This window comes from Catharus ustulatus, chromosome 1 (genome assembly GCF_009819885.2).
Source record: "Catharus ustulatus isolate bCatUst1 chromosome 1, bCatUst1.pri.v2, whole genome shotgun sequence".
NCBI lineage: Eukaryota > Metazoa > Chordata > Aves > Passeriformes > Turdidae > Catharus > Catharus ustulatus.
In genome coordinates, this window is record NC_046221.1 from 154,018,472 (window position 1) to 154,266,756 (window position 248,285).

Below are 248,285 nucleotides of genomic sequence, written 5' to 3' on the forward strand. Positions count from 1 at the left end.
TCATAGAGGTGAGGACAGCACAGTTCTAGGAGGGAAATGTGGTGGAGATCCATAAGCTGCAATGGGCATGTCACCTACCTTGTCTGAGAGAGTAAGAGGAGGAAATGTTGCTGCTTAAATTAAGTTTTAAGTATTGGTGAGTTTTTTGTTTCTGAATAAATTCAGAGTGGATAAATAAAATGGAAATTATGAATATTTGGATTTCTGTTTGCTCTGCAGGAAGCAATAAAAGAACCCCAAACAAAGCCAGCAATAGAAAAGAATGTTGTTGGAGATGGTTCCATGAAAACTTGCCTGCTAACATCCTGATGGTGGCTTCTGAGAGGTTATGGGTCCTGCCAAGTTAATTGCCAGGAAAAGAGGAGCCCCACAGGGCAGCAGGTGATTGCACACTGCAGTGTCAGCTGTGGCATGTGGGATGTATTCCCTGTGCCCTCATTATCCTGTGAACGTGGCTGGGAGTGCCAAGCTGCCAAGTGCAACAACTTGCAGATTATTAGGCTCTTAATGAAGAATGAGCTACAAAGGTGGAGTGTTTTTTCACCTTGAGGTATAGATCCCACTAGGATCTTCTTCCCAGCATCATTCAGATGGGAAAAGTGCTAAAGAACAGCTCCCAGCTTGTTCAAGCCTCTGGTCTTGCCTTTCTTGGGAACAGGGACACAGGGAATGAATTGGTGCCGCTGCAAGACTTGGTCTTATCCGTACAGAATATGCTGACTCCAAGACATGGCTGCAACTCCTGACTCCTGGATGGAGCTTTAGATGGACACATCCAAAAGGGACAGCCACTCATCTGAAGCAAAATTACAAAACTGAGAGCCTGTTAAAATAGTCTCTGGAATGATGAATAGGAGGAGGCTGTTGTATTTTTTTTATTATTTGAAGTAAGTGATGACTTCATTAAAATTATACTTAATATCCTGTGGTTGTAATAATATCCCTTGGAGTACTCCAGGTCAATACTGCTGGGAGTGGGTTTTGCAATCAGAAGTCATTTCACACATATAATTTGTTTTAGAACCTTAGATTTTCAGCAAACCAGCTGAGATTGCTTCTTCTTTGTCCCCATGTGGCAACAGTGGTGCTTCTTTGTGTTCAATTAATATTGAAAAGCTGAAGAAGGCACTGATTCCAGGACCCTCAAAAGGTACATGGACTAAGAAACAGAGAGATGTTCAGTATATAAGTATTAACATAATATCCTGTGTTTCTGTGATCTGGAAATATTTCACAAGAAAAACAAAACACCTTGAGGTGAGGGAGATCTAGGTCAGGAGATGTAGCATGAGATGGCATTTTACAGGAGATTAACCAGCCCTGCATATAGCTGTTGTTTTCACATGAAAGAACTGAATGAATCAGTCTCTGGGTGGCTCTGTAACTCTGACAGCTATCACATATAGAACACCTTAGGGGTAAATAGACAGAAAAGAAGAAAATTTTTAGAAAAAAAATTGGGCCTTATGTGCTAAAGTTATGTAAACAATGGAAATTTTCTGTTCTGGAAGAGCTAATGAGAGCATTCCTTAAAAACTGGTGTAAGCCTCAAGTGCCTGGAGATATGCATATTGAATTTTTACCCCTTCCCTCCCATCTGCCAGCTGCTCTGCTGTCATATTTTTTTTCCCCTCCTCCAGCAAAACAGAGCTGGGGAAACCACAACTCCTGAATTGTGTCAGTGCACAGAAGAAGATTGATGGGGAGGTTAATAAGTCGGCTGTGCAATTATGACGCTCACCATGTACCACCAACGATGGTTAATGTGGTTATTTCCTGCTCCTCTGATTATTTTTCTGCCTGTTTGTCAAATCAGCTGTGGAGCCAGGCTCTGCTCCCTGCCTTGCTGCTCCACAGTGGGCAGCCCCAGGAAACTTGGCTATCAGGCACTTTTCTGTGCTGGTGTTTGTATAAACTCCTTGACTCCCAGTGCACTTAGGAAAGGCAGCTGAAGTTCTGCTAATGAGAAAAGGATTAGATGAGATTTTTCTTTTTTTATTGCTGTGCTTTTCCAAATGTGAAAACAACTGCGAAATAATCAGGAATGGATTAAAGCTGAGGACAGGGAGTGATTTTTTTCCCCCTGTGTTTAAAAGCTATTTTTTGAATCTTTTTGTTAGCACACAGTTCTAAATGATATCACACCTCTCACACTGTTCTCAGTAGAGTTAAACTCAGTGGTTTGAGTCTTAATGTGAGCCAAGAGTAGATACCTTGACTGCTATTGGTACCTAACTGTGAATTGCTAAACATACATTATAAAAATTGGTCAATGGCATAAATTAATTAACACAAAACTCCTTCACTGCCCTTCAAACCAGCACTTTTGCTACAGGTATAGCTTTTTGCTAGAATATGGGCGTGATGGTTGCAAAAATGCACTTGGAGCACTACAAAGTAATGATTTTGGTACAGAACTGTTATCCAGATTGTCAATATTCCATCTGCTTTAATGATTGAGTACTTCAAAGCATAAGGTGCCCTTGATGCAGTTGATTGCATGTTGCTTTTCAGAGAAGAAAGCTGTGGGTTTCAGCCTGTTTATTTAGAAACAATTTAAGAGCTCCTGACATTGAGCTTTGTGGAGGAACTGAGGTACAAATTTCTGCGGAAGCAGCCTGCTGCTGTTTATTTCTGTGTAAAGTACATTTTTGGAAAGAAATAAGGTGACATCAAAGAGTATAGTCAAATTTTGCCAAGGCTTTCTTCTCCTAATAGGAAAAATCTATGGCAGTTCTCAATATTTGCTAGCTGCTTTGGCTGAAGTGTTATGATATCAAAGCAATTTCCTTTCATTAACCCAGGCATCCATGTTTCAAGGGATAATTACTGGGTGTTTGTCTTTATAGGTCCTTCTTGTATGAGCAATTCTATTCTTTATGAACAAGAAGCCCTGAAGATGGTTGTGAGGGAAAACTGAATACACTAATGGTACCATAAAGTTGTAAAGTACAACAAGAAGCAGCCTCAGACCATAAATAATAGCTGTGCTCCACAGCAAACAGCTGCTCCAATGAGAAATAACATTGCTGAACCTATAAGGTCACCACATATGAAAAGGAACAAACAGTGCAATTGCTGGGGTGACAAATAGTCAGCAAGCTTAGAAAAATAGAAAAATCATGCAGGGATTTACCTTCTACAGTAAAAAGTGAAATTCCTCACTAACGAATCTGTCATGGCAATGAGGTGATTCAGCAGTAATGAGCTGATTTAGCAAACTCTTTATCTGGTCAACACTGACTCAGGCTTCACTAGCCAGTGATTTTTCTTGGGAACACAGTTATGCTAATGGGGATTTTGAGAGGGATACCAGAGAAAGACATCTGTGTCTGATAAGAAGCAGGAAATTTGGGCCTGTGCTAAACAGCAGTGCAGTTGCCCTCATAACTCCAGTCTCCAATCCTGTTATCCAGTTAACACCTTCCACTCACTGCAGATTGTCATTACAGAGGTGGTGAGAATTAGAAAATCAGAATTAGAAAAGCTGGGCTATTAGCAAAAATTAAATGTTTAAAGGACTGGGAAATGTGAACCCATCCAGCACAGAAAAACACCCCAAAACCTGTTAAGGAGAGGACAGCTGTTAATGAACTGTTTAAACCAGCCAAAGCTTCTTTGTTTAGTTCTGGAAATACCACTGTAAATATGAAATTAATTTAATGCTTCAGCTGTCATCACTTCCATGTCTTCATCTCCTCCAGTATCAGCATTTGGTGAGGTGAGCTGAAGGGTTTGACTTTCCGTGCATGGCACAAAAGTGATATTTGTGGGGACTGAAAGGAGGAATATTTAGAATGAGAGCTCAGTTATTGATTGAAACGTCACTGGGTATAACATTTCAGACTGCTCATTGCTTTCTTTCTTCAGAACTATTCAGTGATACAACTTTCTGTTGAGTTTACCTGTCTTTCTTATTTTTTATTTCAGAATATGGCACTTTACTGATAAAATATTGCCCTACAAACCCATTTGTTGGGTCACTTTACACTGAAATGCGCTCATTACAATTAAACACTTTCATGTTTTGGTACCTCTTTTTTTAGTGAACAGTAGTGTCTTCTAAAATATATTAGTCAGGATGTTCCAGCCAAATTTCTAAAAATGAGGCTGATCCAGCAGCAGTACTCCTAAGAATCCTGAGTTTTTATTCAGGGCCAGATAACAGCAGCCTGCAAAAAGCAAGCCTGTATTTACAAAGAATCTGTATGTTGCACTGTAGTGTTTGAGCATGGCTCATCTGGGGATTGCTGTGTGATTACAGGTTCTGCTCTACTGTCTGTGATTTACTTTAAGGACAGTATTTACTGAAACAAGCCCAGCTCCTTTGAGAACAGGCTTGATGAGAGGTTCACTCGTGCACTTCAATGCCCAGTGTGAATCATGGCATGAGTGCATATACAAACCTGGGCTGTGTATGTACTTTTTCCAAGGTGAAGTTGAACATCCAGTCCCCAAAATGTTAACCCTCTTTTTGATGCAGGACTTGTAGCACTGAGGTGTGCCCTTGTAGCATCTTGCTAGGACTGTCTGTGCTGGCACACAAATTTAGGGTATTCTCAGTCTTGGCTTCCCCTCATCTTGGGGCAGCTGAGTGGGAGCTTAGCAGTGAGTTTTGTCTCCTGCAGAACTTCAACACACACTCATTTTACAGCCTCATAGAATCCTTGTTTTGGTGACAGCTCTGGTGACAGGGTGAAGAGTTAAGCTCTGGAAAACACCATCAGGGTATCCAATTAATTTCTTGTACAATTGATTCAACTGTAGACTCCAGCTATGCCATTCAAGATGAAACTCTGTTGTCTGTTTGTCTGTTTGCCAGTCAAGACACCACAGTGTGTTTGAGCCCTCCAGACAGGACTGATGGATGTGCCATAATGCTCACAGGAGAGCCTTGACCTCCTGCCATGGCTGCAGGAGATCAGTTGGATATCAACATACAATTTATCTACAGTGCAGCCACCCAGCTGTGAGGAGGATGCCTTAGTTTATTTTAAGAGTGAACTCAATGGAATCACTGAGTTTAGGACAAGATTCATCTCTTCTGTCTTCCAGATCCTCATACCTGGGTGGGTGACATACTTTAAAACCCTTTGGCTGTATTGTCAGTATTTTTCTTGTAGTTATGGGGACAAGGCATCTACCTTAGATTGTATAAATCTATTTGAAAACAAGTAAAGGTAAGAAGAACCTACTCAATCTCCTTTTGTTTTGCTTTCATCTGAAAAATGTGGACAGTATTTCCTCCTTTCATGATCATTAACTCCCTACTCAATTCATGTTCTAAATCCCTCCAGTCAGGGGTTTCCTTTCTGCAGGTAGATGACACAGCAGAGTGGTGTCCACCACTACTGGGTCTGGACATTCAGAGGTTAATCACAGATGGCTGGAGAGAGATGCTGTCACTATTTGTTAAAATATAGGAATTTGAATCTCATCAAAATATGACACCAGAAGAAAAAAAATCACACTCCTTCTAAAAAAAATTAAACCCTTTTTATTTGTATATTTATTTTTATATATAAAAGAAATACAAAAACAACCCCACAAACAATGCTGATTATGGCAATTCAGTTTTGTCAGCCCCCTCTGCTTGGACTGCTACCTCAGATCCACCAGGAGTGAGCAAAGTCCTCCGGTTGTAATGTCCTTTTATGATTCCAGAGTTATTGTTCTCATTAAGAATTTGCTTCTGTTTTTGCCTGTTAAGAGACTGTACAAGTCCTAATACAACAGCTGCTAATGAATACTGTCCAGTCAGTTTTCTTGGTTGTAGGATTAGAGGATTTGGTTGAACTCTTCCTAGAAGAAAATATGTTTTGATTTTTCCTTCCTGTTCACTGATACCTTTGACATAAATTTCTCCCCGGTAGTCGAAGGCAAATCCCCGGTCCTTCAGGATCAGATACGTTTCTTCAGGCACTTGTATTCTGTCACTAACACCTGTGCTGTCCATTCGACTTGCTAAATTCACTGTTTTGCCCCAGATGTCGTACTGGGGTTTCTTAGCACCGATAACTCCTGCTACAACAGAGCCATGGCTAATCCCTAATTCAAGAAAAGAAAGAAAAAGAGAAGATAAACTGTATACAATAATAATTAAAACCCATATTTGCACTTAAGAACCAGATGCAGCCTGGTTCAAACACACTTATCTCCAGGCTTAAGGAAGAGGTACATATATAGAGAAATTAAACAAAAAAAAAGTCTGGAAAAGCTAGGAAACTTGAAAAGTGATATCAAAAGAGTTATTTTATGGGACACCCATATCAGTGGAATTGTGTTACTTATGTGTTATCTGTTTCTGCACATTATTGCCAAAGCTCCTGAAAACTTATTCTCAGATAGTAGGAAAGATTTCTGGAACTACATTTGTTGAGGACAACCTTGTTAATGCTATACAGTCAAGAAATCGCATTCTTATGTTCCATGAAGTGAAAATATTAGAGCACTCTGTGAAGATATTGAAAGATTTAATTTTGCAAGATTATTGTATAAAAAGACAAGCAATTTTTTTTTCTATAACAATGATTTAAGAATAATTTTTGTTGAGTGTAAGATATCTTTTAGAAAAACACTTTAGTTTTTTAGGTTTTTTAAAATATTTTTTAAAAGATTTTTTTAAAAATAGTGATAAAAATGTTATCAAATAGTCTTGCATTCATGCTCTATGAAATCTTTGCACATGCTTACTAAGTGTGGATGCCTGTTCCTTGAGAAATCTTGGGAACTATGAGCTTTGCCTTTAAAACTGTTAGGAAGTGTAAATCAGATAGTGATGCTGACCCTCCATGCTGTGGCTGAGGAATATATTTCAGTTTTTCTATGGCAGGATTATCTATAAAAAACATGTCCCTTCCAGGTGTGTGTTTTTTGTTTTTTTTTTCCTTAGTTTTGGCCAATGATCCTCTCAGCATGAGAAGTCATCAAATTTGCTCCTGCTATGTGCCATACATTTTTTTATGTCCCATTCCACTAGCCATGCAAGATATTCCAGCTAGAACGATAGCTTACCCATCACAGAAAGAATTCAAAAATGCTGCCACTGGTGAGGTCAGAGATGGAATTAAATTTTTGTGCAAAGCAGAAGTACTACTCCCAGGGTTTAGGAGAAACTGCTTTTGTCCCTTTACTGAAGAAGAATATTATGCAGGGAGATTAATTAGAGACTGTGTGAATATCAGTCTTGGGGTTGGATCTAGGTTGTCCTGTTCACTTTCTGTCTTATATCTGTGGGTTCTTAGTGCCTGACTTACTAAAGAGAGTAAATTAATTGTTTTCCCCATTCACAATTCACTGAAACTTTGAACTTCTGCAGTCCCCAAATCATTCTGCAAATGGAGTATTTAATATTTCTGACTTTGCCTGGGATGAAGTAAATTTGAAAACAGAGGATACAGTACTTGGGCTCTCCTAAATTGTGCATGTCCTTGCAATGTTCCTGGAGTGCAATCAGTGGAGTCACATGCTTGCAGACAAAACCCCAATTTAGCTCTCGTGTTTGAACCATGCTTACCAATACGGAGTTCAAAGTTGTTGAATGAGTGCTTGTTGATCTCTTGTATGCTTTCATTCAGAGCTATGGAGAAGTCAGCCAGGGCACACAAATGTCCCCATTTGTCTTCACATTGCTGAGGAAAAAGTTATACACCAATATGTTTATAAAGTTTTGCATTAGCCCAGCTACCACTCATCCTTACAAGTGCCAAGTGTTTGCATTTGGAATCCAGGCTCAACATTCTAGATGAAAGAGAGGTACGCTGCAATTAATGGTAATGCTTCCCATTATGTTATACTTGTATAACTGGATAGAGAGCAGCTTAAAGGGCCAGAGAAAGTAACTTTCTGTCAGCAATCTGACAGGCAATCATGAGAATTAACAAGGCATGTGAAACATGTCTAAGGCTGAGAAAGAAAGTAGAGAGAGGATTGAGATTGTTCAGAGTCAAGGGTAAAAATCAAGTGAGAACATGTGCTTATGACCCACACAAGCAAGAAGCAGAGTGAAAGAAGTGAAAGATGTGTAATTCTCCTCCACTGAAACTGTCACCCAGGCAAAGCATCAAATCAAGTGCTCTCAGAGATGTAACAATGACAGGAACAACAGGGCAAGCCTGCTTGCCTGGTGTTGGGTAAGGGAGACAGGAAAGGATCTTCTGTTTTTCATTAATTGCCTTTGCTTAGGGGAGGCAAGTCACTCCCTGCTCCTTCCCTTCCATTTCCATTCCTACAAAGCAGTGGATATACAGATGGGGACCAGCAGTAGGTTTTAGTCATCCTAGAGCACCAACAGAACAGATGATGGGGCAGGGACTCTCCAGGGAGGCAGCAGAGTAAGGAACAGCTGTGGGTTTGGCCCAATGATTGTATGATGTCTTCTCATCTCTTCTGAAGCAAGGTAATTCTTTCTTCAAATTTCCAGCTCATAGTACATAGGATTGTAAGTCTCTCCCTGTGGGTTATGCAGTCCAGCCCTTTGCTGTGTGTTTAATACTGAACATGAACATCTCCTTGGCATCACCCTGTTCTGTTCACACCATGCTTGGTCCTTATCCTTAACTCGCTCTGTTCACAGCATGCCAACCTCCCTCAGCAGCCTGCACCTCTTAGGTGCTGACAAGGTGACAGACACGTACGTATGACAAGTATATTTAAAACATGCATTAAAATTCCATTACGATATTATAGTTCAAGAAAAGAGAAGAGTTAATCAGTCTTGGAAAGGCAGTGAAGCTTTTCTCCCTTGGAATTTTTACCCCCATCAAGAGTCAGAGGAAGTGATTAGGAGCTGTATAGCTATAACCAACTATCTCCCTGGTGTTCTATCCTTCTTTTCTTATGTCTCCACAGAAGAATTTTGACAATCAAAAATCCCATGCATATCTAGTTTTATGGATTTCTAGCTGTCAGCATCACTTGTTACTCCGTAGGCGGGAGATGCTCAGCTAGTTACACTCCATGTGTTTTATAATGTATTCTTTACAAACAATGGCAATTTTCTGGTTTATAAAGCTCATGATAATTTGGCTTCTGCTTTTCAGAAGCTGTGATCAGTGTGGCTCCCAGCCTGTGACCGGTCAGGGGCAGCACACCCTTTTTGTGCTGCTCTTCCTGGGGACAGGCACCAGTTGCCAAAGAAACAGATTTCAGCAACAGATGACTTCTCATTGGATGTATTTTAGAGCTTCATCTAATTTGTTTCCAGGCAAATTCTTGTGTGGAATTATGAATGGATCTCTCTCATCTGTCTTATGTGAGGTTTATGGCTGTGACTGTGCGTGTCCTCTGTGACTATTTATCCCCTCAGCTTGGTTTGCTTGTTCTTCAGTTGAACTGGTGATCTGCTTTCTTTTTGATGTGTAGTTATCATGCTGTCTGTAGATAGGCTGTATCAAAAAAGAGTATAAATGCAGCATTACACTTGCATAAATACACTGTCAGTTAATAGATCCTCTCTATTGATTATTGGAGGTTGTCAGTCATGTTCCTGTGTGAGTTACTGAGATGGCTTTGGAGTATGTCTGAAGATATAGATAGACCTGATCTAGATTCACAATGGTGTGACTGAAAGGAAATTTTTTTTCTCCTATAAACCTAAATTTGAGGAAAGAATCCATATGGTTCTTGTTCCAAGCACAAGATGGCATTTAAATTCATCAAGAAGTGCAACTGCTGTCTGCCAGAAGCCCCAAATGTCTATTTTATTTTAGCAAAACAAGTTTTATGAACAACACAGAGATAACAAATTTTCGAATATGAATGGTCAGAATAATCACAAGTTTTGCTTCTTAACGAAAATTATCCTCTTACCTGTTTTTCAGGTGATAATCCTGACACGGCCATGTACGTGCTGCCAATTGTTTTAATTTTTTCAATATCTTGAAATCTCTCTTCACCTAGTAACTAATACATATGTAAAAAGAAAAATACTGTTACTTCTGTAATTCCTAACACAAAATGCTTCTAAAGATGTGAGAATGCAAATTTACACCTGTGGTATCTTTGAGTCAGTCATGGCACACAATATATTCTATGTTTTGGGGAACACTGATCTGGAACTCTGGAACATCATCTACTCACTGAGTGCATGCAGGCTAAATTGTGCTGTTTGGTAAATTCCACAATGGATAATACAGGACATGCATATTCCAGCCTAAGAGAAAAGCATCCAAGTCCTGCATTTCCTGAGGTATGATCACTGAATATCAGTGAAGACAAACTCTCTGTGAGTGTATGTGTGAATAGAAGACTTGACCACCTTCCAGAGTTCCTAAAACTCTGCTGGAGGAACTCGGTTTGCAAATTAAGTGCTGCTACAGCAACAATTAAGATGATGAGATCAGTGTTCAAGACCAGGCTGGTTGGGGCTCTGAGCAACCTGGTTCAGTGGGAGGTGTCCCTGACCATGGCAGGGGAGCTGGAATAAGATGATCTTCCAACCCAAAACATTCTGTAATTCTATGATATTACACAGTCAGTGGATGGAGGCAGATGCCTCCAAAGAAATCCTGTAAGAGACCAAGTCCTATTCTATCCCCTTCTTCCCTCTACTTAGTGTCAGACTGGACACCAGTATGTCCATTGGATCATTCAGTCTATATTATTTGTTATGTATTTTCCCCTTCTAACAAAAATTCCAAGAACCAATGGGAAATGGTAAATGCCTGCATCTATTTGGGATTTGCTATAGCTGTGGGTGTTAAGTAGGTATTGTCAGATTGAGAATCTGGAAGAGGAAGAATAAATTAAGTCTAGTGACTAAAGCACTGAATGAGGTGGGAGTGAAAGTTTGGTCCCTATTCCAAGTCCATATTTATGGTTTAACTTAAGACTTTCCATGAAATAGAAACCAGAGCCCTACATTCCTTGAAAGACCTTAGCAGAGTTCAGGATGTGGATTCTATCAGTGATAACAGGGTGTGGGATATGAGCATTAATCACCTCATCACAGGAAAATGCTTGTTGCTGGTGTTAATGCCAAATACCCTGTGAAACTGTGGTAAGCTGTATGGTATCTAACAAATTTAGGGATCAATACGATTATAAAGTCATGGGAGAAAAAAAGCACTTCCCAAAAAAAAAAAAAAAAAGGAATTTCAAACTTTCAATTCTAAAGGCTTGATTTAGTTGGGGTTTAAATGGAAAAAAGTCTTTATGTGGCAGGAAAAAAATGTAATGAAATATTTTCCCCTTTCCTTTTTCTACACTGCTGTGCATTCTTTTTTTCCCATCTTATGTGCTGGAATTTCCTGTCCACTAAAGGGATTCTTTCATTCAAAGGGAGAAACACACCAAAGGCATAACATGAACTATCCCCTGGCACCATGACCCCAGTGCAGGCCAGCCAGAGCTGTGCTGTGGGTGTGCAGATATGGCACCATCTGTCCCTAAAGGGAGGTCCAAGCCAGAAAAGTCCAAAGACTTAACCTGCTTCTCATTTTTCTTCAAACTGCTAGAACAGCCCATTGTGTACCCTTCCCTCTTACAAGGGCAGCTCTTCCAACTGCTCTCTTAAAGAAAAAGATCTTTTCTTGCAGATCTGCCTCTGTGAGCAGTCTGGGAGCACCATGTGTGTGGGCAAGGGGAGAAAATGGCCTTGCTTGAAAACAGTCCATATTTTCATTTCCAGATGGTTGCTGGAAGCAACAGCAAACAGCACACTAATTTAAAATTTATAATAAATATCTAAAATTACTCTTATTAGGAAAGAAAAAAAAATTGGCAGTGATGCAATTTAGAAAAAATGATCCCAAGTTATGGGTTTTTTCCTCATTCATTATTGTTTCCAAATCTCCTGTTTGTTTCTTTCCCCCCCTTCTTTATATGGCCTGTTCAATAGCTTCTTTCCTTCTTCAAATAATGGTCTATTTACTAATTAATTTCTTCACAGTATGACAGAATGATGGATTTTGATATCAGGGAATGATATTCCAACTCAGTCCTAAATCAGCTGCCATTTGTTAAAACATTTTAACTAGGCTGCTAATTTAACATGATAGTCCAGGGACACATTTTCAAACACTAGAATGTGGTTTGTATCTAAAAAGAAACTAATGGCTTGATGCTGCAATCCATGTACAGCCAAGGCTGTGTGGAGGTCAGACCCTGGGATCACATGTACAAAATTGTACAAAAAAGGATATTGCAGGTCATGGCACACAACTGCAAAGTAATCAAAGAATCTGAAAGCAGGATCCAGTGTTCTCTTAAAACCTCTGCTTGTGGCAACATAAAATATTAATATCTGTGGTGATATACACTGTGTAAGTCATTGCAGGATAAATAAAATACAAGAAAGTAAAAAAAATCTGTGAACAAGAAAGCTCTTTTGAAAACACAAATCTCAATTGTAACATTAACATACATAAATGACATTTAAAAGCCTAGAAAGAATATTACATTAAAAAAAAAATCTTTCAAAACTCATAATACCCGCAGAAATGTTATATTGTTAATTTTTTGGTCTAACATCTCTAAGAAAGGGAGTTTAGCCCTGAGTATGTCTTAAAATTACAGTCATATAAAAAGCAAGTAATTATAAATGTTCAATGTTGATATTTGTTTCTTTTTGCCAGCCCAGAAACTAGCACCTCCTGTTCTGCCTCAGCTGGTGGGAAGACTGGATAATTTGGAAGTAAAAGAATTTTTGAACTATAAGGTGAAAAGAACAACTGAGTGAAAGCTGTATTTTGGTAGTAGTCGACCACCTACTCTGCAAAAATGACTTTTGGATCATTCTCCCACTCCCTAAGAAAGACCCACAATGTGACTCCTCTGTGGCCACCTACCCCATGCAGTTGTCAGTGACAGTTTCTCTTTCAACATTCACTAGTTATTTCCTACTTTTTTGTAACTCACTTTGTCTCTCTAACAGATCTATTCTGTGGAAAGCAAAGTAACAGATCCAGACCGTAACCTTGCTGTGTTGCATTAACAAGGAAAACCCTCTAAAAAGAAGAAATAACCCAGAGTTCTTTTTCGTGTATTATCACATTTTCCAAACCAGGTCAATTTGTATTTTTACCACAGCTTCTGTTCAGAAGCATCATTTGGGTCTGTATATATTTATTATTATTACTATTATTATTATTATTATTATCTCTGTAAAGAAAAGAGGCAATTTACAGGGTAGAATCTGATCTGAGTTTGCGAACTCAGTTCAGTTGTCTAAACTTATATGTGCAGTGTGATCTAGAGTACAGTAATTTCACGAATACAAGCCGCACCAATTTGACCAAAATTTTGGTGGAAACCCGGAAGTGCGGCTAATATTCCGGGGCGGCTAATCTATTAACAAAATTCTAAAAGCTGCCAACACGGAAGTGAGAGCCCGTGGCAGCCCCAAGCCAAGCTGGAGCCCGGCCGGCCCCGGCAGAGGTGGGAAAGCCTGGCAGAGGCGGGGCCAGCAGTGTGGGGGCGGGCGGCAGAGCCTGAGCCAGCAGGGCGGGGCAGGGAGGGCGGCAGAGCCTGAGCCAGCATGGTGGGGGAGCCCGGGAGAACTGGGGCTAGCAGTGCAGGGGAGCATGGCAGAAGCAGGAAGGCCGGTGGGTGGGGCTGCCTGGCAGCGGGGGAAGCCCAGCAGAATCGGGGCCAGCAGCGTGGGGGAGCCCGGCGGAGCGGGGGCCTGCAGTGCCGGCCAGGGCGAGGAAACGCGGCGGCGGTGCAGACGGGAGGGGGCGGCCGGCGAGCCTGGTGGCGGCGGCGGCAGCCCTGCCGGCGGGGCGAGCGAAAGCGCCGCTCGGCGAGCGAAAGCGGCGCTCGCGAAAGAAGCGCCGCTCGGCGAGCCGAAGCGCCGCTCGTGAAAGAAGCGCCGCTCGCGAAAGCGCCGCGGGGCAGGGCGGGCGCGGCGCGGGGCGGGCGCGGCGCTCGCGAGGCGCGGCGCGGGGCGAGCGAAAGCGGCAGCGGGGCGAGCGGCGAGCCCGGCGGCGGCAGCCCTGCCAGCCGGGCGAGCGAACGCGGCAGCGGGGCGGTGCTGACGGGAGAGGGGGGCCAGCGAGCCCGGCGGCGGCGGCAGCACCACCCGGCCAGCCCCGCCGAGCCGTGGCGCTGAGCTGGGCCACCCGGCCCCGTCGGCAACCATGAGCGGGCCGAGCCTTCCTGGCCCCGCCCCGAGCCAGTAAAGCCCACTATGCCGCGATCCTGTTACTAATTGGCCAATTTGTGAAAGCTGCGCACGGATTCTCGCGACGAACGAAAGTGCGGCTAATATTCGGGGTGCGGCTTATCTATTGACAAAGACAGCAACATTGTCGAGGCACCGGGGGTGCGGCTTATAATCCGTGCGTCTTGTATTCGTGAAACTACTGTACTCTTGTCTTGAAAACTTCCAGTGGCTTGCTCCAGAAGATGAATTTTCTGACAATGCAGTATGGGAGCTGACACCCCTGTGTAGGTGTCCCAAATCACCTAGGATGTACAAAGGGCATCAGGTGCCCATGTCCTACACTGCTGTGCTAAGATTTCTACGTTAGGGTGTCTCTCCAGAGGTGGATGCTGAGAGGCAGAGTGCCCCCATGGATAACAGAGCTGTTCTGCTCTTGAGCTACACATCTGCACATTTTGCTCCTGGGGCTGCATTGAGCAGCAGGCAATCTTTGCAAGGAACATGGGGAAAAAAAGAAAGAATAGTGACATTGTATAGTGTAAATCAATAGTTACATGGAAACATTGCTAGCCCTGAAACATTGCACCTGGAATGATTTCTGGTTCCTTTTCCATGGATAAGGTTACTCCTTTCAGTTGTTCTGTCTGGCATATCACTTTTCAGATTGCTTAGACAGAGTAAACTAATGGCATGGCCGTGCTGCAAGTAGGTTAGCAGTCAGCAGGGGATCCCATAATTTCATTTGCTACCTGTACCAAGAACGTATCTATTCTTCAACTAAATGTGTCTGGGACATAATACAGTCTCCAATTAGGTCTTTTATTAATTACAGAGCAGGTGTTAGGGGCCTGAAAGTAATATTGTGTTAGGGTTTTGATTAAAACCTTGTCTTCAGTAATTGCCACAGCAGCAAAGGAATTTTGTTGCGGAGGTTACGTGAATGTGCATGACAAAATATCCTAATGCAAAGGCTATTGCTATGAATTAATTTAAGTTTGAGGGGTAATCATTTTAATCAGATCTGGAAATAAAAACAAAACTATTAATCAAGAAGCATGCTGACAGCTGTGCTAGATCCTGGAGGTAAGAAGCAGGCATTTATACCCATGGGGAATGCAGTGCAGGAGCTTAGCAGGTGACAGAGTTCTTCTCATGAGGGGGAAATTTTGTTCTCTGTTTAAATGCACAGAGAAATGATTGCTGTGAATTCTTCTGTTTCCCACTTGTAGTTTTAGTATCTCACCAATTATATGGATAAACTCCCAATTTCATGTCAGTAATCTTAGCCTTGGTACAATCTTTGTGAGCAACTACTCATGCCCCGTGCAGGTGCCCAGGATGGAAGTCACAGAGCAATGACACCATATTTTCTCCTTCTCTTTTCTGTCTGGACCATTGCACTCTGGTGCATAGGTCCAATCTCATTGATAAGTAGAGGTGGTTCCAATTCTATTTTTACCACACAGAGAAGGCTACACACTCCTAAAAACTGCCTGCAGGAGAGAGCTTAAAATTCTCTCTGCTAGGTAATTTTGGCATTACTTTTTCATTCTTCCTCGTTTTGAATTTTTTTTTAAAGCTCTTCACTGGCTTATGCCTTGTCTCCTTTTTTAATTCCTGTTGGGCTCATTACTGGGCATGATACCACTTGTCTAAGCTTCCTTACAAACTACTTTGCAGAATATGCAAATTTTTTCTTTGAGTCCACCTAGCTACACTGGAGACCTGACTTCTCCTTTTTACCTTGTCCACTCCTGGACAAGAATACCTGGACAAAAGAATACCTAAATAAATTAATAAATTATTTTCCTTTTCTGTGTCCTTTTAACACACACACACAAAAAAAATCCCTTCACCTCTGAATTCCTCTATGAAACAAGCAGCTGAACTTCATTTATCTCTATAAAATTCCTAAGCCTACAAATCTTCTCAGGTCAGGTCACCCACACCCTTCATTCTCTACCTAACATTTGCTTCTGAGCTGTGTGCTTCACATTTAACTGGACACTGTTTTACCATTTAATATCCATTGAGTCCATTCAACCAACTCCTTTAAAGCAACACCTTGACCTCTTTGTATTTAGACCACTGTTTTCCAGAAAAGCTGTAGATTTGTTCATACTTCTTTCTTCTACAAAACTGAATCATTTTCTACTTTCAGATACTCTGGTGCAGATTTGTGCTTTTATGGATGTTTATACTTGAATATTATTTTCAGTCTCTCATTAGATCATTCAAACCAATGTTTGGCAGGATGAAGGGCAAAAAAGCAAACAAGACAATTGTAATATGAGAAAAAAAAAAGAAAAAAGTCAAAATTACTGGAAACAAAATAATTACCAAATTTTATAATTTAGGATGACATATTTGCCATTTGGAAACTCATAGTTTAAATACTGTCAGCAGCTGGTATTACCTCATCAAAGTCTGCAATGATTTCATTCAGTAAGCGCAGACATTCTACTCCTTGGTTGTTCATCTCAGTCTGGGAATAAAAGTCAGCAAATCCAGGAATAGAAGCAAACATCACACCAACAGCATCATAGGACTGAGAGTATAATTCCTAAAAAGACAATGAGGAAAAATGAAGTGGTAACATAAGGGAGAAAACTTAATTGGCAGCAATTAAAATAGTTTTCTTAATTTTTCCATGCATAATACCTTAACATCTGATGTAGACATTAATATATTAAGGGTTAGCCAGGTTCAACAGGAGGAGGCTGACAGCTCTTAATGTTTTTATTGCAGATTATATGCAGGGTTTTCCCTTTCTTTGAATGCCTGCTTGTCCTGCTTCTCAAGTCAAGGAGCTACACCAGCAAAAGTGAAATAAAAGCTTCGCTTTTGATTTATATGGGGAATGACTTGAAGACATGAAAGATTCATTGCCAAGTACAAATATCAGTTATCACGTTTTCTGGTGGATAATTTGTACTTCACACTACTGCAGGTCTTTACAATTTTGTTTATTCCCAAGTTTTCAGAAAACCTTTACTCTCTGGTAAACTCTGATTCTCCTAAGATGGCTGTGGAACTCTTTGGTTGACTGGCTCTGGGAGATGTTCCTGCTCCTAGGGTTCAAAAGGAGGGAGAAATAGAAGTGGGATTGATAGTAGAGTTATTGGGAGGGTCAGAAAGCAGCTTATAAGGGATCAGTCATAGAAGGCTATTAGGATAAAGTATACCCTGGAATAAGCTTATATTATTCATGTAATTCTCTCTGGTACTAAATGACAGCTTTATTTATGGAAGGGCTTGTGCCATTCCATATGTGAAAATGTGGACAGCTCTTGTTTGAACTGAAGCTAATTTTTAGGTAAAAAAACCCCTAATTTCAACTTTAAAGAGTCCAAGGAGTGCTACCACAACTCCTGGTATGCTTTTTTTGTGGCTAATATATATTGGCTTTAATGTCTATAATGTTTATATTAATGCCTATAATATTACATAATGTATTAATATACATTAATAGTAATATATTAATGCACATTACCCATCATATGTATTCTCCTTTGATTTTTTTTTTCCTGGCTTCAACTTCTGTAGTTTTGCCTAATGGTGGACACTTCCTTTTCTATTTATGAACCTGTCTTATATTGTTATGACCTCAAGTACTTTTTTCTCAAAATTCTTTTTAGTGGCTTTAAGAAATTTTAATGCTTTGATTTCATGATAAAAATATTTACTGCTGGTTGCCATACACTTGACATGAACAATTCAGGTTCTTCTTTCTTCATCCTGCTTCTTCTCAGAAAAGCATCCTGAACCTCTGCTCTGCTCTTTGGTAGGCTGCTAATGCTTCTACTTATCCAGGCTCTTTTACAATGTGTCTTAGAGTAAAAGTGGGGAAATTCTTCTGGTTTCCAAAGCCACTGCAGAGCTTTGATTGAGGAAACCTGATTGATTCCCTTACTGCCTTACCCTTTCTTTCACTGAAGAGCATCTTCAGGATTGTGGAAGCCATACTCTAAGAACATTCCTATTCCTTTTTGTGGGTATGGAAAAAGGTCATACACACATTAATTGGTGGATGCTTATGAAAGATTTGACAATGTGTGCTAGGAGAAGCAGCAATACACTCAGCCATACTCTTGCCTTGGATCATGAAGATAAAGGACAACTGCCTGAGCCTTCAGTTGCTCCCTTTTTCTATTTTTGGTAAGTAGAATAAGGACAGAAATAATACATCCATAAGAAAATGCTACAGTACACATTTGGGAATTCATTTTTTTGAGAGCAGAGAAATTAACTTAATGGCCAGACATGAACTGCAGGATTGATTGCACTGAAATCTGGTAGATCTTACTGTCTGCCAGCTCATGCATAAATCATCCCCAAGTATGGCTACTCTGGAAATGGCCTTACAAAAAGCAGGGGTGGTGGAATTTAATTCAGTGACAAATTATTGAAGCATCAGCAGTGATCCATGGGGCATCTGCTTGCTTCTGAAGATTAATATGCACATGAACATATGTGAATGAAAGTGTAAGATGGGAAACTTATTCTCTGAAAATCCATAATGCAGATATGCCAGAACACACTCCTGGCTGGTGTTGAGGTCTGCTCCATTGGCAATGAGGCATTTTAACCTGGTTGCTTCCACACTCACATTTTCTCATGCGCCTAGCAGGGTTTCTATGGCACTTTCATACCTGCAGAGTGTAAAATTTCTCAAGAGTGATTTCTAAAGTGCTTTTTCCTGTAGCTTCTTACTGTGTCGTCCTTCCCTAGGTGTTACTTGAAATCAGAACGCAATGATTCCTCATTGTGCACTTTAATTTGTCTGGCTACATCCATTTCCAAAATGTACAACCGAAAATTGTAGCCTTAACTCCTTTTTGCTGCACGATCAGTAGATATGGCAGTGCTGGCAAGGTGAATCTTGCAACATTCCTTCCCATTATAAAAGATAATTCCAACATTACATGGAAAAATTCCAATTTCATCATACAGTACCTTAATATCTATCTATATCTATATAATATTATAATATAAATTTATTTTGTTTCAAATAAGGAGTAAGTGATTTACTACTGCTTTCTAAAACATATTCTGGACTTTCCTTTATCCATCTTCAATCTTTATTTTAGGAATATTCAGAGCCTTCATTATTATGCTTTTCTTTGTGTACTGCAAACACTTTTTCAGAGCAGACCCACAAACTATGTGTCTGAAATGGGTGTTTTGTTATCTGCCACAAACAGGCAATTCAGGGGCAATATGAAATGGCAAAAACGTTCTCTTGTGTCTGAAGATATGAGAGCCTCAGGTCTGTTGCAGTTTATTCCTTCCATAGTCATTGTCAGGCCTCTAATAATACTTCTGCAACACTGGGCTATCATAAACTTGCACAGAGATTCTGTTAAATTCACTTATCTTTTTTATAAATACTAGGTTTTCATAGACTCAGACTAGAACAGACTTCTGAATCTCATTTAATACAGTTTTCTTTCAAAGCAGGACCAATTAGATCAAATCATTCACAGTCCTTTTGATTTGAGGGTTGAGCCCTTCTCAGCCTTCACAGAATCACAAAACCACAGGATCACAGAATTAGTGGGGTTGGAAGGGATCCCTGGAGGTCATCCAGGCCAAGCCCTCTGCCCAGGCAGGATCACCTAGAGCAGGATACACAGGAATATATCCAGAGGGGTTTGGAATATCTCCAGAGAGGGAGACTCCCTGACCTCTGTGAGCAGCCTGTTCCAGTGTTCCGCCACCCTCTATGTAAAGCAGTTCTTCCTCATGTTGAGTTGGAACATTTTGTGTTTTAATTTATGGACACTGGCCCTTGTCCTGTCCCTGGGCACCACTGAAAAGTGTCCGGCACTACCCTCTTGGTACCTGCCTTAGAGACATTTAAATACATTAATGAGATCCCTTCTCATTCTTCTCTTCCCAAGTCTCTCCTCATAAGAGAGATACTCCAGAACCATAGTAATGTCTTCTTTATAAACACTCATTATGTACTTGAAGACAAAAATGAGATGCTCTTTTAATCTTTTCTTCCTAAAGTTGTATGATCTCAGGTCTCTCAGCCTCTCCTCACACATTATGTGCCCCAGTCCCATTGCCATCCTGGTGATTTATTGCCAGAATTTCTCTATGTGTGGCCCATGTGTTTCCTACTGGGGAGTCTCATGGAAACATCACTCCAAATGTAAAACCAAGTCTTAGAACCTTTATTTCAAAACATGGCTATTTTTCAATATTGATCAGATACCAAACATTGTCAGTGTTTGTGCGATGAATCCTGCCGAGAAATGTTTCAGCAATTTCCTACTAGATCTGCTTTTCTTTAACTAATTAGACAAAAATATCAGGAAACTGACACATACTTCATTAATTAGACAAAAATATCAGAAAACTGACACATACTTCATTATCCCGATCCTTCTCCAGGAAGTGACGGGCAACGTGGCTGGGTAAAATATTCCGTAGCATGTTTTCATTGTGCTCCCTTAGCTCCTTCATTTCATTGATTTCTTCTTTTGCTTGAACACGCCACAGAAAATCCAGCCTTGCTGTGTATTCAAGCTGTAGTTTCAGAAAGAAAAATGAGGCAAAAATAAAACCTGACAAGATAACAGTAGAGATTGTATTGCCATCCTGGCAGGCTGCTGCTGCCATGTAACCAGCTTCAGTGCTGTCTTTGAAACAATTTGATTTTCTTGCCAGAAAAAAGAGATTATTTCTTTGCCTTATGTACAGTGAGACTCTCAGAATAATCTTGAGCAAAATAATATTTGTCATGTTACTGCTATGGTCAGTGGATATAAACCGTCACCAAATTATTTTCCCTTTAAGCATATCTTTATTATTTGGATAATGGAGTCAGACAGGAGATAAGGTATTGGCAGGTATTGGTATGAAATAAATATGTTCCCCTTTTCATAGGTGTCTTCAAATTAAATGAGAAAATTAGCACAAAGCTAACTCTAAACTCTTCCGAGAATGTCCTTCTCAAGAATGAATATCTTTCAGCAAAACTCTGTGTAATCGCCCAAAGTGCTCCCAAAGAGAACGCCCAAATCTGTGGCACAAAAATGATATAGTTCTGCCATTGGGACATGCAGTTATTTGCAATTTTAATCTTGCAGAAAAAAAAAAAAAGAAAAAAGAAAAAAAGGAAAACACTCTATTTGTCATCCCCTGCAATACTCTGCTCCTGTATTTTGGGATCAGAATCTACAATCAGTTTATACATGCAAATTCTCACTGCCTGATACCCATGGCTAAAAACTGAAGTGATTGCCAGTGCAGTGCAGTGTGTGTGCAGAACAAAAGCTGTGCACAGCAGAGCTTATACATGCATACACACATATCCATTGTTTATATATATAAATTCATATTCATTTAAACATGACTGGCAGTTGTCTTCTGGCTGAAGCAGGGACCATGTTGAAGCATCATGTTTCTTGCCTGAGAGGCACATGTGTGTCAGCACATGGACAAGCCCAATACTGCCAGAGATTTTGTGTGCACTGCTCTGAAGCACTTTTAAGCAGATTTCAAGGCAGCTGATACTGTAACTTGCACAAGGGGTGACTTATTAAGCTACAGTATTACTGAAAATGATGAAACTGAAAGAGAAAAATATTTGTGAGGTCTGAGGTGCTCCAACCAGAGATAATAACACCCAACAAAGAAATATATTATACCAGCAAATAGATAAATATTACAATTTTGAGAGACATCAAAAGGTGCTGGGATAGAGGAATTTTTTGAAATACAATTCATGTACCAAACTAAAATAAAGGAGCAGCCTGCAGTGGGTGGGAATGACTAAGAGGGGGTTTAGGCATTGTTTAGTGACTCATCTTGGTCACAGTTTTAGTCAGCAGCAGTCATGAATGGCAAACTCTTCAGGAGAAAATAAGCAAAGCACTTTGCAAGGGACCTTATATGTTGGCTGTACTCTAGGGAGCATTCCTTCCTAAAGGCTGAAAGTGCCTGTGGCTCAATAGAAACTTCCAAAGCCTGTATGCAACTTGGCAGTGATTTACTTGCCCTCTGGCTGCTGTAGCCAGCTTTATAAACAAACTTTTTTCCTACTGATGTTGGTCTTCTATCTTGTAGCCATTAATTCCCTGAATTAATGGCAACAAAAAAGCCTGTCATGAAAGAATATTTAAAAAAAAAAATCAACATTTTTCAGTTTCCTTTGCCCTTATTTTATGCTAGAAGACAGAGCCATACCAGATAACTGACTTTTATTTCTACCAACTAGCTAATAAGAAAAAAATGAACTATAAATTTGCTAGGAGTTCTAAAAGTATCTCAAAGATTGACTTCAAATAGGAGCTGCTGCTGGATTTTCAGTTCTTTGATGCTTCAAGATATTTAATTCTACTACAATAAGAGCTTGGCAAGAAACTGTGGTGGTTTTTCAGAGCTGATTTTTTTGTGCTGCTTTACAGGGAAATGTCACATCTCTAAGCCTAGCTCAGAATAGCAACAGCTAATCTTTAAATTTTAGATAACATCATTGGGGTTATTTATGATCACATTTTAATATTAAATGCTTTTCTTTCATCATGGACTACCAAGATGACACTGTCAGCTCAGAAAGAAAGGAGTGATATAAATGAAATTTCAAAATAGAAAATATTAAGAAGATGCTTTGCTAAGTTCTTCTATTTGCTAAAACAAAAAGAATTGTAGGGTTAGTTTAAGGTTTGTTGTTTGATTGTCTAAAGAAATATTTCTGGATTTAAATCCCAAAGTGTCCATGTTTTCCTGCCCTGACATGTAGCTTTAAGAAACACCTCTAATTACAAAAGTTAGTGAAGAAAAGAGAGATGTATTACACAGAAAACCTAAAATGATGTTCACTACGTGCTGCACTAACCAACCACTCTGCAGAAAATTGCCACATGCAAAAAAAATAAATCTAATAAAGTAGTACCACACACCCTTTTCTCAAACATAATTTTTAATTTTGGGTGCTAAATATGGCACTAACTTTAAATCACAATGGATGAAAACCAATGGTCAATTATTAAAAAATGGAAGGTCCATAAATATTATCTTACAAAAATAATCCTTTTCAGTAAATCCATTTAGAATAAGACAAGTTTTAAGCTATTCTACTTCAGAATGCTTTTGCAGCTTGTGAGATGGGAAGATGTGCTGGAGGATAGCTTTATTGGACTTAATTGCACCTCAATTTACACTTTTGAAGAGTTTTCTGTTTTTTTAATGTCATTTGAATGAAACCCATATTTTTATATATATATATATGAAGTTGGCAACTATAGAGAGATCTTTAGGTCAACTCTATAATAAGAAATTAAACAGTTCAATGAAATGTTCCTGAACTCTGCCATTGGATGCTGTTAAATTGATAGACTGGCCTTATGAATCATTTGGGAGAACATGCAGGACTGAGCACATCTCAGGGACCATTTCCAAGGGCAGCTTTAATGCAGCCATCCTGTTTTATGGACCAAGAAAGGTTAATAAAATGGAAAATAACTTGTGCTTTGCTTACAGGTCTCTGAGCTGGAAAACACTCCTAAACACCTCATATCAGGTTTTTGTAGAAGACAGACATTTACACTCAGCATTGGGATCCTGAAGAGCATTGCTTGAATTCTGCCTAATTCTTACTCCACCTAAACTCCTTTAGTGCTGTTTTTCTTAGTACCTTGGCTGATTCTCAAGCCTGAGATTTTTATCTTGACATATGTTAATAATCACTGGGAATACTATAAGGCTTATCACAAATTTGAGTTATTGCAGTTCTTATTTGTTCCATATTTCTCCTAAGTGGACTTTGTCTTGATAAAGATATGTCACAGTTCATTAATCTCCATCTAATTTAAATCCGTGCACTGTGCAAAACTCATTTCAGCCCTTGCTTCCCCTACTCACTCATTCCTCATTCCCTCAAAAAGAAAATAAACAACAGGAAAATTAATAGAATATTTAAATTTTGGCTTCTTTTTGCTCTCCTCTGGAAGGAATGGAGGCTCTAACTTCTGGAACAGCTTAGAAAGTTATTTAATAAAGTGTATAATATTGTCTTATTCATCACAGCATCATTCCTCTCTTACTGCCTCATTCCAGGAGGGCTGAGAAATGCTGGAGTTTTTCAGCCTAATGGTCTTGAGGGGAAAATCTTTAGGCAAGTCAGCAATGCCTAGAGGCAACTGTGCTTGGTGCTTTCTTTAATACAGCATGGCCCTTGCTTTTTGTGATCAGAAACTGCCTCAACTCAGCATGTTTGATCTCCAGAGCTTGAGAGCCAGAAACACTGTGGAGAAAACCCTCTGCTTCAGCTGGTGTTCCATGCATTTTACATCTAAATTTTCCATAATTCTCTCTCCCTGTGCATTGTGTATGTGTTCCTGAAATACTCAGGAATTCCTGCTTGAGGATATCAGTCCTAAAGCTCTGGGACCCCTGAATCCTGTTTAAGATCTAGGTCCATGTGGAAGGATTCTTGTAAGTGGTCCATGACACAGATGAGTAAGTACTGGTACTTTACCCAAATTTTCCTCATTTCCTCAAGTCTGTTTTTTTAAAATTTATAAACATAATAAGCTATTTCACTGTTGTTTCATTATTAACTGGTTTTTATTCCCTTTCTGTATTTTGGGTTTATGCCTGCTCAAGTGCACTGAAGCTGTCAGGTGCCTCCAGAACTGCACATGTGTCTAAAATAATGGTGTGCTGTTTGTTCCTTCAAATTGAGAATCAAATATAATTTGAGTATTGCTGAATAGAATATTGCACATGTTTTTTAAGAATGCTAGGCAATGTCAGATGTGGGCTTTCTTTAATCAGATTCTGCATATGGTTTATTAAATTGCAAAAGGTCATGTTCTCAAGAGAGTAAAAAGGCAGATGGTATTTCAAAAATAATTGTTGTCACATCTTGTAATTGCAAGGGACAAAGGGAAAGGTTGAAGGAAATGTTTGCATTACCTGTTGACCATGATAAAACACAGCTAAAAGGAACATTGCCATCAGTAGTAAAGATGCCTCCTTTGTACCCAGGAAGTCTGTGCTGGAAAAAAAACCAAACACACAACAAAGTAAAATACAGTTATTGATTTGTCAGTGTTGTTATTGTTCAGAAGTTTCATTTCATAAGTGGTAATTCTTGTTGTTCTTTTAAAAAAATCCACTGTATTTGAAAATTTAATTTAGCAGTAATTAGTTCAAGAGAACAGGAGTGTAATTGGAGAGCTCCTTGTTTGGAAACACATCTTAAGCAACTAAATTGTAGCCTACAGGAGGTACACAGGAGGTGATGAGCTTTCACTTTCAAATGTGAAATGCAAGCTGTGTGTCAGCTCAGTCTCTTCCTGGGAGCCTGGAAACAGCCCCTGTGGAGTGCAGGAGGCAGCTTGGGGGGAGAGGTTGAGGTGGAGCTGACAAAGGGAAACTTCCAGGCTGTGAAAGTAAAAGCCCAGTGAACAAGGCTAGAGATAAAGGAACTCCAGGGCAGGAGCTGAAATTAAATATCCCCTGTTGTGAGAAGGGTTTGGAGATAACAGGAATATAGTGTCGATTAAAAGATGACCAAAAAAATGGCAAACAGGGGCTAGGGCTGGTTTTACTGAGCTACAAACAGGAGCAACCTGTGACAAGGGAGGGAAAGGAAACCCTTGCAGACCACAGGGAAGCAGAGAAGATGAACCAAGCAGGTACTGGCTGTATGAAATCTGCTGTATGAAATCACTGAGGTGCTGTGTATGGAGCACAAAGTTTAAAATAAAATGAAAGGGGTTAAAAGCATAACAGGGGGTTTCAAATATTGAGAGAAATTATAATTATGTGGAAAGATGAATAAAAACTGAAGAAAGTATCTCTGTATGCCAGGTTTTTTCTAAAAAAAGCATGTTTCCCAGGGAAAAGACAAAAGAGGTTGGGGAACTGGTAGAGACAAATGTATAGTAAAGCAAATGAGAGAAAAAAAATTGGAGGTGAATTGAATAGGGATACTTGTCAATTATTTTGGTGAAGGGAGATGAGAAAAGGAAGTTGTTATGTGGTGATAAAACATTGAAATTAAAAAATAAATAAATAAATAAGCAAAGGAGAACCAGAAATTGGAAAATATTTTGGGACAGTCTCTAGTCTGCCTTGAAAAAGCAAAGTCCAGATACTGGATCTATTTTCCATAGTAATTTTAAAAGAAGTATTGGGTGATATTTGTTGGAGTAGGACTCCTATGACAGAGAAATTAGAGAAAGAACAGAACTTGAGACTAACCCAAAAGGAGACTTTCTAGTGAGGGAGATAACTGAACTGACTTTGTGCTCCTAATGAATTTACTGTGCTGGAAATGTGCTGCTGTGGGATGAGTCATCAGTACAGAGCAAGAGCAAGCAGGAAGTATCCTTGTCATCTGCAAATATGCTGGAATTCAAATGTTTCCTATTTTGAAGTTGCCCTAAATGCAACTCCAACTGAACACATTCCAAAAAGGACCCCTTGTACACTGGCTAGAGACAAGAGCCTTAAAGGTCTCAGTTATAAACTCACTTGTTATTGCATATTGTGGTGGTGTAGCTACATCCACCATAGCTGGATGAGTTTTGTAAGGAGTCGCACACCCTTTTATTCAACTGATTTATATAGCTAAAAAACCCAAATAATTTTCAGGGCACACAACCTTGAACTTCATTCTCCCTAATATCAGAGCTTAAGTTGATATCCTTGTTGTGAGAGTGGACCATCTAAACTGATTTTCCTATGTGTTGGCTACTCAGGGAATATTCCTGCCTCTTTCTCCCTCTTCTATGATAACAGTCACCAGAGAGTTTCATTGTCACAGGGAATAGAGGCTACTTTGAATTCTTCAAGATTTTCACACAAAAGAGATTCTTTGCCATGCCTGGTTAGTGACAATTATCATGATTTCTACTTCTAGTTACTTAGCCGAAGTAAAGCTTACTGCCATTTGTCAGATTTGCAGGGTCTGCTCTGGATATATGATATGTCTGTACAATGATAACTAGCATTAGAAAAAGGAATTGCACCCCAAATCTCTGCTACTGTAGGAAGCAAGTAAGGAAAAAATATGTGTCACTGTGTGTAAGGATGGGGCTGTTGTGAGAATTAATTGTGCTGCAAATCCATGCTTTTCTCTCACTCTGAGCATCTTCATCTGCTCTTAGAAGCACAAGCAAATGCAGCTCTACACTGCTCAAGTATCAGACTGAAGAAGTGCTTTCCTGAATGATTTAAATTACTGCTGCTCTAGATTCAGTTATTGCAACACTAAGTGAACCTCTGACTCTGCAAATCTTTGTGGTTCTTCTCTTCAGTTCCTCTTTCTGGGAAAAACCTGAGAGGAGGAGGAGGAGGTGGAGGAGGAGGAGGAGGGGGAGGAGGAGGAGGAGGAGTGTGTCTTCCAAGCACTCTCCTACTAAACAGGATCATTCATATGTTCCTTATATCTTTCACAACTGCACATTATTTGTTTGGATTTCATTCTGAAAAATCAATTGTTCACTCCTGGTTTTTTTTAATCTGAGAGGAATTTTTCAGTTGGTATCTCTGGAGCTTTCAAGAATAGAAATGACCAAGGTATGGCAGTGCAATGCATATTTATAGTCAACATTGATAGACTATAGGAGACATAAAAGACAAATCTTGCTCAATATTTAAATTCCCTATGAAATGAACATTTTAATTAAAAAGCTTGAGAAATAAACAGATTATGAATAATTTTGAATTAGTCATTGCCTGTTGCAATGATCACTCCATATTTAACTATGCTGCTATCCAATACACTCACACTCTGGCAAGGCTTGAACCAGCACCTTAAGAAAAAGCAGTTCCTGAAGGGGGTTGTGAACACTTACTCTCCATTGTGGTTAAAGTTGTCATATTGCAGAAAAAGGGAAGCATAAATGGTCTCAGTTAGTAGAGAGTAGATTGCAATCATGATGAGAAGTACTGCCAGCTTCAGGACAGAGTTGAGGCGAAGAAAAACTGCACAAGTCACCATTGCCAGCACACCAGTGAAGACAAAATACTGAACACAAAACACAACTGGTTAATTTTGCAGATCAGAGATAAGCATCTATGTAACCAGAAGTATGGAAAGATTATTTTGGATTTCAATGCTCAGCTAAGTCTTCTTAGGGCCCAGGGCACTTTGAAAATAAGGCTTTTGCTGAAATATGGAATTACAAATTCTCTATTTTTCATGCTACGTCCATGTCAGCAGAGATTATTTTCCATGTTTTTATGGCATTTTCATTGCATTATAAGTGTAATGGCATCCTCTGTAGTTAAAAGAGGAAAGGGAGAGATGCTGCATGCAGTAGTTTGCTACTGAAAAGTCAACTGGGAGAAAACAATTTATATTCCTTTGGAGCCTAAATTTCCACAAGAAATACAAAATACTCAGGATGGGATAATCACATTTCTACTTTAATTCTTCCCATGCTACTGAAGAGAGAAGATAAAGCCACAGGTTTCAACATTTTTTTTTTTAATTTTTAATATTGTAGGTCTAGCTTGGTTACATTACTCTCTTAAGATGTGATGGCAGGAAGTTTTATTCATATCTTATTTTCTAATCTTTTCATTGCCTAATTTTTCTCAATGATTAGTCATCTGCCAAATGCAATCCATGCAGCTGATACTGGACAGAAAGAGACAATCATGGTCATGAGCTGTTCAGACTGAAAATAGCAACATCAACACCCACAGTCCAAATGTAGTTTAAATTAACTCCAATCACACAGCTTTAGGAGCAATAGTATTAATTTTTCTGGGTACAGTTTCTCTTTAGTGCAGTTTCTCTGTAGGAAAGTCTGCATCCCTGCTGTTTAGAGCATATTGCTGGCAGTATCATGACACTGCCATATGACTTTCTAAGCAACATACTTCTCTTATCTGCACATGACCAACACATCGATTTTGTTGCCTGCTTGCTCATCTTAGAGAAGATTTCCTTTTTTTTTTCACACTCCAAAACCAATCTTAAAATAACCCAGTCTAACTACTGTTTTTGTCATGTAAGAAATTTTGCTCTCCATTACATTCATGCAAATTAGGTAGCGTGTTTTATTGCACTAGGCTCATTGAATCATTGCTGGGTGTGTTCCCAGCATAAAGATTCTGTATAAAGTTCAAAGGTTAAATCTTATTTGTAACGCCCCATTAGATCATAAAGTTATTTCCTCTGTAACTAGCCTCTGCTTTTTCTATCAACACATGGTTAGATGAAAATGTTCCCTTCTTCACAGAACCCCTGACTCCACCACAAGGTAGTGGTTGCCGTAGAACCTTGGTGGAGCCACACCTCAGATTCAAAAGTACCCACAGAAATACCTCAGGACAGGAACAGATGTCTGTAAAAGAAGCAGAGGAATTGAAGGTCTGGTTCTTCAGGGCTATTGGTTTGTCAAAATCACACCACAGCTGTGAAGAAACAAAACACAGTCAGGGCTGTATTGTGCACTGGTGACTAGTTCTTGTCTGGCTGGGTTCAGGGGTGGGACTGGCTGACCTGCTGCTCTCCACACCAGCCCCCAGCTGGTTCCAAGGACTGAATAAAGGGATGGTAAGAAGGAATACTGTGGAGATGAAATGGAAAAGGGGGAGGTGTTTGTGCTGCAGACATTCTGCATCTGAAGAGCCTCCCTATGGGCTCTTTCCAGAGCGGAAAGATGAGCTCCTCTGGAATTTCCAGAGGAGTGATATTGGACCCCTAAGAAGCACCTCTGAAAGTGCTTAGACTTTGCTATAAACTATAGAGAAAATTATTTAATTTGGAGCATAAAATCACATTAAATGTGTGCCCTTTCTGCAAGCTGTTTTCATCTGCTATGGATAGTGTTATCCTTTTGGATATGGGACATCCATCCTTCATTTTCATGATACCACACAAACCTGTTTGTACTAAAACATGATGTGGTCCCAGAACAGCAACTGGGATGCTTAGAATGGAAGGGAATAAAAATTCACTCATGAAACAATGGTTCTGATAGTGTAATATTGCAATTTGCTGTTATGACCTTCATTCATTTGAATGGTATTTCTAACCAAGAGCATTAGATAAAAAGAAAACAGCAGTGTCAATTTGGAATATATTATGGTTTTAGAATGAAGGAAAAAATCAATAATTATTTCATGTTTTGACAATTAAAGCAGATGGAGTCTCCTGTCATATATATTTATTTACTCTGGATGATTATAATAGGTCATGCCATCAACCTGGTGTGTACAGGCTAGTTAGAGCTCTATTTTTCCAACAGTTAGAGAATTCATTTAATGAGGCCCAATTTCTTATCATTAAATTCAAATTAATTTTGATCTAAGGACTCTTTTGTTTGTTCTTTTACCCACTCAGCCATCTCTGCAGTGCAGGAATATTACCTGGCTGGCTGTGCACTCTTCTGTGACACCAGACAATTAATGGTACCTTCTAAAAATTTATAAGGTATACAGCACCTCTTTGCAGGGTAGAATGTCACAACAAGTACAGGTGTTTTTTAAAAAGACTTTCAGGATCAGAAACCTAGATTTATAACAATAAGAATGCAGTTAAGGCTCATAAGACTCATTTGCCTCCCTAATGAAACCAAAGCTTTATAGATCTTAGAAAGCCTCTGATTCTTAGACCCCTCCAGTTGGCTGCATTTGAACTCAGCAAGCACACAAAGCTGCAAGGCTGAGATGCACTGCCTGTTCTTAAATGCATGCAACTCCCTTCTGAACAAACTAGTATTATGGAAGAACTTCAATGCATAAAACAATGAGATTATATTAATGTTGTCATTTCCTATAGAAGTCAGGACTCAGTGACTCAAGTCATTGTCCAGCTAAATATATGACAATACATATGACTGCTGTTTTATAGAAAACTGATGTGACAGAAAAAAGTAATAATTTTATTTTGGCTGTCTTTGGATTAGCTAACCCAGAAAATTGCTGAGGACACAGTCTCAAAGAAAAAAATGCACAAGAAGTCAGGGGAAGTAACAAATTGTAATTCTACAAAATCTTTCCTGGAAGCTATTTGTTAGACATGATTTTAAAACCTTTAAATTCTAATACACCACTTAGTGATTTATATTTGTAATGCACTACTGTCCTTTTCTTCAGGATGTTTTCAGCCCAATTGAACTTCCTGACATTTACTGTATTTGTATTTTTTTGCAATGATAGAACTGGATGGCTGCATTTTTCTTTTTTTGACTAACTCTTACATCAGTGATACTTCTAATCTATCAGTGAGATATTTACCACATTCTTGGCTCAGCACCTGTCAGGTTGTCTGACATTATAATTTATGCAAAGCTCTCTCATGTTGCTGAATTCATCAGGATAATCAGGGCTGTATTGGAATTTTTGAAATTATTATTTTAGCAATTGTTTTATTTTTCTTAGTAATCTAAATAATAGTAGAACTCCAAGATGAGCTGAGAACTTATGAGAGGAGGAATTTAATATCCATAAGTGTTTTTTTGGATTGACAGTCTCTAAGAAAGTATTTCAGCATGTCAGAAAATTATAAGTGGTCCTCAAAGGGTGGATAGATTGAATAGAAAGTCGACAAAAGGTTTCAAAAATAGATGATACTCAAGAGGCAGAAATATTTAGATATTTCAGAAATACATAGATTAAGCGATGGATTGAATTTCCTGAGGCTGTGATGCGTTGCTTTTTTATGTTCTCTAAATCACAGCTGGCTTATAGACATAGTTAGCAAGTCCTGTAGCAATCTTAGTAATTCATAAATCATCTTTTCCTGTATAATATTCCTTGGTTCACTATAAGCTTACAATATTGATGATGGCTCCAAGAAAATTAATCAGAATGGATGCAAATATAATGACATTCCTTGCCAAGTAGGTCTCATTAATCCAGCAGCAAGTTTTCCGGAGCATTAAGGGTAAACATTTGTAATCCTCTGCCGTAGTTATCAGCACGAGAGCGGAGTGCAGCATAATCAGGATAGAAAACTGAATGACCATTGGTATCACTCTGAGGAAAAATAAAAAAGAGAATACAACATTAAACCCCAACACAATCAGTAAATCAAGGGAAAAGCTGGACAACATGTCCATGTAGAACTAGCCAAGGCAGTCAGGAGGGCTCATCCCCTGTGTAGTTTTGGATACAATTCACCTCCCTGCACTGTTGTCTCAGATCTATGCAGACCTTGAGATTCAGATTGACTCATTCTCCAGTGGCTATACTTTGATCCCAGGTTATGGGCGCTGACAGAGGTCATGCAAGATTAATTCCCTTGGTTTCCCCCAGTACAGCAGCATTCTGCAGCAGCCTTCTTGCTTTGCAAAGCCAAGTGCCTGTGATCCGATTTGGAACTGATAGTTCTAACTATAGCTCAGCTATATATAGACAGTCTATACAGGCTGGTATAGCCTACCAGTTCTGCTAACCTAGCCTGATCTGGCTCTGAACAAAAGCAAATTCAGGCCTTCACAAAAATTAGGATCAAGCCTCAAGAGGTCCAGCCTGAGGACACTAAACATTAGTTTTTATTTTGGACTGCTAAACTCTACATGTAAGTCCCATGTTATTGAATTAAGGTACTATAAAGGGGGTATCTACACACTAAGCATCTAAGTCTGGCATATAAACCCAAAACTGCAGAATAACCTGCTTCTGTGCCTGAGAAACTGAGACCTCGTATTTGTTCACAATAAATTTATAGGCAACAAATTTCTTTCCACTTTAGCTGTTCAGTGGAAGATTAATGTGTTTGTCTCTTGCCTAAGCCTGCTTGATTTAAAAACAAAACTGGAGGTGGCATAATATGACCTCTCAGATGAACAATCCAGTATCTCTGTTAAGATTTTGATGGGAGCATGCTGATAGGAACAAGTACAATAAAATGCATAGACAAGGTCAGAGGAAACCAAACAAAAAACCACAATAATTTTCTGCCTGTGAATTTCTCCCAGAACTCAGACACCTGGCTTGGATCACCCCTTCGTTCAAGAGGAGATTCAAGACCAATTGATTTTCTTTTTAGGGGTTCTCTTATTGCCAAGATCAAGTGAAGTTTAAAATGAGCTTGCCTTCACTCTTCCTCTTATACAGTCCCAAATCAACTGATTTAAGCTAAAAGGAAAACTTATGTAAAACAGAAGATGCAAGTGTTTAAATTAATAACAGTTTGAAATCTGCTCTTCTCCTTCACAAGAATAACCCAGTGAAAAATGAGCAGAAATAAAAGTATTTCAGCAGTCTACTCTAGTAAAGCCTTCTGTCCATGTGAGCATATAAATAGTTCATTGCAGGAAATTAATGAAACTCCCAGGCCTCTCAGATGGAGAAGATGAATCACTGCAAGGTTGGCAATGTAATATAATGGTTTAATAGAGGACAATTATGATAAAAAATGTGGCATTAATTTATCTGACTTACAGTAATTTCCCCAACTCCATAATTCAAAGAATAAAAACTATTGCAAAGGTTTCTAAATTCAGGGCATCTGCCCTGTCAGGGAAAAATGTATGAATGGATCAAATATTTATCCTTAGGGAGATAGATATAAACTGAGATAAAATTCTGAAACTTCCATACACATTAGATTTGAGATATGATTTCCTCCTCTAACACGCAGAATAAGGTAAACTCTGTGGGAAACTCCCCGAAGAACCTTAGTAATATATGTTCTATGACAATTTAAATAGTATTTTCATCAAATTTTCAGAAACCAAAAGACTCAGCTCAAAAAAAATCCACACACCTACTTAAGCAAAAACAAAATTTCATTATTTTTCAACAGAAATCTGAAGCATTCACTGAAAAATTCTTACATATGTTTCTAAGAAATGGGTAAGTTACCATGAGGACTGAATTATAGTTTGTTAGTGGTTTCATAGAAATTATTTCCATGGTTTTCCACCCTAGTGTTTTACTTCTCTGATATTTACCAGAGGTGTAACAAGTGAATATGCAGTTATTTCAAGGATTCTCTGAATCCAAATCCTGTCTAATTTTGTGATAGTTTGTGCAATTGCTCATGCCTTGAACTGCTTTTAAAACTGGAACTTAGGAAATTTGAACTTCCACATTATTTTCTCATCCAATATGTTTAAGCATATTGAAACCTTCTCACTCAAAACCCCTATCCTGTTATTTTAGGGTTGCTCATCTGTTGACAGGCATGCTTTTTAAAAAACTGAAACACACTTTTCGAAGAGAACATGAAAAAAAACAAGACCAAAATTTGTCTCCTTAAGCCTTGACAGTGATCTTCAGCTCCTGATAGAACATAGGAAACACCATAAAACACCCAGGTGTCTCCAAAATTTCTCTCACAAAAGGGGTACTGGTAAATATCCTTTCCCTAAATATCTGCCCAGGTTCCAGCAATCAACCTTTCAGGGTACTCTTGAAGACAAGATCATATATTTTTAAAAATCTCTGCAGATCTTTTCTTGTAGGCACTTATCTACTCTTCATTTTGACCTATTTGTATTTGCAGCCTCCCTAACATTCAGGGACAAAAAGGTCCTCAGGGAAAAACACAAGACTTCTGGCAAGATGAGAAACTAGGAGGTGAGACAGCTGCAGGCAATGTGTTTGTGTGACTCCTCCCCCCTCATTCCAATGACACTGGACACCCTCACAAGAATTAACAGAGATGAATCTGTGAATCTGTGCAGATAGAAAAAAAAAAAGGGGTTTTTTGTTTGGGTTTTTTTGTGTTTTTTTGTTTTGCTTTGGGTTTTTTTTGTTTGTTTGTTTTTTGTTTTTTTGTTGTTACACTGGTATGTCAGTGATTGATATAGCAGCAGAAATCTCTTTGGAAAACAGGTTCTGTTAATAAGACCCATAAATCTTCTTGTACATATGGAGGAAAAAAATAAACAAACACACAAACAAAAGCATCTACCAGAAGTGAAGAACTTTAAATGTGTATTGGGAGCTGTTCTAGAGGAAGCAAACTTACTAGGAGCAATATAGCACGAAAGGAAGTTCATATACTACTCTGGGTACTGTCTCAACTGAGAATTACCAAAAATATGAGACACCACTGCTGCAGAATGTAGCTGCCTGCCTGCACTTGACCACCACTGGTGTTCTCAGACATCAACTGGTAACTCATGCCTTCCAGAGATGATCCAAGAAATCTTGCTGCACTACTGTAACACAATAAATATCTTATTTCTTGTACAAATAATGTATTTTCAAAGTTACTCTACCATCAGCCATAAGTTAAGGTTCATCTGAGTGCTAGAAACTACCTGAGAAATATGTTTGTTCATCTGGGCATTTCTCTTTTAACATTTGTTCTGTCAAAGACCAAATGAGACCAGAGAATTGTTATAGTGGCAGTCCTGTTCTGGAAAACTGACCTCAGTCCTTGCACATACTCTTGTGATCTCATTATTAAATTGTAGACACAAATGTCAAATGATAGGTTTGAGTCTGTGAAATGTGGACACCGAGGTCTCATCTATGTCACATTTTCATCACCTTGATAGGAATATATTGCTTGGTCAGCCCCAAAGAAGAGCAGAAATGAAAACAGATCTACCAGATCACCTCTGTGCTTATTAATGGCCTGAGACTGCTTTTCCCAGCTGGGCAAATCACACTGTCAGCAGCAGAGCAAGCAGTACAATTCTCTTACAAAGCATTTATGAAACAAAACCGGGAGAGTCACTGATACCCAAGGAATTATCAATCACTGAGCAAAGAAGCCCAGCTACTGTTCTGGAGCGTGTTTCACCAGGACACACTGAGGCAAATTTTTGTAACCCAAAATTTCCACTTAATTTGGCGGTATTCTACTCGAAAACATAACAACATAACATCAGTACACGCTGCTGTCTCACTTGAAAACATATAGCTGCAGATGATGTGGTAAAAAAGCAGTATTGCAAAAAAGTCAACAAATATTTCCAAACACTTCTGAGGAGCAAGCAGATTTTACTGGTTCGTTGCACATCAATCCTAAAAATGTTATTCCACTGTGACCCCAAGAGTGCCTTCAAATATATAAAGATATATTTCTGTATTTACCTGGAAGAAGGGAGCAAGCTTTGGATAGCGGTGATAAATACAAGAACAATAAATGCACACACCAAGTTTGATTTGAATACTTCGTCCCGCATTTGAGAATACTAGAATTAAAAAAACACAACAAAACACACACAGAAAAGTAAATTAGCTGTTAACATATGCAGTAGTTTCATTATGGCTGATGTATATAGGAGACATGGGGAAAATTAGCACAATGCACCAAAAAAATCAATAACCTGAATTTTTGTTTTAAAATCAAACCCATCAAATAAATTGTTAATAATCTAGTAAAATACTTTAACCAAGAGAGCAAAACTCCGTAATTTGCAATACAAAATTGTTCTGCTTAGTTAAAAATTACTTACTTTAAAAATCCTGAAGTAGATACCAGGAGCTTGTACTGCTGAGTAGAATACTAAATATTTAATTGCTTAATAAAATACTTAAAACCAGAGAAACCATGAATTTCCTCGCATGAAGACAAGCACTAGAGTCATCTGTGACTCTGCATGCATGATGGCACAGAGATGTCTCCATGATGACCAAATTGAGGCTGCCCTGCTATTTTTTTCTCATTTTTTTTTAAAAAGAAAATTACATAGTTAAAACATTCTGTAACTATTTGGCATGCTGGAACTCTGTATCCTAAATTACTCAGAGGCTGTGTGGAAACTTGACAGTATGGGCATTCTCCAAATGTAAAAGAGGTCCATTATTATAAATATTTATTGAAAAAAGTTACTCCAGCATATCAAACAACTGAGGATGCTATCAGGTTCCTTCTTTATGGGAATTACTAAGAAATGGAGTAACAGACACATGGATAGACCACAGTAGATCAGTTAAAGTGGAAGTATTAATCAAGTCCTCAGCTGTTATCTATCATTGCTAATTAAATTAAAGTGCAGCTTTTTACAGCAGATGAAGATTAGTCCATAGGAATACTTTTTTGTAATTCTCTATAACCTTTATAGATGACACCAAAGTTTCTTTGTCTTACAAGAAATCCTGCAAAGGCTTTTCCCAGGCATTTTTCTTCCTCTGAAAAATGACTTCATTTTTTTTAAACCTTTTCAGTTGTAAAGGGGTTGAAAAAAAGATTATAAGAGTCAAAGCAATATCAGATACCAGAATCTCTCTTGAGAAATTTGGAAATAGGGAAAACTGTTTTAATAAATGGCTAGAAAGCATTATAACATTTAAAAAAAATAAAAATAAATGTGTCAAGAACATACACTGAGAGAGCCCAGCTATGAACTGGATTTCATAGCTAATTTGCTCTTGAAGGAAGATCCTAGCTAGACTTGGAGTATTTTCCCTACATGGACTTTGGTCAGGACATCATCTCAGCTATAAGCATCTGGTCAAGACAGTCTCAAGCTCCCAGATGGGAAAAAGCTTTCTCACTTCCCTGCTCCATTTTTCATGAGTAAAAGAGGGTGCTTATTTGTTGGTGTCTCCCATTTTAACTTTCCTCCTCCGTGTGTCTGCTGTTGGCAGCATAACTGGCATGATTTTTGATAGTGCTCACAGGCAATTCCACTTCATTTTGCTGCTGGAGCCCCAGAGGCACTGACCCTGATTTCATGTGCAAGGAAACAGAGCTGCATCAGTCTGCATAAATATAGGGAAAAAGAAAGGTATGTTCCTTAAAATATAACATGAAATCCCAACTGTTCCATAGGGAAATTAAGGCAAACTAGATGAATGAAACACAAACATAGAGTGGCCTGCTGTGTTGAGCATTATGCCAAAAGGATGGATGCTGTGTTCTAATCAGTAACAACATTGTGATGAGGAATTGTTGACATCCCTTGGCAGCACTGACATAAATGATAAACGTAGCAGTTCTGTAGCAGTCTACCCCTTAATGACTTGCAGAAATAATTGAAGGACTGACTAAGCCTCAAGGCCCTTCAAAAAACATGGGGAGGTTTGTAGCCAACCAGAGCTGTGCAGAGTGCTAGGAAGAACTGTGATGTGACCCTGTCTGCAGTGCAAAGCCTCACTGCAGCACCCCACAGAGCCCCCTGTGCTGGCATGGCTCACTCAGGGCACACTGAAGGCTCCCATGGGGCTTGGGCAATTTTCCTGCACTGTTGGGAGGGAACAGTTTATCCATGTGCTTGCCCAGCCTGCTGGCTGAAGCTGAGAAAGGTTTCTTGTGGTTTCTTCTGTTGAGTAATGCTGCTTACTCCTCACCTCTGTCTTCCAAAGCTTCTTTGAAAGGGGAGCACCAGCAATATGACAGGCTTCACATGTTCCCCTAAAGAAAATGTTTGTGCACTGGGGAGGAAGGATTTTGGTCTTATCCTCACTGCTGCCCTTTGACTCAGATAGGACCTTACAGATGAAAAGGGAGGCCAGGTTTTTTCTTCACCAGAGTAATGTTGGAAAAGTTTCTGCAGTACAGGAGAGGGACAGAAGAATAAGTTTCAAGAAGTCTAAGCAAAGAGAGAAAATGAACTCTTGAGAAGACCAAAGAGTAGACAGAGATCCAATTTCTGACCAATGACAGAAAAGTTGCTGAACAGGCACAGAGTTTGCCCAGCATTTCTTGCAGACCTTGCAAATGGAAGTTTCTGAGTTGAAGGATGGAGGTGATGCCTGTGTCTGCTGAGATACAGCAAGCAGGAAGAGCAAAATTGTTTTCCTACTCATGTAATTTCTATTTATCTTACCAGTCAGAAATTTTGAAAGAGAGAAACTCAGATATTTTGGTCTAATATTTGAACTAAGAAAATGTGTACTTTGAAATTCAAAGCTCTTTTGATATTTCCAGTATGCTCACCTTACAGAAAATACGTAAATGTTTCATGTCTAAGCCCAGCCTGTTTTCTAATCCAAGTACAAATATGCAGGAAGACTTTGAATATCTTTATACAAATCTTTACATTGGAAGCTTCCTTTAATAAATCCCTACCAGCATGTAAAATTCCCTGTCCTGTGCCTCTGCTTTACCCTGTACGAAAGTACATGGTATGGATATTTTCGCTGATATTTAGGGAGATCATCATGCTGATACATTTTAATTATTGGAAAAATCTGAAGTTGTATCAGATTTTCCTATGAGCTATTATATATTTGGAAATTTTAGTATCTTTTCATGCTACCATCAGAATTACTTTCCTGTGGTGAGTTGCTCTATCTGCCTACATGCTATTTGTGAAAAAAAACAAAAACAAAAACAAAAACAAGCCTCTAGCAAAATTGAGGGTGAATGGTTTCTAAATAACATATTGAGTGTTAATGATTGAAACACAGGTTAGTAATGACTAGTCTGTTTCAGTAAAGAATCTATAAAATATACCAGGTGGGGTCCTGCACAAATCCTCTGAAAAATGAAATATTGCAGAATTCATATGGAATTACACATAAAGCCTCAGAAAGATAACCCATTCTCTAATGCAACTGCTACTGCTTGCTGTGGAATACACTCTCATCCTATCACCAGAGAAGGACAAAGAGCAATGAGATAAGAGAGGAGTGGCAAGATGTTCCGGTGGCTTAAACTGCAGTGACATAGCAGTTTTCTAAACCACTGTAAACCAGGATCTGTGCTACCTCCATGGTAGTTTTTTTTATGTTGATTCCAGACTTTTTTTGGGATCCTTTTCTAACCTTTTGAAGTCTTAAAGGAAGAGAACCAGAAATTTCATGTCTGGTGTAAACCCAATACCTGGAATTGCTTTATAGCGAAAAAGTTCAAACCAACCCAGACAGTTCAAGCAGAAGTCCAGTAGAACATTTCAGATCCATTCATGTCACCCCATGATCCTCCATCATGGTAGTCCTGTTACTAATGCAGGGGGAAGAAATATAGTTTGTTGTTCATGTGGGTACTTACTTTTCTGTCAATTGAAGTGGAGAACATTAACACAATTCTCACTGAAAAAAGTAAAGGTAACACTTCCAGGCCAGCATCTCAGCTATGAGTGCTGGTGTTTCTGTCTCCTCAAAAGTGTGAAGTCTGGGGTGAGAGGCACTTACAGATTATAGACATGAGTATTTAGAGATGCCAGTGCTACCTGAAAGTGTGATGGCTAAATGAGAGGGCACAGGATTTTACATGGGGGAGGTTATTTTACTTCAGAGCTCCCTCTGGCTTGAAGCTGTCCCTGTTGAGCAGAAGGTGAGTGTCAGCCAAGGTTGAGAGGGGATGCCCACAGACACTGCTGGCTCTCAGCCACACCGTGGGGAGCAGCTCAAGGTGTTGGTGTGGAAGGTCATGTAAGCAGTTCCAAAATGTTAATGGCTAGACAAAAACCCATAATTCCAGACTGAAAGGTTAGGGGTGAGGGGAGCAGAGGGAAAAGGCTGCTGAAAGAGCTTAGTGATACTCTAGTTTAAACCTGAGTTTGATGAGTTTTCCAAATGGACTGGAAGAAAGGAGAAAGTGGTAGTAACAAGATAGCATGGAGGAAATAGCTACTATCTAATGCTACTACTATCTAATGATTCAAATATTACTTTCTCCATCACTTCCTGTAACTCATGACTGATAGCTAAGGTTGTAAGGACAAACCTGCAATTACTGCATGAGCATGCAGGAAGGAAGGGACATTTCCCATTCTACAAGACAATTTCTCCTGTTTACAAAATAAGGACACTATGATTCATGGTCCTTAATCCACATCATTCCTTTGTATCCGGGTACATTTCCCATCTGAACACATTTGTGATGTCCCAGCACCCTGAACAGAAGCAAAGAGGTTGCTGACCAAAGGCTGTCCAGCTGTTGGAGGTGGATGTGCCAAAACAAATAAAGCAGTGGTGATATTTTTAAAAACTTTACTCCTTTTTAATATGAGAAACCAGATTAATTTATGGAACAGAAAGAAGACTCAGTCAGCTTTGCTGAACGGATTTTATGTTTCTATTCCCTGTGCCTACTGGTTGGGACTAACACCTAAGGAAATATTGAATGAAAGCATAATTCTCCAAACACTGCAGCTCAATTCTATATTGGAAACGGCCTACTGGGAAGAAAATGTATCAAACTTGCTACAATGTTGAGTTTTAAATAGATTTTTTTTCATTCAGGTGCAATTAAGAACTTTATTAATATTTTAAATCTGACCTACGTCATGTGATGGATTAGGGCATGGATCTTCTTTAAGTTCCTTAAATTGCATTTAAATTGAATTCTACAATTCTCTTATAGCTTTTTCTTTGTGGCTGACAAGTGTGAAATATAAAATAATAAGAAAATTTGTATTCTGGATATAGGATCTGATTGTGGGCAGTGCTCCTTTACCCCAGTCCATGCTCAGGCCTTGTGTCATTAAATAGTGTAGTAGGGCCAGGTGAACCACTGGCAAGTTTGCTCATTCATCAATCCTTTGTGACCAGGCTGTTTCTTCCTTCGAACAAAAAATTTCAGATTCATTCACCATAATTTTTTATCTTGTGTCTTGAAAAGATTAAAGATTATTCCTGACTTTTGGAACTTTATGTATTAATTTACATGATCTTGGAAATCTTGAATTTTGCTTCCTCTGAGTCCTTGCCAGATTTGTATGATGACTGAACTGAAAGAAATGCCTTCATATCTTCCTTTTCACAAGATAATTATTTGTGGATAATTTGGTTTTGGGGGTTCTACCTTGTGTCTCAATGTAAATATCAGCATGGGGAAATGCAATCTTGTGTTTTTGTTTCAGCAAACATTTCTTGTTTCTTCTACAAGATTACTAGTGCAATATGGGCTTAGATATACTTTAAGCAGAATTTTTCTTTTCCAGTTGTCTTGATAAAAATCTTCCTGAGGACTAGTCTCTCATAAATCAAGTAAAAATATCTGTTTTCCAGTGGAAGTTAGAGTGATGATGGAATTGTGGGCCTCCATGCTTCCAATTCCTCACTATTTTTATTTCCTTTCAGACAAGTGCACATAGTATTGCAGACCCGCCGTTGCTGCACTGTCATAACATATGAAATTATCAATGAAAGTCAATGAAATTATTTGAGATCTGGGCAACCTCTCCCTGTGCCATCAGCTTTCAAGGAGTGTTCTCTGATTATCTTATCTTTTAAAACTTATAACTTACATCTGGATGGAACCTGAAAGGGAAGTTAATGAGATCATATTGCTGTTGAGAAGCAACAAAGACATGAACCATATTTAGCTCTTAGAAACAGGTTTTTAAAGAAGGATATTTAAAACAGAGAGTTGAAAAATTACTGTTGACTTCAAATAAATATTGCAGCTGCACAGAGGACATCAGAGGGATTCTATGACTAAATGGAAGGAACATATCTATATAAATATAGATATGTATTTATTGAATAGAAATGTCAATGTATTTATATGCTCAATCATATTTGGTGCCAAAGCAACCTGTCATCTGACAAAAACTGCTTGTACTCGATACCAAGTTCAACCCGGCCAGTGATTATTGTTTTCAGAAACTGAGTTTGCTCACTGAACATATTTTCCAACAACAAGATGAAATCTTTTCAGTATTATAACACCTGCATCGTGTCACTGTATGTGAACTCTAGCTCAGCCCCACCTGCTGAAAACTGAAACCAAATGAAAAAGGAAAACAAAGCAAGAAAAAAACAACACAAGCCAGAACCTACAGCTTCTCTACTTCAGTGAACATTTATTACAATTTGAATTGTGAATAATGCAGCTACCAAGCCCCAGCTACCTTATGCTCCAGGCTGGAGTCTTTAAACATCAGTGAAAAAGGCTTGATATGCTCTCTTCTCAACTTATCGCCACTCCGTAAGTCGATGGTGTGCTCTATTCGCTTGTTAATTTCCTCAGGCCCAGACTGGACATGCAAAGCTTGTGCAAGATGGTTTGGAAGCAGATTTATTGAATTTCTTGTTAGGGCAGCCAGAGTCTAGGGGAAAGCACATGCAAACAGAATAAACCTGCTGGTCCCCTTGGGTTAAAAGTGCAATGTTTTAGTTCATGTTGCATTGCAAACCATTACAGCATTCCATGCAATTAATCCAATGAAATCTGTAGAAATGTAAAATAATAAGTCTGTTCCTCTAAACACATACAGAACATTAAGGGGAGCATTTCAATGCTAGAAAGTTTGTTGCTGCAATGAGCATTAGGACTATATTCCGCTTTCCAAATCTGATCTTGAATTATTCAAGCATGCAGGAGGGGAGAACACACACCAAAATCACAGCAGGGTATCTGACTCAATGGTGTGTTTTAATAAATAAGAATGGAAGCCATATAAAACAAAACCCACAAAACAGGAGTAATGAAGTTTTTCTTATCTCAAAGTTACTGGATGTGTGTAGTTAAGGAACAGATCACTTAGTCAGGAGTGAAGAAGGTGACATTTCTGATTACTTCAGCATGGGTTTTCAGATAATATGTTCTTCTTCACTACTGCTGTATTTTAGCCAATCTAGATTACAGTTAGGCTATATGATTTAATGTAACTGTAATTCATATTATTATTTAAAATATCATCTCAAATGCATTATTCCTTTGGTATTTCAATGACTAATCAAAGGAAAAAATAAAAGTACTTTTGCTTCACAAAGGAAATCTAGCAGATATAGTATGAAGGGTGTTTCATCTCCAGCAAAGAGTTAGTTTGCTTTCATAAAGAGAATAATTCATTCCCATCTCATGGTGCCGTTTCATGGAACAAACCACAGTGAAGCAGCTCTTTCCCACTTGAATGGGAAAATAAACTCTACTACTGCAATATTCCCAAGGGTTAAGAAATGTTAATGAATGGAAAGGATGTGAAACTTCATACATCATAGCATAAGACAGTTCAGCATTATTATGGGTGGAAAATAAAATTCTGCCTGAGGAAAGTTATTCCATAGGTCCTTCCTGAAAAGATCTTCAGCTCTATCTCCTATTGAGCATTGTTGAAACAGGAGCTTAGAATGTTTTGTCACCAGATGCCCCTGGAAAGCCAATTCTTTTGTATCACAGGATTACATTGGGCAAATGCAGGTTTCCCTTGTTGATATTCAAACTAGAGTCAACAAACATATTCCAATGAATCTTGGACAACACATTAAAACACAGGAAGGGTCTCAGGTACCCACTGCCAAAGCCCAGGTGACAACTGTCCTTACAATCCTAAAACCAAGTCCATGGATTCCATGGTCACAGATAGTATTTCATTTTCCATGTTACTATCAGTAATTTAAGATCTCAAAATACAGGCAGAAAAGCATGTCAGGACTGAAATCTCTCTGTTTAAGTGAAAAGCAGTTTTCCTGTTTCTTTAGTAGAGAAAGGACTTCAGTAGAGAAGGTTTGGGAAGACACTTTGCTCGAATCCTCCCTTCTTCTGTCTAGCAAATCAGTATCATCAATATTAGGAGAAAAAAATAGCATCAAAAGCATCAAAGAAATTTTTCTCATCCTTAGGTTTCAGATATGTCTGAATTTATATATTGGCCTTGGAGAAAACAATCAAGGCAAGTGGATAAATGCTGTATTATTACACACTGTGACACTATTTTAGTTTAAATACTCCTATCTCTTTTAAAATGAGCTAGGAAGAAAAGCTTTTGTCAATTTTTGGTGGCAGAAAGGGTATGAGTGTGTTTGAAGTCCCTGTTAAAGGATAAGATCACATCAGATGGTGGTGTGTGAATTGATTCCTCAGAATTATCTTGTATTTCTGCTTCTGCACTGGAAACGAGGGTGGAGAATGTCCCTAAGGTTTTTGATGAGCATTTTGTTTTATTTATATTAGGAAAATAATCTCAGTTCATCCTGATAAGCACTATGTTTTGGTTAAAATTCTGTTTTAAGCTGCGATTGATATGAAGGCTTGTCTCCTTGCTGAATGTATGAAGTGTTTTATAAGTCATGGTAGATGAACATGACATAATATCACCACTATGGCCATGGTGCCTGTAGTATTTTGCAAAAATTGACTCTGAATTTGCATTTATATTCCCAATATAACAAAGAAATTCATATTTGTGTTTCATTGTTTTCTCTCCTTTGCATACATGCACATACTTAAGAAAACAGCTTCCCTGGATTTAGAAATAAAACCAATGAAAAAACATCATGCAAATTATTGTCTCAGGAATAACTTCTAACCACATTTTGTCTCTTATCCCTCTATTTGCTCTGCATCTTTTAAGACTTCTTTATGCAAACACAAAGAAATATTGATTCTTCCTATTGTCTCTCCTACACTTTTGAGAGAAGCTCTATGGAAGACACAGTTGTCAGTTCTACAATGGGCTTTTGAAGTTTTCTGATGCTGACATTAACCATTCATCATACAAGAACAAACAAAAAAGTTCTGTTAAAAAAAAGAAAAAAAAGCAATAAAAAGCCTAGCCAAACTTGCATCTGAAACTGAAAGAAGATGAATTAAAACAAACAAATAATAAAACTCCAACTTTAGACACATTTTATAGAGACTTTAAAAGGTAGCATAGATTAAATTTTACTTCCTTCCTGGGAAGTTTTCCTGCAAAAAGTCCAAGCATCCTGCTCTCAACAAGAAGGGAAACTTTTAATTTGTGCCGTTTAGAAAACCTTTGGAAGGTTTCAGATTATTTTTTCCATACTGCAAGCATCAGGTTTTGGAAGGAACTGAATTCCACCCTTTTGTTTAGACTTGTCTGTCACCTGGGCAGTCTTTTGCTGTAATTTCTGTGCTCACTGTTAAGCTTCACTGCAACCACTACTAAGGTACACCTATAGAAGACAGACATTTTAATATGCTGTTTTTCCTAATTCACATCCTGACAGGCCCATCAGGTGCCTCCACCAGCACATACAGTGACCATGTTATGCTTTCAACTCCTCCTTTTGTAAGGTACATGGAAGAAATCCAACTTAAATAGCCATTAATTCATTCTAGAGGAGGAGGCATTTATTCTCTGGAAGTAAAATAATTTCTGTCCAATTTTCTTTGCCATAATAAAGAAGCCCAGACACTTGTTTCAATAACAGAAACCTCCATTTATAGTGTGCATGTCTGAATTTCAGACAGGAGCTTCCACCCTTGGCTTACCTCATGATCAGAGCAAGAGCATGAAGTGATAACTGGGCTGTAGACAGGTGTAGATTTTGCTAATTTCTGTGACTGCCTGCATAAAAAGTGGTTATTTTTTTCTTATATAAACACATCTGCAGTTCAGTGATTCAGGCTGCTCATAGAACATAAGTTTGAGGTAATGAGTATGGATTGGGATAAATCTGAGTTTGGCTTCAGAACACCCCAGAGATTTCTTTTCACATGCTTTCTAACATAACTAGAGTCAAAAGTAAGATACATGTGATCAGTTGCTCAAATTTTGTTGTAATTTATATTGGGTAAAGCAGTAATTTAAATTCTATTGGCAAATATTCAAACATACAGAGTGATTCATTGCTGGGTTGCTGCTACTGCAAGTCTCAAAGCCTGCTGCTGGCAGTGACCTTTAAGCTGCTTAATTAGTGTTATTAAATGCTTATTCTGTCCAAGACTGACACACCTCTGGAAAAAGCTACTACATCCTAGTATAATTTAAATCTATCATCTGAATCTTTTAGCTAAAATGCATTATTTATGAGCAATACTGCCTATTGTCTCAGCTGTAAATTAAAAATTACATAATAATTGAATCATACATGGAACAGCAGATTTTTAAAATCTTGTCTCCACTGAAAGGCTTATTGTAAAACTGTGTAATATAAAATTACAGCTTTTCCCAACACCGCTTCAAATTCTTTAAAAAAACAGTGAAAAACTGTTCTAAAAGTAGATTGCTTGTTGCCATAAGAAAAAAAAAATGTTTTGAAGGAACTGTTAAGCTATGCCTATTTCAATTACTTTCAAGGCCTTTTTACTAGTACTGGGCAGGAGTTGACCAGTAATTGGATAAATCCACTAATCCTTTAGTTTGTTCTTTGTTAGCATCAAGGTCATGTTTAGCTGAGAAAATGATCAACAAAATGAGAGCCTACTCTGCATAGACTGTTTTTGACTATAGAAATTGGAATATCTTAAAGGGAAAGAAATAGAGAGAGACCAGAAGATATTCACAGCAGCATGCACCATATCTCTACTCCTAATGAAATGACAATACAGAGACAGGTCAACAAAATACAGAGATGCTGTAAGGCAGTGAACATGCAGATACACAGATGTACAGAGAATATATAAAACAGGTGTTTTATATGACAGCAAACTGTGCCATGCTCAAATCCAGTTTGAAGAGATGAAGACACTGCTGTGGGCTGGTTGATTGTGAAATTTTATCACTTCTGAGCACATTTGTAAGAAGCAGAAGACGGTTGACAAAAGCAAGACCTCCACACAACAATGCTTGAGGTTCAACAGACAGTTCAGACAAATAGGAATAAGGATGTGCAGCAGAAGAAAGGATATCACGTCATTACAGATCCCCCAAAGAAAATGAAAGAAAGCTTCAGCTGACCTTGCTTCATAAAGACTCATCAATCTTTCAAGTGCAGTGAGAAGAGTGGAGTCTGAGGGCATTTTAACCTTTCTATCTTTAATTCCTCTAAACAAGCAGACTTCATAAAATGATTTTTTTACCATACAAGAATTGTTGGTTCCCAGGTTGCTGGCAATAAGCCATGCAGTGCTTTTGGAAAAACATCTGATCAGGAGAAGTTGCTATTATCTCTTATTTCTATTGAGCTACAGATGTCTTTAGAATCTAATTCATCTGCCAGTAAACCTTAATTATATCTTAGAGTATGAGTTTTTAATTTTTTTGTTAAAAAGGTGAGAAATGAAGAACTTGATTTCACAAGGTGCTCCTTTTTGGTTTTTTCCTTTTCTCAGATATCAATAAACTACTTTAGGCTTTTTCCTCTGGCAAAGCATCCTTTCCCTCATCCCTTTAATTTGATGGCTCTACAGCGAAGCTATGCAATGAGATATGCACTCTGACTAGAAGGTTCCAGCTAATTTAGTAACATTACCTTTATTTTTAATTACTTCTTTGTGAAGGGGTTAAATTAAAACTAAGCTTTGCAGTATTTGATTTCAGTTGGGAAAAAGGGAAAACACAATGAATCCAAAATCTCTGTTTCACTGGCATTTTCCCAGTTTAGATACGTGATTTTTTTTCTGCCTTGAAACAATTTGTTCAATCCTCTGCTGTTACAGTACATGCTAGAATAAAGGTTAAAGATGAATTTGTCTCCTCTGAGGCCTCCATTATTGAAGTGCACTCAATCATGCATTCATCTCAATGACATTGAAGGAAGTTTGACTTACATTTTGTTTTCCCACTATGTTATCAAATGGAAGTTCAGGGCTCCAGGATCCTTCGGTAAACGTAGCTCCACTGTTTCTCCTGTCAGAGGAGCTGACAGCCTCTTTCACAATATCTTCAGGTAAAGTCAACAGACTCTCCTCAGGTTGTTTAATTAAATAAGTCTCAATGTTATGTTTCCTCAGGAATTCATTGCGCTCTTTGCCGTGCCCTTCTTCAACTTTATAATCCCCGTTCAGGCAGTCCAGAGTGGCTTTGGAGATGTGAATCCTCCTGCATAAGTGAAATAAGTAGTAGCAAATGCTGATTGTGATCTACATAGGTCAGAAGGAGGTTTTGAACTCTGTATATCGTTTAACATCATGGATAAAGACAAGGTTTTCCATTGCAAACAATGAAAATTAAATAGTGCATTTAAAACCATGAATTTATTCATGGTCAAGTAATCTCAAGATATGTTTACATCAATAAAATGGCATTAATGCACAAAGTCCTGTCACAGGAAAAACACTGACATTCACAACTGATACCTTTGCTCATAGTTAATAGTTTATTGGGAGATCTTCCCAAGTAAAATCCTATTCTCAGTGAATGAAAATGGTACTTCAGGGAAGTGTGTTGAGAGAAAAATAAATGGTAAGTATTAGAGCAGTTTATGTGAAGGTCTTTAATTTCCTTCAGTTTCCTGAGGTATCTTAAACATTTGAAATTGGTGGTCTGATTGCACCTGAAGTGAATTAGGGAAATAGGGAAAGTATGCAAAGGCAAGCTACGTAATCATTTCTATTAAGACTAAGCAATGAGTTCCGTAAGTTTGGTCAAAGTAAAGTTGAATTTAAGAGATTAAATGCAAAAGAGCTCAAATTTTGCAATGGTATGATAGGAATTTGGATGTCTTCCAGCTAAAATATTTTTAAGGGATCAAGTTCCTGCATGTAGGAAAATTGCAGACACCTCAATGTGGTCAGCTATGCTACACTGTACAATGCAGCATCATGAATGCAGTAAGAGTTGTTCATCAGGCATTTATCTAACCCAAGAAAATAGTTGGTAGTGACCCTTCCAACCAGCTCATTTTTTAAACTTCGAGTGTCTCACTTTCTGAAGGACAGACTTGCATACAGATTCCTAATATTCAGAGTGAGCTAAAATTCTTGATCTTTTCTTGATGACCTTTGCTAAGTTGCTTTTCTCAGGCACCACAATTTGGCTTCCTCCTGTGAAGAAAATGGTTCTAGCATGCCCCTTGGGAACTTTCTTCTGCAACTCAAAGGATGCCAATACAGAATTGAATTGCATAATATTTTGATGGAATAAAAGACTATAAGGGCATATATATGATGTGTATGCATTGCTAGAAAATCAAGTGTTGGTTGTATTTAAGCAGTGTGAAGTGCCCAGGAGTATCAGAACTTGGCACAAACTGTTCAATTCCAACAACTGTAAATCTCAACATCTAATTAAAAGATCAAAAATTTGTATCCCAGCCATTTCTTAAGCTGTATCAACTTCCCTGCTTCTTCCCAGGTTTTGTACAACTTTCTTTTTCTAAACTCATGCTGTTATAATGATTGCAGAGATTAGTAGAATTTTGTAGTGAAAAATAGCAAAACTCATGACAAAACCCAGTAAAAATGTTCCTCAAATATAAGCAACTTTTGGCCTGGACTTAAACAGCAAAGCATATGACCTCTCAGAAAGATGATGTGTTTCCAAGCTCAAAGACATCTAAATATGCTAAATTTATGTAAGTACTAACCTAAAACAAAAGGAGAAAGGAAAGAAAGAGGAAGTGATACTCTAGTTGCCAAGATCAAGATGACTCTCTCTCTCTCTTTGGGTTCAACTAATATTTAGGAAGGATGAGTTATAGAGTCATGAAATATGGATTTTATTAAAGATATGATAACAGCTTTAAGCAGAATATGGAGATAGGCATTAATGTAATGTCTTTAAATGGGCCAAATATTAATAAATATTTTTCAGATTGTAAGTATTTTCTGACTTCACTTTTTGTACTGCTTTCTTAAAAAAAACCCCTTAAAATGTGAAGAGATATCTTTTAATTTTATACAAATACAGTACATTGGGAACCTGAGTAATGAAGTCAAAAATATTGCCTGACCTACTCTTGAAAGCATATCAGACCCAAAGTGTTAATTGATACCTGTTATTGAGAAATCATTGAAAATTTATTATTGCCTAGAATTTATGCAAGTCAGTGCTGGAGATTAATACCTACATACACTAAGTAAAGACTATTAGAAAATGGGATCCTGGCAGAAGAATGTCACTGAAATAACACTGTAGGATCTTACAAGGTTTCCTTCACAGGTGTTGTGGACACATTTTTTACTCTCAGAAAACCAGAAATCGCCATTTTTTCTCAGTGCTCTTAGCATTTATCCCCCAGCAGCTGGGCTGTTGGCTGATGCTCCTGTCAGGTGCAATCCCTCCCTGCCTCACCCATGCTCGTGGGTGCTCAGGGGAAATGCAGGCACCGAGGGGCAGAGCTGAGTCCCTGCTTTCCTGCTCTCAGACTGGGTGAAAGGATGTTTCCCACCCTCAGCTGCCTCTCTCTACTGTGCCCTCAGGAAAATGCTGCAGTTCATCTTTGCTCTTGTTTTATACTGTGAGAGCAGGACTGCTCAAAACCCCAGGGCAGCTTTCCTGGTGGAGCTGCTCTAGGAATGGGAATGACCTCAGTATTACAGCAAGGAGGGGGATTTGAATGCTGGTGGCAGGGAGAAATAAGGAGAGGCTGAAATGAGCTTAACTGCTCTATTAAATCTGCTCTGCACACTAGGAAACTCTGATGTAAATCACTATTCTGAGGGACTTGGTTCATTGCTGTCACATACAGGCTTTGTTCTGCTGGCACACTGATATCCAGGAAATCACTCTGCTCTGACAGACTGAAAACCTGCCAGGCTTTTTATCTACAGCAAGGCTGTGCATTTTCTGGGTTATTCATGACTTGCACACATTAACAGCAGTAGACTCCACTTTTTGCAGGTGTGGAGGGTGAAACTTGGATGATCAATTTGCTCATGTGAACAAAGCATCCTTTAAGTTACCCGTGGCTTTTGCATTGGGTAAGCAGCAGGCAATGAAATTTTTTTCTGAAATTTTCTACATGGGTGACATATGCAGAGTACTGCTCTCAGAGCATGCAGAATTTCCTTTTCTGCTAATTCCAAGAATATATATTAGAATAAGGGTTTACTATTTAGAACTGTGGAAGGGGCCTGCATTTACAACACATGAAGCAAATTTCCTTCCAGTTTCCCGGGAACATGACAGCACTGACAGATCCTGATGTGTGTGTAAGGAGGACAGCACATGACTCAGTTTTGATGACTTAAAATCCCTGTCATTCAAGGTGACAACACCACTTAGACTTTTTTCCACATAAAGATGTCTGCTGCTATTGTTTCCAAATTCCATGGCTAAAATTGGAATTGTCTATGTGATCTTTTCTACATCTTTCATCAGTGGCAGGTGGAACTGAAAGTGAACAGAAGATTCCTGCAATCACTACTGTTAATTCAAATTTAGGATTTGTAGCTTGCAAACTAGCAGGATATATTTGCCATATCAGACAGAAATAACATGCAACTTTCAGGTGAATCAGCCATATCAGCCACTCAGACACAGAAAAAAACTAGGCTTTTTTTTTTTTTTAGTAGAAAACCATACATTTTCACATATAGACAGGTCAAGATAAATATCTCAAAACATCTACTAAAGCATCAAATTATTCAAAAGGCTTCCTAGAGAGCCTGCTGTTCATAACAATTTGTTATTAGCATATTGACCTATGAACACATAATTCTTCCCACATTTTGTACATTACAAAATAAAACAAATTATAGCTTTGTGCCTCGTAGAATAGTTTGAATGAAAGAGGTGAGAGAATGAGGCCTGGAAAATCTCGTGAATGGTCAGCACCTCACTGGGAAATCTGGGCTACCTCTGAGGACTATGCAGGCTGAAAACAAAAATTGATCTTTTTTCAGAAAATCGAGGCTGACAAAGAAAAATAAAGATTTTTGTCTTGTCTTTCCAAATAGCACTACAAGCTGACCATTTCTACCTTTTTTTGGCTACAGCCTCACTGATCCTTGCCAACTGCAATATAACAAAAAAAAAAAAAAGGTCATAGTTGATGAAACGACGTAAAACAGTTAATCTCTTGGCAAGGTTACCAGTGTAATGTGCTGGCAGTGTTCTCTGACTGTGGGAAATTCACTTTGCCTTACCCAGGAATTCCACCCGACTCGAGTTTGTTTGCAATGTCCACATCCCATGACCAGACATCAAACTGCCACTTCCTCAGGCCCAGCACTCCACACAGAACAGATCCAGAATGAATCCCTATTCTCATGTCAATGTCATGCTTTGTTCTTGATCTGACATATCTGTTAAACAAAACACACAAAGAGAGAAGACCAGATTTATGAAAATATATGCCACAATTTTCCATATTATTTTGAAAAGGGTATGGTGTAAAATACGATGTCAATTAGCTGTAAGGTGCAGTCTAGCCTGTAAAATGAAGAGAGAACTTTCTAAATAGCAAAGGTAGGAGTTGTGATAAAATTATTCTAAAAGCCAGGTTATCATTAGGCAGTTAATTGCATGCATGGCTCAGTGGCACACTTATCATTCCAATTAGATAGAAAGGGAAAGATAGAGAGTGAAAAAGATGTCTGAGTGAAAGTATTTTGTTGGACTTATTGAGTGCTTTAGCTTGGAATTATAAAAGGATCAGTAAGAAACAGTCAGGAACAAAATGGACGGTTCAGGAACAGGAACTATTTTCATCAAACCTGTCTAATCTTTAATATTCTTGTGTATTTTTTGCTAATTTTAATTTTTTAAAAAATAGTTATTTTATTGATTGGGATTTTCTGGAGTTACTTTTTGTCAAATGATTAATTATTTTCATTAGATTTGGCCAGAACACCATTTTCTCTGTCATGATAGCCATGTGAGCTTAAATTCAGTTTTGTCCATTCTGTAGGGTGGTGAAGACCATTTCACCTCTCAAAAATAAACATATATGAACATATTTGTTAAGAGACTGCTTTTCCTCTTCTGTTTGTCTGACAAGAACTGTTTGCACCAGAAATAGTATTAGAGTTTGTGTTCATTAATCTTTAAATTGTGTGCTCAGGATAGGAAAAGCACATTGCTACTGCTGGTCCACAAACCTGCTGTGTCTCTGTAAAGGCCTCATCTCTACAGTCACTGAAGTCAATAAAGCACAGCAAGATCACACCACAGAGTAGACAAAGAGTAAACAGCTCTATTTCACTGCTCTCAAGTTAACTACAGTTTCCTCAGAAGCCTCAGCAATGACCTTGACAGACCCTCTGTAGAGGAGAAAAGGGTAAATTGCTCACTGCATTCAATACTCGAGCTTTCATTGTTGCAACAGAGCATCAGCTCAGTTTGTAAGGGGAAAAAAAAACAAACCAAACAGTTCAAAAATGGAGAGAAACTGGTTGCACAAAAATGTGAAAAATTGAAAATAAGAAATTCATCTTTATTGCTCTTCCCTTCATATTATGAAAACTTGGAGAAAGGCAGACATATGACAAGTCTCACAGTAGTAGTTTGCCCACAAGGCCTACTTTTAACAACAGGAAGCCAACATATTTCAGATATCTAAGAGAAAATGGTTTGAAATAGTTAATCATAAAAAGAAAAAAGAGAAACTTTGAGAAGGGATTTATCTGTGTTCTTATACTTAGAGCTTATAGTTTTCATTTACAAATTTCTTCATTGCATACCAGCAAGAGGGCTTGAAATACCAAAATTAAACAAACAATTACCTGTCTCTGGAAGATGGGATTTGCAACAAATCCTCCACACTGAAGCACTGTAAGTGTTGTGAGAACAGCTAATAGAAGTGATATCACTGAGATTTTAATCTATTTAGAAGAATTTTTATATCTTACAAAAATATCTAAACTGACACTCAGAACTGTCAGGCAATTATCACATAACTCATCACAATTGTTTCCCCAGTCTGCCTTTTCCTTTATTCAGGCTAAGACAATTATTTCTCATTTTACATCTGATTTCTTTATCTTGAAATAAAAGATAATTGTATCTAGCAGAATAATTGAGCAAAAAGCTTTTCATTGAAAAATGCAGTCAATAAGAAGGGCTAAAGTTTAACAAAATGTTTTAATAGCCTATATTTATGTAATCTTTCTCTATACATATGTAGACACACATGCTATTTTACCAATTTCATTTCTGTTTTACTGACTGTCATGTCCAGTGACAAGCAGCTGAAGGCTCTAGGTTTGTCTAGTTTAGAAGAGAGGAGGCTGAGGTGTGACCTTGTTGCTCTCTAACACTTTCCTGAGGTGAGGAAGGGGCGAAGGAGATGCTGAGCCCTCCTTCCTGGCTTCCAGTGACTGGATGCATGGGAATAACTCAAAGCTACATCAGTGGAGGTTCAGCTTGGGCATTAGGGAACATTTCTTTGCCATGGCTGAGGCCAAGAGTGAAACAGGCTCTCTGCTGAGGTGATTGATACCCCAAGCCCATGATCGAGAGGCATTTGGACAATGCTCTTAACATGCTTTGATTTTGGTGACCCTTGAATTGGCAGGCAGTTGGACTAGGTGGTCATCCTAGACCCCTTTCAAAATAGCTCTATTCTATTCTATTCTATTCTATTCTATTCTATTCTATTCTATTCTATTCTATTCTATTCTATTCTATTCTATTCTATTCTATTCTATTCTATTCTATTCTATTCTGTTCCTGTAAATTGTGGTCTTGTATTTGTATCTTATGTGAGAGCTAACACCCACAGGTATCACTGGAGAGACCAGGTACAAATGATAGTGCAACTGAGCAATGTGTCCCTCTATTTCCAGAGTGTTCACTTAAGAATTGCTGATTTAACTTTTCCTATGTCATAAAAATGTGGTGATGGCCTGAGAAGGCCTTGGCACTCTCCATCAGCCACACAGGACTTTTGCATTCTGTCCAAAACCTCACAGAGCTGTGCTGCCCACACCACCTCCTGTAGGGAACTGCAGACACTAACCAAGGTCCTCTCCCCCTTGCTTTATCTGTCTTTCACAGTCTCCCAGCAGCTCTTTATGTGCCACTCAGGTTATTTGATCTCATCAGCAGACAGAGTGGATTTGGCTTCCTGCCTGCAGCCTTTGGCTGAGGAACATTCTGCTTCTCTGCTGCAGTGCTGGTGCTCATGCAGGGCTCTGTCTGCATCCTCCTCTTGCCATGCACACCAGTGTGCTCTATGTTGAAAAGTGGGAAAATGCAGAAGGGAACCTGATTGCATGAAGCCACAGGCAGCTGAAATATGTTTAAACAGCCCTGTGCAGGACATGAATCAAAGCACAAGAGTGATCCTGTCTCACTCAAATAAATTACTTTAGTATTTGCAACACAAGACTGAAAGCAGAACTGTTGAGAACCTGTTGTGGAAACAATAGTCTTCGTAAAAGTTTTGTTGTAAGATACTAAATTGAACAAAAAATAAATGGTTCACTTTATTTAAAAATTTCTCTGCAAAGACTAAAACGTTTAAAAGTGAGGTGATTTGTTAGTATGTAAAAAGTAATGAAATTTTAATTATTCTTTTTATTTAAAATTGGGAGTGATGTGGGTTGAAAAAGACTTCTGGGTTATGTACAGAAAGGGACCTGATTGTGGTCAAATCCAACTCCCTAGCAGTCAGCCTACCACATACTTTAGGAGGTCTTGTTTGCATACAGGTACAGATAAAACAAAGCCTGAAATAGCAAAGCCGGGATCACCTTCATCAATGGTGGAGGTTCTAACTTATTCAGAAAAAATTTATCAGAAATAATAGCATGTATGAGATAAAAAACATAGAGATAAAAAATTAAGAGAGACCATTTTACAAAAGCTTTACAAAGGTATTCCACATCTAGTTCTTCTCTCTCCTAAATTTATTCAACTGTCAATGAAGCTTCTAATTAAAAAAATGTATTTTTTCCAACTTTTCTGGCTCTCTGCAGATACGCTGACAAAGGACATGCATGAATGCATTATTGATGATCTATAAAGCAGCCCTCTGTGCCTCACAAGTGCTTTGATATCTTATCCAGGATGAGGTAACTGTGACTGATGTTATTCTTGCCATTCATCTCATTTCAGCCTAGCCAGAGATAAAAAAATTCAGTGATTTTAATTGGATCTAGTCCTTTCCTTCTGGTCAGCATTCTTTGATGAGTATTTGATTTTTGTGGTGCTAATTGAAACCTTTTTTATTTGCATGAAGAAGGTAGCCAAAAGTCAGACATTTCCTTTTCAGCCTTTTCTGTAGCTGTTAAAAATCTGAGTGCCCTGGAATTCAGGCCCTGCAAATTGAGAGTGACACACTGACTGCCTCTGTGCAAGGTTATGTCTATGCTTTGAGATACTTAAACTAACCCCAGAATGCTTTTTCATTCTCAACAAGCCCTTTCACAATCTGTTCCCAGGTTCAACAGTTTGCATGTGATGAAGACCATTCTAATAGGTAATTTGAATGCAACTGCCTGGTTTGGAAGCAAAACAATTTCAGAAGAGCGGAGTTGGCCAGTCTGTTCCACTTTTTCATAGTGATGGCTAAAATTCTCTGGGGTTATTCAATTTACCCATCAAGACATGGTCATTATTATTCTCATGCAGGTGAAATATGAAAGTCTTTCTATTCTGGTTGAAGCAAGTAAGGGTCTCAGCTGACTGCTGTGAGCAGAAGAATGGACAAGTGATCTCCTGTGTCTCCTGCTGGCTGAACTGAACTTTGACCATAAGGTTCAGTTATATAGGGAACGTTTTGGTTTTACTCAACAGAATTATCGAATTTTCCTAAAGGAATGCAAATGCTTTTTGGTACAGACATGACAAGATAGTGGATGAAGTGAGGTAAGTGATCTTTTCAGTGTGGCTCTGGGAACTGTGTCATGCCTGTGAAGGAGATATCCATTATTTAAAAAAAAAACAGGTAACAGGATACACTAAACTACTGAACAATTTGAATGGTACAGTGCAGGTAATGCGACTTATGGGATGTAACACTTCATAGATGAACTTTACACAAGTTGAATTTACAATTTAATGTAGGTATTCCCCCAAGGAGCCAGCTTAAAATAGCACCAGGATGAGTTTACCTTGGATTTAGAACTGGAATCTAATGTAGGAAGAAACTGTTACCTGGAGAAGTTTCATATTGTCAGACCTATCGCTAATACAACTGACTTGCTCTGAGTTCAGGCAGAAACTGTAGCAACATGGCAGAGTTAATACTGCTGCATTCTTCTTTTTTATGTCAATCTACTCTGAGAGGCAGGAAAATAATACAGTACAAGGCACCATACACAATATTATTAGAAGTTTGCTTTTTCATTAGAAACTTATGTTATAAAAATCTATACAATTATATATGAATACATATATATATACAGTAGTTTCACGAATACAAGCCGCACGGATTATAAGCCGCACCCCCGGTGCCTCGACAATGTTGCTGTCTTTGTCAATAGATAAGCCGCACCCCGAATATTAGCCGCACTTTCGTTCGTCGCGAGAATCCGTGCGCAGCTTTCACAAATTGGCCAATTAGTAACAGGATTGCGGCATAGCGGGCTTTACTGGCTCGGGGCGGGGCCAGGAAGGCTCGGCCCGCTCATGGTTGCCGACGGGGCCGGGTGGCCCAGCTCAGCGCCACGGCTCGGCGGGGCTGGCTGGGTGGTACTGCCGCCGCCGCCGGGCTCGCTGGCCCCCCTCTCCCGTCAGCACCGCCCCGCTGCCGCGTTCCCTAGCTCCGCCGCCGGGCTCGCCGGCCGCGGCGCGCCGCGTTCCCTAGCCCCGCCGCCGGGCTCGCCGGCCGCGGCGCGCCGCGTTCCCTAGCCCCGCCGCCGGGCTCGCCGGCCGTGCCGCGTTCCCTAGCCCCGCCGCCGGGCTCGCCGGCCGCCCCCTCCCGTCTGCACCACCGCCGCGTTTCCTCGCCCTGGCCGGCACTGCAGGCCCCCGCACCGCCGGGCTCCCCCACGCTGCTGGCCCCGATTCTGCTGGGCTTCCCCCGCTGCCAGGCAGCCCCACCCGCCGGCCTTCCTGCTTCTGCCATGCTCCCCTGCACTGCTAGCCCCAGTTCTCCCGGGCTCCCCCGCCCTGCTGGCGTGGGCTCTGCCGCCCCCCCTGCCCCGCCCTGCTGGCTCAGGCTCTGCCGCCCGCCCCCCACACTGCTGGCCCCGCCTCTGCCAGGCTTTCCCACCTCTGCCGGGGCCGGCCGGGCTCCAGCTTGGCTTGGGGCTGCCGCGGGCTCTCACTTCCGTGTTGGCAGCTTTTAGAATTTTGTTAATGTATTAGCCGCCCCGGAATATTGGCCGCACTTCCGGGTTTCCACCAAAATTTTGGTCAAATTGGTGCGGCTTGTATTCGTGAAATTACTGTACACACATATACATACACTCCTATGCCATTTTTCCAATCAGGCCTTGACTGTGTTTTGTGGTGCATTCAAAGGAAAGAGGTCACAGAAATAAATAAACAAACCCATTAATCTCTCCCTGGTTTAGTTCATATCATCATCCAACTGCAAAAAGAGGGAAAGAAAAACTATTCTGATGTTCTCTCCATTCAGAGTCAGTGGCTGAAATGGACACGTGGAGGTGACAATATGATCAAGTCTGGGTGAGAAACCTAAATTCAATCTTAGAATTGCCAAAAAAGTGCTGGCTGAACTTGTGAGTATGTCACAAGATCTTTTTCCACCACTACACAGCAGTGAAGTTAAGCCTTAGTTTTTGGGTTTATGGAAACATCCTCTCTTCTGTGAATCAGAGCTCATTGCATCATAGGCAGAACCTTGTAGATCATGGGAGAAATAATCTGTGGAGAGAATCCAGAACTGGATGAATTATATTCATACATAATTATATAATTAAATAGTTTATTAATAATAGAATATGAAAGCAAGTCCTGTCGCTTTTTGCTGCCTGAGTAACTTCTTTAACAAAATTGATCATTTCATGATTTTTGTTAATACTCAACAGATGATGTTAAAATCAGTATTTTCATGCTAAAAGCAGAAAACCTGCCAGGGTAGTCAGTTGTCTGAAATATTTGATGTACTTTTAGTTGTGGATTTTGTTTGGGCTTTTTTGGTTTTCCTTTTTTTCCCTCTCTCATGAATTTGCCTTAATATTTGTACTTAATTACAGACTTTTAATGAAGACAAGCTGTTATCTAATTTCTGGAGTTTAGCCTATATTGCATGCTGGGACCATTTATTCTGTCATAATAGTTACTCTTTCAGATGGCTTTTAGTGGGAAATGATCCAACAAATGGAACAACTCAGGACTCCTTGATTTATCAAACATATATACCAGCACAAAGGTTTGTTTGAATTTCCACTCTTATAAATATTGGGCCATTTCCATCATTACACTATGAAAGTGAGTCCTTGAGGAGCTGAGCCTCATAAAATCTCCCTTCCTCTCTACTTCCAGTCACAGAGATTTTGGGAATAAGGACATTTGAGAAGGTGGTGTTATCCTGACAAGCACTTAGCTTAGGTGATAATTGTTAAAATGAAACATTATCAGCTGGTGACTAAACTTTCCACTGGAATCCCATTTCCATCAACAGTCAGCACAGACAGGCATTGATACAATAAAATTAAACACGAGAGTTATTGCTGCATTTGAAAAACAGCTGAATAAAAGAACTCCTTGTGAAGAGATTGTCCTTTTTTATTTAATTCACATTTCCAGGTGCAGCTAAACAGAATTTGCAGGTCCTTGGGTTTTGCAGCACAGGTGGTGTAAGGATTTTTTTCTCATGCCAAAATGTGGTGGAGCAAAGCTACTTTACTTTGGAGTAAATATCAGATTCCATGGGATCTTCCTGTGGTTATAAGTTGCCCATCAATTGTTCTCAACAGTTAAGGGAGCAAAGAACAAGAAGACAGATTGGAACAACAATAGTTCTTCTTTTAAGGGATTTTTAATGAAGAATGGTGATGCAAGGAAACATTACAGAGAAAATAATGATCATGAATTATTTTGCTGAATTCTGAAAAGTTTCTTTCATCTGCAAAAGAAGTAGTGGAGCTGCAAGACTCAAGCTTAAAATCAAGTTGTAGAGTCTCAATTGACAATAAATTAGCAATTTGGCTGCATGGATACGAGCTGTATGAGAACAATCAGAAGTCCCTTGCGAGACAATCTGTCCATGTAGATTTATTTTACATGTTGTATAATGAATGGATCTGACATTCTTGTTCTATTCCCTTTGACCATGGAGTCATCAAGGACAATAGAATGAGCATTCAGCAATGGTATCCTGAGATCACAGTGGTTTTCTGGGCACTGCCTCACCAGAAGGGTTGTACTGATTGTTGTAACATTCCCAACCACCTCTTGTCAATGGAAAGAAATGTTTGTCTGTGTAACTTCAATGCAGCTCTCAAAGCTGAGCGATGGTTTCTCATATCTTGGGTCACCTCCCTATTATTTTAGACTTAAAAAATATTTATTTTCTGAAATCTTCTTCTGATGATAAAAAATTTTCTAATCATCAAAATGTCATTTCTATCATGTTTTTAATCTGGTAAAATTCAGTGTGATAAAAACCTCACTTTTACGAAGATTTTTCATCTTAACTGTGAGAGATATCTACTTAACTGGAGATATCTATCTCCAAATTCTCTCAGAAATGTGAGCAGGAGTATTTCTAATATTCCATGGCAGGACTGGTCCTCCCTGTGAACTGTGTTAACACATTAAGATAAGCAACATAAGGCTCCTGTACTCTGAACAGAAACGCCTGGGGGAAGAACCATCCTCATTGCATAACAGGAAATTAGATACTGGATTATCAAATAAAATTGAGGTTATCTGAACTGAATTAGTCTGCAATGGATGACCCAAGTCCTGATGGACTTTGGTGTCACAGCTCTGACTGCAGCTGTCATTTAAGGTACTGAAAATTGAGCACAATTTCCACTGGATTACTGCCTTCAAGACCCTGTTCACTGAAGGGCAGGGGGTGTTGCAGACTTCCCCATGTGTAAGGACGTGGAGAGAAATTTACTGTCTTAGAAGAAAAAGGGCTTACAATGGGTTGTCTGCAGGTGGTGTTACCAAGGAAATCCAGAAGATCTGATGTGTATATCCAAAAAATTTTGACAATAAAGGTAGATTTTTTTCATCTCTGTGTTCTCTAAGTCATGTTTCACTTTCACTGGGGGGTTTCCAGAAGCAAAGTATTGATTACTTTATTCAACATTTAGCCTGTGATAATTGAATCCAGCCTTCTTGGATATCACTGTTGCATAGTCATTATTCAGTTACATTTTCCATTAATTAATTTTAGTAAAATTCTTTCTCTATTAAGAGCTCAGTAATGCAGCTTCAGTGTGCATTAACTGTCTGATGTATGTCACAAGACAGGCCCAGATAAAAGGGGAAAAGAGGTCTGGACAAGAAGCAGACAAAGAGATTGGACAGCAAAATATCCAGGGAAAGAGGACAGTGATCGTTTTAGGCAACAGTATTTTAGGGAAGACACAACAGAAAAAGTACTTGCATATGAGAAACTCAGTAATTTTTTTAATTGATATGTTATATCAGTGAAAACCCATAAGTTTCAAAAAGATGGACAAAACCTCTCTTGGAGTGTTAGATGTCAGCCAATGTCATGGTAACTCATTAAACAAGCTCTACCCACAGGCTGCTGAAACACAATTATTATTAATTGTAATTGCATCAAAATACAATAATCTAACAGCAATATAATTATATTTACATGATGGGAACACATTCCTTCATTAAAACACTTCTAATGCTTGTGAATTTAAGCAAGAACCTAATTTAGAAGGTAAAATTTGTTCATCTGGAAAATCTCAGTACTTATGAGTTTGTCTATGAGATAGTTTACAAGCTAGAGTCTAGCCAAAGCTGTCTATTTTGTGTTTATATTGTGGTTTAATTTTATTAAAGGGATTATAGGAAGCAATTCAGACTCCTCCTCTTCAGTCTCCCCTTGAAATCCACAACAATACAAAGTGAGAGCTGCCAAGGACTGTGAAACCTCTCAGTTACACACACAGCTATTGTGTTACATCTCTGAAGTAGCACAGGTTAATAAAATCATTTTAGTAACTGCTCCCATCATTATGTGGATCAAAAAGGGCCTGTCCTTTTCACAGTGATAATGCTGAGATTTTTGAACCAACAGAATAATTACTTGGCCAGTGATAGCATTCTGGGGTAGGAAGTTCAGAACACTGCCAGATACAATGAATCAGGAGGAGTAAAAAGCATTACCTGATAGTTTTGATCATGCTGAGCCCCATTTCAACACAGCAGTGTGCGTGGTCCTGGCGGGGCTCTGGGAGCCCTGACACACAGTAGTAACAATCCCCCAGGATCTTTATTCTGAGACAGTGATGTTCCTATGCACAAATGTATCAAAGAGAAAGAAAATGTTTGCACATTTTTTCATAATTTTAAGGTGAAAGTAAAAGTGGTTGAAAAATTATGGTTAAGAAACCTACCAAACCCCTACCTTGTTTCTGGATGTTTCCTGCTTGCCATTAGTATAATTGTGATTTATGCCACCTTTGAAATAAAGTACCTTTACATTTGCAGCAAAAAAGAGTGTAGTGATTTTTCTTTTATGCTAATCTGAGATGTCCTTGCTGATGAGGAGAAAGGTTTTATCAGAACTAGGTGAACATAGGCCAAGGATTCAGAAATGCCAGCTGAGATAATGAATAACCCAATTTAGGTTATGTTCCTCCAGGGTATGTTTTCCTGCCCACTTTTTCCACTGGAAATAAATGAAAAACCTCTTTCCTCCTGCTGAAATCCCTTCCCACCTAAAGTTTCCAGACTCACACTCAAGTATTCCCAGCAGCTACAGGAACTGATCAAGTATCTGCGTGGCAAGGATCTCGGAGAAGCTGCCTTGCATTGGGTGTCATGCTGAGATAAATGATGTTTCTTTGGCATCCAGCAGGAAACATCCTTTACCCTATGAGCAAATAGTGAATTTAATTTCTAAAATACATATTAACAGTATCATTACATACTGAAACAGAATATTATTGTGTGATTTGTTCATTATTTTAGAAGATCTCTTTCTAGTGAACAGAAATAATTGAGTTGCTGAAATTTTGCAGTTCCCAGACCAGCAGGTGAGACCAGGATTACCTGTAAATTTGCCCAATGTATTCTGGTGGCAATCAATGCACAGCAACAGAGAACACTACAAGTTGTGTCAAGGAAGTGTTTTTATGATGGAGAATCATTGAAATATTGAGTGTAGTATTAATAATCAATCAGTAAAGGCTGCAGTAACAGGCCTTTAAAAAGAAAAATTTAAGTCAGATCTAGAAGCAATTGTGAATACTGGCTCTCCCTGGAATCAAGAGTGGGCTCCATTCAAAGTTTTGCTTAGAAAGAATGAAGCTTTGTAGTCAGCCTCAGACAAGCCTTGCACAGTCCTGGAGTGGCACACAGAATTTACAGTTTTACCCAAAGCTTTTAGTGAAGTCAGCTGAAGCCTTAAGCATGCCAGCAAGGGTAAAATCTGCTCTGGGCATGTGGCCAAAGAAAGCTGATTCACCCTTAAATCTCCTTAAACCATCAGTAGGAACTGACTGTGTTTGAAGCTTTGGTTAAGTCTCCAGCTGAAGCCAGTTCTGCCTTTCAGAGTGTAATGCCTTGCTATCCAAGTTTCACACAAAATTCCAGACTGAACTCAGGCTTCTAAAATGTCACAATTCATATGTAACTCTTCTCTTTCCTCAACCCCTTCTTTTCAGCCCCTCTGCAGACCCACACAAGAACACTGGGAATTTTTCTCATGGTTTCAAGTCAAATAGTACATCCTAAATCCCTCCAAAATAACAACCTTTTTATTTTTTTTTTTTAACAGTTTCCCCTCAATGGAAATAATCAGAGATGTCATTTTACCACATTTCCCACCTATTTTTTTAACTATAGAGTGAAACTGTGAACCATAAAATTAAGGTAGGTAGGACTTAATGACATAAATAAGTGCACATCAAACAATAAGTGAGCTTCCTTAATCTTATCTTCATGTTCCTCATTTAGACAAAATGCAAAGAGATGAAGATATAAACCACAGATTCTAGAGTTATTTGGTTTTCTAAAGGTCCCATTCAATTGATTCTTAATATAAGTGATGTTTACTTTTACATCTACAAAGTAAAAGGTTCGTGCATTATGTCACATTGGTTTGACTGAGGTGGAATAAATCAAAAGGCAGCACTTTATTCAGAGCCACAAAATACTTTACAAATAATAGCCTCATAGTAGAATAGAGGGGAAAAAGGGGAAAAACAGTAAATTTTTAGGAAAGAAATAAAGACTGGAAGAAAAGAAAGAAGAAAGATGTATATCAATATTATTATATTTTAATTTTTAATTTGCATTTTTAACTTCAATATTTATTATACCTATCTGATGATATGGGACACCCCTATTAAGTGAGAATTTATTTCAGCACGGTTCAAGAGCATAGCCTTCCGTAGAAAATTATTTGATTCTAAATGCCTTACATAAACTGGCTAAAGTGCTGATTCCAGCAAATTCAGATGAGAATTGTGTCACCTTAGTGCATATCTCAAATTCAGAATACAGAGGGATGTGCTTTCTGAAAGAATAAGAATCTTAATGCATGTCAAGATCTGCTAATGAGGGTCTGATATATGTAAATGTGAGTGAATGTGTGTGACACAGGAAATCCATTCAACACTATGAACGTTTTCCCTTTTTTGTCATGTGATGTCACCTGGCTGGTTTGCCAAAGCTCAGGAAGTCATCTAGGGAGTGCAATATCCGCACGGAGGTGGCTGTGGCAGGTGTCCCTGTGCCAGACACCAGTGGGGCTCCCCACTGCAGCCCAAGGAGAGCCAGGCAAGGCAGCCAGGGAAGCCTGGGGACTAATTCAGCTCTCAGCAAAGCAGTTGGCCAGGCTTCAGTTCAGCTGTCTGTATCTGAGCTCACCACCTATCTGTAAGACCCTGGGTATGTGAAACCCCCACACAGGAATAACAAACATGACATAAGATTTATGTCCTGTGGAACGTTGCAGGGGTCGGGCAAGGTGTCTCTACTGGCACAAGAAACCACAGGAAGCTTTTAAATGACTCCTTGTCTTCCTATTTTTTTCCCCCAATCAAATCAGTCAATCTAATTATGACTGCTAAATGTGATCTATGTTACAGCCTTCGTGCATTTCTTTTGCATTTTTTATTCTTCCCTAATTATTCCCATCATACTAGTTTCAAATGTAAACTATGAGCTTTTTATCACTGGAAATATTTCATCTAGAGGAAGATAATTCAATGACTCCCAAGAAGGATGGGGCTAATGGTGTCTGCCTTTGGCAGAGGAGAACTGCCTGGTCTCCTGAGATTCCCTCAGATAACTCACTAGCTTAATCACATCTACAGTTTAGGCTCAAGGCTTTGTCAGGCTGGTTGTACGAGGGCATTAAGGTTAGATACATGGATAATGTGGGCAGCCATGCCTTAGTTTTAAACCAGATACTGAGGTTTTTCACTTTTCAATGGTATAAAAAGATATTAGTAGCAATCAAGATTTTCCTCACACTGTAGAGCTCAAGCCCACTTCCTAAAATCATCTCACAGCAATGGTATCTAAGAGTGGCAAGTTGATATTAAATGAAAAGGAAGGAAAGAATCTAAATATGTGTGAATAAACTACTTAAATAAGAGAAAATTGTCATACAGGAACTTTGATACAGGAAACTTTTCATAATAGTGTCGAATCCTTGCACTTGTGAGGCTATTATCATCTCCTCTTTAATTTATTCTATTCCTCTTCCCTTTTTCATATGCAATTCTAGAAGTTGTCCTTGGGCATGTAAATGGCAGTTGATATTATACAGACATTCACATCAGCCTCACACTCCTTCCAATACTCATTCATTAATAGCATTTATTGAAGGGATCTATTAAAATCTCAGCATGTCACAAATAGGGGCTCTTTTCTCCCCTTATTTACAGCTTTTCATTTGCTGCAAGTGGAAGATTAAGGGGCCTGATTCTGTCAAGATCATTTTAAATCAGAATTTTTGCCTGGGGATATTGAACAGACTCAAACACACAAATATTTTTAATAATAATTCTAGATTAATTCAGCGGCAATTGATAAGAAACCTTTTTCCAATTCACCTAAATCCAGAGAAAAAGAAAATATGCAGATTTTTCATAAATAATTACCTCGTATGTGGTGAATGATTTATGTTTGAGCTTATTAAATAAACCCCTAGTGACTGGAAAGGAAGCAAAGCAAATTGGCATAAGGTGGAGTTGCAGAAATGAGTTGCTCAAATATCAAGTTACTGAAAGACACAGTCAGAGACTTCATTAATATTTCTTGTTTCCTTGGGCTAAATTTCTGACAAGGGAAAAAAAGTGATTTTGTTTTATAAGCTATGTCACTTTTCCAATTCTGCCAGTGCTGAATTAATCATTCCACCAAGTTTTGAAGGGAGCCCCATAGGATAGCAAACAGATCACAGAAAAGTCAAAATTTTTTCCCAATTTTTATAATTTCAAGCGAAAAGTTTGAAACATTGGGTATGAAAAAATACTGTAACTGAACTACAGAACAAAGACAAGGCATACACATAAGTCTTCTTTTAAAAGGCAGCCAGAGTGGGAGGAGGAAAGGACTTGGCCTTTGTGTACAATAGCTCAGTTCCTGAAACATGTGCCAAAGGCAGAGGAAACCTGGATAAACCTCATTTCTCAGCATGAATAGGGGCTAGGCCAAAGCTCTTAATCAGCAGTCTGTTTTAGGGCAGGTTGCTGAGAGAGGTCCATCCAAATTCCTTCTATTGCAGCTCTGCCACTTTGGAAAACAGAACTGGGACCTTGAGGGAGCCAGATGGAGGGGGGTTCTCAAGTCTGGTCATGTGGGCAAAAAGGATCAGATATGGTGCACAGTTACAAAGGTTGTTTCTAATTTTTATACAAATACAGAGAAAAATACGGCAGTCTTTCATTTGCCTGAACTAGGGAATATGTAAGTATGGCCCTATATTAAACACTTTCTATGTATGTTAACTTACCATAAAAGGAGTAGGTTTTTTTTTTCTTTAGAATAACCTATAGTGGGGTGTTTAGCATATCTCTGTGCTGACAGAAAAAAGGTTTGAGTGTCTCATGCTTCAGAAGGAATTGAGGCACGTTGGTGAATGAGTTTTATAATATATTATATCAACAGCTTTGTTCCTTGACATAGTATAGAAGAACACTGCTATGATTATTGTGTCTGGTGAGCAATTTGCCTTGCCAGCTCCTGTTAATTAGAACACTGTGCTTTAAGTGATTTCAGGGACAGAAATCCCCATGAGAAAGAGTCAAGGTGTTTCTCTCTAGCTAAGGCAGGAACAATTCTGCATGGAAAATCTGCCCCTTAGGAGTTTCTTGAACTTAATTGCTTCAGGTACATTGGCCAAAAACACTAGAACATGAGCCAAGGTGTGCCAAGAAAGAGATTATAGCCAGGTAAGGCTCGGTCTCTTCTCCCAAGTAACAAAATACAGAACAAGGGGAAACAGCCTCAAGTTGCACCAGCAGAGATTTAGATTGGATAGTAGGTAAAATTTCTTCATCTGAAGGATTACCAAGCTTTGGAACAGGCTGCTTGGGAAAGCAGTTGAGTTGTCAGCCCTGAAGCTATTTAAAAGACACATGGATGTGCTGCTTAGGGACATGGTTTGGAAGTGGCTCTGGAAGTGTTAGGTAAATGGCTAATCTTAGAGGCCTTTTCCAACCTTAATTATTCTATGAGTCTATTAAGGATGAGTTGGAGAATTCCCAAGAATGTACTTGTGAAGCCTAATTTAATTCAAATCCCATTTTAGCTACAGAGTAGGCCTTCTTTTCGGAGGAGGTTGAATTTGAGTAATTCTTAGTTTATAAATCACTAGGAACATTTAAAAAATAATTTATTTAATCTGTCATTTTAATCTGATTTTTTTCATAAAAATACCTGAACACTATCACTTCTAAAATTATTTTCTGGGCTAGAGTCTATTTGACTCTTTAGGTCTTTTGACTGGCTCTTTACCATCTGAAAAACTCTAAAGCTAGGGAGAACATTGTGAACAAGATTGTTTATTCATTAGTGTTAGACGATTAATTATTAACACTGGTTGGGAGGAAAAACACCTCAGAATTAATCACTGCCAGAAGAGCATTCACTCCATCCCTTTACTATAAATTTATAATGAACTAAATATTATATATGCATACTTGTAATCCAGAAACTCTGCTTCTTGCTACAGCACCCCAACATATACACATGAAAAAATGCACACCTGGCATATATGTTTAAACAGGGGTTTTTAGGAAGTCTCTGGGATCCTGTGGAATACATGCTTGAAGATAATTTCACCACAGAACAAAGCTCTGCCAGCTCAGGGCTGAAATGTGGAAATGTGGCCTGAGACAGTAAAGCACTGGAATTGGAGTGTCTTTATCAAGGAAACAGAAAAGCTCTCAAATCCCTCCAGTGTTCCCTTCCTGATACCAGCAGGTGCAGGTATTTTCCTGGGACTATGGGCTGATGTGCTCTTGTGGAGCTGGGAAGTCAGGCTGGTTTCCACCCCTGGAAACAGCAGTCACAAGATTGGTAATACACCATTGAAGGAATTTTTAACAGCTTGTCTACAGCATCACAAGAGACAATTTAACCAAGGTTACAGAAAAAGATTACCTCCTTAGGAAAAAATAAACAAAACCCTATCAGTCCTTTAATAAGCTCCTTTATTTAGGGTTTTACTCTTTCCTCTTTGTCATATCTGAAACTGAATCTACAAAGAGTGTAGATGAATTTAGAAATATGATAATTTAAATCATGGTATTGGCTGACATCTAGCACTGCAGAGAAGGCAGAGGAAAAACAAACATCAAAAATAACTATAATTTCACCAGACAGGACTCTTTTTAGGCTTAAGTAACTTGCTGAATGTCATCTTATTTCCCGTCTCTTCTCAAAATTTCTGCCTAAGGAAAGTATTAATATTAATTAAGTTTCTATTTAGGCCTTTCAGTAGATGAAGTAGATATAAGGAAATGCTTTTCTTCAGTTCTGTTTTATGCCAACTTATTTTTCTTTTTTTCTAAATGTAACTTTTCTCTTTAATAACTATAAATCTTTTACAAATATCACAGAGTGATTAGAAATGGAAAGTAACACGCTATTACATTTTTCCTTGGAAAAAATACGGAACTGAGTTCTAACTTTTGTCCAGAGTGTTCTGTGGCAATGATAAAGATATTATGGAATTTTTTTTGTTATTATTATAGACATCAAAGTATGCCACAAAACTTGATGTAACTTAGGAAAGATTAAAAAAAATCAGAAAGTTCTCATTACTTCTGCATTGCTTAACAAAATTTAATAAGAGAAAAAAGAAGCTTAGCCAAATTATAGTTTCCAGTATGCTGTGAAAATATCTTCTTTAATATTATATGATTAGTATAAGATGCTCAAGCAGATCCAAAAATTGTTTATACGAGATAATAATTTAACACCTTTACTTAGAAGGAAATAAGGATTTATATATTTTTTTCCTTAAGATCTAAAGAAACTACCTCAAGCTTTCTGCAATTGACCTCTTTGCTTTGATGCAATTCTTAGAGAATTCCAAGAATCTGAGTAAGAGTGACTATTCTAAACAGTTATGATAACTCTAGTTCAGCTGATTAAGAACCTGTTAAGTGATAGATCTGAAATCTAGATGTGATTGTATAATCCTCCTTAGTGGAAGATCCTTCTAGGGAAGCCTTGAAAGGACCACTTTCCAAAAGTCCTGTCGAGGATTTACAGGCAAGTAGGAAACTATTGCTAATAACATTTACTAAAGGAATAGGAAATATTCCTTTTGAAATATTCAGTAAAATAAACAATTACCATACAGACATGGTAGTCACCATGTGACAGCAAGACCAGAAAACCCCAAAATAGTATTTTTCAGAACAATAGTGTTATCACTACTGTATATTCAGAATGTATATGGCATTTGGACAGCAACCAAGGAAAGAGACGTGAGGAGGAATGGTGATGATCTACCTCAACTACACTTATGGGGGTTAGTCCAGGAACAGTTTTTCCAGTGCTTTAAAAGGGCTCCTCAAAAACAGCAGGTGTTCCAGAAAAGTAGTCCCCAAAACTATTTGAAGGAATAAATCTTAGAGAGTAAAAACTTAGCTGTAAGTTTGGTCTATTTCTTTTATCAAAAGGAAACCAAAAAAATCTCTTGATCAAAGCATCTAGATGCATTCCCAGAGGACGTCAGTGGCTACAAGATGGTTCTTTTGTCTGGGAATGATAAGCCATAGCAAGAATCAATGTATGCAATTCAAAGTCAGAAAAAATCAAATGAGAAAAAATCTGTACTGAATAAACAGTGCAAGTGTTAAGGCTCTGGAACAGATGACCAAGATGGACAAGTGTTAAGACAAGATCATCTCTTGCTGCATTCAGATGAAGACCAGGAATTTTTCCAAAAATACATCTTTACCAGGTGTGAAAGCTTTATGGAATATCAGATGGGTAGGTTGATAGATCCATGTAATTCACAAATCCTTAAAATTCAGGACAACACAGTGTCCATTTCCAAAATTTTCCAGAGGAAAAGCAGAGGTTCAATATAGTATTTTATTTTATGCTGGTCCCCTCCATAAGAGTCCAGTGTGGAGTCCTGGTTTTCTGTAAAGTGTGGAGGGGGAATTTGCCTCCTTGAGTTGGACAGAAACACCAAATCCTTTCTATGGAAGCAAGAGAGGTTCCACTCTGTCAGGCATCTCTGTTGTCAGGGCATGACACAGATATCATGACATCCATGTCACAGAACCCACAAATAAGGAACACAATTAAAATGTCTTTTTTTTTTAAAATTAAATTTTAATTATTCTTGATCATATCACTCTAATCTTTTTAGGCAAAATCTGTTCAATTTCTGCAGTGATTCTTCCAGTGTCTTCCACCTTTCAGAAGATTGTTGTAGACCAGTGGATTATTCTAATCAATGATGTGTTAAAAGAAGAAGTAAATTCCCAGACTAGGAAAGGTAAAGAAATGCATGAAAGAGCCTAGGGTCTTGAATGTAGTGACTGAGAAATTCACTTGGGATGTGGTTGTCCTGATGTTTTGGAGCCACAGATATTCTTTTATCCCAAATAACAGATTTCTGGATGAGAAATTCTTGGTTATTGATATATTTATTGCCATTTCTTTAAAATAAACACACCTACATTTTTGGGTTACCTACTATTGGGTGGCATATTCAATATTCTTCATGAAGAATTATTAATTTAGAACTGCACGAGAAAGATTTCTAGAAGGCTAATTAACAGATGTGTGAATAGCCACAGAGAAGGGAAAAATGTTGAGGTATCTAAAGAAGCAACATTTTCAGTTCTCATAAAACAAAAACCAAACAAATAAACCCAAAAAAACAAGCGGGAAGTCGGCTTCAGGGTTAAGTGGCACGTGAAGAAGAATTCACTGGATTAGACTTTCAAATGTAAATGCCTTCCTTGTTCCTAACCCCTTTACTGGATAGAGTCAATCTACACAGAATCACTATTGGTTAAATATAGCTTATGGAATGATTTCAAAATATGGTTAATGATCATGAATGCTAGCCAAAATTGAAATGTAAAGCAAGGCTACAAAGCATTTTATATACATAATCTTCCTAAAATATTTCTGTGGAATACATACATTCTATTTGGTGTAAAATATGTTTCTTCAGTTCAAGTAGCTATTTCTGTCAAGCCATACAAAAGCAGACATTACTCCTATAAGCTTTAAAAAAACAGGACTGAGGCAATTCTTTCACCTGGCTTGGTTTACCATGTAGACCAGAGCTCATGGGGGCTTTTTGTTTGCAAAGCAAATATTGTAGTTTGCATTTGCTAATTTGCCACTGCCCAGGCAATGGGTTATGGCATCACTCTGTACAAGAGAAAACAGATTGCTATTTGAGATAGAAATCACTGAATCAAAAGAAATTTCAATAATTATGGAATCAAGCCTTTCTTGACTTTAATGTGTAAGCTGAGAGAAAACCACAAGGATCTTACTGCGACTGTGCAATACATGTACAAACACCCCATAACCCCGATTCAGAAATGTATAAAAGCCAGTGAGGGATGCAAATCTGTATATCAGATTAAGTACTTTATGTTCCCTTTATAGTAAAGAGATAATATGGTCTATGATATTCAGCGCAATTAGATTTTTCCCACAGTATGTACCTACATTTGGCTGGATAAATGGTAAGATAAACGCCATGAAATGTAATTTATTGCCTCCACTTACAAGCATTATTTGTCAGCTCAGATATAGCACTTAAAGATATCCATATTAAATTAAATTTTGGCCAAAGAAACATGAAAAAAAATTGCAAGCCTAGCAAAACTAAGCATGTTCCACTTGTATTTTTGTGCTTCACTTTTCTTTTGATCAGTGCTAATTAAGTAGCAACTGATTTTCCTGATGTAACAGTCTCCTCTGCTGTGTTTAATTGATTTCATTGCTGAGTTAAATAGAATCCAGCCTAAAGACTATATACCCTGCTGTACCAAACCACTGCAATGACTGTGGGAACTGATTAGATGACCTCAAATTAATACATCTTTTAACCTTCCCCACCTTGCAGAAGAAAAGACAAAATAAAGTTATGGTCTTAAAAAAGAAAAAAAAAAAAAAAAAAATTTCTGTCCAGCACCAGAGAAGCCCAAAGTTCTGATGATAACCTCAGCTTTCACTTGCTATCAGAACTTATCATCTTTCATATAGCTTTGTGAGTGTCTTCCAATCTCAATTGCTATATTAAACCCCTGTGGGGAGAATCTGGATATATATATTGTTCAAAGTGACCAAAGGGTATTTCCCAAACCTCCCAAACATGGAGCTGATTTTGTCTTTCTGGAAATAAATTGTGTTTAACTCACATGTGCAAGTCGATCAAATCTGGCAAAGAGCTCGTTCAGCATTCGGACCAGCTCCTGGGCTGACAGAGTTGTGGAAAGGTTGGTGAATCCTTTAACATCTGCAAAAAGAATGCTAAAAAAAAGAAAAATATAATTTTAAAATAATAAAATTTCAGTCTGTTTCCTTTAATTACTGAGTGTTTTAAGTTACCTTCTAGTATTATACTAGTCAAAGGGTCATTTTATTATCTTTGAAGTCACATTCCCTTTGTTCTAGACTTCTGTACATACTGGAGTACTGAATATAAATATTGAAAGAACTAAAAAAGTACTGCTAAGAGTGAGAAAATGTTTTGTCAAAAATAGGAGTCATCCTATTCTAGATTTTCAAATCATAAAAGTCTCAAATCCTAAGAATACAGACAAATTTGTGACAGTCTTGATATATAAAAGGCTAAGGGAAATTTTATTTCATCTAATTTTAGGCATTTGACAGGAGTACCAGAGGTAGAACTATAGTGCTCTCTTTATAATGTATGAATATTTAATTGGATAATTCCTTTTTCATTCTAGTGACTTTACAGGGAGCCCTGTCAGGTGATCATATTTGAATTTAGGTGTATCAACTTGTGTGCCTGAAGTTGTGGTAGGACCTCCATTAACAAACTACTTTCAAACAGACTTCTAACCTGTGTTTGAACATCCAGTTATTTTTCTTGCCTTTTGGCTGCTCACAGTGCCTAGAATGGTCACATGTGAATTTAGAGAAATATTAACACACACAAAGCCTGTGGTGTGCAAGATACCACCCAGAACAAAGCATATAATAACTCAATAATTATTATTCAATAAAGTATTAGCTACCTTATAAATTAGTGACGTTCAAAAAGACACATATTCTGGCACAAACCTCATTAGCACTTGAAAATCAACTAACAGCTGGTGTTACAATCTGCATACCAGAAGATTTCGTTTCACTTTAGCTGATGACTTGTGGTGAACAAGATCACAGCATCTGAGAATTACTAATGTAACCAATTAAAAATGCTGTAATGATCAGGTTGATAACTGATTAACACATCTTCAAATGTATGGACTGGCAAAGGTTGGGGTGAGGTTTAAACAAGATGCTCACAAACTTGGTAAGATTTTTACCAGTGAGAAGTGATAAAATTAAAAGGTAAAGTACCAAGCTACTCAAAGAGGAATGAATAGTAATAATAGACTAAATTTATAAAAATATTTTCAAATTAGTAGTTTCTACACTTTCAATTTTCAAACCAATAATATTTCTAAATGGATACTACTTTTAAGGATTCATGTAGCATTGGTTTAGGTAGTGTTCAGTGTTGAACATTTAGGAAACAAAATAAGCTGAATGAAACCTACTTTTGAAAAGATCTAGTTTCTGGTAGAGTGCATAGAAGCCTATCTGCATTTTAAAGCATGTAGAATCTTAATTTCAAATCTCTTTGAAGTATAAAATATATTTTGACTTCTCACCCTGTCTACAGCCCTTTTCCATTAAAATTAAAAGAACCACCTTCTCCATATTTTGATTCTTCTACAGCAACACTTACTCTGAATACGAAAAAGGTTAATGGAAGACATTTTATTTTAGTGCAACTCAAACCTTTATAAGGGTCCTTGATACTTTCAATTAGTTTTAATAAAATAACATATCTGAGCTACTGCATGGCCACAGAAGCAGCAGATAATCAATTTACTCTTCTGAAGAAGTGCAAATTATTTTTATTGAACTCGTCCAGACAAAGTTGTATTTTGGTTTCATTGAAAGGCAAAGAACATTCTTCCCAAGCAAACTATCTACCATCATATCCATGCTTCTTTTTCACTTCCTCCAATGATGATTTTTAAGATGGTCACTCAATAATTTACCCTTGTGTTTTTCAGAAAGGCTTATGGAAAATGCTATTGGCTTAACAAAATATTCTGGTTTTAGGGAAATACAATAATGTCAAGATTATGTAATGCCATGGAGTTGAAGTTGACCATTCTGGTGTAAATGTACAATTAATGTACATTAATTGTTGGTGTAATTACCTTGAGGAGCAGCTCATAGGATAATTATCAGCCTTTGATAATTAACTTCAGGAAAGAAAAAATTTAGAGAGAGAAATAAAGAAAGGAAATGGGATTTAAAAAATAATAATCAGATTGATTAAATGAAAATGGCTATAAAGCAGAGGAACCATATAACAGCTCACCATCTTTGAGAACATCTTACAAGTCTCCATCTTATTCTTCAGTGTGTGGAGTGAACTATCAGGTTATGGCAGAATACGTGTCCCCATGTAAGCAGGACTCCCCTTCCTGTACAGTCCTAACCACTTAAGTGAACTGAGTGTGAAAAAGTGAAAAAAAGTGAATAAAAGACACAAATGGTCCAGACTCAGTGCTTAGTTCAAATGGGTCTTTAAATTGCCATGGCATCCCAGCCATCCTGATGAGTGAAAGAAGACATCAAAATGCTTCTCTGCTCAAATATTAAAAAAGGGTGCACTAATTTTCTAATTTATGAATGAATAAGGCTACAGAAGAGAAACCCTCAGACAAGAGTAATTTCACAACATCTGAGACCTTAAACATTACAGAAAGGCTGCTCTACCCACCTGACATTCTCATAACGATGAATGTAGATCTTATGGAACTGGTGCTGCAAGTGTTCATCTTCTACATTGGTCATGTCATTTATCATTTCCAGGACTACAAACCGTGGTAGCACAGAGAGCACCAGCCGTTCCTAAAACAGAGAGGAAACCAAAGTGTCAATATCAGTCTGAACTGGTATTTCACAGTGCCCTGTTTAAAGATCTGGGTAACTGGTTATTTGTGACCCTTCTCTCTAAAAATTCTAGCTCGGGCTATTTGTGATAATTCAACTTGAGTCCACAGTCCAGAACACCTCTGGTTTAGGTAAGGAATAATAAAATGAGCTCACATGCAGCCATTCAAACTAGTCTTCTTGATTAGGAAGATTGGAGAAAATATTCAATATTTTCCATTAGTTTTTCCTGTGTTTCAACAACACTCAGGAAGAGCAAACATTTGCAGCATATGTTTACACACATACACCACATGCTTATTTATAATGTATATTTTTAATGTATATTAGTAGAGTATCCATGTATATTAGTTTATTATTAGTGTGCACAGTGCATCAGTGCATATTAGTTCACATATACTTCTAGTATTAGTTTATAAGGAGATATATATATATACACACCACTTTCCAACCCTGTCATAATATAATTAACTCCAGAATTTTCACAGAATTTCACCAAATATTCTGAGTTGGAAGGGACCCACGAGGATCTTAAGTGACTGGCCTATTTGGGGATTGAACCTGCAATCATGGTTATTAGCACCTTGCTGTAACTAACTACATCTTAATACAGCCAGGCAAACCCTCAAAAAATAATCAAATTCTTTAATGAATACCCTAGATCATCCCCTAAGAGATTTGAGACTGGCTTCAGTGGCTCATCAGTTTAACAGCTTTCACATATTTTGCAAGTATCTAACCCAAATCTGTTTCTCTGCAAATTAAACTTTCTTTTTATCCTTTCAAATTTGGCATGGATAATTGTTGATTGATGCTTTCTCTGTAATAATCCTACTGTATTAAAATATCATTATTGTGTCCTCTTGCCCTCAGTCTCCCTTTTTATTTTTTAGATTAGAAATCTTTGACAAGTATTGGAATATATCACTCCCAAACACTCTGAAGCAAAGCAACAATTTCTCACTTTTCTTTTGCTTTACAGGATTGCAAATACTGAAAACTTATTGAACTAAAGAAGAGAATGTTAATTGTGTAAGATACTTATCACCAAATTTCAGACAAAATTTTGGGGAATAGGATATAGCTAGGGAAAACCAGATGTGAACGTCCAAATCAGGCACATATGTAGACTACAGAACACACAAATGAATAAAGTCCTCTCCTCTCCTCTCCTCTCCTCTCCTCTCCTCTCCTCTCCTCTCCTCTCCTCTCCTCTCCTCTCCTCTCCTCTCCTCTCCTCTCCTCTCCTCTCCTCTCCTCTCCTCTCCTCTCCTCTCCTCTCCTCTCCTCTCCTCTCCTCTCCTCTCCTCTCCTCTCCTCTCCTCTCCTCTCCTCTCCTCTCCTCTCCTCTCCTCTCCTCTCCTCTCCTCTCCTCTCCTCTCCTCTCCTCTCCTCTCCTCTCCTCTCCTCTCCTCTCCTCTCCTCTCCTCTCCTCTCCTCTCCTCCTGCCTTTTCTGTCAAAGAAAATGATTTTTTTTTTTGCATTTTATTTTAGGAAACTTGATATTAGGAGGATATAAAATAATCTCAGAGCATACAGGCTGTGGGTTATATCTCTTCTCAAGAGTGAAAATTTGTTCAGACAGAGCAAGAAAAACCAAAGAGGAATGATGGGTGGAATGAGAGAGACGAGCAAACCAATAATGAAAGTTATGGTATTTATGCCAGCAAGATTCAATGTCATGAAATGTTGCCATAGATGTAACATCTGAATAAATGAAGGAATCCCTTCCTAGCTTTCATAGGAGGTGCTAGCATTACAATTTACAGCTCTCAAAGTGTAGATCATAAAGAATTCTCACTCTGTGCAGTCTTAGTCAGCAGTTAGTAAAAAACCCTCAGTTCTGATGGAAACACTTTGTGGATAAACACCTCCATTTGTCTAGAGGGCAGCTCCAGCTGAGGTGAACTCTGTGTTTATTTAAGAGGGGAGAACACACACTGCCAAAAACTGGAGCACAGCAGTGTTTCTCCACTGCAGCACAGGTGTGTTGCATCACTGGAGCACATGTGTTACACCTCCCGCTAAGAAGGCACTCCTTCCTGCATAACATGCTGACAGAATATGGGAGAACTGAGAAATCTCCTCACATTTAGCCCACCTATTCCACAAACCTTTGCTAAATCAAGATCTGCCTTTGTGAGGGAGAGACAAAAAATTATCTGAGTGACAGCTGATAGAGAGCAGGCTGTGAACTGTAATGCAGTGAGATCATCCTTTGTTCTGGGAAATGGCCAAGCTCTTACTTTCTGTTTCCCTACACAGGGTGGTTCTAATTTTAGCACATCTGTTTTGTCTTGGCTTTCTTCCACATTTTCCACCTGGGAATTCTGCTATCCTTCATTCTTCTGATGTGTAAACACTGGATGTGATGCTTGTGATAGCGAGAAGCAAACCAGTCCCTCAGGAGATCCTTCATATTCCTGCAAACCTGGGTTTCACAGGAACATCTAGTCCTCAGGTAGCTTCACTCACAAGCAAATCTCCCATGATTTCTTAAGATGGTATGCTTGCAAATAGCTGCTGATTGATAGTCTAAATCGATAGCCTAGAAATATTTTTAACATTTTGTGTCCTTAAGCCTCCTATGACAAAAGGCACTTAAATTTTCTCATTCCTTCACTATTAAGATACATAGTTCAATACAACAAAAAAATAAATCCACCTTCTGAACAAACCAGATCAGTATTTCTGGGACTTGTATGAATTAAGTGCTCAATGACTTCTTGTGAAGATACATTCAGAATAATACTAATTTTTTTCACTGTAAAAGAAATATGTTATTTCCTAGCTTACCCACATAAGACAACAAATTGGAATACAAATTTAAAAAATAGATTTAAGAAAACAAACATAAATTCTGGTGGTTATTAACTCTTTATGGAATCTGTGATAGAATCACATCAAAAAAGGTCAGTTCCTTCATATGTATAGAACTTAAATAGATAACGTACTTTATTTTTCGCTAAAGGAAAATCTTATGTTCCTTATTTGCATTCACCTAAGGGGGTATTGAGCAACGCCTCTAGAAAGTTTATTTTAAATAAAACATACTTGGCTTGGCATGTGTACACTAAGCCAAGAAAAATGTGCCAAGTACATTTGATATCTTAACCTTCATGCTACTCATTAAGGTAAGTTAAACGTTCTTGTCTGCACATGAGATCTGGAAATGACCCATAAAACTGAGGTTAATTAGTTTGCCTCTGTAGCAGCCCTCCTCCATTAACACTGAAGCATGTGATGAGCCTTTGTTGAAATCACAATTGAAGGTTCATTTACAGCTCGTGTCACTACTCTGCATGATGAATGTTGTGCTAAGGAGGAGCACTGCAAGAAAAACAGCATTTAGGTGTGTATGTGTGTATCTGTATATATATTTTTGAGGCATTTCAGTTGCCATCAGTTCTCTGGTACTGAAACATTCATATGGCAGAAAGGTTTTCCCTCTATCGGTATCAGCTGCCCCTTGCCTGGCCAAGCTGCTCTTTCATCACACCACACTGACAAGATGGTGGGGATGCTGAACCAGGCTTCTTCTCCAAACTGGGAAATGAGGTGGGCTCTAGTGTGGATCATTTCCATTCTTTCATCTCCTCCAACTGATTCTAGTGTTCTCTATGTCCTTTTAAAGAAGTCTTTCACGTCACTTTTCTTCAATCCAAGAGTTAAGAAAGATTTTCAGTTATTCGAGGATGAGCGTCAGGTCACTCTTTCCTTGATATGAAGATCCTTACCAATAAAACTCCACTTCAAGCTACTTAAATACTATTGTTCCTATTTCACTGATTTAGATACTGTGGCACAGAAGAACAGCACAAATTTGTGGAGGTCATGTACAAAAAAGCAGTAGGTAATCCCAAGTTGTTGTTTTTTTGGGGTTTTTTTTGTCCTCTGTACCTTACTATTTACATGATCAAAGAACCTTCACATTTCTAGTCAGTCTCTCTTGGAACAAATTTTCAGAGCAGGAGCGAAACACATGAGAAAAAATTCCTTTTCTTACAGATAAAGGCTTAAAAAAGAAGTGTTATGAACTCTAGGGTGAAGGAAACTCCATTATCCAGCTCTTTTGAAAGCCTTCCAGTTGAGCAGTGGGCTAAGTGGAGACAATTCAAAGCAGCAGTGGTAAGTGGTTTGAAAACTAACACAGATATATTTGTTCAAGAGAAAAGACATAGAAGAAAGAAAATAGCAACAAAGGAATGCTAGAAAAGAGCTGGTGAACTGTTCTTCTGATAACCATTCATGACATGAATCAACCCTAGTCTTTAAGATGGAGCAGTCAGAGTTTAGAGTAAATAAATAAAAAAGTACCTTTAACCCGAAGAATAACCATGGTAAAGGAAAAAGACCAGTAGAAATCACCAAATGTGACAGATTGATGGTAGAATGCAGGTCTGCATTCAGACACCTGAGTTTTGTGACTCCGAGGCAGTTATGCCCAAACTTCCATTTCATCCCATGAATCCAGAGAGATAATCAAGTAAATTACTCCTTCAGTGTCACAATGGGTCTCTTTGAGTTCTGTTACCTGTTTTGACTAGATCTCAGTCCATGGTAGTAGGAGCTCATAGATGTAAAGTATGTAGTCACCTAGTTTAGAAGGTGTCAAACAGGGAGCTGACTCCTACCCAATCTACTCCTTCAGGAAAAGTTAGCAACAGTGAAACAAATCCTGCAGCAGTAAGTAAATTAACTTAATGAGTCACCCACATCTATTTAAAGTCCCAAGACTGTAATTTAACATTAATACTGCCTCTAAGGCCCATTTACTGTTTTGTGCATCTGCAGTAGTCACTCTTTGTTGGACAGCTTTGCTGTGGTCTGCATGCACTGATCCCTTGGGTCCCTTGTACTAAAATCAGGGTGTACCAGTGCTTACAACTGCACAAATGTAGGTAGGCACATTCATGCAGAAGTGGGACATGTCCCTGATGAATAAATAATGACCTTTGCAGCACTTTTTGCGAAGAGTCAATTAACCAGTGCACAAGGCCTCAGTCCTGTGAGTAAAAACCAGAGACCTTTCCACTCAGGGTGATCAAAGAGACCAAAACACCAACAAGCACAAAACATCAATAAGCAATTTGGGATCTGGAGGGGATTGCTAAGAGGAAGGCCAAACTCCACAAGGTTTCTCTGCAGGTCATGTGAGGGCATCACCTCTGCAGGGTCTGCTGTCTGCACTTGGAGGGTACAGATTTTCCTTTGTTTCATATCGTTTTTGTTGGGGATGGATTTGCCAAGACACAAAAAGCCCTTCTTGACTGATGGGTCAGTTCAGGTTTTGCTCTTCCTCCTCTGCACGTACCGTCAAAAGGGGGAACCTAGGGAGATGCCGTGGGAGTAAGTCTGGGTTTGGAATTCTGCTGCTTAAGGCTGTTCCCAAGACACTTGTGTAAAACTGAGTGGGCATACCCCAGAAGTGTTTAACGATAGATGCTCCAGAGAAATGTCTTACATTTTTCATCTTGATTTTTAAGCATCCTTTTTCCAGAATCATCAAGCTTGTCTTTAACAACATTTACAATTAATATCAGAGACATTTTATTGTATTGAACACTGAACCTAATAAATGTGAAAAGGGCCATTCAGATCAGGAATAGTTTTAGTCTTTCTGGAGCACATGAGCTTCTATTACATTTAAGGGATGTTGATAAAAATGGTATTGTTTTCTCCTGAAAATCTGTCAATGTTCAGAATAAAAGTAATTATTGTAGATGCCACTCTAGAAAATGGAAATTAGCACCTCTCATTATGATGAACTGCTCTGAAGAGAAATTCCTTCATGCTTACTTAGCGTACAATGGACAGTCTATTTGTAGCTGTTCTTTTTGGTGTCTCATCAAGACAATGGGAGTTAATTAAAAAATACTGAAGGAACTGCAGTACCTAATTAATTCAGACTTGTGGGGTTATGAGGCTGCCTTTTAACCTCTACTTCTTATTGATGCAATACGTGATATGAGCTGTATCAACTTTGTTTTATTTTAATTCTAGCAATTACTATCCCAAATTATCCCATCCTTGGCTGCATGTTCCATATAGGCATCTGCTCTTTTCAAAGAGAAACAAGGCCAGATCACACAGGAGGTCTTGAAGTCTCTTTTTGTTTAGCTTTTTGTCTATGAAACATAGCTAAATCTCGACCAAACTGATAACCCAGTGCTTATGAGAGTCATGACCCTTTATACAAGTGTCTAATCTCAATTAACTGAGATGTATTGCAAAGTTTGTTGCAATGAAAGAAGGAAAAAGCTTGCTCCACACAATTATTGTAGGAAGGACATGTTATCCAATTGTTTCCTCTATGCTCTCGTGCAAACCAGCATAAAACAATATATGTAGTACATGCTAAAGGGAGGAACTGCAAGGTACTACTGGCCCTTTGTTTTGGCTGGAAAGTGGATGGTTTGATGATCCAGTACCTGAAGCCACATTATAAATCTTGGCAGGGCTTGATTTTTAACAGTTTACTGCCAGGTGTAAAAGAAGGTGTTTTTTTTATTATCCAGTTGGCTGTGTAAAGTGATCACAATCTTATTGTCTGCTTACCCTGCAGTTCCTGAGATGGAGAAGGATGATTCTAGGGCTGCCAGTTTGGGCTTCTATGCCTTCCCAGTATAATTTTGACTTCATAAATATTTAGCTCCTCCTGTAGCATACTGGGAATTGGTAGAACAACATTCCCCATAATTTATTTGGTTTTGGCATGATACTTGTTATTTCTGATCATGTATATTTAATAATTATAAAAAAAATCCTCCTCAAAATATTTACAAAAATATTCACAACATTAATTTTAGAAGTAACACAGTTGATCATGAAGCTAACTGCAGGCAGTGACTACACTGCACAGGCACAATGAATCAACTTGTCATAAGGCCACATGAGCACCACTGACTTGCACAGGAGTGGGTGGGAGCACATCATGAAACAATCTCCTGAAAATGCTTTGTTTGTTTGAGTTGTCTTTTAGTTTAGGCAGTAGGAACTATGGGTCTCAGATTAAGTGCTCTCAAATTTAGTGTCTGTATTGAACACACACAGTTGTTAATAATTCCAGATCCTCTGAATCATTATGTGTGACTTTTATCTCCTGAATATTAGATTTACATTTCATTGTGAAACCCAAACATGTTAGAAAGATGAGTGGTGAAAAGCAGGAGTTACAAAACAATTTGTATTACCACCCTGCCTTGAAGACATGAACACTTATCATAGAATCATGCAATGGTTGGGTTGGAAAGGATGCTCAAGACCAGTGAGTTTTCACCTCCCAGCCATGGGCAGGACAACCTTACACCAGTTGCTCAAAGTCCCACGCAACTTCCAGTCAAGACGAAGCCACAACTTCTCTGGGCAACCTGTTCCAGTGCCTCACTACCGTCACAATCAAGAATTTCTTCCTAATATGTAATCTCAACCTACTCTCTTTCAGTTTGAAGCCATTCCCCCTTGTCCTACCACTGTATGCCCTTGTCAAAGTCCTTCTCCATCCCTCTTATAGCCCTTTTAGGTACTGGGAGGGTCTATAAGGTTTCCCTGTGGATTTCTCTTCCCCAGACTAAACTATTTCAAATTTCTCAGTCTGTCTTCATAGGAGAGGTTCCCCAGATCTCTGATCATCCTCGTGACTCTCCTCTAGACTTTCTCCAACAGGTCAATGTCCTGCTTATGCTGGGGATCCTTGACCTGAACAAGGGATGCTCTCCAGCCCCACAGTAACCCATTAGACTCATCTAATAACAGAAAGGCATATTTTATAGGTTTGTTATTTTCTTTCTTCCAAACACTGTGAGGATTTTTTTACTGCTTATTCTTTATTAAACAATAGCAGAGAAGACAAATATTCAGAAGAAAAACATTTGTATGGAAATAAGACCCACATTATGACAAAAAGCGTTGTACTGTCTTCTGGTGTATTGGCTTCCATAAATTTCAGTTAGTTTGCAAGGAAGCTCTGGAGTCAGAGCTAAAGAACAAGAGAAAGATAGACACAACACTGATTTCATAATAGCATAATCTTAAGCTTTTCCTTGTTTTACTGGAATAGAAAATGAGACAAAACAGCTCCTATAATTCAAATTTGTTCTTAAATATCAGAATGACAACATATGACTTTAATACTGATTGTGCTATATTTCTCTGGAACAGATTTGACTTGTCTGCTGTTAAATCTTCATTCAATTCTCTGCACTGGTTCTATTTTATATTGATTTATATGTCTCTTTTTCCATTTTGTCTCTTTGTCCAGTTTTTTGGGCTGTTTTGAAAATTACTAGACAACTTCAGTAAAATACACATTTCTCAGGACTACTCGTGGCAGCTAATGACATGGAAAATATCAGACAGAAGGCTTTTATGCCTTTTATTGTTAATCTTTCTATGACTAAATCACTGCAGAACACCAAGATGAATAAGAGCTACAAGGTCATATTTTCTGGTCAAAAAAAGGGATGCACCTTGTCAGAGAATTACAAGATTCCTGTACTAAACAGCACAAGCAGGATAAAACTTCCTTTCAGCAGGGGGGAGCAATATTCACCTCCTGAAAATCAAACCCCTTTGAATAGGCTTGTAGATGGGCAGTTGAATACTGATGATATTGTTGCCTTTTTCCTAACATGGAAATGAAACTCGAGATAATTTTAGTAAGGAGGCAATATAAAAGGGGATCTTTAATGAAGGCCTTCAGAGGCAGTTATGGACAGATGTCCACAAAGCCCATTCCTACAGGGATGAGCACACATTTATAGGTTTTAGGAAAGTGGTGATGCAATTCCTCCACACCCTCAGGTCAAGCCCCTTCCCTGGAGCCCCCCTTCAGCACTAGTTGTATTTTGTCCAGGAGGATGTATCTCCAAGAGCTGTTCTCAGCCTTGGTTCCCAGAAAAATCCAAGATACGATAGGGGCCTTGTATCCCTGGGGCTTGGAGCTCTGGAATTTTTTTGTCTTTCTGCCTTGGGAAAGGCTATGGAAAAATACTGGGAAAACTAGCTACAATACAATAGATGCCAGAGTTACAAATATATGTGTGAAGAACACAGAGAACATATAAAAGAAAAAAAAAAAGAGGCAAAACCCAAACCGCATCAATATGAAAGACCATTAGCCCATTTATAAATGTTAATCCAAATATTCTATCTTACCTTGAATTATGTCAGTAATGGCATTAGTAACTTGACTCTGTCTCTCTTGGAATTGGTACTGCTTATGTTTATAAGATTTAAAACCATTGCCTGGATTACAGTCTCTCAATTAAGCATCTTGTAAGGATATTGATTTGAGAGTCCTCCCACAGTCCTTTTAGGGCACTAAGGAAAGTACACTAACAGTTCTGATCCTGAACAAGAAATTCATAGCAGAGGCACTAACTTGATGAGTTTGGAGCTGGGAGTTCTTTATTAAGCTGAGAGAGCTGAGAGGAATGTATGAGAGCCCAGCTGGTAGAAGTCCCATCACTTTAGGGGGCTGAAACCACTTCATTCCCCTTACTCATCACTCATTTCATCTCTGTCCACTTCCCCACTTCCCTGACACATCAGGGTCACTTCTTGGTGGCAGTTCTGAAAAAGGCTTTTTTTTTTTTTGTTAGACGCCTCTCTCTTTAGCAAAGAACTGAGAACACAGGAGACACAGGCCACCAAATCCTGTCAGTCTCATTCACTACTGACCAGCACAACATTTGAACAACTTGGTTTAGAGATCAAAGTACCACACAGGAGTTTTATCCTTAATCACTCCAAAATCCATCTACTAGTAAGGAGGTTTCCTCCTCAATAATTTATTCCAGTGAAAGCTCCCATGCCTGAAGATCTGACTGGGATTTTTCCCCTGTATGAATTGCACTTCAGGGTCTGACTCCTATCTTCTGTCATTGGCTATAAATCTCATTATTCTGTTTGAATCCATGTGACCACTCTGGATTTGCAAGAAATGGAAGAGAAGGCAGCAGATAATTTTTGTCTTGATTTTGCCTTAAGATTTCTACTTGAAAAAAAATGTGGAGGTTATGCTTTGAGGAAAAGAAACAAAGACCAGCAGTGAATGTAAAGGCACAATATCTAAAATCTGACTTACCAATGTTTGGATTTCTATCACAAATGGGTTAAGTAATGGGGCGTTTTGTGAGAAGGTGTAGTAAATATACATCCTGGTATCTACAAAATCATAAGTGCATGTAAATAATTCTTCTTCTCCCCAACAATAAGGAAGTCTGTTATTTGATTTAGAAAACAGATCACCTACTAAATCAGAATATGGAAATAGATTGTGAAGAACAATATAAGCTTTTCACATTCCTTTATTCTTTGGATTAACCAATATATTATACTTAGAATTTGTTCCTCTAAGTGCTAATGGAGCAACATGAAGAAAAAAAAATTCTGTGGGGACTACAGTTTTTTAGAGAAAAGTACTAAGATGAAAGAAATTCTGGATAAATGTGAAGCTTTACTTAGAATCTTACAGTCAACAAATTGATCTTTATCAAGAGGAAAAAAGGGGCTAAAATGTAATATCTAACCAGAGGTTAACATAGTTTTTATTTTTTTTTTTTATTGTGAATATATTTTTTTGCCCTTTAAAAATAAAGCCTCAGCTATTGTGATCATAACTTTTAAATATGAAGCACATCAAACTATTTTTGTAAAGACCATGTGCTCTCTAAAATTTAGATTATTCTTTTATTTAAAAACAAAATCTGAACTTTATCCTCATACCAAATTAGAGGGATTTTCATATTCCTACCACCATGTATTTCTATATATATATATATATATACACATATATATGTGTGTATATATATATATACACACTAGATTTTATGGAGCTTAACCCTCTTAAAGTGTCCTTTCCAATCCCAGATCAATCTGCTCTTATTTTAGAAGCTGCAAAATACTGACAGTTGATTAAATTCTAGATTTGTAAGAGCTTGATAAAACCTACATAACATGTAAGCTGCTTTAAAAAATTAAAAACAATACAAAACAAAAAAAGAAATCAGAGTTCATCAATCTGCAGAGAGCTTCTTAAAGCCAAATAGATATTGTTTCAGGGGAAAGTGTGAAAAAAAGTCCTCTGGAAGTAGTGGTAGAAGGAAACAAATGGTCAAACGGAGCAGGTCTTTAATGGAAAAAGAGATTAAGGCAGAATTACAGTTTTTCCAAATATAACAGGCAAAAGAGACAAAATATGGCAACAGCAGATTGTTCTGAAGACTAAGGGCTATCTCCTTATTTTAAAGCCCTGATATACTCATACTAGAAAGACAGAATGTGTGATAATACCTAGAAAACAAAACTATCCTCTTCTCACCTGCACAAATGGTCCTTTCAGGTGGTGAGCTCTAATCCTTTATGCAAATCAAATAAAACAATATCCAAACTGCTTTGACTTTCAAAATGAGGTTTACTGGATTTGTGGGATCCCCTATGAGAAAGAAATTACCTGGAATGTAGGTGATCAGTAAGCCAGGGGCAGGACTTGCAGGGAGGAATTGTCTGCAGGGTATTCTCTTAGGGACTCTTCCCATTGCATCATTTAACGTAGAAAAGTTTTTCTTCTTTGTCCCCACCGATCTGACTCGACCCATAATTAAAACTTGCAGATGCCCATCTTTGTCCCACCTTGATGGGAACAAGGAAGCCTGGAAGCCCAGTGGATCAGGTTTGACACCAGCCTGAGCATTCCCTGCAAACTGAAGCAGGCAGTGCTTGCTCCCCCCTGCTCTGCTGCCTCCAGCCTCTGCCAGTGCCTTGGATTCCCAAGAACATTTTCATAAGCATTAAGGAAGATATTAAGAAAGGCCTTTATTTCTGTGGAAATTCCGATGAATTTGAGGCTATTTCTTCAGAGAAAGGAGCCTGCTTGCTGAGGACTGTCTTGGAGAGGTATTTAAACAGTCCAGCTAAAGTATTTTCACGATTATAAGCCGCACCTGATTATAAGCCGCACTTTACAACAGCGTGTGATAAAAGGTATCTATTCTATCACCATCTGTTGAGGGTGGGGACAGTGATCCTTATCTCCATGGCAGATATTATCTGCTAATGGGCCATCCATTGAAACCAGGCAGGGCATTGTTCTTTATCTTTTCACAACCCATCCTTCCTCCAGCCAGACATTTTCTGCTAATGGCCATTGAGTCCCACTGTGTGACTGATAAAATTACTGCATCCCATTGGAAGTTGCTCCAGCCAGGGGGAAGAGCCCAACATTGCTTACCAAGATAAAAACAGAGGTTTTGGGACACTAAGGGAGCTGCTTTCTCCACTGGATTCCAGAGGAAAACCAGATTTCTGCACATCACCACTGGACCTCCGGAGGGAAACTGCACCTTGTACAGGAGCACTGCTCCAACTGAGCCACATCTGTCACTGCAGGAGGATGCAGCCACCATTTAATGGGACTGCTGCCAACACCCTGCCTGACAGGGTGTCAGGTTGTACTCTGACTTTGTCAGGGTTTGGAGTTTGTTTCTTTGTAGTACTGAATTTCTATTTTGATTTCCCTAGTAAAGAACTGTTATTCCTAATTCCCATATCTTTGCCTGAAAGCCCCTTGATTTCAAAATTATAATAATTTGGAGGGAGGGGATTTACATTCTCCATTTCAAAGAGAAACTCCTGCCTTTCTCAGCAGACACCTGTCCTCCAAATTAAAACAGCAACTTTTCATTCTTTGTCCATATATAAGCCACACCTGATTATAAGCCGCACTTCGGGTTTGGACAAAAATTTTAGTCAAAATGGTGCGGCTTATAATCGTGAAATTACTGTAATGTGTTGTGGATTTAGTAAACGTCTAGAACTAGGTATCTGCACTGAAACTGCACAAATGTAGTGATAAAACTGGAATAGTTCTCTCCATTTGGCTTGTCAAGACTTAAAACCTAGAGGATTTGTTTCTGATTTGAGTTCACTCCCTCCCAATAGTTTATCACAGCAGGGGCAGAGCAGCCTTGCAGGTGAGCTCTGCACAAGAGGCAAAGAGTTTTCTCTTCATGAATGATGCATAACCTGCTTCACTGAGAACAAGAACGAATGTCTCTCCAGAGGATGAATGCAAAAGTCAAACAGATATGGGCTGTTTTCTCCTCTGATCTCAAACAATTTCTTTATAAAATGCTATGAGGTGCTCTAAATCTACTAGAAATAATGCAAACAAAATATTTCAGAGAGGATATACATTGGTTTTTTTGAACATTAGTCCAGACCCCAGGTTATTCATGTTAGTAAAATACAGGTTAACAACTTATTATTATTTAATGCCTTTTCTATGGCTAGCTGTCCTGTAATGTTGTGATCTTATTACAAGAGAAGGGGTAAGGGCTGGATTGATTTTTATTGTCTTCTAGCTATAACTTTAGCTATTTAACTTTTGTGATTTTCCCTGTCTAGTTCTTGTAAGGCTTCATTTGCTGCTTCATTTAGTCAAATATTCCTACACAATTTTTATTGCACAACAATATTCCTGACTTCACTGCACAATAATTGTTTTCAGATATGTATTACTTGACATATGTCTGTGAGGTACAGGATAAGACAGCACGACAAAGTTATCTGAGAGGCTCTTCATAATTAAATTGTAGAATTTCAGGGTTTAAAATATTAAAAAAATTTCAAGTAAAGATTGGAGAAAGAGGAGGTTAGGACACCTGAGCTATATTGAATGCAATTCTTCATAAAATCATCATTTCAATATGTGTCTGGATTTAATATGTCATTCATTTAAAACTTTGGGATTTTGTATCCTGAGAAATAGAAATGAAAAATAAATTTAGTGCAGTTTCTGTTCTTCATTAAGAAAATTTCACAGCATTTTCACAGTGAGGGAAATTACATACTCATTGGTTTGGAGGGATTTTAAGTAGCTGTTTTAGAGAATTAGACTATCTGTTTTCATTGCCTAGATATGACAAAAGCAGAATTACCTGCTGTGTCCTTGCAACAAAATCAAGCTAAAAACAAACAGTGTCTTTGAAGTATTCATTAAAAATATAGCACTGGTTGTCAACATTTTTGAAACATGTAGATATCAAATTAAAGTATTAAACCAAAATTTCAAATAGGTAGTAGAAAGTTATGATATTGTTGGAAAAAAATGGGTTTATGAAAACTGAGAGCCTCGTCTTTGATTTTACTCATGTCTTGAAAACAGAATTGGAGGACATTTTATTGGTGGCCATATTTGGTTGCTTGACATAAATACATCTCTTAAGAACGGGCCGCTGACTACAAGTCATTAGAAGATATTTAAATTCATTATTTTATCAATAGCTGCTAAACAGAGGCTGTTTTTACAACACATTTGTCTGTGCCGCCTCCTGCAGATATTCTCTGATATTTTCATCTTTTGATGATAAAGTCTTTCTGGTACTCATCAACTCCTTTAACTATGTCAAGCTCTGAAATGTTTTGGATTTTCACAAAAATTCTAATTCTTAAATGAAAATTAGGGAATAAGTGGACACAGATGTTCCCTCAGTCTCACAGGTGCTGGGATTTCCAAATGGTCTCACACAGATAATATCATACAGGTAAGTGCATAAACATCATTAGCAATGACTGCTGGAGTAATTCTCCTTTGTAGCCACACTGCTGTTCATTTTCATAATAGAGTAATTAGAATTAGGGAATTCATTGTAATTAAAAATGCTAATATGTGCTTTTAACCATCCCAGATGCCTAAAAACAAAAAGATAATGATAGGAAATCAGATTCATGATGATCTGAAAATACAACTAAAATTCTTGACTTTCTGAAGCACAAAAATTTTGTCTACAAGTCTTATTGAGAGTAAATGGAGATGGACGAGGCAGAATGAAAAAAAATATGTAGGAGCTTTATTGTATATAGACTTTTGGAGGCAGACACTGGAAACTGAGTCACTTCAAAGCTGGAGTCAGGTTGCCCTGGATCAGCCAGGCTCCATAAAGTCTTTTGCGTCATCCAGGTCTGCACTGGATTCTATTCCTTCATGTGCAGTTCCTGAACGAATTGTAATTGGTGTAAAAGCTGAACTTGCACCTGAAGATATTTTCAGTGGAAAAGGAACCTATAGAGCTAATTCAGATTTGCAGACACCACAGGCCCAGACACTTCTGAACAACAAAATGGCCTTGACTGTCAAACTGGAAAACTTCACAGCAAAAATGAAATAGCACAAGGAATTCTTGAACCTTGAAAACCCAAAAAGGGAGACACTGATGGAAAATAATATCGGGGAAACACATGACATCTAAATTCTAGGTCAGAGTAACATAAAGAGCAACAAAAAAGCTTTTTCCTCCCTAGTCAGATTTTTATGATTTCTCCTCCTATTTTCATTGCTCCTTATGCAATGGTTGCAAGTGAATGACTGAAACTGCTTTCACTGAAAAAAAAAATAAAAAATCAGCTCATATATATGAAATATTTCCAGAAATACAGAATAATCTCTTGTTTTTCACAAGCAGCATAAGCTGACAGTAGAAAGTTTATATTTGTATTCCAGAAAATCCACAAATACTTATTAGAGGGTCCTTAAAAACCTCTGACAAAGAGAGATCCTGCCTTGTCAGTATTATTGTTTCCCTGTATGGCTCCACATTTCTAATGGTACCTCTTGCTTTTCTCTAAAACACAGATTATAAAATTTTTGGCTCACAACTGAGTGACTCTCCATGACTGGCTCTCTTAGGCATTGCACAACACTGCATAATGAGAGCAATAAAATTTATCATTATTACAATGACAGAAGAGTAGAGATTATGAATCCAAGGGATATTGAGAAATTGGAAGGGTCATTTTGGGAGAGCAGAAACTTAATTTCTTGGTTTTCACAATACACAGTAATGAATAGAAGTATATTTAAAGCTTTCATATAACTTCCATGATTATACAAAATTGGAGCCTCATTCTGTAATTGTTTATGGACAAGCATACCACTCTTTGTAGTTTAAAATTAATATTGTTTTGTTCTTACTTTAATTTTACTGGTCTTCTGATTTAAAAAACGTAAAGGAGAAAAACCTTACAGGTTCTTCCTGGCAAGCTGTCACACTTCACGTGACATGCCATACATATGACATGTCAATACATTTTAATTTTCTATTACTTTCAGTTTAAGAAGCAGATGTGTGAGGATGAAGGAAGCCTCAAGGGGTTTAAATTGTCATCCCCTACTGTGAAATGTAGCAGTACCACCAGTGAAAGCAACAAAAAACCCGTCCTTGCTGTAAGTACCCTTTAGTTTACACAGTTTATGGGAAGTGAAGAGAAAATAATTGAAGTGGAATAAATTTTGAATTCCTGGAATTATTGTCTGGAAGAATCACACAAATAATTATTCCTCTATTTTCTCTGAAAATTTTTGTTCCTCAACAATATTTCTAGAAATTTTCAGAAGCCACATCACAAGTATCATCCTGCACACTCTTTTCCCAACTCTTTCTCCCCCTTCATAGGAAATTAAAGTAATTGAATTAATTTAGTAAACTTTAATTCTTACTTTTAAAAATGTGTTATCCATTAACAGGTATTAAGTTTTTTTAAATTCATCTGAACTACAAATTCCATGTATCATGCAATATTTGTCCTCAAGACAGAAAAATGCTAGTGGTCACTGAATTACTCCCTGTGTACTCATTAAGTGAGCATGAACAAGCTGCTAAAAAAAGTGGTCACCTAAAATATGACCTTGTCAGTCTTCTTTAGGCAGATAGGTTTAAAAATTGCTTAAATGAGATGCTGCCTCAGAAGCAAATGGAAAAAATAGAATGATGAGGGAAACAGGCTCTCCATTCCTCAAGATGTCCCAGTATTGGAATAATTTTTGTAATGTTGCCGTTCCAAATACAAATGAAAAGCTGAAACTTTATTAAACATTTTTATATATAGCAATGTGCATAATAAAAAAATTAAAAAGTTCCAAGAAAATTAATCAGAAATATTTTAAAATGCTGTATTTCAAAATGTTGAGTTAGTCCATTATGAAATTAAATTTTAGAAGAGATCTTTCATTTGATGTCCTGTTGTCTGTATTTTTCTCCTGTGGGCATTTTCCTTGGCCCAAGGACACTTCCCCTTATGCATTTCCAGTCATATGATGCCTGTGACACACTACTTTGTTTGGTCACAGGTGAATCTCAGCTGCAGTGAGGTAATACTCCAGGAAGTTCTGCCCTCAGGGAACAACACAGCCCTGAAATCTTACAAAGCACAGGGCCAAGACAAAATTCACTGTTCAACATGGCTTAATAAAAACAAATATTTCAGATCCAACCACTACTTCCCCCCTCTCAAAAGAAAAAGAAAAAAAAAAGACCAAAAAAAAGACAAAAAAAATAATCTTCCCACTCAAAAGGAAAAATGTCTGTTTTCATTTTTCTAGTGGATAATACAAGTTCAGCAAAATTGGATTTCTCAAAATATTTGCCTTTGCACTAACTTCCTTTTACATGAGACGATAAAACATTTCTAATGGGATAACCTCAGAATAGTATGGGACAAGGCAACAAAGGATTCTTTTGTTAGTGTTATAAAGTTTTTTACAATGAACTCAAGAAAACTATGGTCAAAGTAAAGCTTACAAAATCATGATTTATGAAAAATTAGGCAAGAAGAAAAAGGAAAAAAAACCCAAATAACCCAAAATCCCCAAAAGTCATGAAAATATCATCCTGCGGTTAAAAAAAGAACAAAGCATCCTAGATAACATCCCTCAAAGTCTTTTCAGTCAGCAGTGGCTGCAGTGATGTTCTGGCAGAGATGACTTGGCATTACTCAACACAGTCATGTGTACTGAGTCATTAATCAGTAAAGTCCAGAATAGGACATCTTCCTATAAACTTTGTTTAAGAGTATGATTTTCAGGGAGCAAATGAAATAAATTTGAGAATTCATATACATATTTATACAGCAGGGCAAAATGAAAGGCTAAATTCATCTTAGAATGATACAGCAATGTAACATATATGATTTGGATGCTGCTCCCTTGGTGCAAAATAATAAGCAGAAAACTTCTTTTTTTTTCTATACTTATTTTGGATTACAAAAGATGATTACCTAAGATCAACCATACCTGCTCAGATCATAAGTGCACCTAACCCAGTATGCTAATGCACACAGTGGCCAAAAGTTAATTTTTCAAGAGATTTAGAACAGAGAGACAGAATAGTGATGCCTTGCTGCAGTGGCCTCTCAGCTGCAAAAATCCATCTCTGAGCCTGAAGGGATGGTCTGGTATTTTAGAGTTCACTTCCATTAATTTGCTTAGCTTTGACAGACTCACAGAAGCAGTCAGATTGGAAGGGACCACAGTGGGACCTCTGGTCCAGCCTCCCTGCTCAGGAAGAGCCATCCCAGAGCACATGGCACAGGATTGCATCTTTCACTTGACTAATGCAAGTTTTAATATCCAGAACACAGGAAGTTCCCCAGCTTAACCCCTCTTGTGTAAAGAAGCATATTTAAACACCTGCCAGTTGCTGTTTCATTTTATGGCCTCCTCCGTGGGAAAGGATGAACAGCCACTCTATTCATCCTGTTTCCGTCTTTTAGATGCTGTGTGAACTCAATATACACCAGCACAGTAACAGCACAAAACTTGCTTAACCTGCACAAATCAGGTGGTGCCACACTGGAGCCAGCAAGGCTACAAAAGCCTGCTCTTGTCTAATTATCAATACCAGTCAATGCAAAACCAGGAATGCTTTTCCTGGTGACCATACCTGTCGCTGGTTTTCTGTCTCTAGTCTCAGTCTGGCTTCCACACATCTCCTGGTCTCCAGGAAGGCTTGACGCTGTGCTCTGTCTGACAGGTAGCTAATGAAGATTCCTGCAGTGTTCATGCACATAAATAACACTGCCTGAGCTGCAATCTGCAATGAACAACAAACAGGATTTGATTAGACAGGAGAAGCAAAAAATATCTGCTTAAAAAAATGAAAGAGAGATGAAGACAGCTTTGTAGGCTGCAAAAATAGAAGTTAGGAAAGTTTGCATAAAAGAATGTCTTGGATCTTAAGTAAAGACATCAACTTTGTAAATTGTTTCTGCCTTGAGGATGAGATATGCAGTATTTGGGGGCATTAAACTCTGGTTGAACCACAAATTATATTTCCAAAAATTGACTCACAGAGCTCTAGCCAGGAATGATTACAAATGTAATTAACAATTTGTTTTTGCACTGCCTTTTCTGCAAGAGCAACTTTGTGATTTGTTCCATGGCTTTAGTTTGGGAAGCAAGCCATATTAAGGAAAACAAAGACTGTCAGTTAGCTAAGAATTAATACCAGTGATAATAGTTGTTGTATTATTAATATCAGTGATAATAGTTATTATTATAAACCAAATAGAATACATTCATTTTCAACTGATGCTAAAGCACAAATTTGCACAGTCTGAATTCTGAACCATTCAACAGGGGAAGCTGAAAGGATAACCAAATTCTTGCACAGCCAGTGCCTGTGTGCACAGACTTTGCTGAAGTTATGTAAGAGCTGAACTTGCTTTCCCTGTAGAAGCTGTGTCACAGCTTCTTCCTTTTCCATATGAACTCAAGAGAGCCACACAGGAGTGGAATCCTTGGACAGTGTAAATTGCAGTGGATTGTTTATCTGTCAGCAACCTCTGTGCTCTGTGTGTTTGTAAGGCCAACGCCATTGAAGTCAGAATTGGTTGGGAAAGAGAGTAAGAAACTGGAAATGTCTGACTGCACTAGAGACAGAGCAAAGTTCTGCAGCCTCAGAATCTTTATCCAATATCTCATCCTTGTTATTAGTGGAGATTTCAAAGGCTCTGACAGTTATGGGTGATGCCTACAGGATCATAACAACACCAGAACAGCCACAATAGGGCAGATCAAGTGTTCATCGTTCAGGATACTCTCTGGGGTAACGGAAAGCAGAGACTGCTCCAGCAAAAGTAGAAGGATAAAACAGTACAAATGTACAAATGTGCAGCAAGCATTCAGTGGTGTTTTGTCAAAACAGTTTTGCACACTCCAGCAATCTGTGATTGCAGAAAATTCTGGGATAGACATTGTATTTTCTTACTATCATCATAATAAATTTTCCTAAAATCCAAGTGTTGTTTGACTAATACAACACTCCCTGATCTCATTGTGATGCTTCGACTCAGATCTGCATGTCTCACTCCCCAGAGTCATGCAGGTTTGAAAGTGAGATCTGATTTCAGATCATACCATACCATCTTTCAGATGGTAAACTGACTGATTGGTTTGCTGTACATTGTCAGTGTGAAAGAAAAGGAAGTGTGTGGGGGGAGAAGGAGTGTTCTAAAAGTTTTATTCTGAGTTTTATTATTTTTTCTCATAGTTTCTTGTAATAAAGTTCTTCTTTGTACCATTTAAACTTGAGCCTGTTTTGCCTTACTCCTAATCCTATCTCACAGCAGGGAAATTTCAATTTGGCAAACCAAAACCACTACAGAGACCAAAAGTATCTGGCAGAAACTTCAGCTTTATATATTCCCGTATTTCTGAATTTGGAATGTTGTTCTACTATAGTACAGGGAATTAATTTGCAATTTATGTGCCATGATTAAATAATAATGCATATCCTGGCTCCAGATGAAGTTTTGTTTAACCTTTTCCAGAAGTAGATGTCTAGACAAGGCTTGTGAGAAGTAGGGCATGATTTGCATGATCCTTGCATCTCCCTGTCTTCCAGGATCCTCTAAGCTGGAGGAAGTGTACTCAGTGCACCTGCACAACTTTTCCTGATGCCTTTCTCAAGTTAATAGTACATTTGGTTCCTATGTCTCTCAATAATAAAGATTTTTTATCATTTAATTTGGTCCTTTGTGATAAAAATTTTCCTTTTGTTTCCTTTAACTCACAGTTTTATCATTTGAGTGCTGCATCATGTTTATAAACAGTGAGTAATCATTTCCAGATAATTTGCTTGTCACCATTCCTGATTTTACTGACTTAAAACATAACCCCTTACTTTTACTTTTTCAAAGGCAGCATTTGAGACTCCTTAGTTGCTCTGCATGTATCACTATTCTCCCTTTGCCCTTACTGCTGTTTTCCTGCTATCTATCATACCCTGTTTTACTGCTGCCCTGGACCAGCAGCTTCCCCCAGACACTCTCTGCCTTTGCTCCAAGATAAATCAGAGAAGCAGTAATTTATCAGTGAGATAACTGCTTTCTGGTGCAAGCTCCTAAGAGGTGTCATGATGAGCTGACATGAGATTGAGACTAGTTCAGAACTGAATTGTTCAGCAGGACAACTGAAATCAGCTGTGGAAGGTTGGAGGGTCAACTTTTCAAACCTTTTTGACTGACTTTTGACTTTGACCTGGACTGTAATTGCACACATACTAGGAAAGTTAGAGGGTGAAAAAAAAAAGAAAAATCCCTCCAGAACATTTTAAAAGTGCATTTCAACAGTGAAAGCAGTGACAAGGTGGTCACCTTTGCTTGCAAATTCATTTCCAATTTCCTCATGAGCCTAGTTCAGTCACCCATCTCTGCTAATGCTCAGGACTTGTTCCACTCACTTCAGCAGATCTCCTTAGAACAAATGTACTAGAATTTGCCTTTCAATTAGATTTCATGAGTACATAATTTGATTTGGACAAAGGGAATAATGGAAAACATGTTACAGGTAAAGCAACAGCTTATGAGGGGGCAGAATTGCCTTTTCTGGCCCATGATGGTCTGATTGGAACCATTCCAAAGAGTAAAGCACTTTGACTCGAGAGGCATACTGATCTGGGGCTCTTGTTTATAGAAGAATGGAAAAGATGTATAAGACTTGAGTCCCTCATTGCTACTCCTTTTGTTCTAGAGCTTACTGGGGCCAATTCCAGAAGTCTCAGAGGATTTTCTACTATAAGGCTACAAGCCAGGGTAGACTCTGTTTTCAAAGATGTATAGAGTTTCATATCTTTTTGACTGACCTGAAAATAATCAATGTTCACACAGCAGGGAAGCTGAGGCATAATGTGAAAAAAGGAAATACTTTCATAATACTTATAACTCTATTTGTACCTTGCACAGCACTTAAATAATGAACAGTAGTAGCACAGCAAGTGATCTTAAAAAGCCATGAGTGATATATTTTGATTTTTAACTGGGCTCTGAAGAGGTCTGCTTTTGAATATTTAAAAGATGCAAAGAAGGTACCCTACACCACTCTGCTTGGGAATATCTCTGTAACAGGATCATCACTGCCCCTGCTGAACCTGCAGTTGCACATAATCACATAATAGGATGAACAGAGCTAAAGGAAGTTACTTGACAAGATCAGTGAGGCAGTAGAATCACAAAATCACAGAGTCATCAAGGTTGGAGGGGATGTTCAAGGAAATCCATTCCAAGCATCAACCCAGCAGCACCATAATCACCCTTAAATGACATCCTAGGATTCCACATCTAGATGCTTCTTGAGCAATTCCAGACTTCACCACCTCCCTGGTAAACTTATTCCAAAGCCTGACTACTCTTTCAGAGACAATTTTGTTTCTAATATCTAATCCTGGCACAATTTAAGACCATTTCCTTTTTTCCTCTCATTTGAGACCTGTCACTGACACCCACCTCACTGAAACCTCCTCTCATGTAGTTGCAGAAATCACTGAGGTGCCTGAATGTCCTCCAGATGAAACAACCCCTGTTCTCTCAGCCACTCCTCACAGGGCATGTTTTCCAGACCCTTCACCAGTTTCACTGCCCTCCTTTGGACATGTTCCAGCACCTCAATGTCCTTTTGGAAGTGAGGGGCCCAAGAAGCAGCAGCCATTAAAATTCTTTCTCCAAAACTCTGCTCTTCATTTCTCATAGGAGGTAATTAAGAACTCAGTTCACATAGAAATCACTTTACAAATAAATTTTCCTTTATAAAGTGTCCTCCATACAGGCACTTCAGAACCCTCTGCAAAACCATTATAAAAACTAGCAAATACTAAGGGTTATGAAAGGAGAGGATGCAAGTCAGACAAGTGACCTTAGTTTAAATTTGACAGAACACATTGATTGAAATATCATCATTTTTATCTCCCACTCCTATAAAAAGGCTTTGCCAAGACAGCTGAAACCAAGAAAACATTTTGAGTTGATTTGGGAGCCACCAGGTTTCAAACAAACAATGGAAAGGCACCAGAAATGGCTCATCAGAAAGAAGTCATAATCAAAACAAGTACAGTATAGTAATGCAAGAGAACAGGAAAAGGAAAATTCATTGAAAAGATGGCAAAGAAACTCCCAAGTCTGTTGTGAAGTGGTAGGTAATCAGCTACAGACAGTTTTCAAGGCAGAGTTGAATCTAGTTCTGGAAGCAGGAAGTTCAGAAGGGTACAGCTGAGATACTGGGCTAAGCATAGCAACAGTTTTTGGGCATTTCTGCTATTAAGAGCACCTAATTGACTTGGCCTTCCTTAGGAGTTTACACAGAATCCTGTGAGCTTGAATGACTGGAAGTAAGTTAAAGAAGGTTTAGCAAATGTCAGAAGTTTCAGGACTTCAAAAATCATAACTGAACTGTGCTTTAGTTTTACCATGATTTCCCTTTCTGAAATACACAGCTCTCCATCAGGGAATTTAAGGCCATAAGGCCAGCCATTAACAGACATTTATGGGGTGTGTAGAGATTGACTGAGCTCAGCACTTCCAAAGAGCAGATAACCAGAGGAAAAGTGAATACTTATGTACATTCAACAAACCAAATGGATTGGAAATATGTTGATTAACAGATGGCCCTAAAAGATTGCAATTGTTGCAGGCAATCTTCATCATGAAGTTGAAAAAACAACAGCCTATATCCACATGGAAAGCACAGTGGAGGCAGAGGAGAGAAAGCTGACTAAATTTAGAAATTATTCTGAAATCCAGGACAGTGAACTTGTGTGTTACTACCTCAAGTGCAGAAATACACTCTAGAATGTTTAGCAGAAATAATCCTCTTCAGCAGGCACTTCTTTTCTGCCACATAGAAACAGAGTAGTGTTGGGGCTGATGCCACCCAAACACATGTGAGAAGTAAAGAAATTATTTTCAATGTAATCTCCAGCTAGACATGCTCAGGGTTTTACATTAGAGTATTTCTCGTCTGTTTTGGAAAGACTGGGAAAGTAAACTTGTGCTTCTGAAAGAGTGTTTTCAGCATGTGCCACATAAAGAACTGGTTGCTATGGTAATTATTATTGGATAATTAAGTTTGGAGAAGCATTTTGATTCTTCATTAGTTGTTTAACTAAAAATAGAAGTTCACCGCAAGGTTGTTTTTTGTAATTAAAATGTCTCAGAAAACGCTCTCTCCCTTCTCAATCACCGTCTTGCTTGGGTAATTTGAGGGAAAATAAGATGCTTGTATAAGAACTTATCACCAGGAATGGACTGAGAGTTGCACAAGAAGACCAAAATGCTCTACTTTCTCTAAAATAGGAACATCTGGCAGCCCAGACTCTAGTGCTGTCTCGCTGCTGGGCTGCAGCAAGCCTCTATCTCCCACTGAGAGTATGATTTTATGAATCAAAGCTAGTAAGTACCTGTTTCTCTGTACTGCCTCATGCCCACCTTGATCCCTCAGTACAGCTTCCCCTTTGTCGTGCCAGATCAATTATTTGTGGGCCCATACTGTGAACTATATCAGGGAACTTAGCCAACTTAAAAAACAAACATTTGGTGTTGGCAGTGATTTTCATATCTAGAGCAATTGTCTGATTAAGTTCACAGCACAGCCTCCACAGGAAGAGGAAACATGTGAACATTCATAGCTGGCACTGCTGCCAACTCATTAAATGGAAATCATTGCAGCCTTACTGTTAAATCACCTTGCAAAGAGTGTTCTTATTCCCAAGGTTCACTCATTCTGACTTCTCCTGGGTCTAACTGCTAAATTCCCCTGGCTGTGATAAGAGGGGGTTTTGTTTGTTTTAGTTCTTCACTAACTTTTACTGGAAGCCAATCTGGTCCACAAAGGTGCCCAAACTGCTGCCGTGACTTTCCAGAAAACTCACCTATCCCTGATCCTTTCTATTTTCCAATGCAAAAGTGCAACAGATGTTTAACTCTACTCACAGCTGGAGCGAGTGCTACTCTTTTATCTCATCTACATACCCACACTTCACTGAAAGACAGAAATATGCCATACCCCTGGGAACATGGGGATGGAGAATCACATAATGTTTATTTATGGTAGACAAGCACAGACTATGATGGCTAAGAGCTTTACCCCACCCACCCTTGATTTTCTACATGAGAAAGAAGCCATTTGTAGCAGTGTCATTGTCTGATTTCATGTTTAGAGCTGAATTTTGTGGTTCAGCTGTGCACAGCTCCTATGGGAACACTGCCTGAGTCTTCAAAAAACTCTGATCTTATTTATGCCTCTAGGAGAGCTGAGACCTCTTCAGAATCCTGATCTTGCTACTTCCAGAGCCATCATCAGAGGACCTCACTGTGTAATTAGGAACAGTCTGGCCTTTAAGATGTATGAAATGTGCAGCCTGCAAGCAGGTTGGCCCTATCAAAACATAGGGTGTACCACAAGAAATTATTAGATTGCCTTCAATGAAAACAACTGGTTTCAGAGAGAGTTTTCTCCATCCTGCTGCAGAATATCCTAACATGAATTTTTGTCCTGTTAGTGATTTAGAAAACAAAACCTGTTTTCCCTCTGAACAATGACAAGTTTGCATAAAATCAATTGTTCCAATTCAAAATGGTATTTGAAAATATGTATCTTTAATATTCAGAACAGGACTGCAATTTGCTGTTAAAAAAATAGCTGCATCATTTTTTGTTCTTCCTTCCACTGAATCCACTAGAAATGTAGAAAATTGATTGTCTGATTAAGTTGCTTATAAATAGCTGAAGCCACACAAATTTAAGTCAACTACCAACTATGGCAAAACTTTTGCAACATGGAGTGGTACAAGAGATCTTCCAAGAAAACCAAATAGTATCATAAAATATCATAATCACACCATATATCATGTCAGATGCATAAATACTGACGTAACTGAGGGATGCACAAAGGCAGTCAAGCAGATACATAACCCTGCTTGTGCCATTGAACAGCCCCAAAGCTTCAATACATCTTCTCTGACTCCCCTTGAGTTTGTCTGAAATTTAGAGTTCAGGAATAATATTAATAATAATCAAAAAAAATCTATTCTGGTACTTTGGATGACCTGTTTTTGGTGCTTTTCTTTTTATAGATGTTAAAGGGACTAGATGTGACTGGGACAATGTCAGTGGCAGGGTCGTAGCCCATGCATACAGGGGAATGAACAGGGATGGGAAAATGGCTTTCACTGTTTTCCATGGCTATAAGGTATTTGACTGAACTCTCTGATCCTTACCTAGGAACTGATCCTAAACTATGAAATGAATTCTGGTGATCACATCTCCAGTTCACTGAGCAGCACAGTGCCCTTTTGTCATCATTTTGTATACAGGATGTTGTCACCTCCAGATATCTGAAATGTTCCCATTTAGAAAAAACAAATCTTATCTTTTTGATCTGAATAACTTCCTCCATTGTATTTTCTCTGTGTTAGTTAGGTACCTTTTCCCTCTACTTTGAGACAGCTGTATTGCAGGGCAATAACAAGGAGAAATCTAAAGCTAAATCTTCCAGACATAATTATTTCATTGCCAAAATCATCACCTCGTTTGCTGTGTTTATAAGCCAACATCAAGGACTCAGACAGGAATCTCTTCTCCAAATATATGTGACCTTGAAACCACAGCACGTGTACTACAGAAATCCTTTAAATTACCTGTGCTGTCTAACCAGGAGTAGATTCTGCAATAACACAAAAAAATCCCAGCAAAAAACGAGGCACAGCCCAACGTCCTGTGCAATAGAGAACACTGGAAGCAGCCTGTGGCAGTCAGGGGAAATTAGGAAACAAAGAGATAGTATTTCCCAATTCATTGCTCAGAAGGGAGGGCAAAGCAGCTGTTTCTTTTCCATATTTCAGCCTCATGAAGCTCTGTCTGACTCTGGAATTTTCCCTATACTTTTCTGTTGCCAGTGTCAATAAATTGGGAGGAGTTGTTGATCCCTCAAAGGCAGAGAGACCCTGCAGATCGACCTGGACACATTAAAGAGATGGGAAATCATCAGCTGTATGAAGTTAAACACAATAAGTGCTGGATTCTGCACTGGGACAGGGCTGAGGAAAGGGACCTGGAGGTCCTGGTTGATGGCAAGCTGAACGTGAGTCAGAGGTGCCCTGGCAGCCAGGAGGGCCAAGAGTGTCCTGGGGACATCAGGCACAGCATGGCCAGCTGGGCAAGGGAGGGATTGTCCTGCTCTGCTCTGCACTGGGGCTGCCCCACCTCAAGCCCTGTGTGCTGTTTTGGGCACCAGAGATATTAAAAAGATATAAAGCTATTAGAAAATGTTCAAAGGGAGGCTGTGAAGATGGTGAAGGACCTAGAGAGGAACACATGAGGGAATGGCCTCAAGCTGTGTCAGGGGAGGTTCAGGTCGGATATTAGGAAAAGGTTCTTTACCCAGAGGGTGTTTGCTTCCTGGAACAGGTTCTCCAGTGAAGTGGTCACAGCACCAGCCTGACAGAGCTCAATGAACATTTGGACAATGCTCTCAGGCACATGCTGTGATTGCTGGAGTTGTCCTGTGCAGGGCAACGAGCCACACTTCAATGGTGCTTGAGGGTCCCTTCCAACTCAAGATATTCTATGATTTTATTCAGAACCTGTTCCTCCCTTACAAACTGCATATTTACTGTTCAAAACAAATATCAAAGTAATTGTGTTCAAAAGGAGCCACATTCCATTTAAAGCTGCTTGAGAAATAAATTGCTCTAACTGAAAGTTATAACATCTAAACAAAGATTTACAAGAAATTAATCTGAAATGAGGAAGTACACCCCTGGCTTCCTGGATATTGAGAATTAAAAATAATGCCTATGGGGTTTTTTTAAAAAGTAACCCTTGCAAAATATTAAATTTTCCCCTTGCATTATATACATGGATATCTGAGTAGTAAAGAAGTGTCTCCCAGCAGAAATGTGCCAGTATTTGAGGACCAAGCATTAAACATCATCTCACTGACAAAAAATTTGCAGTTGTTACCTCGTCTGGAAAAGTCTGAGAGCATCACTGAGTTTAGGATGAGCCTGGACAACCTAAAACTAGGATGTCTAAAGTGAAAGTCACTTCTGGAAATTTTCTTCAAGTTATTACAATAGTTTTATCTAAGTCAATGCCAGATAGCCAAAGCAGAAGAAATCCTAGTGGAGTCCTTATTCAATTATGAACCAATCAGGAGTAATGGAAGTAAAATTTTAAAAATCCCACATCATAGAGGTTTTACAGCATTGGAAAAAGTTTCACTACATTTTTAAGGAGAAGCAAATTATGTATTGTGCATTTCTGCTAAGTGTTCTTGGGGTGTTGCTTTGCACAGCTGTTTTTATTGCTCTGGATAACAGCTCTTATCTAAAGATGTCAAAACATGGTGACCAATAATTATGTTTGTAGGGCTGACAGTTTTTCATCTTTTCTGGCATACCTCATTACTCTTTTCATCTGATGAATTGTATTCATGTCTCAGAAATTACCTGCAGGACGTACTCCATGTCTCTTCCCACTGGAACTGGCAATTGTCATAATTTGTGTGCAGGTGACCCTGCCTTGGTGCAGCTCTAACAACAGACTGCATAAGAAAAGATTTTCATTATTTTTCCTAGTTATGTTAGGCCAGGTTGCACATATTTTCCTCTGAATTACCAAGCTATGGCCATAGGACAAAAAAAGAAGCAAGATTCTGCAAATAATTTTTCTCTTTCAGTATTACAATGGAAAAAAAAAATAAAGTAATAGCAAAATGTAATGATCTTAAATTACCCTTGAACTCTTTATCAAGAAATAGACAACCTTATGAAATCCACTCTAGTTTGTATCTAGAGTGAGACTAATACCTATTAAAAAGCGAATTGGTTCAACTGAAATAGTGCTGAGAATACTGGTAATGAAAAATACATGAGGGATATCACAATATTGAGTGTCCTTTTCCAAACAAGCCTTGCCCTTCAAAATGTGCTTGTATTCTGATGGGAAGCTCTACTAATTACCTATGTGTGTTAATAATCAGTGATACCTGCTGCTAAACAGACCATCCCTTACAGCTGTTCTTCTTTAAGACTAGTCACCAAAAAAAAAAAAAAAAAATAATAAAGAGAAAAAAAAGAAAAAAAAAGAAAAAAGCAAGCCAAAACTGTGATGGAAACAAAACAACAAAACAAATGTTCTTTACACTTTATTACTTGATTATTAACATTTTTTACAGAAGGCCAGTCTCAAGACTACCATTTCCCCCACAGTTTCACCTGTAAGTGGCTGCTATTTTGCATGGGTGTCACTGGTGATGGAGTTTGCCCCTTGAATTTACAGCTGATTGATGTGTGAGACAACAAGAATAAACTTAGAGACCCCAGATCAGGTTTCAGCTTTTCTAGACCAGAAATAATATGGAAAATATATTCTCTCTCCAAATTTTCCTGCTCCAAATTTCCAAATCATGGCTGCTCTGCTTCCATTTAAAATCATTTTTTGAAAAGTGACCAGAAAGCTCCAATAAAAACAATTTATATTCCTGTCTTTATTTTTTCTCTCAATATCTCCTTTTGTTGCCAACTGTGATGATCTGAAAACCAGGAAAAGACAGAACTCAAGAATTCAATTTTTAGAGTCCTTTCCTAGCAAAACCTTGAAAACCCCCAAAAAATAAAAAAACCCTAACACCTATTTTCTTAACTCTCCTTGTTGAGCTGTAAATATGACACCTGTACTTCAGAGAAATCTTGGGGATAACAGAAGTAGTTGTAGTCTGACTTCAGTGTAGGTAGAATTTCAGGCATCCTTAACCACACTGAGAACCAGTGCTAAGACCTTGGGAGACTTCAAGAAATGTAGACCCTGTGAAGATATGGATGAACTTGCAAGGAAAACTTTAGAAAACTTTAGAATGGCTGGGGAGTTGTAATAGGGCCCAGGAGACTTTGTCCTCCAGGGCTGAGTGGGACACATTTTAGGCACAGTAGAAGACATCCTTGAGTAGAGTCACTCAAGGTTAAACAGGAATTTTATTGATATCTGATGTTATTTAATATTTCCTTTAAAGTCTGCTTTAAAGTTTTTTCAACTATTGTTCAGGGGATATTCTGGACAGAAAATAGGGAAAGGACATGGGAGCAAATGGAAATGTACCAGACAAAAGCCATGGGAGGTTGCAACATTCCAGACCAGCTGGATTAAAACTTTATCTCAGAGAGTTAGGCGAGGACAAACATTTTGCTTTGTGAAACCTGTGGGTGTTGTTCTGCTATTAGTCATGGTGAATGCTTCAGTGTGGTGAGCTAGAAGAAGTCAAACTGACATCAAAAGTACAGAGAGTGCTGTGGGAAAGAGTTGATTCAGTCCTTGGCTGCCAGAATATACCAGAGACAAATAATGAAGGATTAGGCTTCTCCTGACACTTTGCTAGCAGAGGAGACATATAGTGCAGGATTCATTTTGCACTGGCAGTGTGTGATTTAGGGCTAATTCCTTTGAAGGCAGTGGCTTATTCTGGTTTAAAACAAGGATGGGATTAACATCAAACCCTGATATTTACCGTGAGCCAAGTTCTCCTTGCCTGACAATACAAGCCATGCCTTTGTTTTCCCTGCTTGTATAAGCAGGAGAAACAGAAACCAGGCTGTTCATGGAATATTAAATAAATGACGCAAAGCAAAACAATCTCTGTCTCTGATGTTGAATAATGAATCCTGCTGATACAAGGAATGCTGCTGGAGACTGTTAAAACTTGATGGACATAAACTAACAAGAGAAGCCCCTCAGAAGATTTACATCAGGTCAGCTGTGTGCAGGGTTTGATACAATGCACAACCACAAATGACGTGGACATTTCTGCAGTTTGGGTTGTGTAAAGGCACCACTCAGGAGCAAGGTCAGTCTCTACCTGCACACACAGAAGCTGATTGTCTTCAAAAGGAAATTTTCTTAGGCAAAGCAGTGTTTGGTCTTAGTGAGTATTTAGCTCACAGATTTAAGTCAATATCACTGCAATCAGGATACATAAATATTGTGCTCTTAGAAGCATTCAGCAGACCGGTGCTTGAGAAGAAATTGGGTGTGGTTTTGGACATGCTGGTGTGTGAATATCAAGGCTGATGGTTCTGTGTTTTCTGGCACAAAAACCATCCTATAATTTCAGCCAAGAATTAGCTGATATAGTTGATTTCCAACTGGAATTTGAGGCAGGGGAGACAACATTACTACTGAGTTTTGAAAAAGAAAACCAAAGACAATCATTTTTATAAACTGATCTTCCTACTTGTTAATATTTTTTGAAAGGCAGACAGTTCTAGTAGTTAAATTATGAAAGGTTTGAAGGAGAAAGGTCACAGGTAATGACAGGGTGAGGTAGTTCATTGAGTTTAGCACTTGATCCAGATCTCCATCTGTTTGGTGGAGATACTCATCCTAGCCCTGATGGCTTTTAAGCAGTCTCTTCCAACAATCGTGACCTCTTAGATATCAGAATACGCATGGAACAAAGCATTTCAGATATCCTAAGGAATTGCTTATATTACTTCTTGATTACAATTTGAATATTTTGGTTTCCCTACAAGGATGGAATCAGCTCTTACTGCGCAAGTTCTGCCATTCAGCCAGTAAGCATTGATCAGACTGTTTCAAACTGAAAAAAACAAAACAAAACAAAACCAAAAAACAAACAAACAAAAAAGACATTTTCTGTTCTTAAAGTAAAGCAAGGCCCCAGCCAAGCTCCATTGTTCAAGTTATTCTCTTCTAGTTCGGATAGTGTGGTGCTGAAAGCAATTAAAATAATGTCTGTAGACAGCATTATGAACTGACTAGCTCTTGATATAAAGCTGATATCTCACAGCTGACACTGTACAGAAACTGAGTGTGCAACCTCTATTAAATTCTAGGTAAGAAAAAGAACAAGTTCAAACGATTTCTCTGTGTTGTCATCCTCATGAATATTCACATCCATTTGTTAAAATCAGCATGATTAATTATTATATGAATACAAGCCTAACATATTTTTCCAATGTGTGAACCACATTTTTACCACTGTGTAGTAGGATCACAATTTACATTTTCCAGGTATTTTTGTCTTCTTTCTTACCTTCTGACATGTTCTTATATAAGAACATGTATACTGTGCATTTTACACAAAGAGTTAATAAAAAAAGAAAAAGACTCTAAATCATACCAGTTATTACTTTTAAAAAGAAAAATATTAATCATAAAAGTAGAACACTGTGACTAAATACCTCACTGGACAATATTAAAAATACAACTATTGGGGAACAATGCCTGGAGAAAAGCAACACAAATATGGAGAACCAGAACAGTTTTATGATGTGCTAATGTTTTTTAAAAAATGTGTGTGTTTCTATGTTAAAATTTTGAGTCCTTGGCAGAATTTGAAAGAAAACCCAAACTCCACCCTCTTATCTTTTGTATTTCCCTAGTTAGTAGCAGAGCAGTGCAACTGCTGCATTTCTGAAAAACTCAGATTTTTAGGTGTGGAAATGCCTTTCTTAGGCTGATACATCTCTGGTGGCCCCCAGAAGGGAAAATGTGGCTATGCTGAGACATTTAAGATTTAGAACACACCTTCAGCATATGGGAAGCATGTGTCAGTCCTCAGCTTCAAGTTCAACTGGAAAACTGAAATGGAAGAGTCATTGCCACTCAGAGATTCAAAATCCCTTTTCTGGGAGGTGTCAGCTCCTCCTCACCTCAGTATTCAATAAAAACTCTTTGCTGGATGACAAGGCATCACTGATCTGAGGACTTGCAATTGTGAGGTGGTAGCCCAGGAGCCAGTCCAGTCAGGAGCACAGCAATACAACTGCATTTGGATGGAACGATCCAGACATTTCTGGGAAAATGTATCCTAATCCATGCACTGTCAATGCGCACATCTTCAAAAATATTATCATGATAAAAACCCAGGATATCCTACCCTTTCCTACCGCTGGACTTCCACTAAAAAGAACAAGAGTAACTGTATTTTGCCTGTGTGTTTAACACCATCCTCTCCCTTGAACAAAAAAAAATCCAGCAAAATTTGCAAAGTATTCATTTTTCAAAGAGATTCCTGTGTCTGGCAGGAGAAGAAATGGTTGTCTGAAAATATTTCATTAAAGTTGTCTGTATAATTACCCTGAACGGCTGGTACTGATTTTGTAGTTTGTAAATGAAAGCATTTTGCTGAAAGACTGAATTGCCCTTCACAACATGAAAAACTTGATTAAAATACCCTGCCAAGGTCAGAGTTTATTGTCCTTGAAGAGAACATTAGCCACCTGGTTCACTCAGGTTCCCTGAGTTAAAATTGTCTGCTGCTAAGGCCTTTCTGGTTATTGGAGAAGGAAGGGAATATTTTGTGTCTGTTCCAAAGTAAAAGCCCGGTTCCCTGTGTCAGAGTGGGATGCTCAGCCCTCGGGAAGGAGCTCTGTTCCTGCAGTGACAGAAAGCATCCTCAAGTCCAATGATCCAGTTGTGGGTGTCACACATGGAGAAACTTGAAAGAGACAAAATGTTCCATGAGCATGCCCAGAATTTAAGATGGGTTTAAATGCAAAGTTGGAGACAGGACTCTTCCATCTCTTAATGATGCACCAGCTATTCAGTAAGCATTAATTAATCTCTATATTTGCTTATGTATTCCTATATTGTTGCCATTATTTTCAAGTGCACCACATATCTAGGAATAGTCCTAAATAGTCCCAAAGGTTTCTGAGACATATCTTTAATGCACACAATTACTGAAATATTTGCTTAGAACAGGAACAACCAGGAAAATTCTTATTATCTATAATAAGTGGTATATGCACATTTATACAATAGACAATCTAAAATAACACTTCTCCTCTGAATATATATATGCATTAATATACATGAAAATAAATAAATCAGAGCAGATTAATGACATAAGATGAGAAAGATTAAAGGTGAACTAAAATGAGCTGATGATGACCTAAAAAATACTTTTCAGTGGGCAAAAATAGCCCTTATTCAATCAATAGATTCACTCTTCTCTGGTTTTTTGTCTTCAACATGGTTTTATTGGCAGCACAGTCTCTCCACCAGTTGTTATTGTCTTGGAAGAGACAATCAGATTCTGTCATTTTCTTGGACCATCAACAATATTAATGGCTAATATTTGATCCAACACGTCTGTAGCAAACCACAAATATAAATACCTGAAGCTGTGACATTTCAGGCTACATAAATGAAAATAATTCAGAATAATCCATCAGCCTCAGGGCAGCAATCATTACATATATGAAATGGTTTATTTCTTTTGAAACTGGGGATGAGAACACTTTGCATCATAGTCAAAATTAAGAGCAAGTATCATTTAATTATAGAAAGTAGGGCATGAGGAGACCTTGATAAGTCACTTAACCCATGCTCTGGGGTAATGGATATTACCTAAATCACTCCTAAAAATTGTCTCTCTAAACTGTTTAATTATACCTCAGGGTGAAACCTTCCAAGCAAAATGAGGTTATTTAAGATATTGTTATTAGGTTGTTTTTTCAAGGTTTCTCCTGCAATCTAATGTAACTATTCCTTAGAGTAACTTAACCCATCATCTCATGATGGCTCATAGATGAAACAAAGAACAATTGATTTCTTCCTCTCTGTAGCAACCCCTTCCATATTTGAAGGTTGTCACAGCTGTCTCTTCATTCTCCTTTACTCTAGAGTAATCTATCCTGCAGAAGCAGTGAAAATAAGCAGGATCCACTGCGACTGGAAACAGTATGTTTAAAGATCATCAGCACTTTCTTGGGTGAAGGTTGGTTTCTGCTTTTATTATTTTTAAAGGATAGTATCTGTTGCTCAAAACATTGCTCTAACTTTGATAGACTGATTGCCCGAGGCTAAACCTGCCTCCAGCTTTCTCTGGCATTTAACACTGCTGAGAAAGCTCTGGGAAGAATTTTTTTTGCTGATAGAAGACATGTAGGCTAGTAGAAAGATTACTAACACTGTTCAAACTCTTCCACCTGTAATATTGTGCAGATCACAGAGATCTAGGATGTGGAGACAGAATTGTTCCCCAAAAGAAGCATGGAGTGAGCATGTGCCTGATGTTTGCTGTAACCTTGAGCTGTGGCAGTTCTTGATGTGTCTAGATGGAAAAGGCAACATTGCTGCTTTGAGCTTTGAACCATACGATGGTGATAAACCCATAGAACGACTCTCATGAAGAAATGTGATCACAGGAGATGTGCCCTGCACATGGCCATGTAACAGTCTGGATTCCCATGTTAGTTCTGCCCTCTAGATCCTCAGTAGACCATTGTATCTCTGTTCTTGAAACAATACCAGTCCTGCTATCACAGAATCAATGAGTTTGGAGAGGACTTCTGGAGATCATATTGTCAGATCTTCCTCCAAGCAGGATCCTCTGCAAGTTGACCTTATCTCTCTTTACAGCTCCCTGACAGGAGGGTGTAGACAGATGTGGGTCAGTCTCTTCTCTAGGAAGTAGGTGGCAGGACAACAGGAAATAGCCTCAAGTTCTTCCAGAGAGTTTTAGATTGGATATTACTAAAAACTTTATTACTGAAAGGGTGACCAGGCACTGGAACAGGCTGCACAGGGAAGTGGTGGAGTCACCATCACTGGGACTGTTAAGAAAGCAAGTGACACTTGGGGTCAGGGTTTAGTGGTGAGAACAGTGGTGCTGGATTAAGAGCTGGACTTGATGATCTTAGAGGTCTTCTCCAGCCTTAAGGATGGTCCTGGAAGTCCATTTGTCCCCACTGAGGTCCCTCTGAGGGGCAGCACAGTCATTTGGTGTATCAGTCACTCCTCCCAGTTTTGTGCTGTCTGCACATAACTCTATTGAGTTTGGTGGGAGTTAGCGAGTCCCACCAGACTCTCTTAAAACTACTTAAGTGATCTAAGGAGCTTCTGAAGTGTTGAAATTCTCCCTCACTACCTTGCTATATTTTTAAGTGCCTAGATCACTCTGAAAAATGGGATTTAGGCCAGATGGCTATCCTGGGAATAATTTCAGTGACCACTTATCCTTCCATGCTTTGGAGACCACAAGTTTTTAAATAAAGTCTGTAGGAAAATCTATGTTTTTAGTGTATGTATGTGTTTATGATTTGGATTTTTAAAATTATTTCCATATTTGTAGGATGCTCTAGCATTTTCTTTCTTCATTGTCTGAGATTCCTTGAATTGTCATTCTGTAGTAAAGGCCACTAAGCTTTGACTAAACATCTTTCAAGCTCTCTTAAAATCTGCAGCTGCTGAATCCCTGTTGCTGTTAGCCAGAATATGACAGTTTGATTTCCAGATTATAGTTTAATGATAGTAATTAGAAAAAACATCTCTTAATTAATGGTGTGCATATTTCCCATTTTTAAATTGCACCTATAAAACATCTTCAGATATACACAAATTTTAGGGACATAGTAAATATTATTTTGACTTGCAAATGTAATTACTGAGCCTGAAAGCAAGTTACAAAAAAAAAAGGAATAAAGCATCAGATTTCACAGCACTGCTTTTTCTGAGTATTTGCATCATATAATAAAAATATATGTAAATCCATGAAGTGGTCTGAACCTTTAGAAATATAAATATGAAATCTTACTAGATGTATACATTTCCTTTAATTAAAGAAAAAAACAACAAAACTACTCTGTCAAGCAAAAAAAAAAATACCTACTCTGCCAAATTACAGAAGCTTGGCATAGCAGAAGAAAACCAGAAGTGATCTTAAGTCCTCCTCCTTCTTGTACGCCATCAGAAGTGCTCTTTAATAAATTCACTTGATAGACCATTTGTAAACTCAGTGTGAAAGTTAGCATGTTCTGGTATCATGGAAAGCAATCTGGCCAGCAAAGTTTTGTTAACTGCTTGAAGAGGAAAGGAGGAACTACCTTAACAATCTTTGTACAAAGTCTAAGGGACATTGAAAAACTTAAACCAATCTTTATGTATATGAGAGCTTTTCTTGATTTTAAAATAATTGACGTGTTAAGGTGCACTATTTTGCACTTGTTCTCCAAAGTCACATTGCCTTGGAGAGTTCTGTACTTAAACCTTTTAGATTTTATTGTTTTGATTGTTGATGAGATTTGAAGTAACTGAATGCTTGTGTTAGATAATCTACCATGCAGTGTTAGCAAAGTAGAGTGGCTGTCATCAGAAAATGCACCTTATGGATAACCAGACACAAGTACATTTTTACAGGAAAGAAAGTAATAAGTCACTGAAAAATAATTTCTAAGCAGGAAGAGCTCTTGAGACTATAAGAAGACTATTGGGGGCCTACCATCCTGTACCATCACATAGAAAATGGAAACACTTCATGTGTACTTCTGGCATTTCTTACAGCCTCTCAGGTGACTAATGGAACCCAGCAGACAAAAGCAATTCCATTAGCACAAATTAAATATGTGTAATAAATTCTTATCTTCCTATTGTTGTTGTCGGCAAACTGCTATTACTCTCAGGGTTACAGAGAACATGTAAATTGTCATAGCATCACTCAGAGTGGCATTTGGCTACATTTTGGAATGCTGAAAAAGTTTTACAGCAACCTGTATAACTTGTACGGCCCTTAGGCAAGTTTCATAAGACTTAACTTCTGCTTAAATCTCAAAAAAGAATTTTCACTGGCTTCTCTCAAGGACCTTCAGACCTGGAAGAATCTACTGTAAATCTCTCAGACCATTTTGACATATACTACACCCTTAATGTTTCAATAATAAGTTACTGCAATGAATCATAGAACCAGTTAGGTTGGGAAAGACCTCTAAGACCATCAAGTCCACATGTTAACCCAGCACTGCTAAGCCCATCACTATGAAACAGTAATCTTAGAGAAATTAGGATTTTAGTTAAAAGTTAGAAGAATCTGGGCTTGAGATAGTTACCTGAAACTTAAATAATTGATAGCCTGTCATTTTATGTTTGCTTAGCTGTGCTTGCAATGGAGAATGATGAGACTAGTAGGTAGGTCCAAAGAACACAAACAAATGCAACCAGAAACTCAGTCTTGGAAAAACTGGAGTTGCCCCAAAAGCCATTTGTATTGTCATTAATAGAAAATGTAGAGAGTTCAGGGTGAGGAAGACTCGCCTTACTTCCTCCTTTTAAGATCCCTCCCCACAAAAACAACCCTAGACTTAATTCAAGAAGCCAACCACGCATGCTTAATAGCCATTCAAGCTAATTACCATAGGAAGTGGAGGATGGAAGGAGCTGTTATTATGAATATGTATTTGTTTGAACCTTTTGTCAATAAATAGACTTTGTGACCACCTGTAATTTTGCAGTGCATATTAGGGGGCTACCCCACGTGCTGAATAAACATACACTTTCTAACTTTAAATTGTTAGAGAGTCTTTGTCCATCACAGTTGAGTATGGGTATTAGACCAATACTCATATTTTGGTAAATCAACTAAACCATTTCCCTAAGTGTCTCATCTACATGATTTTTAAATCCCTCCAGGGACAGTGACACCACCACCACCCTGGACAGCCTGTTCCAGTGCTTGACAATCCTTTTGATGAAGAAATTTTTCCTATTACCTAAGCTAAACCTTTCCTGGGGAAATTTGAGGCCACACCCCCTCATCCTGTCTCTTGTTACCTGGGAGAAGAGACCTACTGCCACCTGGATACAGCCTCTTTTTGGGCAGTTGTAGAGAGTGATAAAGTTCCCCTGGATGTTCTGCTCCAGGCTGAACACCTCCAGCTCCCTCAGCTACTCCTCATCAGACTTGTGCTCCAGACACCTACTGCGACAACACGTCTTCTCAGTATAAGTGGATGTTAGAGTCACCAATGATCAGGCTGAAGTAGAAGAATGGAATGGAATGGAATGGAATGGAATGGAATGGAATGGAGTACAAAGACAAATACAAGAGCACAATTTACAGGAATAGAATAGAATGGAATGGAATGGGGTAGAATAGAATAGAATAGAATAGAATAGAATAGAATAGAATAGAATAGAATAGAATAGAATAGAATATTTCCATTTCATGGGACCTACAGCAGCCTTCTAGTCCAGCTGCCTGACCATTTCAGGGTAGTCCAAATGCCTCTTATATACTGACAATCTTGGGGCATTGATCACCTCTCTAGGGAGCCTATTCCTATGTTTGAGCACTCTCTGGGTAGAGAAATGCATCCTAATGTCTGTTCTCTAACTTCCCTGGTCCAGCTTTGAACCATTCCCATGCACATGTCCTGTCAGTGGATCCCAGGGAGAAGAGTTCAGCATGTCTCTCCCCGCTTCCCTTCCTCAGGAAGCTGTTAGAGAGCAGCAAGGTCACACCTTAGTGTCCTCTTCTCCAAACTAGACAAAACCAGAGTTCTTAACTTCTCCTTATAAGACGTACCTTCCAACCCTGAAGAGAATGATGTGGAACTATGTCTTTAAAAGAAAGAATACGCATTCCCACTATATTCAATGGATTCATATTTCAACCAAAATGTGCATGGCTGAAAGAAACCAATGAGTATTCTTCTTTTAATGCATCATAGAAGATGTTGGAACGTTTTTACACAAAAATCTCAAAGCAATTGAACATATTAGTCACTTATTACTGCAGCTGAGGAAGGCAAATTTTCAAATCAAATGAAGCTCCGAAATGCATAAAGATATGTGTGGGTCACCACAGACCAATGATTAATTTAGTGATGGAATGGGTATAATCCTCATTCCCAATCCCTAGCTGAAATCTGTGGTGAATATTACTCCTTCCTCTAAAAGACCGTGCATATCTGCACATTAAATTATACTGAGCGCATGTGGGATGATTTCTATGCCAATTATAATCCTGTCTAGTATGCTTATGAAAGTTATTACTATTAATAAGCATTGGGGGTACTTTCCCAAATGACGAGAGGATCATAGGATAAAAGAATGTGTATATCTAGATTTTATGCCATTATTTGAGTAACTTCCTTGAGGTCTAAATAATTCCTTTACCTATCATCCAATCTCCAGAATTAAATAACCTCTGTTACACTGTATAATGTCATTTAGTTTTTCTGTGCTGATTAATTTTCCTGGTTTTTTATTATTTCTTCTTTGCACTGTGAGGATAGTTATGGATTTATGAACCAGCCTTCTACTGAGGTAGACCTAGTGCAAGGCACGCAGAACAGATAGGTCCATCCCTTAGTAGTTCTAAGGTAAATGAAGCAGGAGAGTTTGAACAGAGGAGAAGTAGTAAAGTGCCTGAAGATTGGATCCATCCAAAGACATAAACTGATTTTCAAAATTAAGGTTCTGACACTATTGAATGCTTTCATTAATTCCATTAAAGAAGGATTTCTGAATTTTATTTTTAAGGGGAAGGAAAGTAAAGATAGAGGAAAATATGAAACTGGAAAGTGATGATTAAATCAAAATTGAAAAATAAAATTAAGGTAAATAATTTTATTTTTTGAACTCAGACATCATTTATACTGGACGCTCCTGTTATCTTGATTAAAACTAATGCATCATATAAAACTACAACACCAACATCAGACTATTTGGAAGAAATAAAATTATTTGTTGTGATTGTGGAAAGAAATTGGCTTGTGTTAGTTTTGATTTTTCCACACTGATATACTTCAGCTGCTTCTCAGACTGCAGCAATGGTTAATGAATTAACCCCACAGCCTTTCCCTCTCCTCTAGGGCTAACTGCATGAAACCCTGCAGCAGAAGAAGCTGGCAAATGAAATAGCAGCACTTCTTAAAATAGTTGCTAATAAATACAACTCGTATGGTGAGACATTCTCTGTCAGCCAATGTCTTCCTGGCTTTGCACTTCATCCTGTGTACAGTTCCTGATGTTTTTGTTCTAGATTAAGCAGCACCACACTGGTATCTCTGTCAGCAGACCTGGCTGTTTGGAGAGATAAGCATGACAGAGCTCATTCAGAGAGATTCCTGGAGGAGCTGGATGTCCACATTTGTGTTGTCTTTCAGAAGAACTGTGGATTCAGAGCAAAACTTTCCCTAAAGAGAATCCTGAGAAGTCATCCTCATGTTTCACCTAAAAATCCTAATATCCATGGGATTCTTCATGTTACATTCTGTGGGCTTTAAATCAAGGATCTAAATTAAATTGTTGGAAGCTTGTAAATCAGGTCTTAATAATATCCCTTAACAATTTTTTAAGAAATGCCAGATCCTCAGGATTTTTTGTGTGTGATTACTTTTGATGAGCCAGCTCTCTTCCATCCCTGGTTTGAATGACTGAGGCTGCTAGCAAAATGTTCAAGATTCACTGCAGCACTAACCCAGTGATTTGCATTCATCTCCCTCCTTGGGTCAGACTGAAACTCTACAGTTCTTTCTGCACTCATGATAGGTACAAGCTGCACTGCACCAAGAACAGAGCAAGTGACAGAACTTGTCTTTGTAAGAAAGGTAAGATGAAGAAAAAGTGGTTTATAAGCCACAAAGCAGGGTCCTCGAACATCTCATTTGCAGACACACAGCTACTTCAGTTTAATTCAGAAACCTATGTTGAATGCCACCATAACCTTACAGATCCTCACACAGTATGCCAAAAGACTGGAACTATGAGGGCAGGGAGTATGTCTAAAACCTCATTTTCCCTTAGGATTTAGAGAATCACTGTGATGTTTTCCCCTATATACCTGGGTTTTTCAGCACTCTGAAAAAGAAGTTCAAGATTCATTATGTCAGAGTGGAGATCAGACTGTACAATTACCTCATTGGTACCTGTGCTTGAGGGAATGATTTAACAACATTATATAAACACTGAAATGTTGAGCAAGGACACCTCCAGTGATGAATTCCATAAGCAGTTGGTTACAGAGTCAGGATTATTATTTTTTAAAATTTTCTTTTTTCCTCTTGAATCTTAAAATTTAATCTTCACAGAAGAACAGGTGAGGAATGACGGAAGGTTTGCTTTGGAAACTGTCTGGTGAGGTGAGAGAAACAGACCTCAATCCCGTCTTGGGAAAAAGATTTGGTCTACCATGTCCCAGGAATATTTTTATTACCACATTTGTTACACAGAGGAAGAGCACAATAACCTTCTCTACTGAGTTTGGACAGGTGCTGTGTGCATAGTACAACTGCAAAATGTGTTCCAAGTAGAACAGAGTTTGGATGCTGGGTAGGGTAGGCTGCCTGGTAACTTAAACATAGAATTATTGAGGTGCTTGATGGGATGCATGGGAACAGAAGCACAGTCAAGGGCAAGAAGGCTACACTTAGAGAAATGTGATCTTATAATCACAGACTCATAGCATATCAGGTTGGAAGGGACCTCTAGGATCATCTGGTCCAGCCTTTCTTGGCAAAAGCACAGTTTAAACAAGATGGCCCAGCACTCTGTCCAGATGAATCCTAAAATTGTCCAGTATCAGTTAATCCACCACTTCCTTGGAGAGATTATTCTCACTGCAAATATTTTTCATCTTGTATCCAATCATGATCTCCCCAAGAGTTACTTTTACAGACTACCCCTCATCTTTTTCTTAAATCTTTTTGTAAAAAAGGAGTCTGATCTTTGTTGTCATTCTTTAAATATTAGAGGGTAAAAATGTCTCCCCTAAGCCTCCTTTTTTCAAGGCTGAACAAGACCAGTTCTCTCTCTCTCTCCATATGTCAGTCTTCCCCCTTCTTTGCTCATCTTTGTGGTTTCTTTTTGGACTCTGTCAAGCCAACCAACATCTTTCCTGTATAGCTGGGACCAAACCTGAACACAGTATTCCAGGCCAGGCAAGTGCTGAACAAAGTGAGATAATGACTTCTTGATCTCTGCTGGGTCCTAGTCGATGCAGCCCAGCCTCTTGCTGGCTTTCTTTGCCCCAGCAGCACACTCGTCACTCATTCTGAATTTGTTGTCCACCAAGACCTCCAGACCCCTTTCCATAAAGCTGCTTCCCAGCCAGGCAGATTCCAGGCTGCAATCCTGGATTACATTTTTTCAGACGCAACACCTTACGCTTGTTCTTGTTGAACTTCATAGGATTCTATGGAATTCATAGACCTCCCTCTATGGAGGGTTTTCTAGCCCACTCTTCCAGACAATCCAGATCTTCCTGCAGGGTGGCTTCTCCTTTCTTTTCTCAGTTTGGGACCATGGACAAACTTTGTGAGGGTACATTTGATCCCATCTTCCAGATCACTTATAAAGATAGTAAACAGAATTGAGCCCAATATTGATCCCTTGGGGACCACACTTGTGGCAGGTCATCACTCTGAAAAGCAGCAATTTGCCACCACCCAGTGGGTGCTGCCTTCCAGCCCAATCCCCGCTCATGGCACTGACCACTTGCCCAGACCTTTATATGTTGTGTCAACGTGATGTTGACAAAGTGACTACAGGAATGGAGCGCCAGGCAGGAGCTGAGTAAGGACTTTCAGGTTTGGAGTTTCCATCAACTCAAGCATTATTTAAAAAGCATAATTTATTTTATGTTTACTAGATTTTGCCTTTTATGTGAAACACTCTAGATTATCTCATGCATAGCCAGATATTCTGGAAATAAGAAATAGGTAAGGAGAAGTTGTTCTACCCTCCACATTCCCTGCCTTCTGGAAAATGATGAATCCCTTGAACAGTTCTGGTTTTGCCTTCTTCTCTTTCCTGTTCCCATGACTTCATTGAAGTGCTGAGGAGTGCAGTAAGAAGCTGAACTGGAGATGTTTATCCCCTTCAGACTTCTGCACAGGCTAATAAGGATCATTCAAACATGATCTGCTGTTAACTGTGAGCTGTAAGTGCAGTGCTCTGGTATGTGATTATTTTGCAGTAGATGTTGCTGTTTTGGAGCACATGCCTCTTTCTAGGCCATGAAAAACAATAAACAAGCAATAAACAAACCCTTGAAAGCAACCCAGAAGTTCTGACAGCAGTAAAAAAAAAAGTCGCATCAAATCTAGCGAGGTGAGTTTTAGTGAGAACAAGCACACTGACTGTTGTAAGCTGAAATTCACTGATGAGAGCAGGTTTCATTCATGTTTTTCCCTCAGTTCCTTCATATTGGAGGCAATTAATCATCAAATTGTAAATATACTTAGTGCATTTGCCCTACTTAGCACAACAATGATGCAGCTGCTTCAGAGAAAAGTGTATCCAATGTTAATCTAATTAAGCTGTGACCCACTGATACTGGTCAGGTGATATTGGAGGATATAAAAGGAAAGCAGTTTGTAATCCAGTCTAAAATCACACACTCACTTTGTAAGCCACCCACAAAAGACTACGGCAGAAAAATGCATAGCAAATAATGCTACAAAAGCAAACATGAGGAGTAAGATTGAGTGTTTGATTCTCCTTCTCACATGGTAGATAACTTTGTAATGTCCTTATATTTTACAGGTAGAATAGATTTTCCACAAGCATTTAGGAGAAATTTTGACGCAATTAGTGTGTTTTGCTTATACTCATATACTGATATCTAAGATCAGATTCTAGAAAACATGTAGCTGAAATACACATGCAAAAGCTGTCAGTTTTCATTGTACAATTACACAGATTTATCTCTGTAGGGTTCCTTGTGACTTCATAAACTCTGTCTTTCCCTCTGTTAATAATCCTGAGAGAGGATCTGGGAAAAAATGTAACCTGGGGAAAAATTGAGAGAACTGCCCAGGCTTGGAAAGATAGAGGGAAAAGAATGAGCTTGCCCAGTCCTGGTATTACCCACTTCAAGGTTATTTTTAAATGTATTTTTAAAGTTTTATTTAATATGCATAATGTAGGACTCAGTTCTTTAAGGTATCCCTTACGTACGTGATTTAGTAATGAGAGTAATCTTACTGACTCTGGTGGAATTTGCTCATGTGAATGAAGAGTGCAAAGGCAGAGGATTAAAATCCAGAGTATGTGTTTAGCTTACATAATTTCGAGTCTGTCAAAATTCATGTCTATATTATCATCTGCCTATGTTACATAACACAAAGGAGCTCTGAGTTGTTTGTTCTTCCCCATATGCCTGAAATACATATGTGGTCTTCAAAATTTTGGATTGCATACTTTGTTATGTAAAAAAGTAAAAATGAATGCAATACAAATAAAACTTTTATTTTGGGGAATGTCAGAGACAAACACTACGCCCATCATGGTATCTGGCCAGGCACAAAAATCCATGCACTACACTTGTTTACCAGGAAGATCTTTCATTTCTCATTTGCTTCCTGACCCAATCTTTAATTAGTATCAGTGCAGCCTTTACCTAAGTCATGGTATCAGTCCCTTTTTCATGGTTCCCCTCAAACTGAGCAGCAGCACATTCCTCAGCATTTCAAGCTGGAGTCAGATGGGTTTAAGAGTGATCATATCCCCCCAGAAGCACTCAGCGCTTAGCAGGATTTAAATTGGTGAGTCTATCTTTGGGGTTTTGTTCTTGTGACTATAGAAAATCTAGCTTCAAGCCTTTCTCCTTCACCTTTTTCTAGGATGCTAGGGAAGAAAAATCAGGTGACATCTTAAGTGTTACTGCAAGAGAAAGAGGTAAACAGAGAGAATTATTTGTATTCATGGTAATGCATGAAAACTACAACAAATAGTGAACCAGGCAGCAGTACTGCATGCAGCATTACTGAGGTTTGACCTGCTTGTGAACAAACTTATCAGTGAAAATTAAACTTAATTAAGACGTTAGGGGAAAACACATAGAAGCACTTGATTTTACTTTTGTGTAAACTGTTGCAACTTTATGAGTTTAGATAGATGTATAGCTGACTTGTGCCTGTGTGACTGAGAGGAGGATCAAAACCATTTTGCCCATGGAATTGGGTACAGTCCTAAATTGACTCCAGAATTATTTTTTTTTCTGTTTAGAACTGAATTCAGTATTTTCCCTGTATGAAATCCTGATTTTAAAAAATCGGTAGAAAATCCATTATTTGTACCACGATCAGAGTTTTATCATCTGTTTTTTCTTTCATTGCATACTTTAATTCATGAATTTTGTCCAGTGCAAGCCTCTGTCTGCATCCTGAAGCAGAGCAAGATGCTCACAGATATTGCTACATAATCAAATAGTTCATTTAGTCTAGTAAAGTTTCGTTGAAAGGAAGATGCTGTATTTTACCTGGAAAATAAGCTTTGTGATAAAAAAGAATGTTTTGCCTGCAGGAGGAAGAAATATTTGTTGGCCCAAAGATTTCCTACAAAACCTTGATGACACAGTCATTTAAATTCTCTGTCTTCACCTGTGAAACAGTATTCCTATATCCTTCATCAGCCGCAAAAGCCCCGGTCCACTGACGGTCGGGAGGGCTCAGCAATCCTCTCCCAAAGGTAAGAAAATGGTGCAACACTAGAAAGTGTCAAAGTAGGACTGTGCCTCGCCCGAGCACCCTGGCCCGCCCTGCGAGGGGTGGCCCAGGAGGGCGAGGGCCGCGGGGTCACGGACGGGCTCGGTCCCTGCGGAGTCGCGATGGAGCTCGGTCCGTGCGGGGTCCCTGCGGGTTCGGTCCGTGCAGGGTTTCTGTGGGCTCGGTCCGTGTAGGATCTCTGCGGGCTCGGTCCCTGCGGGGTCCCTGCGGACTCGGTCTGTGCAGGGTCTCTGCGGGCTCGGTCCGTGCAGGGTCAGTCCCTGCAGGGTCTCTGTGGACTCGGTCCGTGCAGGGTCTCTAGTGGACTCGGTCCGTGCAGGGTCCCCGCGGACTCGGTCCCTGCAGGGTCTCTGCGGGCTCGGTCCCGTTGGGCCGCTGGAGGGAGCCCCCGGGCCGCGCCGCGCCGCGTTCAGCACCGGCGGGCGGACAGCGCCCCGCGCCCCGAGCCGCGCACCCCGCGCCGCAAGCAGCGGCTCCGACCCCTCCGAGCTCCTCGGGCAGCAGAGTGGGAGCCAGCCCGGGAAGGGGAAGGGGAAGGGGAAGGGGAAGGGTCCGGCCTCTGCCGCAGGAGCTGAGCCTGCGAGCTATGTTAAGTGGTCCCTGGGCAGGCGGGAGGCGGTGTAAATCAGCACCGACGTGTGACAAGCTGCACGGATCCTGTTAAGGAGATTTATATTTGTAGTTCATGAAGGCAATCATCTGGCTGGTAATCTCTCATTGTGCACCGCTCCAAGGCAGTTCTTTCACACAACTGGCTGCAAAACGAAGATATTAATATCTCTCCTGGGAAATGTCTGTGGGAAATGTGTGTGTTGTGTGTGTGTAGCAGTTAAACAGCTGTGATGCTGGTGCGTAATGAGATAGCAGCACATTACTCATAGCTCCAGGAGAGGACATGGAAGTAAATTAAGAAATCAGCATAACTCACACGGCTTTTGACCCGTCACTAACAGTACCAGCAGTGCATGGGAGTAGGACATGGCGCGCGGCTGCAGTTCATTCATCAGCACATCACCAGGGCTGGGCAACAGCTCTGCCACAGCCTGATCGTATCACATCCACACGGCTCAGCCAGGGACAACACACCGTGGCAGCTTTTCCCAAAACAGGGTGAGCCAAATCACTGGGACGTGAGGTCAGGCAGCCCACAGCTAACAAGTGCATGTAGTAAGGGGGTGGACAGGGGTGGGCAGGGGTTTCAGAAGGACCGGGGTCTAAGAAAGGCAGATGTGTCCCAGGAATCATGGTCATCAAACTTTCAGGTGCAAGATCAGTCACCTCCCAGGTGCACATCCCAACACTCTTGTAAATAACATGCCGCCAGCTGCGATTATCTGACAGTATCTCCACTCTTTTCTCCCCAATTCCGTGGAGCAAGCCAAATAATCTGCTATGAAATATTAATAGCACTGAACTGTGACAGTCTGGAAAGGGAGGGAAAAGGGAGCAGCAAGAATCTCCGAGATTAAGCTGTCCCAGTACCCACTGTTTTCTTGCCTTTCTCTCCTGTGGGGAGTTTGGTGCATTCTCACTTTTCTGTGGAAGAAGTAATCTGAGTGTGAAGTCAGGTGAGACCTGGTTTCAGCCCCTCAGACCCCTCCTGACCAGTGTCTCTCAGCAGTCTTCACCACACTGTACTCCACCATGTAACCAGCATTCTGTCTTAGACATCACTTGTAAGGATTCAGCACAAGTGTTTGACCACCACCAGAAAAAGCTTCCTAGTGTCCTTTAAGACAGCCTAGGATCTCACACCGAATCTCCCGGGGGAGCTTTGCTCTGGCTTCACTGAGATTTCACTGGTTTCTCCTTGCAAAAGAGAAGCATGCTTCGCTCCTGTTTTCCCATAGCTCAGATCAAGCTGCCCTTCACATATAAAAGTACCAGACTCAGAGTTAAAACGCATGAGCAGTAAAATGGGAGCACTGGGAGAGTTTGGCCAAAAAGAGTAATCTCAAACCACAAACCACTGCTGGAAGTCAGGAAGGGCAATAATAAATGACCCATCCTCCCCACTTGCCCCAGGTGCTTCTCTCCCCAGTGCTGTTTCAAGGGACAGCAACGTAGTGAATATACAAGCAGAGGGGACAGGGTGGTTAGAAAGTGTCCCAACTCCCAGCTTGAGGTGAAACACTGGGATGGCCAATGGGAGACTGAAGAAGAGGAGACAGGAAGGTTGATTTTTGCCTATGATCTCCCCTCCAAGTAATGAACTTCTGAGCACCTGATTAAAAGGGAAGAGATCTTTTGGGACATCCCCCCACACCTCCTCTCACTCAGGATGACGGAGCAAGAGGAACTGTTCCCACCCTCCCCTCACCACAGTACCTGGTTGAGGGAAGTCACGGCAAACCTGGGGATAACCAGCTGCATGACGAGCTGTAGGACAGAGGTGACCAGTCCAGCCAGGATGGCCCAGGTGAGTGGCAGCGGGAGCATGCTGTAGGTCGCAAAAAGCGTGAAAAGCACATAGCCAATGCCGTCCCCAAGGAGGCCACAGCCCAGTCCTGCCGCCAGAATTTGTGTGGCCATGGCCACCCAAGTGACAACACCGCTGTACTGCAGGTAGGTGTACGAGGTCGTGTCCTTCCTGACCACCACTAAGGCACAGATCACCACCTCAATGCCAGTGAAGAAGCCCAAGAGGATGCCCTTAATGGGGTCCATGGGAGCAGAGGCCAGGGTCAAGTGGAGGAACAGTAGGGTCAGCTTGGTCAGCACATCCAGGATGTTCATGACCACCTCAGACTTGCGCCGTTGACCCAGGAAGTAGCGCTGGTAAAGGCGCTCTAAGTCCCGAGACTTAAAGGAGTTGCGGAGAGTGGGGAAGATGACCCCGCGATATGTATAGCCCCAGTTGAGGAAGAAGTCGGAGTTGCTGGGGGCACAGTCCAGGGGCAGAAAGCCCAAGTCTCCGCTGCTGCTTGTGCCCTCAGGGAAGACTTTGGTGCCTCCGTTGTTGTGGCGCTCGCTGCCCAGACTCCGTCCGGCCGACTGCCGCCGGAGGTGGTGGTGGTGCGGCGGGTGCGGGTGGTGGTTGGGGCAGCAGGTCTCGTCCGAGCTGAAGCCCTTGCCCCCGCCGCTGCTGCTGCCGCCGCTGCTGCTGCTGTGCTCCTGGATGAAGCGCTGCTCGGTGATGTGGCGCACGGCCGTCTGCCACAGCAGGCGCTGGGGTCTGCCGCTGCCGGGGGGAGTCCTGTTGATGGTGTAAAGTTCATCGCTGTCGCTCAGGCACCGCACCTCCGAGAGCTCCATGGCGGTGACTGGCGGGGGGCAGAGCACCGGCGGGCGGGGGGGTGGGGGGACAAGGGCGGGGGGGGCACACACCGTCTTTGGGGAGGGGAGCAGGAGGAGGGATGGAGCCCCGGGAGAGGAGGGAGGGGATGTCGAAGGGCGGGTGGCGGCGGTGCGGGGATCACATTTATAGGCAGGTCCCTGGGTCTGGCGGTGCGGCTGGCGGCGGGGCTGGTTGGCCGCCGGGGTCCGGGGGGCGGCTGCGCCGGCTCAGCGCAGGCGGCCCGAGCCCCGTGCCCGCTGCCGCGGAGCCCCGCGGAGCCGCATCCCGCGGAGCCCGGCCGCGGCCGGCAGCGGGAGCGGGCTCGGTGCGCGCCCTCCTCGGGGCGGTGCGCGGGGGTGAAACCGAGCCGCGGGTCCGGAGAGGAGGTGGAGCAGGGAGGAGCGGAGCATCTACGGGCGCAGCCCCGCTGCCCGGTGGGCGATCCTCGGCCCCATCCGGAGGCCGGAGGCACGGAGAGGTGGGGGCAGCCGCCTTGCAGAGCCGGTCACAGCGGGCAGCTCTTCTCTCCGGGGATCCCGGGGCTCCGCTCTGAGGTCTGGTGCCCGGGAGCTGCTGTAATTCCCGCGGCTGCGGTCAGCGGCAGCGCTGCGAGCTCGGGCAGGAGGGAACAGGCGGCCAGGTCTCGGGCATCCTCGGTCACGGCGCCAGAGCCGCCGGCCGGGGGCTGCCCGCCCGCTTTCCCCCGGCGGCGGGGCATGCCCCTGGCTCACGGGGCGCCTCTGCCCGCAGGGGACTCGGGGCTCCCATCCATCGCAGACACTCGGCTTGCTTGGCAACGGGAAAAAAAAAAAAAAAAAAAAAAAAAAAAAAAAAAAAAAAAGGAGGGGAAAAAAGAAATAAAGAAGGCGGGAAAGAAAATCACATCAAAATCCAGATCTAAAAAAAATCGGAAGACCGGAAAATTAAAATCCCGCCCTAAACTCAGAGCTCTGGGAAGCCAGTTGGGAGTATCCCAACTTCTCCTCGGGCCGGGGCAGGGAGTGCTCCGACTCAGAGGCTTCCCCGGCGGCGGGGAAGAGGAAGAGGAGGAGGAGCAGCGGGAGGAAGGGGCGAGGGCAAAGCGCAGGGAGCGCGGTGCCCGCGGGGCTGCCGGAGCCGCGGCGGCGATGCTGTCCCGGAGCCGCGGGACGAGCACGGCGGAGCCGCCGCCGCCGGAGCGGAGCTGCGGGCGGCCCGGGAGGAGGCAGAGCCCAGCACGGTCAGCTGATGCCCGCCACGTCGGCGGGGCTGCCAGCACCCCCCCGGCCCGGTTAAAGCAGCCGCAGCCGCGGCTCTGCGAGGGGGACAGCGGCGGGGAGTGCCGCAGAGCAGGTCTCCTGGTGCCAGGAGGCTCCTTCAAGAGTCACTTAGGTTTCTCTGAGCTGCTCTTCTTTAGGTTCCCGGGCTGTCCCGTCTTGCCTGACAGGTGCATCCTTCCACAGCGCTCAGTGAGAGCTGATCCTGCAGCCAGGCATCCCTCTGTCTTTCTACGAGGAAGACCCTTGCTTGGAGAGAGCACACTTACCAAGGGTATAGGAGAACCCCTCCACCTCTGCCTGAGCAAGTTCAGACCCTCTCAGAAAGGTGCTGTCACTGCCAGGACTGTGGCTCTAACCACCCGTGTTGTGAGTGTTTGATGATGCTATCCTGACAGCATTTACATTAAAGACACTGTAGAAATAACAGAAACTGTCCCATGCACAGAGCCTGAATGTGAAGCCTCACTCCCCGTGTTGGCAGATAAAATCATTCCTGCTCCTCTGCTCGTGGAGTCACTCTATGCCAGCAAACCTGGACACATTGTGCAAGGTGGCACAGCCTGGAGAGGAAGAGGTATCGATCTTTCTCTTTCCCATTCCTCCTCTGCCCAAAGTAAACCTTGTTAAAGTGTCTGAACCCTGTAATGGGGGAAAGGCTGAAATCTCCAGTTTTGGAGCTGAAGCCATGCTGCTGGAAGCAGCTGAAGGAGATACAGTCTACATATTAGACTATGACAAAGTAAGGGAGAGGTGTTTTGTTTGTGTTTCAAAAGACGGGAGTGATGCCTGCTGAGCTCTTTGAGATAAATATGCAGCTGCCTTCTAACAGCAGCAGTGCGGGCAGAACTCTGCCTGGAAGGGAGCTGTGCTACTACACTCAGAGTTCTGACTTCCAATGGGTTTGAGCCTCCATAGGCACCCATCCAGCTTAATTCACCTTTTATTGTTATTATTATTATTATTATCATCATCATCTCATCATCATCATCATCATCTCATCATCATCATCATCATAATCATCATCATCAGGAAGACATGAAGATTTAGGAAGGATTTCACTTATTGTTTCTGTATTTACACTACAATAGATTTGTGAACTCCAGCCAAGTCTGTGTCCCATGTGTGAGGCAGGTTTTGTACAGATATAAGCAGAGGAAATTCTTGTTTTCCAGAGCCCAGATAAGGAAAGAGTGGCATTTTTGTGAACAGAGATGGGTCTTTCCTGTGGTTCAGCATGATCCTGCTAACCTGGAAAGGGTTAATATGGATTTCACAATAGTAATAGAGACACATATCCTTACTCTTAGATAAAGCCCATGGGAATTGTAGCATTACTTTAAGATGAAAACAATACTAAAAGAGGAGAAATCTTATACAAGAACTTATATATTTCTTTCATGAAAGAAATTATAATTGCTAGTGCTATTATCCCAGAGCACAAAAAGTAACCATCTTTCTTGTTCAGATTGCTCAGTACAAATAATATAAATAAAAGGAAAAGGAAGCAAATATATAATGTAGTTTAAGGAGACACCCATTCAAAAGAGATAAGATGAAACCAAGATAGGGACATCCCTGTTCTCTAATGTTACTATATGCACTGAATCACAGTGCTAGCAGTTTCCTTTGCCTCATGGCAGAGTGAACTCTCATCATTTTTCCTGTGATAGAGGCTCTGTACCTCCCCAGGCAGTCTATTTTTATGCTTCTCCATCCTTATCATTTTCATATCTAACCTGAACATTCCTTGCAGCATTCACTAAGCACATCACTTCTTGTCCTGTCCACCATGAACAGGGAGAACAGATTATCCTGGCAGTAGTCTATACATATTTAATGAATGTCTCTTCTATCCACTCACTCTTCCCCTTCTCATAACATAATTTCTGTCATTTTTCCCCACATTGGGTCACATTTTCTAGATCTCTGATATTTTTTGTTTGTTCTGGATTATGTACTCTTGTTTCATGATTTTGTTCTCTTTTTTTCTTTCTTCTCACTTTTTTTTTTTTTTTTTTGTAAAATTCATACAGCTCAACTTGGTCCTACAGTGGAAAGTTGTCTTCTATCCAGGACCACATTTTATGATCTGCACTCCTGTTTATACATCCTGGGACATATCTGTTGTCCTCCCTTCACAAGCTCAGTCAGAACTGATGGCCTACTGAAACTTTGCTGTCCTCAAGGCCTGGGCAGGTGTCACTTGCTCCATATGTGCATAACAGCCTACATGAAGTATCTTGCATTTGCCCTCACTGGAATGCATTGTTTTTTCCACTGTGCATGCCAAATTTGAAATAGAACATGTTGAAAACTAAACCTGTCCTCCTCCATGCCAGCAGCCCTCCCCAGCTCTGTGCCATCTGTGTGTTTGGTGAGCCTACTCTCTGTTCAGTGGTGATGGCAAAGCAGTGCAGAGTGTTTAGGTAACGGTGTGCTCATTTCTGGCAGGTATTTCTGAGCCAGCCACAGAAGTACTGGGCACCTCTGTGGAGTGGATAACCTTTGTCATCCAGAAGGGGACAAGATCTGAGCATTGGCACCCACTGCAGCAATGCCCTGGGCTCTGCAGAGCAAGGAAGAAGCCTGAGCATCCTGGGGAGCAGGAGAGGGGTGATCCTGCCAAAGCCCTGGCTGCCATGAAGGCTGGGGGTCCAACAAGGTAATTTCACACGCACACAGAAATTCCTGTAAGTCCCAAACTCAGCTGGCACTAGATTAATACCGTGCATTATTCAGTTTTTGCTGCTATTGGAGCTCTTTATTTTATTTTTTTTTTTATTTTAATAGAGCTAAATGACTTGGCAGTGTCACAAAATCACTAAAAGCCATTTAAAAATAATACTGTCACTAGAAGGCTTTTGAAGGATGAAAAATCAGGCAGAATTCATTCCTCTCCTGTCACCTGAAAGTTTATGTCACACTCCTCCTTCCCCCTCTCTACCCACAGCAGTAGCATTTATGTACAGTTTAATGTTATGATATTTAATCATGCAAATAATGATCTCATTCACTTTAGTGGGATTATTTATGTCCTCAGGATTGCAAACCTGGCACCATGCTCTGCAAAGCTCTCTAGGGTTCTCCAATAAAGGTGGCTTCATATCCAACACATTATGAAGGAACACTTGTGTTATTATGAATCTTTTTATTTAAATAAATATTTGAAAAAAATAACTCAAGAAAGGGAAAGCAAACAATTGACAGAAAGCCACTGTATCTGAAAGGAGAAACTTGAGTAGTGATAGAATTGACAGAATATGAACAAATTAACTGGAAAGTGCCTGTTTGGTGGGTTGGGTTTTTTTTCCCATAGCTCCTTCATTTTTTTCCTCTTCTTGGCAACAATTCAACAATTTAGATGCTCTAATACTACGTGGAAAAAAAAAAAAAGAATTAAAAAAAAGAAAAAAAACTTCTGGCACTGATTGAGTCTTTTAAAAACCCTGTCTATCACTTTCCTCAGCTGAATGCATATCCCAATATGATGTCTGTACAAAAGCAAGCACAGGATATGAGAGAACGGATTGAAAATTGTAACAATATGGTAAAAATATAAATGAAATATTTTAAATTTTTTAACAATGAAGCTAAATTATTGCATGCGTCAGTGATGCCAAAAAACAGGGGAAATAAATAAAAAGACACTCCCAAAAAAAAAAAAAAATTAAAAAATTGTCAGAGGTAGCAAGATATGTCAATTTTTTGCTTCCCCATTCTGTGAAGCAGCAGTTCCCTCACATGCAAATAAATTTCTTATCTCTCCCTTCATTCACAGATACACATATCCACATAAAAAGGTCAGAAGCATAGGGATTTTTTATGAGGAGAAATAAGGGATTTGAGATGATTAATGCACCTTTTAAGCAATGGTTGGAGCTGAGTGTTCCTCCTTTCTCTTCCAGGTCTACTCCTCCCTCACCCACCCAGCTAGTGCTCAGGTTTTGAAAATGGATTAGCAGCTGTGACCACTACAAATCTCTTACTCGAGACATTTTGGGCCCTGCTGCTGACCAGGAATAGCTGTTTTGTACTAAAAAAAGAGGTCTGTATATACAGGAAATTGTAAAAGCAGTGGAAATTTTTAGTTCTTAGAAGAAACTCACATTTTTAAGACAGTGAATTTAAGTTTTTCATTTTCAAATGGTTCTTTCAATTTTTTTTTGCTGTGGATGATAGTATTGTTGGGTGTTTCTGTTTTTTGGTTGGTTGAGTTTAGGTAAACTGCTGTCCTTCACATTTCCCTCTGGACCACCCAGATGTTTCCCCAGTTCTTTCACTCTTTCCCATCCAGGTTTTATAGAACAGCTGTCTCTTGGCTCATCCCTCTCTCCTGTGCACGCCATCACTCTCCTGTCTTTCTGTTAAATCCCTGAAGCACCTGCACTCCTGAATGGATCATATTTTTACACAGCAGTAGATGGTTCTTGATACTTTATGAGCTTCCTTTGAAGGAGGGATTTTTTTCCCTTTTAATACAAAAGACCTTTCATTTGCATGTTAATTGCAACAAAAGTTAAAAGGAAATTAATATTAAATTCACCTCTAAAGTAAAAACTTTATAATACACAGAAGACAATCCATTTACAGCCATTTTATTCTTTATTTTCTTGAAGCAGCAAGTGCTAGGAGTGATAGCCTGATTGGTGAAACTACAACTGAAATTGATACTAGAAAGGATACTTGAATTTGAGACATATAAAAGAATCTAAAACTATAAAAAAGCACACATAAGGCTATTATGTATAACTTTTTCAATCAAAAAATAATTCTTAGCTTATTTTAGGGGGTTTAACATTTAGATCTCAAAGTGTTTTACTTGTTACAGGATGGAGGGGGATGTTTCCTGTGGATGTATACAATAAATCTAATTAGGCTTCAAATAGGGAAATGTTACATTGTATGAGATTTTAAATCCATCCTGATCAGTATCCTGCAGTTACTGCAGTATAAGACATATCCTAAAAGGAAATCCCCCTGTCAGCCACTTCAAAGAGGGGAAAGTCTGTCAGGGTTGTGTATGTATGTGCTAGTGTGCATGTATTAAACCTTGGAACAGGAACAGAACCTCGAAACCTTCATATTTCCAAGGGAAAGGAAATTCCTTTTGTTTTTTTGTCCTCCTTCTTCTGCCTGGGGGGAACAAATTCTGTTCAGTTTTAAAATAAATTATGAATCCAATTATTAGGCTCTTGAGAAGTCCTTTCTTTGCATCCCTGTTTCACAAATCAGGGAAGCTGGAAGCCCTGGGACTGTCACTTGGGTTTCCAGGAGTATTGGGGTTCAAGGATGGTAAAACTACAAAAATGCTGGGAGTCTGGGCCAAAAAAGACTTTCACTATGTCATCTTAGAATCAGACCTCTGAGCTGAGTTCTCAAGCAGCTCTTTGATGAGTTGACAGGGTGCCAGGCAGGTTTTTGGAAGACAATGTTTTTGAAACATTGCTTCATCAGATACTTTGCATATGTGAATGTGTAGGACTCCAGTTGGCTGGCCTGCAGATAAACACAGAGTTAAATTCAATTGGATTCCTAGGCAGCTCTTTTCCCTACACAACTCTTGCCCCTCACTCTCTTACCCTCTTTATGAAGGTTTTTTGCATTAGGAAATGGAGAGTGTGCAAAATAACACTTTAAGTAGCTGGTTGTATGGCAGAGAGAGCACTGAAGCCTGGTGTGCTGCTGTTAATAGTGATTTATTTCAAACTGAGCTGCCATCATAACTGAAGCATGATAATCTGCTCGTTGCCAGTCAAGCTGGGATGGTAGGTGTGCTTAGACAAAATGTTTAGGAGGAATCGTTGACTCATGGCAATCTTTAGTCATTCTCTGAAATGATACAATTAATGATATGGGCTCAGCAGAGTACTTGTTTCTCCATTCCATTATCTTGTTTTTACATTCACTATCATCTTGCTTGGCATAGGGGGAGGATAATAGACTCATGATTGAGCTATCTCTTTGATATTGAATTTCTCTAAATCACCAAAACCTGTCATTTTCTAGTGTTGCAGGATTTGCTGTAGAAGATTAAATCTGATTTTGTTTTGATAGCAATGGCAGGTTTTTGGTGAAGATTTAAGAATCCTCTGTAGGTGGTCTACACTACATGTGAGATTAATTTCATCTTCTCTTACATGAAAAGAAAAGGCAATGGCAATCTTAAAGCCTGCATCTACTCTGCTTTCAACATGGTGAGGTTACTTAGAGCCAAGGAGAACACAGTCTCATTGCCAGGTAATACAGGGACCAACAAAACATCCAAATATCTTCTCAAGGACACAAGCACAGAGAATGTCTATGACACCTACAGGGCTCTAAATCCAAATTAAATAGTTCCATATGTGAATCAAGCTATAGGTAATGTTACTGTGATTAATATTATTTACAATGGTGCCATCAATAACTTACACAGGGGATAGTTGTGGCTGCTCTCAGTTATATGAGAAAGTACATAAAATTATTTCTTCTGGAATAATAATGGGAGGCAAAATATCTTAAATTCCAGTGTTTTTTAAGGAAGAAATTCCACATTGCACCACATTCTGCTCTAAGTTTCTTTGGCATATCTCTAATCAAGACATTTCCAGTGGATGTTTCCAGCATACAGCAGCTCAGACATTTGGTTTTAGCAGTAAAGGAACTCTGGGGTATGCTGCCTGTTGACCCCAAGTGTTACTCCAAAAGGGTTCACATCATAAAGTCACGGAAATGAAAGCCAAGTGTGTTTGATCGCTCTAAGCTTTTGCACATGATTTTTTATTTGAATTCAGCTTGTGAATACAACCTCATTGCATAACTCTTCTGTTAAATGTATATCAACAAAAAATTTCCAGTTCCAGTGGTTTTGCAGCCCAGGATGGGATGCTCCACTGGGACATAGTGAAGAACCAGTGACCACTGAGCAAAGCAATGGTCGTTATATAGCACTTGGTCTCTTCTGAGATCTCTTCAGGAATTATGGCGAGGAAATATTTAATTAATAGGGGGAAAGACAGTATCTTTCATCACTTTTACAGAAGCAGAAGGCTGTCAAAGTGGTGAAGCTTTAGTGCCACAAATTCAAGGTAGACAACTGAGGTCTTTTTCCAGATTTCAACTGAGAGTTATCCAATACCACTCCAACAGCAAATGTACTCCTGGTCATTCAGCTTCCATATTTTAGCCATCTATATGCAGAAACTCTTAACAAAAATCCTGGTGGAGCATTTTGTCTGTGTTTATAGATTGTCGACTCTTTTTAACTTCAGTGGCACTGCATTATTTACGCTTTAAAACATCTACCAGAGTTAAAAGCCTGTGTGATGGAATACACGCTGTACTTACTAAGTACCAAGACTAACAATAGCACCTATAGTTGAAGGGCATAACCAGATTTAAAAATAATATTGTCTAATTTAAGATATGGACAAGAAAAACAAGGAAAAGAACAGAAGATGCAATTCACTAGGGGCAAGTGGAAGGCCCTGCATACAAGCAGAAATAATCAGTTCCACTGGCACATGATGGGGAACAGCTGCTTAAGTAGCAGTTCTGCAAGAAATTATCTGGGGGCTACTGAAATTGAGCCAACAATGTCATGTTGTTGCAGGGAAAACAAACATTGCAGTGCATAAGCAGAAAGGTATTCTTGCAGAATAATCTTTTCCACTCTGTTCGATACTGGTAAGGTCATAGCTGAGTACTGTGAGGGACAGACTCTCTGGGGGATGGGTACAGAGAACATTCCCCTGGTGGGGCTGTGAACCCCATCCCAGGTCATCAGGCACTTCTGTGGGGACAGAGATGCTCTGAGGCTGGGACATCAGCCTGTGGACCTGAGGACTGGCATGTTATGACCTTGTTGGGGGCTGATGTTCCTGAGATGGGCTGGGATAGGATCCTGAGTCATGGACAGAGGTTAGAGAGGCCCTGGGAGAAGGGCATCAAAGCCAATAAAGAGCTGATGATGGCTTTGGTGGATGGGCACCAGTTTTGGGACATGTATATCAAGAAATCTTCCAGAAAGGGCTATGAGACATTGATCTGAGGTGCAGGGAATGTAACCAGCAGGAAAGTTTGGAACACTTGTTTGGTTGTTTTAAGGTGCTGCCTTCAAATGTCGTCTCTTAAAAAATAGTAAAGAACAGTGTTACAAGAATAGTAAAGAAGCAAAGCAAGTATTAATGTTTTATAACTGTAGAGGATATTGCTATTTAGGTATTTCTATCTGACTGATGCATATTTCACTAAAGAAAGAAGGCATTCAAACTGCATTAGTGATTTTCTGAAGAGTGTGGTGGATGTTGCTTAAATGTGATGACACTTGTCATCACCATATGTAAACTTTATTTATAATGTATTCTTGACTCATTTTCACATTTGCATTTCAAAACTTCATTTATTCTGTGTTAATTTAAATTGTACATATAGCGCGTGGCGGGGGGGGACAAGTTAATTTCCTTTTAAAGAAACATCAGATTCTAGCAGCTCAATTTCAGCTATTTCTGCAAAACAGGAAGGAATTATTTTTTATCCTTGACAGCCTCTCAACAGTTGAAATTTAGCCCTTCACCTTTCTATATTTCAACAGCTCAGAGTCATAGGTGGCATACATTTGCTCTCATAATGCTTTTTATTTTTGCCGAACTCAGTGTTTTGTATGAAGTGAACATATGAACATACAAGGCCATGTTCTTATCTCATTGAGACTCTCTTGACTCAGCAAAGAGAGAAGCTGGCAGAAGTTCAACCACTTCTCTCCAGTTCTGCTTGGAATAAGGCCAGACCCACATAGTCACCCATCCCTGCCTGGAAGGAATTTAATACCCAGCAGGCAGAATTCAGCCTTCAGGGTGCAGTGTATTTTCTCAATTTATTTTCTCAATGTATTTTCTTGCTGCATCTTGGGGCAGAAAAAATGACCATTGAGCTGGACCTCTCTTCACTGCCTCTCATTTGCTGCAGTGGCTTCTCAGGAGTGGCAGAACAAAGGCTGCTGAATGGCAGTGTTGAATCCTTTTGCTCTTGTGAACTCACTTGTTGCCAAGTGAGTCCACTGACACTTGTTCTGGTTTTCTCAGTAAAGAAAAGCTTGCAAGCATCTTACTTTGCTGTATTTTCCTGGGAAGCACTGCTTTCACCCAATGAGTCAATATATAATTCACATTAACAGATTGTCTCCCAATTTATTTTTATACAGCCATGGGGTATCACTGATATGCTGAACTCCAGGTGCCTGAAACTATAAAGTCCTGACATTGATATCCTTGAATGATTAACACCACTACTGTCACTCTGTGCTCTGAAACTCATTTGCTTGGACACTGTGAAATAGGTGTCCCATACAGGCAGTGCCCACAACCAATGAAAAGGGTGCTTCAAAGATAGAAGAGTTTTACTACGTCTTTGCAAAGTAAGAAGCAAAGTCAATTTTCCCTCATATTCTAAAGTGACATCAGGAAATGCCTGTGACTTTTACATCTGTGTTTCAGCCTGGCTCCTCACTGTACACTGTGGGAATGACCCACTGGGGTAAATCTCAATCTGGGAGAGAACTTCTATTTTGCCTCCTGCTTTTAATTTGGAATGGCATTTCCCACAGAAGTGTACTAAGAAGGTTCATTCACTGTTTAGTTCTAATTCACCCCAGGATTATGTAGTAGGTGTTACCTTCTCTTCATGTCTTCTTTGGCAGCTGATGATGTGGTGGGACCAAGCACACAGGGAAACTTCCCCTCCAAGGGGATCCTGAGTAATACATTGATTCTTGTCTGAGTCCAGAAAAGCAGAGGAAGAGAACAGCAGTGATAGCACCTAGGAGGATGGAGGCACTGTCAGATTGGAACATCTTTGTCCCTTGGGAGAAATCAGTGTTAAGGGCTTCTCAAGAGAAGGAAGCCAGCTATATGTTCTTGTAGCATACTTCACACTAAAAAAGCCAAAATGAAAAACTCCAGACTTAACTGTCCTTTTACTAGGAGAGGAATTTGAGGAAGGTGTGGTTCAAACCACTGAAAAACGTGATCATAAGTGAGGAAGTATCAGAAAAGCATGACAAGTATTGCCCAAGACAGGAACTGGAGATAGCACAAAAGAACAGTGCCAGTCACGTTTGGCAAAAGATTACTTTTCTCATAAAACTCTACCAACAAAAGGTTTATTGACATTTCTTGTCAAAATGAGAAATGGTTTCAAAGATATTGCTAGCAGGGATCTAATGGTTCAGTTACTCCACTGAAATAAGGGGAATTAATCTCCTAGTCTGTATTCTATATGATGCAGAGTAGATTTAAAGCTATGTCTTCAGAATTGCTGTGGGCCCCTCATCACACAGGTGCTGGAAAAGTCTTTGTCTGACCCACTAAGTGTGGAGCCATTTGCACAAACCGTTTATACAAATATCTGCTGTAACTAGAGCATGAGACAGACCCAGCCAGAGCGATCCCCTCTTTCCCAGTCATTGGTGACTGTGTCACACTGAAGTGGTGAGCACCAGGAGCTGCAGGTGAATACCTCAGTGTCATCCACTCTGGCCCTTAGAATGCAGGTTTCATTCACCCATGCTCCTGATTCATGTCATACAGATAATAAAGACTACCAAGGTGATTTTGATAATGTCTTATTGGAAACCACTTCTCTCTCTGAGTCCTTTGGATGTAGGAAAACCTGCTGTGTGCCCTCACAAATTTTCCATTTATATTAGAGAAGCTGCCTCAGAAAAACTGAATGACCTTTATGTTTGTTTTTTTTTTCCCTTAAAAGTACAGTATAACCTGGGGAATGCTGGATGGACTAGAGATAGAAGAATTTATAAGATTCATGCCATTAAGCTTGGTAAAAACAACAGGGATTATTTATGCCTGCAGTGTCTTTCCTAAAATATAGCTTTGACATCAGAGGTGTTTGCTGTCCCCACAAAAATTGGAAAGGCTGAAGCTGCATTGTATTAGGTCTTTGATTTCACTGCAATGACAAGGGTGAAATGTAAATGCATAATTCTAATGTACAGTAATAATAACTTTAGTTGGATGACCAGCAAATGTGTAGAATAATCTAGTAGGTGGATTCATCAGAGCTGTGGAATCCTAAAAAAACCAGAGGCAGATTTTCAAGCCAGCAGATTAGAAAAGTGAAAATATCTATGTCAGAGTTACATTCTCCCATTTATTTGAGGAGGCTGGTTCTTAGAATCTGAACTACCAAGGCAGAGGCAACATTCAAGAGACCCTTTGGCTAAATGAGACCTGAACTGACATATTTCCTTCCTAGCTTGATGGGTTGCAGGTAAAAGCTACACTTAAGTGCTGGGAAGTGGGCTGTGAGGATTAAATGAGTGTCCAGGGAAAATGGAATAAATTTCTTGCATTTCTGCCTCATACTTTTAAGGAAGAAAAGGGTGATGTTTCTCTATTCAGAGAAATGAGACTGCCAACAGGGAAAGAGACCTCTTTGCATTAAGAAGAGCAATTGTAGAAGGAAAGTTGTTGGCTCTCATAAAGGCCTGGGAGCACAGAAGAAGGAAGGAAGGTTTTGGGTGAGGAAGGGCTGCACAAAGAAGGCAGGAGCAAGAGGATGTTCTTGTTTGAGTGCTTCATGACATATAGCTAGGATAAATTTGTTCTTAGGAATTATTTCTTGCTTTTCTCGCTCTTGGGTTCTGTCAGAGCTGCTTGGAGCTGTGTTGGAGAATGGGCTGTTTGGTCAGAAACATCCTTGACTTGACTCAGTCCCTTTCCAGGTGTCTTGCTGATGGCAGCTTATGTGTGGTGACCTGCTGGCATGTCACCCACCGTGGTGGGAACATCATCAGGGCTCCCTATGCACAGCTTCCAATTCCCCCTACAGGGTTGGAGCAAACAAAGGAATCAGACTCCATGATGCTTGTAGCTTCCTTCCCAGTCAGAACATCCTGTGATTCTCTGATCTCTGCCATCTACCCCAACCAGGCTGACTAGTGGGCAGAGGAACCCAGACAAAACAAGGACCAGTTTAGCTACCACAAATTTCACTACTGCATAGGATTAAGGAAACCACAGTTAAGCATACCATGAATTTTAAATGGCAGAAACTCTAGCTCAGCCCAAACTATCCAAATATTTCTCTGCAGCTGCTTATTGAAAGTTTTTTTTCCTTTATTCTGAAATGATGTGCAGCCTGAGCTCAAAGGGATAAGCCCTGCTATCAGTCTCCTTGCCCAAGCTGGGAAATACAGTCTTACAAGAATATCTAAGGCTGAACCCCAGACTGGAAGAGAGATGGAATGAATATGTCTCCAAGTTTATACCACTTTGGCATCAGCTCTTGCAGTGCCTTTAAGAGATCTGTTTTGACAGAAATCTAGAAACTTTTCTGACTCAGCTGCAATCAAAAAATCCTCCACACTGTTTATTTCCTCTCTTTGAAAGAAAGAGCTTCTGTTTCCAGGTGCCAAATGCAAACTCAATCCCACACTCATCCTTCTGAAGACAATGAAACTTAGCAGATATTGTTCTACATGTCAGATTTTCAAGTCAGAGATAAGATTGAAGGAAAAGTTTTGTTATTAAGTAGCCTCCTCTTCTCTCTGCCTATACATAATTGACTTCTTATTCCATTTCACTCTGCTTTTAATGACTAAAATGAACCCAGTTATGTGTTTCAGCCTCATGCTTGTTTGGGCGCTATAGTCCTAATCCCCATTTTCAGAAACAGCCGTGTTACATTGGCAATACCTTCTTGACTGTGGAAATCAGGATGCTGACAGATAAACTTGTCCAGAAAGGAGAGCAGTGCACTTAAACTATAATCATCATGAGTCACTACAGCAGCCCTTTAGAACCAAGAGTTTTGAATTTTCCTCAATTTTCCATAAAAAGCTAAAATGTTATCCAGAAATCAGACAATATAAAAAAAAAAAAAAAATTAGTTACTTCAGTAGGTCAAATTTGCTTGTCCTAAGTTATTTTGAAGTAAGTTTCTCATCTAGGACTTGGAATAATCTTGTTTAAGATACGATTCTTTGAAAATCTTAGCATCAGGAATGGTAAAATGGAATTAATAATCCAGTCTAATCCATAGCAGCACAATTATCCCAAAGTTACACGTCTCAAAAAAAAAAAAAAAAAAGCAAAACTCTCAGTCGGTCTTCCCTTGATGGAAGATTTTGTAGACCATGACTAGTTTTGAGTTCTCTTTGTTAAAGCTCATTTGAGACAGAGAGAAAAGGAACAAAGAACTATAAAGTATGCCACAAGATGTTCTATTGAGGAGAAAACTGTATTAATGTAGCCTGTAATTTTAAAATCTCTTCATGATAAACTTTGAAAGATGACCATAAATAAAAAAAAAAAAGTTGTCTGCAATAATAATTTGAAAGTGTATAATATAAGTGGAGCAAGACTGGAAAAAGTCTGTAAGCAGTTTTTAACAGCCTAGTGCACTGGAGCAGGGGTAAGAATTGATCACAGACTGTGGGACTTGCTTTTGATGAAGTTCTTCCCTCAGCTCATCATGTCTGATGCCACATGCTCAATACACAAAGGTGCATACAAGCAAACTGCATTTGCACTGGACAATTGTAATGTGATGCCAAGCACCCACTAAAACCTCTCACTCAGTCTCCTCTGCAGGTGGACAGGGGAGAGAAAATATCACAAAAGATTCATGAGTTCAGATGAGGACTAGGAGGGATCTCTCACCAAATACTGTCATTGGCAAAACAGGCTCAAAATTGGAGACAATAATTGAGCTTATTAGTAACAAATCAGAGCAGGATAATGACAAGTGAAATAAAATCTTCAGAACACCTTTCCCTCACCCCTCCCTCCTTCCCAGCTCTACCTCCTTCCCCAGCAGTGCAAGGAGAAGGGAATGGGGGCTATGGTCAGTTCATCACAAGTTGTTTCTCCTGCTGCTCAGGCAGAGGAGTTGTTCTGCTGCACTGTGGGTGCCTCCCACAGGAGACAGCTCCATGAGCTTCTCCAACATGGCTCCATCTCCCAAGCAACATCTCCCTGGGACTGCTGCAACATGAGTCCATTCCATGGGCAAGGGTGCCCCTCGAATGGGTCACTTGCTTGGGGAGCAGTCCTGCAAGGACAGGCTGCTCCAGCCTGGGCTCCTCTCTCCACGAGCCTCCCACAGGGTCACAGCTTCCTCTCAGGCATCCCCCTGCTCTGGTGTGGGTCTGCTCCGTGGGCAGTAGGGGGATCTCTGCATCCCTGTGGATCTCCATGAGCTGCAGGGCACAGCTGTCTCACCATGAGCTGCACAGGGGCTACAGAGCAATCCTGGCTCTCCTGCAGCACCTCCACCCCCTCCTTCCTCACTGACCTTGGTGTCTGCAGAGCTGTTCCTCTCACTTGTTCTCATCCCACTCTTCTCTGGCCACAATTACAACTGCACAATAACTTTATCTTTCTGCTTCACTATGTTATGATGAAGGCCTTGCCACCCTTTCTGATTGTCCCAGCCTTGACCAACAGCACATCTGTCTTTGCACCCACCAGAGATTGGCTCTGCTGGACATGAAGGAGGCTTCTGGCAGCTTCTCACAGAATCCACCCCAGTGACCCCCCTACTACCAAAGCTTGGCCATGCAAACCCCATACAGCTGTAAGGTGTACACTGGCACAGACAACAACGTTTCACCCAGAAGGGCAGGGAAAACCCTGCAAAAGGGCAGGGAAAACCATTTGTAACTTCTGCATTGAACACCTAATGAGATATAGAAGCAGCTGTAGTCCATATTTGAGATCATTATTTTTAATGGCCTGCTCAGTTCAGATCCTGAAAGATAAAAATAAGTCTAGAAGAACCTCAGATACTTACCTAGGAAATGCAAGGCACAGCAGACTAATTGGACTGAAGCAGGTGCGTGGCAGGACAGAGCTGCTTTGATGTGAGATAACCCCTTCCCATCAAGGACCATCTGCCAACGTTCACAGTTGCCCCTCCAAACTCCTTCCACCAGACCTGGCTGCTCAGATCCTCCTGCACAGCCAACATCTGCAGCAAAGCATGAAACCTGGGAACTATTAGCATGGAAATGAGCTAATTTGGGTGCGGGGAGTTAGTAGTTTTTCATTATTTCTCCTTCCTTCACTCTTACCCATTTGTGGCAGAATTGGTGGATTCTTCCTCCCATTCTTGGAAAAGGACAGTAAAACTTATTAGGTTTGTGCATGTCAGTTTTTCTTTTTTCAGGATTTCTATTCTTAACTTCTTCAACTGTAGAATGACAAAATTGTCAGGCTCCTACTCACCTTTAACCACTCAGAAGCAGATGTCAGGTTGTTTTGTATCATTAGTGTCTTAAAGCAGTCTGGAAGTTGGGAACATTGAAATAGAAGTTGTGACTTTTCTCTCAGAGGAGCTTAAAGGGAGTGCTAATGTATTTGAAACAGATTTAATTCCTCCCAGTTGTACTGCTACCTGAGGCTGTAAAAGGCTGAACAGATAAATCACAGAAACATCCACTATCCTGAGTTGGAAGGACCCACAAAGATCATTGAGTCCAGCTCCTGGCCCTGCACAGAATCATCCCCAGTATCACACCATGGATGTTCCTGAGAACATCGTCCAAATGCTTGAACTCTGCCAGGCTTGGTGCTGTGACCACTTCCTTGGAGAACCTGTTGCAGTCCCCTAACACTCTCTGGCTGAAATACTTTTTTCTCATAATTAACCTAAACCTCCCCTGACACAGCTTCAGGCCATTCCCTCGGGTCCTGTCACTGTCACCACAGAGATGAGATCAGTGTCTGCCCCTCCTCTTCCCCTCAGAGGAAGGTGTAGCTGCAATGAGGTCTCCCTTCAGTCTCTTCTTCAGGCTAAACAATCTAAGTGACCTCAGCTGCAACTCTTGTGGCTTCCCCTCCAGACCCTTCACCATCTTTGCAGTCCTTCTTTGAATACTCTCTAACAGCCTTATATCTTTCCTGTATTGTGAGTTGGCTTGTCCAAGAGAAAATTTCCTCCTGCCTCCATAGGGGAATGAACCAGTGTCTTTACAGTCCTTCAGATGTCTTCTAGCTGTCTTGAAGACAGAAACTCTTCCATATGGCACTCTAATTGCACAATAAAGGGATTTAATTGGAAATAATTACTTTGTTTTCAAAGTACCATAATTATTTCAACCCAGAGCCAGGTTTTGGAATAGTGTTTAGTAAGAGTTCACAGATGATAGAGATGTCTGGTTAATTTTTAACTACTGAATATATCCTTCAATTTACCTACTTGGTATTGTTTATATAGCTGCAAAGAACAAAGACAAAGGGTTGTTGGTAAAAGCAGTCAGAAATGAAAAGAGGACAGATAAAATATATCTTCAAAGAAAATATCAGAAGACCTTGAAAGAACAAAAGAACAAAAAAGGCTTAGGGGAAGTGCATATTTATCTGTCTGCAGCCAAGTACACAGACATGTTGGGTTTTTCTACAATTCATGGGTCTAAGATCAAAAACTAAACGAGCACTTTACAAATCATTTTTATGGACAGTTTTGGGGAAAGCCAGAGCTGGCATAGGGGAGGCAGAAAAAGAGCTGTTTTGTGTAAACCCAAGAGAAGCAAAGGAGGATGAAGAAGTTTCAGGCAATGAACCTGGCTCTGAGTCAACAAGGAGCACCTAAAACTTGCGAGGAGATTGTGAACTTTAGTTAGACTTGATGATGCTTCACTCTTGGGCTATCTCTCTCCTCTGGCAGCTGTTGGAGTAAATAAGCAATCCTTCATTTTGACAAAGCCCCTTTTTCCTCAGCAGCTGGTCAAAAGCTTCCCAGAGGAGTCTCTTGGAGGTGGAAATGTGGCTAAGAGTGTGAGACCAAGCTACAAAGCAGCTGGACCTTGACAGAAATATGAAAAGGAGCGCTGATTGCCTGACAGAGGTGTTTAAAAGGGACTTAAGGGGTGTCATACAGAGTATGGTTTACTTCACGGCGGAGATTTTTATTTTGGGATAGCTTTGGCGTAAGAGCTATTCCAAAAATACTCCTTTTAGAGCCTGTCATAAGACAGTCTAAAGTAAGCAATTCTGCTGCTGAAATGCATACTCACAGAGCCTTTGGGATTACTTTAATGATCCAGGTGTGACTCCACATTAGCAGCTAGACTGATGCAACTTTCACCTGTGGATCAGTTTGTGGTGATGTCTCTGCATTTCTGCTGTCACTGAGGACAGAGGAGCTGTGCTTTAATACCCCTTCAGAGGCATGATTTCATGGTATCAATTATCCTGTGTGATGTGAATTACTAAGGTCATTCTGTTGTTAATTAATTAGTCGTGCTGCATTAAAATAATCTCCCTAAAGTTCTCTGCATTACAGATTAATGTGAGCTTCTCCACAGACCCAGCAGTTTGAAGTGTGTCACCAGTAATCTAAACGACACTGATGTGCTGGGTTGATAGTTATTCTCTGTATTTCAGGAGGGAAAGATTTCAATAACATTTCAGCTGTGTTTGGATGTCTGCTGGAAATGCTCTCCCTGAAATACCAAATGAAATCCATGTGCCATAAAGAGATTGCATAGAAAATGGAAGATCATTTGACTGTGTTTGAAGAGCTCATGTAAGCCCACAGCATTAGACAGATGATGAGAAACGATGAAATGATTGCTTTTTAAAAACTTGGATGATGAGATTCTGGGAAGACACCTGTAGGGAACCTCTAACTGCTTGAGCCCACTGAGCAACTGACCATATTGTTCTCAATAATCTTCAAATGTAAACTTGGGGAAGTTTATTCGCAAACATCATTGAAATTTCCATGGGCAACTAATCATTGCTATTATAATCATGCCCAGCTGCAGCTGCCTGCAGCTAAAAATGGAATGCTGAATTTTTTTTTCCCCCTGTAGTTTATTTTGGTAATTAAGATTCTGATAATTGGAGCATTATTGTGAGACTGAGAAGTATGAAAGCTTTGAAAAGCTCACCTTGTGATCAATTTTTTCATGTGAAAAAATAGGCTCAGAGGCTACTGAGAGGCAGGATGATTCCCTGAATCCTCCACTGCTTTCATTCTTGTTTTGACATTTCTCTTAGGATCCCAGAGTGCTGATACAAATGGCTGTTTCCATTATCAAGCAGCGCTTCAAGTCTTTTCTCTGCACTCCATTTATCTAATCCCTCTCATCAGCCCCTTCTCATGAACACCACTTGTCTTCCTGATCATTGGAAACTCCTTGTTCTTCAGTTAGGATATAAGGAAGACACGAACATAAAAAACCAAAAATCACCATGAGTGGAGTTAAACACTGGAAGAAAGGTTCACAGAGATGGTGGAAGCTCCAGCCTTGGGGACGTTCAGACCTTGACTGAACCCTAAATCAAGCTCTGAGCTGCCTCATCCAGATTGGAAGTTAACTTTGATTTCAGCAAAGGAGTGGCACTAGATGTTTCCAGGAGTCCTTTCTGACCTAAGGTTTTCTATGATTGTGTTTTTATCCCAGAGTACTTTTCCCATTTAGTACTGAAATGCAGAAATGTGATTCAATCATTTAGTCTGAACCCTGGCTATGGAAGCTAGGAAGTCCTGAACTGAGTTCAAGAGGAAATTCAGGCCTCAAACAGCTCTTTGTACATTTAGATGCTGTCTTTTGAAACCTATATCCCTGTACATATACACAATTTTTTTTCGAAATCAAGTGCCAAACCATCTGGGGATGCATCTTAAACCCATATTAGAAGAGTAGGCAGCTCCTGAGCATGGACTGAGTTGGTGCTGCCTCAGCACAGCAAAACTTCCACTGAATTCCTGGGAAAGGGAATTTTCCTTCCCTCAGGAGAGGCCAAAGGCCAGTCCTGTGTGATGTGAGGTTTTGCACACATGCCTTTGCAGCAACAGTGAGGCACTCAGTTGAATCAGACAAAACTGAAAGATAAATAAAAGGGTGTATCTATCTAAAAGTGCATGGTAGCAGGCACAAAAGCTGTTATATTCCCCAGCACCTTTGGAAATGCCTAAGTGTGTTTTACAAGACAGTAAAATAGTGATGGAATTTAAGGTTATGAAGTCCCTAAGCCCATGGAACAAAGCTTACAGGTTCCTGAACTCTACAGAAACCTTTCCAAGCAGCAAAACCTCAACCCAACTGGGACTCTCAGAAGAGAAGGTTTCTTCAGTTTTCCTTCCTAGTGAACTGGCTGTGGAGTCCATCACAGTCCTCTTTGTCTCCCTTCATGTACCAGTTGAATGAGTAGAGGGTTTGGCACAGAGGTTCAGATTGCATTTTCTCCTCCACCCTAAACATTTTGAAATTATTTGCCAGTGAGCCTTGCATTCTCTCAATTCTTCTAAATAGGGACCTCTGGTCCTAAAAAAAACAAAAAGGAGAAGACATAATTGTGGTGTTGTGGTTACAGCACAGAACTGGAGTGGCGAAAAAACTTTGTTCTGCTCCTAATTCTCAAAAACTACTTCTATGTTATATAACTTTTCTGTTGTAGCAATCGTTAGGAAAAATACAGGAAGATTTTACTACAGTAGTAAGAATACTGTGGAATTCAGAATGCAAATCAGACACGTGATTATATTTTGCTTGGTTCATAGGATGCTAGAAAGACATAAATTAAAAGCTATGTGAAGCCTAGGGATGAGACATTATGATTCAGTTTCAGTTCCTCCCAAGATTTTTTTTTAAAATGACTTGGAATAAATGAAGATCAGACAAATTAATTTACATATGAAATGAGGTCTACTTGGAATGCTCTGATATTTGAGCTGCTGCTGAGATAGTTCTTTACAAAACCAACAAAAAAGAAATAGTTTCTTTTTATTATTTCAATACCCTTGGAAAAAAAAGAGTTCTAAAGAAAACAAAGCCTTCTGAAGAACTGTAGACAGTCATGGCTATAAGAAAATTATTCAAAATAAAACAATAATAACTAAGTTTTAATTTTAATTGTCTGAAAATGTCAACTGATAATTTTGAGGAAAAATAAATGAAAGAACTACAAAACTGGTCACATTTGTCAATATAAAAATGGAATTTAAATTTTATATATTTTTTAAATGTCAGAGAAACTTGTGTTGTTTCAGAAATTAGGGAAGACTGTTTATGTTTGGGTTTAACTGATGATGCTAGTGAATGTTACTGAATAATCGTGAGAGAAAGCACAAAAAGTCCAACAATCTGAGCATGAGACAGAGCTACAGAAGGCAATGTGGAGAAAGATGGGGTCTATTTGAGTAACAGAGCAGGAAGCTGCTAACTCATCCTTATTTTACATGGGATAATTGGGCAAGGTACAGCCATTGTTTTAAAAAACAATCTGTAATTTTGGATGCATATGTTTCAAGTTATTCTTAATTAGGATACAATTTTTAGAGATAAAGATCTACATGATGTGAGGGTTTGAGTGGTCTTGGAATGTGATTTAACATTTCTAAACTGTAGACCACCCACATTGTGGCATCAGATATAATTTTGAAAAAACCAGCAGTTTTTAATGCTTGACCCATGATCTTTCTTACAGTTCTTACACATCCCAAATGTTCATAGCTATATTTCCACTGAGCTCATTAGCAGTAGTCATTTTGACTTACATTCATTGATTGACTTTCATATGGCATGGAGGTGTGGTAGAGTTTCATTGGTATTTTTACAGTCATTCAGAAAACTTTTCTTTCTCTAAATATGTTAAATGGTGATAGGATTCTTAATCCTATTCCCTGAAGAATAGACTAGGGCATTCTTTATTATTTTCCTTTCTAATTTAGACATTATATTAAGCATCAAGATCTGTTTTCTAGTGCAGGCTTCCATTTGATTAAAATCAAACAATTCTCTAAGACAGGTTTGTCTGTTTGAGAGCTATTTCCTATGGCCATGCAAGCCAGTCTGTCAAACTGTGACCCTTCCTCTTCCCTGGAATGTTTACTTTGGCAAGGTCACAAAGACAGACGTAAATTGTTTGGTTTAAATAAAAACAATCAGAACATTTAAATCACAAGGAGATCGTAACCCGGTGACATGCCAATGAAAATCTCTCAAAGTGCTGCCCACATTTTTAAATGATATGCTGTTATTGCACTGATTTTAACAAAAGAGAAGCTTGAAAATATCTACATCTGGCATTGGTTAGGGGATGTCTGGAGGCAGCTGGGGCTAATCCAAGCCCCTGTGTAAATCAACTCTAGTAAAATACCTGTGTCTAAAGTTATCCTTTAGTACTCTGGCTGGCACAGAACAAACATGTCCACACTGTTACCTTTGCTTGCTCACCAAAGGATGACTGTACACAGACTACTTACTGAGAGTTTCTGCCCTCTGATAGGCCCTAGGGGAGGCTCTAGATGTCCCAGACCAAAATTAGTCTGAAGAATGCAGCAGCACATACAGCCTGGGTCTGGTAACCATTGATTTCCCTCATCTTTACTAGGAAAGTAGCTATATCTGTGGATGTTTCTTGCTATGTCCAACAAACTCCACTTTCCTTGGCCCAGTTTCATTACATCCAGTGGGAACTTTGCTGAGTGGTTGAATGTAAGGCAGGAGCTGAGAGGACTCCACTTCCCTCAAGGAGTCAGGTGGAATCCATCATGTATAAGATGGATAGACAGCACTGCTTTCATGGAGATAACTTCTTTTTTAAATTCTCTTTCCAGAATACATGGGAGATTTAGACTGACAACTCCCTGAAGTGGGCACCTCTTGCTTATGCCTGCAGTAAGCCAGGATGAATCTGGGGCTTTTTGTTTTCATTCTTCCTCAAGGGAGTTGGGAAATGTATGAACTTAGTGAAGTTTGAAACTCAGGAAATTGTGGTCCAGTATATTTTAAGTGCTCAAAAATAATTCAAGTTCTTCTATCAGACTCAATTTTAAGCTATGCATTTTTAATCTAATAATAAGACACAAACCCTGAAACCATCCAGGCTGGAGGCAAGATCAGTGTGTTCTCATACAGACTATAAAATTGGGTGTTCATGAAAACTGATGATTAATAACTGGTGTTTACCATCAACATTTCATTAAATACACAAAAAGAAAGACAAGAAGATTTACATTTACATGACTGTGTATGACACACACTTTCTAGCAGTTCTTTAGATTTATATTATTATCCCTCACTTTAGGGTGGATAATGCAGTGGTTTAATGCAATTAGAAATGCTTAGCTATTTCTCTGTATGTCATTAGCAACAGATAAGGGTTGAATACATTCACTGGCCCAAAAAGTTCAGGAATACCCTAATGCCACAGGAGACATTTGGGCAATTAAATTTTCTCCTGTACTTCTAATGAACAAAAAGGAGCAGGACTGTAATATCACAGAGCTGAGTCAAAGCCACCAAGAACTTCTTGATTTTTTATTTACTTTCCCTTGATTTAGCAATCATTTTGGTTCTTCTAATTTTAGTGGACTATGCATTTCAGGACCAAAAATAATGGGAGAAGAGACATCTGCCTGATAGTCTGACAGTAAAATACTATTAATAGCAATACCAATACAATCACTGCTCACAGTGGAGTCCACTGATTTATCTTCTAGATGGGTAAAGAGTCACAGTGCAAGGCTAAGTGCCTTTTCCAATGAGGAAACTGTCTGGACTGTCAGAGCTCACAGTTAGCTGCAGGGGGGGAGAAGATTAAATTTCTTCAACCCTCTACAGTAAGAGTGCCTTAGGTTCAGAGAAGAGGGTTTGTGGGAGCAGAAATAAGTGATCCCTGACACTTTGTTGGGGAGGAAAGAAACGGAGAGTAGGAGTGGGGCAAGCACTGGACTAACCTACTCCAGTTTTAGTGCTCTGTAGCTTCCCTGTATGATGGATCCTACTTTTCCTGTCCTCCTGCCTGGTCTTCTGGAGTCAGGAGACTGACAGTGGGAAAATAAAAGACTAATTGAAGCAGCAAGATATTTTAAAAAAGAAGGAAGAATAATAGCACTGAAATTTTAATTCTTCTTTGGATTTTAGAAATATACAGCAGTCTTCTATGTTCAGAAGTTCCCTTTTATTACAAAATGAAAAGATAAACATAATCCTGAGTATTAGGGCTTCAGGACATACAAGGTGTTTTGAGACTTGTAGTCAAAGACTGCAGGTGCTAATCTTGCACCCACATTGCAGGTATGTTATCTAACCTGTATGAAGGGAAAGATAAAGCCTATGCACTTGTATCTGTCTCTGATTTGTGGAGGTTAAGACCCTGATGCTTCTGCAGTGAAATCTGGGGATGGAGCCTCTGTACCCATTAATCCTACTATTGAATTTAAAGTCTGCCTGGATTTCAGGCTTCAGTTTTCTGCAGTGAGCAATCAAACAGAATATCCCTTTGTAAAGCCTTGATGACATGGCTCTGGATCTTTTGAACCCTCCAAACTGAGATTCTCCACTCACAGTATCCTTTTGCAATTTTCTGTGAGGCTTTTGGCAAATCTCATCCTCCAATAATATGACAAGATGAAAACTCCAAACAGCAACTCTGGTTATTGTGAAATTATTGGTGCAAAGACAAGTTTTTATTCTTATACCAGTGGCTACAACAGAAATTGCTGCTAGAGGGAATCCAGCACTGCCAAATACATTGTGAGTAGAGATAATTTTCAATTCATATCAATAACAATTCCGGAATTGTCCTTGTTTTATCTCTTTAGAAGGTTCAGAAAAGAAAAAAGTCTTAGACTCAAAGCCTTCTTTTCTCTCTTTTCAACTTGGCATCTTCTTTGTGCAAGAACTTTTCTCATGCTTGAAAAAATTCTTCATTTCTCTGGCTGACACATTGCCTAAACCTCCCTGACAGTTGCTTTGCATCTTGGTTTTTTATGCTATTTGCTTTCAGTACATGGTTTGCTGCCAGAAGGACCAGGGTTCTCAGCCATCCACTAGAATAACAAAACAATACACAAAAAAACAAAGCAAAACCAAACTCACGGTTTACAAACAGCTGAACTTTCTTTCTGGTTTCATTCTGTGTCCCCATCTGTTAATGTACAAGGAGAGACCTCTGAGACAACAAAGAGCCCTGTAGGGACAGCTGCTTCCACAGCCTGACAACCTCAGGAGGTCACTAAAGGACACATCCCAAAATATGAAGTGTCTATGGCAAAGAACTGATGAAGCATCTCATTCCTGGGGTCCTCACTCCTCCTGGCCCTGACCCTTTACTGCTGACTCAGTGAAATAAGGGTCAGATTCTGTGGCATTTGCCCAGGTGACAATTTGCCCCACTCAAAGTACACAAAGCACTGAGGCAAAGCTGGGAGCTTCCGACCAAGTGTGTTTCCTTCCCTGAAGTTGCACATTGTGATAAAAAATGGACCAACCAACCAAAAAACACTAGAGAGGGAAAGAATGAAAACTATAACAATATGCAAGAGATTCCATCCTTGATTCACTCATCAAGTCAACATAATAATAATAATAATTTTAAAAATTGCCTGGATGAGGTTTTTTAAAATTTTCCCCCAGATAAAGGTAGGTCTTTTCTGTGTCAAAATGCCACTGTCAACTGCAAAATATCAAATGCTATGAAAATTACCCAGACTCAGAAAGAAAAGCAGTTTAATTTTTGTTTTCATTGATTTCCCAGTTACTCTTAATTGTCCAAATTCAGGTAAAATTTGCACAAAATTAAATAATTTACAATTAGGTCTGCTGTTTGGGAGTTTTTTTGTATTTTTGTTTTTTTGAGATTTTTCTTTTTTCTTTTCTTTTTTTTTAATTTTCTTTTTTTTTTTTTTTAATGAAATACCCGTCTAAGCCCTTTTGCCTGTTTCTGAGAAGTAGGAATGTGATTTTCACTTTCATCACGCAGCCAAGCTATTGATGGATGGGTTCATCTGACACAGCCAAGGAAAACTGAAAACTTGGACTTCATATCTTCACAAATGTGCCAAATGAAGCTTATTAATACAGAGGCACCAGGGCACTTTTCAAGCAGAAGTGGAGGCTGGACAGCCACCACATATTTGACTCAGCTTTTTCAGCTGTGCTGGACCCAGGTCAAGCTGGTTCTCCTCTTGATGTTGCTACAGGGCTGAGAATCTGTTTTTTAAAACGTTGTCTGCTCCATGAGCAACTTTACTTTTTCAGTAACTTACTGACATTCCTGGAAAGAGCCTTTGGGCAGAGCTGACACCTTTCTATGTGCCAGCAAAGGCCACTTTTATTTGTCTTGCACTGTTCTACTTGAGGACAAATTCTGGTTTCAGAACATTTTGTTGTTTGATTTCAATCCTGATTGTAAAACTTACACCAGGCCAGATCTTAGTGTTTGGAGTGTTCATCCACTCTCCTGAAGGCCTAATTGCTTGTTAGTCACCTCCTAATTGATTGCTGTGGAACAGTGATTGGGATGGCTCAGGCAGAGGATAATGACTTCAGGTGGGATGTAGCTGGGAGGCCTGAATAATATCAGGCATTCGTGTAAATCACTCTTAATAAACAGGAATTAGGTCAGCCTGGGGAAAGTGTGGTGAAGGACCTTTCACTCCTCATTTGGCCATGTCAGGTGAATGACAGCTCCAGGAGGCAACTGGACTCTCATTTGTCTTTGTGGACAACTGCTTTCAACGTCTCTAACAGGTTTTTTTTGGTTTTTTTTTTTTTTTTTTTTTTTTGTTTGGGGTTTTTTTGTTTGTTTTTTTTTTCTTTAACACTGTCTGTACCACTGGCTACATTTGCTTGTGGCTTTTGTCCAAGGCACAAAACCAAAGAAATATATCTTGGTCCCATGGAATTCTGTGTTGAGCTACCAAGCCAAGAGGGGCAGAAAACTGCTGCTGACACCAGTGCAGGCAGAGATGTCATTTCAGGCACTGAGAAAGCTCAAACTGTTTGTCCTGTGCAGACAGAGGAACTCTAGGCAGGAGGAAAGGATCATGTGGATATGGCAGGCATGGATGGTCAAAGGGAGCTCTGCCTGGGTGAGTTGTTCACCTTTCCTGCTGAATCTCCATGGATGGGCTGGGGGCAGCAGGCAGTGTCCTGAGTAGTGGAAGTTTTCTCCAGACAACTGTCAGTACCTCCAGTCCCTGTACTCTTTGGGGGAGAAAAATCAGGGGTGGAAGGGGGAAGATAGGCCTGGACAGTGGATAGTGTTTTAATTTTGCTTTTTTCTTCACTAGTTGAATCTATTGAAAGTGACAATAAATTAAATTACTTTTCTCCAAGTCAAGTCTGTTCTGCCCATGATGGTAATTGGTAAATGAATCTTCCTCAATAATTCTAAAACCACAACTTTTCCAGTTTATTTTGTCACCTGTCTGTCCTGGTTTAGAGGACAGGTGTCTGCTAAGAAAGGTAGGAACTTCTCTTTGAAATGGAGGATGTAAACTCCCTCCCCCCAAATTATTATAATTTTGAAATTAAGGGGCTCTCAGGCAAAGATATGGGAATTAGGAATAACAGTTCTTTAGTAGGAAAATTAAAGTAGAAATACAGTACTACAAAGAAACAAACACAATTACCGACAAAGTCAGAGTACAACCTGACACCCTGTCAGGCAGGGTGTTGGTAGCAGTCCCATTAAATGGTGGCTGCATCTTCCTGCAGTGACAGATGTGATTCAGTTGGAGCAGTGCTCCTGCAGAAGGTGCAGTTTCCCTCTACAGGTCCAGTGGTGATGTGGAGAAGTCTGATTTTCCTCTGGAAGTCCAGTGGACAAAACCTCTGTTTTATCTTGGTAAGAAATATTGGGCTCTTCCCCCTGGCTGGAACAACTTCCAATGGGATGCAGTAATTTTATCAGTCACACAGTGGGACTCAATGGCCATTAGTAGAAAATGACTGGCTGGAGGAAGGATGGGTTGTGAAAAGATAAAGAACAATGCCCTGTCTGGTTTCAATGGATGGCCCATTAGCAGAGAATATCTGCCATGGAGATAAGGATCACTGCCCTCACCCTCAGCAGATGGTGATAGAATAGATACCTTTTATCACACTCTGTATTGTAACCTCAGACATTATCCTGCCTGCTGAGGAAGGATGATGGAGCAGCTGGGTGGGTATCCAAGATCAACCCATCACACTCACAGTCCATCTTGCAACCTGAAGCTTGCTGTAATTTGACACAAGGGACCTGCTCTATATGAGCCCTTGCTTAGCTCTTAGCCAGCTATTTTAAATGCATAGTCCAGGCGTTATGGTGTATAAACATAACCATGAGATAAATAATATTTTATTAAGATAACTGCTAAAATGGGAAAAACAAACCAAAAAAGAGCCTTAACAAGTGTATTGTCTTTCTTCAACTAGAGTGTCTCTGTGTCGATAAGCTTGGTCTCCTTTTGTAAAAGAATCTAATGACTGAATAAAAGACAATCAAAATCTAAAAAGCCTGACTCACTGCCTGAGATCATTATCTTGTGTCCCCCTTCCTCGTTGGAGACAAGTAACTATCTCTGGTGGGTGACCCAGACCACTTAAAAAGTGAAGTATTATAGCAGGGATAAATTGGTTTTCTGAATTGTATTTTTTTCTATCACTTCAGAGGAAAGTTAGACAAACTTTAAAAGGCTATTTAGCTTTAAGTAGGCTGAAATTAGCTCCTGCCCTAACCAACAAGGATAACAAGGTAGATATTTTTCCTGGGATAGAAGGCAATATTCATACCACCTGACTTTTTAAGATACAATGCATTATGAGATGGCCCAAGTTACCTGCCAGCTGCATACAGGGATCCACAGAAATATGCCCATGGGTGTCAGCACTCCTGAAAGAAGTGACCTGCTGCAGTGCACAGGTCTGGACACTGCAGCAGGTTTAAAAATGAGCCTTCCTGCACTCTGGAGTCTTAAAGATGTCTGGAAGATTTGCAAAAATTATCAATTCAGGTAAACACTAAATCTTACAGAAGGTAAAGGGGAAACTCATTTGGATTCTTTATTTGCTCTCCCCTGACACCTCTTATCTTTAGAGTTCTAGATAACACTGTAAATCTTGTCTGGTAGGCTTACAGCCACACAGGGAGTTAGGTGTGATTGTGCTTCAGCAGCAGCTAAAATTAGAGTACATCTTTGTTTTCTCAGCCATCTCTGAATTGCTGGTTGTCTGTCCATTAGAATTTGAAGAGAAAACTGCCATTTCCTTTGTCCTTGCACTGGTTTAGCAGTGCTAAAAGTTGATACCTCCATAGCAAATGGCAGCCTGGGAGTTGGTGGCCAGGCAGTCCAAGCAGAATGAAAGTGTCTCCATTTCCTGCATGGAGGAGAGAAGAGTGATATCAGTCTTGCAGGCTGAATGAGCAGATGCCCATTTACAGATGATAAAATTCAGGATAAATGAGCACATATGCTGTGGCCAATAGCCATTGCTTTGTTCCCAGCCTGTGAATGTGCCAAGCCTACCAACAACACCATCGAGAAGTTAAATCACAGCTACAAACAGCAGATGCTGAAGCATCCTCTACTCCCTGAAGCCTGTTTATTTCTCACCAAAGGTAAAGCCTGTGCTGTGCAAAACTCAAGATTCCTGAGACAGAAGGTCTCAGCAGGTATGGCTTAAGCAAAAGCTCCTGTTTCAGAGAGCACTTGGCTCCTGAGAATGCAACATAGCTTCTTTTAAGCTGTTTTTGGTTGTTTGTTTTTTTTTTTTAAAAAACCTGCCTGCTCAGAACAGCAGTTCCTTTTCCAGAGGCAGAAGTAGAGATTTGGTGTGAGGGCAGGAGGAAAGGCACAGTCACCTCCAGGATGAGCACATGCAGTCCATACAGCCACCAAGGGAGGCACAGGAGGAGGACACACATCCTAGCAGTGACCAGTTTAACTTGGTCTCAGTTTTTGAATCTCAGAGATGGGATAATGACCTTTTCATCTGGGCAAGATTGTTCAAGGTTCTTTGTGGCAGAGAGAAACTGAAACCTGCACTTCTTCCCTTTACCACAGAGATTTTATTTTCCTGGAGGCTCCTGTTCCATGACAATGCTGCTGTGCAGTGGGATGCAGGTCAGTGCAGCACAAAGGATCCTGAGAGGAGCCTGTCCTCTGCCCACGCTGCCAAAAGCTCATCCCAGCTGCCCTGGCTGAAGGCGTGTGGCTGTGTGTGCTGCAACCTCATCCCTGACAGCTTGTAGACACTTTCTATTTTTGGCCATGTGTTCCAGCTGCTCCCCTTCCAGCTCCATTGCACCTTTAACCCAGCACTGAGCTACAGGATAGCAAAGGATGATCAAGATCTGCCTGTCATATGCATTCTGATACCTGCAGTTTCTTTTAAAAAGGAATATGTAAGTGCTCAATGACACTGCCAGTGCATCTTTTATAACAGCAATTTTTAAATTCCTTGTTTCTCCTCAGTTTAAAAAGCTTTAATTTGATATTTTCCCCTTTGATCTTTCCCTTCTGTGTTCCAGTACTAAATTTACAGCTTCTGTTTGTATCACCATGGTCTATTACAGTAGGAAAGTGGGACCTGAAGGTTGGCCTTTGTTCACACATAAATATTTCTGACCATTGTTTCATGAAATTCACCCACATTTCTTAAAAAAAAAAAGCCAATCAATACCAACAATAACTAATTTCTAAATCATAGAATGGCTTGGGTTGGAAGGGACCTTGAAGAGCATCGAGTTCCAGCCACCTCTGCTGTGGACAGGGACACCTTTCACCAGACCTGGCTGCTCAGAGCTCCTTCCAAGCTGACCTTGAACATTGCCAGGGATGGGACATCCACAGCACTGGGCAACCTATTCCAGTGCCTCACCACCCTCACAGGGAAGAATTTGTTCCCAGTGCCCAATCTAAACTTAATTTCTTTCACTTTGAGCCCATTCCCCCTCATCCTGCCACCACGCCCTCTTGTGAATAATCTCTGTCTCTCTTTCTTGTAGGATCCCTCCAGGTACTGAGAGGTTGCAATTAGGTCACCCTGAAGCCTTCTCTTCCCCAGGCTGAACAGCTCCAATTCTCTCAGCCTGTCCTCAGTAGTGGTGCTCCATCTCTAATCATTTGATCACCTCCTCTGAATTCACTCCTCATTCTCAGGTGGCATCTTCCTAATGTCTGATTACTGGTCCTGTGTGAATTTTCTTAGATCCAGAGGCTGGGTTTAATTAGTTGTATAGTTATTCATTTATTTATGAATCGAAGAAGAGCAGATGAGGACCATGTCCTACCCCCAGCTGGCAGAAGGCAGTTGAGTACAGCTGAAATCAACTCAGTTAATTGATAAAATAACAGCTGAGGACCAAGCTGGGCAAACCTCAGTGAGTTCTTACTGGAAAAATATTCTTTTGTCTCATAGCCAAATTTCTACTTCAGTTTTTTATTAAAGCAGCCAAACTTTTCTGAAGCAGTGGAGGTGAAGTGGGAGCTTAAGATATTAACCATTACAGTGTTTTTCAGAACCACCGTGCTTCTGCATTTCATCTGGGCTTCTCCCTGACCTGAATTTGGAACCAATTGAGAACTAGTCAGAAGCAGATATTGTGGCTGGCTTTAAGTACTTGCATCCTTGGGGCTACAAAGCTCTGCTACAGTCTGGAGAAGTGGGGAGCCAGATAAGGGGAGAATTATTATCTAAAAATCAGGTAAAGCTGTAGTCTCTGATGTTTGACTGATGGTGCAGGGAGAGGCTGGTTGTTCATTTTCCTCTGGTAGAAAAGGAAAGTAGGACTTGCAATGTCAAGGCTGATTAGGCAGCTGTGAGTAATCAAAGGAAGCTCTATTGTGTTTAAGATCCTGGGAATGTAAATATGAAAAAAAAGGGTGGACAAAGTCATCCTCAGCTGTAAGGAAGACAGGTTATTCCTGTTGGAGCTAAGCAATGTGCTAAGATAAGTGCCAAGGAGGGTTCAGCTGCTCCTCTCATTGCATCCTGATGGGAAGGGACCGTCAGTGGGGCCATGTACAAGAGAGGGTCTCTCCTGGCCTGACACAGCAGGAGCCTGCACAGATGGATTCACACACACATATGCACACCTGCATTCTTTAACCCACGTGTGGCAGCAGATCCAGACCTCCCCACAGAGGTACACTAAGGTTCCTTGCTTGCTCTTTATTAATATTGATTTTGGACTCCTAGCTTATTAAAAACTGTATTGTCATACAGGGATTCTTTCTATTCACAAATTCAGGACTCTCCTTCATTTGTAGCTCATAGCCCAGAAAATCAGTTAGTTGTATGAATCTCAACATTTAAATGCTTTTTAGGAGCTATAGTGAACTGAATCTTTTGTCAAACTCTTTTACAGAAATTGCCACACTTGAGCTCTGGTCTGTGGGGAGAAGATAGTGAAATGAAATCACATGTCCCATGTGAGCAACAACACATGTTGGTACATTAGCAATTCAGGGATATGCAGTAAGGGATTTTAGAAACTGCAAAACTTTCTCATGAGGCTTCTTTCACAGTAGCTGTTGGAGTGATATCAGAGAATTCTTAGGAGAGGGCATACTCTTCGTTATTAGCAAGGTAAAAGCAGTATGGTCTCATTTCTGGAGAGATCAACTTGATTTTTATATTTGAAGGAGAAAGGTGAATAAAACTCAGGAAGAAGCAAATGTAAACCAGCAAAGATAAAGCTAAAGATCAATATTCTGTAAGGTTATTGTCTAACAACTCCTATAGAGTCAGAGAGGACAAAAATAAACAAGTGATTGCTGGGATTTTAATGGTTATTTTATAATGAACCAGTCAAATGTGACAGTTAAATTCCAAACTGAACATGCATTATTACAAAAATCAGAAAGTAGATTTTAAAAAGGAGATAAAATATAGCAATTGCCCTTTATTTTTATGCCAACAAGGTTTTAAAAAGAATCCTTCTGGAGAGATAATTTTTCAGCAGAAAGATAAGATTTTATTGCTTCCAGGTATTTATTCTAACCCTCAGTACTCTCTCCCTCACATTGTTTTAAATCTACCCACAGAAGAGTCCAGTGCAGAAGAGTGGTGCTCACCTCTGGAGTTCAACTACCTCTCTGTAGACTAAACTCTTTTTTCTGGAGGCTACACCACAGCAGGAGCTCAGGTGATCTCAGAGCAATGTGGAAAAGGTTTATTTCCTAGTCCTGAGTATCAATCTGCACATCTGAAGACCAGCTTGGCCTTGGTCTGCTGTCAAGTTGTTCAGACAGAGGCAGAGGCAAAGGCTAGATCTCAATTGTTACAATACAGAATAAGGTTGTTGTAGAAAGAGGAGGGAACCACACAAGGAATCTTGCTGCTCTGTTGAGGTTCTTTTGCAGATCGGAGGTTCAGATTCCACTTCTGCTGTGCTGTGGTCAGGTGTTTATAGTTCAAAGGAGCTGGCATAGCAAGGGCCCAGCCCCAGTGTTGGTGTTGCAGATAGTCTTGACTCATCTGTCTCCTGACTTGGACTCAAGGCAGACATTTTATTCCTTCCTCATCTGAGATTTTTAGATTATTTTATTCGTTTCTCCGTTAAATTGATTTTAGTAGCAGCTATGAGCACTCAGTATTCGAGTAAATTAGACCCTGGGGTCTGTTCTTTGACTTGTTCCCAGTAAAAAGAGGAGCTCTGAGAACAGTGCCTTCTGAAGTGGTTTTGTCCAGGATCACATGAAATCTATAGCACAGGGAAGTGGAAAATCCAGTTCTTCAGTTCTACGTATCATCCTACTGAAACTGCCTTTCTGTTGCAGGAAGTAAAGGAGGCTCTTGCAATTAGCCCAACAAATTATTCTCCTGTATGAGTTTAGCTCAATTCAAGGACACAGAAACAAAATAATTAATGATCAGATATTTAAATATGGTGTTGTAATGTTTATACACAAATCATCATTCCCATCATATTGACTGTGATGTTTCCTTGTTTCTAAGTGCTTTGCTTTGTACCCTCAAGCATTCATCAGGCTGCATTAAAGTTATTTTTGTACAGACAAGGAGGGGAGAAAATTATTCCAGTTTAATTGCTTCTACCGTAAGGACTGATAGGTATAAACCATATCTAGGAAAAATTTGTGTCTACCAGAAGTCTATAGGTAGCTCAGGACATAGACCTTGGGCTTAGGACTCCAATGCTCCACATCACCTATAGACATTAATGCTCAAGCAAAATAAACATCCGCTGTACAGAAGAATATATTGATATATGAGAAATTATGTTGTCATTCTAATTTAGAAACATAAATTGCTAAGGGACTTTGGGCCTGGTTTCCAGTTTCACTTTTTCTGTCTTCTTGTCCCACCATGAGTTTCTGTTAATACACATTATGTACTTTTGAGAGGATTCTACTGTATAAAAATAGATCTATAAAAATGTACATAGGGATGCAACTCAATATAGGAAAGAGTAAAGATAGCACACTTTCACCCTTCTGTGAGGCTAAATTTCAGGATGTCTAAGAGATGATTTAGCTGCACTACTTTCTATAGAAAACGCCAATAAATACTGGAACAGTTCTGTGAAAGCAATCGTTCATCCTGGCTTGAAGATAGACACAATTAAGTGATGTCTTCCTGATCTCGTGGGTGTGATGCCAAAGATACTTAATACCTACTAGGGCCAGCAAAATGCCCTCTATGAGTACAGTAATTTCACGATTATAAGCCGCACTATTTTGACTAAAATTTTGGTCTGAACCCAAAGTGCGACTTATAATCAGGTGTGGCTTATATACAGACAAAGAATGAAAAGTTACTGTTTTAGTTTGGAGGACAGGTGTCTGCTAAGAAAGGCAGGAACTTCTCTTTGAAATGGAGAATGTAAACCCCCTCCCTCCAAATTATTATAATTTTGAAGTCAAGGGGCTTTCAGGCAAAGATATGGGAATTAGGAATAATAGTTCTTTTCTAGGGAAATTAAAATAGAAATACAGTACTACAAAGAAACAAACTCCAAACCCTGACAAAGTCAGAGTACAACCTGACACCCCGTCAGGCAGGGTGTTGGTAGCAGTCCCATTAAATGGTGGCTGCATCCTCCTGCAGTGACAGATGTGATTCAGTTGGAGCAGTGCTCCTGTACAAGGTGCAGTTTCCCTCCGGAGGTCCAGTGGTGATGTGGAGAAATCCGGTTTTCCTCTGGAGTCCAGTGGAGAAAGGGGCTCCCTTAGTGTCCCAAAAGCTCTGTTTTTATCTTGGTAAGAAATGTTGGGCTCTTCCCTCTGGCTGGAGCAACTTCCCATGGGATGCAGTAGTTTTATCAGTCCCACAGTGGGACTCAATGGCCATTAGCAGAAAATGACTTGCTGGAGGAAGGATGGGTTGTGAAAAGATAAAGAACAATGCCCTGCCTGGTTTCAATGGATGGCCCATTAGCAGAATATCTCCCATGGAGATAAGGATCACTGCCCCCACCCTCAACAGATGGTGATAGAATAGATACCTTTTATCACACTCTGTATTGTAATGTGCGGCTTATAATGAGGTGCGGCTTATGTATGGACAAAGAACAGAAAGTTGCTGAAATCCAGAAGTGCGGCTTATACTCAGTGCGGCTTATAATCGTGAAATTACTGTAGGCTGTCTCAGGTGTAACCCCTTGGTTCAAGAGCACATTGCAGATCCTCAGGTCATCATAAGCTGAATGCCCCTGCCCAAGTTTCTGAATATCCTGAAAGAGGGAGAAGTGGAACTCACAGCTCTGCTGTATTCATGGCCAGTAATATGAATGAGAAAATCACAGGCCGTGGTAGGTATATTTACCATGCTGAACTGTATATCTCCTTTGTGAGAATGACCTCCTTACAGCAGGGCATTTAGGTTTCTTCTTCTCTCATGGTCTTTTTTTTTTTTTTAAAAAGAGAAATGATGAAAGTAAAGCATTCTCAGGCAGTTATTTACAACAACAGAAAAGAGAAATGCCATTTGCTGCTTATGTGAGGACTATATCCTATCCCCATGTCTCCAGCCTCCTGACCATCTTGATGACCTTCTGCTCTTTGTCAGAGTCTGGGGAGCCCAAATGGGGTTCTTCCATTTAGTGTCACCTACCAGCTTGCAGTGAATACATTCCCTGTCCTCAACTGGGCTCTTTTAGAAGAGGCAAAACCACATCAGCCTCAGCATCACACCCTGGATACACTCCTTGTGATCAGAGGTTTGCATAAACCTCACCCTCTTTACTGAGCTGACCATCCCCCAGTGAGTTTCCAGTGTTGATGCCCTATCTGGCATCTCTGATCATCCCAGTTCCCTTTTCAAGGAAACAAGTTACACTTCCAAAGTGAAACTTCCAAAGTCACAATCACCCCCTGGAGTGAGTCACAGCTCACTCCAGTGAGCTGATCATCTGAATCCTTCACATTTTCATTACTGCGTATTCCTTAATGAAAACTTTAATAAAATCTGCAAAATCTAATAGCAGTGTACAAAAATGATGAAATTTCCAATTTGGGAGAAAGCAGTCTCATTTTAATCCTGGCAGCAAATATTAAAAATGGAATTAAATGGAAAAGAAAGAAGAACTAAGAAAATGTGATTATATGTACCCAACAGATTTAGAATCTGTATATTTCCAGCTACTTTTTGTTATACTTCTCCAGCGAAGGGCACACTAGGTTGGCAGTGCACCTTGCAAACAATTTGGCCAAAGGGAATCTGTTATTTATTTCTACAAAAATGCTACTTGCAGGGTCAGAATTTAAGTAATGACAAACAAAGCAATAAAAAAAAAATTAAATCTATGCATATAGGGACTTGTTGCAGACATAAACTCTCTCTTCAGAGAGAAAAAAAGTATTCAGTAGACCACATATCTATGTCAGAGCCTTTAGAAAATAAAACTGTCCAGAGATTATTTATTTTTCTTTATTCAAAACTTGTTATTTGCTCTCAAATGAGATCTCAGACTTAAGCCATACTCATTCTTTCCCTGAACCTTCTCACATATATACCTGCTGCTTACACCTTTACTGCAGAGAGGAACTCTCCAATGTTCTAAATGAATTTTTCCATCACAGGCAATATCACATAACACTCAAATTTGTGTTCCAATGATTTAACAAGGACGTGAGCAATGGCCAGTGGCAGTGTGCAACCTAAGCAGACGAGATTGTCAGAACAAAATAAATGAGATTTGTGGTGGCTTGTTTGTTTGGGTTTTTTTTTCTAAATTACTATTTTGCTGCTGCAGGTAAGAAAATTGTAAGACAGGAGATGTTCTTTGGAAAACAATTGCTGCTGCAGGCAAGAAGCTATCAGTGCAATGCGCATGTACTGCAGATTTCTTTCCAAAGTCCTGTTCTGTTTCCAGTAGCTAGTTGCACAGACCTTCGAATTGCACATTAGAAAAGAAAGAGAAAAATAAAGTTTTTTAAAAGGGTAAAAATAAATAAGGAAGAAATGAAAGAAATTATCCTTGTTTTTAAATTTCCACCTCTGGAAGAAGTTCCACCATGTGACTGTAAGCACCTGTACCTGGGTGCCTAAGGTAGAACATCTTTATTTCCCTGGAGGCGAAAAGGTCCATAAAGATGGTTGGATTTTTGGTACTGGACAAGGTGGACCACTGAGTTTGATGTCCAGTATGAAAAGATGTGAATACACTTACTTTTATGTATGAGGCTCAGCTGAACTACTGTAACCTTCTATACATGACCTGATTATATCTAGTACTTGCACAGAGAAACACAGTACCACCCACCTCACACAAAAAGGAGGAGTCTGAACGTGAACACAGAAATTTTGCTTCAAAAATACTATGTCTCTCCACTGATTGAATCAGGAATTTTAGTTATTTTAAAATCAGATAGATATATGTATATATTTTATGGTTTGCATGTGTTTACCATAAGCTAAAGTTTAGTAGTGTGCACAGCTAAAGTCTGTCCTACATATCATGAATTAAACTGCCCACCTTATCTAATCAAACTTTTATTAGCTGGTTTTCAGGCAGGATCCAATGTTCTCAGAAACATATTGCTTCAAAGTGTTATTTATTAACTGCGATCTTTTCACTGTTGAACAAAATCTTTACTAAACAACATGAGTTAGTCTTTTCTACTTCCATTGTGAGAAAAAGACTTGGAAGCTGCAAGTCTGTTACAACTGTGAACAATAAATATTAGCCTTGTTTTAAATAACTATATATAAGATCCAAAAGTATTCCAGGCTAATTTTGAAAATAACTCTGTGAGAACTCCTTTGATCTGCCCAAACAGAAACTGAATGACTGATATAATCCACAGATTCTGTTAGAGTAAAATTTTCAAATTTGGATACCTAAGGGAAGGTCTAACATCCACATTCTGACAACAAAATTATTCACAAAATGATTTACTTGACAAATTCAGTTTATTGAACATGATCCATTTACCTGAACACAGGGACACCTCCATTTGGGACAAGGTCCCAAGGTCTCAGAGTGACCATAACTCCTCTGCCACAAGGTCTATGAGGAGCCCTGCACTCCCAGCTGGACACTGGAAATCCAGCACCACTGTCCCAGGTTGGGGAAGTGGCTCTGGTCTAAAGAGGCAGTACAGAGCAGAGCAGGGTTTTCTGCTAGGACCTGGAAATCGTGTCCCTGTCTGTTGATGCCATTCTGTAAGCAAACAAATCAGAGAAGTTTAACCTCAGTTATTGGAGTAATGCCCTTAATGGAGTAATGCCTTAATGTGAGGCACTTTGGAACTCTGTGTGGTCTCTTACACTAATGGAGATTGCTGGTCACATTTAATGTCTTTAGTAAAACATTCAGTCTCTGTGGGATTGCAATTATGCATAAAGAGGCCAGAGAATGAACAAACAGATCTCACTGCAGGCGAGCTCTAAGTTTGTTAGAGCTAATGGGTAAAGGGGCTGCAGGTACAACAGTGTGCTGCACTTTGCTACCAAGAATATCTCATTCAACTGTGCTGTCTCCCACCACACAGGGCACCCAGACCCCACAGGTCCCAATATCTGCCAGTCAGAACAGTGTCTTTGCAGGTTCCCAGGGATTTCTGGATTCTTGTTCTGGACACAGCTGGCAATGTCCCATAGCAATCCTACTGCAGGTGTGACATTCACGTGTACAAAGCATGTGCAGTCTCACCTGCCCTCAGTGTGTCAGGCTCAGTAGTCACAAACTGCAGCAGATGTCACCAACAGGAAAGAGGGAACCCCAAGGCTCTCCCTGAGATTAGTCAGACAAAGCCATGGCAATGAGTAGCACTCAGCCCTGTTCCTCCCCTATAGGTTCTGTTTGTTCCTGCTCTCAAAATATTTATCAAAGACTTTCAAAATCATCTAAGTGGTGAGTCTTAGTATATATTTTGTTAATGGTATTTCCTTTGTCCACTTCACTAAGGACACACAAAAAAGCTCCAAGGGGATAGGGTGATGTAACTTTCTTCTGCAAGCATCAGGCTGGATGGTCCCTCTCTTGAGATACCCTCCAGACATTTGTTATTCTGGCTGCAGTTGTTTACATATGACATTTACTACCTTCTGTTTTGGAAGAATGGGTATTTTGAAGACAAATGCATGGTTTCTTTAGACTACTTTTCTCCTCCCTTTCTCTCCCTTGGAATTTTCAGGTGTATCTGATTTGGGTCTGATGAATTTTATCACGTTACAAGTTATTATTTCTTTTCCTGACATTTCAATATCTAAAAATGTTTCCTTCTCCATGCCACAAAATAACAAGTTCAGGGTAAATATTCACCCAGAAGTCTCCTTCATGAAACTTTTACAAAAAAACTGCTAAGCCTCACATCCATATGCTTATATTCCTTCAAAGAGCTCTTCAGCCCCTGATGATTCAATGCAATTATTGATCGCTTTCGGACACCCTTATTGTCATTTGTTTTCACACTATAAGCTATTTATTCTTTGAAATCCATCTTGGACTTCCTAATTTTCTTGTTACTTAACAGCTGTTTACTTATCTTTAGTTTATTGGCTTCATTAGGGACATACAATAAAGGATTTTTGTTTGTCTCATTTTGCTATTTGGAAGTTATCATTTAATCATGTCAGATAACTTCTGGCCTCCCTTCTGTTCCTCCTTTCCCCTTTTGTTTGTCCATCCTAATTCCACTCCAAACTTGATTTGTAGAATTTTTTTTTTTCATAATTGACGTTTCCAGTTGCTTCATTTTTAACTATGGAATAATTTGACTCGTTTAACAGGTTTTTCTTAATCTTCCTTATAAGTTTTTGGATCCATGTGCCTCCTTTTGTGATTCCTCCCATGCCCTTGAGTGGAAAGAAACTAATATGTGTTAGCATTTATTTTAGAGGCTCAGGACTGTGATTTGTGCTGTCTAAGAAGGGGATCTCCACGAGGGACTCCCCTCAGTCCCAAAGTCTGCCCTGTTGAGCAAGGAATCCATTCAGCTCCAAAATTGGAGCAGTTGAGGCAATGCCTAAGGTCCCTCCACTGCAGTTCATTCTCTGAGACCTCAGTAAAAATTTACCTTCTTTGGTGTTTTAAACTGCATTTTTTTTACTACTGGACAATTATATTTAGTAAACATTATCCTTCTAGAACTATGAGAAAGGAAGATAAGAGATAAAAAATTACTGGAAGTCACCTCTCAAAGTCTTTTCATACTAGCACTTCTTTAATTATTTTCAGTATGCTGCCTCAGATCAAGACAAAAATATGGAAGAATAAGGATGCCACTAGCAGGTCTGCATAGTCCACATCCGCTTCTGTGACCCACATTTTAAAGAGACTATCTACCTGCTGCCTCAACAGTTTGTGATGTGGGCATGATAAACACCAAGGGTGCTTAGATGCAGTCTGCGCATTTCACTGAGCAAGTCTGTCTCTCCATTTCCTGCCACAGTCAGGTTTGGTGGAAACTAGAAGGTGTTATATCCAGTGACAAATTAAAAAAAATAAACTCTTCCCTCATGGGTCACTAAGGCGATACACTGCCTACTGCACACACAGTATAAATATGACAATGTTGCTGTTTCCATTCAGTGAACTTTTAAAACTGCATTTCTTCTTTCTTGTGCTTGAATAAGTTAATGGTTTTTTTCCCTTCTGTTTTGAAATGGGAAAATATGTGGTGATAGATTCTCCTAATGGTCATTCAGAATGACATGTTTGCTTACAGTAATTTGTGCAAATTGGAAATCCACTTTTCTCCTCCGGAAATGAAATCATTTCCAGTGTTGACACACGTTCCCGGACAGCTGAAATAAATGGACAGTTCACATTTCTTGGAACCATGCTGCAGGCTGCCTGCAGACTTATCTGTTATTACTTGCAGGTAGTCAATCAGTTGTGAACCAGTGTCACACAAGGTGAATGAAGGCTTTGGAGTGGCTGTGTATCTGCTGATGCCCTTAGAAAGCTGGTGTGAATCACTGCAGAGAAGGCTGAATGCAAGGCAGTGGAGCACCCTCTTCCACTCAGGCAGAGGGAGCACTTGTCTAGGCTCACCTCCATCACTGTGTACTTGCTTTATGTAGAAATTTTGCCTGGTTTATGCAGAACATTGGTTCATATCACCATTACAAATTTCCTGACTCATCCGCTCCTCCCTTTCAGTTTAATTTTATTTTTCAGCCTCATATAATTTATCTCCAAAGGTGTGCTTCATTATCATAACTGGAAAATATTAGTAGATTATGTCATATGTGAAACAGAAGATAAAAGCTAGCCATGCATGGAATCTTATTATTGCAAACCCACCATGTGTCTGGAAAGTTGTTCATTTTCAGTCATAGATTTCGTATTATTTTTGCAGAGACTATGTAGAGTATTTCCAAATTCGAGTCGTTAATGCAATTGGCCATGTAATGCAAACAGTTTTTAGAAAAACATTAGTTCTATTTCATACAGTTTTATATACATACAGCTAATGCATCATGAATTTGGTTATTTCTTAATATACTTTAAAATCACTTTTTTTGTCTGAATAGGATTAATGAAATGAAGAAGCTTTTGAATCTGTAAATTTTATGTATTTTTGGTGATTTGTGTATAATAATTTTTATGTTGTATATTATTAACTTCTTAGTATTGAATGACAATCTCCCTGAATGTCAAAAAAACCCCCAACCCAGAAAGAATTTTGTTGCATGCTATTTATATTAATGAAATATGACTATGATTATAATTTTATGCATTCCATGAGGGAGTAACAGTAGCTCTGACTGAATATCTTCAATAAATTAGAAAAGCTACTATAAATTATGCATAGTATAAATATAATTAAACATTTATCCAAAGGCTTGTTATTAGTTTCAGACATCTCTCTCCTCTGCCCTTCCCATATGATTTCATATCTCCACGCACAACAGGTTATTGGATACATGGACTTTGCTTGGATCTCAGCAGCCATTGAGCACTACCTACATCCTCAATACTCTTAATCAAATACCATGGGAGATTTGGCCTTGATGTGTAGGTACCAAAGTAAGGATAACTTGTTTTGCTTTGTGTATTTAATACGGGTTGCTCAGGTGGAAGAGCTTGCAAAGACACTCTCTGTCCTTTATTATCAGTCCTGGCCAGTTGGGGAGGTCCCAGATGACTGGAAGTGTCAAACATGACACCCATGCCCAAGAAGGGCTGCAGTGAGATTGCAAGGAACTCCAGGCCAGTCAGCCCCACCTCAGGCCTGGCAAGGTTCTGAAGCAGATCATGGTGAGGGGATCACACAGCTCCTAGAGGACAGCTGAGGGATCAGGCTCAGCCGGTGCGGGTTTAGGAAAGGCAGGTTCTGCCTGAGCAATGTCGTGTCTTTTGAGGTGTGGATGACCCACCTCAGGGCTGAGGGAAAAACTGTGCATGGAGTCTCCCTGGAGTCGAGCAAAGCCTTTGACTCCATCTCCCACAGCACAGTCCTGAAAAAGCCGTCAGCCCAGGGCTTGGGCACAGGCACTCTTTGCTGGGTTAAGAACTGTCTGGCCTAGAGTGTGGCTCTGAACTTGGTCATATTCAGTTTGTCTCTTGTCCCTATTGTTGTCCCCATGGGATAAATGCTGGGTCCGTTTTTTTCTTTTTTAAAAATATCTTTATTGATCATCTGGGTGAGGGGATTTAGTTTATCATTTGCAAATCTATGTTTGACATCAAGTTAAACTGCAGTATCAATCTGCTGGATGGCAGAAAATTTCTTAAGAGACCAGGACCAACTGTATTCATGGGCAAATGCTAAAAGGATAAGGCTCCACAAAATTAAGTGCTGGGCCCTAGACTTTGGCCACAACACCCGCCTTGAATTTTCCAGGCTGAGAGCAGAATGTCTTGAAAGCTTCCCAATGGGAGAGGACCTTGGGGTGCTGGCCGACAGCAGCTGAACCTCAGCTGGCATGTGGCCACACGGACCAGAAGGCTGGTGGCCTCCTGGCCTTCTGTATCAGCAATAGTGTGGCCAGCAGGACCAGATTGTCCCTCTGTACTGGGCACTGGTGAGGCCACACATCGAGTTCTGTATCCAAAGTTCTGTATCTGGGCCTTTCCATTCAGGAAGGACTTTGAATTGCTGGAGCAGGCCCAGAGAAGGTCAGTGAAGCTGGTGAAAGGGCCAGAACACCATCTTGTGAAGAGCAGTTTAGGGAGCTGAGGTTTCTCAACCTGGAGAAAAGGAGGTACATGGTTGTGATCTTATCACTCGATAACTTTCTGAGAGGTGGTTTTAACCAGATTGGACTCTGTCTCCTCTGCCAGACAATTGCTGATAGGATAAGAGTGCATGGTCTTGAGGTGTGCCAGGGGAGGTTTAGGTTGGACATTAGGACGAATTTCTTCACAGAAAGGGTGATTAGACATTGGAATGAGCTTCCCAGGGAGATGGTGTTCTGGTTTGGAGGACAGGTGTCTGTTAAGGAAGAATGGAGAATGTAAACCCCCTCCCTCTGAATTATTAAAATTTTTAAATCAAGAGGCTCTCAGGCAAAGATAATCAGAAAGAAAATCAGGGGCAAAAACAAATTTAAAACTTAACCTGGACTCTTTTATACCATGTTTCTCTAAAGACACTATTAAAAAGAGCAGGGGCAAAGAAAACCTTCTCTTTTTACTGGACACTGAGGAAATAAAGTCACAAAGGATGAGGGAGATGCTAAGGTATTTAATGCTTTCTTGATCTACGTTCTCAGATAAAGATAACTGTTAGAGCCTTGAGAAAGTAAACAGGGGTGGCAAGCAGAAAAGAAGCTGTGCAATCCTGGAGGAAGTTATTAGTGACCTGCAGAGCCACTGAGACACTGACAAGTCTGTGGGACTGGCCAGGAGTCTCCCAGGGGTGCTCAGGGAGCTGGAGGAAGAGCTCGCAAAAGCACTCTCTGTCCTTTTCTATCAGCCCTGGCCAGTCAGAATATCCTAGACGACTGGAGGTGCCCCATGCCCAAGAAGGACAGCAGGAAGGATGCAGGGATCTGCAGGGCCAGTCAGCCTGACTTCAGCAGCCAACAAGGTTCTGGAGCAGATCATCATAAGTGGGTTCGCATGGCCCCAGAGGGAAAAGCCAAGGGATAAGGCCCAGCCAGTGTTGGTTTAGGAAAGGTAGGTCCTGCCTGAGCAAAGCAATGTCCTTTGAAGCATAGGTGACCTGTCTCAGGGCTGAGGGAAAAGCCATGGGTGGAGTCTCCCTGGATTTGAGCCTTTGACTCTATCTCATACAGCACAGTCCTCCACAAGCTGTCAGCACCAGGCTTGGGCAGGGGCACTCTTTGCTGGGTTCAGAACTGTCAGGATGGCCATGTCCAGACAGCAGTGGGGAATGGTGCTGCATCCAGCTGGTGTCCAGTCAGTAGTTGTGTCTCCTGAGCCCAGTCCCATTTAGTGTCTGATCTGCTGATGCGGCCAAGGGCATTGAGGGTACCTTCAGTAGCAAATTTGTGGCAACACCAAGGTGGGTGGGAGTGTCAACATGCTGGCGGATAGGAAGGCTCTGTGGGGAGATGTGGACTGGCCAGATGGATGGTGCAAGCCAGAGTTTCAAGAAGAGCAAGGACTGGGTCTTGCCCTCGTGTCCCAGCAATGCCCTTGCAGTGCTCCAGGCTGTGTGCTAGGACATCTACTCCCCCTCTTCTCTACCTCAGGTGGCTGATGAGTATAAAACAGATAACTCAGGAATTGAAAGACCCAGCTAGGGGTCATGGCCAGCACCAAAAGGCCTCCGAACTCAGCTAAAAATCATCATCTTAGTCTGGAGGGTAGAAGTGGGAAGAGATAAAGGAAATATTCTTGACTAAGAGACACTGTTTTGCAAACTATAAAAGACACACAAAGACAGAGGCAGAAACCTTCTACACACATACACACTGAAATCTACCTAGAGTCTGGATGCAAATCCATGGTTACTTCCCTGAATATTAAGGGAAAGGACCTCGATGTATGCCGTGCCAACAATTTGATGGTAAGGTACATTGAATCCTAAGTTATAACATTCCTTCACTAGCTGTAACATTGATACATGCATTTAACACCATGCTATATGTATCTACTAGTAATTTATCTTTTCTTCTTTATTCCAGCATAGTATTAAAGTCTTATATCTTTTTTTTATCTTTTAAATAAATAATTCATTCCACATTAGACCGGATCAGCCATTATAATAAAATTTGTGAATGATAGTGAGTTTCAAGGTGCTGGCTGCCTCAAAAAAGCAACTGGTTGTTGCAAGAGGCCTCCGCAAAAGGAAAGGACTTGTCACAACCTCACATCCATTCATGAACACACTGTGGACAGAGTGGCAGGAATTTTGCAGAGGGGGAAAGCCTCTGGGGAGGCTGGCTGAAAGCAGCCAAACATGAACCAGCATGTGGCCACATGGGCAAGAAGGCTAGGAGCATCCTGGCCTTCTGTGACAGCACCAGTGTGGCCAGCAGGACCAGGGCAGTGATTGTCCCTCTGTGCTGGGCACTGGGGAGGCCACACCTCGAGTGCTGAGTGCAGACGTGTGCCCCTGTTAAGATGGAAATAGGGAAAGACACCTTCAATTAGTGTGCCAACAAGACCATCTACCGATGTCAAAACCAGGGACTTTATTGATAATAAATGGGAGGGAGAGAGATAGAAAGAAAGAGAGAAGAGGAGGGTGGGAATGGAAGTGGGAGCAGAGGTAACGGGAGAGAGATTTAGCAGAAGGCAGTGCAAGACATATTTGGTTGCATCAGCATCCTGTTGGTCCTTCCTCACGATGCGTTTCTCTGCGCTGGGGGTCTCCGTGGTTCTTGTGAATGTGGGGGCCCCAGGTCATTCTTTTGGGGCTAACACCTTCCTCCAGTCCATGCTGCAGGGATCCATGGAGGCATTCTCCTGTTCTCAGGATGGACATGCCTTCCTTTGCCTGCAATGCTGAGGTCCCAAGCAGCATTTCCCAGCTCCTAATGCAGCCTTAGGGGCAGGGTGAGGATGCAGCCCCAATGCAGCTCAGGCCTAAAGTCAGTTTGTGTGGGATTCTACAGGGCAGCGCTGTCACCCTTCCTCAGCCGGCTCTCCCTGAGCAGGCTGCCTTGCTGTTGGCTGGGGGCTGATGGGCTGGGGCCGGCAACCAGGCCTAACATTGGCAAGAGGTTGCCTCGGGGTGAGCAGTCATCTTTGGGGATGTGCCTGGTTGTGGCGCTGGGCTCACTCCTCTGGCTGCCCCCTGAGGCAGCTGAAGGAGAGGAGCCGGCGCAGAGCCCGCCGGGCCCTCTTGGCCACGGAGCGCCATGGCCGTGGGGCCGGGGGCTGCGGGACGGCCGCGCTGCCGGCGGGGCCAGCAGGAACGATGTAAGGCAGGGCCTGGGCAGGCACCGTGCAAGCTCCAGCCCTGCAGGGCTCTACCTGAGGACAGGCAGCCTGGGCACAGCCAGCCTCCATGTCTGCTGCATTGGCCTCATCCCTGGGGTCAGCAGGCAAGACTGAAAACATATTGGTGTCCATGGGCAATGCTGTGGGGAGATGCTCTCTGTGCCCCTTGTCGCAGGGATCAATGTCCAGGGGAGAAGCTGGTGGCTCAACTTCTTTGTCTTGTAGTGAGAGAGAAAACATGCTGTCTGTCTCGCTGTCCCCCTCTCCTGCAGTGCCTCTGACATGGAACTCTTTTTCCTCCAACACTGGCACTAACTGGTCTATCTGAGCGTCCCTGGACAGAGTGTCCTTGTTGTTAAAGATTGACCTCTGCTCTTCACATGGGTCGGGGGGCACGAGCTGTGAGTAGGATTCCATCTCTCCTGCACAGTCATTGCTCCAGCTGCCAAGTCTCTGCAGCACCGAGGGGCCTGCAACAGGTGCCGGGGTGAGAGCGGAGGGATCCCAGAGGGTGTAGGTCTTCCTGGAGCTTTCTGCATCCAGGGAGGAGAGGATGTCTTCCTCCAACTTCTCCAGCTCTTCTGCCTCAAGATTCAGAAGATGCTTTGAAACATCCTCAGGTCCCGTGGACATCAGCTTGCCACTTGGGGTTTGCTCAGGCAGCTGATGAGTTCCCCGCTCCTCACAGGGGCTTCTGGATGAGGGAGAAACTGAGAAGTCTGGACATTGCTCAGGCTCTGGTGTGGGCAAAAGCTTGCTGTGCCCCTCGTCCCACAGATCTTTGTCCAGGCCAGAAGCTCCTGCCTCTCCCTCTTTCAACAAGGCATGCAATGTGCCCTGAGGGTTGTTGTCTCCCTCTCCCTCTCCTTCAGCCCCTGGAAGCTCTTCCTCCTCCCACTCTGTCTCTTTTGGAGGAGTGTCCCAGCACTGTGAGTTGTCAGAGACAGACTGCTGCTCTGCCAACTGCACAGGAGACAGGAACTCAGAGGAGTGTCTCGCCTCTCCTGTGGTGTCTTTGCTTAAACCAGGACCTCTGGGCATCACCGGGGGCTCTGCATTCGCCTCTTGGCAGACAATTGATTGCTCCTGGGTGCAGGTGGATGTGATGCACTTGTCTTCATGCTGGCGTGGGTAAAGGTCTCCAAAGAAGTTCCCACTGTCCTCATCCTGCACCTCAGTGAGCTCCTCCGGCAGCTCTTCCCCCCGGTACCAGGCAAACTCGTTCCCTGTGCGCAGCGCCGCACCACGTGGATGTCGCAGGGGTTTTAGACAATTGCCCACCCTTGCTGCTCCCTGTCGCGCGATGCTCTCAGCTAAGCTGTCCGGAGAAGATGGTACCTGGACCTCATCAGCAGCCAGAGATTCCCACCATGGAGTACGTGGCGGTAGCTCTTGGTGGTCTCTGGCCATGGTATCCGCAGTCCGTGCTCTGTCTCTGGGAGAACACCCAGGGGTTGCTGAGGCTGCTGGCAGAGGGGGCAGCTTGACCCTTGCCGAGGCTGCTCTTGCCTTTTTCACTTTACGTGGAGGTGTCACAGTCAATGGAGGGCCATGGAGGGGCGGCACATCTGACACAGACAACCTGTGTGGCCGTGTCACTGTGCCGCTGTGGGGCAGTGAATGCCCACCCTCCAGGCTGTCCTCCCGTTTGTAATTTCCTGCGGTCGTCATTGAGATGACCGGTCTGGGGAACCTCACATCCCATTGGAGGGGTGTGATGGTTGTCCAGGTGACTTGCTGAGCTGCCTGTGGCTGCCTGTAGGTCACCTGTGGGAAGCAGGGGGAGGTGTGAGATGGAGGCTGCTGTGCGGCACAGTGTCCCCCCTGCATATTTGCAAGCCTGGCCCTGTCCCCAAGGGCAGTGCTGGCCACAGCAGCCAGGCTGGGCTGGGTTCCCAGCTGCACTCGTAGTCTCTGGGGCATTGGTGCACTTTGGCTTCCCCAGCACAGGCTGCTCCCCAGAGCAAGGCCTGGTGCCAGGCCTGGTTGGCACTCTCTGCCCCCAGCCCTCCCTCAGGTGCCCCTGCAGCCTCTCCCTCCATCCCCATCCCTCACCTGTCGCCGCTTGGACAGCAGCGGCTGCCCCTGACGGGGCTGGCAGTGGGCGTTCGCCTCCTGCCTCCTTGACATTTTGGCGGTGCTCTGAAGAACACTGGCCAAGGGCACCCAAGAGAGCTGCTGCCTCGTGAGAGAGGTGCTACCTCTTCACAGAGCTGCTCTCGTGGGAGTGGCAACATGAGGGGTTTGGCCCTCCAAGAGTCCTCCGGGTCACTGCACTGACCCGTGTCACAATGGTCTCTGGGCACGATGCAACCGCGGGTCACAAAGGCCTGGTTGGCACAGCCAGTGCTTGTCACGGACAGACATGGAGACCCCCTTGGTCACAAAAGCATTTTTTAGACCTTTGCCCCTCAACTTTGCCTGTGCCTGTTTCTTTTGCAATGACCTACAGCTCTCCGTTGTGCCACTTCCTTTTCCTCCTCTAAAAATCCCAAAGGAAGCCTTGTGTCCTGCCAAAGTGCTCTGCTTTTTCCACCCAACCCACCATGTGTCCCACTCCTTGGCCCCAACCTCATGTAGAAAGATAATCAGGAAGGCTAAAGCTCTGTTAGCTCTGTTCATCTGGCCACTACTGTAAAGACAATTAAGAGTATTTTTTTAAAAAGATTAACAGCAAAGGAGGACCAAGGAAAATTTCCATTCTAGACTGGATGTGAGGAGGGAATATGATCATGAAGCATGAGGAAATGGCTGAGCTACTGAATGCCTCCTTTGCCTCAGCCTTCAATAGCAGACTGGTTATGAAGAGGTCGAGCAGCCCCCTGAACCAGGAGACAGGGACAGGGAGCAGACCAGAGCCCCTGTAATCCAGGAGGAAATTATTAGTGACCTGCAGAGTCACTGAGGCTCTTGACAAGTCTGTGGGGCTGGCTGGGAGTAACCCAGGGGTGCTCAGGTGGAAGAGCTTGCAAAGACACTCTCTGTCCTTTATTATCAGTCCTGGCCAGTTGGGGAGGTCCCAGATGACTGGAAGTGTCAAACATGACACCCATGCCCAAGGAGGGCTGCAGTGAGATTGCAAGGAACTCCAGACCAGTCAGCCTCACCTCAGGCCTGGCAAGGTTCTGAAGCAGATCATGGTGAGGGGATCACACAGCTCCTAGAGGACAACTGAGGGATCAGGCCCAGCCAGTGCGGTTTTAGGAAAGGCAGGTTCTGCCTGAGCAATGTCATGTCCTTCGAGGTGTGGATGACCCACCTCAGGGCTGAGGGAAAAACTGTGCATGGAGTCTCCCTGGAGTCGAGCAAAGCCTTTGACTCCATCTCCCACAGCACAGTCCTGAAAAAGCCGTCAGCCCAGGGCTTGGGCAGGGGCACTCTTTGCTGGGTTAAGAACTGTCAGGATGGCCATGTCTAGAGAGTGGTGGGGAACACACTGGGCACAGAGTGGCAGGAATTTTGCAGAGGGGGAAAGGCTCTGGGGATGCTGGTTGACAGCAGCCAAACATGAACCAGCATGTGGCCACATGGGCAAGAAGGCTAGGAGCATCCTGGCCTTGTGTGACAGCACCAGTGTGGCCAGCAGGACCAGGGCAGTGATTGTCCCTCTGTGCTGGGCACTGGGGAGGCCACACCTCGAGTGCTGAGTGCAGACGTGTGTCTCTGTGAAGATGCAAATAGGGAAAGACACCTTCAATTAGTGTGCCAACAAGACCATCTACCAACATCTGAAATAGGGACTTTAATGACAATAAATGGGAGGGAGAGAGATAGAAAAAAGAGAGAAGAGGAGGGTGGGAATGGAAGTGGGAGCAGAGGTAACGGGAGAGAGATTTAGCAGAAGGCAGTGCAAGACATATTTGGTTGCATCAGCATCCTGTTGGTCCTTCCTCACGATGCGCTTCTCTGCGTTGGGGGTCTCCGTGGTTCTTGTGAATGTGGGGGCCCCAGGTCATTCTTGTGGGGCTAACACCTTCCTCCAGTCCATGCTGCAGGGATCCATGGAGGCATTCTCCTGTTCTCAGGATGGACATGCCTTCCTTTGCCTGCAATGCTGAGGTCCAAAGCAGCATTTCCCAGCTCCGAAAGCAGCCTTAGGGGCAGGGTGAGGATGCAGCCCCAATGCAGCTCAGGCCTAAAGTCAGTTTGTGTGGGATTCTACAGGGCAGCGCTGTCACCCTTCCTCAGCCGGCTCTCCCTGAGCAGGCTGCCCTGCTGTTGGCTGGGGGCTGATGGGCTGGGGCCGGCAACCAGGCCTACCATTGGCAAGAGGTTGCCTTGGGGTGAGCAGTCATCTTTGGGGATGTGCCTGGTTCTGGCGCTGGGCTCACTCCTCTGGCTGCCCCCTGAGGCAGCTGAAGGAGAGGAGCCGGCGCAGAGCCCGCCGGGCCCTCTTGGCCACGGAGCGCCATGGCCGTGGGGCCGGGGGCTGCGGGACGGCCGCGCTGCCGGCGGGGCCAGCAGGAACGATGTAAGGAAGGGCCTGGGCAGGCACCGTGCAAGCCCCAGCCCTGCAGGGCTCTACCTGAGGACAGGTAGCCTGGGCACAGCCAGCCTCCATGTCTGCTGCATTGGCCTCATCCCTGGGGTCAGCAGGCAGGACTGAAAACTTATTGGTGTCCATGGGCAATGCTGTGGGGAGATGCTCTCTGTGCCCCTTGTCACAGGGATCAATGTCCAGGGGAGAAGCTGGTGGCTCAACTTCTTTGTCTTGCAGTGAGAGAGAAAACGTGCTGTCTGTCTCGCTGTCCCCCTCTCCTGCAGTGCCTCTGACATGGAGCTCTTTTTCCTCCAACACTGGCACTAACTGGTCTATCTGAGTGTCCCTGGATGGAGTGTCCTTGTTGGTAAAGATTGACCTCTGCTCTTCACATGGGTCGGGGGGCACGAGCTGTGAGTAGGATTCCATCTCTCCTGCACAGTCATTGCTCCAGCTGCAAAGTCTCTGCGGCACCGAGGGGCCTGCAACAGGCGCCGGGGTGAGAGCGGAGGGATCCCAGAGGGTGTAGGTCTTCCTGGAGCTTTCTGCATCCAGGGAGGAGAGGATGTCTTCCTCCAACTTCTCCAGTTCTTCTGCCTCAAGATTCAGAAGATGCTTTGAAACATCCTCAGGTCCCGTGGACATCAGCTTGCCACTTGGGGTTTGCTCAGGCAGCTGATGAGTTCCCCGCTCCTCACAGGGGCTTCTGGATGAGGGAGAAACTGAGAAGTCTGGACATTGCTCAGGCTCTGGTGTGGGCAAAAGCTTGCTGTGCCCCTCGTCCCACAGATCTTTGTCCAGGCCAGAAGCTCCTGCCTCTCCCTCTTTCAACAAGGCATGCAATGTGCCCTGAGGGTTGTTGTCTCCCTCTCCCTCTCCTTCAGCCCCTGGAAGCTCTTCCTCCTCCCACTCTGTCTCTTTTGGAGGAGTGTCCCAGCACTGTGAGTTGTCAGAGACAGACTGCTGCTCTGCCAACTGCACAGGAGACAGGAACTCAGAGGAGTGTCTCGCCTCTCCTGTGGTGTCTTTGCTTAAACCAGGACCTCTGGGCATCACCGGGGGCTCTGCATTCGCCTCTTGGCAGACAATTGATTGCTCCTGGGTGCAGGTGGATGTGATGCACTTGTCTTCATGCTGGCGTGGGTAATGGTCTCCAAAGGAGTTCCCACTATCCTCATCCTGCACCTCAGTGAGCTCCTCCGGCAGCTCTTCCCCCCGGTACCAGGCAAACTCGTTCCCTGTGCGCAGCGCCGCACCACGTGGATGTCGCAGGGGTTTTAGACAATTGCCCACCCTTGCTGCTCCCTGTCGCGCGATGCTCTCAGCTAAGCTGTCCGGGGAAGATGGTACCTGGACCTCATCAGCAGCCAGAGATTCCCACCATGGAGTACGTGGCGCTAGCTCTTGGTGGCCTCTGGCCATGGGATCCGCGGACCGTGCTCTGTCTCTGGGAGAACTCCCCGGGGCTGCTGAGGCTGCTGGCAGAGGGGGCAGCTTGACCCTTGCCGAGGCTGCTCTTGCCTTTTTCACTTTACGTGGAGGTGTCACAGTCAATGGAGGGCCATGGAGGGGCGGCAAGTCTGACACAGACAACCTGTGTGGCCGTGTCACTGTGCCGCTGTGGGGCAGTGAATGCCCACCCTCCAGGCTGTCCTCCCGTTTGTAATTTCCTGCGGTCGTCATTGAAATGACCGGTCTGGGGAACCTCACATCCCATTGGAGGGGTGTGATGGTTGTCCAGGTGACTTGCTGAGCTGCCTGTGGCTGCCTGTAGGTCACCTGTGGGAAGCAGGGGGAGGTGTGAGATGGAGGCTGCTGTGCGGCACAGTGTCCCCCCTGCATATTTGCAAGCCTGGCCCTGTCCCCAAGGGCAGTGCTGGCCACAGCAGCCAGGCTGGGCTGGGTTCCCAGCTGCACTCGTAGTCTCTGGGGCATTGGTGCACTTTGGCTTCCCCAGCACAGGCTGCTCCCCAGAGCAAGGCCTGGTGCCAGGCCTGGTTGGCACTCTCTGCCCCCAGCCCTCCCTCAGGTGCCCCTGCAGCCTCTCCCTCCATCCCCATCCCTCACCTGTCGCCGCTTGGACAGCAGCGGCTGCCCCTGACGGGGCTGGCAGTGGGCGTTCGCCTCCTGCCTCCTTGACATTTTGGCGGTGCTCTGAAGAACACTGGCCAAGGGCACCCAAGAGAGCTGCTGCCTCGTGAGAGAGGTGCTACCTCTTCACAGAGCTGCTCTCGTGGGAGTGGCAACATGAGGGGTTTGGCCCTCCAAGAGTCCTCCGGGTCACTGCACTGACCCGTGTCACAATGGTCTCTGGGCACGATGCAACCGCGGGTCACAAAGGCCTGGTTGGCACAGCCAGTGCTTGTCACGGACAGACATGGAGACCCCCTTGGTCACAAAAGCATTTTTTAGACCTTTGCCCCTCAACTTTGCCTGTGCCTGTTTCTTTTGCAATGACCTACAGCTCTCCGTTGTGCCACTTCCTTTTCCTCCTCTAAAAAATCCCAAAGGAAGCCTTGTGTCCTGCCAAAGTGCTCTGCTTTTTCCACCCAACCCACCATGTGTCCCACTCCTTGGCCCCAACCTCATGTAGAAAGATAATCAGGAAGGCTAAAGCTCTGTTAGCTCTGTTCATCTGGCCACTACTGTAAAGACAATTAAGAGTATTTTTTTAAAAAGATTAACAGCAAAGGAGGACCAAGGAAAATTTCCATTCTAGACTGGATGTGAGGAGGGAATATGGTCATGAAGCATGAGGAAATGGCTGAGCTACTGAATGCCTCCTTTGCCTCAGCCTTCAATAGCAGACTGGTTATGAAGAGGTCGAGCAGCCCCCTGAACCAGGAGACAGGGACAGGGAGCAGACCAGAGCCCCTGTAATCCAGGAGGAAATTATTAGTGACCTGCAGAGTCACTGAGGCTCTTGACAAGTCTGTGGGGCTGGCTGGGAGTAACCCAGGGGTGCTCAGGTGGAAGAGCTTGCAAAGACACTCTCTGTCCTTTATTATCAGTCCTGGCCAGTTGGGGAGGTCCCAGATGACTGGAAGTGTCAAACATGACACCCATGCCCAAGGAGGGCTGCAGTGAGATTGCAAGGAACTCCAGACCAGTCAGCCTCACCTCAGGCCTGGCAAGGTTCTGAAGCAGATCATGGTGAGGGGATCACACAGCTCCTAGAGGACAACTGAGGGATCAGGCCCAGCCAGTGCGGTTTTAGGAAAGGCAGGTTCTGCCTGAGCAATGTCATGTCCTTCGAGGTGTGGATGACCCACCTCAGGGCTGAGGGAAAAACTGTGCATGGAGTCTCCCTGGAGTCGAGCAAAGCCTTTGACTCCATCTCCCACAGCACAGTCCTGAAAAAGCCGTCAGCCCAGGGCTTGGGCAGGGGCACTCTTTGCTGGGTTAAGAACTGTCAGGATGGCCATGTCTAGAGAGTGGTGGGGAACACACTGGGCACAGAGTGGCAGGAATTTTGCAGAGGGGGAAAGGCTCTGGGGATGCTGGTTGACAGCAGCCAAACATGAACCAGCATGTGGCCACATGGGCAAGAAGGCTAGGAGCATCCTGGCCTTGTGTGACAGCACCAGTGTGGCCAGCAGGACCAGGGCAGTGATTGTCCCTCTGTGCTGGGCACTGGGGAGGCCACACCTCGAGTGCTGAGTGCAGACGTGTGTCTCTGTGAAGATGCAAATAGGGAAAGACACCTTCAATTAGTGTGCCAACAAGACCATCTACCAACATCTGAAATAGGGACTTTAATGACAATAAATGGGAGGGAGAGAGATAGAAAAAAGAGAGAAGAGGAGGGTGGGAATGGAAGTGGGAGCAGAGGTAACGGGAGAGAGATTTAGCAGAAGGCAGTGCAAGACATATTTGGTTGCATCAGCATCCTGTTGGTCCTTCCTCACGATGCGCTTCTCTGCGTTGGGGGTCTCCGTGGTTCTTGTGAATGTGGGGGCCCCAGGTCATTCTTGTGGGGCTAACACCTTCCTCCAGTCCATGCTGCAGGGATCCATGGAGGCATTCTCCTGTTCTCAGGATGGACATGCCTTCCTTTGCCTGCAATGCTGAGGTCCAAAGCAGCATTTCCCAGCTCCGAAAGCAGCCTTAGGGGCAGGGTGAGGATGCAGCCCCAATGCAGCTCAGGCCTAAAGTCAGTTTGTGTGGGATTCTACAGGGCAGCGCTGTCACCCTTCCTCAGCCGGCTCTCCCTGAGCAGGCTGCCATGCTGTTGGCTGGGGGCTGATGGGCTGGGGCCGGCAACCAGGCCTACCATTGGCAAGAGGTTGCCTTGGGGTGAGCAGTCATCTTTGGGGATGTGCCTGGTTCTGGCGCTGGGCTCACTCCTCTGGCTGCCCCCTGAGGCAGCTGAAGGAGAGGAGCCGGCGCAGAGCCCGCCGGGCCCTCTTGGCCACGGAGCGCCATGGCCGTGGGGCCGGGGGCTGCGGGACGGCCGCGCTGCCGGCGGGGCCAGCAGGAACGATGTAAGGAAGGGACTGGGCAGGCACCGTGCAAGCCCCAGCCCTGCAGGGCTCTACCTGAGGACAGGCAGCCTGGGCACAGCCAGCCTCCATGTCTGCTGCATTGGCCTCATCCCTGGGGTCAGCAGGCAGGACTGAAAACTTATTGGTGTCCATGGGCAATGCTGTGGGGAGATGCTCTCTGTGCCCTTGTCACAGGGATCAATGTCCAGGGGAGAAGCTGGTGGCTCAACTTCTTTGTCTTGCAGTGAGAGAGAAAACGTGCTGTCTGTCTCGCTGTCCCCCTCTCCTGCAGTGCCTCTGACATGGAGCTCTTTTTCCTCCAACACTGGCACTAACTGGTCTATCTGAGTGTCCCTGGATGGAGTGTCCTTGTTGGTAAAGATTGACCTCTGCTCTTCACATGGGTCGGGGGGCAACGAGCTGTGAGTAGGATTCCATCTCTCCTGCACAGTCATTGCTCCAGCTGCAAAGTCTCTGCGGCACCGAGGGGCCTGCAACAGGCGCCGGGGTGAGAGCGGAGGGATCCCAGAGGGTGTAGGTCTTCCTGGAGCTTTCTGCATCCAGGGAGGAGAGGATGTCTTCCTCCAACTTCTCCAGTTCTTCTGCCTCAAGATTCAGAAGATGCTTTGAAACATCCTCAGGTCCCGTGGACATCAGCTTGCCACTTGGGGTTTGCTCAGGCAGCTGATGAGTTCCCCGCTCCTCACAGGGGCTTCTGGATGAGGGAAGAAACTGAGAAGTCTGGACATTGCTCAGGCTCTGGTGTGGGCAAAAAGCTTGCTGTGCCCCTCGTCCCACAGATCTTTGTCCAGGCCAGAAGCTCCTGCCTCTCCCTCTTTCAACAAGGCATGCAATGTGCCCTGAGGGTTGTTGTCTCCCTCTCCCTCTCCTTCAGCCCCTGGAAGCTCTTCCTCCTCCCACTCTGTCTCTTTTGGAGGAGTGTCCCAGCACTGTGAGTTGTCAGAGACAGACTGCTGCTCTGCCAACTGCACAGGAGACAGGAACTCAGAGGAGTGTCTCGCCTCTCCTGTGGTGTCTTTGCTTAAACCAGGACCTCTGGGCATCACCGGGGGCTCTGCATTCGCCTCTTGGCAGACAATTGATTGCTCCTGGGTGCAGGTGGATGTGATGCACTTGTCTTCATGCTGGCGTGGGTAATGGTCTCCAAAGGAGTTCCCACTATCCTCATCCTGCACCTCAGTGAGCTCCTCCGGCAGCTCTTCCCCCCGGTACCAGGCAAACTCGTTCCCTGTGCGCAGCGCCGCACCACGTGGATGTCGCAGGGGTTTTAGACAATTGCCCACCCTTGCTGCTCCCTGTCCGCGCGATGCTCTCAGCTAAGCTGTCCGGGGAAGATGGTACCTGGACCTCATCAGCAGCCAGAGATTCCCACCATGGAGTACGTGGCGCTAGCTCTTGGTGGCCTCTGGCCATGGGATCCGCGGACCGTGCTCTGTCTCTGGGAGAACTCCCCGGGGCTTGCTGAGGCTGCTGGCAGAGGGGGCAGCTTGACCCTTGCCGAGGCTGCTCTTGCCTTTTTCACTTTACGTGGAGGTGTCACAGTCAATGGAGGGCCATGGAGGGGCGGCAAGTCTGACACAGACAACCTGTGTGGCCGTGTCACTGTGCCGCTGTGGGGCAGTGAATGCCCACCCTCCAGGCTGTCCTCCCGTTTGTAATTTCCTGCGGTCGTCATTGAAATGACCGGTCTGGGGAACCTCACATCCCATTGGAGGGGTGTGATGGTTGTCCAGGTGACTTGCTGAGCTGCCTGTGGCTGCCTGTAGGTCACCTGTGGGAAGCAGGGGGAGGTGTGAGATGGAGGCTGTTGTGCGGCACAGTGTCCCCCCCGCATATTTGCAAGCCTGGCCCTGTCCCCAAGGGCAGTGCTGGCCACAGCAGCCAGGCTGGGCTGGGTTCCCAGCTGCACTCGTAGTCTCTGGGGCATTGGTGCACTTTGGCTTCCCCAGCACAGGCTCCTCCCCAGAGCAAGGCCTGGTGCCAGGCCTGGCTGGCACTCTCTGCCCTCAGCCCTCCCCCAGGTGCCCCTTCAGCCTCTCCCTCCATCCCCATCCCTCACCTGTCGCCGCTTGGACAGCAGCGGCTGCCCCTCATGGGGCTGGCAGTGGGCGTTCGCCTCCTGCCTCCTGGACATTTTGGCGGTGCTCTGAAGAACACTGGCCAAGGGCACCCAAGAGAGCTGCTGTCTCGTGAGAGAGGTGCTGCCTCTTCACAGAGCTGCTCTCGTGGGAGTGACAACATGAGGGGTTTGGCCCTCCAAGTGTCCTCCGGGTCACTGCACTGACCCGTGTCACAATGGCCTCCGGGCAGGATGCAACCGCGGGTCACAAAGGCCTGGTTGGCACAGCCACTGCTTGTCATGGACAGACATGGAGACCCCCTTGGTCACAAAAGCATTTTTTAGACCTTTGCCCCTCAACTTTGCCTGTGCCTGTTTCTTTTGCAATGACCTACAGCTCTCCGTTGTGCCACTTCTTTTTCCTCCTCTAAAAATCCCAAAGGAAGCCTTGTGTCCTGCCAAAGTGCTCTGCTTTTTCCACCCAGCCCACCATGTGTCCCACTCCTTGGCCCCAACCTCATGTAGAAAGATAATCAGGAAGGCTAAAGCTCTGTTAGCTCTGTTCATCTGGCCACTACTGTAAAGACAATTAAGAGTATTTTTTTAAAAAGATTAACAGCAAAGGAGGACCAAGGAAAATTTCCATTCTTGACTGGATGTGAGGTGGGAATATGGTCATGAAGCGTGAGGAAATGGCTGAGCTACTGAATGCCTCCTTTGTCTCAACCTTGAATAGCAGACTGGTTATGAAGAGGTCGAGCAGCCCCCTGAGCCAGGAGACAGGGACAGGGAGCCGACCAGAGTCCCCGAAATCCAGGAGGAAATTATTAGTGACCTGCAGAGCCACTGAGGCTCTTGACAAGTCTGTGGGGCTGGCTGGGAGTAACCCAGGGGTGCTCAGGTGGAAGAGCTTGCAAAGACACTCTCTGTCCTTTATTATCAGTCCTGGCCAGTTGGGGAGGTCCCCAGATGACTGGAAGTGTCAAACATGACACCCATGCCCAAGAAGGGCTGCAGTGAGATTGCAAGGAACTCCAGGCCAGTCAGCCTCACCTCAGGCCTGGCAAGGTTCTGAAGCAGATCATGGTGAGGGGATCACACAGCTCCTAGAGGATAGCTGAGGGATCAGGCCCAGCCAGTGCGGGCTTAGGAAAGGCAGGTTCTGCCTGAGCAGTGTCATGTCCTTTGAGGTGTGGATGACCCACCTCAGGGCTGAGGGAAAAACTGTGCATGGATTCTCCCTGGACTCGAGCAAAGCCTTTGACTCCATCTCCCACAGCACAGTCCTGAAAAAGCCGTCAGCCCAGGGCTTGGGCAGGGGCACTCTTTGCTGGGTTAAGAACTGTCTGGCCTAGAGTGTGGCTCTGATCTTTGTCATATTCAGTTTGTCTCTTTTCCCTATTGTTGTCCCCATGGGATTAATCCCGGGTCCATTTTTTTCTTTTTTAAAAATATCTTTATTGATCATCTAGGTGAGGGCATTTAGTTTATCATTTGCAAATCTATGTACGACATCAAGTTAAACTGCAGTATCAATCTGCTGGATGGCAGAAAATTTCTTAAGAGACCAGGACTGGCTGTATTCATGGGCAAATGCTAAAAGGATAAGACTCCACAAAATTAAGTGCTGGGCCCCTAGACTTTGGCCACAACACCCGCCTTGAATTTTCCAGGCTGAGAGCAGAAGGTCTTGAAAGCTTCCCAATGGGAGAGGACCTTGGGGTGCTGGCCGACAGCAGCTGAACCTCAGCTGGCATGTGGCCACACGGGCCAGAAGGCTGGTGGCCTCCTGGCCTTCTGTATCAGCAATAGTGTGGCCAGTAGGACCAGATTGTCCCTCTGTACTGGGCACTGGTGAGGCCACACATGGAGTTCTGTATCCAGAGTTCTGCATCTGGGCCTTTCCATTCAGGAAGGAGTTTGAATTGCTGGAGCAGGCCCAGAGAAGTTCAGTGAAGCTGGTGAAAGGGCCAGAACACCATCTTGTGAAGAGCAGTTTAGGGAGCTGAGGTTTCTCAACCTGGAGAAAAGGAGGTACATGGTTGTGATCTTATCACTCGATAACTTTCTGAGAGTGGTTTTAACCAGGTTGGACTCTGTCTCCTCTGCCAGACAATTGCTGATAGGATAAGAGTTCATGGTCTTGAGGTGTGCCAGGGGAGGTTTAGGTTGGACATTAGGACGAATTTCTTCACAGAAAGGGGTGATTAGACATTGGAATGAGCTTCCCAGGGAGATGGTGTCCTGGTTTGGAGGACAGGTGTCTGTTAAGGAAGAATGGAGAATGTAAACCCCCTCCCTCTGAATTATTAAACTTTTTAAATCAAGAGGCTCTCAGGCAAAGATAATCAGAAAGAAAATCAGGGGCAAAAACAAATTTAAATCTTAACCCGGACTCTTCTACACCATGTTTCTCTAAAGACACTATTAAAAAGAGCAGGGGCAAAGAAAACCTTCTCTTCTTATTGGACGCAGAAGGAAATAAAGTCACAAAGGATGAGGGAGATGCTAAGGTATTTAATGCTTTCTTGATCTACGTTCTCAGATAAAGATAACTGTTAGAGCCTTGAGAAAGTAAAGAGGGGTGGCAAGCAGAAAAGAAGCTGTGCAATCCTGGAGGAAGTTATTAGTGACCTGCAGAGCCACTGAGACACTGACAAGTCTGTGGGACTGGCCAGGAGTCTCCCAGGGGTGCTCAGGGAGCTGGAGGAAGAGCTCGCAAAAGCACTCTCTGTCCTTTTCTATCAGCCCTGGCCAGTCAGGATATCCTAGACGACTGGAGGTGCCCCATGCCCAAGAAGGGCAGCAGGAAGGATGCAGGGATCTGCAGGGCCAGTCAGCCTGGCTTCAGCAGCCAACAAGGTTCTGGAGCAGATCATCATAAGTGGGTTCACATGGCCCAGAGGGAAAAGCCAAGGGATAAGGCCCAGCCAGTGTTGGTTTAGGAAAGGCAGGTCCTGCCTGAGCAAAGCAATGTCCTTTGAAGCAATAGGTGACCTGTCTCAGGGCTGAGGGAAAAGCCATGGATGGAGTCTCCCTGGATTTGAGCCTTTGACTCTGTCTCCTACAGCACAGTCCTTGATAAGCTGTCAGCACAGGGGCTTGGGCAGGGACACTCTTTGCTGGGTTCAGAAGTGTCGGGACGGCCATGTCCAGAGAGTGGTGGGGAATGGTGCTGCATCCAGCTGGTGTCCAGTCAGTAGTTTGTGTCCCCTGAGCCCAGTCCTGTTTAGTGTCTGACCTGCTGATGCGGCCAAGGGCATTGAGGGTACGACCTTCAGTAAGCAAATTTGTGGCAACACCAAGGTGGGTGGGAGTGTCAACATGCTGGAGGATAGGAAGGCTCTGTGGGGAGATGTGGACTGGCCAGATGGATGGTGCAAGCCAGAGTTTCAAGAAGAGCAAGGACTGGGTCTTGCCCTCATGTCCCAGCAATGCCCTTGCAGTGCTCCAGGCTGTGTGCTAGGACATCTACTCCCCCTCTTCTCTACCTCAGGTGGCTGGTGAGTATAAAACAGATAACTCAGGAATTGAAAGACCCAGCTAGGGGTCATGGCCAGCACCAAAAAGGTTCCGACCTCAGCTAAAAATCATCATCTTAGTCTGGAGGGTAGAAGTGGGAAGAGATAAAGGAACTATTCTTGACTAAGAGACACTGTTTTGCAAACTATAAAAGACACACAAAGACAGAGGCAGAAACCTTCTACACACATACACACTGAAATCTACCTAGAGTCTGGATGCAAATCCGTGGTTACTTCCCTGAATATTAAGGGGAAGGACATCGACATATGCCGTACCAACAATTTGATGGTAAGGTACATTGAATCCTAAGTTATAACATTCCTTCACAAGCTGTAACATTGATACATGCCTTTAACACCATGCTATATGTATTACTAGTAATTTATCTTTTCTTATTATTCCAGCGTAGTATTAAAGTCTTATGTCTGTTTTCTATCTTTTAAATAAATAATTCATTCCACATTAGACCAGATCAGCCATTATAATAAAACGTGTGAATGATAGTGAGTTTCAAGGTGCTGGCTACCTCAAAAAAGCTACTGGTTGTTGCAAGAGGCCTCCGCAAAAGGCAAGGACTTGTCACAACCCTCCTATCCATTCATGAACACACTGGGGACAGAGTGGCAGGAATTTTGCAGAGGGGAAAAGGCTCTGGGGATGCTGGCTGACAGCAGCCAAACATGAACCAGCATGTGGCCATGTGGGCAAGAAGGCTAGGAGCATCCTGGCCTTCTGTGACAGCACCAGTGTGGCCAGCAGGACCAGGGCAGTGATTGTCCCTCTATGCTGGACACTGGGGAGGCCACACCTCGAATGCTGAGTGCAGATGTGTGCCCCTGTTAAGATGGAAATAGGGAAAGACACCTTCAATTAGTGTGCCAACAAGACCATCTACCAATGTATAAAACAGGGACTTTAATGACAATAAATGGGAGGGAAGAGATAGAAAAAAGAGAGAAGAGGAGGGTGGGAATGGAAGTGGGAGCAGAAGTAATGGGAGAGAGATGAGCAGAAGGCAGTGCAAGACACATTTGGTTGCATCAGCATCCTGTTGGTCCTTCCTCACGATGCGCTTCTCTGCGCTGGGGTCTCTATGGTTCTTGTGGATGTGGGGGCCCCAGGTCATTCTTGTGGGGCTAACACCTTCCTCCAGTCCATGCTGCAGGGATCCAGGGAGGTGTTCTCCTGTTCTCAGGATGGACATGCCTTCCTTTGCCTGCAATGCTGAGGTCCAAGCAGCATTTCCCAGCTCCTAATGCAGCCTTAGGGGCAGGGTGAGGATGCAGCCCCAATGCAGCTCAGGCCTAAAGTCAGTTTGTGTGGGATTCTACAGGGCAGCGCTGTCACCCTTCCTCAGCCGGCTCTCCCTGAGCAGGCTGCCCTGCTGTTGGCTAGGGGCTGATGGGCTGGGGCCGGCAACCAGGCCTACCATTGGCAAGAGTTGCCTTGGGGTGAGCAGTCATCTTTGGGGATGTGCCTGGTTGGCGCTGGGCTCACTCCTCTGGCTGCCCCTGAGGCAGCTGAAGGAGAGGAGCCGGCGCAGAGCCCGCCGGGCCCTCTTGGCCATGGAGCGCCATGGCCGTGGGGCCGGGGGCTGCGGGACGGCCGCGCTGCCGGCGGGCCAGCAGGAACGATGTAAGGCAGGCCTGGGCAGGCACAGGGCAAGCCCCAGCCCTGCAGGGCTCTACCTGAGGACAGGTAGCCTGGGCACAGCCAGCCTCCATGTCTGCTGCATTGGCCTCATCCCTGGGGTCAGCAGGCAGGACTGAAAACTTATTGGTGTCCATGGGCAATGCTGTGGGGAGATGCTCTCTGTGCCCCTTGTCACAGGGATCAATGTCCAGGGGAGAAGCTGGTGGCTCAACTTCTTTGTCTTGCAGTGAGAGAGAAAACGTGCTGTCTGTCTCGCTGTCCCCCTCTCCTGCAGTGCCTCTGACATGGAGCTCTTTTTCCTCCAACACTGGCACTAACTGGTCTATCTGAGTGTCCCTGGACGGAGTGTCCTTGTTGGTAAAGATTGACCTCTGCTCTTCACATGGGTCGGGGGCACGAGCTGTGAGTAGGATTCCATCTCTCCTGCACAGTCATTTCTCCAGCTGCAAAGTCTCTGCGGCACCGAGGGGCCTGCAACACGCGCCGGGGTGAGAACGGAGGGATCCCAGAGGGTGTAGGTCTTCCTGGAGCTTTCTGCATCCAGGGAGGAGGATGTCTTCCTCCAACTTCTCCAGTTCTTCTGCCTCAAGATTCAGAAGATGCTTTGAAACATCCTCAGGTCCCGTGGACATCAGCTTGCCACTTGGGGTTTGCTCAGGCAGCTGATGAGTTCCCCGCTCCTCACAGGGGCTTCTGGATGAGGGAGAAACTGAGAAGTCTGGACATTGCTCAGGCTCTGGTGTGGGCAAAAGCCTGCTGTGCCCCTCGTCCCACAGATCTTTGTCCAGGCCAGAAGCTCCTGCCTCTCCCTCTTTCAACAAGGCATGCAATGTGCCCTGAGGGTTGTTGTCTCCCTCTCCCTCTCCTTCAGCCCCTGGAAGCTCTTCCTCCTCCCACTCTGTCTCTTTTGGAGGAGTGTCCCAGCACTGTGAGTTGTCAGAGACAGACTGCTGCTCTGCCAACTGCACAGGAGACAGGAACTCAGAGGAGTGTCTCCTCTCCTGTGGTGTCGTTGCTTAAACCAGGACCTCTGGGCATCACCGGGGGCTCTGCATTCGCCTCTTGGCAGACAATTGATTGCTCCTGGGTGCAGGTGGATGTGATGCACTTGTCTTCATGCTGGCGTGGGTAAAGGTCTCCAAAGAAGTTCCCACTATCCTCATCCTGCACCTCAGTGAGCTCCTCCGGCAGCTCTTCCCCCCGGTACCAGGCAAACTCGTTCCCTGTGCGCAGCGCCGCACCACGTGGATGTCGCAGGGGTTTTAGACAATTGCCCACCCTTGCTGCTCCCTGTCGCGCGATGCTCTCAGCTAAGCTGTCCGGGGAAGATGGTACCTGGACCTCATCAGCAGCCAGAGATTCCCACCATGGAGTACGTGGCGCTAGCTCTTGGTGGCCTCTGGCCATGGGATCCGCGGACCGTGCTCTGTCTCTGGGAGAACTCCCCGGGGCTGCTGAGGCTGCTGGCAGAGGGGGCAGCTTGACCCTTGCCGAGGCTGCTCTTGCCTTTTTCACTTTACGTGGAGGTGTCACAGTCAATGGAGGGCCATGGAGGGGCGGCACATCTGACACAGACAACCTGTGTGGCCGTGTCACTGTGCCGCTGTGGGGCAGTGAATGCCCACCCTCCAGGCTGTCCTCCCGTTTGTAATTTCCTGCGGTCGTCATTGAAATGACCGGTCTGGGGAACCTCACATCCCATTGGAGGGGTGTGATGGTTGTCCAGGTGACTTGCTGAGCTGCCTGTGGCTGCCTGTAGGTCACCTGTGGGAAGCAGGGGGAGGTGTGAGATGGAGGCTGTGCGGCACAGCGTCCCCCCTGCATATTTGCAAGCCTGGCCCTGTCCCCAAGGGCAGTGCTGGCCACAGCAGCCAGGCTGGGCTGGGTTCCCAGCTGCACTCGTAGTCTCTGGGGCATTGGTGCACTTTGGCTTCCCCAGCACAGGCTGCTCCCCAGAGCAAGGCCTGGTGCCAGGCCTGGCTGGCAGTCTCTGCCCTCAGCCCTCCCCCAGGTGCCCCTTCAGCCTCTCCCCATCCCCATCCCTCACCTGTCGCCGCTTGGACAGCAGCGGCTGCCCCTCATGGGGCTGGCAGTGGGCGTTCGCCTCCTGCCTCCTGGACATTTTGGCGGTGCTCTGAAGAACACTGGCCAAGGGCACCCAAGAGAGCTGCTGCCTCGTGAGAGAGGTGCTACCTCTTCAAAAAACTGCTCTCGTGGGAGTGGCAACATGAGGGGTTTGGCCCTCCAAGAGTCCTCCGGGTCACTGCACTGACCCGTGTCACAATGGTCTCCGTGCACGATGCAACCGCGGGTCACAAAGGCCTGGTTGGCACAGCCAGTGCTTGTCATGGACAGACAGGGAGACCCCCTTGGTCACAAAAGCATTTTTTAGACCTTTGCCCCTCAACTTTGCCTGTGCCTGTTCTTTTGCAATGACCTACAGCTCTCCGTTGTGCCACTTCCTTTTCCTCCTCTAAAAATCCCAAAGGAAGCCTTGTGTCCTGCCAAAGTGCTCTGCTTTTTCCACCCAACCCACCATGTGTCCCACTCCTTGGCCCCAACCTCATGTAGAAAGATAATCAGGAAGGCTAAAGCTCTGTTAGCTCTGTTCATCTGGCCACTACTGTAAAGACAATTAAGAGTATTTTTTTAAAAAGGTTAACAGCAAAGGAGGACCAAGGAAAATTTCCATTCTAGACTGGATGTGAGGAGGGAATATGATCATGAAGCATGAGGAAATGGCTGAGCTACTGAATGCCTCCTTTCCCTCAGCCTTCAATAGCAGACTGGTTATGAAGGGTCGAGCAGCCCCTGAACCAGGAGACAGGGACAGGGAGCAGACCAGAGCCCCTGTAATCCAGGAGGAAATTATTAGTGACCTGCAGAGTCACTGAGGCTCTTGACAAGTCTGTGGGGCTGGCTGGGAGTAACCCAGGGGTGCTCAGGTGGAAGAGCTTGCAAAGACACTCTCTGTCCTTTATTATCAGTCCTGGCAGTTGGGGAGGTCCCAGATGACTGGAAGTGTCACATGCCCAAGAAGGGCTGCAGTGAGATTGCAAGGAACTCCAGGCCAGTCAGCCTCACCTCAGGCCTGGCAAGGTTCTGAAGCAGATCATGGTGAGGGGATCACACGGCTCCTAGAGGACAGCCGAGGGATCAGGCCCAGCCAGTACGGTTTAGGAAAGGCAGGTTCTGCCTGAGCAATGTCATGTCCTTTGAGGTGTGGATGACCCCTCAGGGCTGAGGGAAAAACTGTGCATGGAGTCTCCCTGGTCGAGCAAAGCCTTTGACTCCATCTCCCACAGCACAGTCCTGAAAAAGCCGTCAGCCCAGGGCTTGGGCAGGGGCACTCTTTGCTGGGTTAAGAACTGTCAGGATGGCCATGTCTAGAGAGTGGTGGGGAACACACTGGGGACAGAGTGGCAGGATTTTGCAGAGGGGGAAAGGCTCTGGGGAGCTGGTTGACAGCAGCCAAACATGAACCAGCATGTGGCCATATGGGCAAGAAGGCTAGGAGCATCCTGGCCTTGTGTGACAGCACCAGTGTGGCCAGCAGGACCAGGGCAGTGATTGTCCCTCTGTGCTGGGCACTGGGGAGGCCACACCTCGAGTGCTGAGTGCAGATGTGTCTCTGTGAAGATGCAAATAGGGAAAGACACCTTCAATTAGTGTGCCAACAAGACCATCTACCAACATCTGAAATAGGGACTTTAATGACAATAAATGGGAGGGAGAGAGATAGAAAGAAAGAGAAGAGGAGGGTGGGAATGGAAGTGGGAGCAGAGGTAACAGGAGAGAGATTTAGCAGAAGGCAGTGCAAGATACATTTGGTTGCATCAGCATCCTGTTGGTCCTTCCTCACGATGCGCTTCTCTGCACTGGGGGTCTCCGTGGTTCTTGTGAATGTGGGGGCCCCAGGTCATTCTTGTGGGGCTAACACCTTCCTCCAGTCCATGCTGCAGGGATCCAGGGAGGTGTTCTCCTGTTCTCAGGATGGACATGCCTTCCTTTGCCTGCAATGCTGAGGTCCAAAGCAGCATTTCCCAGCTCCTAATGCAGCCTTAGGGGCAGGGTGACGATGCAGCCCCAATGCAGCTCAGGCCTAAAGTCAGTTTGTGTGGGATTCTACAGGGCAGCGCTGTCACCCTTCCTCAGCCGGCTCTCCCTGAGCAGGCTGCCTTGCTGTTGGCTGGGGGCTGATGGGCTGGGGCCGGCAGCCAGGCCTACCTTTGGCAAGAGTTGCCTTGGGGTGAGCAGTCATCTTTGGGGATGTGCCTGGTTCTGGCGCTGGGCTCACTCCTCTGGCTGCCCCCTGAGGCAGCTGAAGGAGAGGAGCCGGCGCAGAGCCCGCCGGGCCCTCTTGGCCACGGAGCGCCATGGCCGTGGGGCCGGGGGCTGCGGGACGGCCGCGCTGCCGGCGGGCCAGCAGGAACGATGTAAGGCAGGGCTGGGCAGGCACCGTGCAAGCCCCAGCCCTGCAGGGCTACCTGAGGACAGGCAGCCTGGGCACAGCCGCCTCCATGTCTGCTGCATTGGCCTCGTCCCTGGGGTCAGCAGGCAACACTGAAAACTATGGTGTCCATGGGCAATGCTGTGGGGAGATGCTCTCTGTGCCCCTTGTCGCAGGGATCAATGTCCAGGGGAGAAGCTAGTGGCTCAACTTCTTTGTCTTGCAGTGAGAGAGAAAACGTGCTGTCTGTCTCGCTGTCCCCCTCTCCTGCAGTGCCTCTGACATGGAGCTCTTTTCCTCCAACACTGGCACTAACTGGTCTATCTGAGCGTCCCTGGACAGTGTCCTTGTTGTTAAAGATTGACCTCTGCTCTTCACATGGGTCGGGCACGAGCTGTGAGTAGGATTCCATCTCTCCTGCACAGTCATTGCTCCAGCTGCAAAGTCTCTGCGGCACCGAGGGGCCTGCAACAGGCCGGGGTGAGAGCGGAGGGATCCCAGAGGGTGTAGGTCTTCCTGGAGCTTTCTGCATCCAGGGAGGAGAGGATGTCTTCCTCCAACTTCTCCAGCTCTTCTGCCTCAAGATTCAGAAGATGCTTTGAAGCATCCTCAGGTCCCGTGGACATCAGCTTGCCACTTGGGGTTTGCTCAGGCAGCTGATGAGTTCCCCTCCTCACAGGGGCTTCTGATGAGGGAGAAACTGAGAAGTCTGGACATTGCTCAGGCTCTGGTGTGGGCAAAAGCTTGCTGTGTCCCTCATCCCACACATCTTTGTCCAGGCCAGAAGCTCCTGCCTCTCCCTCTTTCAACAAGGCATGCAATGTGCCCTGAGGGTTGTTGTCTCCCTCTCCCTCTCCTTCAGCCCCTGGAAGCTCTTCCTCCTCCCACTCTGTCTCTTTTGGAGGAGTGTCCCAGCACTGTGAGTTGTCAGAGACAGACTGCTGCTCTGCCAACTGCACAGGAGACAGGAACTCAGAGGAGTGTCTTGCCTCTCCTGTGTGTCTTTGCTTAAACCAGGACCTCTGGGCATCACCTGGGGCTCTGCATTCGCCTCTTGGCAGACAATGATTGCTCCTGGGTGCAGGTGGATGTGATGCACTTGTCTTCATGCTGGCGTGGGTAAAGGTCTCCAAAGGAGTTCCCACTGTCCTCATCCTGCACCTCAGTGAGCTCCTCCGGCAGCTCTTCCCCCCGGTACCAGGCAAACTCGTTCCCTGTGCGCAGCGCCGCACCACGTGGATGTCGCAGGGGTTTTAGACAATTGCCCACCCTTGCTGCTCCTGTCGCGATACTCTCAGCTAAGCTGTCCGGGGAAGATGGTACCTGGACCCCATCAGCAGCCAGAGATTCCCACCATGGAGTACGTGGCGCTAGCTCTTGGTGGCCTCTGGCCATGGGATCCGCGGACCGTGCTCTGTCTCTGGGAGAACACAGGGGCTGCTGAGGCTGCTGGCAGAGGGGGCAGCTTGACCCTTGCCGAGGCTGCTCTTGCCTTTTTCACTTTACGGGAGGTGTCACAGTCAATGGAGGGCCATGGAGGGCACATCTGACACAGACAACCTGTGTGGCCGTGTCACTGTGCCGCTGTGGGGCAGTGAATGCCCTCCCTCCAGGCTGTCCTCCTGTTTGTAATGTCCTGGTTCCTTGAGGTGACCGGTCTGGGAACCTCACATCCCATTGGAGGGGTGTGATGGTTGTCCAGGTGACTTGCTGAGCTGCCTGTGGCTGCCTGTAGGTCACCTGTGGGAAGCAGGGGGAGGTGTGAGATGGAGGCTGCTGTGCGCACAGCGTCCCCCCTGCATATTTGCAAGCCTGGCCCTGTCCCCAAGGGCAGTGCTGGCCACAGCAGCCAGGCTGGGCTGGGTTCCCAGCTGCACTCGTAGTCTCTGGGGCATTGCTGCACTTTGGCTTCCCCAGCACAGGCTGCTCCCCAGAGCAAGGCCTGGTGCCAGGCCTGGCTGGCACTCTCTGCCCCCATCCCTCCCCCAGGTGCCCTGCAGCCTCTCCCTCCATCCCCATCCCTCACCTGTCGCCGCTTGGACAGCAGCGGCTGCCCCTCACGGGGCTGGCAGTGGGCGTTCGCCTCCTGCCTCCTTGACATTTTGGCGGTGCTCTGAAGAACACTGGCCAAGGGCACCCAAGAGAGCTGCTGCCTCGTGAGAGAGTGCTGCCTCTTCACAGAGCTGCTCTCGTGGGAGTGGCAACATGAGGGGTTTGGCCCTCCAAGAGTCCTCTGTGTCACTGCACTGACCCGTGTCACAATGGCCTCCGGGCAGATGCAACCGCGGGTCACAAAGGCCTGGTTGGCACAGCCACTGCTTGTCACGGACAGACATGGAGACCCCCTTGGTCACAAAAGCATTTTTAGACCTTTGCCCCTCAACTTTGCCTGTGCCTGTTTCTTTTGCAATGACCTACAGCTCTCCGTTGTGCCACTTCTTTTCCTCCTCTAAAAATCCCAAAGGAAGCCTTGTGTCCTGCCAAAGTGCTCTGCTTTTTCCACCCAGCCCACCATGTGTCCCACTCCTTGGCCCCAACCTCATGTAGAAAGATAATCAGGAAGGCTAAAGCTCTGTTAGCTCTGTTCATCTGGCACTACTGTAAAGACAATTAGAGTATTTTAAAAAGATTAACAGCAAAGGAGGACCAAGGAAAATTTCCATTCTTGACTGGATGTGAGGTGGGAATATGGTCATGAAGCATGAGGAAATGGCTGAGCTACTGAATGCCTCCTTTGCCTCAGCCTTCAATAGCAGACTGGTTATGAAGAGGTCGAGCAGCCCCCTGAGCCAGGAGACAGGGACAGGGAGCACACCAGAGCCCGAATCCAGGAGGAAATTATTAGTGACCTGCAGAGCCACTGAGGCTCTTGACAAGTCTGTGGGGCTGGCTGGGAGTAACCCAGGGGTGCTCAGGTGGAAGAGCTTGCAAAGACACTCTCTGTCCTTTATTATCAGTCCTGGCCAGTTGGGGAGGTCCCAGATGACTGGAAGTGTCAAACATGACACCCATGCCCAAGAAGGGCTGCAGTGAGATTGCAAGGAACTCCAGGCCAGTCAGCCTCACCTCAGGCCTGGCAAGGTTCTGAAGCACATCATGGTGAGGGGATCACACAGCTCCTAGAGGACAGCTGAGGGATCAGGCCCAGCCAGTGCGGGTTTAGGAAAGGCAGGTTCTGCCTGAGCAGTGTCATGTCCTTTGAGGTGTGGATGACCCACCTCAGGGCTGAGGGAAAAACTGTGCATGGAGTCTCCCTGGACTCGAGCAAAGCCTTTGACTCCATCTCCCACAGCACAGTCCTGAAAAAGCCGTCAGCCCAGGGCTTGGGCAGGGGCACTCTTTGCTGGGTTAAGAACTGTCTGGCCTAGAGTGTGGCTCTGAACTTGGTCATATTCAGTTTGTCTCTTGTCCCTATTGTTGTCCCCATGGGATAAATGCTGGGTCCATTTTTTTCTTTTTTAAAAATATCTTTATTGATCATCTGGGTGAGGGGATTTAGTTTATCATTTGCAAATCTATGTACGACATCAAGTTAAACTGCAGTATCAATCTGCTGGATGGCAGAAAATTTCTTAAGAGACCAGGACCGGCTGTATTCATGGGCAAATGCTAAAAGGATAAGACTCCACAAAATTAAGTGCTGGGCCCTAGACTTTGGCCACAACACCCGCCTTGAATTTTCCAGGCTGAGAGCAGAATGTCTTGAAAGCTTCCCAATGGGAGAGGACCTTGGGGTGCTGGCCGACAGCAGCTGAACCTCAGCTGGCATGTGCCACATGGGCCAGAAGGCTGGTGGCCTCCTGGCCTTCTGTATCAGCAATAGTGTGGCCAGCAGGACCAGATTGTCCCTCTGTACTGGGCACTGGTGAGGCCACACATGAGTTCTGTATCCAGAGTTCTGCATCTGGGCCTTTCCATTCAGGAAGGACTTTGAATTGCTGGAGCAGGCCCAGAGAAGGTCAGTGAAGCTGGTGAAAGGGCCAGAACACCATCTTGTGAAGAGCAGTTTAGGGAGCTGAGGTTTCTCAACCTGGAGAAAAGGAGGTACATGGTTGTGATCTTATCACTCGATAACTTTCTGAGAGGTGGTTTTAACCAGGTTGGACTCTGTCTCCTCTGCCAGACAATTGCTGATAGGATAAGAGTGCATGTCTTGAGGTGTGCCAGGGGAGGTTTAGGTTGGACATTAGGACGAATTTCTTCACAGAAAGGGTGATTAGACATTGGAATGAGCTTCCCAGGGAGATGGTGTCCTGGTTTGGAGGACAGGTGTCTGTTAAGGAAGAATGGAGAATGTAAACCCCCTCCCTCTGAATTATTAAAATTTTTAAATCAAGAGGCTCTCAGGCAAAGATAATCAGAAAGAAAATCAGGGGCAAAAACAAATTTAAAACTTAACTGGACTCTTCTATACCATGTTTCTCTAAAGACACTATTAAAAAGAGCAGGGGCAAAGAAAACCTTCTCTTTTATGGACGCAGAAGGAAATAAAGTCACAAAGGATGAGGGAGATGCTAAGGTATTTAATGCTTTCTTGATCTACGTTCTCAGATAAAGATAACTGTTAGAGCCTTGAGAAAGTAAACAGGGGTGGCAAGCAGAAAAGAAGCTGTGCAATCCTGGAGGAAGTTATTAGTGACCTGCAGAGCCACTGAGACACTGACAAGTCTGTGGGACTGGCCAGGAGTCTCCCAGGGTGCTCAGGGAGCTGGAGGAAGAGCTCGCAAAAGCACTCTCTGTCCTTTTCTATCAGCCCTGGCCAGTCAGGATATCCTAGACGACTGGAGGTGCCCCATGCCCAAGAAGGGCAGCAGGAAGGATGCAGGGATCTGCAGGGCCAGTCAGCCTGACTTCAGCAGCCAACAAGGTTCTGGAGCAGATCATCATAAGTGGGTTCACATGGCCCAGAGGGAAAAGCCAAGGGATAAGGCCCAGCCAGTGTTGGTTTAGGAAAGGCAGGTCCTGCCTGAGCAAAGCAATGTCCTTTGAAGCATAGGTGACCTGTCTCAGGGCTGAGGGAAAAGCCATGGATGGAGTCTCCCTGGATTTGAGCCTTTGACTCTGTCTCCTACAGCACAGTCCTTGATAAGCTGTCAGCACAGGGCTTGGGCAGGGGCACTCTTTGCTGGGTTCAGAACTGTCAGGATGGCCATGTCCAGAGAGTGGTGGGGAATGGTGCTGCATCCAGCTGGTGTCCAGTCAGTAGTTGTGTCCCCTGAGCCCAGTCCTGTTTAGTGTCTGACCTGCTGATGCGGCCAAGGGCATTGAGGGTACCTTCAGTAGCAAATTTGTGGCAACACCAAGGTGGGTGGGAGTGTCAACATGCTGGAGGATAGGAAGGCTCTGTGGGGAGATGTGGACTGGCCAGATGGATGGTGCAAGCCAGAGTTTCAAGAAGAGCAAGGACTGGGTCTTGCCCTCGTGTCCCAGCAATGCCCTTGCAGTGCTCCAGGCTGTGTGCTAGGACATCTACTCCCCCTCTTCTCTACCTCAGGTGGCTGGTGAGTATAAAACAGATAACTCAGGAATTGAAAGACCCAGCTAGGGTCACGGCCAGCACCAAAAGGCTCCGACTCAGCTAAAATCATCATCTTAGTCTGGAGGGTAGAAGTGGGAAGAGATAAAGGAAATATTCTTGACTAAGAGACACTGTTTTGCAAACTATAAAAGACACACAAAGACAGAGGCAGAAACCTTCTACACACATACACACTGAAATCTACCTAGAGTCTGGATGCAAATCCGTGGTTACTTCCCTGAATATTAAGGGAAAGGACTCGATGCCGTACCAACAATTTGATGGTAAGGTACATTGAATCCTAAGTTATAACATTCCTTCACTAGCTGTAACATTGATACATGCATTTAACACCATGCTATATGTATCTACTAGTAATTTATCTTTTCTTCTTTATTCCAGCGTAGTATTAAAGTCTTATGTCTGTTTTCTATCTTTTAAATAAATAATTCATTCCACATTAGACCAATCAGCCATTATAATAAAACTGTGAATGATAGTGAGTTTCAAGGTGCTGGCTGCCTCAAAAAAGCTACTGGTTGTTGCAAGAGGCCTCCGCAAAAGGCAAGGACTTGTCACAACCCTCACATCCATTCATGAACACACTGGGGACAGAGTGGCAGGAATTTTGCAGAGGGGAAAGGCTCTGGGGATGCTGACTGACAGCAGCCAAACATGAACCAGCATGTGGCCACATGGGCAAGAAGGCTAGGAGCATCCTGGCCTTCTGTGACAGCACCAGTGTGGCCAGCAGGACCAGGGCAGTGATTGTCCCTCTATGCTGGACACTGGGGAGGCCACACCTCGAATGCTGAGTGCAGATGTGTGCCCCTGTTAAGATGGAAATAGGGAAAGACACCTTCAATTAGTGTGCCAACAAGACCATCTACCAATGTATAAAACAGGGACTTTAATGACAATAAATGGGAGGGAGAGAGATAGAAAGAGAGAAGAGGAGGGTGAATGGAAGTGGGAGCAGAGTAATGGGAGAGAGATGAAGCAGAAGGCAGTGCAAGACACATTTGGTTGCATCAGCATCCTGTTGGTCCTTCCTCACGATGCGCTTCTCTGCGCTGGGGGTCTCTGGTTCTTGTGATGTGGGGGCCCCAGGTCATTCTTGTGGGGCTAACACCTTCCTCCAGTCCATGCTGCAGGGATCCAGGGAGGTGTTCTCCTGTTCTCAGGATGGACATGCCTTCCTTTGCCTGCAATGCTGAGGTCCCAAGCAGCATTTCCCAGCTCCTAATGCAGCCTTAGGGGCAGGGTGAGGATGCAGCCCCAATGCAGCTCAGGCCTAAAGTCAGTTTGTGTGGGATTCTACAGGGCAGCGCTGTCACCCTTCCTCAGCCGGCTCTCCCTGAGCAGGCTGCCGCTGTTGGCTGGGGGCTGATGGGCTGGGGCCGGCAGCCAGGCCTACCTTTGGCAAGAGGTTGCCTCGGGGTGAGCAGTCATCTTTGGGGATGTGCCTGGTTGTGGCGCTGGGCTCACTCCTCTGGCTGCCCCCTGAGGCAGCTGAAGGAGAGGAGCCGGCGCAGAGCCCGCCGGGCCCTCTTGGCCACGGAGCGCCATGGCCGTGGGGCCGGGGGCTGCGGGACGGCCGCGCTGCCGGCGGGGCCAGCAGGAACGATGTAAGGAAGGGACTGGGGGCAGGCACCGTGCAAGGCCCAGCCCTGCAGGGCTCTACCTGAGGACAGGCAGCCTGGGCACAGCCAGCCTCCATGTCTGCTGCATTGGCCTCGTCCCTGGGGTCAGCAGGCAGACTGAAAACTATTTGTCCATGGGCAATGCTGTGGGGAGATGCTCTCTGTGCCCCTTGTCGCAGGGATCAATGTCCAGGGGAGAAGCTGGTGGCTCAACTTCTTTGTCTTGCAGTGAGAGAGAAAACGTGCTGTCTGTCTCGCTGTCCCCTCTCCTGCAGTGCCTCTGACATGGAGCTCTTTTTCCTCCAACACTGGCACTAACTGGTCTATCTGAGCGTCCCTGGACGGAGTGTCCTTGTTGTTAAAGATTGACCTCTGCTCTTCACATGGGTCGGGGGGCACGAGCTGTGAGTAGGATTCCATCTCTCCTGCACAGTCATTGCTCCAGCTGCAAAGTCTCTGCGGCACCGAGGGGCCTGCAACAGGTGCCGGGGTGAGAGCGGAGGGATCCCAGAGGGTGTAGGTCTTCCAGGAGCTTTCTGCATCCAGGGAGGAGAGGATGTCTTCCTCCAACTTCTCCAGCTCTTCTGCCTCAAGATTCAGAAGATGCTTTGAAACATCCTCAGGTCCCGTGGACATCAGCTTGCCACTTGGGGTTTGCTCAGGCAGCTGATGAGTTCCCCGCTCCTCACAGGGGCTTCTGGATGAGGGAGAAACTGAGAAGTCTGGACATTGCTCAGGCTCTGGTGTGGGCAAAAGCTTGCTGTGCCCTCGTCCCACAGATCTTTGTCCAGGCCAGAAGCTCCTGCCTCTCCCTCTTTCAACAAGGCATGCAATGTGCCCTGAGGGTTGCTGTCTCCCTCTCCCTCTCCTTCAGCCCCTGGAAGCTCTTCCTCCTCCCACTCTGTCTCTTTTGGAGGAGTGTCCCAGCACTGTGAGTTGTCAGAGACAGACTGCTGCTCTGCCAACTGCACAGGAGACAGGAACTCAGAGGAGTGTCTTGCCTCTCCTGTGGTGTCTTTGCTTAAACCAGGACCTCTGGGCATCACCTGGGGCTCTGCATTCGCCTCTTGGCAGACAATTGATTGCTCCTGGGTGCAGGTGGATGTGATGCACTTGTCTTCATGCTGGCGTGGGTAAAGGTCTCCAAAGAAGTTCCCACTGTCCTCATCCTGCACCTCAGTGAGCTCCTCCGGCAGCTCTTCCCCCCGGTACCAGGCAAACTCGTTCCCTGTGTGCAGCGCCGCACCACGTGGATGTCGCAGGGGTTTTAGACAATTGCCCACCCTTGCTGCTCCTGTCGCGATGCTCTCAGCTAAGCTGTCCGGGGAAGATGGTACCTGGACCTCATCAGCAGCCAGAGATTCCCACCATGGAGTACGTGGCGCTAGCTCTTGGTGGCCTCTGGCCATGGGATCCGCGGACCGTGCTCTGTCTCTGGGAGAACACCCAGGGGCTGCTGAGGCTGCTGGCAGAGGGGGCAGCTTGACCCTTGCCGAGGCTGCTCTTGCCTTTTTCACTTTACGTGGAGGTGTCACAGTCAATGGAGGGCCATGGAGGGGCGGCACATCTGACACAGACAACCTGTGTGGCCGTGTCACTGTGCCGCTGTGGGGCAGTGAATGCCCACCCTCCAGGCTGTCCTCCTGTGTGCCATGTTCCTGGGATTGTCCTTGAGTGACCGGTGTGGGGAGCCTCACATCCCATTGGAGGGGTGTGATGGTTGTCCAGGTGACTTGCTGAGCTGCCTGTGGCTGCCTGTAGGTCACCTGTGGGAAGCAGGGGGAGGTGTGAGATGGAGGCTGCTGTGCGGCACGGTGTCCCCCCTGCATATTTGCAAGCCTGGCCCTGTCCCCAAGGGCAGTGCTGGCCACAGCAGCCAGGCTGGGCTGGGTTCCCAGCTGCACTCGTAGTCTCTGGGGCATTGGTGCACTTTGGCTTCCCCAGCACAGGCTGCTCCCCAGAGCAAGGCCTGGTGCCAGGCCTGGTGGCACTCTCTGCCCCCAGCCCTCCCCCAGGTGCCCCTTCAGCCTCTCCCTCCATCCCCATCCCTCACCTGTCGCCGCTTGGACAGCAGCGGCTGCCCCTGACGGGGCTGGCAGTGGGCGTTCGCCTCCTGCCTCCTTGACATTTTGGCGGTGCTCTGAAGAACACTGGCCAAGGGCACCCAAGAGAGCTGCTGCCTCGTGAGAGAGGTGCTGCCTCCTCACAGAGCTGCTCTCGTGGGAGTGGCAACATGAGGGGTTTGGCCCTCCAAGAGTCCTCTGGTCACTGCACTGACCCGTGTCACAATGGCCTCGGGGCACGATGCAACCGCGGGTCACAAAGGCCTGGTTGGCACAGCCACTGCTTGTCATGGACAGACATGGAGACCCCCTTGGTCACAAAAGCATTTTTGACCTTTGCCCCTCAACTTTGCCTGTGCCTGTTTCTTTTGCAATGACCTACAGCTCTCCGTTGTGCCACTTCCTTTTCCTCCTCTAAAAATCCCAAAGGAAGCCTTGTGTCCTGCCAAAGTGCTCTGCTTTTTCCACCCAGCCCACCATGTGTCCCACTCCTTGGCCCCAACCTCATGTAGAAAGAATCAGGAAGGCTAAAGCTCTGTTAGCTCTGTTCATCTGGCCACTACTGTAAAGACAATTAAGAGTATTTTTTTAAAAAGATTAACAGCAAAGGAGGACCAAGGAAAATTTCCATTCTAGACTGGATGTGAGGAGGGAATATGGTCATGAAGCATGAGGAAATGGCTGAGCTACTGAATGCCTCCTTTCCTCAGCCTTCAATAGCAGACTGGTTATGAAGAGGTCGAGCAGCCCCCTGAACCAGGAGACAGGGACAGGGAGCAGACCAGAGCCCCTGTAATCCAGGAGGAAATTATTAGTGACCTGCAGAGTCACTGAGGCTCTTGACAAGTCTGTGGGGCTGGCTGGGAGTAACCCAGGGGTGCTCAGGTGGAAGAGCTTGCAAAGACACTCTCTGTCCTTTATTATCAGTCCTGGCCAGTTGGGGAGGTCCCAGATGACTGGAAGTGTCAAACATGACACCCATGCCCAAGAAGGGCTGCAGTGAGATTGCAAGGAACTCCAGGCCAGTCAGCCTCACCTCAGGCCTGGCAAGGTTCTGAAGCAGATCATGGTGAGGGGATCACACAGCTCCTAGAGGACAGCTGAGGGATCAGGCCCAGCCAGTGCGGTTTTAGGAAAGGCAGGTTCTGCCTGAGCAATGTCGTGTCCTTCGAGGTGTGGATGACCCACCTCAGGGCTGAGGGAAAAACTGTGCATGGAGTCTCCCTGGGGTCGAGCAAAGCCTTTGACTCCATCTCCCACAGCACAGTCCTGAAAAAGCCGTCAGCCCAGGGCTTGGGCAGGGGCACTCTTTGCTGGGTTAGAACTGTCAGGATGGCCATGTCTAGAGAGTGGTGGGGAACACACTGGGGACAGAGTGGCAGGAATTTTGCAGAGGGGAAAAGGCTCTGGGGATGCTGACTGACAGCAGCCAAACATGAACCAGCATGTGGCCACGTGGGCAAGAAGGCTAGGAGCATCCTGGCCTTCTGTGACAGCACCAGTGTGGCCAGCAGGACCAGGGCAGTGATTGTCCCTCTGTGCTGGACTGGGGAGGCCACACCTCGAGTGCTGAGTGCAGATGTGTGTCTCTGTGAAGATGCAAATAGGGAAAGACACCTTCAATTAGTGTGCCAACAAGACCATCTACCAACATCTGAAATAGGGACTTTAATGACAATAAATGGGAGGGAGAGAGATAGAAAGAAAGAGAGAAGAGGAGGGTGGGAATGGAAGTGGGAGCAGAGGTAACGGGAGAGAGATTTAGCAGAAGGCAGTGCAAGATACATTTGGTTGCAGCAGCATCCTGTTGGTCCTTCCTCACGATGCGCTTCTCTGCGTGGGGGTCTCCGTGGTTCTTGTGAATGTGGGGGCCCCAGGTCATTCTTGTGGGGCTAACACCTTCCTCCAGTCCATGCTGCAGGGATCCAGGGAGGCATTCTCCTGTTCTCAGGATGGACATGCCTTCCTTTGCTGCAATGCTGAGGTCCCAAGGAGCATTTCCCAGCTCCGAAAGCAGCCTTAGGGGCAGGGTGAGGATGCAGCCCCAATGCAGCTCAGGCCTAAAGTCAGTTTGTGTGGGATTCTACAGGGCAGCGCTGTCACCCTTCCTCAGCCGGCTCTCCCTGAGCAGGCTGCCTTGCTGTTGGCTGGGGGCTGATGGGCTGGGGCCGGCAGCCAGGCTACCTTTGGCAAGAGGTTCCTCAGGCTAATCATCTTTGGGGATGTGCCTGGTTGTGGCGCTGGGCTCACTCCTCTGGCTGCCCCCTGAGGCAGCTGAAGGAGAGGAGCCGGCGCAGAGCCCGCCGGGCCCTCTTGGCCACGGAGCGCCATGGCCGTGGGGCCGGGGGCTGCGGGACGGCCGCGCTGCCGGCGGGGCCAGCAGGAACGATGTAAGCACGGCCTGGGCAGGCACCGTGCAAGCCCCAGCCTGCAGGTCTCTACTGAGGACAGGTAGCCTGGGCACAGCCAGCCTCCATGTCTGCTGCATTGGCCTCGTCCCTGGGGTCAGCAGGCAGGACTGAAAACATACTGGTGTCCATGGGCATGCTGTGAGGAGATGCTCCCAGCTTAGTGTCATCTGCAAATTTACTGATGAAGGACTCAATACCCTCATCCATGTCATCAATGAAATATTGAACAGAACAGGGCCCACACAGACCCCTGAGGGACACCACTGGTGACTGATCCCCAGCTGGATGCAGCACCATTCACCACCACTCTCTGGCCATCCAGCCAGTTCTTAACCCAACACAGAGTGCTCCTGTCCAAGCTATGGGCTGCAGCTTTTCCAGGAGCATTCTGTGGGAGACAGTGTCAAAGGCCTTGCTGAAATCCAGGTACAGAACATCCACAGTCTTTCCTGCATCCACCAGGCTGGTCACTTGGTCATAAAAGGAGATCAGTTGATCAAACATGACCTACCCCTCCTAAACCCATGCTGGCTGGGTATGACACCCTGGCCATCCTGTCAGTGCTGTGTGATGCCACTCAGTATGAACGGTTCCATAATCCTACCAGGTACTGAGGTCAGGCTAACTGGCCTAAAATTACCAGGATCCTCCTTCCTACCTTTTTTGTGATTGGGTGTCACATTGGCCAGCTTCCGGTCACCTGGAACCTCCCCAGTGTCCCAGGACTGTTGGTAAATGATGGAGAGCGGCCTTGCAAGCTCATCTGCCAGCTTCCCCATCACCCTGGGATGGATCCCATCTGGGCCCATAGATTTATGAATATCTAAGCTGCTCAGCAGTTCTCTGACTGCCTCCTCCTGGATAACAGGGGGACCATTCTGCTCCCTGACACCATCTACCAACCCAGGAGGACAGCTGTCCTGAGGACAAGCTGTCTTCCCACTAAGGTCTGGGGCAAAGAAGGCGACTTACACCCTCTCCTCACCTGTAGTTACTAAGTTCCCTCCCTCATCCAGTAGAGAGCAAAGTTTGGTCTTAGCCTTCCTTTTACCATTAATGTATTTGTAAAAACATTTTTATTATCCTTTACAAAAGTTGCCTATTAAGTTTGAACTGAGCTTTGGTCACACTATTTTTTTCCCCTACATGCTCTAGCAGCCCCTTAAATACTTTCTGAGAGACCTGACCCTCCTTCCAAAGATGATACAACCTCTTTTTATTCCTAAGTTCCTCTAAAACCTCCTTGCCCATCTAGGCTGGACATTTGCCTTGTCGACTCGCCTTTTGGCACACAGGGACAGTTTGTTCCTGTGCCCTCAAGATCTCTGTTTGGAAGCACACCCACCTTTCCTGAACTCCTTTGTTTTTAAGGGCTGCTTCCCAAGGAACTCTCTGAATAAGTCTCCTAAATAGGCCAAAGTCTACCCTCTGGAAATCCAATGTAAAAGTCTTATTGATATTCCTCCTGATTTCACTAAATATTGAGAACTCTATAATTTCATGATCACTGTGCCCCAAGCAGCCTCCAACCACCACATCTCCCACCAGCCATCATCTGTCTAACACAGTCCCTCTCCTCGTGGGCTCACCCACCAGCTGCAACAAGAAGTTATCCTCCACACACTCTAAGAATTTGCTGGACTTGCTTTTTTCTACTGTATTAAGTTTCCAGCAGATGTCTGGTAGATTAAAATCACCTACAAGAACAGGGGCTGGTGATCCTGAAAAATTCTCCAGCTGCTTATAGAACAAGTTTTCTTCTCCCTGGTTGGGTGGATGGCAACAGAATCCCAATAGGGTGTCAGCCTATGTTGGCCTTCCCCTTTGTTCTTACCCATAGGCATTCAACTTCATCATCACTAGTTTCAATGCCCATGGCATCAAAAGCCTCCCTAATATAAAGGGTCTCCCCTCCACCTCTTCTCCCTCTCCTGTCTCTTCTGAAGATCTTGTAGCCATACAGTGCAGTGCTCCAGTTCTGTGAGTCATCCCACACATTTCTGTGATGGCCACTACATCATAGCTTTGCTGTTGTACCATGGCCTCCAGCTCTTCTTGTACATTTGTACATATGAGCAAGAAATATTTCCATCCTTTATAAATTTATTATTCCCATACCTTGTGAAATGCTGCTCTCTATATTTAAAATTATAATTATTTTTAACATACATAGAGGAGCAGATAGGAAATGGAAATGAAAACGGAAATGGAAATGAAAGCTTCCTATGAGTCTGACCCAATAAGAATTACCTTTTTACCTGCTGCAGTGCAGTGATCCCGTCTCCAGAGCCCATAATAGGGAATGGAAATCATTGGAGGTTGCAGCAGGACACCACCAGAGGCAGGTGCACTGTGGTGTGCTGAGTAGAATCACAGAAAGGACAGACAATGCCAGGAAGATGCACACAGCTCTGTCCACAGCCAACCAGGCTCAAAAGGGAAATTTGGTGATTCTTTAAAAGAGAGTTGCAGTACCCTTTTATATCCACAAAGGAATTAAAATCAGGATCTGTCACAAAGAGACCAATGTGACTCCTGGGCTGCTTTTAGATGGGGTCAAGACCCTCCTTTTTTTTTTTTTTTTTTTTTTTTTTTTGCCTGGAGACTTGGATTAGTGCTAAGAAAAAATACTTTATTTATTTATAAAATATTTTGAAAGTGTGTTGGTTTTTCCCATGTTTTATTTTCCCTAAGTTTAATTTTCATGGGATTTTAAAAAAGTACAGAAAGAAAATCTTAGATTGAATTGAAAAAAATTGAAATTGTTGCACAGGAAAAGATATTCTACTTTTATTGGTAGTCCACTTTTGCCAGATTTTTTGATAAATTATGGAATCAGTTCCATGCATAAACTGTAGGGAAATTTTTTATTTCAAAATTTTAAAAATGCAAACCAAATCAACCAACCAACCAACCAAAAAACCCTCATAAATAAATAAATAAATAAATAAATAATAAATAAATAAATAAATAAACAGATTGAAGTTATAAATAGATTTATTTTTTCTTGTCTATTTATTTCAACTTTTTATTTCAAATTTAATTTTTAAGAGAAATAGTGCTGATATTATTCCAATATAAATAAAAAAAAAAAATAACAGAATATTTAACCCCTATACATCTAAGAAATCCAAGTTAATTCTAGTGTTTATTTCCAACCCTTCAATAACAAGCTCAATAACAATGTCTAATTTGCATAAAGAAAATATTTAACTTACTATTTGACATGACTGTTTTAATATAATCAAAAAATTAACACACTGACAGGCTTGGTGACCTTCTACAATGAGGTTACAGCATTGTTGGATGAGTGGAGAACAAGTGATGTCATTTGCCTTGATGACATCACTTGCTCTTCCCTCATTGCATTTAGCACTGTCCAGAAATCTGGAGAGGGATTTTTCACAAGGGCATGTAATGTGTACTCTCTACATGCGCACCTCAAGATACTTAATCTTGAGTCCTCTGTGCAATTTTGGAAGCCACAATATAAGAAAGACGTAAAGCTGATAGAGAGTCTCCAAACAGGGGCTATGAAGGTGGTGAAGGGTCTAGAGGAGAAGCCCTGTAAGGAGCAGCTGAGACCACTTGGTCTGTTCAGCCTGGAGAAAAGGAGACTGAGGGGAGACCTCAGAGAAGTTACAGCCTTCTCATGAGAGGAAGAAGAGGGGCAGACACTGACATCTTCTCTGTGGTGACCTGTGACAAGACCGAAGGGAGTGGCCTGAAGCCACAGAGGAAGTTTAGGCTGGATATCAGGAAAAGGTTCTTTACCCAGAGGGTGTTTGGCGCTGGAACAGGCTCCCCAGGGCAGTGCTCACAGCACCACACCTGACAGAGCTCAAGAAGCATTTGGACAAAGCTCTCAGGCACATGATGAGATTGCTGGGGTGTCCTGTGTAGGACCAGGAGTTGGACTTGATGACCCTTGTGGATCTCTTCCAACTCAGGAGAGTGTATGGTTCTGTGATTCTATTATCCTGTGGTAGGACAAGGGGAAATGGCTTTAAACTGCGTTAGACATGAGGAAGAAGTTCTTTACTGTTAAAGTGGTTAGGGACAGGAACACTTGCCTAGAGAAGTTGTGGATGATCCACTCCTGGATGTGCTCAAAGCCAGGTTCGATGGGACTTCGAGCAAACAGGTGTAGTGGAAGGTGTCCCATCCCGTGTTAAGTGGGATGGAATTAGATGGTATATAAAGTGCTTCCCACTGGATCTGTTCTATGAAAGATATTTTCTCTTCACAGTGTTTTCCTATAACTGCAAATGCCTCCACAGAATGCCTTTTCCAACATTTAAACAAATAAATGGAGGAGAGCGATCTAAAGCCGAATGTTGTAAACATGAATCAGCCAGTTGTTCACCCAGTCAAAGCAGCACCTTCTCTCCACGTGCCCCCACATGAACAGCCATCCATACCCTCAACTCTCACTGGTGCTCTCTTGTAAACATCAGATCTAGTCTGGGGGTGGTCAAATTTAAGTGCAAGCACCTGTGGAACTCCAGAAATGCTCCAGATTTGGAAGAGATCACTACTGTCATGTAATTTCAGACACGAATTCACAGCCATGCTTTGATGTAATGTGTCAGAAGGACTATAAAACAGAGAGGAGAACTCCAGGATAATACAGCACTTATCCCCTTACTCTGCCATCCTGCAAAGAGCCAGACACATAAGGCACCTGAGCCTGTACCTAATGCTGCTGGAATGAAAGAAAATTTACATATAAACTTCAGGTGTTTTGCAGAACTAAGCATGAGAAGCTGTTTCTTACTGCCAGTACTTTTTACTTAACAAGCTTCCCACCTGCATACTTATTTCCTTCTTTCTTTCCTCCCTTCTTTCTTTCCTCCTTTCCCTGTCTCTTCCTTCCTTTCTCCTTCGCTTTCTTCTTTCCACCCAGAATCAATCCATCACTGTGTATTCCTAAAGAACACTCAGTACCACAAAATTTATGTGGAGGTTGCTGATATATCAATAATGAGAACATCTTGTAGTCAAAGAATAAAACAGAGATAATTTTGAAGATGAAATTGTAACAGGGCTGCAGAGAAACTCAGCTGCTTGTAAATCATGTCTCCAAACACATTGCACCATAGGAATGTAGGGTGAATTGGGACTACTACAACCACCCCAACTCATCCCTTCCCATTCCCACTCCTGGGAATATTGTAAACACTAAAATTTTCTGTGTTGAATTCAGATACTTCTTTTCCAGGTTGTTTTGTGAAGAAAATTCAGCTGACCTGAACTTGGATTAAAGAGGTATGCAGTTCTGATTGGAAGTCTGGAGAATAATATTTAAATTCAACAGAGTTTTGTTTTAATTGTTCTGAAGCCCTTCCAACCCTGAACTGAAAGTGAGTGCTAGAAGTAACTAACAGAGCTTTAAGAACACATACTGAATTTTAAGTGCACTTTTCTATCCTTTCATTTTGCTTTGGAAATGTCACAGGTCTATGCAATTTATTAGAAAACAGCAATTAGGAAGGGGAATCCAAAGCACTGCAAGTAACCCAACTAGCTCAAGACCACATGAGATTTGGTGAAGAAATATGCAAAACAATCAAATTAAAAAGGAGTCCAGATTTTATATCCCCATCTCCTGCTGTAGCTACCAGAAATAATACCAGACCTTAAGCATTCTCTTGAGTGTCTGCACTCTAGAGCAAACCACATCTAAACTTTAATTCTGGTAGAATCATAGGATAGTTTTGGTTGGAAGGAAACTTTAAAGTTTATGAAATCCAGCCCTCCTGTAATGAACAGTGCCATCTTCAACTTACTCAAGTTGCTCGAAGCTCCACCCAACATGGAGCATCTACCACCCCTCTGGGCAACCTGTGGCAGGGCTTTTTTGTAAAAACGTTTATTCCTTATAACTAAAGCAAACTGACCTCCTTCTCTTTAAAATTGTTATCCCTTGTCCTATTGCAACAGGTCCTGCAGGAAAGCTTGTTCCCATCTTTCTCATAGGCCCTGTTCAAGAGCTGGAGAGCTGCTGTAAGCGCTCCTTACTCCGAGCCTTCTCTTCTCCAGGCTGAACAACCCCAATTCCCTCAGCCTGCCCTCACAGGAGAGGTGCTGCAGCCCTCTAATCATCTTCATCAGCTTCCTCTGGACTCACTCTGGCAGGGCCATGTCCTTTTTCTGCTGGGGAAGCCAGAGCTGGATGCAGTACTCCTGATGGAGTCTCCTCCAGCTATTTCCCCAGCATTTTTTTAATTGTGTCTTTCAAAATGTTTATTAGCCTCTGTGTCTGTTTGAAACTATTTTTTACCATCCAAAAAGTCTTATTTGCATAGGGAGATCTGATAGCAGGAGGGAGCATTCTTCAGACCAGCAGCAGAGCTGACAGGCTGGCGTGTCCTTTGCCATGATTGGTGCGGCGCTGCTGAGAATAAGAGTATTTGTGATGCAACCTTTCCTATTAGCAACTGACCTTTCTTCCTGATCACTCCCTGTGCTTTTTGGCTTTTCTATGAAGTGTTGAGAAGAAAAGAATCCTCAAATGTCTTTTCTACCTAGAGAACCAGCAACTAGCAAAGGACTCTGAAGTGATGAGAAAAATCTAAAAATGTTTAACAGCAAAGAAAACTTTCTACAAATCATGCTAATATACCAAAAGAATAAAATGAAATCTTCAGGCAATATGCAGGAAGCCTTCCCTACTCACACAGAGACTACCACTGCTATTCACAGGAGTAGGAGACTTTAATAAGTGTATCTCTAAGATCATTACTCATAATAATCCTCAATAATAGAAAAATAAAAGTAAAATATATTCTTTCATCAGTCATCTAAATGTCATGATCTAGTGCTTTAATAAGGAAAAAGAACTGAAAAGGCTTTATATTTAGAGCAGTGTCAAAACAAGAACTTAATTCTTCATTGAAATTGTGTTTTTTTATTCTTTGAATGAACAGCCACTGTGTTTCTGTGTCATGCTGTCATTTGCATGAATGGCTCTGAACCTAGGAAACTGAAATATCTGCAAGTTAAGGATCAGCTGCTATGACAAGACTAATGATTTCATTAATAGTACAAGTTCTGCAAGGTCGTGTCTTTGGCTCTGAAACCATGGAAAAAATTCACAGAAAGATGGACATTACTGGCTGCAGGCACAGGCAGCCAGTGTATATATTGAAGCAAGTGGATAATCTGCTTGGATGAGTCCTATAGATAATTCCAGAGCTCATTATCTGCCCTGAGATGAGGTTTGTTGTATGGATGGGGGGAGAGGTACCTCTCCCAGGAGAGTGTCTGTTTGATAGTATTGGTCAAAAGGTGAGGAGCCAGTAGGAGAAATTTAAGTATATGTAATGTTGCACCATAATTTTGTATTTCCAGAAAAACTTCTTATTGCTGATTGCTTGGTCTCCTTTGCTCAGCTTTCTAGTTGAAAAATGCAATAAGGTGGATTGTTAAAAATATCTCACTATTTTTTTTTTTTTTTCACCAACACAAATTCTGTTTTCTCTGCACCATTGTCTTCTCACTTTTCAGCTCTGTCAGGGTGTATTGTTTTGCCAGGCCACTCATTAAAATAACTCGCAAAACATAAGCTGAATAAAAGTTTGTCTTAAAAATTGTGTTTTTGGGATACACAAGAACACTGAGGTGTTTGTGTTATTGTGTAGTCAAATCATGGTTTTATTTCTTTTCTTTGAAATTTTAGAGGCACACATCAAATATTGTATAGTTTATAATGAAAACCAAAGGGGCATTTAGTATTAGTTTAAAAGGCATGAGTTGGGTAATCAGTTTTTCTTCAATCATAATGTTTCATTTAGTTATCACTGCACTGAATCTGGTGTGTCTGGCAAAAAAAATGTTTCTTTCGAAAAGTCATCCAAACTTGATTGAAGGTACCAAAACATGATATAATTGCCAGATCTGTACTACAAATGAAAAAGGTCTGATGATGAAGAAAGATAAAAGCAACACCCATGGACACCTGTTCTGGCTTCCCTGTTATGCAATACATTTTTATGACCAACATGAAAGTACAACTGCGAACAGAAAAAAGATTGCTTTTTTTAGCTGGTATCTGGTAATCTTTAACTCTCTCTGCTGTGCCAGTTAGGGGCTCTGAGAGGATAACTCTGCAGAATTTCACAGGTTCTAGCCTTAGCCTAGACTTTCTCTGGATGGCAAACACACAAAAGGTCAAAGCAGGCTTAGTTGCATGTGGCTCCCCACCATGCAGTTGGCAGGATTCTCTGTCCATCCTTCCAAGCTGAGCTCCTCAACTGGAAGGCTTCACTCCATTGCACTGCAAGGATCATAGGACACAGGAGAGTGGTCTAGCATGGCTGACACCAGCTGGGCTGGCTAAGTTCACGGAGCAGAGCCTTCCACAGCTGCTTCTCAGCTCACACCGTGCCAAGGTGCCTGAATGTACCTGACGCTGGGTGACCAGCGGAGCTGCAGAGCCACCCTGGGTACTTGGCAGCTCCTCCTGCCACAACCTGCTGCCTTGGCTCATGCTGCTGTGGCTTGTTCAGAGGCCACCTCATGCCTCATTAGACCCTCTTAAGATCTTGACTCAGCAGGTGTGGTTTGGAGATAGGGATGGAATCATTACTACCAGAGCCAAATCTGACCCCAGCTTTACTGCACTCACATTTGTGTGCTGCTGTTTGCACAATAAGTGTAAAATGAAAGGGGAGCAGATGACACAGGATGGCACCAGGAAAACCCCCTGGAAATGCCTGCACCTTTTCACCAGCTGCAGCTCATTAACTTGCCCTCTGGAACTGTGTGAATACTAGTGAAGTAATCCCTAGATATTATTTTCATTCTGGGAAATTTTCAGAGCTTTGGTCTATAACTTGAAATGGTACATGTGCAGGATTCAGCGTTTTCCTCTGGCCTGGACCTGCAGGTCCTGGCATCTCAGCTCTTTGAAATTCCATCTGAAGAAATCATGACAGCTCTGGTGACACTTCTGTCATTTCATAGGTGAGTGTACTTGTTGCTGACTTCACAATACTGTCAACCATTTTCTATCCTGTATTTTTTTTTTCAAGAGAAACTTAGTTAATATGCACTGTCACAGTTACAAGAAATTAATGCATTTATAAGAAGTGCTGGGTTGTTGGTCATAAAACATCTGAAAGATAATCAACCTAAAATCTTAGCATTTTCACAGAATTACAGAATAATTCAGGTTGGAAGGGACCACAGTGGGTCATCTGGTCCAAACTCCATGCTCAGGCAGGATCCTCCTAGAGCACATGGCACAGGATTGTATCCAGATGGTTCTTGAATATCTCCACAAAGGGACATCTCACAGCCTTTCTGAGCAATCTGTTTTGGGACCTGACTGGCAATGTAATATCACTACCTGATACTTTAATCAACTTTATTACCCCTGCTATACCAGACAAGGATGACAAAGCACACAGGATCTATCTGAATTACCAGAAATGTGTAAGAGATCAAAGTGTTTAAAAAAAAACCCAACACCGAAATGGAAAAAAGCTCAGGTATCATCCATCCTAAGCATGCCACTCTGGTCCTCACTGGTGATAAATCATGAAACTTTTTGGTAGTCATCTTTTCTGTGAAGATCTAGGTGATATTAATTTCTTATAAAATATAAATGGCCTCAGAAAAAGTATTGGGATGCTCAGCTTCAATATGTTTTTTTTTTTTCCCATTTGAGATGTGGTGACAGTCTGCTGTGGTTTAACACAAGACAAAATCCAAGTGCTGCAAGCTGCTCACTCCTCACCCATGCTGCTGGTGGGATGGTAGGATGGGCACAAGATACAGAAAATGGTAAAACCCTGATAAGTTTAATAATTTAAAGAGAGTAATATAAAATAATTTTATAACAGAAATAATTATTATTAACACAGTAGTTATTATCATAGTTGTTTTTTGATATAATGATTATTTTTATTATTATTAACAAGGAAAGGACAGAGAGAAATAAAACCCAAGAGAATCAGGTGATTACCAGTAAAACTGCTGCCGACCCACTGCCCAACACCCAGCCCATCCCTGAGCAGTGGTCAGCAGCTCCTGGCCAGCTTCCCAATGCCACTGACCATGACATCTGTGGGGTGGAATATCCCTTTTGGGTTTGGGTCTCCTGTCCTAGCCATCCTCCCTTCTGGCTTCCTGTGCACCTGCTCACCAGTAGAACATGAGAACCGAAAGTCCTTGACTCAGAGTAAGAACTGCTCAGCACCAGCCAAGACATCATGATTTTGTCAACATTATTCTCTTACTCAATCTGACAAACAGCACTGCACCAGCTGTTAGGAAGAAGATGACCTCTATCCCAGCTGAAGGCATAATACAAACTCTAAAAAACCTGCCTTTCTTGCAGACTCACTTTTCAGCAGCAGTTGGAGATATGATCTCTTTCTAGTTCTTTTGGTGTTCACAGCATCACAGATGGTTTTGCATATGCTGTCTAAATGTGTCCACTCTGTGGAATAACACTTGACCACCAGATAAGTTCTGCAGAGCAGTCACAACTCACAGCTGGGGGCTGCCTGTCTGCCTCTAACTTCATCCCATAATTCTTGGAACAATCCCATAGGCCCCCATATTTCTAGGACACTATTTTCAGCTTTTTGTCCTGGAGTGTGGCATGAGAACATACGATGATGCCAGAGGATGGAAAATCTGCTGGGATAGTGTTAGAGGGCCATATGTTCAGTACTGCAAGTCCCAGTCTCATCCTTAGGAGAGGTTTCTTTGGAACAATCTGGACTACACAAGTGTGTTTTGTTTCACAGGGATTTTGCTGGTTCATTCTAAAGGCGAGCCTACTAGCAGTTGATGCTCAAGGAAACAGGACTTGGCATTGAAACTGGTTATGTGACAGTGAAATTCAAAATTCCTGGCATAGCAGAGCCCATCACTGATCACATCACCAGTGGAGAGCTTGCATAGCAACTTCCCTTGTTGCCAGAGGCCAACTAGTTCATTCCTTGTCTTGTTTGGATGTCAGTGGGTATAAAAAGAATTGAGGTAACAAAGGAAGTGTGCAAGGCACTGGGCTGCAGGTTGAAAGGGGTGATTATCCCAATCCCTGGCCTTGCTGTCACATCAAGCCCAAAATTTGAAAAAAAGGTTTAGTGCAAACAGAAAATCCCACACAACATGATCCTATGCCACATAAACTTCAAGGTGAAGAAGGACCAAGTTGAAATAATCTTGACTAAAGTCCTTTCTTTTTGAAGAGGAATCTCAAATATGGACTTCCAGATCTGTATTTTAAACAGTCTTAATGACATCCAAGGACAGGGACTCTTGGCGGAAATGAGCAGATTGAGAAAGCAGTGGTGTGGATGGACAAAGCAGTGGTGTAGATGGGCACTACCACAGACACACAAAAAAAGCAGAATTGTGTCCTGTCTTGGAGTGTGCACATTGTGTGACACAGGTGTTGATTCTATGATTCAATTACCTGTAACCTATAGCCCTACAGAGAGTTTTCACTTATCATCCAACAGTAACCAAAGTGTGCAGCTTCTCCTTTAGGAGTTTTAAACTATTGGCTAATCAACTTCATTTTTCAAAATATGTGCCAAATTTCCTATTTCAATTTGTGTGGTTGAAGCTTGTAGTCATGAATTCTTGTTAGGCTTTTCTTCACTAGATGAAAGAGTTCTATTTTCTCCTCATTAACGCAAACATTTTGTAATCAATTCACCCCCAGTCATCTTTTGAAAAGCAGAGCAGATTCATTTCTTCAGGTCTCTCACAGGAAGGCATGTACTTCAGTCCTCTAATTATTCTTGTAGCAACTTTTTTTATCTGTTCCAGTTTTCTCCAGTCTAACAACTGCATCAGGATACAGTGCTCCTCTCTTGCTGTCTGTTGTGACGTGTACACATGTAAAAAACAAATCAGGTTAGTAAATAAATTTTATAAAGGTCTTTCTGCTCCTCTTCCATCACTAGCCAGTATACAAAATCCTACTAATGTATATTACCTATGGCATCCAATTCGAAGTTTCCACTGGCTAAGTTCTGCAAGAAAATGTCAGAATTAGTGACTTTGCAGGACATAATTCTACTTTCCTGTGCCCTAGCTTTCATTCCTCTTCCTAGATTGGCATTTAGATGCAGTGAAATTTCTTTTTGTCTATTTGGATGGGTGGAGGTAATCCAGATAAATTTTTCCATGTGACAGCTTCAGCCTCACAGTTCTGTATCATTCAGGCAAGCTTTAGGGCACCTGAAAACTATACTGTCATTTTAAAGAAACACTCAACTGCAGGTGGAATTATGCTGGAGTGAGTGGGAAGGGAAAGGAAATGTCTTTCCCTCTTTCTGCTTCATTATTTCTGCTTCATTAGAGTGTGACTATCTATGCATGACTGAGAGCTAGGAAGGACTGAAACATGGTCAATCTCAGAAAATCTCATGGTTGTCCTCATTTAATACTGATCTCCCTTCAGAAGTATTCTGCCTCTCTCCCCTTCTCCAAACTTCCACCATGTCTTGCAAATGTCCAATTATTAGCAAGGAAATAAGGCACTGTGTAGGTCACAGACAATAAATCCCTAGGCTTCACAGGAAAAGGGGAAAAAACTGTGCATGAAACCAGGACTTTTTTAATATAGAATAGGAATAAAAAATACTTGACAGATTTGGGTCTTGTAGTGACAGAAGGAGGGGGGCTCCTTAGAAAGGTTATAAGGCACCACTGGGTGCATCTCTATGAGAATAAGTGAATTTAAAAATGGGTTTATTTGATTCTGTGCAAAATCCATAACTAAATAAATTAGTAAATACAAACGTAATTTATTTAATTCTCAAGTCTTTATTTTTTCATGGAAAAATCCTGGAGTATGATTCTTTCTTCTGCTGTCACACATATTCTAATGACATTTTAGGTTTTACTGCAGTGCAGCATGAATTCTTCTGCCTACGTGTGTTCAGCAACAAAGACAAAACAGGCCAGATCCACAATAAAAGCCTTCTCCCAGCCACATTTGACTCTTGTATTTACAGTAGAATTTCATTCAAAGCAAGTAGGCTCACAAGACTGAATCTAATTTTCTCATATCACTTGGAGAGTATAATGCTCCAGTGCCCACATTTTGAGGAAAACAAATTTCAAAGATTTTCTAGCACAGATCAACTCACATATTTAAATGGTACAATTGAATTATGGAATAGTTAACAGCTCAGATGTAAACGAGTTTGCAATAAGGTTTGCAGAGGGTAGGCTCACACAAGTACATTCACAAATACAAATTATTTTCTGTGTCAACCAAACTTTGCTTCCATAGATTTATGGTAAACCTTGAATGTTTTTCTAGGGCTCTTTGATTTCAAGAGAGAGGAAATAAATAGAGATATAAAATCTCTTTAGCACTCCTGCTTCCTCTTAGCATGCAGCTCCAAATCTTTTGTTTGTTTGCTTTATGACAGTAGTTACTTGTGTCACTGGCGTAAACTGCTGCTGGACACACAGCACCAAGAGCTGAATAATTCTGTAAGACCTCCTAGCCCCACTAGTTTGAAGTAGGCAGTACAGTGCCAATAATTAACCTTGGTTATGTAATATCCTCAGGAAGTTGAGCTGTAACAACACTGACATGATGATGCAGAAGTTAACAACATAACCTGAAGAGCTGACATGAAAAAAGGGCTGGCAGATTAATAATTTAGCCTTTTTTCCACCTGTTGTGGCTGGCATAATGAAAGACATAACATCTGTCTGCCAGCCTTGTCTAACTTATATGCTCCTCTAGATGAAAGAACAGCACAATCAATAAATTCTTTCCAGTAAATTTTAGTCCATTATTTGAAAATCTCTTATTGTTGCCAGGTTTCCATCCTTGTTTCATATTGTAGAACTTCTCTTTCTTATACTCATTCCCAAAAGCTATAGGATGCTTTTATGAGGTCTAACTGACTAAAGGTGAGAGCATTAATGGTTCAAAAATTGGTTACAATTGTTAATGGGACAACTTGTCCAGAGTTTCAGAAGCTGGATAGCAATCTGCTTGGAAGCATGTCTGCTAATGTTTAATGGTGTTTCTTAGGATTGTCTTTCATTTCCTCTAAAGTTTTCTATTCACAGCAAATGTTTTGTTATTATAAATTAGTAGCTGGAATTTTTTCATCCAGAAGACAAAGAAGGGAAAAAAATGGAAGCAGTAGAAATTCTAATCTTCATTTCCAATTCCCATTTCCTATTGTATTTGTTGTATTTGTGGAAGAACTCAAGCTGTTGACTTGCACTTTTAAAACAGGTCAAGAAGAGAAATGTTTCTTTTCTGGTTTGGTGCTTGAAACAGAGCTGAAAATCAGTTTTTCATTAAACCCTGGGTTTTACTCAACGCTTCCTGTGTGACCCTGGAAAGCTGCTGTAGGGTACAGCGGCGAATGAGTAACAACAGACTTGACTCATATCATTGTCAGAGACTGAAGTGCATCTTTGTGGAGAGCATGCCACCAGGTCCTTGACCCTGGTGGAGTTTAGTGGGTGAATGGTCATAATCTTGCAAAGCAGCTAAAAAAATAGTAGTAAAGAAGTAAAAAAAATAGCCTGTACCTAAAGGAAAGTGTTCATTTCCCAGACCAGGACAGCTAAGTTAGGAATATCTACTCAGCTCTGCCAGGAAATATTGCTCACTTTCTCTGTGAGTGAAACACAGGATGCTTTTTGATGCTGAATCAATCAGACCATGGTCAAGGCACAAGTTTTCCAGAAATAACATCACTCTCCTGCAGGGCACAACTAGCACTGCAGAATAAATATCACAGATAAATTTGTGCTACAGCTTTCAGGTGCTGCAAGGTACTTGAAAGACTCAGAAGGGGCTAATTACTGATGGTAATAACAATACTCCCCCTTCTACATTGAGTTCTTGTCATGGTGGACACTTCTCTTATCATTAGTTGTAGCTAAGAAATCTCTTTCTGATTCCAGCTTTCTCATCAGTCCATTTCTTTTCTCCGCACTGTATCACAATATTTGAGCATGATATCAGCAGAAGATTGGAAGACTGATTCAAATCATTCATGTTTTACTTGAGCCACAATGATCATACCAACATAAGTATCCTTCAAATTCAAGATGTATTGATTTTAAGCAGTATCAAAGCAGAAAAAAAATAATCCCATCTTTTACAGAGAGGTGTTTTGTGTCTAAAAGAATGTAAGGTTTGTGGATAGACTCTGATATATCAAAAAGAAATTGTTTTCTGTTTTTGAGAGAATACATTCTGCCGCACAGAAAAAGATATGCCTTTCCTTTTCATCATAGAGAAAGTATATTTAAGTTTAATTCACCCATTCAAAAATTCTAGTGAGGTTTGAAAGCAATTATTTTGTGGTATTCATTCACAGTCCATTTTTCCTTATAAACTTTATGGAATTTGTTCCAAATAAAAGAATGTGTGCAGTAGGCACATTTATTCACAGGGAATATGAAAGAAAGAATAACAGGTGAGAAAAAGTTCAGTGGAAATCATCCAACATTCTCATCTGAAATGCTTGTGCGCTTTATTGTTTCCTGCTTAGCACCTACCTTCATGGTTAGTCTTCTCATTTTAGAAAATAATGGAAAAGAATTTCCTAGAAAGGAAAAAGCATAGAAGATAACTCCCTCAAGAACAGGAACACGTGTTGCCTTCTCTAATTTTTAACTGTCATAGTGAGAAATTTGTTATAAAACAGCAATAGCTTTGCTGAAAAGCTGGAAAGGAAAAAAAAGGCAGTAAAAAGCACAGATAGAGTCTTAATATTTTGATTAGATTAGATACTTTTCTCCATATGTGAATAATGAATAAAAAAAGAAAGCAAGAAGTAGGAAAGCTGGCAAGGCCCTTTAGTGATAACAGCAGCAGCTGGCTCACAACACATTATCCAAATCATGGAGCACAACTTTCTCTGGTGGACTATGTTTGTGAAAGGAAAGCTTCTTCTGAGCTGAGCAGAAGAGGAAGAACTTTTTGAAATTAACTGGAACAAGCTTTAAAACCAGAGGGTGATAATCAAGCTTAAAACCACACAGGCATCAAGAGAAAAACATAATCTGGGCAATCCTTTTATCTGGGGTGGAATCATCCTCCTGCTCTCCCCCAGACCATTGGTAACTGCTCTGATGGGATGGATCCTCACTGCTGGTTACAGCCTGGGCTGGTGCAGGAGCCCTGACACCCCCACCACTGAGGCTCACCCACAGCAAATAGGTAACAGATGCTTTGCATGGAACAGCCTGAATGGTTTCATGTGCTCACTCATGCAGCCTACAAGCCACACAACACTACTCATCCCTTTAAAGCAAATATAAGACTGAAAAGAAGAACTTTCAAAATGTATCAGAGTGAAGAAGAGAACTGTCAGAGGCCATGACTGCACATTCACAGGTGTGATTTTGCTAAAAGATTCTTCATTTTTCTGTATCACTACCTAATTGCTTTTACCTCCTACTGTTATCTCCCTCTTTCAGACCATAAAAGAATAAGAACAGAACTATTAGTTAAGAATCTTGCAGCCTGAAATGATCTTCATCTGAGACTGACAGTTTTCTAGTTAGGAATACCTTAGATACATCTCTCACAGCATTCTGAAAATTCTCTTCGTTTATTTTCTAACTGAACTCTTTTAATTTAGTTTGACAGTAAATTAAAGAAGATTTAAAGATATTTTTTTTCTGTTGGTTGAGCCATTCAAAAGATACTCTCCATTCTGCTACATTTATTTTCTAATGCAAACTTTCAGAAGTTTTTGTTTGACTTCAGAACCTGAAGCAACTTGTTTTGCTTGAATAACACAGCTCCTTACATGTGTACTGGGACTGCAAACAGCCTTTCCCAAGGCTACTTTTCTCTCTAAATATGCTGCTCTTGTCATCTGTCTGCTTAGTCTAAAGCCAGACTCTGTGTATATTTTGTTCTGGGAGGATGGTCATATTTAAAAAGATTCATATTTTTGGTACTGAAAAACAAGCAAAAATTTTAGTTAACAGATTGCACCGTTGTGGGGTAACATGATGGAAAATGCTTATGGAAATCCAGAATGAAAAGCTTCAGTGAGAAAACCAACAGTACAAATGGGGCAGCCCCTGCTCACAACTTCACAGCTATTTGTTCTGATACGGAGCAGCTTGAAGAAAGATAACTTTATCTGATACACAGTTGTTTGAAGATTGTTTTATCTACATTTTATTTAAATTGCATGCTCCTCAAACCCAAGCAAACAGGTCTGGGTTGGAAAGGAGGGTGAAATTTTTTGCCTAGAATATCCAGATTCCTTAAAGTCCTCAAAGAATTGCTTAATTTAGCCTGTTGCTATCTTTCACAGTGTGAAACTCTGGAGGGATGGTTACACAATCTTAAAAATGAAAAAATGCTAAGAAGAAAGTCAGCAAAACACAGCTTCTGCAAGAACTGCTGTTCTTGCATCCCTGTGACTTCATGACAAAACCTGTGTGCTCCCCTGATGAAAGCTGACTAGATTTTCTACCAATATCACTGTTTCCTCATTAAATGTATAGGGAAAGGTTGATTTTTGGGAAACTTCTAAAAATTCCTGTAACATTTCAAGGTTAGAAGTGGATGAAACCTGGCAAAAATTGATCATTAAGATAAGTTAAAGTCAACGAAGAATCAGAAGTGGAAATAAAGAAATCCCAAAGTGACAGGGCTTCCTCAATGTCATAGAAACCACTACTGGCAGCACTGGTCTCCTAATCCTTCTTAATACTTTCTGCACTTTGAATGAATCAACTTTGTATTTGCTTTCAATTCTTGCCTACTGGCTGTATTATTAATTTATTAACATTAATCTATTATTTATATATATTAATTATTGATAATAACTAATTTATTAATTGTGTTTTCTCTGTGAAAATTGAAGTAGATCAACATCCAACTTAAACGCATGACAAGAAAATTGTGAATGGAATAGTAAATCCAAATAAATTAATATTAGGAAGCAACTATTAAAAGATATTTAGAGTTTAATAATAAATTGCATGAACTGTTTATTTGCAACAGAATTCACTCACATAGCAAGTCCTTTGATTAAATTTTTACTTTGGTTGGGTCCACATAGCAGTCCTAATGCTTTTCATGAAGTAATCTAACACAGCTCAAAGGTCCAATACTGCAGTGAGCTGCTCATGAACAATTTATTAATCACTTACTTTGCAAGATCATATACACTCTATTGAGAAATATATATATGTTTCTTTGTTTATTAGTTATAAATTATACACCCTCTTGAATTTCAGATGCTTTACATCACAAGGATTACTTATAATGACTTTTTTTTTTCCAGAATTTTTTTTTTTGCTTCAGCTATATGCAACCTTCAGATTTATTCCTTAAATTCTTGAGTCCCGCCCCAGGCACCTGTGGAATAGTTTAATGTTAATTTAGTGTTCCCTGACAAGTTTTCCCGACAGCCTGAAAAAACAAACTCCTCTTTTGTTCATATGGCTAAGTGTGGCATGGAAGGAATGCTACAATCTTCCTGAACAGTCCAGCACAAGATGAGAGGATAAATCCTTCATTTTCAGTGTCTTTTCCTAGATATTTTTGATGACACTTCCAGAGTCCAATATCTGTGAAACTGGTTTGTGCTGTGGCCACTTTAGCAGTTATTTCAGTCCTAAATGGTTTTCATTCTCCACCAGTATGGACTGAATTGGATCAATGGACCTAATTTTGGTTCTTGCACTGAGGATAAATGTAGGTAAAGTAAATCAGGTGGGATACTCTCAGGGTTTGCTTTTGTGAGAGGTGGATCAAATTAGCCCATTTTGGCAATTTATTTAAGCATGAGAATGCTATGTATGCTTCTGTATTTGGAAGCTGGCAGAACTGAAGTCCACATACCAATAACATTCTCATTTAGTCCCTTCTGTGGACAACCTTTGAAACAAGATAAAAGGTTCCATTCAATCTCAGGGCATGTGCACAGATATCCTCTCTTCTCTTCCTTTTTCCTCCCCAGTGACTTAATTTACTTTTTAAACCATAAAAAACTGCAAACCAGAGAGGCCTGTTGATACTTTGAAAAGGAGGTGAACAGAGTGAGGAGACTCCTCGAGGCAGCCTCAAGCAACCTGTGATGGGAGACCTGAACAACAGAAAGGACGTGGCTAGATGGGACTTCAGTCCTTGGAACTGTCACCCCATGACGTTCCTGTGCCTCTCAACCATGTGCATTTCCTCTTTAATTATGGCATGTATTCCTTTTACATCTCTTACACTTTTCCCTAAAACAAAACCCTACCACTGATTTTTTATTATCACCCCAAGAGCGGTCAACAGTGCCTTAAATTTAATGCAGCATTTTGTTAAGCTTACAAATGGAATAGTGAGTATGTGGAGCCAAATGCTGTGGCCAGGGCTGGTTTTCCCCTTCCAGATATGAGTAGAGAATGTTTCCCTCACATGCTAATGTGCCGTGTTGCAACTTCAGGCTTGATCTCAATTAGTATTAAAAAACATATTACTGGAAAGCATTAACAGAGGCATTCAACCCTACAGACAGGGGAAATTTAAACATGTTATTGCTGGGTAGATTCTACTATAAATGTATCAGCTGATACCTGCAAAACCACAACCTTCTGGGTCTCTGTGCTTCTTTAGAATGCATTTCTTTATAAGTCTAATTTGCATTTAATTCTAGAATAGGAATACCTTGCTGACACTTCTCACCCAACCAGACACCAGCTGTCCAGGAGGTTGTCTATGGAGGCCCTGTAGAGAGACTTGGAAAAATTAGAGTGATTTTACCACCACCCATATGAAGTTGAACAAAAACAACAGCTGGATTCTGCACCTGGATGTGTGGATAGACTGGGGAATAAGTCATTGGAGGGCAATGCCACAGAAAGGTCCTGGTTGATGGCAATTTGAACATGAGCCAGCAGTGCCCTGGCAGCCAGGAGGGACCTCCCTGTCCTGGGGGCATCAGGGACAGCATCACAGCCAGGCAAGGCAGGGATCGTCCTGCTCTGCTCTGGGCTGGGCTGCCTTCACCTCGAGTCCTGGGGGCCATTCTGGGCACCACAATATAAAAAAGAGAGAAAGCTATTATAGAACATCCAAAGGAGGGCAACAAAGTGCCATGAGGAGAAGCCATATGAGGAGTGGCTGAAGTCACTTGGATTTTTCAGTGTGGAGAAGACTGAGGGGAGACCTCATTGCAGTCACAGCTTCACTGTGAGGGGAAGAGATGGGACAGGCACTGATCACTTCTCTCTGATGACAAGTGACAGCACCCTAGGGACTGGCCTGAAGGTTAGTGAGGGGAAGTTTAGGTTGCACATTAGGGAAAGGTTCTTTACCCAGAGGGTGTTTGGGCACTGGAACAGGCTCCCCAGGGAAGTGGTCACAGCTCCAAGCCTGACAAAGTTCAAGAAGCATTTGGACAGTGCTCTGAGGCACATGGTGGGATTGTTGGGGTGTCCTGTGCAGGACCAGGAGTATTCTATTTTCTGTATTCCATGACTCTATAATTGTTGCTCTTGAGAAGCCCTGCTCAAAAGGCAGAGCACAGCAAAGCAATCTCCACGCTGCAGGTGCTGCAGGGCCAGCCACAGTGCTGTGAATGCTGACACTGGGGAAGAGGTGAGTGACAGGTAGCTGGAGGAGAGAGGTGCTGGCAAGCCCTAAAGATGGTGCAGAGGTTGAAGCAGAGACTGAATCAGAAAAGTCAAAGTGGCAGATCTTAATTGAACTTGCTCATGATTTATACTGAAGTTCTCCCATGGTGAAACATCCAGCCCCTCTCCACGAGTATGCTGTGCTCCTTCCTTGCATGCTCTGTTTAGCAATGAAGTCACTGACCTTTTCATTGTCCTCATGATGCTTCCAAGTATTGAATGTAGGTTGCTTTCATCTCCCAAATGCTGGCAGTCCTCTTCTCGTTATTAACTATTTTGGGTTCATAGAAATTTTATAAGTCTGCTTCTGGAGGCAAGGAATCAGTGAAAGACGATAAAAGGTATCAGAATATACTATTAGGAGATTGGTGTGAAAAAAATATTAAGTGGGAACCTAGATTTTGGCACAGTAAAGAATCACATGAGAAATATCTTTCCTCAGGGTGGGTGAAGGCTCATCTGTGCTATGGAATAATGGTTTTCTGATACATAATGATTTATTCTCCAACATTTACACCATCTTGGGATTCCTCATGGTCTCATGCTTTATCTCCTGAAGGCATTGCACCCAGGAACAGCTTCAGATATTCCCTGATCTTACTGGGTTTTTCTTGATTTCTAACTTTAGATTTATCTATGGGGAGGCATAAAAATCAGAGAGTGAAATTTTCATCTATTTTAAAGGAGACATTAAAGAGAAAAGCAATAATTAGAGTGTAATATGCCTGTGATGTGAGGAAAAAAAAAGAGGGAATATATATAAAAAAACTAAAAAAAGCTCTAAACATGCTCTAGAGCTGTCATGGAAAATAAAAAACAACAGCATTTCCATTATGTAAGCTAGATCAGAAAACACTGCCAGTAAAATGTTTGCTTTCTCATTGCTTTTTCACCAGGAGGTGGGGCTGTTAAGCACTGGATTTATTCAATGATGCGCCGAAAAACTGTGGATAAAATGAAAACCATCTTTCTCTTCCTTTACCTTCTGAAACTCATTGTGTAAATGTGAATGAAAAGCATGAACTTTCTAGATATTTTGAGCATTGATTTCATATTCTGATTCAAAAACTGAATTAACTTTAAAAATTATTTTGCAATGGCTTAAATGAACTGCCTCTAGGAGTGAATTAAGTACCAATAGCTAATTAAAACATTAACTTGGGAGACTGGAAAACTCATGAGGTTTGTAATTATTGCTATTCCCAAGTCCCTATTGTGTCTATTTCTAGGATAGCTCTGCAATTCAGTTACAAGGATTAAGTCATAAAAAGAAATCACAGGGCATTGCAATGCAGCTAATTGCATAATAAAAAGATAAACACATTTAAGGTCACTTGATTCTAATTCTGACAAACTGCCACAAGGGATGAAAGCAGCTTTTCTGTAGTAAAGAGCCTGAGCTGAGGGAAATGCTTATTTTTGGTGCTTCCATGGCTCCTGCTTCATGACATCTGAGGGAGAAGCTGCAGAACCCCCTGAGACGGGAAAATAAAGGAAGAAAACATGTGACACTGCATGGAAGCAGGTGCAGACCTGAGCCCTCACCTTATGTCCCATCCACTGAGCCAAGATGCCTCAATGACAGTTCCACTTGCCCCTCTTCATTATCAGAAAGGATGTGCAAATGTTGAAGATGAACTTCCTCACAAGAGATGTGTGAAGGGCATGTTGTCACTGGACAGGCTTGCAGCTTGGATAATTTTTGCAGCAAGCATCATTTAAAAGGATGCTTTTCCCCATCATGCTGTGTTTCAGGCTCTCACCTAATATATCAGGAAATTTTGTTATCTCACTGTGCAGATCTGCTTCTGCACCTGCAAAGAATACATGTCTGATAGACATCTCCAGAGATTGTCTGTCCTTTCCCTGTCCTCCACCTTCTAGTGGACTGCACATGGACTTGAGCTTGGATAAGATGATTTTTGAACTCCCATCTAACCTAAACCATTATATGATTCTAGGATTCAAAAATTACCCTGGGTACAGCCCACCCTGAAACACAGCTAAAGAAAAGACCTGAAGGCCACAGTGAATCTTAACAGACATCCACCTGAGGCATTCCAAGTGTCCTTACCCGGTCACAAGACTTTAGCTGTATCCCCAAACACCTGCCACATCACAGGTGGCCCTGACCTCTTCACAAGCCAAAGTCACAGTCAGGAGCTGACTGGCTGAGAGGAAACCACCAAGACACATTTAGCAGGGAGATGTGACACAGTCACCAGGCAAGGGAAGTCAGGAATTCTCTCTGGCTGCTGGTGCAGTGGAGTTCAGGGGTAGTGACAGAGCTTTGTGTCCTGTGGCAGGCACAGCTTCTGCCAGCTCATCCAAATGCTTCCTCCCACTCACAGCACAGCACTTCCCTCTCCTCCAAGATGACTCATGCTGTGTTCACTTCCATCCACAGCCCAGGGCCTGCCAGGCACTAGGAATAAAGCACAGGAATGTGGCCTGGGGTGTCCTGGTGAAATCTATCTGCAGTGTATGGAGGGTAGGGAAGTACCAGGAATTTGCTCTCCTCCGTGGCTTCATCTAGATACCAAGCAAGATGGAAACTCATGGACAAGAGGGCTTTTGTTATAGTCAGCTGTCTTCTGTTGTGGCCTACCAAAAAACTTCAAAGTTTTCAACCTCAAAATATTTTGAAGCCATTCTGCATATATTTGATACCAATCATTTCAAAGGTTAATAATAATAATAAAGTTAAATAAGTGTGGCTATCTTACTCCTATGCATAAGTAGAGAGCACGAAGTAGGCAGCGAGAGTTTGATTTTCATATCCATATAAAAACATCAGAATCTGGTCTATTAAAACCTGCAGAAGGGATATAACAAAGCAGATTGCTCTGTTCAGTCATTTAATGTCTCTCAGTATTGGGAAGGAAAGGACTGTGCAGCACATAAGCTTCAATTCTTGGACTCATGAATCACAAATTTCATACTTTAGTGGGCAAAGATTCCATTTGTTGTCTGAGGTTAGTCACCCCCATTATTTCTAAATGGCCCATTGACATAATGGTGCTGTAAACACCAAACCCACTACGTTAATGTGCTGATGGTGTAGAGTCACAGACACTGAGTCACAGAATTGTTAGGGTTGGGAGGGACTTTTAGAGACCACCTGGTGGAACACCCCTGCCAAGGCAGAGTCACCTAGAGCAGGATGCACAGGAAAGCATCCAGGTGGGTTTGGAATGTCTCCATAGAGGGACACTCCATGACCTCTGTGAGCAACCTGTGCAGTGCTCTGCCATCTTCAATTGATGTAAGGAGTTCTTTTCCTCATGTTGAGGTGAAACTTGTGTTGTACTTTAAGATCATTTGCCCTTGTCCTGTTCCTGGGCACCACTGAAGAGTCAGGCACCATCCTCTTGGCACCTGCCTTGGAGACCTTTATATGCATTGATGAGATTCCCTCTCAGTCTTCTCTTCTCCAGACTAAACAGGCCCAGATCCCGCAGTCTCTCCTTGTAGGAGAGCAGCTCCAATCCCTTAATCACCTTTGTGGACCCTCTCCAGTGGCTCCTTGTCTCTCTTGTGCTGAGGATCCCTGTCTCACTCACTGGGGCTGAGCAGAGGGGCAGGATCACCTCTGCTGGCCTGCTGGCATTGCCCTTCCTGATGCAATCACCTGAAAATATTTAATGCTAATGTTTGGGAAGCACCAGCCTATAAAGTCCTGGTAGACCTCTGTTGGAGTCCACTTCTTGATGCCAAGGCACAGAGCACAGCCAGTATAGGTCAACAACAGAACAAGATCAGGACATACTGATGTACAAGAACATCTTGGAGACTTTGACCAGAAAAAATTCAGAGTTATCTGTCCAGATATTAAAATTCCTATTATAAAACACACTGGACTGGTGGGAGGGCAAAGTCATAAGTTACTCTGAGGAGGAGAGATATAAAAGTTGCAGATGAGAGTTTTACTGTGGCTTCAATGAAGCCAAAATATCATCCTACAGCACTGAACTCTTAAGTTAGAAATTTTGGGTATAACACATACTCAGTTGACCATTGTGTATTTCTCTGCTCCTTACCTGAAGCAGGGCAAAATAACTGACTTACTATTTTGTGACTTAACTATTATGAGTTATTAATTCCTTGGTTGTCATTAGTCATTTTACTTTCTTTTGGTTTCTTCTTAAGTTCAAAACAGAGTAAACCCAGTAAAATCAGAATCTATTTTAGTTTTCACAACCATTTTTTCCCCTCAGCCAGCAGCAACTTTCTAGTCCTGAAACTTTACTTTACCTCTGGCTATAATTTCATACTCATTTAGTATTAAAATTTGACAAACTGGAAACATTAAAGTGGAATTATCAAGTAGTTTGAGGCTACAGTTTAATCTACTCTAAAGCTGACTCAATCTAGTAGGAAATGTCTTGTAGTAGATATACTCTCTGTGCTTAATAAACTTTTTTGTTACTTACAGCTTAAATAATTAACCACAGTTTATGCTTGACATTGCAATATTCTTCTTTGCATATAGACATAGCTGAACTGATTTGATTGTGGCATCTTCTGGGCAAAACTGCTGTTTCTTCTGCCTTACACATGACTGAGGAAATTAACGGGTAAAAGCAGTAATAGAATGAATCTCAATCAGGCAAGAGAAGAGGTGTAAGGCATAAACAAATATTTGCATCTGGATTTTGATTTGAATCTATTCTTTTTTGTCGTGGAAATAAGAGAAGAAAACACATGAGCACATCTGGAACCTTCATATGCAAATATTCACAGCCTTTGCTCAACACAGACTTTGGTCCCACCAATGAGATATTGGAATTTCTAACACTTTTGTCTTACTAATAAAATAGAGCAGTGGATGTCCATAAATTCCCAACTCTCATGGTCATCTTGTATTTCTTTCAAGGATCTTTTGAGCACCAACATTTACAAATATAGATTGGAATTAATGTATGAACTGGGGGGGGAAGGTGTGTGTGGGGGGGGTGAGTTAAGGTTTTGGTCAAGTTGCTGTTGTCTTCCTTGTGCCAAAAAGCAAAAATTTGTTTCAAGAAAATTCTCTCCCCAGCTTGAGTGTAATGTCAGGGCCCACGAAAAAGCCAACAAAAAGCCCAGCTATGATGAGTTTTGCTGCAGAACATGAATTAAAAGGCATCCACCTCAGCCAAAAGAAAATTAAAAGGACAAAAATTGCAGTGGAATTATTTTAAACATTCTTACAGTGTACCAGTAATGAACAAAAAATGATGGACGCTATAAAAGTAGTAGAAAATGTGCTTGTGAGCAGCAGTCCAAATTTGGTTTTCCTGGGCCAGACTACTCTTGCTGTATATATCTATGATGATAATTTATGATTTCAAAGGTTTTCTAATTGTTCCCAGTGTAGGAAACTGCAGAGTGTGATAAAAATTGGCATAAGGGATCCCAGATCCTGATCCCAGTTTCTCAGATTTGAAATGGGCTCAGAGGAGATTTCATTTGGAGCTGGTGTCTGAAGGCAGCACATCTCTGCTCATACCATCAATCCATTTTTTAGATCTTCCTATAGCATGGGACCTTTGTAGTGATGGCTTGCTTTAATCCATCCTGCAACACAGTCCGCAGATGCTTCAGTTCTGATGGGATACATGACAACTGAACTCAAAATGGTGAAATAAATCCCAATAAACAGAGTATAAGTGCTTCTTTTAGCTTGAAGGATAGCATAAATTATTTTGAGAATCAGATAAACATGAATAGCAACTTTTTAATTGTTAACTTTTTCACTTTTAATTTAAGTAGACTTTAATTTCTTTTGTTTCTTGTGAAACATAGTTGAGAATATCTTCTAGAGGGAGGAAAATATGTGACTTCTGTAACCATAGAAAGCCCATGTCAGAATCTTTACTGAGTTGACGAAGCATTCATTGAAACCAGGCTCACTTTTAATGTGAAGAAATGGAAAACAGCTTCTCTTTTTTTTTTTTTTTTTTTACTGCTTTTGAATGGCTGGTACGTATTTCTGTATTGATATGAGCAGATGTTACAGTGTGGTTCTGTGGTTCTGTCTGTCAGGGCTCAATAAATGTTTAGTGGATGATGGGCATAAAGTTCCTGTGTTGTAAATGTTACTAGAACATGACCCAAAAGAGCATTATAGATGGTAGTACAGGATTGGCTGTATGCATATGTCTACCCTTTGCTTCTCCAGGGCATAATTTGGCAAGATATCCCTTCACTATTCACCCCTTCCAAATGTACTTCAAGCTGTAAAAATAAACCCATTTTTGTTCACCTTTATACCTATTTCACTTTGTTTCATTGATGCTGATGTAACCCCAGAGACATGCCATTCACTTCTTCAGAGTTTATTAAATTTACGGGGTATATCCAAGAACTTGGCCTGAGAAAGGATTAGATTCAGAGCAGGCTCGTTACCAAATAAATAAATCTGCCTTCAGTTTAGTTTTTTCTCAGTTAGGCAGATAAAAAGAAATCTTGCACTCTGTTATGTACAAGGTTTGGTGTATTTTTCTATTATCATAAGAAACTATTTTCTTTACTGTTTCAGTATGACAGAAACCTTCTATTTATTTTTTAAAGAGCTAGAGACCATTAAACACCATTGAAATGAAAAACAAAATCCAACAGAAAAACTCAAAACCTGGGGAGGTGAAGGCCTTTTCCCACCTTATCCAATATGGACTTGGTGTCTTATACATAAAAGAAAAAAAAAGCCTTTGAAAAAGGCAAACATGAGTGGGAGGAAGCCACAGAAATCAGACTTGGCCAGCCTGTACAGCAGAACAGAACTTTGTGGGTTTCATACTCTCCTGCACCAAAAATGTAATCCACAAAATAGGCACCAGTCCCTGCTCTCACTCCAGCCCTCACTCCTGTTTCATCCACCCCTGCTCAAGAAGAGCAAACAGAAACACCAACTGTTTCAGAATAGTAGCACATTTCAGGGTGGTAGAAGACAGGCGATACGAAGTAGAGGAGGAGATTGGACTTTGTGAAAAAACCCAAGGGGCCAGTAAAGCTGTTTTTCTGGGATGACTTTGAGTTGTTCTTATTTGTAGCAGGAACAACAAAGACATCTGGAGGTGTTTGGCAGGTCCCTTCCTGCTGGCAAGGTACCTGATCTGCTGAAATTCCTCTCCCCCCAATTTCTTACGTAATTCGGTTTTATGCAATTTTATTTGCCTGCTTTCATGTAGTCCTCAAACCTGATTCTTTTTACAATAGAGCCCCTTTGCATTTCCTTGGCTTCATAAAGGGGATTTATATTTTATATTTGCGTTAATCTGAAGGAATTCTGTCCCATCAGAGTGCTGAGAAAAATAGTTTAATGACTCTGAAAATCTACCTCCATGCACTCTGTCTGGTTTACTTCACCTCAAAAACTCTGGCACAGGTGTATTCCTGTCCTCCAAAGCATTCATAGCTGCAGTGTCCTCAGTGAAAGAGCTCTGAAGTCCTAGGAGATCCTGAAGTCACCTGTCAGCCCAGAAGGCTGCTGAGGCATTTTCACACCTTTGTAATTGTAGTGTGGTTAGGTTGGGATCACATTCCTGAATCACCTGGAGTCCCCATGTGAGCACGTGAGACTGCATGACTCGGCTTTCAATGATTTAGAAACCAGTAGGTGGGGTCAACATTCTGTAATTTTGGCACATATAAAACATTTGACTCACTTGACAGACCAGATAAGAACTTGAGAAGAAGGACTTGTGAACTTTATCATAAGCACTGGATAAAGAGCTTCTCTCTTTCTACCGAGTCATTGCTTGCATCCAGCTTGCAGATGTCTTCCCATCACTGAGTGACCAGTTCCTTGCTGGGTTCAGCATCTGGATACCTGGTTATCATCTCCAGCTGGGGAACAGAGGAGTGAAGGATGATGCACTTAGAGACAGCATGAGATCATAGGAGTTGCTGCTCATTACTACCTCTCAGACCACAAGACTGTGCTATTCCTGTGCTGCACTTTAATAAGCCAGGCTTTTTCTTTCAGCCTTCTTTTGTTTCTGGTTTCCTTTTACCTTCTTTTTTTTTTCTCCACATTCTTATGCTGAATTTTATTAACCTCTGAAACAGTGTAAGATGTGCTTTATACCTTCTCAGCAATGTTCCCTTGCTTGTTCTTTCCTTTATATGGATTTTTCAGTTATTTGTTTTTTTCTCAGGGGGATATGCTGAGCTGTATTTTGCTCAACAAGAAGCAAAGAATGATTTCTCTATTTTTATATTTTTTTTCTCCCCTAAATAAAGTCAGGGTATATAAGGAATTAAAACAGGTTTGTAAAGTGTATGTTTTCCACACTAGGGAGATACAGACAGAGAAGAACTTAAACTGGTAAGAAAATGGCAAAAAATCCATGATATGGATGCAGCTGTACTGAAAATGTACTTTTTGTTACCAGTAGAGGAAAGTAATCCACAAAATCCACAAGGAAGGCTCAAATCTGTTGGGTTTGTTTGTTGTGTAGCTTTTTAAAATGTTTTGTTTTGGTTTTGTATTTGGTTTTTTTTGTTTTATATTTTTTTTTCTATTATTCTATTCACATTACTTGACCTCCTGATATTACTTGGGAAAACACACATCTTGAAAAAACCAAACATGAAAATTGGATTTCTATGAAAACAAGATGAGAATAGTTTCACTTAGCAAACTAATGAAATTTCAGTAAATATAAATAATGCCATGCAGATATGACATAGCAAATGCATGTGCTGCTTTTACTTGTAAGAATTGTGTGTGAATACAAAATGAAAAGAAAAATTCCTAAGGAAGAAATAACTAATTTTAGTTCAGAAATCTAACCTAATTTATCTAAGTTCAAGAAACTGAATTTCAAGAATATTTTAATATCTCAGACAGGAAGTTTAAGAGTCCCATGCTTCAAGGACAAAAGAAAGCATTCAGAGTGCTAGGACCATCTTTTTCTTTTTTTTTTTTACTTCAATCAATATTCTGAAACATTTTAATCTATAAAAGTGTAATAAGATATGATTACACTGTTTCCTTGCAATCTAAATCAGGCAAAGATTATGTTCATGTTTGCTTAGCAATTAGGTGATTTCTTCTAAATTTTTGCCCATCTAAAGCCTTGATTCAGCTGTTTCTCATGCTTCTGATATCGTCTGGTCCTAGAAATTTCTCAGTCTAACTAGCTGACATGTATTGCTGTAAGTCTATGTATATATGCTAATCTCATACTCTTACCCATTCTGTCTGCAATGGTTGTGATATACAATTTTCTACACTATTATTTAAGATGAAGAATTAGGATTAAATTACAGCTACACATAGGAGCTTCCATTTGCACAGCTGTTCCAGTGAGTAATCACATGCTCAGACCCAGACCAGAATATCTATTTCAGCCAAAACTTTTCAGATGAGTCTCAAAATCTTCTGACTTACCCTGTTTAGGGCTAATTTAGCCCACTTAGCCTGACCAGGATTTAGCAAAAATCAAGCCCTTCATAAATTTACTAAATTTAGCACATCACCTGTTCCGAGTTTGAGAAATGAAGTGAAAACTCACTGTGACAAAGTGCCAGGGATTCCACTGAGACAGCAGGTGGGATCATGGCCACCCATCCTTGTCTGTGGCTGATCAGAGGGTGGGCTTGCTTGAACTAATTGAAATGAAGAGAGTTGATATAGACAGGCTAAGAAAAAGGCAAGAAATAGCTCTGATTTATAAAGTTAAATTCGGTAAACACTGGTGCAGGTTATGGTTTTGATAATTCATTTCTTTCACCTAAGTCTACATCAACCTTAGGAATGTCCATGACCTGATATCTGTGAAAGTCAGGGCTAGGAATGTGTGCCATCCCTGCACTAGAGAGGGCAGTTCCTGGGGTCCATGCCTTGGGGATGGGAGTGTTTGGGCCAAATCACAGCATTGCTATCAGGGCTGTGTGCAAACCAGGAGAAATTTGCTGCTCTAACATACAGTTCTATTTGGGCCACTAAAGCACTTGGAAATTTGATAAATGCATAGATTCTTTCTGCTATTTGTGGATGTTTTTTTTATCTTTATTGCACTTCTGAAAACCCAAAGATTTCATTTGTTTGAATCTATAACCATGTGGTGTGGTCAAAACTCATTATTACTCTAACCATCAATGTTGTGTGGCTTGAAGAAACAGGATTTTTTTCCTCTGGTTACATCATTTCAAGGCCTTTCCATTTTTGAAGGAGCAGGTCACACAGGAGATACTGCAAAGTTGGGGTTTAGTGGGTCTCAGAAGATATTGCATCAGCTGCAGTGAAAGGATTTGATAATTTCCAGCAACTTCATAGTTCTCCACCAGTCGTTAATTAATAGCCTTTCTGGCAATCATGAAGGATTGGAACTGAATAAACTCATACATTTACTGAGCAAAGATTACAAGAACCAAGAGAACCTGAGTGGAGATACCATGTACAGTTAGAGAGTTCTAGCTATTATTAATTTACAATGCATTAATGATGAAGAATCTTTGATTGATTTCAAGTTTGTTTTAGTGGGGAGAATAAGAACGTGTCTTTTCAACAAAGCTCAAGGGAAATGCAAATAGAGTTCTATTTCCTCACTAATGCTTAGGAAAGCACTGTGGTGCTTTTCCAGGATAACTACCACTGTCCCTTGGAGAATGTTGGTGCTGCTCTAGCAGATGCAGTTAAGAGTATTGGAACGCAAAAATCCATTGAGTAAACACTCACCAGAGATCTCTGTCCCTACTGATTCCTCTTTCCTTTGGAGGGAGTTAGTATCCCTAGAGAGCAGGGGATCTTCATGGTCCCTGAGTTCAGGATCAGCAATTTTTTCAGGTCAGTAATGGAACTGTAGCTCACGACTCAAGACTTCTCTGAGCCACACCTGTGCACTGTGAATCCCAAAGCAGATCAACAAGACCACAGATCTCACCTGCAACATTTGGCATATTCAGAGAAAGTGATTGAATGAGAATCAAATACAACTTTTTGCTGACATATTGAGATATTGATTTATACAAAAATAAATTTCAAGCTGATAAAATACACAGCAAGATAATTATTATACACTTTGTGTGTGTAAGATAGATAGATAGATAGATAGATAGATAGATAGATAGATAAAATGCATTAATGATAGATGCTGAAGGGAGCAAAATCTATTTTCCACAGGATCCATGAACACCAGGGAAATCTGTGAACCAGTCACATGAAAAGAGTTCTTTGTTGAGCAAGTCTTTGGCATAAGGGTGAATGGAAGCAAGGAAGGTTTCATGTCTGTAGATTACCAGCTTTTTCAAAATGAAACCCATCTTTGTCATTATCAAAATAAAATGGGAAAGATATTAAATGGCACAAAAATTTTCCTAATGACATTCAATGAACTAAAATATTCTCAAGAATGTTAGAAAGGAATTCCAAGAGAGGCAGACTTCCTTAGTGGAAGACCATGGTTACATTTGTAGTTTAGCTACTATTGGATATTCCTGATATTAGAATTCTAACATTTCTGTTGAGTTTTAGGAATGCAGTTGTGTTCTTGAGTGGTGCAACCTATATTCCAAGGAAAAATGTAAATTAACTGTCTCAGCCATAGAGACAGTCATGGACTCCTTTGGACAAGATATCCTTCAGCATTCCAACATCAGTATTTAACAGAAGAGCTGTCAGTCCAGTGAAAAAATCACCTCTGCACATTTTAGGTGCATTTATATGTGCTATTTTTGTATGAAGTAGAAGCAGATTTTGCCTGTTAATTAAATGACCACCCTGTAATGGCTCTATGTAATTTACAGTAAAGTAAGAGAGGCATCTCTCTGCAACAGAGCAAGAAATGGGTCTTACTCCTTGTTTCTGCCTCTACCCACTACACCATGAGCCTGCCTATTAGCAGGGAATGTTTAGGTGGAAAAGTGATAAGGACTGATACTGCAGTTTCATTTTCCCCTTCTACACCCTGCTTAGGTCCCAGGTATGCCCAGTCCTGGCAAAAATTTTGTCTTTCCGTAATATTTATTCCTCCCACTTAGTGCAACTGGGATCTGAGCTCTCTACAAGACAGCTTGTTGAACCATACCCATATTTGACTAACTTCTATGTCTTGTGGATTTTTTAAGTGAAAGTTGCCTGTTAAAAATGGGCATCCAGTTATTTTCATTTGCCATGACTGGAACTGTTACTTGAGAGAGATTTTGGATATAGTGTTCAGCAGTAAATCCCAGCCTCATAAAGATGATGCTAGATTGGAAAATTCAGAAAAAGGCTTATAAGGATGATTAGAGGTCTGAGATTTTTAATTTTTTTTTTCTTCTAGTGAAGGATTTAGAAAGCTGAATGTATTCTGTGTAAAGTAAAGAAGCAGTAGGTTTAATCAAAGCCCAGAATTACCAATAGGGATGGATATTTTGGATGCCCCTGTCCTCCTTAATCTAGCAAAGAGAAGTTAATAAAAATCAGTGCTTAGAAGATAATACCAGACAATAAAATTTTAGACACAAGCCTTAACTGCTAGCACTGAGTAGGAAATTATGAAAAAAAGCCTATCCTTTTTTTTTTTTTTTTTTTTTTTTTGAGTCTCTAGACTCATTCTTTGTTTGGAAAGTAATGGTTCAGATAGAGGAATTCCACAGTGAAAACTACTGCTTGTGTTGGCCAGCAGCTCAGTTAAGATCAGTTCTTATCTCTGAAGTGAATCATGGGTCCTCTGATTAGACCTCAAGGAAAAGAGCACGGAGACATAGGACAAATGTGGAGTTGGAAATGGAGAGCCGAGTGAGGCGACGTGCCCTAGGTCATACCATGGGTGGGAAAAATCAAAAATAGAAGATAATCTTCCTGTTTGTCAGTGTATTCCTATATTTGTTTAGCCACAGAAACCATTATAGTAACCAGGACTTATCAGGAAAGTGTTTTTCTTTTTTTAAACTATTGATTTTTTTAGAAATAGCAAGGAAACAACTGAAGACTGTTTCAAAATCTTTGACTCAAACTCAAAAGTTCCAATATTACAGAATTTGCAGTTTTCAGTCACTCTGCCCTCAGCAATTTTTATTATTTTTTTTTTTCCTAATCAGGATTCCCACTTCACATACTATGCTTTTCTTCTCCTGTTCTTATTGAGCTACTTCAGTGTGTCAGGAGAGTCCCACAGTCAGCAGAACCATATGAAAGATGGTGAGCCTGAAAATAGGAGGAGAATAAAGGAAGGGAAGAAAATAAACTATAAAACCAGGGAGCAGATTGGCAAGGTTTGAATTAAAATTGTGTATTTTGCTCACCAATATTCAGATTTCTTCTGAAAAAGGTTCATTTGTAAATTAAAACACATTATCCAAAGGAAACCACAAATTTTTCTGCACTAAGTATACACTTTAAAAAAGTATGAATGTAACAAAATATTCCTTTCTTCAGTTAAAAAAAAAAAAGTCAGCTATTCTAATAAATACCACTGGTAAAAAAAAAATCATAATTTCAGTGTTTTATCATCCAAAAGCCCAGATATTTATCTCACACATCTTTAATACACAGGGTCTCATAAAAATTGTATTTTCATCTCTGAGCATTATTAGGAATCTACTCGTTTATTTTTACTAGTCACTATATAGCCATGATCAAGATGAAGAGAAACAAGTAAAAGAAACTTCTGTTAAAGTTATAAGTACAATTTAGAGAATGCAGGTTACTTCTTGTTTTATGAAAATTGACTGACATACTTCAAACAAAGGTATCATTGTGATAAAACTTTTAAAATTTTCATATCAATGTATTATTATGTAAAATTATACATTATTATAAAATGCAAAAAGCAAATATAATTATATATTATAACAAATATATAGATATATCTCATGATGCATTTTTAGATGCTATTAAAGATATAAAAGATATAATTCTTATGACATTTAATGGTTTAAATATTAATTTTATAGTAGTTTCAAATGTTACTTTTATTAAATGGTACTCAGATTAAATATTGGCATACCATTAATGAAACAGTTTTCCATAAATTTTGTTGATATTACTGTCAGATGGGAAACTTGTAGCTTGATTTAATCTGGAAAAATATGGCACTTAAGTTCCCATGTGAAGAAAGTTATTAATGACTGGATAGATTCAAGTTTCCATGACAACATATTGCTGTGCTGGATCAAATGGGATTTTACAATCATAAATTGCTATAACAATTGAGTTCAGCATGAAATAGAACCAATGTACCCTTAGGAACTGGCTTGAATCTGCATAGGAATTAATAAAATCATAGGATCATTAGGACTGGAAAAGCCCTCTAAGGTCATCGAGTCCAAACTTTGACCAAACACCAACACCTGAACTAAACCACAGCACTGAGTGCCACATCCAGTCAATTCTTAAATACTTCAGGGGTGGTGACTCTACACTCTCCTGGGCAGCGTGTTCCAACATTTGACAACCCTGATGTTCAACCTGAACCTCCCCCAGTGCAGCACATAAAGGTGAAACCCTTATGCATTCTGAGGCTCTGCAAAAGCTTCTCTCAGAGGGCACAGACACTGAATCCATTGCTTTTCCACCTGGGACAGCTCTGAGACTTTGACCCAGCATTGTCTGGCTTTGGGACATTCTCTAATAAAATACATTGAGTATGGGGGTTGTTCCACAACAGAATAAAATTCTGTCACCATTTCACACTGAACCATTTTCACCTCTCACTCTAATGTTATATTTCTTTGGCATTTCTACGCTGGATATTAAACTGCAGAAAAATGCAATCATCATTGGAAGTGGTGAAATTCTTTTTAGATTCTTACATCTCTTTTTCTGTCTGGATAGTTTATTAGCTTAGTTCCATGTGTTCAGTCTCGGCTTTCTCTCTTAAACACCTTGTCTCCTCAAACACCTTTCTCCCACAGTATATCATCTCAGTCTGAGACAGATTAGAAGGAAATGCTCCTGAAAGGGGCATAAAGCAGACATAGGGGATCCACGATCATAAAGTCACCCCAAGACATGTATTTATCAGCAGCTTCCTGTGATGGATATAGGTGTTGAGGGAATTAATGGAGGCAGGACTAATGAGGATGGAAACAGTAACTGTGGTGAGAATTTGTGTGACAGCAAATTTGATGACCCAGATTTCATGGTCCAAATTTACAATTAGCAATCAATTTTATGTGAAATTCATTTAGGGCAGCTTGTTATTTCTATGATGCTTCCCCTCTGTCATGTTTTCTGTCTCTCGTCTACTTTGATGTGTCTGTTTTGGGGTAAGTCTGACAAGGGCTATCACAGAGACAGTCATGTTCAAAATGAGAAATGAGAGATCACCCCAGCATGGAGGCTGAGCTCAGCTGATGGGGCTCAGGAACATGAACATCCTCACACAGTGTTAGAAAAAGGAATGGAGACCACAGTGCAGATAATCTTACTTCATGGGTCTCCATCTGACATAGATCATGTTTCTGTATTGTATCCATCACAAGGAATCTCCTGTCTTAGCTTAAGACTGGGAAAAGCTATCTTTGTAATGAAATGAAAGTCCAATAACTGTGTACTTCTGAATTAATTAATGGTTGTATTACATTCACTAAGTATTTTTGAAACCTTATTTAAACTATTATCCAAAGACTAAAGATTACTGCACTGTTAAAATTAAAACACTTACCTTTTAAAAAAAAAGAAAAAGTTTACTTTTAGAAAACCAAACCAAACCAAAACCCTTCCCTTGAAAATTTAGTTTCTTAGCCAGGAATAAGATAAAATTGAGGCTATTATTCTCCAAATTACCATTTATGTAAGGAAGATGGTTTTATCAAAACACTCTTCTTGTGAGTATTAAACAGCTTTCTTTACATTTTATCCACTCTGACAGCTCAGGCCTGTGGGATTCCTCCTTACCTGATCTGGACCCTGAGCAGACATGAGGCCATTGGGAGAGTTCATTGGTCTGGAAGAGAGCACAGGGCAGGGCTGTCCTGTCTGCAGCAGCACATCACTACAGGAGGACTGTTTGGTACCAGCCTGATTTTACATACTATTAAAACCAGTGGTTTGGGAAATTGGAGGGGGAGGGAAAGCTTTTACAGACTGTGAATCCTTTCTGCTCCTCTGGGTAGGACTCCTTGTACCCAAGTTTTATTATCAAATAGTTCAGTCTCCAGCCCATTTTTAGAATCTGTGAAGGAGAGGAACAGGAGATAACAATTCACCTCTTCTCTCTCAAAACCATTTTAGGATGGGATTAGTAATTTTTTACAGTATGCCTGATGATCTACATGTATTGGGAGAAACAAAAGCCATTAGATTAAATTAGATTAAATTAGATTAAATGTTGGGTTTTTTCCAGCTACAAATAATAACTGAAAAAATGACCCTCATATACCATGCTTTTTGCATATCTTTTGAACATCATTTCTTTGACTTCTCTGATGAGAGAGGTAGTGTGATACAAAAAACCAACATCTTCAGCAAGTGTTGGCAAAGACAGAAGTTAATTTGATTTCTAAAATAGTATTTAGTGTATTTGAGGTATGAGTTTTCTCAAATTTCAATAGTGATCAAAGACCATGCTTTTGATATTAACTCTGTATTTGAAAGAGCACCAAAATGAATTAAAAGTCAATATCAGGTCATTGAACAAAGAACTATTATGTTGGAAAAGTACCCATCTTCAGAAGCAAAATGTACTTCATCTGTGAAAAAAAAAAAAGTTATTTATTTTAATTCGAAAAAACATAATTGTTTTCACATTTTTGGATACTGTTTCTCAGTGCAAGTACAGTGGTAGGTAAGATTCAGTTAAGGCCTGATTCCGTAGCTTTAAACAGAACAGGTCTTGTCTAACTGTGAAATTATAATTTATTTGCTAAGTAGCCTATATACTGGTGCACTGGGTGAAGTTGAAACATATTTGAATGACTTTTTTGTATCAGGTTTTTATACTTATGTAGTAAATCCTATTAATAGAATCCTTTTTTCATTTTTTTCTTTCTGATTAAGAGAAAATGCTAAACACTGAGCAGTGAATGACAAAAGAAAGTACTGTTTTATGCTAATGGATATCTAAAGCGGCCCATGAGATAGAAACAATTGAGAACTGCTGAAAATGAAGTCTCACAGAGATTATGCTAATGGAGATTTTCATTTTAAAAAGATGAATTTTGATTTTTTTCCTACTGCAGTATTGTAATTACTGTGAAAGTGAAGCAATAAACAGAATCTAATGACCAATCCTATCTTCTATAACTTAATAGTCTTTATATAAAAAAAAATTACATGAATTTTCATCTGCAAGAAGACTGATGTGATCACTCTAAATCAAATTGAATAGGATAGATGTGATCAATATACTCAATATACAAAGGCTCCAGAGAACTGGAAGTTGCTTAATGTGAAACCAATATATCTTTGAAGGGAGAATCCAGGAACTGTAGAGCAATGCTGTGAGACTCAGTAGTGCCTTTAATGAAGAGGAGAATTGATGGAGACATGGATAAATAGTGGGTGTGTGCCAAAGTATCCTTTGGAAAAGAATTCAACCCTTACATGTCTGCAGGGGTACTCTGAAGAACCAAAAAAAATATGTGGGCTTAACAATAATATATTTATTTTGACTTGCTAATATATTTATTTCAGCTTCCGAAAGATATTCAATAAAAGGCCAAAGAAAGGCATAAAGTAATCTTCCCTAAATAAAACTTGTGCAGAATAAAATGGGAGTTCATTTTCCTGTTGAATTACTGAATATATATATTGAATTATTCAATACAGATATTTAATTATTTCCTAACAATGTTAGGAAAACAGGGATAGCAGGAAGCAATCAGATTTACAGCATAGGTAGGTCAATGGCAGAGTTCCCCAGTATCTATCCTGAGAAAGGGATGTGAATAATGAGGCAAAAATTTGCTAATTACACTAAGTAATTTATGGTAAGGAAGACAGGAAAACTGATGGCTTCTGGAAGATATTACAACACTGAATAATGAAGAAGTAAAAACAGATGACATTCAATGCAGGTAAATTTTAAGTGAGGCTCAATCAGTAACAGTCCAAACTTTACATAAAAAATGATTGGTTTTGATTGGCCTGTTATCACTCAGGAACCACACCTGGGGTTGCAGTACATAATTTTGTCAAAATATTAACTTACTGATAAGCAGTGTCAATGAAGCAAGTGGAATATTCAGGATTACAGGAAAAAAATAAGTTAAAGAACGTAACTACACACACTTCACAGGTCCACAGTATGTCCTCATCTTCTGTAGGATATGATATTATGATATTCTCATCCCTCCCCCACCTCTGTAAAAAACAAAACAAACAAAACAAAACACAAAAAATACCCAAAACAAAACAAAAAAAACCCCAAACAAAGACCAGGAAAAATACGAAACAGTTTTAGAGCAATAAATCATAGCAGTCCTAAAGAAGATGGATGGGCATCAACTTTTTGTTTTCTTTTCTGGTACAAAACCAAATTGCCTAACAGAAATGAACCTAAAGGAAACTAGCAAGTGGCAAATTGAAAAAATATTGAAGACAGTTTTCATACAGGATGGAGAATCTTCCCAGACTGCTATTTGCAAGGACAGCTGTCTGTTTCTGGGAGTCACTGAGTCATCTAAATGGATCAATGATTCTATAAACTGCTGGAGGCAAGGAGAGTATTTTTGGGAAGTATTAGTATTTGCTGCATAATGCCACCTCCCAGACAGTCACTGGTGGCCACTGTCAGAGATAAAACAGTGGAATAACTGTATCACAGTTCTGACACAACATGCCTATTTTTATATGGTCATTATCAGGACAGACCTCCTCCATACTGTGGTTAAGTGTACATCACAAAGAGGTCGTTTTTTCCTTTGGAGACAATGCATTAGAGTGATTTAAAAATAGATGAAGTATCCAAGGAGCATACTCAAAAAGACCAGTCTTTTGTAAAAGCTTCAGAAATTATCAACCTGTATGTGCTTTTTGAGGGTGTTAAATCATTATACTTCTTTTGTAGTATTTTCTTTTAATTTAAAAAAATATTTTGTTGCTTGGCAAAGCAGAAGTACTGAAAATAATGGGACTTTCATATAAATTAAAGAGATTTCTCTAATTTTCTGTACATTTAGTAAGGTTTGGTGTATTAAATAACTATGTGCCATTTGTGCTTTTGCAGCTGTTGGTAAGGACTCGCTTCAGTCATCTGTGTTTAAGTACTTAGCACTCCTTGAAAGTGGCTCATGGTGTCTGGGACATCCTCAAGGCTCTGGCAGATACATCACAAAGGTCAAGCCAGACATTTCTGTAACAGGAACTTAAAATCAGACAAGATAATGACTGTGGCAGCAAATGGTGCCAATGATTAACTGCAACATAACTGTCTCTTTTGCACCTATCATCCCTCATGGTGTGACTTAGCCCAAAATATCAGTAAAAAAACATCATCTCCCATTTTACTGGAATTAAGAATGTGTCAATGGACAATCACATTCTCCATTTCTGTTAGGATGCCATATTGGTCATATGTCCAAATACAAAACCAAAAAAGTTCTGGGTTAATGTTCTTTGCTAACCAACTTTGTCACTCTTTTTTTTTTTTTTTTTTTCTCTTTTTATAAATAAGATCTTTTTACCTTTCTGTAATTGATAGAATGTGCAGAATTCATTTGTTGGGCAAAATGTTTACAGTTCTATATCAGTTTTTTAAATGGAGAATACTGGCATAAAAGTTAATTCTGTATTTATTAGTAGCAATATATTCCAGTAGAACAGCAACTTCAAAGAATCAAACAGTAATGAGAACTTGTAATTAATTAAGCATTTGACTGAATGGAATTCTAGGAAGAAGAATTTTAGGGAGTCATAGTTAAATATAATGAGATTGAGCATCTGAACTCTATTCCACACAGGTGGCAGCAGCAAGATGTGCCACTGACAGCAATGAAAGTGTAAACATAGAACATAGTCATTGTTTTTCTGACATGAACCAAATATCATTGTGCTCCCCCCTTTTCCTCCATCTTTTTTTGTCTACTTCCACAAAAAGGCATCTGTTGGGTTGCATGCTAACATTATAACAATTTTAAATTATTATGTCCCCAGCCATGGAGTTTATTCATTTTCCCAGACAAGGATGAACTTTGTGAAAACAGTTTTTCAGAGAGAAAATCTTGACAGGAACCAGTGGCTGAGTATCTCACCCTACTGCCTCACACACACCGTGTGCTTTAACTGATCCAGGGGCAATAGGATGGAAATCTGACATCACTGCATTACCAACCCAGGGGAAATTCACTTCCTTTTTCCAAAAATTGTGGCTGGTCATGGAATAGGACTGCTAGCCACTCCAAAATGCACACCAGTTTTGCTGCCAACATAACACCTGCAGATGCAGGGCATCAGTATCTTACCAGTGAGAAACAACATGAACATAGCACCAGTGATTGCCCTGGTATCTGCAAATGTGACTTTTTCTAACCTTGTTCTCATACCAGCCCTACTGAGATGACTCACTTAAGGACTGGGCTGGAGGAGCTGAGTGGGTAGGAATGGGAAAATCCTTGGTTCTGATGTCTTAGCTCACTTCTCTTTATAACAGCTGGATGTCAAAATTCACAACCCATTTCCCTTTGCTGTCAAGGACTGTGCAAGGACAAAATAATAGCATACATAGTGGGGCATTTAGATGTGACTTGGTGAGTGTACTTTGGAGCAGGCTGAGCTTGGATAAAGTGCTGTATTATCCTCCCATAACTTCCATATGCTTTAGAGTACAATGATAGTAATGCACTCACTGTCCTATTTTCTTAATCCCCTTGCTTGGGGAGCTGTGGCGTAGGCAGAAATCAAGATTAAAAGATAGGAGCCTAGATAACTGTGCATAGCTAAGCCCTGAAAATATTAATTTTTGTCTTTGAACTGAGCTAGTCATGGTGGGGAGTAAATTAATGTAGGATTAGAAACACTATTTTATACAAGATGTGATACAGGACCAAACTGAAGAGGCTTATTCCCTGTTAATTAAACCACACATTTCATATTGTTAAAAAATAGTGATTTGAGGAGGAGAGCTGCAAATTAGAAAATGTTTTTGTCTGGTTATGTTTAATTTTAATTAACTGGAAACAAACTAATTGGACAAGTGTTTCACAACATAGAACTTTTAAAAGGAGAGCTGAAGGTTATGCATGATCTGTGGGTTACATTTTAAGTACAACTGCACTAAAAAAACACCTCTAAATAAATACTCTAGCCTTAAAAAAGGTATTTAAAATATTTTACCCTAAGCTTTTTATAAAAAATGTTTTTACTTAGCATAAAGTGAAGAGTTAAATATTTCCTAATTCCTCACTACATATTTCAGCCAACATAACTGACCATTTTATTTTGTTTTAATTTGAATTCTACAAAAACAGGCATGCAGTAAAGTACAGCTCAACTATCACCAGCATTCTAGAGGGGTCATCCTGTGCTAAGGTGTGTCTCTAACATTACTCAGCCTTCAGAAGTAAAAATCTCACTTCAGTGATGAAAGGGGAAGCCTAAGCAATTAATTTGAGTATCAGGGAAAAAAAAAAAGTGAATCCCACCTTTTAGATTATTGATACCAAGTTTGTTCAGGTAGATAATTTTCTACATTATATTTGCTTGCCAGAGTAGGAGTAATTCATGTCATGTTAGATTATCTGCAGAATTCACTGGGTTTGGGTCTCCTTGGGATTAACTACGTGGATATTTCCGTTGTAAAAATCTAAACTTCTGTATCATATTGGAGTATCAGCAACTCACAAATGTTACATATATACTTTGAATAATAGAAAACATAAAATTGGAGGTAAGGCATTGGACAAGTAGTTGAGAATATTGCCTTAGTATCTTCAATATCTAGGTGAGAAACTATGAAGACAAACATTTTATTCTAATTTGTATCTTGCACTTATTTACAGCCAATTTCCCTCTAATTTGATTGTTTCTACTAAGTGTATCTGTTACTCTCTTTTCCTTCGACAGTGGTACTTAAAATCATTAATTATTCCCCATTATTTGTGCTTCTCAAGATGATTTTTCTGCTGTGGAGAAAAGGAATTTTCTGGTACTAAGATTTTGTTTACTGAAGATTTTAAAAGGTCTGTAGAAATAGACTGGCCCACTTGGCTCTGGAAGGATCAATCTCTATGGATTGCAACCTCATGATTAAGAGCTAACTCTAGGAACAAAAAGGTGTTTAAGATATGTCTGAGGGAGAGAGACAGCAGAAGAAAGGCAGTGTGTTAGTCTGGTCAATCTGCCACGGAACTCAGGCAGGAAAGGCTGTGGACATCACGAGGTACCCAGGTGGAGTTCAGTGGGATGGGGAATATGAAGTGCTGACAGGGCTTACAGAGCAACTGATTATGAATTTTGGAAATTTCTCTAGACTGACTTTTCTGTTTGTAAATTGAATATTTTCAGATTTGAGTAGCTGGAAGCAATGATATTTTTGACTCTTGGAAGTCACCACATTATGACTACTTCATGAAGTACTTGCCCTTTGTAATGCCATAAACTATGCTTAACATGACAGTTTTCAGATACTCATGATTGTTCCCTGAGCACAGAGACCCCTCAATCTTTCTGTAGGGATTTTAATGTTTTAATTACAATTCTTTGAGCAGATATGTGATTGAGATTAGGAAACAGATCCTATAACAAATACAAATTATTCATCTGAAGACAAAGCTTGCTTGCCACAGAACTTTCCAGATAATTTTGTTTTTAATGAATCACTCTTAGTTAAACACAACATCACATACAATTTTTTTCAAAATGAGTATTAATTAAACTTTATTTTTTTCTTTTAATACACAGGACGAATTACACAGATAATTATTAATTTTCACTAAGTCAGGTTGAGGTTTTTTTGGAAAAAACCTCTTAAGCAGAAAGTTTGAGGTATGACTAAAGATTTGATCAAGCCCTGATAG

General features: G+C 41.7%; 1 protein-coding gene across 2 annotated transcripts; it reads right to left on the reverse strand.

Annotated features, from left to right (window-relative positions):
* Positions 1-5,477: 5,477 nt before the first annotated feature.
* Positions 5,478-125,770, reverse strand: LOC116997784 (adenylate cyclase type 8). Of its 2 annotated transcripts, XM_033062885.1 has the most exons (18): positions 124,798-125,770; positions 94,834-94,983; positions 75,941-76,071; positions 73,329-73,440; positions 62,623-62,750; positions 52,551-52,709; positions 48,291-48,561; positions 42,742-42,939; positions 36,086-36,186; positions 31,864-32,065; positions 29,408-29,497; positions 27,928-28,100; positions 25,037-25,118; positions 20,483-20,641; positions 16,521-16,667; positions 9,811-9,903; positions 7,517-7,631; positions 5,478-6,048 (listed from the first exon to the last, which is right to left on the reverse strand). In XM_033062885.1, the coding sequence occupies exons 1-18, from the start codon at positions 125,722-125,724 to the stop codon at positions 5,561-5,563; spliced, it is 3,726 nt and encodes a 1,241-aa protein (XP_032918776.1). In that variant the 5' UTR covers positions 125,725-125,770; the 3' UTR covers positions 5,478-5,560. The 2 variants fall into 2 exon arrangements, with proteins under 2 accessions (XP_032918776.1, XP_032918785.1); XM_033062894.1 differs by lacking the exon at positions 42,742-42,939.
* Positions 125,771-248,285: the final 122,515 nt, after the last annotated feature.

Excerpts from the sequence above, each read along its gene's own strand:
- LOC116997784 (XM_033062885.1), bottom strand. The coding sequence starts at position 125,724 with ATGGAGCTCTCGGAGGTGCGGTGCCTGAGCGACAGCGATGAACTTTAC. Across the intron at positions 73,441-75,940 it reads CATCGTTATGAGAATGTCAG|CATTCTTTTTGCAGATGTTA; the intron begins GTGGGTAGAGCA and ends TCTTTTTTTTAG. Across the intron at positions 28,101-29,407 it reads ACATCTGTTCCTGTCCTGAG|TATTTTGTCTTCACTGGTGT; the intron begins GTATTTCTGTGG and ends TTTTGTGTTCAG.